The 235315-nt window shown below is 56.9% G+C and overlaps 16 protein-coding genes across 32 annotated transcripts; 8 read left to right on the plus strand and 8 right to left on the minus strand.

The window, feature by feature from the left end:
• Positions 1–4260: 4260 nt before the first annotated feature.
• Positions 4261–24868, minus strand: HAUS8 (HAUS augmin like complex subunit 8). Of its 2 annotated transcripts, none has more exons than XM_058563647.1 (11): positions 24692–24868; positions 21105–21169; positions 17782–17837; positions 13713–13794; positions 10734–10826; positions 10535–10629; positions 9864–9929; positions 9601–9762; positions 8201–8342; positions 5980–6121; positions 4261–4931 (listed from the first exon to the last, which is right to left on the minus strand). In XM_058563647.1, the coding sequence occupies exons 1-11, from the start codon at positions 24718–24720 to the stop codon at positions 4733–4735; spliced, it is 1131 nt and encodes a 376-aa protein (XP_058419630.1). In that variant the 5' UTR covers positions 24721–24868; the 3' UTR covers positions 4261–4732. The 2 variants fall into 2 exon arrangements, with proteins under 2 accessions (XP_058419630.1, XP_058419631.1); XM_058563648.1 differs by having other exon boundaries at positions 9601–9759; positions 24692–24867.
• Positions 24869–25088: 220 nt separating this feature from the next.
• Positions 25089–111987, plus strand: MYO9B (myosin IXB). Of its 8 annotated transcripts, none has more exons than XM_058563650.1 (42): positions 25089–25152; positions 42783–43678; positions 70886–70980; positions 76051–76113; positions 76607–76706; positions 76970–77070; positions 78837–78966; positions 79964–80053; positions 81460–81576; positions 81901–82035; positions 83081–83202; positions 85091–85232; positions 85535–85739; positions 86263–86341; positions 87465–87554; positions 88853–88966; positions 90297–90336; positions 91342–91464; positions 92369–92449; positions 94202–94312; positions 95561–95683; positions 96804–96953; positions 97037–97203; positions 97946–98839; positions 99539–99617; positions 99784–99923; positions 101567–101700; positions 101935–102125; positions 103648–103746; positions 103838–104011; positions 104116–104157; positions 104354–104465; positions 105361–105434; positions 105941–106133; positions 106232–106360; positions 106623–106728; positions 107006–107137; positions 108637–108760; positions 109191–109238; positions 109559–109705; positions 110341–110464; positions 110584–111987. In XM_058563650.1, the coding sequence occupies exons 2-42, from the start codon at positions 42839–42841 to the stop codon at positions 110997–110999; spliced, it is 6576 nt and encodes a 2191-aa protein (XP_058419633.1). In that variant the 5' UTR covers positions 25089–25152; positions 42783–42838; the 3' UTR covers positions 111000–111987. The 8 variants fall into 8 exon arrangements, with proteins under 8 accessions (XP_058419633.1, XP_058419634.1, XP_058419637.1 ...); XM_058563651.1 differs by having other exon boundaries at positions 104119–104157; XM_058563652.1 differs by having other exon boundaries at positions 25090–25152; positions 99799–99923.
• A 1126-nt stretch (positions 111988–113113) lies between these two features.
• Positions 113114–116310, plus strand: USE1 (unconventional SNARE in the ER 1). The gene is made up of 8 exons (XM_058563658.1): positions 113114–113508; positions 113803–113852; positions 113982–114060; positions 114142–114294; positions 114941–114953; positions 115403–115430; positions 115700–115874; positions 116113–116310. Exons 1-8 carry the CDS (start codon positions 113407–113409, stop codon positions 116293–116295), a joined length of 783 nt encoding a protein of 260 aa, XP_058419641.1. The 5' UTR covers positions 113114–113406; the 3' UTR covers positions 116296–116310.
• A 2429-nt stretch (positions 116311–118739) lies between these two features.
• Positions 118740–122288, plus strand: OCEL1 (occludin/ELL domain containing 1). Of its 2 annotated transcripts, none has more exons than XM_058563661.1 (6): positions 118740–118824; positions 119149–119325; positions 119459–119643; positions 119862–120027; positions 120281–120334; positions 121870–122288. In XM_058563661.1, exons 1-6 carry the CDS (start codon positions 118756–118758, stop codon positions 122146–122148), a joined length of 930 nt encoding a protein of 309 aa, XP_058419644.1. In that variant the 5' UTR covers positions 118740–118755; the 3' UTR covers positions 122149–122288. The 2 variants fall into 2 exon arrangements, with proteins under 2 accessions (XP_058419644.1, XP_058419645.1); XM_058563662.1 differs by lacking the exon at positions 121870–122288 and adding an exon at positions 120521–120935.
• A 1038-nt stretch (positions 122289–123326) lies between these two features.
• Positions 123327–133327, minus strand: NR2F6 (nuclear receptor subfamily 2 group F member 6). The gene is made up of 4 exons (XM_058563660.1): positions 132357–133327; positions 128664–128758; positions 125241–125810; positions 123327–124030 (listed from the first exon to the last, which is right to left on the minus strand). Exons 1-4 carry the CDS (start codon positions 132638–132640, stop codon positions 123756–123758), a joined length of 1224 nt encoding a protein of 407 aa, XP_058419643.1. The 5' UTR covers positions 132641–133327; the 3' UTR covers positions 123327–123755.
• Positions 133328–135549: 2222 nt separating this feature from the next.
• USHBP1 (USH1 protein network component harmonin binding protein 1) lies at positions 135550–145641 on the minus strand. Its single transcript, XM_058563663.1, has 12 exons — positions 145391–145641; positions 145150–145298; positions 144478–144916; positions 141601–141726; positions 141294–141430; positions 140981–141121; positions 140319–140492; positions 139164–139413; positions 138419–138637; positions 137556–137662; positions 137228–137350; positions 135550–136979 (listed from the first exon to the last, which is right to left on the minus strand). The coding sequence occupies exons 1-12, from the start codon at positions 145442–145444 to the stop codon at positions 136811–136813; spliced, it is 2088 nt and encodes a 695-aa protein (XP_058419646.1). The 5' UTR covers positions 145445–145641; the 3' UTR covers positions 135550–136810.
• A 2528-nt stretch (positions 145642–148169) lies between these two features.
• On the plus strand, positions 148170–155023 carry BABAM1 (BRISC and BRCA1 A complex member 1). 3 transcript variants are annotated; one of them, XM_058563665.1, is made up of 9 exons: positions 148170–148266; positions 149137–149475; positions 150235–150293; positions 150982–151102; positions 151184–151262; positions 152042–152066; positions 153425–153554; positions 153750–153868; positions 154577–155023. In XM_058563665.1, exons 2-9 carry the CDS (start codon positions 149158–149160, stop codon positions 154827–154829), a joined length of 1104 nt encoding a protein of 367 aa, XP_058419648.1. In that variant the 5' UTR covers positions 148170–148266; positions 149137–149157; the 3' UTR covers positions 154830–155023. The 3 variants fall into 3 exon arrangements, with proteins under 3 accessions (XP_058419648.1, XP_058419650.1, XP_058419649.1); XM_058563667.1 differs by having other exon boundaries at positions 153750–153836; XM_058563666.1 differs by lacking the exon at positions 148170–148266 and adding an exon at positions 148282–148745.
• A 1071-nt stretch (positions 155024–156094) lies between these two features.
• On the plus strand, positions 156095–161337 carry ANKLE1 (ankyrin repeat and LEM domain containing 1). The gene is made up of 9 exons (XM_058563669.1): positions 156095–156280; positions 156349–156501; positions 156896–157001; positions 157112–157244; positions 157495–158229; positions 158348–158525; positions 158817–158976; positions 159083–159212; positions 159471–161337. Exons 1-9 carry the CDS (start codon positions 156219–156221, stop codon positions 159641–159643), a joined length of 1830 nt encoding a protein of 609 aa, XP_058419652.1. The 5' UTR covers positions 156095–156218; the 3' UTR covers positions 159644–161337.
• Positions 161338–161754: 417 nt separating this feature from the next.
• Positions 161755–168431, minus strand: ABHD8 (abhydrolase domain containing 8). The gene is made up of 5 exons (XM_058563664.1): positions 168277–168431; positions 166330–167077; positions 163864–164034; positions 163537–163753; positions 161755–162454 (listed from the first exon to the last, which is right to left on the minus strand). Exons 2-5 carry the CDS (start codon positions 167067–167069, stop codon positions 162299–162301), a joined length of 1284 nt encoding a protein of 427 aa, XP_058419647.1. The 5' UTR covers positions 167070–167077; positions 168277–168431; the 3' UTR covers positions 161755–162298.
• A 1875-nt stretch (positions 168432–170306) lies between these two features.
• MRPL34 (mitochondrial ribosomal protein L34) lies at positions 170307–171394 on the plus strand. Its single transcript, XM_058563679.1, has 2 exons — positions 170307–170438; positions 170676–171394. Exons 1-2 carry the CDS (start codon positions 170365–170367, stop codon positions 170887–170889), a joined length of 288 nt encoding a protein of 95 aa, XP_058419662.1. The 5' UTR covers positions 170307–170364; the 3' UTR covers positions 170890–171394.
• Positions 171395–172694: 1300 nt separating this feature from the next.
• On the plus strand, positions 172695–179917 carry DDA1 (DET1 and DDB1 associated 1). Its single transcript, XM_058563678.1, has 5 exons — positions 172695–172800; positions 176961–177041; positions 177207–177258; positions 178197–178258; positions 179224–179917. Exons 1-5 carry the CDS (start codon positions 172798–172800, stop codon positions 179332–179334), a joined length of 309 nt encoding a protein of 102 aa, XP_058419661.1. The 5' UTR covers positions 172695–172797; the 3' UTR covers positions 179335–179917.
• A 2033-nt stretch (positions 179918–181950) lies between these two features.
• On the minus strand, positions 181951–192487 carry ANO8 (anoctamin 8). Of its 4 annotated transcripts, XM_058563671.1 has the most exons (18): positions 191419–192251; positions 190562–190672; positions 190318–190450; positions 189996–190134; positions 189819–189915; positions 188803–188919; positions 188586–188713; positions 188328–188489; positions 187854–188006; positions 187615–187741; positions 187430–187485; positions 187256–187330; positions 185705–186499; positions 185309–185500; positions 185079–185210; positions 184889–184999; positions 183410–184076; positions 181951–182604 (listed from the first exon to the last, which is right to left on the minus strand). In XM_058563671.1, the coding sequence occupies exons 1-18, from the start codon at positions 191522–191524 to the stop codon at positions 182246–182248; spliced, it is 3660 nt and encodes a 1219-aa protein (XP_058419654.1). In that variant the 5' UTR covers positions 191525–192251; the 3' UTR covers positions 181951–182245. The 4 variants fall into 4 exon arrangements, with proteins under 4 accessions (XP_058419654.1, XP_058419655.1, XP_058419653.1 ...); XM_058563672.1 differs by lacking the exon at positions 191419–192251 and adding an exon at positions 192410–192487 and having other exon boundaries at positions 188328–188713; XM_058563670.1 differs by having other exon boundaries at positions 188328–188713.
• Positions 192488–193347: 860 nt separating this feature from the next.
• On the plus strand, positions 193348–196740 carry GTPBP3 (GTP binding protein 3, mitochondrial). Of its 3 annotated transcripts, XM_058563674.1 has the most exons (9): positions 193348–193491; positions 193831–194084; positions 194198–194284; positions 194368–194570; positions 194752–194824; positions 194908–195051; positions 195219–195384; positions 195623–195901; positions 196041–196740. In XM_058563674.1, exons 1-9 carry the CDS (start codon positions 193439–193441, stop codon positions 196264–196266), a joined length of 1485 nt encoding a protein of 494 aa, XP_058419657.1. In that variant the 5' UTR covers positions 193348–193438; the 3' UTR covers positions 196267–196740. The 3 variants fall into 3 exon arrangements, with proteins under 3 accessions (XP_058419657.1, XP_058419659.1, XP_058419658.1); XM_058563676.1 differs by lacking the exon at positions 195623–195901; XM_058563675.1 differs by lacking the exon at positions 194908–195051.
• Positions 196741–200652: 3912 nt separating this feature from the next.
• PLVAP (plasmalemma vesicle associated protein) lies at positions 200653–212679 on the minus strand. Its single transcript, XM_058563680.1, has 6 exons — positions 212261–212679; positions 207983–208079; positions 207173–207885; positions 205198–205255; positions 204973–205048; positions 200653–200866 (listed from the first exon to the last, which is right to left on the minus strand). Exons 1-6 carry the CDS (start codon positions 212627–212629, stop codon positions 200860–200862), a joined length of 1320 nt encoding a protein of 439 aa, XP_058419663.1. The 5' UTR covers positions 212630–212679; the 3' UTR covers positions 200653–200859.
• Positions 212680–217835: 5156 nt separating this feature from the next.
• Positions 217836–221998, minus strand: CCDC194 (coiled-coil domain containing 194). The gene is made up of 4 exons (XM_058563681.1): positions 221496–221998; positions 220288–220384; positions 219820–219952; positions 217836–219231 (listed from the first exon to the last, which is right to left on the minus strand). Exons 1-4 carry the CDS (start codon positions 221817–221819, stop codon positions 219081–219083), a joined length of 705 nt encoding a protein of 234 aa, XP_058419664.1. The 5' UTR covers positions 221820–221998; the 3' UTR covers positions 217836–219080.
• Positions 221999–225329: 3331 nt separating this feature from the next.
• On the minus strand, positions 225330–227925 carry BST2 (bone marrow stromal cell antigen 2). Its single transcript, XM_058563460.1, has 4 exons — positions 227545–227925; positions 226566–226641; positions 226300–226360; positions 225330–226038 (listed from the first exon to the last, which is right to left on the minus strand). Exons 1-4 carry the CDS (start codon positions 227908–227910, stop codon positions 225921–225923), a joined length of 621 nt encoding a protein of 206 aa, XP_058419443.1. The 5' UTR covers positions 227911–227925; the 3' UTR covers positions 225330–225920.
• Between the last annotated feature and the right edge of the window lie 7390 nt (positions 227926–235315).

Here is a 235315-nt window from a genome sequence, read left to right on the forward strand (position 1 = left end):
TTCTTTCTCTTACCTGATGCTCTGGGAGCAGGACCAGCTCTGTGATGACAAGTGCCGTCAACAGGGATGATTCCAAAACAAGAAATGGCGACTCTGTTGTTAAACCTTAGTCAGCATTCCTAAGGGCCTATGGGGCGGGTGGTGTCGGCGCCCCATCAGGGAATGTCCCTGTATTGCTTAGGGGTCGAGCTGGCCTGCTAGTTCTGTAGGTACGTGGCCATACCCTACACGAGTGGGAATGGCCAGGGAGAGGCACTCGCTAGACTACTAGTGCTGCCTGCAATCTGGACCCTCACAGGGGCCACACCTAACGTCTTTCCAAAGGTGGAAGGGTTTGGGTAAACATGGAGAGGAGGAGGAATAGCATATGACGGTAAAGGAATCGTGAGACAGATTACGCAGTGAGGGATATCAATGTTGGGAACACCTGCGGACGCTCAGCGCAAGAGAAGAAATGATCTCTTAGCTCAACTGCACCAGACGCCTGAAAGGATGAGGCCATCCGGGGCCAAGACCACTTCGGCTTTTGGAACCTGACGAGATGGAATGGAAGCCTGCAAGACGGAGTGGCCTTGCCTAGGCAGACGTTCTCCCACAGTCAACATGATGGACTGGATTACTGGCTGGTGACTCGATGGGGCTCCAGTACTGGGCCATCTCTCTGAATGGTTACGATCCTTTTGTCAAAAGGGATCAATGGTCAAAAACCAGGGGGTGACCTGTGGTATAGTAAAAAATACAGGGGGTCGGCCCAGTGGCACAAGTGGTTAAGTGCGCGCACTCCGCTGTGGCGGCCCCGGGTTCGCTGGTTTGGATCCTGGGCGCACACCAACACACAGCTTGGCAAGCCATGCTGTGGTGGCGTCCCATATAAAGTGGAGGACAATGGGCATGGATGTTAGCCCAGGGCCAGTCTTCCTCAGCAAAAAAGGAGGATTGGCAGATGTTAGCACAGGGCTGACCTTCCTCACACACACAAAAAAATACATTTGGTCTTCATCGCCAGTTCCTGGCACAGAGCTCCTAAAACCCTTAAAATTTCCTGACTGACGGAAGTGTGTTCTGTTATTCATAACGAACCCCTTTCGACCACGCCTGAGTTTATGCTAAAGAGGTGATTAGGGACGGGGCCCCCTCGGTATCTTCAGGATGGAGGCCAGTCACCAAAAACATGAAACAGGAATAGAGGGTGGGAACTTCCCGCCCCACTCCTTGACATCGGGGAAGCAAGGAAGCCGGAGATTAAGTTCTGCTACTTTTCAGTAACGAGGTGGAGAGCATCTGGGTTGGTGACCACATTGAAAACCAGGAAGCGTGGCATACCTGAGGGGGCATTGAAGCTCTGGGATGGCTGATCCCTGATCCCTTGTCCTATGCATCCCTCCCATGAGTTTTTCTCTTTAGTAAAGCTGTCACCATTGGTAGAGCACTTTTCAGAGTTCTGTGAATCATTCTAGCAAACTATCAAACCTGGAGGAGGAGGTCATGGTAACCCCCAAATTTGTAGTCAACTGGGCAGAAGTGTGGGTAGCCTGGGCACCCCATTTGTGGCTGGTCTCTTAAGTAGGGACTGTCCTGTGGGACTGAGCCCTTGACCTGAGGGGTCTGTGCTCATTCTGGGTAGTTAGCGTCAGAATCAAAGTGAACTGTTGGACATCTGTTTGGTGTCTGACAATTGGTTGGTGTTGGAAGAAACCACACGTGTGGTGTCAGAAAGCATACAACTGGGGTCAGGGAATGTGGAATTCCCTGGAACGGCCCTGGCTCATGGAAACTTGTGGGTTAGGGAGAGAAAAGACGAAAGAATGGGGATGAGGAACCTTCGATTGCTGGGTGAACGGCAGCCGTCAGTTACTTACTAGAGGTAAAAATCTACCAACGGAATTGACAGCTGGATCCAATTCCACTGGTGCATAGAGAAATGCAAACTAATAAGAAAAAAGTGAAGTCTCCAATGTTAAAAACAAGACACCAAGCCTGATATGGAGTCACTTATGCTAAGCCCTACATCACCAAACTGAGTCTTAACTTGATTACACTCTTGCTTCTCCCAGAAATGGGCTCTCAAACCAGTCAATCGGGAATCACACTAGGACGTCGTCTGCCTGACAGACCCCTGCTGTCCCCTAAAGGGCAGTAACCAACCCACATTTTTGCCTAGCATAACTTTCTTGTTCCTGCTCCCTTCTGCCTAGAAAAGTCCTTCATTTTGTACAGCTCCTCGGAGCTCCTTTCTCTCTGATAGATTGGATGCTGCCCAATTCCTGAATCATTGAATAAAGTGAATATGTTTAAAACTTACTTCGTTGAAGCTTGTTTTTTAACACCCATCTCTGGTCACTGCTAGGAGGAATAGCTAGAATGCAGTACAGGAGACTGTTGAGGCCTACCTTCATGCCAGGCCAAGGCCAGACTGCTGTAGGCCTGAGCTTTGGCCGCCAGCCTCAGAGCTGTCCACGAAGGGAAAGGTTATGTGGGGACAACAGAGTCCCTCTTAGGCCCCTCATCGCTAATGAGGCTGTCCACATGACATGGGGGAGGGCAAACAAGTAACCACTGACAGTGGGGGCACAGCAGCAAAGAGCTGCTGTATTCTGTGCGTCAGTGTCGTCAGCTCCCTGCAGAACCCTTACGAAAATGGACTGTGAGGGGGAGCGACATGGGCGGCAGGATCCTCAGTTTGCACGCTGGAGAGAGGGAGAGCATGTCTGGGTGGATACAAGACCGCTGCTCACTATGGAACCGTCACAGACAGCTGTACGTGAGGCTGACACACAGGTTAGTCCTGAGGGAGCAGCCAGCCAGTGGACTGGATAAAAGCCACTGTAAGGTCTGTTTACCCTGGGCAAGGGGACTGTCCAACTCCCCCATAAATGCTGAGTGGGGCACCCCAGGTGAAGCAGCTGATACGCTTCGTAGGCAAGCCACATGGGGCTGGCTTTATGAGGACCGAGATATTCACCCACTGAATACGCCCCTTACCCACATCATGGTAACTAGTGAGGGTTAGGGGGGCCCTTCTACATGGCCACCCCATGAGCCTTACTGCTGCAAAATCGACCCACAGCCCAGAAGGCTGATGGATTTGCATCTCCTCTTGCCCTCAGGGGCTTACAGATACTAACAAAAACAGGATTCAGTAACAAGAGAGGGAGAGGGTGGACATCTTCAGACGCTTATCAAGAAATGGGATGAATGAAACAGCCCTGACGGAGCTGAAGGGAAGGTCTGCATACAGCACCATGGAACGGTGGGTGGGTCCAGGAGCCCCTGCTGCTCCCTGACCATGCAAGGGCCCAAACAAGTCCCGTTTTTACCCCAGTTTGGGGAAATTTAAAAATGTAGCAGGCAGAGATGACATTGAGAAGGCTGATTTGGAACCGACTGGGGCAATAACCTGGCTCATTAGTGAAGACAGAGACTGAGAAAAGGGCCAGGGTTCCTGGGCTCGTGGACCTAAAGATTTCTGCACACGAATGGAGAAAAAAACCGGTCATGGGATGGAGAAGTTTCTGGAACTCTGACAAAGGACCTCCATGGGAAGCTTCCAGTGGACGTGGAGAAATGGGAGGGTGAGGGCTGACAGGACGCAGGCGAAGCGTGCATGGAGACCAGGACGTTTCAATAGTCGTGAGGGGACGAGGCTGTCTCCTGCACCCGCATGTTTTATGGGAACACTATTCTGTCTCCCTAGGGGATGCTTCCCCAAGCTGCAGCCTGCTGAGGCGGCCCTGGGTAGGAGCGTAACGGGTGATGCAACTGGAGGGCAAGTTGGACAAAAGCACCCTGGCTGGAACGGGCTTTAGGTAAGCGGCTGCGTCTCTGCCCACCGACTGCATGGTGGTGGAGGATATTGCTTCTCCCCTCCGCGGTGTCGAAACACAGAAGGCATGTGAATGAGAACCAGCAAGACTGCTGGAGCCCACACAGTGTAGACAGGACCTTGAGAGCTGGGTGCGCAAATTCGCCGTGCCACAGCCCAGTGTGCAGCGTAGATTGCAGCTTATGGCAAAAACCAGCAGATGCCTCCCATAGATGGCTACTGGGACTTTGGACCAGATGGGGAATTTCTACCTGAGGGCCAACTCCTAACACTGTCGGGGATTAAACAGAATTGCCCTGTGACTGAAGGACAGGAAATCATCTGGAAAGTGAAATTGCTCATGATGTCCCAAGAGGGCCCGAGACTCAGGACCAGCCATTTGGAAGAACCTGAGACAACACGTGACTTCTACTGCCCCCTTACATGGAAAAAAAGGCTCAATTGCAAAACTTTTATTTTTTAAATATCAAACGATGGGCCGGCCCAGTGGCGCAAGCAGTTAAGTGCGTGCACTCCGCTTCGGCAGCCCAGGGTTCGCAGGTTTGGATCCCAGGTGCGCACTGACGCACCGCTTGGTAAGCCATCCTGTGGCGGTGTCCCATATAAAGTAGAGGAAGATGGGCAGCGATGTTAGCTCAGGGCTACTCTTCCTCAAGAAAAAAGGGGAGGATTGGCATCGGATGTTAGCTCAGGGCTAGTCTTCTTCACAAAAAAAAAAATCAAATGAGATTATCAAACAAAAATAGCCATATTGCTAAATTAAGTGTATAAAGTGCTCAGGTTTCCAGAATATCACGTATGTGCCACTCTGGCACACATGTGCCCTGAACAGCGGCACAGGACGTGCTTTCTTCCCGACGGTTTGCAGGAAGGCCCCACTTGGGTTGGGGGCACGGGCTGTGCGTGGATTCACTGCGCACGTGGCTCATCGTTGCTGTAGAGGAGGGGGCCCCTGCCCTCGTCCTGAGTCTCCCCGCAGGCGCCTTCTTGATTGAAATACCACTGGGTGGGGGCTGTGGGGCCCTGGACCTCTTCCCAGACCTCCTGGTTGGTTAAGGCTGCCTCTTTACTCACCTCGGCGGAAAGTTCCAGCACCTGGGCAAAGCTCCTGTGGAAATGACAGGATGGATGAAGACTCTTCACCTGCGAGGCTGCCGTGCAGGGGAGGTGGATTCACGCCAACCCTCCTTGTGCTTGTGGCAAAGGGCAGTAAACAAGATTTGCCGGCACAGAACTCAAACAGGGTGGCCCCCAATAACGGGACCAGGCAGGCATGCAAGAAAAGAGTCATTTGTGTGTGTTCGACAAATATTTAGGGAGTATACCAGTGCTGCCTCAGGAACCGTCCAGAGAACGGGAGACAGAACCGGAATGGGATAACGTCTCAGCCCTCATTCAACATAAGTGGCGGCAGGGAAGTAGGTACTAAATGAACGCGTTTAACCACTGGAACCCGTGACCCTGGCAATCCAGAACCCTTTGGTGCATCCTGATATCATCATCCAGGGCACATATCAACAAAAGAAACGCCACAGGAGGTTTCAAAGATTCCAGGCATCCTGGGAAGCATATTTAGCATTGTAAAGGAGAGGGAAACAAGATTCTTCTCTGGAAGATGTGGGGAAAGCCTCACGGTTAGAAAGCTCCCGGGGAGGCATCAACAGCGAGGGAAGGGGGCCAGGGTGGTGTGGGGGGCTGGGCGTGGGCTGTGCTTGGCCTGGGACTGGTTCCACAGTGGCACGTTTGTGAAACCCATCAAGCTGTGCTGTTAAGATCTGCGCCTTTTCTGTATGTGTTTATACTTCACTAAGAAGTCCCAAGAAGACGCCCCAGCTCTGATCCTGGAAGACATTTAAAACATGAACAAGCTCCCAGAGCAGTGGATTGCTATGTTGCTCTGAGGAAGTGAACGAGAGCTGAGACCATCATCCCCTGCCTATTCTGCTGCTGCACACTCACATTGGGCCCTAGGAGAGCTGAAGGCTTCTGCACATTCCCCTCTCCCGCCTTGCTGGACCCGTGCACCCTGGTTCCCTTGCGGACACCAGCACTGCCTGCTCTCCAGAGCTCAGCGCACTGCTCCACGGTGCAGCCACCAACTGCCCAGCTCTGCCAGGAGAGGGCCTATCTTTTTCTTAAACTATTTTCTGAAATACCTTCGGAGCTCCAGATCCTTCTTTCGTGTCAATTCCTTGAGTTCACTCAGCAGGTCAAGCACTTTCCCATTTTCTTCTGAACTGCTGATGCCAAGTTCTCCCAGCAGATGGTGGGTGGTCGTCAATTCCCGCTGCAAATCATCTGGAAGGGACAAGCGGTCGTCAGCCCTGGGTTTCAAGGTGCCCCAAGCAACGGATGCAAGAGCTGGGTGGCTGATTGGATTTTTCTTGTTTCACTGGAACGCCCTCATGTTGTGCTGGAATTGTGAAGAGCTGAGCAGCAGAAGGGTCACGAAGGAAGGCATCTGTGCACTGGTACCGCCTCTGTGCCCCTTGGCCTGGGATCATGGTGGCCTGAGATCGTGGGTCAGGCGTGTCCACCACCCAGGTGGTCATCAGAACAGACCTGGAACGCCACTTGGCATCCAGAAACCAACGTTAAGAGGTTGAGAAAGCCTGTGTTGTGAGTAATTTAAAAACAAACCTGTAGTTCCCACTCCCCATTCCCAGCATCTCTGCACCCCAACCCCAGCAGAGAGCCGCTTGCAACCGTGCTGTGTGTCCCACCTGCTCTAAGAAAATCAGCATCTCTCTGCTCCTGGTACACGTCGCCTCTGCACATCTACGCCCATCACAACTGCATGTTATGGTAACATTCTGGGCACCTTATGAGGACCTCACACACACACCCTCCTACTCCCCCTATTGTGGACTGAATTGTGTCTTCCCCAAAAGAAATGTTCGGTCCCTAATCTCAAGTACCTGAGAATGTCACCTAAGTGGAAACGGGTCTCTGTAGACATAACTGAGTTAGAATGAAGTCATTAGGGTGGAGCCTAATCGAATAACTGGTGTCCTTCCAAAAAGAGGGAAATTTAGAATCAGAGGTGCTCAGGGACAAGGCTGCATGAAGACGGAGGCAGAGATGGGAGCAAGGCTATCACAAGCCACGAAGGCCAAGAACAGTCAGCAATACCAGAAGCCGGGAGAGAGGCCTGGACGGACTCGCCCTCAGAGCCTCTGGAAAGTATTTCCCAGCCAACGCCTTGATTTCAGACTTCTGACTACCTGAACTGGGAGGGAATAAATTTCTGTTGTTTTAAGCCATCCGGTTTGTGATTTGTCACAGCAACCACAAGAAACTCAGACACTCCCCAGTCCCAGCTCCTGGCAACTACCTAAGGAACTCATCACAGACAGTCCAAGAGTTACAGACATGTGTCGCTTAGCGACAGGGACGCGTTCCGAGAAATGCACCACTGGGTGATTCCGTCGTCGTGCAAACGTCACTGAGTGTACTCACATACACCTAGAAGACAGCCTAGCTTCCTCCACACTTAGGCCATGTGGCGCTGATCTTACAGGACCATCGCCATCTATACGGTCTGTCATTGACTGAAACGTCGTTATGCGGCACGTGACTATAAAATTGGAAACTTGGACACGGAAAATCATTCAACAAGGCTCATTTTTCAAGATTCCATGTCACACATACACTATTTCACATTGGAAAAGGCCTGATTTTATTAAAAATCGTCTCTGTCTGAGACTGCCAATACACAACACCCTTTGTGATCCTGAACTGCATTTGTGGCAAGTTCTGGAGAGAAAGTCCAACCGATTTTAGGTGGCAATGTTTTACCACATCAGCCTCAAGCAAAACGCAGTCAGATGGCTCATAGAGACCTGCTTGGAAACAACTGCACTCCAGGGCAGCGGAACACCTGCCTCGGGAGACACCTGCCCTAAAGGGAATCTTAAAGTCGAGCCCGGCACTTCTCACACTTGCCCGTGTCCTCAAGTGAAGCGTCAGGTGGAATTCCGTGCAGGAAAGGGATGCCACAGCTCTGCTTAGAAAGCAGGACAAGGTGGGGGCCCTGTCGCTCCCCAGCCGCCAAGGCAACTTTGTAGAGCTCACTCCAAGGCTGGGGGATAGCAGGCTGCCCCCCAGAAACGCCTTTCAGCAGGGAGGAAATCACCGGGGAGGCCCACAGACCTGGCTTCCAATCCCAGCATGGTCCCTACTTGGGGGCACACCCTGGAAAACCACAGTCCCTTCAGCCCCCTGCGTCCTCTGCCATTTGATGGGAGAGCGTGCCATCGACCCGAGAGGAAGCTTGTGATATGACACGAAGGGATAAAGGCACCTGGCTCGCAGGAAGCACCAACACGCACTGGTGGTTTGTCCTGCTTCTCGCCCAGCAGACACCCTATTTCCTACCTAAGAACCGCTGCCCGTCTCCGTCCATGTGGACCGATCGCACGGACAGCTCATGCCTTGTGGCGTCCAGAGCCGTTGCAAATGTCTTGTACTGCTCCTTAAAGCGTTCAGCTACGGCCTGGTAGGGGCTGAGCATCTCCATCTGCAGGCAGGAGAGAAAGGGGCCCGTGAGACAAGAGCCTGCAGTTATGTGCTCAGCGAGGTTAAGATACAGCATTGTTCTTCAGGATCTCCTAGGGAATACTCCGGGAAGCTTCCAGGGGTGCAGTGGGCTCTGCCCTCACTCCCAGCCACCCACTGACGGCCCAGCCAATAGCAAGGTGGCCCAGGCCTCCTCACTAGGGACATGCGTCTGCCTTCCAGCACATCCCAGGGCCAGGCCCTCGACTGGGATCACAGTGAACCCAAAAAAGCTGGGCCCTCCTGCTTCGGAGCATTGAGGTGAAACGCTTGCCTGCCACAAGGCTGCCCCAGCAACCCCCTTTTCCTTTGTACACGCTGCCCAGATCCTCATAGGTGTTTGTAATGATTTATTTGTCATCTTTTCCTTCCACTCCATGTGGACAGGGACCCCGTTCTCAGCCCAGAGCCTGGCGCAGGGTGCACTCACGTGCACACACTGGGCCCTACGGGCTGAATTGTGCCCCCCTCCCATAATTCCTCTGTTGACATCCCAATCCCCAGCACCTCAGAATGTGACTTGACTTGGAGACAGGGTCTTCACAGAGGTAAATGAGTTACGGTGAGGTCATCAGGGTGGGCCCTGTTCAATTATGACCAGTGACTTTATAAAAGGAGGAAATTTAGAGACAGACCTGTGTGCAGGGAGAATGACAACAGAAGAGACACCAGGAGAAGACGGCCATCTACAGGCCAAAGACAGAGGCCTGGGGCACATCCTTCCCTCATGGCCCCCAGAAGGAACCAACCCTGCCAACCCCTTGATCTCGGACTTCTGGCTTCCGGAACTGAGAGAGAAGGAGCGCCAGTGGTCGGAGCCACCGGGGTTGTGGTACTCTGTGATAGCAGCCCAGACACACAGACCCTGGGTAAGGAACCCCGTTCCCTCATCCACACACTGACCACACGGCACCAAGACCACGTCTCCCACCAGCACCCTGGCCCCCAGGAGAGGCCTGGAGGAGTGAGGCTTCCTGTCACTGGGCACAAGTCACAGGTGCCTGAAGAACACGTGCACGTGTGTTGAAGGGACAGTCTGTCTTGCTGGCTGGCAGTCGACATTAGTCTTGTCCTCTCATAAACTGTCACAGACCCACAGTGGTGGTGTCAGAAGCCAGGCACAGACTCAGAGCCAGGCAAGCAGTGACACCCTCCATAAACTTTTCTAACGGGATGACCCCAATGGGACATGTGGCTCGGAGACTGTGGTCACAGCTGACCTGAGCGTCAAGGATGCCTTCCAGCTCCCGCTTCCTCTGACAGAGGAGACGTTTGCGCTTCAGCTCGTGGGCCTTTCTCTGTAGCTTCTCCTTCTCTTCGCACATTACTAATAAATTCCTTTCTGCCTTCTCTTCGAACAGAGCGAGACTGTTCTCCATCTGCTAAGTGCAAAACGAGAGCTCAGCCAGAGGGGACTTCACCTCTGTGGCTGACAGAAGCCACCTTCCACTCACATCACGTGTGACTGAGGTTCTCTTCTCACCTTTACAGTCAGGAGAGTCAGGAGTAAGGTTTGGGATTCCATCATCTCCATCGCTTCAGACAGATCCTTAAGGAGAAGGAAAAGACACTTCTGGTTGACAACGAACTGCTGTAAATCTAGCTCTCTACCTCCCGGGGAAGGCAGAACCCTAACCTGCATGTACTTTATTTAATTCAGTAATTTGATAACTCTCTCCTGTATATCGACCTGTTGTTTCCATTTCCTTGGCTAGTCTTTTCGGGCACTCTGCAAAAAGGATGAAGGTGTTCTGGTCCCCTCTTGGTGGCTGGGCAGTCAAGGGCCAGTGTGAAGGCACCCAGCAACTTGGCGCCTCATCAGAACCAGGACTTGGGCCTCCCACCCGGGGGAGACCACAGCCTGGCCATCCTCCTGCCAGAGGACAGGGCCAGTCCTAGCACAGCACCAAAAGACAAGGCCCCAGTCTCATAGGTCACATGCTCCTGCATTTCCCTGTCCTCCTGTATGTGTACTAGGAGAAACTCAAATTCCACCAACACTCTAAGAACACGTGTGGTCTTGCTTCGTGTCCTAAAAGGCAGACTAGTTTGTTCACTCCTGGAGCCCAGGCCTCACCTGGTACCTGGCACAAGGCAGGAGTTCATCAGATTTATACAACCTGTTAGAGCTTCCCTTCCAGTCTGGACACTTACGGGGCTCTTTTTCCTCGAGGCAGAAAATGACGTCGACTCAGTTTTCTTGGACACTGTTTTTTCTAACTGTGGAGTCTTTCTCATCATAGTTTTGTCTAAAATCAAGAAAAGCATTTTTAAGGTGAGGAGCACGTGCTCTGGAAGCCCGCGGAGACACACTGCAACCCCCAGCCAGGAAAAGGTGAGGTGAACGAGTTACCGTTGATGGCCGAGAGATCCAGATCAGGCGGGGCTGTGCCGTGCCCTTCTAGCAACGTGGACTGCAGGTCACCTTTGCCAAGTCTACAGCCATCTGTGGGCCCAACAAGAGTCCCCAGAACTCAGCACAGTCAGCGAGACACTCTCTCCCAGAGCCAAGAAGCAGGCAACTTCTTTGCACAATACCACTTGCTTCCCAAACCTCAGCTTCTATTTTTTTTTTCTTTGCTAGAGGGACATTCGCCCTCAGCTAACATCTGTTGCCAATCTTCCTCTATTTTGTATGTGGGTCACTGCCACAGCATGGCCGACAAGCAGTATAGGTCCGCGTCTGGGATCTGAACCTGCGAAACCGGGCCACCAAAGTGGAGCGCACCGAACTTAACCACTATGCCACGGGGCTGGCCCCAAACCTCAGCTTCTGGCAAGGTAGTACAGTCATGTGTTGCTTAACGATGGGGACACGTTCTGAGAAATGCGTCATTAGGCAATTTCATCGTTGTGCGAACATCACAGTGTCCTTACACAAACCTAGATGGTCTAGCCCACTACACACCTAGGCTCCATGGTGCTGATCTTATGCAACCACTGTCATGTACATGGTCCACTGGTGACCAAAACATCATTATGTGGCACATGAATGTAGCCGAGAAGGCTGAAAAACATTTGGAAATTCCCAGTCATCAACTTGAACATATTTTAAAGCAGAACTAGAAAAGAGAGGCATTCTTTATAACCAAAAGATGCAAATAAGTCTTTCTGCTTGGTTTAATGAAAGACGCTGTGTTCAGGACATGAGTCTGACACATGCCACAGACTTGTTCTGCCCTCTGCTCTTTTTCCTTCCTTTTTTTTGGTGAGGAAGACTGGCCCTGAGCTAACATCTGTGCCAATCTTCTATTTTGTATGTGGGATGCCACCACAGCATGGCTTGATGAGTGATGTGTAGGTCTGCACCCAGGATCCAAACCCACGAACCCCAGGCCACCAAAGCAGAGCACGTGAACTTAACCACTATGCCACCATGCCAGCCCCTCTTCTCCTTCTTTTTCTGGCAGATGAAGACTGTTCATCTTCCCTGGGAGTTCCCTACATCTTTTAGCCTCTATTTAAAAAGGTGAGACGATGCCTCCCACCCTCTAAAATGGGCACTGGTGTGCTTCAGCCTTCAATTAAGGAAGGGCTCCAGAGGACAGCAAATGAACAGATGGGATATAAAATACACTCTGCCGTGTTAGGAACTAAACAGAAAACTATTTAATGAACAACTGTGCAGCTGAGAATTTGGACATGTGGAATACAAAGAGCAAAATCACAATAACGTGTAGGGTATGGGGCCATTCGTGTCAGAGTTTTTTAAAAACTCTATCTAGATTAAAAAAACCTATTGAGAGCAGTTGCCTCCCGGGTGAGGAGCTGGGAACCAGAGGTGGGAGATGGTGACACTGTTGCTGTTGCTTTTCCCGTGGTTAAATGTTTTGTCATCTGTGTGCACAGCATTTCCATTAAGAAAAGTAATTTCCTATAAAGCCATACAGTGGAACTCCAACAAGCAGTTCCTCTAAATTATCATGGTTAGGTTTGAATTATGGTTTCTCAGCCTTGACATCTGGGGCCGGATAATCCTTTGTCGTGGGGCCGTTTTGGGCACTGTGGGGTGTTGAGCAGCTTCCCTGGCCTCTACCCACCAGATGCCAGGAGCACACCTCCTCCTTCAGTCATAACCACCAAATATGTCTCCCAACATTGCCAAGTCTGAATCACCCTCAGTTGAGAAGTCTAATTTTAAGATATGGCAGACCCATTTTGTGACCCCTCTAGTCATGCCAGCTTTCCCAGCTTCACGCGTGGCTCTCAACCCAACTGCGTGAGAAAAAAATAGAAGGCTGGCTCCATGTGCCTGTTTCTCAATTATGCCTGGGTCAAGGAACAGTGCAAATTCCGACAAACATCAAAACCAGGATCAGCAGATTATAGTTCGCAGGCCAAATCTGGGCCGCTTCCTATGTTTGTAAATAAAGTTTTATTGGCACACAGCCACGTCCATTTGTGTACATATGCTCTGTGGCTGCTTTCCACTGTAAACTGCAGAGTTAAGTCTTTGTGACAGAGACCATCTGGCCTGCAAAGCCCAAAACATTTACCATCTGGCCCAGAAAAGGTCTGCTGACCCTTAATCTGAACAATAAATTAGGAAATCTAAGTTGTAAAAGAACATGCTTATTTTTTTCCTATGTGACTCAAAGCTGTCACCATTTTGAACGAGGGGGTGTGGGCCGAGAAACAGTTTTGCTTCTTGTGAATTGCTCTCATGCAAAAGAGCTGCCCACTCTTGCTGGAGAGGCGGGCATGAGAGGAGGTGGACAAAGTGCTATGCTAGGGAGAGGTCTTCCTGGACTTCTAGAATGAGCACATTGACTAGAACTGAACACCAAATATGCCAACAGGGACCATGAGGGAGCTTCTGCCCTCCTGGTTTACATTTTCCATTTTTTAATAATGAACACTTGTCACGTCCAGAATCAGAAAAACTGAAAGTTTTTCATATCACTTTGGTGACAGCTTCTAGAAGGAGGCGTCTGGGGAGGCCATTAAGAGGAAGACCCAACCCACGGCAGTGACAGGCAGGAGGACAAGTCCTCACGCGCTCTCTGAGAGCCCTGCTGTCGGAGTGCTGGCAAGAAAACAGTCACCTGAAAGAAACTGGTGCCACAAGGAAGTGTCAGGATGGCAACGTGGCTCTTTCTGGGGCCACACAGGAAGGAAGAGACCTCCCCCCAACTCCCTCGTCATCCCCCTTCAGCACCCACACGCCCCAAATCTGTCCTTATACTGAAACTCTCTGCCTTGCTCCTTCCCCTTCTCCCAGAAAGGAAAGAGCGAGTCTTAACTTAGCTTACTTGAAAACAAAAGTCACCACCACGCTCATCACTTCCTGAGCTTCAGAGCCGTTTCGCCCCGTTCCTCCATCATTACGTACCTTTGCTCTTATGGAGTGGGTGGGGTTTCCTTCCACCTTCAGGCATCTTCCCACTGGTCTTTAATGCATCTGCTGCAGAAGCCTGTTAGGGGAACATGTAACATTTAGGGGACAAGACACCTCCTCTTCATGAGAAGGGGCCCCTTCGTGGTCTGTGCAGATTGCATTTGCTCCTACTTTGAGGCTTAAGGAGTTCTGACATTTAATTGCATATAAACAGAACGAACTAATCTTGTCAAAAAGGATGCCCCCACACGCATAGACTACAGGAAACTACCAAAATGTTTGCTGGTGATTATGTTTGACACAGCAGATTACAGGTGACTGATTTTTCTGTATAGTTTTTAGTTATTTGCCAGTTTTCTAGGGAGAACATGTTACTTTGGTAGTCAGGAAAAACGAAGTTTTTGTACAGGTATTAATCTTCAAAATTTAGAAGAAAGCAAACATGGAGCTAGCAAGCTGTTATAATAATATAAAAGCAAAAAGAAACCTTGTAAAGAGCGAGACTGTTTCAGTGCATGGACACCACTCCTATTCAACCTTGTACTGGGGGCCCTAGAATAAGAAATAAAAGGCACACAGATAGGAAAGGAAGAAATAAAACTCTTCTTGGGACCAGCCCCGTAGCATAGTGGTTAAGTTCGGCATGCTCTGCTTTGGCGGCCCAGGTTTAGTTCCCAGGCGTGGACCTACATCACTTGTCAGCCATGCTGTGGTAGTGACTCACATACAAATACAGGAAGATTGGCACAGATGTTAGCTCAGGGCGAATATTCCTCAGCAAAAAAAAAAATGTATGCATGTAGAGAGATGATATAACAAAAAGAGACAGAGGAGGAAACTTCAAAAGCCTATCCCTCAATAAAAGCAACTAAAAAACTGGCAAAAACTGGCAAAATCAGTATTTAAAAAAACAAAACAAAAAACCTCTTCTTGTGGATACAATTCCTCACGTAGAAAACCCCAAAATGTATTAAAAAATGCTATTAAAACTAGTAAGTTTAGCAAGATTACAAGATACAGGGTCAATATAAAAAAACCAATCATATTTCAAGCAATGAACAATTTTGGAAATTAAAAGACAGTATCAAGTATAACAGCACTAAAAAACACCAAATACTTAGGTATAAACCTAACAAAACATGGGAAGGTCTGTACACTGCAAACTACAAAACACTGTTGAAAGAAATCCAAGACCTAAATAAATGGAGAGGTACAGTATGTTCATGGATTGAAAGGCTCTGTGTTTTCAAGATGTCACTCTCCACAATCTGATGCATAGACTCAATCAATCAAAATCCTAGCAGGAGTTTTGGTAGAAAACAGTAAGCTAAGTCTGAAATTTATATGGAAAGTCAAAGAAACTAGAAAGCCAAAGAGTTTTGGCAAAGAACACAGTGCGAGAATTCACACTACCTGAATTCAAGACTTGCTACAAAGCTACAGTAATCTCAGCAGTGTGGAACTAACCTAAGGATAGACACACAGAACAATGGAAGAGAAAGAGTCCAGAAGTGATGTGCGCGTATATGGTCAATTGGGTTTCGACAGAGGTGATGAGAAAATACGATGGGGAAAGGAAAGTCATTTCAGCAAATGGTGTTGGAACAAGAGGAGATCCATAGGCTTAAAAATGAACTTCGATTCCATCGTCACACCAGATACAAAAATTAATTCAAAATAAACCACAGACCTAAACGTAAAACCTAAAACTATAAAACTAATAGAAGAAAACATGGGAAAAAATCTTTTGTGATCTTGGATTACGCAAAGATTTCTTAGATGAGACACCAAAAGCACAATCCATAAAAGCAGAAATTGATAAACTGGACTTCATCAAAATCGACAACTTCCACTTCTCACAAGACCCTTAAGAGACTGAAAAGACGAGCTACAGCCTGGGAGAAAATATTTGCAAATCACCATAAAGGGTTGGTATTCAAGATATAGAAAGAGCACTCAAAATTCAATAATAAAAACAAGTAACCCAACAAAAAATGGGCAAAAGATTTGGATACATCACCAAAGATATAAGAATGGCCCATAAACACATGAAAAGATGTTACGGAAATGCTAATGAAAACCACAATCAGATGCCACTTCGCACCCCCTAGAACGGCTTCAATCTCAAAGTTCTCACCAGAGCTCTCCTCTGTGGCTGATGGGAAGATGCTGCAGCTACTCTGGATGCCAGCGGGGCGGCTTCTCAGAGTGAGACACACACTCACCCTGCAACCCAGGAATCCCCCAGCTGGGAGAAATGAGAACCCAGCCATACGCAATCCTGCACGGGAACCTCTGAGGTGGCTTCGTTCATAACCGCCAGAAACGGGCAACCAATCAAATGTCCTTCACTAGTGAATGGCTGAGCACTCTGTGGTCCATCCATACAGTGGAATATTCTTCAGCGATCAAAAGGAACTGAGATTAACTGTGACAGGCAACGACAGGGAGGGACCTCTAATGTGCTCTTTACATGAAAGAAGCCAGATGCAAGAGGCTGCATCCCGTGTGACACTTTTTAAATGGCTTTCTGTAAAAGGCAAAGCTACAGGGACACAAGGCAGATCAAGGTTGCCTGGAGTGGGGAGGGGGCGGCTCCATTGGGGTACATGGGGATTTTGGGGGTGATGGACTGTTCTGTATCTTGATTGTGGTGGGTCCGTGACTGGATGTGTTTGCCAAAATTCACAGAACTAGGGCCGGCCCCGTGGCTTAGAGGTTAAGTGCTTGTGCTCCGCAGCTGGCGGCCCAGGTTCGGATCCTGGGCGCGCACCGACGCACCGCTTCTCCGGCCATGCTGAGGCCACGTCCCACATACAGCAACTAGAAGGATGTGCACTATGACATACAACTATCTACTGGGGCTTTGGGGGAAAAAAATAAATAAATAAATAATTTAAAAAAAATTTCACAGAACTGCACACTGAAAAGAATGACGCTTACTCTATGTAAATTATCCTTTAATTTAAAAGATGAAATAAAGAAATCAGAGAAGTTCTCAAAAATCTAAAATACTACAGCATGCAGACACACGGGGGTGCTGTAACCAAGTCTGCAAGGCAATGTTAAAATTACGAAGCGTGGACTGTGATCCTTTGTTGAAAATCACTTCACTACCGTAAACCATGGACTCCAGTGATGATGTGTTAATGTAGGTCCATCCACTGTAAACATGCACCACTTGGGGGGGATGCTGATAATGGGGGCAGCTGTGCATGTGTAGCGGGCAGGGGGATATATGGGAAATCTCTGTACCTCTGCTCAATTTTGCTGTGAACCTAAAACTGCTCTAAAAAACTAAGTCCATTAAAAAAAAATCACTCCAAAAACTGTATTGGTTTGCTCAAAGGTATCCTTTTTCTTCAAGCCAGATCTTAAGTCACATTATCAAGAACCTGACATTCACCCTACCAGAGTAAGAGACAGGTAGAAGACATTAATATCTACCTTAACTTTACCATAAACAAAGATTCGGAAAACAGAAGGAGTAACACAACCTTCACCTCACCATGTTCTCAGTGCCTACACACTGAAATAAAATACGTAATTGGGTAATCTGTTTTCAATAAACCTCACACAAAGCCCGTGCTCATGGTGCTAAGTACTTCAGGCCATCACATTCAGTGGTGTCACAATCTTCATGGTGTGACTGCAGGTAGTTCACTAAGCTCTTCCCTAGCACTGGTGATTCAGGCACGTCCTACTTTCCCACAGTCTTTCTCTAAAAGCCTGCAAGTGTTTTTGAAATACCAGCCAAGGCCAGGGACCGTGTGCTGGGCACTCAACAGAACTGCTCAGGACAGAATCCAGAAAGGAATTCCCGAGTTGAAAGGCGAGAACAATTTCAAATTTCAACAGAGATCACGACTTTGCAAAAGGGATTCTCAAAGCGATCGGCTGCTCACGACAGAGACACTCGACTCGGCATGAAGGGCACCACAACCTCAAAGGCAACTGGGCAAAGTCTCCAACGCTGCCAGGCCGGGCTCCTCTCACACTGTCTCAGAATTCAAGTCTGTCACAGCCCCGTCCAGAGCCGTCTCACGTGTGCACTCCACGTTACCTTTTTGGTGGGTTTCTTCTCATACTGCAGGTACCGGGACTCGACCACTCTTCCACCTGCGGGGACATGCTGCTGGTTTATAACAGAACTATGAGAGCGGAGCATGAGGATCCCCACGGTCCCAAGATCCCCCACCCGAGAGCTGGGCTCTTCGGCCCTCCCTGCTCAACAGCAGGAACAGGGGAGCTGCTCCCTGCTCCTCTCAGATCTTGTCCTTCAGCATCTTTGAGCATGTCTGGGATACCTACTGCATGCAAGAACACGTATGGGACACCTACTGTACACAAGTCCCTGGGCTAGGGGTGGAGCCACAGAGATCTACAGGAGCTATGACAAAGGAAGATCAAGGAATACGTGGCAAAGGATGAAGCAGAAAGTGGACTCGGGCAGGGGAGGGAAAGAAAGAAAGATCTTCCACAGAGGGCCACCTCTTTGCCTCCTCCTCCCTCCCCAACTCACTCCCACTGGTCGGGACCCCCACCGCTCCTTCCCCACCTGGGTCTGTCTATGATCCACTCATGCTACTGCCTTTCACAGCCCCTCACCCCCTCACCAATCATAGCACCACTCCCCTGAGATGCACTCAGCACCGAGGCCCTTCTCAGACATAGCCATATCCCTTGGTGACAGTCCAGTCCTGGGCCCCCTTCCATGCCTGCCCCTATGGCGCTGAAGGTGGATGGAGGAAACCCACCCGTCCCCCAACCTCCGGGGGCTCTTGCTACAGGCCCAGTGATCACCCACAGTCTTGTTCTGTTTCCCAACCCTCTCTCCCGGACCCTCCCTCATACCTTCTCCTCCCACCAGCTACACCAGGCCCATTCCTCTGGTCAGCTGGTGACCTGTTTCCTACTTCACTGGGGAGACAGAAGCAGCCCCAGGAGACCCTCTCACCTCGGCCTCTAACTACCTCCCAACCTCAGGACCATTTCCTGGCCCCGTCATGTGGAGGAACCTCTGTGCTTCAGGGCAAGGCAAACCCCCTACTCTGGGTCTAGAGCCCAGCCCTCCCCCGATAAGGAAACTGCCCTGGCAACCCTCCTTCCCCTCCCCACCCCAGTTCCTCTCTCCACCAGGCACACTGTTAATTCTCTTCCCACCCACCCCCTCTGGCTCCCCTTTACAAGGTCCATTCCTCTTCCTCTCCTCCCTCCTGTCTTGGAATCCCCCCACTAGTCTGGCTCTCACAATCACCACTCACCAAAGAAACTCCTTCCAGGAAGCCCACCAAGACCTCCCCGCTCTGAAGCCCACCTGCACATTCTCAGCCCTCGTTCTGAGCCATTAGCAGTGCTGGGCACAGGGCTCACCGCTCCCTCCTCCTGGAAACATCCTGTGTCCTCTGGGATGGCTGCCCCTCTGGCAGCTGAGAGCAGGCTGCCTTTTGGAGCCATTAGCTGGGGAAGCCTGAGCACCTCCGGGCACCCTGCAGGTCCTGCTCCACCAGTGGAGCATCCCTCTGACCTTGCTGCTCCGAGCGCCCTCACTCAGCCCGTTTCCGCCACCATGACCCCTCTGTTCCTCCCACCAGCAGCCTCGCTCCCGCAGCTGCCCTCCTTCATGGCTCTGCTCAGCCCAGCACCTCCCTCAGACCCGGAAGCTACGCCCATCCTGCTGTTTTATCCATCACACCTGGTGTCTCCTGACTTCTCCATGGGATGTGCTGCCTGTGTCCCAGACAAGCTCCCTGAGGGCAGGAAATTTGTCTGTTTTGCTTGCTGCTACATTCCACCACCCGCAGGAAGTAGGTGCTCAGCGATGACGCATCCACTGCATGATCCTGGACGTTTCCTAGATGCCTCTAGAGCTCAGGGATCTCCCTTTTTACTGAAGAGACCCAGGAACAGTGATGTGGTCCACATCACACACCTCGACAGTTCAGCAGAGTGAGACTGTGATTTCAGCCCAATCTTCACGCCAGGATCTGCGTCTTCCTTTGGGGATTTGGGTTGTAGCTGCAACCCTGAGAGGAGGAGGTGCACCCACAGTCAACGGGAGGCCTGGAGCTGGACACAGAGCGGTGGTGGCCGGCGCATGCCCCAGCAGAGAAGAGCCATGTCTGCAGGGAGAGCAGGCTCGGACAACAGGGCAGGAGGCACCTAAGGGTCAAGACCAGCACTAGGATGGCTCCGGGGGAGAGAATCAAGCCACACCAAGGGTCTGCCACTGGATGTCGAGCGAGAGATCTGGGTAAAGGACACCCCCAGTTCCAAGCAGGGGACACCACCCTGCATTGGGTCTTTCTAATCCCATCAGCAAAGGGTTTTGCTCATCTCGGAAGAATCTGAGGCAGTGGGTTCCTCAGACAGTTGAAAAGTTGTTTCAAGTTTCTGGAAAACTAGAAGGCACCTGTTTGTTTTAAACAGGGGTGGATTTCCCAGAGAAGCAATGTTACAATGGAGGATATAATCTGTGTTCGAGAACCAGACCGTGTGTACATGTAATAGATGCTACAGACAAAGTCATCAAGCAACGCTGTCACATATAAACCTTCGGTCACTTGGAACTAGAATTCTGCTCTAGGTTTTGAGACGTGCACTGGCACACAACACACTTTAAGAAAATACTTCAGGGGCCGGCCTGGTGACGCAAGCAGTTAAGTGCGCATGCTCCGCTGCAGCGGCCCAGGGTTCCCTGGTTCGGATCCCAGGCGTGCACCGACGCACTGCTTGGCAAGCCATGCTATGGCGGCGTCCCATATAAAGTAGAGGAAGATGGGCATGGATGTTGGCCCAGGGCCAGTCTTCCTCAGCCAAAAAAAAAAAAAAAAGAGGATTGGCAGATGTTAGCAGAGGGCTGATCTTCCTCACACACACACAAAAAAAAGAAGACAATACTTCATCGTGTCAGATGCTTGAGCTCAGTGAGGGAGATCCTCGAGTCTACCGCCCACACTGGGCACTGCCAAGAGTCAAAGGGGACTGTTAACCATGACCCAGGCCCACAGGTGGACATCAGCCATGTGGGCACCCTGAGGGGCTGACACGCTTACAGAGAAGAAATGAAATTTCGATGTTCAATAATGAATTCAGCTTACGCTCTCCTCACCCACGCTGCCAAATGACACTCCTGGGCACAGAACGCGACCCCCCCCTGGCTAGAAGGGCCCACTGCCCTAGATGACCCCCACCAGGTCTTCTCGCACCCTTGGCTGCAGAGCTGGGTGACCAAACTCGGAGTCTCCAAAGGTGTGACTAGAAGGAAATAAAGTCCCCAGTCTCTTGCTCTGGCCTGGTTTTTTCTTCCCCAAAAGCATTTACCAAAAAAAAAAAAAATCAGTTTTTATTTCACTGGATCATGAGGTAGATTCCAATTCTACTCACCTTGTGCTCTTCTTCCTTTTGTCCTGGTGCCACTAGGAGTACCGGGACCCCCTGAGGAAGGCTTCCTAAGAGAGGGAGACGGGGTTATTGTCAATGTCGTTGAATAAGCTCAGGGAAGCCAGCGAGGAGCCCTGGCTCTCTCCAGACAGCCCAGTCCCAGCATCCTCCACCCCAGCGCCCATCTCTGCCAGGCGGGGCCCCTCAACAGGAAGAGGGACACAGAGCCCCAGCCTCAGTCACCTGGGACAACATGGCCATAGCCCAACACCTGAGCTGAGAAGGGTCCAGAGTAAGAAGACAGAGTACTTTTGCCGAGCCTCAAAGATCCCAACTTAAACCATGGGTGCGTTAACTCATCAGGCATCTCTGTGCCTACGGGATGCCACTGGGGATGCGCAGCGACCAGGAGACGGAGCTCCTTTCCTGTGAGGAAGAGCAGCATTTTCACGTCAGGCAAGCATGAAGAGCGAGCCCCCAGACAGGCAAAGGGGTGGGGACAGGTGAGCGACAAAGTGCATAGGGAAGGACCTTCTGAGACGGGGACCAACAAAGCCAGGGGCACATGGCAGAGGAAAATGGTGTGGAAACAGGAATGACCAACCCTGTGGCTTAGCTGGAGAAGACAGACAGAGATACAGGACCAGAAGGAGAGGCCGGGCTGGAGACTCTGAATTCCCACCTTAAGGGCTCGGACCTGTTCCTAGAGCCCAGGTGTCGGCATCCTTTCTCTGTAAAGGGCCAACAGCAAATATTTTCAGCTCTGTGGGCCATATACTCACAGTCACAACTACCCAGCCTTGCCATTGTAGCACGAAGCAGCCACGGATGATGCAGAAAGAAGAGGCACTGCTTTGTTCCAATAAAACTTTATTTACACACGTTGACATTTGAATTTCATACAATTTTCACGTGTCAAAAAATATTATTCTTCTTTTGATTTTTTTTACAACCATTTAAAAATGTGCAAACCTTTTAGCTTGCTGGCCGTACAAAAAAGGAGGCGCTGTGGCTTTCACCCGCAGACCCTAATTGCAGAGCCCTCCTACAGGTGGCAGGAGACGGACACCATCAGACCACAGGCGGCTGGAAGGAAGACAGGCTCCAAGGTTCTAGAAGGACAGGGACCAGGTCTGCTGTTGTTCTTCAGTGTTCCTCAGTGCCTGCGTATTAGTCAGCTCAGGCTGCCATCACAAAATACGACCAGACTGGGCAGCTTAAACAACAGACACTTATCTCTCGCAGTTCTGGAGGCTGGACGTCCACGGTCAAGGTGCAGGCAAGTAGGTGGCCACCTTCGTGTGCATGCACAGAGGCAGAGTGCCGGCAAGAGCAAGCCAGCCAGCCTTCTGGCATCTCTTCTTATAAGGACACCAGTCCTGTCAGATCACAGCCTCACTCTTATGACCTCGTTTAACCTTAATTACTTCTTAGAGGCCACATCTCCAAATACAGCCACAGAGGGGGTTACAGCTTCAACATATGAATTCGGGGACGAGGTGGGAGGGATGGGACACGGACACATAAACATCCAGTCTTGAAACAGCCTGGCAGACAGGAAGCACTTGATAAATATTTGTCATACAAATAACTCAGGGGTGCTCATTCGAGGGCAATTTTGATCCCCAAGAGACATTTGGCAATGTCTGAAGACATCTGTGACTGTCAGAACAGAGGGGGTTGCTATTGGCATAGTGGGTGGAGGCCAGGGACACTGCTCATCACCCTACAGTGCACAGGACAGCCCCCACCACAGAGATAATCCGGCCCCAGATGTCAGCACTGTCAAGGCTGAGAGCCCCTAGCATGGTGAATGGGTGATCGGGAGCATGGCTCTGAAGACAGAACTTAGAAGGCTGCTGTAAGACTCATGTCAAGAAATAACAAACCAGAAATATTATTCAGCCCTAAAAAGGAATGAAGTACTGATGCATTCTAAAATGGATGAATCTCAAAAGTATTATCTTGAGCGAAAAGAAGCCAGACACAAAAGGCCACATGTTGTATGAAATGTGCAGAACAGGCACATCCACAGAGATAGACAGCAGATGTATGGTTGCCAGGAGCAGACTGGGTGCAGGAAGAATGGGGAGTGAATGCAGATAGATACAGGGTGTCTTTCTCAGCTGACGAAAATGTTCTAGAACTAGATAGAGATGGTGGTTGCACAATGCTGTGAATATCTTAATGCCATTGAAGCACCCACTTTAAAATGGTTAATTTGATGTTATGTGCATTTCACCTCAATTTAGGTAAAGAAAGAATGAAGCCTGGCTTAATAGGAAAGAAAAAAGCACGAGGTAGAAACCACTTTAGAAATTCTAATTAGAAATTCTAATCACCTGGAGGGTGCAGGCGGGTCGGGATGCCTCCCAGGTTTCTAGCCTGGGTGAGCAGGAAAAGGAGGATGTGAGGAAGAGACCAGCAACGCGGGGGGAGCAGGTTGAGCGGCCAGGCCTAGCTCACTGCAGCCACCTCCTATGCAGCGGGCCCTGAGGACCCCAAGGTGAGACCTAGGCCGTACTGGGGGACACCTCCAGGCCACAGTGGGGAGAGGCAACTTAACAAATGATCACTGGGCACCAGCAGCTCTGCTCCTTCACAGAATCCTCCCAACCCTACAAATCCCTAACTGCTGGCCTGCTTTTCCTCATTTTCTAAACATGATCTGAGGCTTAAACAGGTCACCATGGTAAGTCTCAGAGCTGGAAAGAGACAGAGCAAGGATTTCCTCAGGGGTGTGAGCCAGGGCTCTGGAGTCAAACTAAATGGGCTCAGGGCTGCAGGGACCTTGGAGTGGGCGAAGGGGGCTCACCGCACCTATGCCAGCCTTAGCTACTTCCCCTGTACGTGGGAGAGACTAATGTCAATCTCACAGTTAGAGCATGGGGCTGTGGAGGAAACGCAAGTGATTTTACCTGGCCTGTTAAATGTTAATTCGCACTGGCACAACAAACATCGGTCGAACGAACAAATAAGACAAACAGATCTGGAATCATGCCTGGCATCAGGTAAGTGTTCGAGATCTGTCTTTCTTGTTCTTGCTGTGTGACCCTGGGCAAATGACCTTCCCTCCCTGAGCCCCCATGATCTCATCTGTAAATGGGGAGCATAGGAAAAAAGCGGGTGGGAGTATTAAACGAGATACTTTAGTGGTCCAGCACTTGTCCACTCCAAAATGACAATTTTAATAGCGACAGATTACATTTAGGGGCCAGACACTGTACTAACAGCTTTTAAGTCTCACACAAGGCGTACAGGGTTGAGCAGCGGCGTCATCAGCCCCGTTTCGCAGCAGAGGAAAGCAAGGTCCAGACAAGTTAAGCCACTTGCCAGAGATGGCCCCGGATCGAAGCGGCGGAAGGACTCGAACTCGCGGCCTGGTCAAGCGGCCGCGCTCCGAGCATGCGCAGAGGCCGCAACCCCCCAGGGGCCTCAGGGCCTACGCATCCTCCGTGGTTCCTAGTGAGGTGAGATCCGACTCACCAAAGACCCCTCTTCCCCAACTCTGCTGCCCCTCTACTCCCAGCCCTCGGTTATGGCCTTCTGGCCGGCACCCACGAATCCAGACCTGCGGCGCCTCAACTCACCCGGCACCGCGCCCCGAGGAATCCGCCATTTTCCCGCCTTCAACTCGAAGGCCGGCCTTTCAAGTCCGGTCACCGCCCCCTCTCCCCGGGCCGGGCTATATTGCGGCGCTGCAGAGGGGTGACCGCAGGCTACGGGGAGCGTGGGTGCGGGCGGAGCGGGCAACCCCTGCGTGCGCGCCTCTCTGTCCTCCCCTCACACTTGGTTTCGCCCACCAGCGGCAGAAAGCGGCGGCCAGTGCAGCTCGACGGGGAGGGGAGGGGCTTCGTAGCGCTCCGCCCCAATGGCGCGCTTGCGTCACGCCCCGGCCCCGCCCCTCCGGAACCCGGAAGCGGGAGCGCGCGGGGGAGCGGCGGGCGCGGCGGGCGCGGCGGGGCGGGGCGGGGCGGTTGGACGAGCGGCGGGCTGTCGGCCGGGCGGCGACCCGGCCCGGGACCCGCGGCGCGCGGCGGCCGAGGCCCAGGTGAGTGTCGTGCGGCCGCGCTTTGGGGGCTCGATCTCGAAGCTCGCATCGGCGGGCTGCCTCGTAGGGGAACGGAGCTGAGGGGTAATGGGGGGGGCGAGGGCAGGGGCGAGAGGGCGGGAACGAGCGTGGGGGTCGTGCGGGGAATGTCGGAGCCGCGGTGAGAGCGGGGCGAAGGGGAAAGTTGATGGGATGACCTGGTGAGGGAGTTGCGGGCGGGTGGGGGGCAGGTCTTGTGGCTTTGAGCAGCTTCTCTGAAGAGGACGTGGCTTAAGTGGTAGTTGAGGGATCGCACGAAACGGGGCTGGGAGGGGGAGAGACAAGGAGGGGAGGTGAGAGGCCCAGGCTAGGGGAGAGGGGTAAGGCCGAGGGGGGGGGCAGTTGGGGAGCGATTAGGGGGAAGGGGACGGCCTGGGGGCCTCTGCCGACGGGTGAAGGGGAGGAGGAATGGTGCCTGAGGGAGGGCGGCGCCAGGGACTCAGTGGGTGCTCAGTAAATGCGAGAGGTTCCGAAGCCGCTGGTGTGGTGGCCGGCCCCATTGAGAAGGGGGGAAATGAGGGATAGGAGGGGGGGAAAGGGTGTAGAAGCAGTTGCAAGAACTGAGAGCCAGTCCAGGGTGGGCCTGGGGAGGAGGAGAGGTCTAGAGTAGCCCTGTACCGACCTTGGGGTATAGCTCATGGAGATTTGGGGGCCCCCCTTCCCCTCTTGATTCATCATCTTCCTGACTTCACCCCCAACTGCTGGCCCGGGGCGAGTCCCAGCACCCTCAGGGCCAGTATTTGGGACTTGAAAACCGCTCCACTCTCCTAAGACAGGGCTGGCTGGAGCCCCCTGGGGTTCCAGGGAGCAAGGTAGGAGCCTCTGGGCCCCCAGTGGGGCCGGAACTGGGTTTCAGAAGGGAAGGAGTGCGTGTGCGTGCACCCGAGTGTGCTAGGCTGTCACCACCTCCTCTGGGTTTCATCCTTGCACTTAAATGGGTAAAAACGACGACATACAGGAAATCTGTCCCCCGCGGGCGGCTGTGAGCTCAGCCTGGGAGAGGCAGAGCAGCCAGCCAGCATGCCTTCCCTTCTCTCCCGGGCGCCCTGCGTGCCAGGGATCTTTAAGGAAAAGCCTCTCCGGCACCTCCATCTGAAGTGGGGTCTGATGGGGACATTGTGCCTTGCAGTTGGGTCCCAGCTTCTACCTTCCTAAGGTGTGTTCTAGTCTTGGGGTCCCCTCTTAAGGCATCGAGGAGCAGTGGGAGGTGACATGGTCATCTGGAAAGTTGTTTCACCATCCAATGGGCCCAGCTCTGGCAAGGACCTTGTACCTGGTGGTTTTTTCCTCTTAATTTAATTTCTCTTCCTTCCTGACTGTGGGGATCCTTGTATGGGATCTGCCAGAAGGGCTGGGGAGCCTGAGTTTATAGCTCGTTCAAGAGATGAATCTGGATAGCTTGAATGGAAAGAGGGCCACAGCGATAACCACCTCCTTCACTTCCAGAATGTTCTGGCCCTTCTGGAAGATGGCTGTCTGCCTCGCTTGCCCCAGGACACAGGATTAGAGCCCAAAGTCGTACCTCCTGCAGACATTGAGTGTGGGCTTGCCCTGGCCTGGACACCTGTCCACGAACAGGTCTGGAATCTTCCAGTTGCATGGCCTTGGCTGTTGTCTCTTGCCTGCACCAGGAGCATAGCCAGGCAGCCTCTCACAGAGGGTCTTGTGTTGGAGGTCCTGACCTCTGTCAAATCTCTTTGTCTGTTTCTTCACCTGAAAATGAAGAGATTGGCCTCAGTCAGAGTTTCTCAACTTTGAAACCCAACCCCTCTTGATAATCTTGGTGTTTCCAGCATACAGCCTCCTCAGAGGCATATAGATTTTATGCAGCCCCCAACTGGTGAGTCTCCATTGCAGTGATCCTACTTTTCTTCAGCTTTCCATTCTACAGTTTATATCTAAAAATGGTTTTTTTACTGCTCTCTTATCTTCCACATAGAAATCTGTTGTGCCGAATGTGCTTTTGCACGTTGCACCTGTTCCCAAAGCTTCAGCTACATCCTGCTGGTTGGAGGTCCCTGGGCAAGACTCTCCCTCAGGTCCAGGTCTGTGACTCGGGGAAGCAGGTGGGGACTTGGGAATCTCCCCTTTCTGTTAGGCTGTAGGGTCCGTTTTCTGTCCCCAAAAGGGGCTTATTAACGTACTGCCTCCCTTTCTCATCTCTGGGAAACCGTGTGTCTTGGGTGGGCCCAGAGTTCAGTGAAGCAAGGGCTGATTGTGCCAGGCACTGTGGGTTGGGTCCCTGGGACAGAGATGACCCCTTGTGCCTGGAGAAGGGACATTCTAGTGCCCCCTTCATGGGAATAACGGGGTTCAGAGTGGGTGGTCAGTGCAGCAACAGAGGTGGTGCAAGAAGTCATGGGGACAGAATCAGGGACGACTAGTGCCAGCTTGGGGGCACGGGAGATTCCAGCAAGTTTCTTCAGAAGAGGTGGCTGGGCCCAAGCCAAGCCTTGAAGGATACAGAGGTGTTAAGCCAAGCCGGGAAGAGGGAGTTGCACAAGCAGATCCCTGCAGCTCTGCCACTTACTGAGCAGCTTAATAAAGTGATAGACACTTTTATACCCAGCTCTTTTATTCTGGCAATCAGGAGCAAGGGGGCCTAGTTTCTTTTTCCCCCAAACAGAAACTAAGGCCCAAGGAGGTGGACTTCAGAGATGGCTCTTTGGGCTTGCTAGAAACACGAAGGATCATTGGTAACCTCAAGTTGGTGAGGACCAAATTGCTAGAGCAGTTTCTCAACCGCAGCACCATTGACATTCGGGCCAGGTCATTCTTTGCTGGGGGGGCCATCCTGTGCATTATAGGATGTTAAACAGCATCTCTGGCCTCCATCCACTTAATGCCAGTAGTACACACTCACCCCAAGTTGTGACAACCAAAAATGTTCCAGATGTGGCTGTGTGTCCCCTGGGGGCAGAGTTACCGCCAGCAAGAACCGCCACTCTAGTAAAATCTGGTTTCTGTCCTGGGCCCACCATTGCCTCAGTAGTCGGTAGTGTTTGCTGAGCTCCTGGAGAACTGCCAAGGGCAGGCGTGGAGAAAGAGGCCAGCAACTGAATTCCGCCATCTGGTCGGTTCTTAATCAGAAGTCCCGATAAAAAGGAGGCGCCACTGGGAACAGACCGAGGGGGAGTTAGGCAGCGCACCCGAGAAGGGACAGCAGAGGAGGAGCAGGAGGCGAGCCGGCCGTCCTCACTCGCAGGGACAGAGGATGCCATTGTCTTTCTCTTCTTTGTCTTACGACTGACCTGGATTTCTGCAGGAACGAATTGTTGCTTTTCTTCCAAGATTAGCGGTGTTAGATTCTCGTCTCAAGAGCTACTTCGGAGGTGGCCCCGGATCATCGTGGCTTTTGAAGCTGCATTATCTTCTCCTGTTTGCCCTCTTGGCTCCAGATGCCTGGCCATCCTCAAGCCCAGACTGTCTCACTTCTGCTCTTTGCGCATCCTTCTCTGCTTGTCCCCTAACCGTGACATTGCTGCTTTAACTCCATGGGAGGAAAGAACACGTTCTGGGGCCCTCCAACCCCCTATGGTTGCTGCCCTCCCCTGGTCCCTGTCCACCAGCCCTTTGTGCCCCAGCATCCCCAACCAACTGTGCCAGGCAGCCCCTGCTCGGCCTCCCCGCAGAGCAAGACAGGCCCTTCTCTCTGCCCTTGTCGTGGACAGACGGAGTGGCAGAACAAAGGGCTCTGTCTGAGCGCTGCGGGCCCCCGATGAGCCAGCTGGCTGCCCGGCTCTTCACCTCTTCAGTTCTCAGTTTGGCCCAGAAAGGGCCTCGGAAATTAGGCATGTCTCAGAAACGCAGCTGATGAGTTTAGGTTCTACTCATTTCCTCATCGAGACTTTCTGAGCCTGATGATAAATAACGTAGTGATTCAGGGGTTCGGCCTGTGGGTTCGTGGGAGCAATGAATAAGCTGTCCGGGTCTGACTCATCCGTTTACATCCCAGCTCTGCCCTACTTCACGGGCTCGTGCGTGCAAGAGGGAGCCCAGCTACAGGCGTTTCCTTACTGTCACCGCCAGGTGAACGAGGTTCCCGGGGCTGCCCTTACCAAGTACCACAGACTGGGCAGCGTAAGCAACAGAAGTGTATTGTCTCGTGGATCTACAGGCCAGAGGTCCAAGGTCAAGGTGTGGGCAGGGCTGGTTCCGCCCGAGGGCCACGACGGAAGCATCAGTTCAGGCCTCTCTCCTTGGCTCGTAGCTGGCCGTCTTCTCCCTGTGTCTTCACGTCGTCTTCCCTCTGTGCAGGTCCGTGTCCGAGTTTCCTCTTGTAAGGACACCAGTCCTACTGGATCAGGGCCCACCCTGACCACCTCATTTTAACTAAATCAGCTCCTGAAAGGCCCTGTCTTCGAATACAGTCACATTCCGAAGGCGCAGGGGTTAGGACTTCAACATGTGAATGGGGCGGGGGGTACAATTCAGCCCATAACACTGGGTAAGGGACAAATTTTATTTTTATTTTGTAAAGGAATTTTGGTTGAATAGTCATACCAATAGAGAGTAAGTTCATTTTGTTTTGTCTCCCTCATTTAAATAAACATTTTGGGAGGGATGGGCAGGTTGGCCACATGAACTGTGGATGCACCCTGTTAGGGAATTTTCCAGATCTCGCACATGTCCTTATACTCGGGGTGACGGTAGATAGGCACGGACCCAGCTCGGGAGAAACAGATCTCATGGGACTTTACAAGGGGTGTATTTAGGGCCAGGCCTGGGAGGCCAGGTGTGCCCACTGAGCGGAGGACTGGCCAAGTTCGATAATCCAGGGTCTCTGTTCTCGGTATTGCCATGGTCAGGGCAGGGGGATCCAAAAGCAACTCCGTTAATGGAGTGACTTCAAACTGGCTGCTACCACAGGTGATTGGACAAAAGAAGTTTCTAGAAGATCTGAAAATCGTTCAGCCCAAAGTATTAACGAGCCAGGTACAGAGTTAGCTCTCAGGGATACTGAGGGAGCAGAAATAGCCCTCGTCTCTTTGCCCGGAGCGCAGATGTCCAGCCAGGAGTCACACATACGGAAGTCAGATTACCAGCCTGGTGAGAGCTGTGAAGTGCCCGGCACCGGGCGAGCTTATGACAGGAGCCTGGGCGTGGGTTGAGCTTGCTGATGGAGGAAGAGGAAGGCCCGAGAGCCCTGACATGGGTTATCTCCTCCAAGTCTGCTACTTCCTCTCAAGTGAAGTCAGTGCAGCATGTCATCAACAGAACTGCCTGGGGCTTTGCTATGGTTTTCCCACTCATCTCTCAGAGCGTCTCTGTCCCGTTCTGGGCCAGGTGGAACCAGAGGAGCCGAGGGGTGACGTTCGAGATTTTGCTTCCCAGGTCTCTGGGATGCACCCGGGGCTTTCATTTCCTGGCAGGCGTGCCGGGATTCCTGGGCACTGCTTGGGAAGATCACCAGGGTCCTCTGCTGTCATGTGGAGATGCTGTTTATCAGGGGCGGGTTGAGTGACACAAAGAAAGTGCAAGAGGTGAGCTGACCCATAGACCCTTGGTGGTCCCGAGGGAGTCTGCCCCTGGTTTAGCAGGGACGGGAGAAGATAAAGATGGGTAAGCTAAGGGACGGGGTGTCCTGGGGTGGAGAAAGTGTCCAGAACAGGGGCAGGTGTCTCTAGGCCCCAGCAGCTGGGGCAGTCATCCCACAAGGATCTGACCTACTGAGGGCCTAGGATGCTGCCCACATTTAAACACACACACTGAGCGGGAGGGAGAGAGGGGGTGACTCAGTCAGACCCTGGGGTACGTCACCCTGGTTTATACCATCTAACCCCATTGGGAGTTTATTCTGGTGTGTAGTTTAAGCTAGGAACTAAATCAGTCTTTTTTCAAAATAATGAACACAGCATTTCTTCACCTCAGCACTGCTGACATCTGGGCGGAATCATTCTCTGTTATGGGGGCCATCCTGTGCACTGTAGGGTGCTGAGAAGCATCCCTGGTCTCCACCCACCAGATGCCAAGAGCATCCCCTCCCCTAGTTGGGACAACCAAAACTGTCTGCAGTCCTTGCCAGATGCCCCCTGGGGCCAGAGTTGGCCCGGGTGAGAGCCGCTGTGTGAGAGAACGCCAAGCTCTAGGGCAGGAAACGTGGTGTGTCAGGCCTGTGGCTGGCCACAGGGACACCTTTATACCCTCTACCTCTGTGACTGTGCATGGATAGACTGGGAGGGGAGCCGTTTGGTGACCGTCACCAAAAAGTTGACAGGGCAGAACCCTGGGCAGTCGGCCACGTGGGTGATGGGAGATCTCATTGGGTCTGAAAGTGGAACCAGATCCTCGTGGTCTTTCATAGGAACTGGGCAGAGAGTGGGCTTCATGGCTAGGAAAAGGAGCCCTTGCCCGTATGAAGGCCGTGAGGCCCAGTGTCACAGGCGGACGGGAGGGGGCGACCCTGGGGTCAGAAAGGACCCACGCTGCAGCCAGAAGCATTGGAGAGACAGGGTCGGGACTGGCAACAAAGGCAGGTCCACAGGAATGAAAACAAGATGGACCGAGGGGTCTTGTTGGGGGCGCAGGGTTATGGCTCAAGGGTCCAGGGTCTCTTTTTGAGGTGATGGAAATGTTCTAAAATGGACTATGGTAACAATTGCACGTTTTCATGACCATGCTAACAGGTGAATTGTATGGTATGTGAATTCTACCTTAGTAAATGGATTAAAAGAGCAAGTCTTGTCAGAACAAACCAGTGCCATTTTGAAGTTAGAACCAGCAGGCTGATGGGCCACTTGGAGGGACAAGTCAAAGAGCACATTATGGAAGGAACTGGAATGGAGGGCTCTTGGTGGGAGGCGACCAGTGGATTGTGAGGTGATAATAGGTGAGAAATGGTCAGTGTTTATTGAGCAGCTGCTTTGTTCCAGGTTCCAGGCAGGAGACTAAAAGCTTGGCGGGTGTTGGAGGCTAACTCCCGCATTGCACCTGGTGAAGCAGAATCCACTCCCAGGCGAAGTGTTTGAGGGCCTGTTACGGGGGTCCACAGGGACATGTTCCCAGGGTCGGGGGGGTTCCTGTGGACCAGAGCAGCTCACCCACACTGAGTGCTCCAGCCAAGGAGCAGCCCCATTCTGTCCCCCATGAGCAGGCTGGCCCAGAGACCTCCTCAGAGCCCCAGTCGGAGTCTGCGAGGATCCAGACTGCCTTTAAAAGCAGAGGGGGCTCCCGTGTTCTCTGGGGGCCATTTGGCTGTGGTCTCAAGCGGGGCTTTTGTGTGTTGTCGCTGTGGCTCTGCCCATAGGATCTTCTCAAGGTGGCTTGTGACAGGTGGACTTTGTGCTTTGGAGAGGAGTTCTGAAGGGTTGTCCTCCCACCTGGCAGCCTGTTGTGTCTGTAGGAGCCCACTGGTCACCCAGGAAAGACCCAGAGCCCAGCCCCCCACAGGGCCTTGCAGATCTACCCTCCCCTGTAACCAGAACCCACCTGCATCCCATAGGCCTGACCTGAGCCACCATCAGTCCCCCTGCCCCAGGCACCTGCAAGAGCCGCTGAATGGCCCCTTGTAGTCCACTTCCCACACTTGCCCTGGCTGACCCCTTCCTGATGTCACTGATGTCCCAGTGCTCCCTGCCTCCAACCAGCCAGGACGCTCCATTGGACTTGCATGAAAATCTGAACTCCATCCCACATCCTCAAGGCCCTGTGGGATCTGGCCTTCCTGACCTCAGCCCTTCCCCCTCCAGCCTCAGCCCTGCCAACCACACTGGTCCCCTTGTTCAGAGGTCAGCCCTGGCTGCCCCTGCCCTTGGCGCTCACTGGCCTCGCCTGGTCTGCCATCGCCAAGCACTCGACCCGTCTGCCCCCTCCCTCCCGCTGCACAGGCTTCAGCAACTGTTCCCCTCTGAGTGCTTCCCTCCCCTCAGTTGGTCCAAAATGACTGTGCTGCCCTGGTCAGTTGCCGTCCCCAGCTTCCCCACCAAGGCACCACTGATGTCTAGGGCTGGATCATTCTCTGTGCACTGTGGGATGTTGAGCAGCATCCCTGGCCTCCACCCGCCAGATGCCAGTAGTACTTCCCCATTCCCCCAGTAGTGACGACCAAAAATGGCTGGACCAAAAATGTCTCCAGCCATGGCCAAGTGTCCCCGGGGTGAGGCAGAATGCCCCTGGGTAAGAACCACTGCTCTCACACACAGCCTGGACTTTTCCTTTCCAAAGCACTGTCGCTGTCGCAAACACCTCTCTGTTCGTGGGCTGGGTTGTCATCGAGTTCCCTGAAGGTCAGACGCCTCCATGTTCCCAATCTCCTGTGCCTGGCACCGGCTCTACTCAGGGTGGGCACTGGAGAAACGTTTGTTGACTGGGAGGTTGTTGAAAGAAGGCAGCCTCAGGGGGGACAGAGTACAGAGGGGACAGAGTACAAAGCCGCAGATCTCAGGGAGAGGGATTGGCCTGGAGGGCAGATGAATGGAACGTGAGGCCCCAGCACATGCCTGGAGGAGGGGCTTTCTTCAGGGCTCAGACCTGTTGGGCCAGACTGGAAGGCCTGGGGGGCCGGCTTAGGGAAGAAGGGGACAGCCATGAGAGGGTATTTGGGATGGGCTTCTCCGGGGTGTTCAAATAAAGCAGAAGAAAGGCGGTAGCCCTTGCTGATCACGGCCTCGCTCAGAGCATCCAGCATTTTCTGCACTGCACACCTGAACTCGTGTCCTGGGGCTGCTATAAACTGGTACCACAACCTGAGTGGCTTGAACAACAGAAATTTATTCTCTCACAGTTCTGGAGGCCAGAAGTCTAAAATCAAGACATCCGCAGGGTCTTGGCTCCCCGTAAAGGCTCAAGGATGGGAGGGATCCTTGGCCTCTTCCAGCTTCTGGGGTGCCAGGCTTTCCATGGCTTGTGGCTGCCTCATCCCAATCTAAACCCTCAGTTGCCCTCCAGCTCTGAGCTGCCAAGGCTGAGAAATGCACGTCTTTTGTAGCTGTTTCTCAGCCTGTCCATCTTGCCGATAACTTCATGTGATCATTTCCTCCACTTTCTAAGGGCTCCAGGAAACGTGCGTGGAAATTGGAAGCGCGCTGAGTTCTAAACAGCGCTTCCTGAATGGTCCTGCTGTGATGCCAGCCTTCTTGCAGCTCAAGAATGATTTCATCCCATAAACATGTGGCTTCAAATTAGAGCCTTATATAAACCAAGTGGTTAAGCTACACTTTCTGGAGGCGCCATGCGCCTTATTTTCCAGTGAATTCCGAATCGTTCGCTGAGCTGATAGGCAGAACCTTGCTTTTCGTGCATGGGCCTTGGCCAGGCCTTGAGAGCAGCTCCTTCACATTTGTCCACTCACTCCTAGGGCCTAATTTTTGGTTGCCACCCCGTCTTCCCTGCACCTCCTTTCTCCAAGAGCACGAGAGAAAGGCCCCAAATTGAGGTGCAGGTCTTCTCAGCATGCAGAGCTTGTGCCAGTGTGGCCTTTGCAAAACCTTTTAAGTTTTCACGGTTCAGGTTTTTCAGCGGGAATTCTTTTTATCATGCACATAAGGTTTGCCATTAACGTTGCGTAGATTCACAGTGTTGTGCAGCCGTCACCTCTATCTAGTTCTGGAACATTCCCATCACCCCAGAAGGAAACCCCATCACTCCCAGTCACTCCCATCCCCCTCCCCCAGCCCTGGGCACCCACTAATCTGCTTTCTGTCTCTATGGATTTGCCTGTTCTGGACATTTCATATACGTGAAATCATACAGTATGTGGGCTTTTGTGTCTGGCTTCTTTCACTCAGCCTGATGTTTTCTTGGCTCATCTGTGTTGTAGCGTGTGTCAGGGCTTCATTCCTTTTTATGGCTGAATAATATTTTACTATATGGATGGACCACATTTGTTTATCCTTCATCCATCGATGGACATTTCATTTCCACCTTTTGGCTCTTTCCACGGGGAATTTTGTATTCTGCCAGTTTGATGTCCGTTTGTTGCTGAGGGCATAGTGCTCCCATGAGTTCTGGGTAGACAGAGCCTGTCCATTTGGGGAGGGGCGTTGCTTTCTGTTCACAGGGCGTGCACTTCAGAAAGCCTCAGTTGGAGGGCAGAATGGGCATGTTAACTTCAGGATACTTGGAGAAACAGTTTGGGTCAAGGACAGACACGCAGGTTTTCAGGACCTGCTGCCTGCAGCACACGGCTGCAGCCTGCAGCTGCCACTTGGCTGAGCTGTCCCCACAGGAGACCTGCTGCCCCCAGTTCTTCAGCCCCGGACCTGCTTCCTTGCATCCAGACACAGTCCAGGGCTTCTTGGGGCACAGGTTTCACATCCATTTGTTACCAGGACCTTAAGCCACAGAGTGGCTGACTTCCAGCTCTTGGGCTCTGTTAAGACTCAATGAGGAAGCTGTGCTTGGAAGCCAGAGGAAACAGCCTAGCCCCTCCAAGAGAGATGTCACTGTTTAAGAACGTCCCCTGAAGCTGTGACAGTCAAAACAGCATGGCACAATTCAGGCATCAACAGCCCAGAGGCAGACCTGCATGTGTAAAATAACTTAATATTGGACATTTAACAAACAAAGGAGGCTCCCGGGGAGGGGAGAGAAGGACTCTTGAATAAAAGGTGTTGAAACAGTTCCCTCACTCCAGAGACCATCCGGGTCCTCACCGCACCTCCCGTCGTTCTGAGTTGACTAATGTCCCCTAATTCACATCCACCCAGAACCTCAGAACGTGCCCTTGATTGGAAATAAGGTCTTTGCAGATGAATTAAAGATCTCAAGATGAGCTCATCCTGGATCCAATAACTGATGTCTTTATAAGAAGAGGAGAGGACACAGAGACAGAGAAGGACCCTATGTGATGATGGAGGCAGAGATGGAGTGATGCAGCCACAAGCCAAGGAAGGCCAAGGGGTGCTGGCAGCCGCCAGAAGCCAGGAGAGGCCGGGGACAGATTCTCTCTCAGAGCCTCCAGAGGAACCAGCCCTGCCCACACCTTGATTTTGGACTTCTCTGGAACTGTGTGGCAATAAATTTCTGTTGTTTTAAGCTACCTCGTTTGCTACAGCAGCCTTAGGAAACTCATACAGCCTCCAAAATAATTTCCAGATAGATAAGGGCTTAAATGTAAAGAATAAATCTGGGGAGGGAGAGGAATGCAAACAGAAAGTGTAGTTTCATGTTAATCAGATCTGGGAGATGAATGGGTGGTTAGACATCATAAAAGAAATGACCCACAGGTCTGATTGCCTGGAAAAGGTAATATTTGTATCAAAAAACACTGTACACAAAAGTAAATTTGTATGAATTAGTTTCAACAAACCTGACAAAGCATTGATACCATTCCTATATAAAGAGCTCCTCCAAAACAATAAGCTGAATAGTCATGGTTTAATAGGAAAAAATGGGCAACAGACATGAACAACTTACAGAAACATAGTTCCTCAATATGCATAAGTTTTTTCTTTTAATTTGTTCTAGTTTCTGGTTTATTTTAATTAGAGACTCTTCTGAGTTTGCAGGGCAAGTAATATGCATAATTTTTTAAAAACCCAGCCTGACAGTCTAAGAAATGTAAGTGATAAGATGTTCTTTTGTGCCCACTGATGGTCATGGATTGAGAAAAATATTAATACCCGGTGCCGGTGAGGATGCTGTGAGGTAGGCACTCTCATTCTGCTCCAGGCAGACCTCTCACTTGAGTGGGCTTCTTCGGAATGGATTGGGGTCTCTTGCAGCAAGGATGGTTTTGGCCCAGGCAGAGGGAATCCAATCAGCCCAGTGTTGTAGGTGAAGTGATGCCACCTGTGGAATGAGGGGACACTGCATCTGAGAGGGTGCACCCTGAGATTTTGCATCGGGAGCAGAGCTGCCTGGGAGCTGGCAGAGAGGTCGAGGGCAAGGACAGCCCCAGGAGGAGGCAGCAGGGTGGGCGGGCCCCAGTCTGAGATACGGATGAGAAAGGGGAGGGCAGGGTACCTGAGGCTGCGTGGGTGGATGGCCAGCTGCAAGGTTAGTGTTGAAGGCCTGGTCAGTGGCTCACAGGGAGGCAGCCCAGGCTGAGGGAACCAGATGCCCTACTGTGGCCCGGGGGCTTTGCACCGCTTCTTCCTGATGCGAGGTCTGGTCTGCGAGCCTGGGCCTGGCTGGGTAGGGAGTGACCAGAGGGTGTCCAGGGAGCTCGTATGGGGCACGAGGGCTGGCTGTGCTGTATCGGGCCTGATGGCCAGGCCTCTGAAGGCTGGCCATGGGGTGCCCCCAAGGGTCTTTGTGCTGGGATACCCACACCTGGACCGATGCTTCTAGGGGCTCCCTTGCAGCAGCTCAGAGGATGGAGGCAGGGGGTCCACAGGGGGCCCTCCTGACTGGCTGGTGAGAAGCAAGGGTGGTTCTGGGGACACAGTGACTGCAGACAGGATGTGGTCAGTGGGAGGAGCAGAGAACAAGCCCCCTGGGTGTTTGGGGGCAGGGCAGGGAGAGGTGGCCCTGCTGGGCTGGAGGTGGGGCTGGTGTCCCTGGAGGCCCCTGAGGGGGTGCAGCAGAGTGGACGGGCCCCAGGGGCGGGGCCTGGGGAGCAGGGCAGGAGGGATCCCTGCACAGGAGCAGGTCCAGGTGATGCCGCTATCCCCAGGGCTGCAGAGCAAGTGAGCAGGACTAAGAGAGGCCGCTGGCCAGCACATGTGACTGGCGGGAGCTTGGCAGCATCTTTGGGGGGTGGAGAGTGGTTTCTACTGCGTAGGGGGACAGTGGACTGAGGAGCAGGTGGGTGCAGGCAAGGCTGGCTCCAGGCTGGAAGCGAGGAGGGGACCCAGCTCTCCCCTGGGCTGGAGAGGATCTGTTAGTGTCTCTGATTTTAAGGCACGCAGCTGTTTCAGTGGGAGGGTACTTCCCCAGACGAACCAGAAAGGAAGAGGGGAAAGAGCTGTTCTGGGAGGCAAGTGTGGACTACCTGGGGAGAAGGGCCAGGTGAGGCTGGCCGGGCAGGGAGGCCTCACAGACAGGTCAGGGCAAAGGAATTTCCCAGGATGCAGGGTGGTGGGCCTGTATGGGCTGCGAAGGCTGGAGGGGCAGCTGCTGCAGGGCAGGGCTGGTGGGCCCTGTGGGGACTCCTGCAAGTGGCCCCAGCAGGTTTCTACCCTGCCCCGCCCCTTCTCTTTGGCCATCCCCCTCCCCGAAGCCCTGGCAGTCAGCAGTGGCCTTGAGCAAGCCTTATCTACTTCCTCCTGGCCTAGGGATGGGGCGTGCATCACTGGTCCTATGACTGCCCCCATGGCCCCCCAGTCTCTGATCGTGGGGTCTCCTGCTCCCCCCACCAAGGGGCCTAGAGCTGCAAACATCCCCCCTGGGGCTCCAAGGGCGCCTGATGATCGGCTGGGCCTGGAGGGCATGGGGTGGCACAGTGTGCCGCTGGCTATGTGACCTGCAGTCCATCCGAGCGTCAGCTGACCCTCATCAGGGCAGGTGGCAGAGGCCTTGGGAGCAGGAGCAAGATCTCATCGTTGGGCTCTGATGACGTCTCTCTAGGTCGGTGTCTGCTGGGAGGAGAATGCAGGCGCATCCCGTGTGACCTTTCCAGCGCCCCCATCCTGGCAGCTTGGGCATGAGCCAGTCCAGAGCCCTCGGCCTTGAGCTGGATGGTGCCTCTGGAAGTCATGGTGCACATCCACCATGGCTCCACGAGTGCAGGTCACAGAAGGGGCCAGCTCTGCCAGAAGCCCTGGCTCTGTGGATGTGCGTGTGTATGTACATATGTGTGTTCATATGAAGGTGCTGTGTGTGCTCATGTGTCCAGGTTTGTGTGTACTTTCATGTGTGTGGCATGTGTGTGAGCATCTATTCTCTGTGTGTGTGCATGTGTGTTTTATGTGGTTGTATTCCTATGAAGCTATGTTCATGCACGTGTCCATGTTTGTGTGTATGCTTTTTCTGTGTGCACCTGAGCATGCATGTGTGTGCGCATGAGTGTGTTCATATGAGTGTGTATTCATGCATGTGTGTTCGTGCCTGCACATGGTGTGTGCTCACACATCCATGTGTGGTGTGTGCTTGTGAGCGTGCATGTGTGTGGCTGTGATGAAGGCGCGTATCTACGGTTTGGGCTCCTGCCTCTCTCACGGGGCTTGGAAACACATGGACTATCCACCTTCCGCGGCCTTATGGTGCTACCCGTAAATATTCTGTGATTAGCTTTTGTCTTGTCGGGGGGTGGCCAGGCAGGCAGCACCACATGGTACCTCTGAACACCTGTTATGCTCACAGCTTCCCCACTGTTTCCTTGCTGTGGCATCTAAGAAATTCAGTGACTAGGCTTAAGGCTTGGACATTTTGAAAAGAGAGCGAGAAGTTTTAAAAAGATGCACTCCTGGGGCACTGGGTCCTTTCATATTCCACATGATTTTTTAAAACAGCTTTATTAGGTGTAATTGGTGCTCTCTACATTGTAGTTATTTTCTGTGAGACCACCACCACCACCAAGATGGTGAACCCATTTATCGCCTGAAAGGTCTCCCCAGGCTCCTTTGTCATCCCACCCTGTCCCCCTTCCTCAGACAGCCACTAATCAGCTTTCTGTCTCTATAGAATGGTTTGCATTTTCTAGAATTATATGTACGTGGAATCATGCAGTATGTACTATTTTTAAAACTTTATTGAGGTGAAATTCACATAACATAAAATTCACCACTTTAAAGTGAACAGTTAGTGGCATTTAGTACATTCACAACGTTATGCAATTGTCACCTCTATCTAGTTCCAGAACATTTCCATCTCCCCAAAGGAAACCCTGTCCCCGTGAGCTGTCGCTCCCCATCGCCCTGCCCCAGACCCTGGCACCCACTAATCTGCTTTCTGTCCCTATGAATTTGCCTGTTCTGGACATTTCATATACGTGGGATCACACACTGTGTGGCCTTTTGTGTCTGACTTCTCTCACTCAGCATGATGTTTCCAAGGTTCATGCACGTTGTGGCATGTGTCTGAGCTTCATTCCTTTTCATGGCTGAATAATATTCCGCTGTGTGCATAGACCACATTCTGTTTATCCATTCATCAGCTGATGGATGCTACTTGGGTTATTTTCACCTTTTGGCAATTGTGACTAGTGCTGCTGTGAACATGCGTGTACAAGGATTGTTTGTTTTCGGTTCTTTTGGTTCGATACCTAGGAGCAGAATTGCTGGGTCTGTTTGTCCTCTTTTTCATCTGGCTTCTTCACTCAGCACATATGTTCTGAGATTGTTTTGAGTTGTTCCGTGCTGTTCTGAGGATCAGAGGTTGGTCCCTTCTTGTGGCTGTGTAGTGTTCCTTTGCGCGGCCAGTTTGTTCATTTGTGCACCACCAGTTGATGCACATTTGGGTTGTTTCCAGTTTGGGTCTCTTAGAAACAGTGCTGCAAATGACGTTCATGTACAGTCTCAGTACGGACGCCTGCTTCATTTCTCTTGAGTAATGCCAAGAGTGGACCTGCTGGGTCACATGCTAGGCACATAGTTAACTTCTAAAGAAATTGCCGAAGTGTCTCTAAAGTGGAGGAGCCACACACCTTCACACAGCGTTTCTGCAGGGCACTGTGCCCGCCTGAATGAAGGCACTTAGTACTGTTCATATCCATTCGTCTGCTGATGCCACGTAAGCAAATCAATCCAGGAAATGTTCAGGGTTGCACACGACGATGTGTGTCCAAGAAATTGGAAACCAAATGCCCAGTGGTAGCAGAAGGATCATATACCTCATGATTTCTCTGTGTACAGTGGCGTCCCAGGAAGCCATTAAAAATCAGGTTTCAAAGTGTATTTCATAACACAGAGAAACATTCATGTAGACCAGTATATCCCGTAAAGAACAATCCAACTTTTATTAAAATATATATAACATCTATTAAACTGGAAGGAAATAAACGAAATTACTTAATAATTTGGGGGAAAGTTTAAGAAATTAAATATTCCCATCCCCTCAACCTCCCTACCTGTTGCTACTGCATACTGCTGTGTGAACCATTGTAGGGGCTTCATACTGTATAGTTGTGTCCTGCCACGCACACACACACACACCACCCTCCTAACACTGCTGTGGGACTCTGTTTCCCAGAGCCCAAATCATCTCTGCCTCTGTGGCCCCTAACGCTCATAGTGCTGAGTCATGCTTCTGTCTAGGGCAGAGGTTGGCAAACCTTTTCTGTAAAGGGCTGGAAAATAAATATGTTCAGCTTTCCAGGCCTTCAGGTTACTATCTCCCTCACAACTATTCAGTTCTGCTGTTATAACAAAGCAGCCATAGACAATATGTAAATGAACAGACAATTTTGTAAATGAACAAGATGTTATTTACAAAAACAACGGGTGGGCCTGCCACACCCTCATCCTTCCTTTGCCTTCCTGTTGAACAAACTCTTCTTCATCTTTCAGAACCCCTCTTAGATGTTGCTGCTCCCCTAAAGCCTTCTCTGGCTCTTGGGGATAATATTTTCTCATGCACGGTGATGCACTCTCACGTTTGTTTGCATATCAGCTTCTCCTGCCAGGCTTCGAGCCAAGGTGTGTTTCATCTGTGTATCCTTGGCCACTCTTGGGTAGTACGTAGTGAGCCGGCATGTGGCCCACACTGCATTTATGCCTCTTGCTCCAAGACACAAAATGAGTTGTTGCCCGCATTGGCTGCGTTTTCTCTTTTTCCCGCAACGTCTTCGGTAGTAATTGCCATTTTTTTAAATAAAAACATTTTCTGTTGGAGTCATTTTAGATTTACAGAAAAGTTGCAAAGACCATACAGAGAGTCTTCTAAGCTCCTCACCCAGCTTCCCTGAATGTGAACGTCTTACATTCTCAGGGCGCATCTGTCACAACTAAGAAACTGACATCGGTACACTGTTATTAATGACCTCCTGACATTATTCGAATGTCCCAGTGCTTCCACGTGTGTCCTCTCTCTGCTCGAGGACCCCGTCCTCACGGGGAACCCCACTGCGTTCAGCCGTCACGTCTCCCCAGTCTCCTCTGGTCTGGGACGGCTCCTCTGTCTTTCCTGCTGCTCGTGACCTTGGCGGTCTTGGGGAGGCCTGGCCGGGCGTCCTGCAGGATGCCCCCGACCTGGGTCTCTCTGATGGTCTTGTCATGATTAGAATAGGGTTTGGGGTTTTAGAAACAAAGGTACTCTGAGCACTTCCCTCGAGCGAGTCTTTGAGGGCTCTGCCTGACTTCATCCTTCTCTGTGGGGTTTCAGGGACCTTAGGTTTAGCAGCAGGTTTGGTCTTGCTTGTCCCCATACACCTCACACTGCCCCTTGTGTGTGGGAGGAGGGGCATAACCAAGGCTCGTGGGGCTTCATTCCTTGGGGAGCTGCCAGGGGAGATTTTGTTCAAGAGGAGAGGCCGGGAAGGACACGGGCTGGGAAAGACTTAGCTGAGACATGGTCGTGGCCATTGGCCTTGAGGATTGAGACGCTGACTCTGGGTGGGGGACAGGCTGGGGTGGAGTGAACTCCAGGGGAAGGGTTTGATCTTGGGGGTTCTGGTGATGTCACTCTGCTAGAGCCACAGTCCTTGGGTCCAAAGGTCATGTTTAAGGCCAGACAGAGGCTCTTCCGCCCCTCTGGCTTTTCAGGAGAACCCCATCAGGCGTTGGTGTGTCCCACCACCACTCCCCCCAACTGTGCCACCACCTCCCTTCCAGGTCCAGGACGTGCACCCCGAGCCCGGGAGGCATGCTGAGGCCGGGTGGCTGGCAGGATGAGTGTGAACGAGGCGGGCAGCTCTGGCTGCCGGGGGCAGGCGGCCTACCACCTGCACATCTACCCGCAGCTGGCCACCAGCGAGAGCCAGGCCTCCTGCCGCGTGACCGCCACCAAGGACAGCACCACATCCGACGTCATCCAGGATGCCGTTGCCAGCCTGCGGCTGGACAGCTCCAAGCGCTACGTGCTGGTGGAGGTCAAGGAGACAGGCGGGGAGGAGTGGGTGCTGGACGCCAACGACTCACCCGTGCACCGCGTGCTGCTGTGGCCACGGAGGGCGCAGGACGAGCACCCACAGGAGGACGGCTACTACTTCCTGCTGCAGGAGCGCGATGCGGACGGGACCATCAAGTACGTGCACATGCAGCTGGTGGCCCAGGCCACAGCCACCCGGCGCCTGGTGGAGCGCGGCCTCCTGCCCCGGCAGCAGGCGGACTTTGATGACCTGTGCAACCTCCCCGAGCTGACGGAGGCCAACCTCCTGAAGAACCTCAAGCACCGCTTCCTGCAGCAGAAGATCTACACGTACGCGGGGAGCATCCTCGTGGCCGTCAACCCCTTCAAGTTCCTCCCCATCTACAACCCCAAGTACGTGAAGATGTATGAGAACCAGCAGCTGGGCAAGCTGGAGCCACACGTGTTTGCGCTGGCCGACGTGGCCTACTATGCCATGCTCCGGAAGCACGTCAATCAGTGCATCGTGATCTCTGGTGAGAGTGGGTCTGGGAAGACGCAGAGCACCAACTTCCTGATTCACTGCCTCACTGCACTGAGCCAGAAGGGCTACGCCAGCGGCGTTGAGAGGACCATCCTGGGCGCCGGCCCTGTGCTGGAGGTGAGCGGGGCAGGGCAGGGGAGGGGCCCTCTGCATGAGTTTTATTGTTCAGGTCCAGCGGGGGGGACTGCCGTCGAGAAGATAGTTTGTTACATGCATGGTTTTCCAGAAACAGGAGGCTCTGTGAGCCATGCAGGGCCACACGGGGAGGCACCAGGGTTGGTCGGGAGGCAGTGGGAGCAGGGGAAAACTTGGATGGGGGTCTGTTATGGTTTTAAGGATCGGGCGAGGCAGGGCAAACAGGCTGAGGACTGACTAGTTTGAATAATTTCAGAGCTCTGGGGCATGGGGGCTACCCTGGTTTTCTGGTTCTTGGCCCTGGAGTGATCAGGGCAGGAGGGTAGTGGCCCTGAGTGAAAGCCCCATAACAGGTGGTGGGGGTTGGGATCTGGAGGGATTGGTTTACACGTGGCAGGCATGCACGTAGGAGAGTCCCTTGCCCTCTGGAGGAATTGGCTAGCACTGGGAGGAGCAGTGCCTCCAGGGTCAGCCAGGCTCCAGTGTCAAAGCCCTAGAATATAGAAAATAAAAAAACCTGATTAATACACTCTTGATGTCTACTCCAGGTCACAGAAAAAAAAGGATGGTGTGATCAAACTGAACAGTTCATGGTAGGGTGTTTTTGGGGGCTGGCAGGGTGGAAGGAAGCCAGCAAGGTGTAGTGCAGCACTGGGCCAGGGGACAGTGAGGCAAGGGGAGGGGCCCCAAGGTGGTCGTCGTTCGGAGGGGGCCACCTGGCACTGCCGTGGGGGCAGCGGGGGTGGTAACGCCCTCCATCCAGTGTCCCCGTTGGCCATAACCCACAGAAGCCATCGATGGATCACCGTGGTTGAGCCTTCTGGAAGCAGGGCCAGCGGAAGTAACCATGCAGCATCGCTTGCTCTCGGGGTTTTAGGACAAGACACATCCATGTCTCAGAACATAGCATAACCGGTGTCATCTGGTGAGGGCTGGGGCAGCACATGGGCTCAGGGGTCTGCACCTCCGGGGTTGGGGTCTAGGACTCTGCTTTCTTTTCTTTTTTTCTTAATTTAATAAGATGTTATAATGCAGTATATTATGCACTCATCCGTGGGGGATATGTTCCAAGACCCCCAGTGGATGCTTGAAACCACGGATAGTACTGAACGCTATATAGACTGCTTTTTCCTATACATACACACCTATGATAAAGTTTAGTTCATAAATTAGGCACAGTAAGAGTAACAACAATAACTATTAATAAAATAGCAATTAGAACAATATACCATAATAAAAGCGGTGTGAATGTGGTCTCTCTCTCAAAATATCCTGTTGTGCTGTCCTCCTCCTTCCCCTTGTGCTGATGTGAGGTGATGCGGTGCCTGTGTGATGAGGTGGGGGGAGATGGATGACGTGGGCGCTGTGACAGCTGATGTGAGGTGGTGCCTGTGTGATGAGGTGGGGGGAGGCGGATGACGTGGGCACTGTGACAGCTGATGTGAGGTGACGCGGTGCCTGTGTGATGAGGTGGGGGGAGGCGGATGACGTGGGCACTGTGACAGCTGATGTGAGGTGACGCGGTGCCTGTGTGATGAGGTGGGGGGAGGCGGATGACGTGGGCACTGTGACAGCTGATGTGAGGTGACGCGGTGCCTGTGTGATGAGGTGGGGGGAGATGGATGACGTGGGCACTGTGACAGCTGATGTGAGGTGGTGCCTGTGTGATGAGGTGGGGGGAGGCGGATGACGTGGGCACTGTGACAGCTGATGTGAGGTGACGCGGTGCCTGTGTGATGAGGTGTGGGGAGGCAGATGACATGGGCACTGTGACATAGTGTTATTTTCAGACTGTGGGTAACTGAAACCACAGAAATCGAAACTTCAGTTAAGAGGGGACTACTGTAATTAAATAATTTTAAACGATAAATTTTAGTTTAATAATCTTAAATAATTAAATATTCTTTCATTAATAATATAAATTATTATATTTCTTAGAGTAGTTTTAGTTTACAGAAATATTGAACAGGTGGTACAGGGAGTTCCCATACACTCCCTCCCCCCCACACACGCCCAGTTTTCCCCCTTTTTAGCATCCTGCCTTGGCGTGCTACAGTTGTTACATTGACAAGACAGTGTTGACACGTCATGATTAACTCAAGTCCACCATTTCCGTGGGGTTCCACTCTGGGTGTTGTGCTTCTGTGGGTCTGGATGGATGCTCAGTATCCCGTAGGCACCATTACAGCATCACCCCGCCCTAAAGCTCCCCTGTGCTCCGTGTCATCCTCCCTCCCTCCCTTCACTCATGGCAACCCCTGTCTCTCCACTGTCTCCATAGCTCTGCCTTTTCTAGGATGTCCTATAGCTGGAATCGTCCTGTCTCCAGCCTTTTCAGACAGGCTTCTTGCACTCAGCAGTATGCATTTCAGGTTCTTCCGTGTCTTTTCGTGGGCTGAGAGCTCATTTCTTCACATTGCTGAGTAGCACCCCACCGTCTGGATGTGCCGCAGTCTGTCCGTCCACAGGACCCCAGACCCTCCCTCCACAGAGTTGTGGGGGAGCAGGGGTCCTGCCCACCCTCAGGCATTGACCTTGGGCTTCTTGCTGATCACTCCAAGCTAAGGGCCTAATGCAGCTGCCTTGGAGGGCTGCCATGCGAATTCACAGAAATCACATCTAGGCTGCGCCTGCTGAATGCGTTTCAGTTCCTCTTCTTCTCTGATATCATCAGCAAGAAATTAATTGGGCTGTACAGCCTGGCCCTGTGCCAACACGTGTAGCCTATTTCTGTCTTCTGTATACCTAATACAAAGATCAATCGTCATTTGTTGTGCAGACGTTTTAAAAAACTACTGAGTAATCCGGCCACAGAGTGTGCATTTTTCTTTTTAATGTTGTGTATCCTACGTGTTCCCTTCTATTCTGATCACCCGTCTGTTCTGTAAATATTCCACGAGCACATCTTATGTGTGCCAGGCGCCATTCTAGGCGCTGGTTTATGCAGTGGCCAAAATCAACACAAAGGCCTGCCCACGAGGAGCTGTCCGCCAGTGACAAGGAGGCAGGCAGCAAAATAAACAACAGGCCTTGTGTGCAAGCTGAGAGCCTATGAGAACAGCAGGCAGGCTGGAGGAGAAAGGGGGAGGGAGCAGGAGACAAAAAGATGATGCTTAGCTGGGCCTGGAAGGAGGTGGGGTGAGCCATGCAGCGGCTGGACAGAGGGCGTGGCCAGTGCAAAGGCCACAAGGCTGGATGGTGCCTGGCTTGTTGGAGGGAAGGCAGGGGCCCTGGAGGGCATGGGAAGGGGCTGGAGCGAGTGAGTGAGGGGCACAGCGGGAGGCAGTGGGGGGACAGGGAGGTGACAGGCAGATCATTCAGGACCTTGGGACACCAGGAGGGCCCTGTGTGACATGGGAGCTATGGAGGGTGTCCCAGGTTTGACATGGCTCTATCCCAGCTCTGGAACACAGCCACTGTGAAGCCACCAATGACCCCACTGTCATCCCAGTAACGGCCAGGGGCCATGACAGGCAGTCTAGACCAAAGTGTTCATGCCCAGCACCACAGTCCCGGAGAAAACGTTGCAGGCGGCCGATGATGTTAGAAATTATGCGAATGAGAGGGCAGACCTGGCGTTTACCGAGTGACGAGTTTTGCCACGTGGGCCGTTCACCCCCCAAGGACCCTGGCAGGTGGGTGGGTATGCCAGGGCTTGGTGAGGATTTTGAGCCTTGGAGTCTCACAACACAGCGTGGTTTCCTTTTCTAGCTGAAGACCATCCAGGGCTCCTGGATGAGGTTCCTGGGGTGGCCGTAACAAATTATCACAAACTAGGGGCCTTAAAACAGCGGAAATTTATTCTTTCCCAGTTCTGGAGGCCACATTCCCTCCGGAGGTTCTTGGGAAGGATCCTTCGTGGCGTTTTCTGGCTTCTAGGGGCTCCAGGTCTTCCTGGGGATCTGGCCCCATCACCCAGTCCCTGCCTCTGGCATCACATGGCCTTCTCTTCTTACAAAGACACCAGTCTTTGGATTTAGGGCCCACTCTAATCCAGGATGACCTCATCCTAACTAACCACGTCAGCAAAGACCCCATTTCCACATAAGGCCCCATCCACAGGTTCTAGGGCTCAGGATGTGGGCGTGTCTTTTGGGGAGACACAAGCGAGCCCATAGGAGCCCCTACCGAGTGACAGCTGGCGGTATCTGCTGCCTTCTTCCCCGACGGCTCCCCCAGCTCAGCAGCCGTCCCGGGGGCCCATAATTCCTCCTGCCAGCCCCTGTGCTCCTCCCCTGCAGTTGCCCCAAGGGATTCTACCACATTCTTCTATGGCTGTTAGTCACCCTCTGAGGTGGGTGTCTGCACCCCGTGAGTCAGATGCCTCTGACCTCGCCCAGCTGCTGCCCTTGAGCCTCCTCGGCAGCAGGAGCCAGCAAGGCTGAGTTTCCCCAGCAGTTAGGAGGGCGGTGCCCACGCCAACTTCCAGAACAGGCTTGAGCCAGATCCGCGGCACAGCCATAAACGTGCTTCCTGGGGCGGCTGTTTGGAAAGGGAAAAGATAGTTTTAGTTTGGAGCTTGGCTTCTGTGCCAGAGTACTGCCAACATCTGGGGCCCGGTCATTTCTGGGGGTGCCGTCCTGTGCACTGTAGGGTATTCAGCAGCACGCCTGGCCCCCACCCACCAGATGCCAACAGCACCCCCTCCCCCCAGCTGTGGCAACCGAAAATGTCCCCAGACATCACCAAGTGTCTCCTGGGGGCAGAATCTCCCCTGGGTGAGAACAGCTGCCTTGGAGTCACAGCTTGTGATCCCATGAGACCCAGTCACCGTTTCTTTCAGGTGCTGACGCATTAGAAATTGTCTACAAGTCAGTCCCAGACATTCCGAGCTAAGCCGCGAGTCCCTTCCTAATAACAGGAATAATTAGTTATCATGCCTTTGGGCCCACTGGGTGTCAGGCTTCAGGGGACTCGGTTTTACTCCGTCATCTCTCTGAGCCCTCACAAGAGCTCTGCGTAGGAAACAGAGCCCCAGAGAAGTGCACTAAGTGTGCAAGTGTCCTGGCTGCCGTCACAAAGTACCACCAACCAGGGGGCCTTAAAACAACAGCAGTTTCTTCTCTCTCAGTTCTGGAGGCCAGAAGTCCGAAATCAAAGTGTGAGCAAGGTTGGCACCTTCTGGAGGCTCAGAGAGAATCCACCCCAGGCCTCTCTTCCAGCTTCTAGTGGCTGCCGGCAACCCTTTAGTGTTCTCTTGCTTGCGGCCACATCACTCCCATCTTTGCCTCTGTTGCTACACGGCCTTCTCCCTGTCTGTTTCTGTGTCTCTAATCTCCTGTCTTTTATAAGGACACTGTCATTGGATTCAGGGCCCACCCTAAATCCAGGAGGGTCTCACCTCGAGATCCTTACCTTAATTATATCTGCAAAGACCCTATTTCCAAATAAGATCCCATTCACAGGTTCTGGGGATCAGGATCTGGACATATCTTTTGGGAGACACAAATCAGCACCAGTCTGGGTTCCCCGGGCAGCCACGGCTGGACCAGGGTTGGACGCAGCCTGAGCATGAGCCTGAGTTCCCGGTGCCTCTCTGCATCTCCGTGGAAGATTTCCTCTCTCAACTTGGTTCAGCACAGCACTTGCAGTGTTTGGGACTTTTTCTCAGCTCCCCAAAAGGAGAAGTTGAGTTGTTTTGAGGTTTGGGTGTCACTGGGTGCCCCCCCACCCCAGGCGTAAGTTGCAGCCTCGCTGTGCAATTCTGACCAGAAAACAGGAAGGAGGCACTGTGGAAAGCCGGTTCCAATCAGCTGATCCGCCCGCCCGCAGCAGTTAACTGTTACTGTCACCGTTTTCACACGGTCTCGCTCCACCGTGCTCAGCCGCGCTGCAGCCTGCCCTCTGAACCGCCCCCAGAAACACGACATTTGTGTAGGGCTGTTGTGTTAGCTCAGGAGCACTGAAGGTGCAGAAGGCAGGCTCACCAGGGCAGTGAGCAGCTGGGGGTCTTCCTGTCTTCACGCGGAGGTCCGTTGCCCATCCCAGGCACCCTCGGAGAACCTGGTGATTCTACATGCAGCAGCCCACGGGCCGCAAAGTGCTCCTGGAACGTGCTCCTCTCCCGTGGCCCGCAGACCTCAGCATCAGGGCTAAGGGCGGGGGGCTGAGACCAGGATTCTTTTTGTCTTTCCTGAACTGTAGCAGATGTCCCCGGCATTGCTGATGCATACGAGGTCTTAATTTCAAAAGCAGAAATGAAAGAAGGATCCTTATTGTCTGGGCCGTTTTCCCAAGCAGCCAGAGGCTGCTGTGTGCTGGAGTTTGGGGGCTTTCGTGTGGCCACCGTGGCCTGGCCCACGCAGAGAGAGGAGGCTGAGAGATGATGATGCCCTGAGCTGCCTGGCACACCCACAAGAGGCTGGTGACCCGGGACAGCAAGATGTGGGACAGAGGGAGTCCTGGAGCTCACTGCTGTCACCGACCTGCCTCTGAGGGTCCCAAAGGAGCCTATCCTGGGACTGGGGTCTGTGCCAACCTCAGTCCTGAGCACCAGCCCCCCTTAGGGCCCCGCAGACTCAGTCTCATGTGACTCCAGACTGCCCCCAGCCCCCCTCCACCCGCTGAGCTGCTAGGTCTGTCCCTCTACCCTCCATCAGCACTGGCCTGTCTGCTTGGGCAGGTCACCCGGAACCGCATGTAGTCATCCCCCTTCACTTTGCCCAGGACATATCCTTCTCTCCCACAGGGCACTAATGGGCCAACCTCTGCCCGGCACTGGGGGTACATAGGCGAAGCTGCTCAGCCAGGGTGACAGAGATGGAAGTTTCCAGAACCAGAGATGTGCCTCTGCAGTTAGAGATTCTGTTTAAGATCTTTACTGAGATACAATTCTCCCATTTCAAGTCAACAATTCAGTGTTTTTTAGCACATTCACAATGTTGTGCACCCATCACCTCTATCTAGTTCCAAAACAATTCTGTGACCCCAAAAGGAAACCCCGACCCTATTAGCAGTGACTCCCCATCCCCCTCCCCCAGCCCCTGGCAGCCACTAATCTGCTTTCTGTCTCTATGGATTTGCCTGTTCTGGACACTTCATAGACATGGAATCATACAAGACGTGGCCTTTTGCATCTGGCTTCTTTGACTCAGCGTGGTGTTTTCAAGGTTCATCCCCATTGTAGTGTGTATCAGAGCTTCATTCCGGGGCCGGCCCGGTGACACAAGCGGTTAAGTGTGCACGCTCTGCTGCGGCGGCCCGGGGTTCGCCGGTTCGGATCCTGGGCGTGCACCGACGCACTGCTTGGCAAGCCATGCTGTGGCGGAGTCCTGTATAAAGTGGAGGACGAAGGGCATGGATGTTAGCCCAGGGCCAGTCTTCCTCAGCAAAAAAAGAGGAGGATTGGCAGATGTTAGCACAGGGCTGATCTCCTCACAAAAAAAAAAAAAAGAGCTTCATTCCTTCTTATGGCTGAGTAATATTCCATCCTGTGGATAAGATTATGTTCTGTCTATCTTTCACCAGTTGTCTCATAGCTTCTGTACTCTGTATGGCTGAGTCTGCAGTTGGGTTTTCTCCTGGGCCTCAGCCAGGTCAGTGCTCCCCTATCAGTGGCCTACCCCAGATCAATGATGGGAGGGTGGAGGGTGCTGGGCGCATGTGGAAATGATCCCACCGGGTACTCTTGGGGTTGACTGAGCCAAGCCTGGTGGGACGGCAAAGCCATGGCCAACAGCCTGGTCTGGATGTGCAGGCCCTCCTGGGCGTACCGAGGACTGGCTGGGGGCAGGTAGACACACCTAGGTCCATCTCTCTGTCAGCGTCACCCATCTGCGTGTGCCCTGCCACACCTGCTGAGAGGCCGGCGGCCAGAGGGAAGCTGGCGTTCAGGAGCAGTGGGTAGTAAACACACCAGGCAGGCCTCCCGGGGCCTCGGGAAGCAGACGGGAGCTTTTACACGGGCCATCCGGGCTCCCTGAGTAGAAGTAGCAGAGTCCGAGGGGAGCAGGGAGCACATCAGAGATGGCTGCACAGCACTGCCTGGAGCTGCCCCTGGGGCGCTGATGAGGACTGAGGTCTGGAGTGCTTTGTCCGAAGGAGAACTGAGTGCTGGCAGCACAAAGGCCCCCCCTGACCCCAATGCTTGTCAGGCCTTAGAGGTTGTCCAGTCACACGACCCAGCAGACTGTATGTGCCAGGAGGGGCCAGGGATAGGCGGCAAGCTGGGGCGCCTCCCGGCCAGCCGCTCACCCCGGACCCTCGAGTGTTAGCTCCAGGAGGAGGTGAGTGTGCCAAGAGTGAGTGTTGAGAAAGGGGCATGTGGCCATGGACAGGCCTCCGGGGTCCCACTTCAGGGCATGGACCATTGCAGGGAGGGAGCTCAGGATCAGGACAGAGGGAGGGAATTCACTGGTGTCCTCCACTGGCATAAGGGGGCCAGGGCATTTGCCGCAAGAGGAGTGTCTGGGCCAAGAGCCTTTCTCTGATGCCTGTCTGTCTCCCGGGTCCGAGGACCTCAAAGGTCTGCTTTACCTGGACACAGAGGTGTTCTGGGGTCAGAGTCCCTAAGAGTGCTTGGTCCTTGGGCCTGTTGAGGGGAAGGTCGGATGTCAGCAGTCAGCTGGGTGGGGAGGGGGCTTGGGCTCCGGAGTCTGGAGCAGGGCATGGGGCGCCCCAGGGAGAGGTGTGCTGGCCAGACGAGTCCAGGACCGGGTCTGGGGGCCTGGCTGGGTTGGAGCTTTTGCCTGGCGAGCTGGGGTGGTCACAGAGCTGGGAGGAGGAAGGGAGAAGATTATAGCTCTCAGAAGTCGTCCCCTACCCTCTGGCCAGTGGTCTAGGCTCTGATTGGCCTGGGCCATCCTCAAGGCTGGGTGGCTGGAAGGTCAGCGATGCAAACATCAGGGTCACGAATCATAGGGGAGGGAAAATGAGAGCCAGGTGTGGGATCCTGGGAGAATGGACATTATAGGGAGATACCGTGGTGCAGGGATGGGAGGAGAAGGTGCCGAGTGTCCTGGAGTATGAGCGGCTGAGAGCCGGTGAAGGTGCGCCCCACCCAGGCAGCTGCAGGGAGTGAGGAATCAAATCTCTGGCTGCTTCTGTTCCTGGTGTGGCCTCCCCAGGGTGTTTGGGGAAGTAGTTTGGGAGGCCCCAGGTCGGCGGAGCAGCCCAAAGGAGGGTAGGAGCTGAGGCCGGATCCCAGGGCAAGAGGGAGACAGAGGCGGGGCAGATAGCACAGGGGACAAGAGGATGAATAAGGCCTCGTGTGGCGTTGACTTCAGGCCTCGAAGACAGAAACACAGGGGGGTGAAGGCCGTGCTTCTGCGCCGCCGACGTCTGCGGCCAGATCCTTCTCTGTTGTGGGGCCGTCCTGTGCATTGTAGAATGTTCAGCAGCATCCCTGGCCTCACCCACCAGATGCCAGTAGCACCTCCTGCGCAGCTGTGACAACCAAAAATGTCCCCAGATATCACAAAGGGTCCCCTGGTGGCAGAATCGTCACAGTTGAGAATAAGCTTTAGGCCAGCTGCATGCAAAGAGAGATTTCAGATGTTCTGTGCCTAAATAGTTTCAGGGGTTTTTGGTAACATTATGCTGTTGTAGTTACATGTCAACCCAGCTGTATTCAGCACCGTCGCATCTCAGGGTGGCTGGGGGCAGGAATGCAGTCTCCAGCTGGTGTTCTCCTTCATTCCTGGGAATTGGTGGCTGGTACTGCTTCCCTCCCTACGGCCAGCCAGACCAGAGAACAGGCACTCCCCCGCCTCGACCAGAAATCTCCTCGTGTCTTCGTCACCTGCAACGAGGCTGGCTTGGGCGCAGGGTCAGGTTTCCATCCGAGTTTGGACTTCCTGGCAGACTTTGAGTGACGTTGTCGTCGTGTTACTTTAAGAGCTGTTCCTCAATGCCAAAAAATGCAGTGGGCTGTTGGAGGACCCCCAGCAGAGGAGTCACAGGCTCCCCGCAGATTTGCACTCCCCGAAGACCAGGGTAAGGAAAAGAGCTTTCTCGATTTTCTGCTGCAGTTGGTGCTGGTTCCTGTGCCCTGGGGTTTTGTCACCCATCCACCTCGTCCTCCGGGGGTGACTTTCTGAACCTAATGCCAACTGTCGGCTGTGGTTCAACTCTTCCCCTATAAGCGTCTCCCCAATAGGAAACAACCCCGGCCACTGTGGTGGTTCCTGCTGCCGGGCTGCACGCGTGGTTATCGGCCCCACTTTGGCAAAATGGTGACACATTTTATATTGTTGCTTTCAGTTCCACCCATGTGCTTTGCTTTGCTTTTTTTCATATAATTCTTCATTTTTTTAGCATGTTTTTCCTTACTTAGGGTATAATTTTTTCTTGTATATAACAAGGATTGGCAGACTACAGCCCGCATATTAAATCTGCCAGGGCCTGTTTCCATAAATAAAGTTTTATTGACACACAAACACGCCCCCTCATTTGAATATCATCTGCTCCACAACGGCAGAGTGGAGCAGTTGCCACACAGACACCATATGGCCCGCAAAGCCAAAAATATTTACCGCCTGGCCCTTTACAGGGAAGGTTTGCTGACCCTTCATACTTCCACATGCACACATGTAGAACATTCCAGAACTTTCCACAGTTAACTTCCTCCATGCCCTCTTCGCACCTTCTGCTTAGCTCCCCCTACCCAAATATAAGGAAACCAGGTTCCCACCCTTGTTCCAGACCACTCCTATCTCCAACTCAAATCTTTCTGCATTTGTAACCATGCCAAGTAGATACATATATTCAAAAACTTACGTCTACCCACAGGGGATCTATGATTTGTTATAAGAAATATATATTTAGTCTTTCTCCCGTTCCTGGCTCAGAGCTCCTAAAACCGTTAGAATTTCCTAAGTGATGACCATGATAAGGGTATCTTTTTATGTTAGTGAGGTGACTTTTGGAAAGCCCCTATGGATGGAGGCTGGTTGCCAGGGGAACCAACCATGTGATTAGAGGGTTGAAACTTTCAGTCCCGGCCCCTGGCCTCTGGGGAGGGGAGGGGCTGGAGGTTGATAGTCACCCATGGCCCGTGATTTAATCAATCGTGCCTGTGTAAAGAAGCCTCCATAAAAACCCAAAAAGAGGCAGTCCAGAGAGCTTCTAGGTCGGTGGACACAGGGAGGTGCTGGGAGGGTAGTGTACCTGGAGAGGGCACGGAAGCTCTGCACCCCTTCCCCCATGCCTTGCCCTTCACATCTCTTCCATCTGGCTGTTCCTGAGTTGTATTTTTTTACAATAAACCAGAAATCTAGTGAGTAAATGGGTTTCCTGAGTTCTATGAGCCACTCTAGCAGATTAATCAAAGCCAGAGAGGGGGTTGTGGGAGCCTCTGATTTATAGGAAGGTGTGTGTGGAGACTTGTAGGACTGAGGCCTTAACCTGTGGGATCTGATGCTACCTCCAGGTAGCTAGTGTCAGAATTGAATTGAATTGTACAACACACAGCTCGTGTTGGAAAATTCCTTGGTGTTGGGAAAAACCCACACATCGGAATTGGTGTCAGAATCGTAGGGTCTTAAAGCAGTTTGGTGTGGTGGGGAAGGGAGGACTGGGATTCTGGACTTCCCGTAAAGCTCGGCAAGGCCGGCTCCACCTTCAGGCTCCGTGCGGGGCTTTCTTGTTCTCCTGCTCCCTCCCCGTGTGTCCCACAGACCCCTGGGAGTGTTTTTACAGCCAGAGTGTTTGAGCTTTGGCTGAGGGTGGTGGGGCCCCCTTCCTGTCTTGTACTTTCACCGAGGGCCCTTGGAGGGTTTCCAGCCACACCTTGGTCCCTAAGGCCACCTGCATCCTGCCTCTGGGGCACAGCAGGATGACAACACCCAGCGAGACCCCAGCACTTCCCAGACCCCCCCTCACCACCAACCCCTGGATCCTCCATGAGTGGCTGGGAGGGGCAGCTGAACGTGTTGGGGCTGACGGGGCCAAACCAGAAGTGCGCAGCCAGGGCCCAGGTGCCCCTGGAGGAAGCACATATCTGGGGCGTGGGATGCGTGCCCAGGAGGATGCGCTGGAGCTCACGGCTGGAAGATAATTCAGCCAGAGAGAGGAGCATGAGGGCTAGCTTTTTGTGACCTGGCGTGGAGGGCGGTGGTGTTACCAGTCCCGGGACCTAATACAAAGTAGCAGGTGTTCCCCGCTCACCACGAGGACTGACAAGATGCAGAAAACAGAGACAGGGTGACAGCCAGCCAGGAGACTCTGCCCAGCTGAAAAGTGGGGCCACACCAGAGGGGTAGGGGTGCAGAAGGATGAAAAGGTGTCCATGCAGGGTACGGGAAAGGATTGGGATGCCCGACGTTCCCTGGGAGCACAGGGAAGGGGCAGCCACCTGGAAGGCGGAACCCACCAGCGCTCTCTGTCGCTCCGGTGCCCTGCAGATCTGCGAGGCTGCGTTTCTGGCCTGCTGCGTAAAAGTGCAGAGCACTGACGCCTTGCAGTGATCTAAGGCTATTTTAGACAAAGGGGGAAGTTATATTTTTGGGAACGCTGTGTCTAAGAGGAGTGAAATTATGGGGTATATTTTAAGCACCTAGAAAGGCCTCCTTGGAATTTGAAGAATGAGTTGATTACAAGACGAAGCGTAACTCAGGCCCGGGATACCCCTGCCACAGCCGCCGCCCTTTCCGAATGTTCTGGATGCTCTGCTGCACCAGGGCAGGGCGGAGAGGTGGGGGTGTCTGTCCACCCATCGACTACATCTGCCTCACTGTTTGGGGCGGGAGGAATGCCGGGCGTTGAATGACCACAAGACCTGGTGGTGGATTGGTTGCCTAGCAATTATCCAGGATGGAGCGGCTCCAGTGCCTGTCCCCAGCGTCACTGGGAAGCTGTCCTCTGAGGTTTCCTTTTGTGTCAGTCAGCTGCCCCCCAGCCACAGCCAGCTCCCAAGGCCTGGCCCGTCGAGAACCTGGTTACCTGAGGCCCCTGGAGGTGGCCTGTCTCCGGGAAGGCTGAGGGGTCAAGCCTGAGGCTCGAGGTAACCTGCGCAGCCACTGACCAGCCCTGGGACCCCAGCTCATGACTGCTGACTGGCTCCTCCTGGGCGGAGGGGAGATGCCCAGGCGCAGAGCCTTCCATGGGGTGGACTCTCAGGAAATGCTGGATGGTGTCATCCCTCTTTAAGGCAGAGTGGATCACAGTGTCCTGTGACAATTTACGGAGTCCCACTTAGTCCTTCCTCACTGCGCAGGGATTTTTTAATTGAGCCTAAAGCTTGGTTCTTAGCCAGGGGCAGTTCTATCCTCAAGGGACATTTGGCAGTGTCTGGAGACTGACATCAAGTGGGTGGAGGCCCGGGATGCTGCTCAACATCCTACAGTTCACAGGACAGCCCCCTCTGCAAAGAAGGATCCAGCCCCAAATGCCATCAGTGTCAAGGCCAAAAACCCTGCTCTAGTTTAGGGGCGTTTAGGACGTGCAGTCGAAAATGCAGCCTGAGGCTCTGGACAGAGTCTGCAGGGAGCCACCACTTGGGCAGAGCTGCTCCTTGGAGGTATGAACGTTGGTGAGATTGTGGGGAGGGGTAGAGAGAAGATGACAAGGACATGCAGCTCCTGAGGGAATGTCTCCAGTTCTGCCAGAGTGCCTGGACTGGTTCTCACCCCTCAGCATGTGACTGCGCCCCTCCCACCGGAATTTACCACCTGCAGGACCTCAGGGCTGAGAGCCGTCCCCTGCCAGGAAGCCAGGAAGCCCAGAGTAGGACCAGGCAGCCCAACTCAGCTGCTCACGTGCTGCATGACCTGCAGCAAGTAGACCTCTCTGCTCTGCCTCCTGATCTCTCCTGCCCTAGGGCCTTTGCACATGCTCACCCTCAGTCTGGAATGCTCTTGCCGCCATCATCTAGCTAAGTCTGCCCCGAGGCCTGCTGGGAGAGTCAGAGGAGAGATTCTGAATGTCATGTGACCAGCAGAGCCATGGCGCGGAGCCACCCACGCTGAGGCTCTGAGGGGCCATGTGGTGTTCAGGGGCCTTTTTTTTTTTTTTTTTTTTTTAATGAGGAAGAGTAGCCCTGAGCTAACATCCATGCCAATCCTCCTCTTTTTTGCTGAGGAAGATTGGCCCTGGGCTAACATCTGTGCCCATCTTCCTCTACTTTATATGGGACACTGCCACAGCATGGCTTGATAAGCAGTGTGTAGGTCTGCATCCACGATCCGAACATGTGAACTCCGGGCCACTGAAGTGGAGCGCACAAACTTAACCGCTATGCCACCAGGGCGGCCCTGGGGTCCTTTTGATTCTAAAGCAAGCTAGTCCAGCTCAGAGCCCTGGGTGTCAGCTATGGAAGAGCATGGAGTGAACAAGTGCTGAGATGAGGTCACAGTGATGCCAAGGTTGGGGGGACACCTCATGAGGAGCCCGGGGCAGCCCTCCTGTGCATGGGTGGGCTTCCCACCCCGTTCCAGAGCTGCCCCATAAAGAAGATGGGAGACGGGCCGGCCCCGTGGCTTAGCAGTTAAGTGTGCGCGCTCCGCTACTGTCAGCCCGGGTTCGGATCCCAGACGCGCACCGACGCACCGCTTCTCCGGCCACGCTGAGGCTGCGTCCCACATACAGCAACTAGAAGGATGTGCAACTAGGACATACAACTATCTACAGGAGCTTTGGGGGAAAAAAAAAAAAGGAGGAGGATTGGCAATAGATGTTAGCTCAGAGCTGGTCTTCCTCAGCAAAAAGAGGAGAATTAGCACGGATGTTAGCTCAGGGCTGATCTTCCTCACAAAATAAGTAAATAAATAAATAAATGAAACTGTTTTTAAAAAAAAAAAAGAAGATGGGAGACACCAGGGAGGGGGCCCCACGAGAGAACTGAAGGCTGAAAGCAAGCCTGTGATGGGAAGTCAAAGGGAGGATCACATCCACCTGAAAAGAGGTGGCTGGAGGCACTTATCCCTGGCCACTGGGGGTGTCAGAGGGTCTTTGGAGTCAGGGGTCCTCCTGGACTCTTGTCAGCACCAGCCATGGCTCCTCCAGACCTAAGGAAGATGGAGTGACCCCCCAAGGCAGGCCCAGCTGTTGCCCCTACTGCCCCTGTTCACAGCGGAGTGGATACAGTGGAGATGACTCAGCTATAACAAGGAGTGAAGCCCAGACACACACTACAGCGTGGATGAACCTCGAAAACATCGTGCTGAGAGAGAGAAGCCAGACACAAAAGGCCACATATTCTATGATCCCATCTATATGAAATGTCCAGAAGAGGCAAGTCCATAGAGAAAAAAGTAGATTAGTGGGTGCCAGGGGCTGGGGGAGGGGGATGGGGAGTGACTGCTCATGGGGATGGGGTCTCCTATTGGGGTGATGAAATGTTCTGGAACTAGGTAGAGGTGACAATTGCACGACATAGCAAACATACCGAATGCCACCGAACTGTACATTACAATGGTTAAAATGGTTAATTTTATGTTATATGAACTTTAGCACAACGAAAATGGAAATGCAGAGCAGGCTTTATGCGTCTGGGACACTCCCTGTTGGGACCTGCCACATCCACCTCAGATTCTTTCCCATAGATGTTGAGATTTATAAGCAGACAGGAGCCCCGCCGACCCAGAGCTGGTGCTGTCGGTCGGCTCTGGCCTCTGTGGGCCCAGGCGCACCTGAGCCCGGATCCAGCAGCAGGACATGGAACTGGTTTGGAGTCACACCTGAGCCCTGTCCCTAAGGAGTAGGCCACAGGACCCTTAGGTGGGATTTCTCAAACAGGTGTGGAAAGTGTCTCAAAGATGTTTTATCCTACCCACTTGTCTTGAACAACGCCGTTTCCATCCAGGAAAGTCCACTTCGAAGGTTCATCATGCTGATTGGTGAAACTCCTTATGTCGAGTGAGGATACAGTTGGCTAGTGCAGGTTTGCTGTGGCTGCTCCCAAGGGAGTGTGTCCTGAATTAAGCAGCTGAAGCTTAAACCCTGATAAAGGAGCTTAGACTGGGGATCTGCAAACAGTTTCTCTACAGAGCCACATAATTAGCATTTCTGGATTTTAAGGCCATGCAGTCTGTCGCAACTACTCAGCTCTGTGTTGTAGTGCAAAAAGCAGCCGCAGACAATAGTAAATGAATGGGTGGGGCCATGTGCCAATAAAACTTTATTTACAAAGACAAGTAGTGGGAGAGAAGCGTCAGACAGACCCAAATTGAAGGATCTACAATATACCCAACTGTCCTCCTTAAAACTGCCACGATCTCAAAAACAAGGAAAGTCTGAGAAACTTGACATGGAGACTTCAAGGAGATGCAACAACTGAGTGTAGCATGGGATCCTGGGACAAAAAAGGGACATTAGGGAAAAACTGAGGACATCCGAATGAAGTGTGAACTTAAGTTAATAATAACGTATCAGTCAGTATTAGATCATTGGTTGTGACAAACGTACCACCATAATGTTAACCATAGGAGAAACTGAGTGTGGGATACACAGGAATTCTTTGTAGTAGTCTTACAACTTTCCTATAAATCAAAAATGATTCTGAAATTAAAAGTTTATATATAAAAAAAGGCATCAAGCCAGATTTGGCCCATGGGGTATAGTTTATGGAACCCCCCCACACTTAGACAAGCTCCTGCCACCTCGGTGAGGTGTGCAAAGCAAATCTCAGACACGTGAGGTCCTGGCAAACTGAACTTTGACCTCAGCACCGCTGCCCTCTCCCACTTCCCCATTTCAGTGGGCAGTGCTGTCACCAGCGGTCTTTGGTGCTTTCCTCTGTTCTGCATGCTCACTGTCACCATATCCTGTTGTTTCTTCTTCTGAAATGTTTCCCACCACTGCCCAGGCCCTAGCCACAGTGGCCCCACCGGTGTGTGCAGGTGACAGCGTCCAGCAACCAGGGTGGTGTCCAGAGCACTGGCTTCCTGGCTGGGCCTGCGATGGGGCACACACAGCCTCTTACCAGGACTTGGGCGAAGCTGCCGAGCTCAGTTTCCCAGACAAGCCCTCGCTTCTCAGGGCTGTGAGGATTCCATACTGGGAGGCGACCTCGACAATGGTTCCTCTCCTGTGCCTGCTCTGGTGTCATCATCGGGACCTGGTTTCTCCTCCCTCACCTCTCCACCTTACTGTGCCTGGCGGACAAGGCCTTGGAGTGGCAGACGGGATGGGGATTGGACCCACCTGGGGCTGGACTGTAGGTGGGGAGTGGCCGATCTGTGTGAAGCCTTGGAGTATGGAAGTTTTCCATCTCTTGGGGCTAAACATTAGGAAAGCAGTCTGATTAAGTATACTAAGCACAAAGCTCTTGGCTCCGTCCTGCCCCTGACCATGGAGACCCCTACTCCAGATGTTCACAAAAGAGGGAGGGGTATATGTAGATGTCTTCTTGCTTTATTTGCCCCCCTCATAATAAACCCTAGAGCAGTAGTTCTCACCCTTCCAGGAATCAGAAGAACCCCTTTATGCTCTGGCTTAGGAAGTTAGATTCCTCAGTCTTTCCAGAAATTTTGCAGGTCTGACATGGGGCCCAAGACTCTGTATCTTGAACAAAGCCCCCATAGCCCATACCTGGATTCTCAATCTTTTCTCTCCCTCACCCCAATCCACCAGAACAGCACAGTAGTGGCAACTTGCTGGGGGGAGTGGGGACTGCAATCTTGGCAATTCTGACTCCTCTTCCCCACTTCTGTAAGCAGGGGAGCCCCAGCATGATAGGTTTGCCCACCCCAGATATGGAGGGTGGTCCCAAGGGGAGCCTGGGTGTTCCCTCCACGAGGGTGTGGAGAAAGGATGTGGCCCTGGCAGGGAGGGGGGAGGGGTGCTCTGAGGCCATAGAGTCTCGCTCCAGCCCACCCCAGGGAGCTCGCCTTTCCTCATCCATGCAAATGCTTGGTTTTGCTGCATAGGAAGCACTAGAAGTCCTTGCTGTTCTGTCATCAGAACCAGAGTCTGTGCAGTTTGGGAATGTGTGGGAAGCAAACGTCATCCAAGATGAAACCTTCCGTGATGCGCTGCCCACTCACAGAACGAGCCTTCACTGACACTCCTCTCTCAGCTCAGCCTAGGCACGGCTCCTTCCCATTCACCAGGTCAGGTGGGCGCACCCTCCCAGATGCCTCCCACCACTCAAATGCAATGCAAGTCAGTTGCAAAGTGAGGCTGAAAAATCTTGCAAAAGATACAGGATTTCAAGGAGTCATCAAAAGTGACCTGGAGAATTCCTCTGGCCTCTAGTCACTCAGCCACACCCACAAGCAGCAGATGGGGAATAGAGCTGATGATGGCCTGAGCCTCAGGAGGGAACGTGTCCACCAGGCTGCCAAATTTCTGTGAGTGCAATCCACCTATTAAAAGGAGAGGATTTTCAAGTTGGCTCACAAAACAAAGTTCAACTCCATGCTTTGTGAACAAGACTCACCTAAATCAAAGTGGTTCAGGAAGCTAAAAATAAAAGGGACAGGCACAGTTATAGCAGCCAGATAGAAACAGACAAGAACAGAGCTGCGTTCCAATGTGGAGGAGAACTCAGGCCTCTGAACATTACCTGTGATGAAGAAGTTTTGTCATAATGCCAGAGCCTCAGTTTACACTCAAGGTGTAATAGTTGTCAACGTCTATGCACCAAACAACACAGTCGCTGCCTTTACAAAGTGGAAATGATGAAAGATACCGAGAGAAACAGACATAAACACATAGCACAAGGTTGGTTGAGTGGACAGCAAGGATGAAAGACACCCAAACCACATACTTAAGGCAGATCTTGTGGCCGTATCACAAACCCTTCACTTTGATATGAGAATAAACCTTCTTAAATATTCACAGAACCTTCATAAAATTCATTCCTATATCAGATCACAGAGAAAGCATCTAGAATTTCCAAAAGTAAACATATTACAAGCAACACTCTTCACAATGCAATAAAACTAGAAATTAATTTTTTAAAGGCCCTTCCACATGGAAATTATTTTAAAAAGAAAAAGTGAACTTCTGTTAAACAACTCTCAGATGAAGGGGGATCCATAAACCAAAATTACAGACTTTCTAAAAATCAGTGACAAAAACTGTATATGATCAGAAATCACAGGATGTATTTAAAGCAGCAATGAGAGGACGATTCTTAGCCACTTTATATCCATAAATACTTTTTATTCATAAATATGAACAAATAAAAGTGAATTAATTTCCCAACTCAAAAACCTGAGAAAAAGAACCAAGTAGACCCCAAAGAGAATTATTTGGGTGTCAGATGGATAAGATGAGCCCTCAGGGATCTTGATGAATTCCTCAAATATTTTTCATGCAGTAAGAACTAAGCAAGACTCTTCCCCATCAAAGCTCGATCTGTTCGTCATTCTTTTTTTTTTACGATTCTCCCACCCCACCTCCCACCACCCCTGCCCCCGCACGGTTTGGTGTGAAACTTTGGCTCTTGGTAGGAATCTGCCCTTTTTTTTTCTTTTTTGATAGGGGTATAATTGACATATAACATTATATTAGTTTCAGGTATACAACATAATGATTTGACATTTGTATACATTGTAAAATGATCACCGCAGTAAATCTAGTTAGCAGTAAATCTAGTTACCGTCTGTCACCTTACATAGTTACAAAAAAACTTTTTCTTTTGTTGTGATGAAAACTTTTAAATCTACTCTCCTAGCAACTTTCAAATATGCAATACAGTATTATTAACTGTAGTCGCCGTGCTGTACATCACATCCCTGTGATGAATCCGCCCTTCTTAAAGGGCCTCATCCTGGCCCCGGAGTCCTTGCTGTGTTTCCAGTGTTTCTGCGTCTGTGGCTGACAGTCGGTGCTGTTCCGGGTGAAAGTGACAGAGCCTGTTGCCAACTGAGGGCACAGATGTGGGGTGAGCTTTGTGTCCCACTGTCACTCAGCTCTCTGCACATGCCTGCCATCCATCTGTCCATCCATCCAGTGACTGGCTGTCGAGAACGTGCTGGGGGCCCCAAGCTCTGTGGGCAACAGGAAGAGAGCTGAACCAAGGTGGAGGCAGGGTGTCGATGGCCCCCAGAGAGCCTCCGCTTCCTCATCTGTGAGTCAGGGAGCCATGAGGTTGGGGGGACTTCTCCACTTCCTGCCCTGCACCCACAGATGCAGTGAGCCTGCAGCTGCCACCTGCGTGGGTGGGCAGGGGGCTGGGGTCCCATGTCCCGCCCCCCAGCTGCCTCTTCTCACCGCCATTACTGCCACCCCCTTCCTGTTGTCATCCTTGTCCTCACCTGGCATCTTCCCTCCCTGGAACTGGCCACCCGCTCCTAACCTTGACGCTCCCTCTGCCCGTTCCTTGCACAGCAGCTCTGTGGAAAACGCATGGGCTGTGCTTCTCCCTCCTGCCTCCCGCCCCCTCCAGCTCCCAGAGAGCAGGCTTCTCTGTCTGTCTCTTCTCACTCAGCCCCCTGGGCCTGTGACCCCGCTTACCCATCCCAGCCTCTGTGCTTCCTGGTCCTGCTTCTCCATGTCTCCACTGTGCCCCAGGGGAGGCCAGTCAGCCTGGGCGACACTCACCCCCTCTCCTGCTCACTCATCACGTGTCTGAGTGTGGGAGCCTTCTCCCGGCCTCAGCACTGCCCTGACCCCCTTGGGGTGAAGGGGATGTTTTACTGAGAGCCCCTAGTCCAGTGGCCAGCACGCTTTTCCTATAAGGGGTCTGAGGGTCAGTATTTTCAGGTCTGCCAGGCCGGTCTCCACCCAGCGACTCACCTCTGCCATTGTAGTGCCAAAGCAGACACAGACCATACATAAACAGACTGTGCACCAACTAAACCTTATTCATGGACACTGAAAGCTGAATTTCATATCAGTTTCACATGTTGGGAAATATTCTTCTTTTGATTTTTTTTTTCCAAGCATTTAAAAATGTCAAAACTGTTCTTAGCTTATGGGCCGTACAGAAACAGGTAGCTGCCATCATTTAGTGACTCTGGTAGAGGTCAGTGTCCAAGCCTGCTGAGCCCCCACCCCGGCATCAGGAAGGTGTCCTCCACACGGCCACGGCCATTCATGTACAGATGGTCTGTGGCCACTTTCACGCTCTGACGGCAGCGTTGAGTCGTTGCAGCATAGCCCACACAGCCCATAGTCTCGATTCCCTGGCCCTTCACGGAACAAGGGTGCCGGCCCTAGGGTCACACAGACAGTCTCATTCATCCTCAAACAGACTGGGAGGGCAGGGGTTTCCCTCATTTTACAGGAGAGGAATCTGAAACCCAAGAGCAGTGATCTGATTTGCCCCAGTTGGCACAGCTGACGGTAACACTGGGCCTCCAGCCCTCCCCTGGGCCGCCGGGACCTGCCAGAATCCCCTACAGACACAGAGCTGTTCTCCTGGGCTCCTCGCCAGAAAAGGCCTGAGACCCCACGCAGGCCCAGGGGTTATTTTCCTGGCATTTCCACGCAGGAAAGTCCCAGCCCTGACTGCTCAGCAGACACAGCAGAGCAGACGCTCTGGGCTCCTCGGTCCACGGGCCGCCTGGGCCAGGGCACTGCCCACGGAGCTCCCATGCTCCACGCTGGCCCAGCACGACCATGGGACACTTCTCAGGCGTCCTCCTGGAGGGTCTGACCATCGTCCGTGTCCCCAGATGGGCATGACCTGTCGGTGGGCGTGGGCTTTCACGTAGAAAGGTATACCCGGAACATGGAGAACACTTAGGAGAAAAGTAACTCTGGTTCTAAGTGGTGGGGCCACGTGCCAGCTCTGGCTCCCAGTCCTCTCAGGTGTCATGTTCTCCACCCTATCCATAGCTGGAACCGGAGGGCTCCTGCAGGCCAGGAAATGGAGGACAGTCTCTCTCTTTCAGCCTCATCTTTAGGCTTCATCATAGCCTACTATTTGCTAACGCTGTTTTAGCAAAAGAATCCAATCATAGCCTTTCTTGACAACACCAGCCACTCCTCCATCTCAATGCCCAGTCTTGACCCAGAGCAAGAGACCCGCAAGTCCTGTGTGGCTTGTGGTCTGAGAGGGGGACAGAGGCTGCACCCAGAGGTGGCATCGCAGAGGGAGGGGCAGCATCAAGGCCACGGGAGGCAGCAAGTGGCCCACCCTGCCCGGGCAGTTTGGGGGTGCTCCCAGAGGAGGTGACACCTGAGCCATGGCCAAGATGGACTGCAGGGCCTCCCCATGGAGCCCTACCAGGGAGGGGGCTCTCTGAGGCTAGAATGGTGCCAGGTACCCAGCAGCCCATCAATAAATTGTCCAGTGAATGAGCGAATGAATGAGACTGCATGTGCAAAAGCACCAAAAACACTTGGGAGTGAGGCCACTGTGGCTAGAAGGTCAAGGCCAACCCCGTAACCAAGACGAACTCACTAGAACCACCTGGAACTTGCCTCTGAGAAAGGACGGCTGCAGGAAATCGGGGGGGGGGGGGGGTGAGGGAGTTATCTCAGGTCTGGCTGCCTCGAGTGGCCCGCACTGTGAGGTTGGGGGACTTCTCTCCAGGGGAACCCTGACTCGCGGCTCACCTGGTGACACAGGGGCGGGCAAGCATATTCACCTTTGTGAGCTTGCTCCACGGGGCTTTAGGGTTTTTGTTTTTTGTGGGTTTTTTTTTTTTTTTCGGTGAGGAACATTGGACCTGAGCTAACATCCATTGCCGATCTCCCTCTATTTTTTTTTTTGTACGTGGGTCACCACCACAGTATGGCTTGATGAATGGTGTACGTATGCATCCAGGATCCAGACTGGCGAACCCCGGTCCCCCAAAGCAGAGCGTGCAAACTTAACCACTACACCACCGGGCCAGCCCCTGGGTTTTGAAATCTGAAAGCAAAATGCTGTTTGCTAGTGCGATCCGTCTCAAGGCTTGTTCAGTTTTCATGTGGATGCACGAGAGGCCAGGTGTGAACTCAGATGACTTGGGAATCCAGCTGCCAGGCCCTGGGAGAGCGGCCTCGGGCTGGGACTGGCAGGTACCCCGAAAGGTCCTGGGCACACTAGTCTGCCTCCAGGCACTGAGAACAGGTGTGAGGAAGGAGCCCAGGCTTCAGGACTGAGGGGCCAACAGTGGGGTGTGGGCTGGGAGTAGGAGCGTTGGGTTCCAACCCAGGGCCACGTCAGTCTCCTGCCTTCTCTCGGACTTCAGGGAGGTCAGCTGACCTGTCTGCGCCTCAGTTTCCTCATCTGAAATGGGGTTGGCACGTCCGTCTCTTAGAGGAGTGCCAGCAAAGGGAAGAGTCTAAAGCCCACGTCGTGCCCAGTGTGGGACTGGTGCTCGCCGTGGGCCCTTCTGTGATCTCATTATCACCATTCTTCCTCACGTGATTACCGTGCGTTCCACCTGAGAAGAGAGCCATCCCATTTGCATAGAAAATGTACCTTCTAGAAACTTCTGGCTAAGTAGGATGCTCAACCCTGATGTCTCCAATTTAAGAAACTTTTTTGAATCTCTCAAAAGAAGAACCTCAAAGACAAGGGCATTTGGAAGATGGCCAGACATTCTTGGGCTCTCGGCATCGCTGGCAGGGTTAGGGGGCTCCTGGTGGGCACACAGCACCCCCTGGGCCCAGGCCTGGTCTGCCCCTGTCGGAAGAAGGGGGTTGCTGCTGCTTTGTTAGTTTTACCTAGAAACCATGACTGGGGGGCAGTTGAATTATAGGGTCGTCTGTTATGTTTTTGTTGTTGTTGGGTAAACTTTTAGCGTGGTTCTTTGTATTTTTTTCAAAGTTTGCAAATTACATTAGAAACATGTTTTTTATATTATGAAAGGGAAAAAAAGTGTTTCCAAGAAAGTAGAGGCCTTCCTTGCATAGCATTTTGCCAGAGCTGTGGATTCCGGCCTGGTGGGAAGACAGCATAAGCTTGTAGCCTCCTCAGCCCCAGGTATATGCGATATGCCGGGTTATATCGCATCATTGCTGGCGCCAGGGTCCAGCTCCCTCCCTCCTGTCCGCCTCTGGCCCCACATGATCCACTGGGCACACCAGCACCCTTGTGCTTGGGTGCGTGCGTGCCCCTGGCCAGCCCTGGGAGCAGCCACACGATAGCTCCCCTCGCTGTGCGTGCCAGGCCAGCATTTCCTCCTCTTTGGATGTATAAGAGCACCAACCGGATATTTTTAGATCAGCTTTGAGACGTTGCAGTGTGCTGAGACCGCATACCAGACACGTGAGGTCACCGGGCCCCGCACTGGTAATCGCAGAGCCAGAAAGCTGGTGAGCCCTTACATCCCGCAGACATTCCCTCTTGTCCCCAGGATGCCAGGCCTGGCTGTTTCCTTAGAAGCCTTAGAAATTGCCATGGAGACTTGTCCTAAGTTCAAAAGGGACCGCTGTGGCTCTTCTGGATGCAAATGCTCATTTCTGGGGTGTCTCTGCAGCAGGCCCTGATCCGAAGCACTGTGGGGACCCAGCGCAGAGAGAGGCCTGTTGCCCCGGGAGGGAGCCCACATGGGGTCGGGCATCGCTTCACCTTCTGCTTGTAGTTAAGACTTTGCATGCTCGCTCCCAGGAGTTCGTTTGAGCACAGAGCAAGGCTATTCTCAGCTCAGACGCCACCCTGCAGGGTCTGCTGAGTGTGGAGCGAAAGGAGGAGGAGACGGATCTGCTGTCTGCTTGTCCCAGAGCAGTGCCTCCAGAGTCTGCAGACTTGGCTCCAAACAAAAAACACGGCTCTGAGGCTGAACTTAGGGGAGGCTGGAGACTAAATCTAGAAAGACAGTTTTCTCGTGCAGCGGCCCCTCAGCGCCTGCAGTACACGTGGGGCCCTCGTAATGGGAGGAGGAGCCCAGACCTGCAGACCCCTTTTACCTCCATCGGTATATAGCAGTGCTTCTAAACCTGGGTGAGTCAGCCATCTCTGGGGATGTTTTTGGTTGTCCCAGGTGCTACCGGCATCTGGTGGGTGGAGGCCAGGGATGCTGTTTAGCACCCAACAGTGCCCAGGACGGCCCCCCACAGAGAGTGATCCGGCCCCAAGTGTCAGCAGTGCCGAGGCTGGAAACCCTGCACTAGGTTCTGTAGACACTCAGGAGAGCAGGGCGGACCCAGGCCTGGCCCCCAGTGGCTGGTGCACGGCCGCTGGCCAGTAGCTCAGTCACATCATCAGGACCTGGTGATGAGCCCCGTGTTTACTCCAGCCCTCGGAAGACCTTTGCGAAACCCAGCAGGTCAGTGGGTCCTGAGGAAGCATTTAAGAAGAAGAGGAGGAGGTGGGCTCTGTGGCCACTGACTTGGGCAAGCGCCTCCTCGAGCTGGGTTCTGCCTCCACAAGGCCATGTTAAGACCCCCCAAAGTGCCCAGCAGACCGCCCCCATCCTGAAAGGACCCCCCTTCCCAGGGCCAGGTTGCCTGTCTAGCCGCTCCTTTGTTGTCACTCTCCTGCTTGGCACGTGGTGGTTGGCTCAGGTTTTACAGCAAGGCCCATTCCTGGGGTCTGAAGCCCCTGGGGCAGCGGGGCAGGAAGTCACTCCTCCCGTGACCTGCTCAGCCAGGAGCGTGACTGGCACATGGGCCCAGCCGGGGCCGCTATCCTGATGGAGAGCTCTGCTGAATGGAGCTGTTTTCTAAGGAAGTATGCCGAGCCTTTCAGCAGACGCTTTTTTATGGGGCTTCTGCCTTCAGGCTGCCACACCGGAAGCTCTGATCAGTGGTCGACCTGCATCCATCCTCCTGCAGGATGAGGTCTTCAAGAAAATTCCATCTTCTCTCTGTGTCTCCCTGTTCCTGACTCCCCTGCAAGCTTGGCTGCCTCTCCCTGCCCTGCCCTCGTCCCCCTGCCCACCAGACCCTCAAACCTCCCCCTGCAGTGGACCTTGGCAGTGGCCTTGCCACCTGCTCCCTGCTGCAGCCTCACTCCCTCCCAGCCTCTTTGCAGGGCTCTGCCTCTCCAAACAGGAGCGTCATCAGCCTGACACCCTTCTTGCTGCCGCCAAGCTTGCTTTTCTGTGTGTGACTACTCTGAGGCGTTTCTCCCCGTCACCCCTTCCCCAGCCGCTGAGGCCACGAAGACTTGAGTGGCTGAGCACCAGGCTCCGTGACCAGCTCTGCCTCTCTCACCTCGTCTCTCCAGCCGTGCCGCCCCCACCTGCACAGGCCTCTCTCTCTTTGAAACAGGGAACCCACCCCCCGGGGCTCCTGCCCTGCCCCGCGTTCCCCCAAGGCTCCATCACACCCTCTCCCAGTCAGTCCCTCCCTTGTGGGGGTTGGTGCCACGTGGGAAGGGGGCACTCTTGGAACCTTGGCAGGGGACGGGGGTGTTCTACGTCATAATCTGGTTGGTGGTCATGTGGGAAGCCCCAGGGCATATTTTCCTCTATGTATTGGGAATGCAGCCCTGGCACACAGTGAAAGAAGCCAGACACAAAAGGCCACATTGTATGATCCCATTTATATGAAATATCAATTACAGGTAAATCCATAGAGACAGAAAGCAGATTAGTGGCTGCCAGGGCTGGAGAGGGGGGATGGGGAGTGACTACTGATGGGGATGGAGTCTCTTTTTTGGGGTGATGGAAATATTCTAAAACTAGATAGACGTGGTGGTTGTACAACATTGTGAATGTGCTAAATGCCACTGAATTATTCACTTTAAAATGGTTAGTTTTATGTTATGCTAATTTTACCCCAATTAAAAACAAAAATTGCTGTGAACCCACTTGTTGTCCCATGGAATTGCAAGACCCCTCCAGAGTGGGACCTGTCCCCACATCTGCTCTGTCACAGCCAGCTTGGTGTGCCTGGCCTGGAGCCTGTGTCAACCCAGGACCCAGCAAACTCCTTCTGGAAAGGGCCAGATAGTAAATGTTTTCAGCTTTGTAGGCCATACGGTCTCTGTCACAGCGACTCTGCCATTGCAGCACAAAAACAGCTGCGGATGATCCGTAAATGAACAGGCCTGGCTGTGTGCCAATAAAACTTCATTTATAGATACTGACATGTGAATAGCATTTTCACACGTCAGGAAATACTACTCTTCTTTGGGTTTTTTTTTTAACCATTTACAAATATAAAAACCTCTCTTGGCCCACAGGCCAGAGTTTACTACATGAACGATTATAACTAAAAGAGAATTCTGATGATTGGCATTTTTAACGTGAAAAACATAACACTTGAGCCATCCCACAGCCCAGACACAGAGAGAAAGCATAAGTACTGTGGAGCGTGCAGGGCTACGTGCCTGCGTGTTTTCTCCATCTCATCTGGGCCATTGTGGGACTTCCAGTGACCAAGTGTCCGCCACACCCCGAGGGAGCTCTGAGGCTCCTGGCTGAGGCCAGTGGACGTATCATCCTCATGATCTGAAACCCGCCTCTGTTTTCCTTGCAGGCTTTCGGGAATGCCAAAACAGCCCACAACAACAATTCCAGCCGATTCGGGAAATTCATTCAGGTCAACTACCTGGAGAGCGGCATTGTGAGAGGGTGAGTCGGCAGCCACCTGCGCTGTGCGCTCTAGCCCTGGTCTGGGATCTTGGGCGTCCCTGCAGGGGGAGCCGGCCCCAGGAGCTCAGTGCTGAAATCGTGGCGATGCAGACATTTGTGAATGGAACAGGGACGTGAGTGTGATTTTAAGTTGTTGATGTGAAGGTCTGAGTGGTGGGTCGAGGTGAGAAGTGTACGTAGGGGAGGGGCTGCGCCTGCATAACTGACCCTGCCATCACCAGGGGCTTCAAGCGTGGGCCCAGGTGCCCACGGAATAGGTACAGTGAGCTTGAGGTGCTAGCATGATGGGATTTGCTAAAATCAGGCAGGGACAGACCAACTTATTTCCTGGTTTGATGAGGTTTCTAATTCAGTAGGTCTGGAGAGGCCACAGGCAGAGTTGATGTGGACTCTGGCATTTGCCAAACATGTACCCCTTTAGCCAGAAGGAGACATGATGCTGGGTAGCAGAGTGAGGTGGTTGTCCAGGGAGGTAATGAAGGGTGGGTGGGTGGATGGATGGGAAGGAGGAGGAGGGTGGATAGATTGATGGTTGGCTTGATGGATGGGTGGGTGGGTAGATGTATGTATTCATGAGTGGACAGGTAGATTCCTGAGTGGATGGATAGATTCACGGATGGATTTGTTGGTAGATGGGTAGTTTCATGGGTGGATGGTGGGGGGCTGATGGATTCATGGGTATGTGAGTGGGTAGTGGATGGGTGGTAACTGGACTGTGAAGGTGGTTGCCTGTGGAAGTAAAAACAGACCAGCATTTTGTGCCATAAATATGAATTCTTTAGGTGAAGCCACAGTTACTTCAACTGAGTGTGTACCATTGACATTCTGTTCATTTGCGCCCTATGCAGTGGTTGTGCTTATGAAGAATATCTGGCAGCTTTGTGCAATGAGTTAATGTTATAGTATTTAAGTCATAATGTCATTTCAGAATTCAGGATTTTTTTTTTCTTTAATAACTGTATATGCTGGGTAGTTTCAATTGGTAAAAAAAAAAGTAATTATGATTTGATACTATATAGTGTTTTGGATTTTTTTAAATATGCAAAGGTCTTATGAGCTGATAAAACTATTTCAAAGTTAAAAAAAAAGGTGTTTTGGCATGGTCCATTGCCTGGTTACTCGCAGGAATGCTCTGCTGCTCCCCATCCTGGTGTGAGGGTCTGCGGTGACAGTGGGATTGGTAGAGGTTCCACGTGATGCTCTGAGCAGTGAGGTGAGAAGCCCTGAATGTTAGACGTAGGGAGACCTGAGCAACAGGCCCCTGGAGGCTGAGAGAAGGCACCAGCATTTCGGGAAGGGAGGAGTCCTCGGGGGTGATGGGGACAGGGGATTGATTGCCAAGTCTCTAGGGTCTTCTGTCCGTCTGAACCTGACTGATGATCGTGTCACCCAACGGTTCACATTCAAGACGTGAACAGGAACGTTTATTTTCCCAAATCCTTCAGCCTCTGGCTTCTTTCCTTGTTTCCCCGCAGGCTCCAGTGGGCAGTGGTATGGGTGAGAGGCTTGATAAATGCCTGGTCTTCTCCAGCCCCTCAGCCCTCAGGGGCACTGGGACGCAGGTGATTCTCCCCTGCCCTCAGCCCCTGCAGGATGTCTCCCGTCTCCGAGCACTGCTGGGCCCCAGCTCGGCACCTACCTGGTGGGCACCACCACCTACCACAGGGTATGCCCTGATTAACCAGAGATACCTGCAGCAAGCCTCCTGTCCCCACTTGCCTTTTCTCCGCAAAGACCCTCACCTCTATTTTTTTTTCTTTTGGTGAGGAAGATTAGCCCTGGCAACATCTGTTGCCAGTCCTCCTCTTTGCTGAGGAAGATGGTCCCTGAGCTAACATTCGTGCCCATCTTCCTCTATTTTATATGTGGGACGCCTGCCACAGCATGGCTTGATAAGTGGCCTAGGTCCATGCCTGGGATCCGAACCTGCAAACCCTGGGCCGCCGAAGCAGAGTGCGTGAACTTAACCACTACGCCACTAGGCCGGCCCCCTCACCTCTTATTTTAAAACTTTTTTTCTTGGGCCAGCCCCGGTGTCCTACTGGTTAAGTTCAGTGCACTCCACTTCAGTGGCCTGGGTTCAGTTCCTGGGCGCAGACCTACACCACTCATGCGTCAGTGGCCATGCTGTGGCAGCGGCTCACATACAAAAAGAGAAAGACTGGCCGCGGATGTTAGCTCAGAGCGAATCTTCCTTAGCAAACAAATTTTTCTCCCATGGATCCATATTTTGCACAGCTGTATCTGCTGCATGGCAGAGCCTCTGGCCAGCAAGACATGCCCACAGTGTCTTTTTGGGCAGATGACACAGAATTATACTGTTTATACAGTTCCAGGGGCTCCCTTGGGGACACAGAGATGCTAAGAGGCTGCCTCACGTTTTCCCAGGTCCTGGGCTGGCTCTGCAGGCCATGGGCCAGATGCCAGAGCCTTTGCTCCAGCATCCCCCTCCTCCTCCTGCAGCTGTCTCCTCCATGTGGTCTCTGTGATGTCCTGGGGCTGCTGTAACAAAGTTCCACAAACCAGGTAGCTTAAAACAACAAGAATTTCTTCTCTCACAGTTCTGGAGGCCAGAAACCCAAAATCAGATGTGGGCAGGGCCATGCCTCCTCTGGAGGCTCTAGGGCAGGGTCCTTCCTGGCCTCTTCCAGCTTCTGGGAGCTCCAGGCGTTTGTCGGCTTGTGGCTGCCTCACTCCAGTCTCTGCCTCCGTTGTCACATGGCTTCCTTCTCTGTGTCTCTCTGTTCTCTTCTATCTTTTAGGACACTTGTCCTTGGGTTTAGGGTCCACCTGGATCGTGGAGGATGATTGCATCTCCAGATCCTTCACTTAATTACGTTTGCAAAGACCCTTTTTCCAGATAAGGTCACAGTCACAGGTTTCAGGTGGACTTATCTTCTGGGGTCCACCATTCCACCCGGTACACCGGCAAGGGCTGGTCCAGCCTGCCCCACCCACCTCAGGCTCCCATCAAGCACAGTGCCAGTGGCCTTCAGTGGCCAGATCTCATAGACCAGCTCTTGAGAGTGGTATCTGTGGATTCAGGAAAGGAAGTCCCACCTTGGCCCATGACCATGGCCTGCCCACGCTCTGAGGAAGGAGGTGCACTTCCTGTCCAGGGAGCGGCTGCAGCCAGCACACAAGGAGCAGGCTCAGACCCGCTTCTGCTTTTGGGCAAGTGACATTCGCTTCTCAGTGCCGTTTCCCACTGAGGCCAAGGGTCGGGGCAGTCCAAGCCTTTCCCCAGTTCCCCAATTTGCAAGGCCTCGTCTTCCTGTGGGTTCAAGGGCTTGGTGCTGGGGGATCCCTGGCTCCCTGCAAGACCCCTGTAGGGTCCTGGGCCCCCAAAATGATCAGGAGAGGGAAGGGCCTATCGTCAGTCAGACGACCGCTCAGTGCTAGTGAGGGGTCGCCGTCCTCCCCAGACGCTGACACACACAGGGAATCGGCCACAGGTTGAGCTTCAAACACGCATCTGATTCTAGAACCAGATGCAGCCTCTCTCCCCAGGAAAACAAACTGCCGATAACTAGATAGTTATTGGCCAGAGGAAGAATGGAAGAAAAGGCGGGTTTGAAAGAAGAGAGGACGCAGGCTGAGCCCTTGGAAACCCTCCCGCCCGTGCATGTTGTGTGGGCAGCGTGCGTCCAGAGCGAGGCTGCAGATAGAGGACTGCTGTCCTGGAGAGACAGGCAGGCAGCGTGCAGCAAGCCCTAGCCACACGCCAGCTGCATCTCCTGTAAAACGGGATGGGCTCAGATGGGGGTGGCCTGCAGACCCGCCCAGCTCACACACTTGGTGATAGTCAATCCCATGAGGTCCCCGCCGGGCCCCCTCACTCCTGTGGGGTCCCGGGCAGCTTCTGCAATTTTTAGCACCTTGTCCATCAGTGGGAGCCACAGTGTCCAGCCTGGAGAGTGGGAGGATCCAGGGCATTAAATCCTTGCAAAACAGTGCCTAGAACATAATAGATCCTCAAGGAACGTTCGACGTTGCTACTACTGGTGTTGAGAGTGGGGCTGCAGAGGTGCCTGGTCCCTGCCCCAGGGCCCACAAAGCCTCATGGACCCATGTCCATCAAATGTCTATCAGCTGATGAACGGATAAACGAAACATAGTGTGTCCACATATGTGGAATATTATTCCATCATAAAAAGAAATGAAATTCTGATCCATGCTACAACGTGGCTAAATCTCAGAATCTTTGGGCTGAGTGGAAGAAGACAGACACAGTATACATACTGAATGATTCTAGTTCTTTATAATTCTGGGAAACCCAGGCTACTCTATAGTGGGATTGCTTAGTGGCTGTTGGAGTTAGGGGTGGGGAGGAATGGCAGAGGACCAGGGAGGCTTTTCCAGAGGATGGACGTGTTCATATTTTGATCGTGGTCGTGGGCTCACGGGTGTTTGCATGTGTCAGAACTCTCAAATCACACATTTTAAGTTTATTGTGCATCAGTTACACCTAATAAAGATGTTTTTAAAAGTTGTGTGAATTATGAAAGGACCCAGTCAGAACTCATCACATTGCACACTTGAAGTATGTACAGTTATGTATATCAGTAGTCAGTAAAGCTGTTACAACATAGAAAAATGAACCCGTCGTCTTATATTCAGATTTTCTATTGGAGAAACATTTAATTGCTGGGGAAATGGAGGGGGGGCGACCTGCCGGTATTGTTCCTGAGCACGTGGCACAATCCCTCCGGTTCCCACTGCTGGGGGGTGGTGGTCCCTACGTGAGGCCACATCAGCTTCGTGCAGTGGTCAGCCCAGATCCGGTCTGGGGAGCAGAAGTGGCCAGCCTAGGTTCCTTGTTTTTACAGATGATAGTCGTAGGGCTAGGCGACATTTAGGGTGGTTATATTTGCGACAGTTGGGTGATTGATTGTATTTACAATGCTTAAGGTGAGTATATTTAGGGGCCTGTATTTACCTTGTGTCGAAGGAAGTTAATCCGTAGCTGGCTTCACCGTGGAAACAAATTACTCTAGTTCTTCAAGGAAACAATATTAAAATGTAACCTTCTATTCCTTCTAATAACAGAGCTGTTGTTGAAAAATACCTGCTTGAGAAGTCTCGCTTGGTCTCCCGGGAGAAGGATGAGAGGTAGGAGGGGTCTCCTCAGACCCCCACCACTGCCTCCTTCCCTGCGAAAGGGAAAAGCAGAGGTGGGGAGAGCAGGGGCCGAGGCCACTCTCCCAGGAGCCGGGCCTGTGCTGTGGCCATACTTTGCACTCATGCCTCCTAAGCTATCTTTTAGTACTTATTTTTGTGCCTCTCTGGGGCTTTTACCCAGAGTTGGTGCTCAGATGTCTGCCAAAATGTGGTGACGTTAGAAGCGTCTCTGATGCACCAGTGAGCAAGACGTGCGCTCCCTCCTCCCAAATCTCCTCACTGGAGAAGCTTAGGGTGTAGTGGTTTTGTTTTTTGGGGGTTTTTTAAGACATAATAAGAATCGACATATTGTCTCAAATTTATACGTATTTGAGGTGCTTTTTCCTCTTTGGCATGGCCTCCACAGCAATATTAGTAGTAGTTTGAAGAGTAGCTGGTGGTTGGCCTCCAAAAACGACCTTTTTCTCCTAATTCTGACCCACAGGAACTACCACGTGTTTTATTATTTGTTACTTGGCGTCAGCGAGGAAGAGCGTCAAGAATTTCAGCTCAAGCAGCCTGAAGATTATTTCTACCTCAACCAGGTAAACAGCCCGAGCCCTGGCCACAAATACCACCTCTGTTCCCCACGGGCTGTTTACGCACCACAGGGAGGCCAGAGGCCGGCTGCCTTGGCCCTCTCCGGCCCCCAAACTGGCTCCAAGGAGCCCGAGAGGAGGCGGCATAAAGGAGTCCATTCATTTCCTGTGTCCAGGGCCCTGCCCCCTTGGTTCCAGCCAAAATCATTCTCACACGCCACCCTCACCGGCCCAGAAATACCCAGAGTGTCTCCAACCTTGCTTTTCAGCATAACTTGAAGATTGAAGATGGAGAAGACCTGAAGCACGACTTTGAAAGACTCAAGCAGGCCATGGAGATGGTGGGCTTCCTCCCCGCCACCAAGAAGCAGTAAGTGGGCAGGCCAGCTGCCCTGCCATCTCCCGCACGGGTGCCCCTAGTCTTACCAGTCACTCTAAGGTCTGACGACAGCCCCGTGGGAGCCACACTGAGGAGACCAGCCCAGTGGCAGTGAGCACATGGAAGGGACTCTCATTGTTAGTCAGTGGGGGAGGCCAATTAAAACCACAGGGGCTTTTGCCCAACAATGTGAATATACTGAACACTATGAAACTGTACGCTTAAAAATGGTTAAGATGGCAAATTTTGTATGATGTGTATTTTACCACAGTTAAAAATTTCCTTTAATTTTTAAAAACCACACGGGGTACTCTTCACACCTGCCTGGGCGGCCAGTATACCCGGAGGGAACCGCCCACACGCTGCTGGAGGGTGCAAATCGGGCCAACCACTTTGGAAAACCATTTGGCGGTTTTTGCTACAGATGTATATACAACAACAAAACGCATCCATTTGCTCACCCAAAGGAACGCACACTAATGCATGCAGCAGCCTCGTTTCTAACAGCGCCAAAACCTGGACACGCCCCCGTATGTCCACCAATGGGATTAAATAAACAGATTACGATATATCTGTGCAAGGGTTGGCAGACTTTCTGGAGGGGGCCAGATAGTAAATATTTTCAGCTTCGCAGGCCGGACGGTCTCTGCTGCATATTCTTCTCTGCATTTTTTGTTTTGTTTTTTAATGACCCTTTAAAAACTTAAGAACCATTCTTGGCTCAGGGGCCCAACAAAAACTGGCTGACTCCTGGACTGCTACACGCACAGCAGTGGTTCTCATCTGGGGCCGATTCTGCTCCTGGGGGACACTTGGTCTTGTCTGAAGACATTTTCAGTTGTCATACTACGTGGGGGTCGGGGAGGACACTGCTACTGGCATCTAGTGGGTGGTGGCCAGGGATGCTGCTCAACATCCCACAGTGCACAGAACAGTGCCCTCCCCCACCCCCAGCAAAGAAGAGCAGCCCCCAGTGTCAGCAGGGCCGAGGCTGCCACATTGAGAGTGAGCAGACTGAGACTGCAGTACAGGCGTCGCACCTCCACAGCACAGTCTTTGAGTGACAGCCCAGACACAACTATGGAGGATTTCATTGACGTCAAGTTCACGGTCAGAGTTAGACATCAGGACAGCGGTTTCTGGTGCCTAGAGTGTTCTAGTCCTTGGTCTGAGTGGTCGTTACAGAGATCTGTACATTTTGTGACAATACATCAAGCTCTACACTTGGGAATTGTGTGCTTTTTCTTATGTGCATGTTAAGCTTCCATAAAAAAAAAATTGGGGGCCAGGCCCATGGCGTAGCAGTTAAGTTTGCATGCTCGGCTTCGGCAGCCCACGTTTCACGGGTTCAGATCCTGGGTGTGGACCTACGCACTGCTCATCAAGCCATGCTGAGGTGGCGTCCCACATAGAACTAGAAGGGCCTACAACTAGGATACACACCCACGTACTGGGGCTTTGGGGAGAAAAAAGACAAAGAGGAAGATTGGCAACAGAGGTTAGCTCAGGGCCAATCTTCCTCAAAAAAAAAAAAAAAACAAATTTTACGCCCTCTGCATCTTAAAAGAAGACTTGTTGAGATGTCTGTCTATAGAGCCACATTCCAGAGACAGTCCCCAGGAGAAAGCAAAGGTTTTTAAACTTCATGTGTTCTGACTAGAATTTGCTGGTTTTATGAATTCCGCTCAGTTCCCTGGAAGCTTCTGTCATCTTAGGATTGTGGAAACTGCCCAACCTCGGCTTTTATTCTCTCCCAGAATTTTTTCGGTCCTATCAGCCATCCTGTACCTGGGCAATGTCACTTACAAGAAGAGAGCCACGGGCCGAGACGAAGGCCTGGAGGTCGGGCCCCCCGAGGTGCTGGACACGCTGTCGCAGCTCCTGAAGGTAGTGCTCCCTGCCCTCACGCCTGCGGCGGCCAAGGACCTAGAATGTCCTGCATGGGCCGAGCGTCTGTAAACGGAAGCCTGCCTGCCTGCTTCCTCCTGCGTCTCTGCAGTGTCCCTTCCTCATTTCTGAAGGACTCCCTCCTGGGCAGCTCCTCCCACCTCAGCCCCTCACACAAAAGTCTCTTTAAAACCATAATTTGATCAGTGAGGTCGTTTTCTCATTGGACCTGCGATCCCCTTGTCCACTGGTTCTCAAACCCCGAGGCACCGGGCACTGTCAGGAGGCATTTTTGGTTGTCACAACCTGGGGGGTGCTACTGGCAGCTAGTGGGTGGAGGCCAGGGATGCTGCTTAGCACCCCACAGTGCACAGGACTGCCTCCCACAGCGAAGAATGATCCAGGCCCCATGTCAGTGGTGCCGAGGCTGAGGAGTCCTGTGCTTGTCTGTCTGTTCTCTAAGCTGTATTCCGTCTGTGGCTCTGCTTGAAGAAGGGGTGCCTGCGGGTGGGAGCCCCTCTTCTCTTGTGTTCACGGGGATGAGTTTGCACGCCTGCCAGGAAATCAGCCAGCTTCTCCTGCCCCTGCTCCTGACTGCCGCTGGCTTGTGGAGGGGGCTCGGTGGTCGGCGGCGGACGAGCCCCTCACCCAGACCCCGCACAGAAGCCAGGAACCCGCTCCAGCAGCCATAAATGCAGGTTGCCAGACAGCGCGTGGGTCTGTGGCCTGCAGTGACACCCAGGCCTCTGCAGCCACACTCCCAGGGCCATTGACCGTGGTCGTGGGTGAGCCTGTGGGTGTGATCATTCTTTAACCCGCCAAGCGTAGCACGGCACAGGTCAGCAGCCCCTGAAGTGGGCTTTGAGCCCACTTCCCGGCATAGCTCCTGGGAGTCCTTTGCCCTCAAAGGCTTCGGGCCTGGCCTCAGTGACCTGAGGACCCACCTGACAAGGTCTCCATCCCCTACCCCTTCTCTCCCTCCTTGACCTTGAAACAGGTGAAGCGAGAAATCTTGGTGGAGGTTCTGACCAAAAGAAAAACGGTGACCGCCAACGACAAACTCATCCTGCCCTACAGTCTCAGCGAGGTGAGCGCTGCCCTGGGCTCTTGCGGGACGCCAGGCCCCAAAATATGAGTGCAGGGGGTCCTTCAGAAACAGCTGACCTAGGTGGTCTTTTTCCTGTCCCTAAAGTGGCAGAGGGGAGCCCTGGCAGTGCCTCTGGTTTTCATGTGAGCTCAGGCACGGCACAAACCAGCTTATACACAAACTGCGGCCCAAGGGCCAGAACTTGAGCAATGTGTGTTCATCTCAGTGTTTCCAGCTGCTCAGTAGGCATGCTAGTTCTCACCGGCAGAGGATGGCTACCTGCGGCCCAAAGGCCAAATCTGGCCCACCACTTGCTTTTGTAAATAAAGTTTTATTGGCAGACAGCCACGCCTATTTGTTTCTGTGTTGCTTTCCTGCTACAGTGGCAGAGCTGAGTAGTTGCAACAGAGACTGTCTGGCCTGCAAAGCTGAGAATATTGACTCTCTGGCCCTTTCCAGAAAAAGTTTGCCAACCCCAGGACTGGAACATGACCTTTACAATCCTTATGTGGGTCCCTAAAGCTTGATAAGATGCCTCTCTCTGGCCTCTGCCCCAGCCTGGATGTTTTCTTTGTGGTGTGTTTCTCTTGCGTTTCTACGTCTCAAGAGCAATGTGACTTGCAGCTTGCAGCTTAGATAGCAGCAGGAAAGTACCTAGCCATTGGGGGGATTTTTAGCTGATGGTGGAAGCTGCTTGGGCATCTTAAGCATGCACCGTGGACAGTCTGAGCCCCACGGGCAGAGGCACGAGGTGCTATGGTATAGGAAAGTTGCTGCAGGACGTCTGAGGCCCCAGCAGCACAGCTGCCCCCAGAGGGGCCCTGCTGAGTGAAGGACGCCAGGTGCGGGGCTGCGTCCCGCGCAGCTCCATTTCCACAACTTTCTGGGAAAGGCAAAACCAGAGGGATGTGTTCTAGATGTTAATTGCCGCCAAGTACATCCGTCACAACTTAGATCTCAGGAAAACGAAGGAATTTCATATATGTAAACTAGACTTCAATACGCTGTTAAAAAATTTTTTTAAAGCCATTGCTGCTTTTGCTCACACAATGGCAGCCCCATGTTCCTCCCAGAACTGCAAGGGGCCTGACTTTGAATCCAGCTCAGCGTCCTGGCTGGTTCTCCCACAGGGGCAGGCCCGGTGCCCTGCCGGAGCCTGCCTTCCACCCTCAGCAGTCCCCATGTTGCTCTGAGAAGCAAGCGAGCGAGCAAGACTTGACTGAACCACAAGCCACTGGGTCCAGGCTTCATGCTTTGTGCTTTGGTGTGCAAGGGTGTCCAAGGTGACAGGATGGCGTGCAGAGTGAGCAGGGGTGTGAAGATGAGTTGATCCCCATGTGTGCAGACATCGGGGTGATGCAGCATGGGGCCTGCCTTGCCAAATGTGATGCCCGCTGTGCCCACAGGCCATCACCGCCCGCGACTCCATGGCCAAGTCACTGTACAGTGCCCTGTTCGACTGGATTGTGCTGCGGATCAACCACGCCCTGCTCAATAAGAGGGACGTGGAAGAGTCCGTCTTGGTGAGTGACCCACCCCCACCCCGCCGCCCCACCAAGCTGGGCCTGCGGACCCTGTGCCCTCGGGGCCGTACACTTAAGCAGATGGCCTGTGATATCAGGAGCAAGGTGGCTGCAGTCAGTGCTGGGCGAGGGGCAAATTCCCCCCAGGGGCAGGCCCAGGGAACAAGAGGGTTTGCAATTCTCGGGTCCCAGCACAAAATGAAAACACAGGGCTCTGTGCTCAAATACTGCAGGGTCCAGGCAGCGACAACAGGCCTTCATGACCCAACAGGTCACTCCCGTGGGAGGACGCACCAGTAATCACCGCTTTCTCTGTCTCCCCAGTGCTTGTCTATCGGGGTCCTCGACATCTTCGGCTTTGAAGACTTCGAGAGGAACAGTTTTGAGCAGTTCTGCATCAACTATGCCAACGAGCAGCTGCAGTACTACTTCAACCAGCACATTTTCACGCTAGAGCAGGTACGGCAGCACCATCCTGCTGCCCGTCCAGCCCAAGGGGGCGGAATGAGCTAGAGCCAGGATTGCCCTTGGCTTCCTGTTTGTTGGTGATCTGCCGCAGAATTTTTCTCTGCAAAAGGGAAAGTCTGGGAAAATCCCGCCCGGCCGAGGATGGATGTTTTCAGGCACAGGTCAATTTGGCACCTTCTCTCTGCTCAAATGTGAAAGTCCTTTCAATGGGAAAGACATAGAGTTACCTTGTAGGGCTTTGCTTTGGTCAGCGATAATGATAATCTGTTGCATGTGTATTTTCACTACTCCTCAGCCATCTTTACCTACGTGTTGTCCTGCATGTTGATGATTCTGATGAGAGTAAAAACCGATGAGTTTATATAAATATTCAGTTGATTTTACTATGACGCCCTCTGGCTGTTGGTTGATCCAAATTGAGTTGTGCTGAAAGAGCAGAATACACAGCGGATTTCGAAGAAAGTTAACTTCATCCATTTGTTTTTACGTTTTTATACGTGACTGTTAGAAAATCTGAAGTTATATAGATTACTCACATTATATGACTATTGGTCCAGAACAGGGACTGGCAAATGGCAGCCCATGGGTCAAATCCGGCCCCATAACCTGTTTGTATAAATAAAGCTTTATTGGCACAGGGCCATTTACATATCGTCTGTGGCTGCTCTCAGGATACAATGGCAGAGCTGAAAATTGTCACAGACACCATCTGGCTCGTAAAGCCTAACATATTTACCAATCTAGGCCTTTACAGAGAAAGTTTGCTGACCCCTGGGTAATTTAAGTGTGGTTTATGCACCTTGTGTGGTAGATGTTTGAAGATGTGCATTCCTCTTTCCTGTTGTTGTTAATTTATCTAATAATTTCATGTATTATTGTATTTCTGTTGATGTGTTAATATGTATTGTATGTTATTTACACATTTATATATAAATGTATACATGCATACACAAATATGTTTATTACAACCTGTGCTGTGTGAACATTAACATAGCCGTGACATAGTGAAATTATTGGAAACCCCCGAACCCTGCAGGAAGAGTACCAGAGTGAAGGGATCTCGTGGCACAACATTGACTACTCGGACAATGTCGGCTGCATCCACCTCATCAGTAAGAAGCCCACTGGCCTCTTCTATCTGCTGGACGAAGAGAGCAAGTGAGTATCCACAGCCCAGTGCGTCTACAAACTTGGGCACTCGGTCTTGTTCCACAGCCCCCAGGGCCTTACCCCCAAATCCAAACCATCCTGAGAACTTCTGAGTTTCTCAGACTCATTTGGCCACAATTCCTGACCTCACATTTGCGAAACGCATGTACCATTCACCACAGAAATATTAACATCTGTGATAACTGTGAACTCTGAAACACACATGCCCAGAGTTCTCAGGAAAGATCACGGGACCTGAGTCTAGAAGCTGGGCATGGGGTTGGTGCATTTTTGCAAAGGGCAGTGTGTGGAATTGGGGGCCCAGAGGCTAGTCTCACTGCGCAGCCTGGCGCCCCTCGTCCCCAGGACACGGTGCCAGCAGGAGGGCTCTTGTGCGGTGCCCCATGCTTGGTTGCCCCACTGTGGTCACTGAAATCCACTGACTAAATTAGATCCCTATGGCTGCTGTAATAAATCACGAAACAGGCAGCTTCCAACAACAGACATGTTCTCTCTCACAGTTCTGGAGGTCACAAGTGCAAAGTTGGTACCAGTGGGCTGAAACCAAGGAGTGGCAGGGCCTCGCTCCCTCCAAAGGCTCTAGGGGAGGGTCCTTCCTGGCCTCTTCCAGCTTCTGGGGGCCCCAGGTGTTCCTCGGCTTGTGGCCGCATCACTCTAATCTCTGCCTCTGTGATCGCATCACTGTATCCTCTTCTTATACAGACTCCAGTCCTGTTGGATTAGTGCCCGCCCCAGTGACCTCATCTTAACTAATTACATCTGTAAAGACCCTGTTTCCAAATAAGGTCACAGTCACTGGTTCCGGGGATCAGAACGGAGACACATCTTTATCGGCCCCTTGTTGGCTGCTGAAGTCCCTGTGGGCTGGGGTGGATCAGGCTCACCTCCTGCCTGAGGCCAAGTTCCCTTCTGGGATGGGGACAGACACGATCACTCACAGCCAGTGTCCGGGAAAGGATGTTCAGATAAGAGAAGGGGCGGGGTGTGAGGAAGGCTGAGTCGTTACTCCCAGGAAGCTCCCAGAGCTGGATCTGGGGGAGGAATGTGAGGCAGGGCCAGGCTGAGCCAGGGCAGATCTGTCTTTGTTTAAAATTTGCTATTTTTGTCCATCATGGATTTTTTTTTTTTTTGCATAGATTTGAATTTTCTAAAATAACGCATTAAAGTGTTTTTTGTCCCTACAACTGGGTGAGCAGGTCCCTCACTGTCCGCATCATTTCCCCGGCCCTGGAAATGATGTGCTTTGTAGCTGCGGACTCTCCCCCCGCCCCCGTTAAGCCGGGGAGCCTGGCGTTAGCGATGTGGGCGCACTGTGCGCTGCCTGTGTTGGCCATGAGGCTGGGCACGGGGGGTGGGGGGGGGGGCGGCGGGCCAAAGCTGACTGCGGCATTTCCTTCTTGGGAGGCAGAGCTAGCCAGGTACAATGGGTCCCTTATTCTGCCCCTGTCTCTCGGCCCCTCCCTCTAATGAGAGCATGGACAAGACTCCCTCTGAGCCACGGCATCCATGTACAGACAGATCCGAGACCAGAAGTCACCCAGTGGGTGCTGGCATTATTCCCAGGAGCTGCCCATGGTGGGCCCAGGTCCCCGTCTCACCTGAGCCAAATGTTCACGTGGGCACCAGGGCCCTGGCATTGCGCCACACTGCCCCACTCTGAGTCCACTCCGCAGCTGAGGGCCTCACTTCGCCCCGGGCCTCTTCGTAACAGAGGGCAGGTTCCCTCCTGGCCCGAGGGCCGTGTGTTCCGCTTCACAGCTCAGAGCAGCCCGAGCAGCCACCCGGCTTGCCTGTCGGCGGAGGGCCTGCGACCTGACGTGCAGGGTGGGTAGCAGCCTCTGCTCCTGCAACTAAAGGTTTTGAATCCTCTTCCCAGCTTTCCCCACGCCACAAGCCAGACCCTGCTGGCCAAGTTCAAACAGCAGCACGAGGACAACAGGTACTTCCTGGGCACCCCCGTCATGGAGCCAGCCTTCATCATTCAGCACTTCGCAGGGAAAGTGAAATATCAGATCAAGGTACACGTCTGTCTGTGTGTCCATTGTCACTCAAGTTGAGCTCTGCCTGGGAGGCAAGAAGGGGACCACGTGGGTGCCCTGGAGGCCCCTTCCCTCCGGCGCTGGCTCGCTCATCTCCTTTATCAGTTGTGCTGGGTGAGCTTCCAGGGAGCTGGGACCCACCCCGAATCCCCGACTCCATGGGGGGGGGGGGGCGCTCTCTGTTGTTGGCATGGCCCGCCCCTCTGCCGCTAGCCCTTCCCGTGCTGGCCTCCAGGGCCACAGCGGCACCAGCAAGTGACCCCGCCTCTATCCCTCGCCAGGACTTCCGGGAGAAGAACATGGACTACATGCGGCCAGACATCGTGGCCCTTCTCCGGGGCAGTGACAGCTCCTACGTGCGCGAGCTCATCGGCATGGACCCTGTGGCCGTGTTCCGCTGGGCCGTGCTCCGGGCCGCCATCCGGGCCATGGCTGTGCTCCGGGAGGCCGGGCGCCTGCGGGCTGAGAGGGCTGAGAAGGCTGCAGGTAGGAGGGGCCTGTCACTGTCGAGAAGGGGACACTCAGAGTCCATTTTAAAGTGCACAACTCATTGGCATGTAGTACATTCACAATGTTATGCAACCATCACTTCTATCTAGTTCCAGGACTCTGTCATCATCCCAAACAGAAGCGCCATCACGAAGTATATAGCTTAACCTTGTCATCCTCACAGGCAGGCAGGCGTGTCTCCGTTTCTCTGTGAGGACAACTGAGGCTCAGAACAGCTGAGCGGCTCCCCAAGGGTGGTGTGGCTCCAGATAGCAGCCACAGGGTTCCTTTTTACCATGGGCGTCAGCTAAAAGAACCAAAAGGATAAAGCCTTACCAGAAGTAGGAATAAATGGTGCTGTTTTGTGGGTTCAGACGCTTCACAGACCCCTGCTCTGCCCCAGTTTGAGTATCAGGCTGCTTCTTTAAGATAGGTTCAAGTCAGGATGGCAGCCTCCATGGAGAAGACGAGGGCCGTCGGGCTCCGGCTCCCCACTCCCTCTGCTCTGTGTCCTTGGCAGGTACAGGCAGCCCTGGCGCCCACAGTCACCCAGGAGAGCTGCAGAGAGGAGCCGGCACCCCGTCGGAAAAACTGTACCGGTGAGCGAGAGCTTGCTTTGTCCCAGCCCAAGCCAGTAGACAGCAGCATTTTTCAAAACAGTGCCAGAGACCCTACACCCTGAACCCAGGTCAAGGCTGACCCGAATCAGGAGGCCAGCAGCTGCCTGAACCAGGAAGACCAGAGGCGAATGGCATCTGGCCACTTTTCTGCTCACAGAAGGGCAGGCCTCGGGGCGTCCTCTGCTGTAAGGGATGTGGGCAGCTCAGTTTACAAAGGATCCTGTTCACGGCCAGTCGTGGCTATTGGCGGGTGGGGCTGAGGGGCTGCTGGCCATGCAGTGATGGGCTTGATTTAAGAGCGCTTCCTCCGCAGCCTGGCCGGGGTGTCCCAAGGCAGATCTGCTGAGTTACTTCCCTTGCAGTCAGACACGTGGATGCCTCGCTGCACGTGAGAGGGCGTGGGGTGTTTCCTGGCCACCTAGGAACAGCCGAGGGCCCTCCACATACCCCAGTTTGTATTGAGTCTGAAAGCGAGCAGGCATGTGCTCCCAGGAAGGTGGGGTGAAAAAGGCCACGCTGGACAGACATGCAAGGCCGTGACAAAGCCAGAGGAGGGACGCTTCTGGCAGCCTGAGAGAGCAGGCAGGCTGCATTGAGAAGGGACTGGTTGAGCCAGACAAGGCAGGCAGGGTGTGCCAGCAGCAGGGGCAGCATGTGCAAAGGCCCTGGGGCAGCCAAGTCCCCAACTTCTTTCTCAAGACTCACAAATTCCCAAGGAGCAAGTCACTAAATTTTCAAACATGAAAAAGTCATTTTATTTTTGAGTCCTTTGTAATGAAAACTTCAAGAGCTTCATACAAGTGTGTGTGTGGAGGTAAAGCTAGCACCTGGGTAAGTGACCATATGTCATCTGTCTGAAAGCACAGGGTGTTCTTTTTCTGCTTTAACAAGGTGCATTTTTAAGTCAGCTTTTTCACCCCAAAAGGAGCAAGAGAAAAAAATGCGTCCCCCTATTTGCTTGTGGGGTTTTTTTTCCGCTAAGACTAAAAGTGGCCCCTGAGCCGCAGTTGCTGAAATGATGTGAGTCTCCCCAGGGCCTGGCCCCCAGGCTGTGGGTCTCACTCTGGGAGTGCGTGTGGTTTATACAGATTCTCCCTTTCAGCTGTTCAATGCTAGATTTCTCATTTGACGGCTCTGAGGAGTTCGATGTTAGCGCTTTTGAGGACATCATTGCTTTCTATGAAAGCAAGAAGTAAGTAGAAGCGAGGCCTTCGAACCCGAGACCAGGGAGGCACACGGAGAGAGCCGTTTCCCCGAGGTGCTCAGCGCGGTGTCCAGGGCCAGGAGAGAGGGCCCATCGAGCCTTTGGCTGGGTCAGGGGGTGTGGGCCAAAGCTGTGAGCCTCGGGCAGGGCTCTGGCCACTGCACTGACCACTCAGGGTGTGGAGGTGACATGTGGCCCTCTGTTGTTTTTGCTCTGTGCCTCCCTGGAGGGTGAGGGAGCAGAGGTAAGTGTGGCCGTCCTGGCCCTGGGCATAGTGCATGGAACACAGACAAGGGGCTGCCGATCGGGGTCTTTCCAGGCCAACTGCCCAGAGCTTAAACATGTATTTGGAATAACTGCAATGAGGAATTTTTAAAAAATCAGAACCTCCCAACTCATCCTACAGTCATTGCTACCTCATTTCCAGAAGTCCTGTCAAAGACGTTTGTCATCTGGCCATGCTTCATGGGTATCCATTTTCAGAGGTTTTGATTTTTGTCTCTAAGCCATTCTCATTCTCGTGCACTGGTGTCCAAGTTTGGGCCTCGAACATACACTCAGGCCTGAACCCACAGCAGTTGAACAAAACAACGCTAATAAGATTGAATCCTATGGGGTGAAGGCCTCCTGTAACTGGAGTTTCTCCCTGCTGGCTCTGCCGGTCACTCTCGAGGGGGCCGTCCCGCGCGCTGTAGGGGCTGCGCGGCATCCTGGCCTCCACCCGCCAGATGCCAGGAGCACCCACCCCTCAGCTGTGACAAGCAAAAATGTCTCCAGACATCGCCAGACGTCCCCTGGGGGGCAGCCTCGCCGGGGTTGAGAACCACTGTGTGAATTCCAGTTCATTCCTCCCAAGGCCTTTCTTGAAGCCGACAAGGAGGTTGACATGTGGCCATAGAATCATCAAGAGAAACTAACCTGCTGCTTCCCACAGAGACCCTCTGGTCTTCTCTTTTCAGTAGCCCCTTGATGCCTTTACAGATGCTGCAAGGCTCTTCAACATGAGACCTTTCTCAGTGATCCGAGATACCATGTTGCAAAATCCATTTGGCCTGAAGTGACCCCCGCGCCCCAGAGGAGGGGGTCCTCCTTGGGGTGGGCGGCCACTCTTGGCCAAACCCCCTTAGTGCAGAAGGGAGAGGCAGCGACGTGCAGGCTCCCCCCGCTGCATGTTTCGGCTCCAGTGGCCTGGGGACGGACCCGACCGTGCTGGGGACCCCAAGGTGGTGGGCCCGCTGCTCTAACTCGGTCTTCTCTCTCACTGCGTTCCCCCCACCACCCCTCAGCGATTTGCATGACCAAATCATCAAGACCATCAAAGGATTGCCCTGGCAGGGTGAGGACCCCCGTAGGCTTCTCCAGTCCCTCAGTCGGCTCCAGAAACCCCGCACCTTCATCCTGTGAGTTCCCCGAGGCTGCAGGCGCCCCCACAAGTGCAACGACGCCCTCCGCGCTCCCGGGCCCCGCCACACGGGCTCCCCGTAACGCCGTGTCGGCCGCTACAGGCGCTGCGCTGTCCTGGGGTTCCCGTCTCGCACCGGCCATCGCTGAGTGGCCCTCGTAATACTCCCACCCCGGCCCCGCGCCACGGCCCTGCCCTCGCCAGCTCCCAGTGCCCCGCGCCGCTTCGCAGGGACGCGCCTCCCGCAGAGCATCTGCTCTCCTGCCCCAGGCGTGCAGAGCGAGGCTTGCTTCCCCCACCTCTTGGCCGCTGCGAGCTTAGGAAGGAACCGGCGGCAGGTGGGCGGGCGGTTTCGCACACCTCCACGCAAGTCGTGACCCTGGTTTCCGTGGACGGCGGCGTGATGTGGTAGGAAGGGCCCAGAAGCCACACAGACTGGGTTTGGACCGGGCTCCCTCCCGCTAACTTGCCGTGTGGCCTGAGTGCAGGGGTGGGGAGCTTCACACCCACAGCACCGTTGGCGGCCGCCTCGCAGCTCAGCTGGCCGAGGGCAAAACTCGTGCCCACAAGGGGGCCAGTCTTGAAATTTCTTTCTGTTGTGCCTTATTCCACCCCACGGGGATTAAGCTGAAACCTGACACACTTGCAGATCTGTGGGGCACCCTTTCCTCAGCTGGTCCTAAAAACAAGCCAAGCTGCAATTTTTTAAAAATTTTCTCTTGTCTGCAAGACTCCATAAAGAGTCTGAGAATGTGGGGGCCACCCCCCTCCCTCAGCCAAAAGATCTGCTTTCGTCTGGAACTTTCCCTCCCTTGCAAATCCACAAGGCGCTCGACCCAGGCCTCATTTCAGTTCTGGGCAGGGCAGCCCCTGCCTGCCCGCTGCAGGGTCCGGAAGGGGCTCCTTGGGCCTGCTTGGTGTTTGCCAACGTGTAGCAGAATAGAGCGGGGACACCTAGTTGGCATCGGAACCACGCAGAGTCCCTGGAAGCTCCACGCAGGGCATCCCCCTGTCATTTCGTGGGATCCGTCAGCCACCCCGTGGCTGGCCCTCGCAGGTGCACATTCTGCCCTACAGTAGGTTACCAGCCCAGCCTCTCCTGCACTCCAGACCCCCAGGGTTCCCTGACCAGATGCTCCTGTCACCTCACTGAAGCCGGTGTGCGCAGACAGTCCTGGGAGAGGCGGCGGCTCGTTGCACTTGTGCTTCTGGACTTTCCGCGTCCTCCGCTCTCGCTCCATCTAACCCGCCAGGCGTGGCTTGCTGAACTAACCCAGGTCCAGACGCTGTGCCTTCTGCTCACAAAACCATTTTTAATATTTTGACAGGAAAAGTAAAGGTATCAAACAAAAACAGATCATCCCAAAGGTAAACGCACACAATACCATCTAACACCACCTTGCTTTGCCTGTCTTGAGAGCGCCTAGCTCAAGGCATTTTCCAGAAAACGGGTGGGGGGCGGGGGGAGCGCTTTTAACTTCTCTGGCTTCTTCAGTTCTTTCCTCTTCTCCTCCTTCCCCTCCAAAAAACAGTGTCTTCTGTTGCAATGATTTGGAGCTGTCTTTGTTTCGGTTTCCTAGAAGCAGGGCCTGAGATGGAGGATGTGCACAGGTGGTTTGGGGGGGCCTCCCAGGAGGAGGAGAGCGGGTGGGGAAGCAGGCTGGGCAGGGAGGACCGAGTGAGGAGGTGGGCGCCACCTAATCCCACAGGGAGCCCGGGATCATGAACCGCTCTGCAGAGGTCATCCTGCCCAGAGGCAAAGAGACCCTCCTGTCAGACCCCCACATCAGAGTCGTTAGCTGTGGGCCACCTCCACGGGGCAGGATGGGATGCAGCACCTCCTGGCCATCAAGGGGAAGGATGCCCTTCAGCCAGGGCGGTCCTACCAGGAAGGGGCAGCTGGGTGTCCCTGGCAGGCAAGACCCCACCACTGGCCTGGGGTGGAGTCTGGCCAGGCGCCCTATCTAGTCTTCACGCACAGTGTGCGGACGGAGTGTGAGGTTTGCAGAGGGATAAGAGCAGCCTCTTGGTGTGGTCAGCAGATAGGACAGTGCTGGTCCCTCTCACCAGCCGACAGGGAGGGTTGGCACGTGCAGGAGGACACCCTGGGTGAACTCGCACAGAAGCACGCAGGGCTTGGCGCCCCCTGAGCTGTGCAGAGGAAGGCGGTGCACCATAGCTCTCGGCTTCCAGGCAGAAGAGGCTGTAATTAGTCCTCCTAGAGCCTGGCTCAGACCCAGGGTCACCCTGCTGCCCACCAGGCGCACCTGGCACTTGTGAGGGGGCGTAGTTCTGCCTCTGGGGACATCTGCAGTGCTTCCAGTGCCTGTTGGGGCCGGGGAGGGCAGGCCAGACCCTGTGTGTCTGTCCTAGAACCTGCTGGACTCCAAGTCCCTGAAGCTCATCATCAGCATGACCCTGCACGACCGCACCACGAAGTCCCTGCTGCACCTGCACAAGAAGAAGAAGCCACCAAGCATCAGTGCCCAGTTCCAGGTAGGCAGCCCGGGGCAGCAGGGGCAGTGCTGCACTCAGCCTGGGGCTCGCGTGGCTTGGCCAAAACAAACCCAACACAGGCGGCTCGTCATTATCTTAGGAGTTCCCAACCTTGACACTACTTGACACTGGGGCTGGATCATTCTCTGGGATGGGGCCGTCCTGTGCATTTTGGGACACTGAACAGCATCCCTGGCCTCCACCCACCAGATGCCAGTAGCATTCTCCAGTCATGACAACCAAAAATGTCTCCAGACATTGTCAAATGCCCCTAGAGGGGCCAGAACCATGGTTTAGAACCACTGAGTTAAAAGGGTCACGGGTTAACGTGTTAGTTAATGTGACTGCTAAGCTGTGTCCTTAGATCATGTTTCCCTTTTTTCTCTGGCTGCCAGGAAGCTCAGGAATACCTTTTTTTTAGGGGGTCCAGTGGGTGCTGACCCTCACCATTAGCTTTGTTTGTTCCTTCCCTCTTTCCTCGATCTGAGTCTTCTGTTCACACCTCAGTGGTTTTTTGTTATTGCCTAAAGTGGGAGCTCCCACAAATGTTTTATGGAAACAGCAGGCCAGAGACCAAAATCCCTGTATCCGTGGTTCCTTCTGAGGCTGACACGTTTTAAATCCCCAGAAAGAGTTCATTTAGTCCCACCCCCTCCTGCCTTCCACCTGAGACAAAGACAAGAGCTGGGTGGCCCTGGGAAGAAGGTGGCTCTTAGCCATGGGAACCCACAGCTCCCTCGGGGGCTCCCAGGGGTAGTGCACCCTTCGGTCAGAACATGCAGCTGCAGCCTCCTGTGTCCCGCACAGATGCCCCTCGCTGACAGCAGCAGATGACCTGGGTCCCTCCCCCTGAGCAACGGGCCCCTGGGGGTCCCAGCTCAGCACCCTCCCCCTCTTTCCCCAGACGTCCCTCAACAAGCTCCTGGAGGCGCTGGGGAAGGCGGAGCCCTTCTTCATCCGCTGCATCCGCTCCAATGCTGAGAAGGTGAGGGCTCCCGCGTCTCTGCGAGGTGAAGACCGTGGTCTGGTGGCTCAGCTGGGGGTGTTCCTGCATGCCTTGGCCTCAGGGTGGTCCAGGAAAGGCCTCAAAGAACCGAGTGTTCACACGGGTTCCAGGAACCCTGAACGGCATGCCATAGCTGGCCAGGGGTGGAGGGGGTCAGCAGGAAGCAGCAGAGGTGGCCCAGTGGCCAGCTAAGAGCAGGGACATCGTCTGGAACGTGGAGAGGCCCAGAGAAGGTTTGCTCAAAGAGGGGGGGGTCAGAGGTGCTTCTCAGATACATCCCAAAGTGGCCGGTGCAGAGAATGTACCGGAAGAGAGGGGCAGAGGTGACACAGCAGGGACACAGAGCCCGCTGCCCATCTGGAAGTTTCTGGAAAAGACTCTTGGAGCACTAGTGGGGCCCTCACCGCTGGGCTTCCTTCGCCCCAGGGGTCCAGTGGCCATTCCGTCCCCTCAGGGACTTTGCCCAGGGGCTGCTCAGGGTCTGGGCTCCCTCCTGGGGGTGATGAGACACCTGGGCGGGAGCCTCCTGGCGACTCTGTTCACCCACCTGTCCCCTAGTCTCTGCTCTTCCCATTCCCCTGGCTCCCCCCTGCTCCTGGGAGGCTCCACTAGCGTCTAGAGCCTGGCCTCTCCCTGCTGGCGCTGCAGCTTCCATCCTCCCAGGCAAGGACCCAGAGTCGCGCCATCTCTCCCGTTCCTGGTCCCCCGTCGGTGTCTCAGAGGTTCTGAGTTCTGTTGGGATTCTTACTTCAGTTTTGGGCAACTTGGGAAATGCTCCATCAACACCCATCAACACGTGCTCTGGGCAGGGTGCATGCCAGTAGATGGTTTTTTGCCGTGGGGGGCTGTCCTATGCACTGTGGGGTGTTGAGCAGCATCCTGGTCTCCAAGAGCCCACCAGATGCCAGAAGCACCCCTCGCCCAGTCATGACAACCCTCCCTTCATGCCTTTCCCTCCCCTCCATCCACTTAACATCCACCAGTGTGGAGGCCAGGTCCCTGAGCTCCCGGCTTGAAGCCCACTGAGGCAGCCTCGTTTCCAGCCCCCCCAGCAGTGAGCATCTCCCTGCATCCATGTCAGCCCTTCGGCTTCCTCCTCCTCCTCTGGGCCTTCACCAGCTGCTCTCCGCCCTCCTCACTCTGCCCATTCCCTCCCCAGCCCTCAGCACTCAGCCCAACGTCCCCTCTCCCAGGACGCCTCCCACAGAGGCCCGGGCAGCGTCCGCCCTGTGCTCGCATGCATCTGCCTCCTGCCCCAGGCCGTGTCCTCTCTCTGCCGAATCCTGCGCTTGCCCAGGTGCCTGGCACAGAGCGTGAGCTCAGCACAGGTTCGGGTTGGGGCCTTTAGGAAATAACTCTTTGCAGCAAATTATCTTAAATTAGGCAGTGAGGAGGGGCATCTGTCTCCCAGGCACCAGGAAACAGAGCAGATCAGATGCCAGGTTTTCCAGAAGAGATGAATTCCCTGAGCACTGCTGCTGAGCGGCTCATCTCATTATTTCTCTTTATTCCAAAAAGACTGTCTGGAGCAAGGAACGACAGACAGATCCGCAGGTGCCCACGGCTGCTGTGCTGGGGACATTCCCAGGCCAGCCACACCTTGGTGGTGTCTGTGTCTGGAATCCCTCGGTGTGGCAGTGCAGTGGGAATTGGCACCTCGTCCCACAGCTCCCTGTCCCTGGTCGCCGTCTGGCCGGGGCGCCTGCCCTGATCACTCACATCCCGTTTCAGAAAGAGCTGTGCTTTGACGACGAGCTGGTGCTGCAACAGCTGCGCTACACGGGCATGCTGGAGACCGTGCGCATCCGGAGGTCCGGCTACAGTGCCAAGTACACGTTTCAGGTACTGCAGGCGCCTGCGTGCACACATGTGGCTGCCCCTCTCTCAGAGCCCTTCTCTGCGACACAAATCCAGCAGGTTACCTTACCCGAGGGTTCCCCGCCCACCCACCCACCCCAGGCCCTGTTGGCATTTGCCGGATCATTCTCTCTTGTGGGGGGCAAGTTTCCTCGGAGAGGTGGCTGGGCCCAGCCAAGCCTTGAAGGATACAGAGGTGTTAAGCCAGGTCAGGAAGAGGGAGTTACACAAGCAGGTCCCCACAGCTCTACCCTCTGTTGAGCATCTTAATAAAGTGATAGACACTTATATTCAGCTCTTTTATTCTGGCAACCAGCAGCAAGAGGGCCTGGTTTCTTTTTCCCCCAAATGGAAACTAAGGCCCAGGGAGGTGAAGGCCAAATCAGTGAAGACCAAATTGCTAGAGCAGTTTCTCAACTACAGTACCACTGACGCTTGGGGTGGGTCACCCTCTGTGGAGGGCCATCCTGGGCACTGGGGGGGGGTGTTGAGCAGCATCCCTGGCCTCCACCCACTCAATGCCAGTAGCACGCTCCACCCCTGAGTGGTGACAACCAAAATGTCTCCAGACATGGCCGAACCTCCTCAGGGGTCTGCCTCGCCTGGGTTGAGGACTCCTGGCTCATGCCATGAGCTGGCACCACCCATGTGCTGCCTGAGTGAGCACTGGGCCTGAAGCCAGAGGTGGCACCTAGTCCCCATTCAAGCTTTATCCATGTGGCCTGGGGACTTGGCTTCATCTGGGCGTGCCTCCCTTTGTCCACAGACTGAAAAGAAGGGCTTTCTGACCCTTTATTAAATAGGAAAGGCAAAATTACAGAAAAAGGAGAAAATGCTGATGTGTTTGACTAATCCTTGGCTCTTAAAATTTGAAATAATTGTTTACTGACGAGGCACGTGCCTCCACTGTGACCCAGCCCTCCATTGAGCTGTAGGCCGTGAGCCCCTGAGGGTAGCCCTGTCTCCTGGCCGCCCTGACAGCGCCAGCACCCACAGGCGCTCGACAGCCACTGCCGCCGACTCGAGACCTGGCCCTCTGTGTCTGCCAGGGTCTCTCTTAAGCTTCAGGCTGTTGCAGAAAGTCCAAGATTTTAGATTTGTCGATACCGTTCACGTCGAGCCAAGTTTCGGCTTTGGAAACTCGGCTTGACTCGGGAATTGCTAGAGCCCCGTCTCCTTGTGGGTGGTAGAAACGCTCACTGCTGCTCTCCTTTCTCGGCCCGAATCACCCAGGATTTTATCGAGCAGTTCCAGGTGCTGCTGCCCAGGAACGCCCAGCCATGCAGGGAGGTCATCTGCGCCCTGCTGGAGAGGATGGACGTGGACAGGAGGAGCTACCAGATCGGGAAGACCAAGGTCCGCATGCCTGTCCTCAGGGCGGCTGCAGACCGTGCCCCGCCCTCTGCCGTGCACAGGGGCCTCCAGGGCCGCACGACGAAACATAAGGGCTCTGCTGAGGAAGCACGCTTCTTGGGGCCCAGCACGCTATTCTTCCTGGAAGGCAGAGGGCGCACCTAAGGGCAGGGCTTGGGCGTCCCCAGGCTGTCCTGTTTCCTCACGGGTAGGCTAGGGACGGTCACACCACCCCACAGTGTTCAGGGACCGGTCTGGGAGCAGGTCTCTTTCACTCATCTTCCCTTCAGAAATCACCTCTCACCTCCGGGTGTGTGTTGGTTTCTTCTTGTTGGGGCGCCACCCGACTGTCCTTCTCGAACAAGTGCCAAGGGCAGCTCCCCATTAGGGCTTCGCCTGATGTGAAAAGTCCCCTCACAGTTCCCCAACAAGTTAATCATAGAGTTACCAGGTGACCCAGCAATTCCACTCCTAGGTATCAACCCAAAAGAATTGAAAACAGGTGTGCAAACTAACCCTTGTACACACAAGTGCATAGCAGTGCTGTTCACAGTAGCCCAAAGGTAGAAACAGCCCAAGTGTCCATCAGCTGATGAATGGATGAACAGAATGTGGTCTGTCCATATAATGGAATATTACTCAGCCATAAAAAGGAGTGAAGTGCTGACACAGTATAATATAACGGACCTCAAAAACTTTATGCTGAGTGAAAAAAGCCAGACACAAAAGGCCACATCTTGTATTATTCCACCTATATGAAACATCCAGAACAGGCAAATCCATAGAGACAGAAAGCAGATCACTGGTTGCCAGGGGCTGGGGGAGGGGGAGTGACTGCTCCTGGGGACAGGGCTTTCTTTGGGGTGATGGAATGTTCTGGAACTAGGAAGAGGTGATGGTTTGCACAACATTGTGAATGTGCTAAAACCCACTGAATTATTCACTTTAAATGGTGAATTTCATGTTCTATGAATTCTGTCTTGATACACTTAAAAAAAAACTCCGCTTGGTCAGGTCAGTCAGCATACCAGCTTGGTCTCACTCACTCCCGGGGGGTACTGTGCAGACCTCCCAGGCACAACCCGGGGGCTGTGCTGACCCTTCTTGTGCCTGCACCCACCAGGTTTTCCTGAAGGAGACGGAGCGGCAGGCCCTGCAGGAGACGCTGCACCGCGAGGTTGTGCGGAAGATCCTGCTCCTGCAGAGCTGGTTCCGGATGGTGCTGGAACGCCGGCACTTCCTGCACATGAGGCAGGCGGCCATCACCATCCAGGTCCCAAGCGGGCCCCACAGGGCTGGGGGGAGGGTGGCCGGGATTATGCACACCTGGCCCCTGAACACCTGCTTCACCCTCAGGCCTGCTGGCGGTCATACCGCGTCCGGCAGGCGCTGGAGAGAACACAGGCGGCTGTGTACCTCCAGGCCGTGTGGAGGGGCTACCAGCAGCGGATGGCTTACCGGCGCCGGAGACAGAGCATCATCCGCCTACAGAGCCTCTGCCGGGGGCACCTTCAGCGCAAGAGGTGAGCAGAGCAGGGCCCCTGCCTGGCCCCCTGGAACATTCCAGAAACCAGGAAGTTCACTCACCCAGTAGCTGCCTGAGATACCTTCCAGCCAGCAGAATTGTCAGGATGTCATTCTAGATGCAGGGTGGCTGGAGGGAGGCTGGTGGAAATCCAGTCGTCTGGCCACATGGGGCCACGGAGAGATGTTCCAGGGCTAGTGGGAGGCACTTACTGGCAAAGCCACATGTTGCCACTGGCTGCACTTGGTCTCCACCAGGGCCCTCCCACTGCACCTAGCCACTCCAGGCTGGTGAGTGGAGCAGCTGGATTCAGAGGTGGAGGGTTCAGGCCGCTGGGATCAGTCCCCAGTGGGCTCCCCTCTCCCCACGCTCACACACAGAACTCACGTGTCCTCTGGGCCAGGGACCCCAAAGGAATTCAGGGGTTCTTAACAGATTCCTCTCACAATGGACCTAACGAACGTCCCCCCGAATCAGCCAGGCTGACCCAAGACAAAGGTAGCCATGACAACAAGGGGCTATCCCCTGTACCCCACTTTCCTGGTTGAGGAGGTTCTGCTTTTCTAGAATCATCTCTGAGGGCCAGGGTCACACCACTCAGTAGAGGCAGAGCCCAGCCTGCGGGCAGCACAGGAGTCCCACCGGAAGGCAGCCCAGAGGCCCCCCAGGGCCAGGGTAGATTCTGGAGGCCGTGTTCACGTCAGTTCCTGAACCTGCTCCGTTTACCCTCCTCACACCAGCTTCCGCCAGATGGTCGCGGAGCAGCAGAAGGCCAAGGAGAAGGAGAGGGAAGCCCAGCGAGCCACAAGGGAAGAGATCTCAGCGGGCGAGCCAGGCCAGGCATCCAGGCAGGAGCTGGGCACCAAGCAGGGCCAGGAACCGTCGGAGAATGAGCATTCGGCATTGGAGCCCGAGGTGTGTCCAAGCGACGGGCCCCCCGCGGAGAGCTCGCGCCCTGAGAAGAAGGTCCCAAGCCCAGAGAAGCCTCTCCTACCCCAGAAAAATGCGGTTGAGACTCCTGAGAAAGTGCCTAGCAGCCGAGAGAAGCGCGAGTCGCGGCGGCAGAGAGGGCTGGAGCATGTGAAGTTCCAGAACAGACACATCCAGTCCTGTAAGGAAGAGGACGCCCTCAGAGAACCTTCTGGAAGGGCTGTCTCAGAGCAAGAGGAGAGCATCCCTGAAAACAGAAAGGAGAGCAGAGAAGATGAAATGCCTCCAGACACAGAGATGGAGATGGAGAACGCTTCTCCTAAAAAGCAGCCTGAAGAGCCACTGCAGGCCGTGCCAGCCACCCAGGTCCACGGAGAAACTGCAAAGGCGCCCCAGGGTGGGAGCCCGAGGCTCAGCCACATGGAACGGCCAACCAGCCTGGCCCTGGACAGCACCACCCCTGAGACCCCCAAGGACAAGAGTAAGCCAGGTGGCGGCCTAAGGACACAGGACCAGCCTGAGAGCCCCGGAGGCTCCACCCAGATCCAGCGGTACCGGGACTCGGACTCCGAGCGGCTGGCCAGTGCCGTGGAGCTGTGGCGGGGCAAGAAGCTGTTGGCTGCCGGCTCCAGCGCCATGCTGAGCCAGTCCCTGGACCTCAGCGAGAGGCACCGGGCTGTGGGGGCCCCTCTCACGCCCACAGAGTAAGCCCCACACCCTCATTTGTCCAAGCACCATGGGCACCAGGCTGGGTAGATGGGCAGGGCGGGAGGTGCTCAGCCAAAGGCCTGGCAGCAGGACCAGGGCAGCGCCACGCATCCCAAAAACAGTACGCAGCTCCATGCCCAAAAGCTGACCCCCGGTGTGTGGGAGCCCCAAGGAAGGCAGGAGGGGTGTGGGCAAAAGTGAAGATGAGGCACCTGCGCAGGCCACCCAACTGGGACCTGGCCGGGACCCTGAGCCGAAAAGAGCTGTGTTCACACGGAAAGCCTCCAGCCCTGGGGGAGGCAGCCCCTCAGGTCGAGGTCCCCACTCCCCAGTCCTCCTGGGCCTCAGTCCCTGAACGAATGGGAGTATGGGAGTGGTCGCACTCACCCAGGGGTCGGAGGAGAAGCTCTCGACACTGCCTGACACTCAGGAAATGTGAGTGACTCTGAATCTCCAGCCCCTGTCTCAGAGGCCTGCTTGGCCAAAGGAAAGAGGAGTTGGAGGAAGATGCAGGCCTTCTGCTAGGGCGAGCTTTCTCAGCCTCAGCACTGCGGACATGTGGGGTGGCTCATTCTCTGGGGTAGGGCTGTCCGTGTGCTGTGAGGTGCAGAGCAGCACCCCCTCAGGCCATGACAACCAAAAATGTCTCCTAACTCGCTTTTGTCAATATAAGCCACATTTCTGTGATCTCACAGGGAGAGGCGCATTTCCTTATCTGCCAGCGACGTCTCCAAGCTCCTCCCGTCCCCGTCCCCATCCCTGGCCAAGACTCAGGTAAAGCTCCAGGCTGTAGTTCTCACCTCTCGGGTCCAAGCCTGCTGCTGCCCTGGCAGCCCCAGCTCCACCCAGAGGACAGCTGAAGAGGGGAGGGAAGTCCCCATGACGCGGGGACCCCTGCCTTCCATCCCTCAGGGCCTGCCTGCCTTTGCTTACCTAACAGCCTGCTCTCCTGCAGCCTTCTATGGAAACCGTGGACGGGGAGCCGAGCGTGAAGAAGCCGGCCGTCCAGAAGAAAAAGTCGGGGGATGCGTCTTCTGGCGCAGATTTGGGGCTGTCTCCAGGCTCCCAGACCGACTCTAAGTAAGCGTGGGGTTTGGGAGTGGGCTCGGGCCACCAGAGGACACACAGGGTCCCTTGCCAAGGCCTCCGGCCTCGGAGCGGTCTGGTCTTCTAAAGCGATGGCATTTACGATGCACACGTTGGGCAGGCATGTGCTCTGCAGCAGCTCCACGAGGAGAGACCCGCATGGAGCCCAGGTTGATTATGGCCGGGTCCGGGTGAAACGATACCTGCTGAAGCTTAGAGCCAATCTGGGTCACCTCCTCTGGGTCCACAGAGAGCTAACGGTTGACTTTTTATGGAATCAGAACCAGCTTCCGGCTCCCCCATCTCTACCTCCAGGAATGCCTCCTGGGTCCTTGGGTAGAACAAACTGGGCCAAGGCTCCGTCCCCAGAAAGCCAGAGTGCTCTGGATGGTTCCAGCACAGAGCAGAGAGGACCGGCCTTGGGACAGGGGAGCTTTGATCTGAACGCAGGGACCGGAGGCTGAGGCAGGTGTAGAATGGGCCCGTGGTAGGAGGCAGAGAGCCCCCCACTGCAGCGACACCCCTACCAGAACAAAGCACCGCTAACCAGGTGGCTTCAAACAGGAGTTTATTCTCTCACAGCTCTGGAGGCCAGAAGTCCGACATCAAGGTATGGCAGGGCCCTGCTCCCTCTGGAGGCTCTCAGAGAGGGTCCTTCCTGCCTCTCCCAGCTTCTGGGGGCCCCAGGGGCCCCTTGGCTTGTGGCCGCATCACTCCAATCTCTGCCTCCATCTTTGCACGACGTTCTTCTCTCCCCTGCATCTTCTTTTTCTGTCTTATAAGGACACTGTTATGGGATTGAGGGCCCATCTGGGTAATCCAGGTGATCCCGTCTGCAGATCCTTCACTTGGTGTCTTAGTCTGTTGGGCTCCTATAACAAAACCCCACAGACCGTGTGGCTTAAACACGTATGTACTTCTCACAGTCCTGGAGGCTGGAAGCCCAGGGTCAAGGCGCCAGCAGATTCAGTATCCAGTGGGGCCACTTCCTGCTTCACAGACGGCGTCTGCTCATTGTGTCCTCACGGGGCAGAAGGGGCCAGGGAGCTCTCTGAGGTCCCTTTATAAGGGCGCTAATCCCATCCTGGGGGCTCCATCCTCATGACCTCATCACCTCCCAAAGGCCCCCCTCCTAACACCATCTCTTTGGGGGTTAGGCTTCAGCATACGAATTTAGGGGGACCCAGACATTCAGTCCATAGCATTCAGTCACATCTGCAAAGACCTTTTCCCAAATAAGGTTGCGCTCACAGGCCCTGGGGGTTAGCGCACAGACGCTTCTCTTCAGGGCCACCTTTCAGCTCAGCACAGCCAGCAGCCGCGGGGCACGGTTTGCGTTTGTTCTGCCTGATTGTTTTTCCTATCCTGTGCCCATGAAAACACATGAGGGGCAGGGCTAGTTTTATTTCTTTTTTAATACGAAAATGGGGTCACGCTGTGACTTCTGTTCAGCGTCGTGCACTTGCACCTGACTCCTGTCAGTTCACGCAAATTGACCTTGTTGTTAGTACCATCCTGTTCCATTGATAACCAAGAAGAAGGCCATTTTTCTCTACAGTAAGATGATCTTTTTTCCCTGCCTCACATCTGTTTTCATTTCCTCAGGCTTAAGTGGAACCCCTTAATTTCTCCTACAGATCCACGTTTAAGAGACTTTTCCTGCACAAGAACAAAGATAAAAAATATAGCCTGGAGGGCATGGAGGAGATCGAGAACTTGGTACCCGGCCACATCGTGCTGGAAGCCACCACCGTGAAGAAGAATCTGGAAGGTTGGTCACCCACAGCCTCAGCACCAGGTCTCCCAGGGTCATGGACGGTCCCCAGGTGGGGCCTTGGGCACAGGGCTTCAAGGTTGGTCCTGGGCCCCGAGGGCGCTGTCTGGTGGTGGACCCTGGTGCGCAGTGGGGCGGGGTCCTGGCTCTGTGCGTTAATGACCATGCCTCAAAGGGCCAACCCATGTCCTCCCCTGGAACCCGCCCTCACCATTCACCCTTCCCCTCCAGCCTCCTCTGGCCACCAGCACCACCACGCTGCAGGTGAGAAGCACACCAAGGAGCCAGGAGGCAAAGGGAAGAAGAACAGAAACCTCAAGATTGGCAAAATCACCGTGTCGGAGAAGTGGCGGGAGTCGGTGTTCCGCAAGATCACCAACGCCAACGAGCTCAAGTTCTTAGATGAGTTCCTGCTCAACAAGGTGGGCTGGCGGGGGTGGCGGGGAGGGGTACGCACTCGCAGGGTCAGACCAGGCCTCCCCAGAAGGGCCTTCACCTCCTGGCAGAGTTTTTCAAGCTGCCACAGCACAGCCCTTAATGGGCCAGGAACAGAAAGTCCAGGTGCACAGTTTCAACACATAGAAAGTTCCAGAAATCAGACACTTATTCCTGAGTTTGGCATCAGCTTGTTTTTCTGCAAAACCCAGCCTGGGCTCACGTGAGACCATTTGTAGCCTACATTCATCTCACTCAACGTGGACATTTCCATTTCATGCAGAATGTCAGGGCGTCTTACTATGGGGGCTACACAGCATGTGTGAAATAGCGTTACACCCGAAGCCTCTGATTCTAGAATATGCTGGTCCCGAGGGGCTCCGGTGAGGTGCGGTGGCCTGTGCTGGAGTCATCTAGAGCAGGCGTGTGTGTGCACGCACGCGTGGGTCGGGCCTCCGTCAGCTGCATTTTGTCCTATGGTCCCTGCCCTGGCAGTCCGAAATCTGTGGTGAAGACACCTCATGTGTTCTCACAGTGCCCTTGGGGGCGGCTGCACCACTTTCTCACACACACCAGGAAAATAGGAACACCAGCATCCAGAGTACCTTCTGTGCAGGGCGCTGGACACACCGTGTCCCACCAGGCTGTCCCTGGGTCCTGCGGCCTTCCCTTATCCTGCTGCAAGCTTCCTACAGTCATGTCACTTAACCCTGGGGACACGTTCTGAGAAACAAGTCATTAGGTGATTTCGTCATACAGACATCTCAGAGTGTCCTTACACAAACCTAGATGGTCTAGCCCACTACACACCTAGGCTCTATGCCACTGATCTTATGCAACCACCGTAATCTGTGCGGTTTGTCGCTGACCGAAACGTCGTTATGCAGCGCATGACCATATTTTATTTAGAACACACTTTTACAAAATGCATTTGGTCCGAGGCAGACACTGATTGAGCACTTACTGTGTACAGCAGAGGTGAATAAAGCCATGGCCTGTGCCTGGGGTGTTCACGGCCCAGCTGCGGGCAATCCCCCGGCAGACAGAGGGGTATCTGGGAGCTTTGCAGAGGGGCAGTGGGCTGACTGGGACACCGAAGGGGCCGAAGACCCAGTGAAAGGCGGAGGCGTCATGAGATGACCCGGCCATTTGAGGCAGCCCTGGCTGTGGGGTGTGGCTGGGCGCTGAGCACCTGTGTGGGGCGGCAGGAAGGGCGCCCGCTAAACCAGCAGTTCTCAACGAGGCAAGTGTGCCCCCAGGGGACACTCGGTCCTCACGACCGGGCAGTGCTACCGCCGTCTGGTTGGGGGAGGGCAGGGATGCTGCTCGGCACCCCACAGTGAGCAGTGGAACCACAAGTGCTGAGAGCTTTAACCTGGGCTCACGAGATCAGAGGGACCAGGGTTGGCCAGAGGGCCCGGATATTCTTCAAGCCCAGGGCAGCCAGGGAAGGACTTAGGACAGGGCAGAGTGGTGGGTCAGCGCGTCCCTCCCTCTCTCCCTCTCCAGATAAATGATCTGCGTTCCCAGAAGACTCCCATCGAGAGCTTATTCATCGAGGCCACCGAGAAGTTCAGGAGCAATCTCAAAACCATGTACTCCGTCCCCGTACGTGGAGCCCCAGCCCAGGGAGGGCCACGGCAACCCCCCGGGCGCCCCGTCTGTCTATCCCGGGGGGTCACACTTCGCATCCCTGCAGAATGGGAAGATCCATGTCGGCTACAAGGACCTGATGGAGAACTACCAGATTGTTGTGAGCAACCTAGCGGCCGAGCGTGGCGAGAAGGACCCCAACCTGGTTCTCAACCTCTTCCAGTCGCTGCTCGACGAGTTCACACGCGGGTACACCAAGAACGACTTCGAGCTGCCCAAGGTGGGTAGTGCCGCTTGAGTGAGGGCAGGGGCGGGGGCGTCCCCAGGGGCATCGGCAGGGGCCTGCAGGGGCCTGCATGGACCTCACCTTTGTGCTCCTTACAGCAGAGCAAAGCCCAGAAGAAGAAGCGGAAGCAGGAACGCGCTGTGAGTATGTGTGTGCACATGCACATGCGAGTGTGCACGTATCTGAGCGTAGGTATGTGTGAGTGCATGCAGGGACGTCTTCCCGCCTAGCCCTAAGGAACCCTAGTCGTGAATGAGCAGTCCCCATGAGCTGCCGCAGGCGGCGACCCCCTCGGGGTCCGCCCTGGCTGCTCAGCATCTCCTCCGCGGCCCCCAGGTCCAGCAGCACAACGGGCACGTGTTCGTGAGCTACCAGGTGAGCATCCCGCAGTCATGCGAGCAGTGCCTCTCCTACATCTGGCTCATGGACAAGGCCCTGCTCTGCAGCGGTGAGTGTCCCGACCCCCACGCCCCCTTCACCACACCACCACCCTCCCCAAACCTCCCGACCCCTGCTATGCACCAGGGATCTTTCTGGAACACTGCCCCAGCCACATTTCACCCACTGACACTCCCATCATCACCCTGAGGCGGAGCCTGGTTCCTTGCTGGCCCTGAGCCCCCAGCTCCGCAGCCTCCCCTCCACACGCTTACCTGGGCAGGCCTCTGGGCCTTCGTACACACTGCTCCCTGAGTCCACAGCGAATCCAGTCATTCCCCATGGGGACCCTGAGAGACCAGGCCCAGCTCAGGATGGCCCAGCAGCCCCCAGTCAGGGGACCAGGAGAGGCCAGGCCAGCAGCGGAGCTGTGGGGTCAGGTGGCCTCTGGCGGTGGCACTTTCCTACCAAGACCAGCAGGCCTGGCTCTCTTCTCAGCCCAGGGCCTCCTCTCCCCTTGGCCTGTGTGAGGAGCAGTCCGCCACCCCACATGCACCGTACTTACCTGGGCACTTGTCACTATCCTGAGACAAGGACACCCAGACGCCCCTCCTTTCTGTCATAGCTGATTTCTCCTCTCCGTGCGTCGTGTCAGCTAGATAGTCTGAGGGCTTGGTGTCGGGAGAAACAACAGCGACATCACTTGTGCCATAATGGCTGAGTCCCCAGGGCCGCCTCCCGGCAGGACCGAGGCCCTCCAAAGCCCTGGTCCTGTCCTGCTGGCCGGGCTGGCTCTGAGGCCACTGATGGTCGCCAGTTGTGAACACCTGCCCAAACGGCTTCCTCACTTGGGAGCCAGGGCGGAGATTTGTATGGTGCAAGTTTAGAAGCTGGTCGGTACACCTCCGGCCACTGGGACCTGGGGTCCCTGACACACCATCTGTGATGCCCCCATGATCTCCTAGTGTGCAAGATGACCTGCCACAAGAAGTGCGTGCACAAGATTCAGACCTACTGCTCTTATACATGCGGGAGGAAGGTGAGCCCGCCGTGGCCAGGAACTTTCCAGAACGACTGTCAGTCCAGAGTTGGGTGCCTGGGGGAGGCCATCCTGAGAGGTGCGGAGGAGAGGGTGTGCTTGGCCTGAGGCCAAGGGAGGGCGTCAGGTGGGAGCAAGGCGCTGACGTGGGGGGCTCTCCTGTAGCAGAGCACACCCGATCCTGTCAGAGTCCCTCGAGGTCCCCTGAGGCAGGGGCCAGCTTGTGTGTGCATCTCAGACCCCTGGCCCTGCTCCTCCCTCCTCCAGGTGTTCTGCACAGGATGGAGGCAGGGTCCCGGGTGCTGGGGCTGCAGGAGCCGTGGGTGCTCCACATAGGGGGCCCTGCCCAGTGGCCATCGAGCTGACCTCTGCAGCCTGGCACCCCCAGCAGCCTGCAACGGGGGGCGAGGGACAAGGAGGGTCGGAGCCCCCAGAGGAGACATGAGGGGCAGCCAGGGAGGACAGATGGCCACCCCGGTGGACTAACTGCCACCCCGGTGTTGCAGAGCGAGCCGGGCACCGAGCCAGGCCACTTCGGCGTGTGTGTGGACAGTCTGACCAGCGACAAGGCCTCGGTGCCCATTGTGCTGGAGAAGCTTCTGGAACATGTGGAGATGCATGGCCTGTACACCGAGGGTCTCTACCGCAAGTCGGGTGCCGCCAACCGCACACGGGAGCTCCGGCAGGCGCTGCAGACAGGTGGGTGCTGTGGGAGGCGGGGCTGCAGGCTGGCAGGTGTGGGGGGGGTGCCCCCTCCTGCCTGCGCTGCGCTCACCGGCCATGCCCCCTCCCTGCAGACCCTGCAGCAGTCAAGCTGGAGGACTTCCCCATCCATGCCATCACCGGAGTGCTCAAGCAGTGGCTGCGGGAACTGCCCGAGCCCCTCATGACCTTTGCCCAGTACGGCGACTTCCTCCGAGCCGTCGGTGAGTCCCCTGGAGGCGGTGAGGGCAGGCAGGTGGCCAAAGTTGGAGGTAGGAGCCGCCAGCACTCGCCATGGACAGCCGGAGTGGGGGTCCACCCCATCACAGCTGGGAAACCGAGGCCTGGGGTGGGCCTGGGACCCTTCTGTGGCCCTGCATTCTTGCCACACATCCATCCCAGGCCCCCCCACGGTGGGAGGCTCCCCTGTGCCCCAGGGCGTGTCTGGGTGGGTCCCACCGGGAGCTCATGCCCAGGCCCTCCTAGAACTGCCGGAGAAGCAGGAGCAGCTGGCCGCCATCTACGCCGTCCTGGAGCACCTGCCCGAAGCCAACCACAACTCCCTGGAGCGGCTCGTCTTCCACCTTGTCAAGCAAGTGCCCGCCCGCCCGCTCTCTGAGGGGTGGGGTCCCCGCCTGGAACCTGCCACAGCGTTCCCGGGCCAGCACTCTCTGCTGGTTCTGAGCCTGGCCGTGGGCCAGTGTTGGCAGTCTGCAGGGGCCCCGGCTCCATGGTGGCGCCTCTCTGCACCGCGGAGGCGAGCATTTCCCACCTCCCAGCTGCAGCGGCACCTTCCTGCAGCCACCCTAGGGCTCTGAACTCCCGCCTCGGGGCTTCCTGGCTGCCCCTAACTGCCACTCGCCATGCAGGGTGGCCCTGCTCGAGGATGTGAACCGCATGTCGCCCAGCGCGCTGGCCATCATCTTCGCGCCCTGCCTCCTGCGCTGCCCAGACAACTCGGACCCGCTGACCAGCATGAAGGACGTTCTCAAGATCACCACGTGAGTGCCAGGCCCAGTCGACGCCAGCCCCACCCCCAGCCCGCGCCCAGGGCAGTCCAGCCAGGGACCCCATGACAGCGGGAGAGCCCGATCTGAAACCCTGTGCCGGCTCAGTCCCTCTGTATGTAGATGTGCATGCAGAGAAAAGTCCAGAAGACAACGCCTGGATTGAGATGGCCAGGCAGTGTCCCTGAGCCCTGGGATGGTGGTGGACTTCTTTTGGCCTTTTTATCCATCTTTTTTTCCAGTGTGCTCTGATGAGCACACGTGACGTCTGTACTAAAACCAACTTCTAACAAAGTCTGGAGGTGGGGCGCTGGCTGCTGTGAGTGGGGAGCGGGGCTCCCCTCTCACGTAAGGGACAAGAAGCAGCCCCCACATCACGGGGCTCACGCACACCCAGACCTGGGCGGAGACGTGGCAGCGTCTCTCCTCAGGCAGCAAGGGCATCACTTCCAAGTTCTTTTGAGGCTGCAGAACCAAAAAAGAGGAGAAATCCCTTACCCCTCATCTCAAGGCGAGGAGCAGACGGTGACCACCAACATCCCGGCCTCCGGTAGCTGTGAGCGGCGGCAGCAAATGGAAGTCATGGTGTTTCTTCTTTCCCCAGAGCCATCTGTAAAAGTTCACAGAAAGTTCCTCAAAAGAACTCAGGAGGTCGTCAGATCTCAGTCGCTAAGAGGACGTTGTTTAGGCTGCGAGTTGTAAAAACAAGAACCTGTCACCCTAGGAAGTTTTCTGAGGCAAACACACAGAGAAGGCCTGACAATATGTCCCCCAGCAGTTAAGGAACAGGAACAGGCAGTGAGGAAAGGAGCCCTGTGTGGCCCTGACACCCCCAGGCGGTGGGATGGTGTCCTGCACAGATTTACTTCCGGCCTCTTCAGCTCATTCTTTGGTCTTTTCTTATGTGGTTGTGATGGTGGGAAATTGAGTCATGACTGCCTCTCCATCCAGGCTGAGTCCCCCCGGTACTGACCACTCTGGGCTGAGTCCCCCTGGTACTGACCACTCTGGGCTGAGTCCCCCCCAGTACTGACCACTCTGGGCTGAGTCTCCCCTGGTACTGCCCACCAAGCAGATGTGCGGTGGGCAGAGCGCATGTTTGGGAGCCCTTGGGGCTGGCTGCCTGCAGCCCCTGGGACTAGGCACCCCACCTCCCTGCGCCTCATACTTCTGTGTGAGGCAGGATCATCCCACCCTGCAGGGGGACTAGGAGGGGTCTGTTCATTCTGACCTGTTGTACTGAACCTCCTCTTTCAAACAAGAGGCTTGTTGAGGTAGGGACTCAAGCTCAGAGGTGGAGTGAGCTGCCTGAGGTCACACAATGAGTGAGAGGGGCCGAGACGGGAGCCACAGCCGTGTCCTTGGCCCTGCCTGGTCTCTAGATGGGTCTCTGCTCAGCCACTGCTCCCCAGTCTCCAGCTAGCGCCTCCCTGGATGCAGGGGCCCCTACACCCACTATCCCTGGGAGGGTAACTGAGTTGCCTTCTCCACAGGTGTGTGGAGATGCTGATCAAGGAGCAGATGAGGAAGTACAAGGTGAAGATGGAGGAGATCAACCAGCTGGAGGCAGCAGAGAGCATGGCGATCCGGAGACTCTCACTCCTGCGACAGAACACTGTGAGCATGTGGGCGGGACTCGGGGGTTGGGCGCGGTCTCCACCCCTCAGACTCCCCACACCCTTGGCCACAGGCAGCCTGGCCAGGGGCCTCAAGGCAGCAGGGTTAGAGGCCCATTCCCAGCCTCAGGCAAACGCCCCTCTCAGAGGGCAGCGGGCGACCTGTCACTCTCTTGGCAGTGGTTCGGGTCATTCTTCAGCTCCATCCCTTGCTGACCTGGGCCCCCGCCCACAAGGAAACGTTCCCACAGCAGAAGTGGCTCCACACTAGGGAGTGGGGGGTGGGGGAGCGGGTGGGGGCGGGTCCTGGGCTACTGTGGGAGGACCCTTATCTTTGTCCCTGCGGTCAGATGTGGCCCGGTGTCCTTGACGCACACCTTTGTCAGGGTCAGTGGCCCCCAGTGGTCACCCTCTGTTCATCTCTCCCCCAGCCATGGCCTCTCAAACTGGGGTTTTCGTCTCCCTATGAGGCGATGCTGGTATGTACACGCTTAGCAGCCGCCCTGCATGTCTCCCCCAGCGGTGCATGCTGGGGTTCCCCTTGGCCCAGGGCCCTTGTAGGATAGACCTAGTGTGTCCTGACCTTTCCGAAGTGCATGCTGGGGGAGGCCTGTGCCTGCTGACCACCTGTGTGAGAAGGACGACTAACCAGCAGAGCGCCGGCCACCCCCTCCCCGCGTGACCCTGGAGAAGCCTCACTAAGCCCACTGTCCACGTCAGAACTAATCTCCCAGGCCGCTCACACCGCCCTCTCTGCCAGCCCAGGGGGCCGGCCAGACCTGCTGCTTCTCTGTTGCAGAACAAGAGCCCCAAGGCCCGGGTGAGTAGCAGCGGCGGCCTGGAGGAGCTGGACGTGCTGCCAGAGGAGGAGGTGGCCGGTGGCGACGAGGACCGCGAGAAGGAGATGCTCATGGAGCGGATCCAGTCCATCAAGGAAGAGAAGCAAGTGTTCCTCCATCCCCTTCCAGCGCCCTCCACCACAGGGAGCCTGGCCCTTAGAGGCTGCCAGGCTAGGCTCCTCGCATCGTCCAGGACCCACTTCAACGGGTGCCGCTGTCCTGAAACCCCATGCTTGACCACAGGGAACCACGGTGACCCACACCGTGGGAGAGCTGAGGCGACAGAGGGGTGATGCCCAGACTTTGTCCAGAAGTTGGCCTTAGTTAGGGTGACTAATTTGTTGTCCAGTCAAGATGTGAAGGGGGGTGTTATTAAAAATGCTGCCAAGAGAATAGGAGTGACCCAGGCCGCCCCGTCACCCTAGTCTTAGGAACAGGGGAGGGCAATGCAGGTGGAGGGAAACACGTGCAAAGGTCCTGAGGCAGAAGCTCCTCACCAGCTCAGTCCTGGCCCAGGTGCCTGGCTTCCCTCAGCAGCCGGACACCTTCTTCCCGTCAGCTTCACAGGGCCGGGGTGATTTGGGCCAGGTGTGCTTTGGGGGTGGAAGTGGGGTGCTGGGGGCAGGGAGTACCATCCAGGACCAGGACGGCCTGCTCTGTACCCTACCAGCCTGGCACTTTCCGTGGGGTGGTCTTTCGCCATGGGAACAGCCTCGGACACTGTGACCTCCTCCCCAGGGAGGACATCACCTACCGGCTGCCGGAGCTGGACCCGCGGGGCTCCGATGAGGAGAACCTGGACTCGGAGACGTCGGCCAGCACCGAGAGCCTGTTGGAGGAGCGGGCTGGGCGGGGGGCCTCGGAAGGTCAGTATTAAGGTAGCGTCTGCTTTTTTCCTTCCCGTGTCCACCACCGCCGGCCCCGGGGCGAGGGACCATGTGGCGGCCCTGAAGCTGCAGTAACCCTGCCATCTGTCTCTCAAAAGGGCCCCCTGCGCCTGCTCTCCCCTGCCCCAGTGTACCCACCCCGAGCCCCCTCCCCACGGCGGCCGCCCCTCCGCGACGAAGGCCGTCGTCCTTCATGACGGTCAGAGTGAAGACGCCCCGGCGGACCCCCATCATGCCCACGGCGAACATCAAGCTCCCACCTGGCCTGCCCTCCCACCTTCCCAGCCGGGCGCCGGGGCCCCAGGAGGCTGCTGCCCCGGTGAGACGCCGAGAGCCACCCGCCCGCCGCCCGGACCAGGTACACTCTGTGTATATCACGCCCTGCGCTCACCTGCCCGCGAGGGGTGCTCAGGAGCCCGTGGACAAGGACGACCGGCCACCTGGGGCCAAGCGAAGGTACTCGGACCCTCCCACCTACTGCCTGCCCCCCACCTCGGGCCAGGCCAACGGCTGAGGGCCCACAGCCGTCTGTCCACATGTCCGAGGACAGCCCAGAGCCAGCATTCAGCTCGCCGAGAAGGATCCGGAATGAAAAGCTGCAAGAGCGATGTGGGGGGGAGCAACGGCTCCCAGTGCAGGGTCGAGGCCGGGAGAGGCCAGCTGAGGCTGGGCCGCCCTCGCTGAGCCTCCACGCTGCGCAATCGCGCCCACCCAGAGCACGGAATCACGGCGGGCCACCTAGCATCTCCCACCTCCCATTTTGTAATTTTTTACAGTAACTGTTTTTTTGTGCGTGGTTTACATAACTTTAAACTGTAACAGCCTTAACGGAAGACCAAATTGTTTTTTATATGTGTCTGTACGACCTTTTATATTAACGCGCTGCATCTCCTTTATAACCTGGACATCAGTCTTCAAAGCTAAGCCCACGCAGCCGCCACGCTTCAGAGGCTCAGCCCTGCGCTGGGAGCGCTCTGGGCGGTCCAGGGCCAGGACCCTGCACGAGGGGTTTAGACACTCGGGCCGCATGACCGCCTTTCTCTCTCTTGGACTCGTCCTCTGGCCGGGGTGCATTTGAGGGAGCGCCAGAGCCCTCCGTGGGGATCAAGGCTGTTGGCTGAGCCAGGACACAAAGCGGGGGGGAGCAGCCTCCACCCGGGGCACCACAGACCTCACGTCCCAGGGAGGCTCCAATGTGGCCGTCATCCTCTGCCCATCCTGGACTCCAGAGGCTGGAGGAGGGCACCCTTGGCACTGCCCCCACCCCCCCCACCTCCACCGTGTGGCAGAACAGGAGCCAGCGACTCAGGACCGCTCACCGGCGGGGAGGGCAAGGCCTGTGTTGTCCCCCTCAGGTCAACAGTGGCAGCCTGGGGATCTCCAGAGGGATGCCCTCAGGTTTGGCCCACTCCCCAGGACACATGTATCCCCTGGACACATGACCACAGGTCTGGGACAAGAGGCACCCAGAGCCGTGTGAAATAAAGACAAAGCGCCTGAGAGATTTGTGTGTGGCTCCTGCTCAAAACACTCCTGGTTGGAGGAGTGGGGCTTCGGTGGGGGCACCCTGCAGCCTCTGCCAAGAGGGGTGCAGGGCAGGGGGTTGTGCCCCTTGTCTGGAAGAACCTGCCTTGATCCTCAGCAAATGCTGCTGTTGGGATCTCCCACGTGCTCCTCACCTGGGCAGGTGGGCTTGTGGAGGTGCTTGACCTGGACATCTGGGGAGAGGGCAGCTCCTGCAGAGTGGCATTCAGTGAGGGGAGCCTGCTGTCCTGGGGGCTGCCTCCTGTCGCCCTGTTTCAGCACCAGCCTCTCCTCAGCTGGGGCGTAAGCGTCAGGTGCAGGGCCATGGGCCAGGGGGGGAGTCTGTTCCTGGTGGGCCGGCAGAGCCAGAGGCCCCCACACATCAGCCGCAGATGAGCTCCCAGGCTGCGATCAGATGGGCAGGTGGGGGACGTGGCTCGCGGGTGGGGCCTGTGAGGGTGGGGTCAGGGGACCGTGAAGAACTTGAGTCCAGACGGCACATGCCAGAGGGTTGGGGGCTTGTCCAAGACCACACAGGTGCGGTGGGGTGGGGCTGGGGTTCAGACCCTGCCCATCTGCCTCTGGAGCCCCCTTTATCCATCCTGGGTTTGGCCTCCTCCGTGGTACTTTGCGAGGACATTAGGCACACCAGTGTGACCAGGACACCGGTGACCTGAGGGCTGCATGCCAGGCTCCGATCCCGTGAAGCCTCCATCCTCACCGCGTCCACTCCAGGAGCGGGGCTCGTGGGACTGGCCTCGGCTTCCTGGGCACCTGGGTGGGCTGGAACTGGCTTCTCTTCACGGGGGTCTGAACGTTAGGGGTGACCCGGCCCCGCCTCCTGCTCGCAGGGCTAGTTCGTGTGCCCCTTGAGACAGGCACTGTCCCACTCCCCATTCCCCAAGGGAGGAAACAGGCCCAGAAACAGCGGGGGACGGAGTCTGGCGCCCGGAAGCTCACAACCGCAGAAGATTGGATGGGCCCCTAAGCCAGCCCAGGGCCTCTCCCCCGGAAGAAGTCGGGGAAGGCTGGCCGGATGCGCAAAACCTCAGTGTGGGAAGAATCCAGGCAGCAGTGGATGTGGGGGAGGCACTTTGAGCAGGGGGAAAGGAATGAGCAAAGGACACGTTGTACGTGGGCCTGAAACCGCAGGACCTGGTCCTTTCAACCATTCCTGAGGGTTAAGATGCTCTGGAGGAAAAGCAGGCGATTCAGCCCTGAGTAACTATGGACGAGGATGGCGCCTCTCCTTGAAATAAAATATTATTGCCACCCCAAAGAAAGATGGAACGGCGAGCGAGCTGAGCTCATCCAACCGGAAGGAAGCCAAATGAAGGCACTTCCGCCATCTCTTAAGATGGCGCCGGCGGAAGGGGCGAGGTAGCACCGTGGGGGTGATGGCAGCGTCGAGGCTGGAGCTCAACTTGGTGCGGCTGCTGTGCCGCTGCGAGGCGATGGCAGCGGAGAAGAGGGACCCGGACGAGTGGCGTCTGGAGAAGGTGGGAGAAGCCCGCGGGGCAGCGTAGAGCCTGACTCCGGGACAGTGGGCCCGGAGCTGGCGGCCACCGGTTCCGACTCCCCTGCCCCAACAGCCACCCTGGCCACGCCCCTTCCGGTCGGCGCCGCTACGTCCACCTGCAGCTCCCGTCTCTGGGGTTCCGCTGGCCGCGCCTCCTTGACGCTTGGCCCCTCCCACTTCCGAGCCCCGCCCCTTGCTGGCTCTGGCCCCTTTGAGCAGGATGGGAAGAAGTGGGGGTGTGGGACCGGGCTGACGCTGCGCTGTCTCTCCCCAGTACGTGGGAGCCCTCGAGGACATGCTGCAGGCCTTGAAAGCCCAGGCGAGGTGAGTGCCGGCGGCCACTGGGGTTTCAAATCCGGGGTCGGGGTAGAGCCCTGGGCTCCGGTTCCTGCTGGACCCTTCCCTGAACTGGGACCGTGGGCAGGTTTTCTTTGTCCTCTTCTCGCCTTCTAGCAAACCGGTCTCCGAGGTGATCAATGAGTATGCCCGCAAGGTGGATTTTCTGAAGGGGATGCTGCAGGCAGAGAAGCTGGTGAGCGGGGACGGCCGCCTCCTCAGCCCTCCTCACCCCCAGGACCTGCCCCTCTGGTGACCCCTCATCCCTCTTCTTCAGACCTCCTCCTCCGACAAGGCACTAGCCAACCAGTTCCTGGCTCCTGGCCGCGTGCCCACCACAGCCCGGGAGCGGATACCTGCCACGAAGACAGTGCATCTGCAGTCACGGGCCCGGTACACCAGCGAGATGCGGGATGAGCTGCTGGGTGCGGTAGGACACTCTCCTGGTCCCTGAGGGCCCTTTGGTCAGCGACAGGAGTTCAGGGCCTGGGGCTGGCCAGAACAACAAATACTGTCAGGTGCAGGGACCCTAAGGAGCCCAATAGCCTCCGCCCTGGGCCATCAGGGCTTGATAAATGAACAGGAGTCGGGTACAAGGCAAAAATGACGTGTCCGGTTACGACGAGTGTTTTCATCTGTAAAACAGGATAAGTGTCTTTCTGAGCACTTTACGTGGATCAGGTAAACCCTTCACAACAGGAGCTGTTGGACCAGCCCGGTGGCTTAGCGGTTAAGTGCTCGCGCTCTGCTACTGGCAGCCCGGGTTCGGATCCCGGGCGCACACCAACGTACCGCTTCTCCTGCCATGCTGAGGCCGCGTCCCACATACAGCAACTAGGAGGATGTGCAACTATGACATACAACTATCTACTGGGGCTTTGGGGGACAAAATAAATAAATAAATAAAATTATACAACAGGAGCTGTTGTTACCGATTTATAGACTAAAAAACAGGCTCAGAGGTCATGAGACTTCCCCAGGGCTCTGACTATGGGTGGGGAGTGTCTGAGAGCAGAAAGGACAGGTTTAGGGGCATGACAAAGTGGGTGACTTCACGCTCTCCCTTTTTGCCACAGGACTCTTCTGGAGGTGAGTCGGCCTGAGCAGAACAGGACTTGAGGCCCAGCTGCCTGGGACCAGACATGTGTCCTTGCTGCCCCCATCCCTGGTGCCTGGCCTCACTCCCACAGCCCAGGCAGAGTGTCCCTGGGGGTGTTACTGAGTTATGCCTAGAGGGGGGGCTAGGACAGAGGAGGTGGCCCCCAGAGGAAGCAAAGCTGGAAACTCCCAGCCCACGGGCCAAAGTTAGGCTGCAGGGAGGGACCTGGGGCCGGGGGAGCCCAGCTGGGGGTGAGGAGAACCCCCTAGAAGAGAGCGCGTTTGAGCTCGAGCTTTGAGGCATGGTCAGGAGCCCAGCAGGCAGCAGACAGGACTGGAAAGGGCATTGTGAGTGGCAGGCCTGTGACGGGCAGTGGCCAGGAGGCTGGTCAACAGGAAACCAACCCGCTCTCGTTTCTGCCGGGCCTGTTTCCCTGCAGAGCCCGAGCTGGACGTGCGGAAGAGAAGGTGAGTGTCCTCTGCCCTTGGGCAGCACTGGGGGCCGGGGGGCTGGACGAGCCTTGGGCCCCTGAGGCGCCACCATGAGCATCTAAACCGCCCATCAGAAGCCACTTCTGGGGGTGCTGTTCCCAGAAGCCAGAGCAAAGAAGGGGTAACTGAGCCCCAAGCAGGGCAGTGGCCGGAGCTATAGCCTCTGGGCTCCCTGGGAACGTGTTGGTCTCTTCCCCTCCCCCACCCCACCTCGTGCCCACCTGCCCACCCATGTGTGGGGTCAGTGGGGTGGCAGGGCCCAGGCCAGGAAATGAAAAGCAGTCGGCGGCCGAGTTAGACCTCATCCTGCAGCGACACCAGGACCTCCAGGAGAAGCTGGCAGAGGAGATGCTAGGCCTGGCCCGGAGCCTCAAGACCAACACACTGGCCGCCCAGAGTGTCATCAAGAAGGACAACCAGGTGTGAGGAGTGTGGGAGCTTTGCAGCCTCTGTCCTGGGGCATCAGAGAAGGTTTCCCAGCAGAGGGGCATTGTGGCTGGGGCTTGGCTGGCTGGAGTTTGGTAGAAAGCAAGAATGGCATTCTCAGCAGAGGAAACAGCACCAACAAGGGCCGAGAGGTGCAGACTTGCTGCAGGGTGGTAGGGAGAGGCCACACTTGGCCCCAGTCCTGTTGATGCTCTCCCCACCTCACCTGCAGACCCTGTCGCACTCACTCAAGATGGCTGACCAGAACCTGGAGAAGCTGAAGACAGAATCAGAGCGGCTGGAGCAGCACACACAGAAGTCGGTCAACTGGCTGCTCTGGGCCATGCTTATTATAGTCTGCTTCATCTTCATCAGCATGATCCTCTTCATCCGGATCATGCCCAAACTCAAATAAAGACCTGGCCCAGCCCCCCTTGTCCATCTGTCCTCTGTCTGCCCTCCACCCTGTCCAGGGTTGCCCTTTGGGGTGGGCAACAAGATGGGAGGGTCTTTGGAGGTTCTCAAGAGGCACAGAGACTGCATGAGCAGGGGAGGAAGAAGGTCAGGCTGGGAGGAGGGTAGTGACTCAGCATCCCCCTCCCCCATTTCCCCCTGTTACCACCCCACAATGGACAAGGCCGGGCCCCAAGAAGCCCCAGGAGCCCCCAGTCTGGTATAGTGGAAGCCAAACTCAATGCCTTCAGCCCTGTGGGGTCAGAGTGGGGCCATGCCTGGAGGTCAGCCTGGAGGAGGACGTATTGGTGCTGGGCCTTCCTTGGGATTAAAGGTGATAATTCAGAGACAGGTCTTAGCCCCGCCACAGCTCTCAGGAAACCACAGAGGCTTCACCCAGTCATTCGCCAAACACCTGAGGGTCTGTGGAGGCCCTACCCTGCCCAGGTCATAGTCTGATCATTTCAGATGAGAACTGGGTGGGCACTGGAGTTGGGACCCTGCAAGTGGAGTGGGAGTCCCAGGAGAGCCGCTGCTCCTGGGCTCACCCCACTCCAGACAGTGTGGCAAAGCCCATGATGGGTGACTGAGGGAGCGCAGTGAGGGAGGGTGGGCAGGGGACAGGTGCATGGGGGTGTCTGTCACAGGCTCGGAGGGTGAGCGGGCACTGTGGGACCCCATCAGCTCAGGTGCAAAACCACCAGATAGAGCTTTCTGTAAGCTCTAGTGGCAACTTTTAAAAAACAGATCAGAAGAAGGCTGACATCTGAGATGCCGAGATGCTTCAGTTTTAGGAAGCCTGTCAATAGCTACATTAAGGCATCAGAAAACAAAATCGTAGGCAGGGTCTAGAGGGTGAAATGGGACTTTGTACTGTTCAGCATCTGTTACTCAACATCTCTTAATAAACAATAAGGAATAGATGGATATTTTCCTCATTTAACTGAAAAATCTCAAGCTAAAGACAGCCTTGAGTTTAATGGGCAAATACTGGAAGTTCTGCCGTCAAAGTGAGGAAGGGGGAGGGGTGCCCACGGTCCACCCACCTTCCCAGTGATTCCACAGTCTAGAGGTGCTAGTCGATGCAACTGGACAAAAAGAAATGAGATTGGAAAGTGAGAAAAGAGGCAAAATTATTTGCAGATGATACAACTGTCTATATGAAAGACCCAAGTAAACCAATTGAAAAGCTATTCCAGTAGGAGAATCAGTAAACTGGCAAGGAACTTAATGAATATTTAAATTAGTTTCCTATAGGCAAAAAAAAAGCACTGCAAAATATATTGGAAGATCTAATTTATAATAACAGCCAAAAAGACATACTATCTGAGTAAACTAACTTCCTCAATATATGAAGATCTCCTAAAAATCAACAAGAAAGAGTTGCAGGAAATAAGCAAGAAAAGAAATATAAATGGTTTCTAAACTTTTTCACTCACCAGATTAGGCAAGATGTAAAACTTTGAAAATACGCTTGTGGGGAACTGATAACATCGGGGTTGCAAAGGTTGTGGGGAAACCAGCATTTCTCTCTGCTGGTCAGAACATCAATGGCATGACCTCACTGAAGAACAACTTGACAGTACCTTTCCAAATTAAAATGCAGTTTCCTTTGCCCAGGGAATTACACTTCTAGGGATTTATCTGACATAATTCTCCCACAAGTGGCCAAAGAAATTTGCATGTGAATACTTTTTGCAGAGTTGTCTGTAGTGAGGAAAATATTTATATTTGCTTGTCATTTAATTAAGATCTTTCCAGAAGGAGACACAATTAGCTGCTGCCTCTGGGGCCAGGAGTGGGTGAGAAATTCACTTTTGCCCTACGCGTCATTTCTAGTGTTTGAATTCTCTAAACAAGGCTCAGGTGATTAATCAAATATTTTAAAAATATAATTGCTGGGGCCGGCCCAGTGGCATAGTGGTTAAGTTCACACGCTCCACTTCCACGGCCTGGGGTTCGCCAGTTCAGATCCCAGACGCGGACTTACAGCATTCATGGAGCCAAGCTGAGGCAGCGTGCCCCACAGAAGAGCTATAATACTACAACTATGTACTGGGGCTTTGGGGAGAAAAAAGAAAAAAAAAAAAGGAAGATTGGCAACAGCGCAGGGCCAATCTTCCTCAAAAAAAATTTTTTTTCAGGAAAAAACCATATATATAATTGCTGAGCAAACAGATAAGTGCAAGTTCGCCAAAACCAGCGGCTTTTCAGACAAATTTAGAGTCAGAGACGTTGAGTCGCCGGCACCAAACACACAGCAGGTCTCAGTCTCCGCCCCACGCGAACCTGGCTTCAAGGGCGTGGGTCCGCTTTCGCTGTGGCCAGGCCCCGCCCCCGCTCCGCCAACCACGCCCCATCCCCCCAGGCCCCGCCCCCGCCTTGCGCCCGACCCCGCCAGTTGGGTCCAATCTTGCAGTTAATGCACAGCCCGGACTCCGGCGCCTCTCCGGGAGCGGACCCAGGCTCGGAGCCTCGGACGCTGGGACAGGTGACCCCGGGCGGGAGCGGTCCGTGCGGCCCGCAGCCGGGACGGAGGTCCCGGGGGGGTTTCTCGGGGCGGTGTCCGAGGGCTCCGCGCGCCCCAGCGGGCGAGGCTGCGGCAGCGCAGGGGTTAACGTGAGCCAGTCCGGCACGTCGCGGCTCTTTTGCATAGCGCCCTTCCGGGTTACGCAGCCAGGGGCGGGGCGCCCTGAGGGCCAATCGCGTGCGTCTATGCAAATAGAGGCGGAGCTGGAGAAGGCGCGGGCGGCTTCTGGAGAAGGGTTGGCGGCTCCGGGCCCGCCTCCAGGCGCGTGGTCCTCCGTGTCCGCAGGCCGCCCGCCGACCACGCCCGCCACGCGCGGGCCACCACGCCCCGCGCAGCAGCCGTCCGCCGCCCCGGGGACGCCCGAGCGGCTGCCCCCCGAGACCGATGCCCGCCCGGAAGCCCCCGGAGACCCCCGGCTCCCCGAGGGCCCTGCAGACCCTCCCGCCCGGCCCTGGGCCCCCGGTGAGTCTGAACGAGAGGAAGGTAGGTCCCCAGGCCGAGCCTAGGCCGAGGCTTCATTTTCCCCCAGTTTGAGGGATCCCGGCTTCCCGATTCTCTCGTTAACTCCAAACCATGATTCCTACGGCGTCTGCAGCGACTCGAAACCAGCGCTCGCCGCCCTCTGTGCCAGCCCCAGCCAGGGGCCCACAGGGCAAGGCCCAGGAAGATTGTATTTGAGGATGAGCTGCCCTCCTGGGCCCTTCTGGGCCCCAAGAAGTCTACTGGAACGATCCCTGAGAGGCATATGCCCAGGCCCCACCCAGTGCCCGACTATGAGCTGTGAGTGTCCCCTATGTGGTTCCTGATGCTTGGGAACAGGGAAGGGGCACTGAGGCTGGGGTTTTAACAAGTGAATAAGAGTTTACCAACTAGTAAAAACAGAAAAAGGGCATTTTGGGCAGGGAGACCAGCATGGGCAAAGAAAAACAAATTACACTGATAGGGGGACAGGCAGGGGCTCTTTATACTCACACTCTGACCCCATTTCAATCCCAAAGTAAGTATCCACCAGTGAGCAGTGAGAGGGAGCGGAGCCGCTATGCAGCGGTGTTCCAGGACCAGTACACAGAGTTCTTGGAGCTCCAGCAGGAGGTGGGCTCTGCACAGGCCAAGCTCCAGCAGCTGGAGGCCCTGCTGAACTCACTGCCCCCGCCCCGAAGCCAGGTCAGCAACCAGCTGGAAACGCCTGCCCCACAGCCCTTCCGGGTGGCCGGACCCTGGCCTCCGGGACACCCCCTGGGTCCAGATCTCCAGGCCTCTTCCTCCTCCGGGCTGGGCGGGCACCGTGGCACATGGGCCAAGGTCAGTCCTTGAGGTCCTCCTGTATGAGTCACTTTGTCTAGCTGAGCCTCAGTTTCCCCATCCCTTCTTGGGTATCATCCTTCCTGGACCCCCCCTCTTCCTTCTCCGCTTGCAGAAGGAAGCCTGTGTCGCTGCCCGCGTCTGGAGGGAATTTGAGAAGAAGGAGACGGTGAGTCCCACGTCCTGAGTCCCACAGCCTGGCCTTTGCCCTCCTGAGCCTCCTGTGAGACGGGGACACTTGTGCCCAGTGTCAAGGAAAGAAAATAAGCTCAGAGAGGAAAAGGCAAAAGATCGAATAACTTGAGGGCTGTAGGCCAGACTGCCACAAGGACGTCCCTGGTCTCTCCCTGCCCAGGACCCCAGCTTCCTGGACAAGCAGGCTCGCTGCCGCTACCTGAAGGGCAAACTCAGGCACCTCAAGATGCAGATCCAGAAATTCGACGACCAAGGAGACAGTAAGGGGTCTGTGTACTTCTGAGCGTCCTGCACGCAAGCAGAGGGGCACAGCAGGGTGGAGGTCCCACTCTGCCTGGCTTTTCCTCCCCGCTCCAGGCCTTAGCCTTGCTGTGCCCCCTGCCTGATTGCAAACGCCTCAGCCTTTGAGGTTCAGCTCTGATGGCCCCTCCTCCAGGAAGCCCTCCCAGGACCTTTTTCAGGAACCCCAGCCCTGACCCCATGGCGCCCCCAGGTCTCAGTCAGTCCTCTGGAAGCAGGGCCAACTTTCCATCCCAGTGGAGTAAACATTTATTAAATACCTACTCATGATTTCACTCCATTGTCACCAAAAATCTGTTCTTCCATTTTCTAGAGAGAAAAAATCAAGTTTCCGAGAAAGGGACTTGTCCAGGGTCTCTGGGCGGGGTGTGAACCCGTGTCTGTCCAGGGGGGCTCCCTCTCCCCCAAGAGCGTCAAGTGGCTTTCTGGTGGGAAGCTAAGGGGCCAACCTCCAGCATCCCGTCCTCGGCCGGGTGTCGGGTGGGGGAGCCCCGGGGCCAGGAGTTTCTGCAGGTCTAGTAATGGGGCGAGACGGGCAGAGGGCCCTAGAGTCTTGTGCGGCCACGTTGTGGAGAATTCATGTGGCACGACGCTGGGGACCGCCTGAGGTGGTGGGCTCAGCCCAGGAGCCTGCAGGAGGCCCTGCGCCAGCCTCCACTTCTCCCCCGCGCTGCAGGCTGACCCGTGATTGATGCCGGCGCTATGGGAGCACAGTTCACATGCCTCGGCCTGGGGGAGGGGCCTTTGGTATCCACCCAGTGCCAGGCCCTGGGTGGGTGGGGCCGCGTGATGGGAGGGCAGCAGCTGCCCTCCTTGAGGCTTGGCCTCCCAGGGGAGCCACAGGGAGGCAGACTGCAGGCGGGGAAGGCAGTGCCAGCCACTGGGTCACAGAGAGGCCTCGGTCCAGGATCCGTCCTCGTGGAGTCCCTGTCCTCGGGAAAGACAGCCCTGGGCCAGGTGCGGTAGAGCAATAACAGAGGGCTGGACCGCAGGGTCTAACAACCAGGAGGCTCAAGAGGTCTCCTTGCAGGGGCAGTACAGGTAGAGTTTGTAGGAGAAGCAGGTCGGCAGTCAGGCCGGGACAGACAGCCCAGACTCCGGCCTGGGGGCTGGAACGTTCTTGCTAGTCCTCAGATGTCCTGTGAATCTGAGAAAGGGAGCATTGCTGTCCAGCCCAACTGGAGTGGACATATATTCACTTACCCACAGGACATCTTGGAAGATGCTGACCCAGGGCAGAAAGCAGTCCAGCCTCCAATAGGAGCCCTGCGGCCTCTCCATCCCACTCGCACCCAGTCCCCTTCTGGGTGCAGGGCGCACCCACGAGACCCTCCTTCATTCCACGGGAAGCAGCCTCACCCCCCAACCCTCCCCACCGCCCCCTCTTCCCAGGCCTCCTCCGAGATGGACACGTGGGAGGCTGGGAGTGCTAATGGGGAGAGCATTTTGAGGCCTGGGACTGCCTTCAGGGCTGAGTGCCAGCCCTGACTGCAGGGTGACACCCAAGTTCTTCTCTCTGCTTCAAAAGGGCATCTTTGATGGACAACTTGTCTCTGCCTGGCAAGACCTCAGTCAGGACCAAGAGGTGCCACCCCACCACCACTATCCTAGCGTGTTTTTTTTTTTTTTTTTGCTGAGGAAGACTGGCCCTGAACTAACATCTGTGCCCCTCTTCCTCTATTTTTTTTTTTTTTTTTTTTGTATGTGGGATGCCACCTCATGGTAGCTTGATTAGCGGTGCATAGGCTGGGATCAGAACCTGCAAACCCTTGGCTGCTGAAGCAAATTGTGTGAACTTAACCACTACGCCACCGGGCCAGCCCCTATCCCAGCCTTTTTTACCCACCTCTGGGAGCCACAGTCCTGGCCATGACTCCCATAGGTGCCCTTCCCACTGCAGAGCTGGGGCACCAACTTCCGAGGCCAGGATGGCAGGGTTCTTGGTGACCTGCACCACCCCATATCAACTCCATTAAATCCATGTTTCAAAGTCTATCCTTAGAGGTCCTTGCCTTCCAAATGCCAATCTCAGAAACCGTCAGGAGTTTTTTAGTTACATGGGAGAAGAAATCAAACTGGCTCAAGCACAAAAGGGGAAGTCTGGGCTCATGGAACTGAAACATCTGAGAGTTCCAGGTATGGCTTGATCCAGGGGCTCCAAAGGCATCTTTTGCCTCTGCTTTGCTTTGGTTATATCCTCCTAGTTCCAAATCCTGCCACTGTCTGTCACTGGCCACCTCTGGGCCTCCATGAACGAAGCACTGTGGCCAGAGGAATGGAGGGCTCTGTCTGGGCTGAGAGCATGCAACAGAACTAGCCCCAGATGTTTCTCCGAGGACACTGGAGCCCAGACACCATGATTAAGGGCTAACCAAAGAAAACAATAAGGTGTTTGGTCCAGGGCATATGTCAGTCTATGAGGCTCACTCTCCTAGGCCAGAGCCTGAATTTGAACCTTAGTCATCTGCTGGGCTGAACTCCTGTGGACTCACCCCCTGACCTCAAGCCCCACACCCTGCCCCCAACCTCAGTTTCCCCACAAAAACTGCTTAACACAAACAACAAGGAGGGCTCTTGTCAGGCTGTGGGCGTTCCGGACGGCTGGGAGTGGGTACTCCCCATGGGGCGCCCTCCACCCACCCTCCCCTCCCAAGGATGACGGGGCGTGCGGGTAGGAAATGTCTTTATTGTCGGCCTCCATTCATTCATCAGGCAGTGTCCGGGGATGACGTGTCCAGAGGCTCTGCCTGTGCACCCCACGCTGGCCTGGCTACGGCCGCCCCTCCAGGCCAGATGCCAGGCTTCTGTCCACCACACCAGGGAGGCCGTCCCCACAAGTTCCCCAGGACTGGACCCTCAGTCCCACCCCGCATCTTGGCCAGGGGTTCCGGGGGGGACAAAGCTGGAGTCTAGACGATCAGTTTCTTTTTGGCTTTGTGATCGTTTGAAAAACAGAAAAAACATTTCACAGTCTTTAAAAAACAAGAGTCTGAGGAGAGAAGCTGGGGTGCTCCGCCTGGGGGCCCCCTCGAGGCCCAGGCTTCCGTATCCCTTGAGGTCACCAGACCAGGCCGCGGCGCCCAGGCCCTGGCTGGTCACTGGCCCGAGCCGTAGGGCCAGCTGAAGGTGCTTCCCGACAGCAGCATGTCTCGGATCAGTGTCTCGATGGGCGTCTTGCCCACCAGGCGCATGAAGAACAGCTGGGAGATGAGGGAGGCGGGCACGGCACGCAGGGCGGGCAGCCGCAGCAGCAGGCGCCCGAAGCGCTGGGGCTGGGACGGGTACTGGGCCCTCACGTACTCGGTGAGGGCCACCTGCGCCTTCTCCTGCAGGCTCTCCACGTGTGCTGGGTCCGAGAGGCCACAGGCATCTGGAGGGACAAGGGTAAAGTGAGACAAGGGTGGGAGGTGGTGGGAGGATGCAGGGCCCCAGGGGTGCCTGGGGGCACCACTCAGTGTAGGTACGGAAGGAGGGGGCACTCAGGAGGTGGGATATGGAGCTGGGGCACGAATGGGAAGGTCTAAGGCAGTATCGGTCCTACAGATACTGAGGGGGGGCCTGATCGGAGGACAACGACACGGGTGCAGGCAGTGATGTCTCAAGGGTGGACAGGGCCCCGACTGAGGCCGCGGCAGGAAGACAAGTTCTACCCAAGCTCAAGGGGAAGCGGGGGCTGGGGGAAGGCAAAGCCCAGAGTGGGTGTTCAGACACCCCAGAGGGGCCTGGCTGTGAGTGAACGGCACAGCTCTGAATGGGGCCCAGTGAAGCTGGGGGGCAAAGAGAAGCTTCTGGGAAATGAGGAGGGGCAAAGACGTATTCCTCAGATGGAAGCCACCTCCCAGAGGCCTGGGTCTGGTTCCTGCATCCCGGGCCCCAAGGAGACGCCTCGTGGGGTCTGGCGCCTTCCGGAGCGCAGAGCCAGCCGGCCACCAGTCCCTGGAACCAGGTAGGGCTTTGGCCGCCGACCAGTCGCTACAGGCAAGGGAGGTATTAGGAGAGCCCCGCTCCTCGATGGGAGGGGCCTCCAGGCCACGCCCCCACCTAGCACAGCCCTAGCTGCCAGGACGCCACCCTGGAGGCAGGTTGGGGGCCCTGGTCCGAGGTCTGGGGGCCCGGGAATCGGAGTGGGGCCGCCTCTGCCTGGCACCCCTCCGTGAGAGCAGGAAGAGAACTCTAATTCGGCGCATGAGGGTCAGAGGATTTACGAAGGGCAGAGATCAAGGAGTGGAGGCCAGAACCAAGTGTCAGGAACCCCCCTTCCCTCACTCCTCACTCTGCTGTCAGTGCTCACTGAGCAAGAACAGCACCTTGATGAGGGGCGGCAGCTGGGGGTCTCGGGGAGCCTGGGAATCAGGGGGAGAGGCTGTGGGGACCTGACTCACGGGTCCAGAGCCAGCCTTAGCTCTGGGGGGCCGGGCCCCGAGTTCTTAGGGACCCTGGGGTCCTGCATCACCGCCGTCACCTCCTCCCTCCACTGCCACCCCTCAGCGTGCTCAGGGCGCAGGTGTGGCCGGCTGAGGGTCGGGCGTGGGGGCCGGGGCAGGGTCTAGGGCGCCCCCATTCGCGCGCCTGCCTCTCACCGGGCGTGAAGAGCGCGATGGCCTTGAGGCAGCCGTACTCGGCCGAGTCGACCTGCAGGCGGCCCAGCTTGTCCACCTGCTCCTGGAAGGCGCGCACCTGGTCCATGAAGGCCACGGCGCGCTCGGCGGCCATGGGCGCGGCGTGGAGGCCGGCGGCGGCCAGCAGCGGCGCCGTGTGCAGGGGCAGCGCCGCCTGCGCCGCGTTCAGCACGAAGAGCTCGCTCCAGCTGAGGCGCAGCAGCGCCACCTGGTCGGCCACCGGCAGCTCGGGGAAGAAGGGCGCGTGGCGCGCCCACTCCACCGTGCTGAAGAGCAGCCGCGCCGCCAGCTCGCACACGTTGTCGATGCCCAGCACCGCGCCCGCCGCGCCGGGCCCCGCGCCGAAGCGCCCGGCCGCCGCAGGGTAGGGCTCGGCGCGCAGCAGCTGCGCGATCAGCTCCGACACCGGCTGCCCCGGGAAGAGGTCTCCGCCCGCCGCCGCCGCCGCCGCCAGCGCCGAGCCCGGGGGGCTGCCGGAGGCGGCGGCCACGGCGCCCGGCAGCGAGTGCGGGATGCGGCCGCGCTGCACCGCTGCGAGGGGAGAGAGGGGCACGGGAAGGGAAGGGAAGGGAGGGAGAGGAGAGCACGGAGGGGAGGGAAGAGCGCACCCCCCCACGCAGGAAATGGGGAAAGGACAGGAGATGGGGGAGAGGAGAGGGGATGGGGGGGCAGGAGATGGGGGAGGGGAGCGGCGGAAATGGCCACAGGAGAGGGAATGAGGGCCAGGGGAGGACCAGAGGAGAGGGCGGGGTGTCAGGAAGAGAGAGGGGCAGGGAAGGAATAAGGGGAAAGTGGGCACCCGGAATCGGGGGGGGGGGAGGGAGGAATAAAGGGGGGAGACAGTCATTAGAGGGCCACTCAGCCCCTCCCCTCCAAGGCCCCCAGGCCCAGCCTTTCCCTGGACCCGCCACCCCAGCCCATGGACGCAAGCTTGCTGGGAGACCAGGGCCTCCAGCCTGAGCCCGGGCCAGCCACAACCCCCACCCCCATCTGGGGGTAGAGAAGGAGCATGGCGGGTGGAACCTGGACCAATGGGGGAGGACTAATTTAATTCACACCTGGCCCCTCCCACTGGACTGTGTGAGTTCTGCTCAGCAGCCATGGAGGCTGACCTGTCAATCATGTCCCCATCTGTCAATCATGGGGGGGCCAGAAGTGAGACTGAGGCTGGGGAGGGGGCACCTTCCTAGGACGTGGGACCCCAGGCCAGCCTATCCCTAAAACAAGTGATCAATACCAGCGTGACACTGACCTCACCTGTGGAGGTGGGGTCATTTCTCTACCCCGCAGCCCCACCCCGCCGGCCCTCAGAAGCAGGTCTCACATCTGGGTCCCTCCCACTACCCCAGTGCTGGGTGCAGAGTCCTGGCCCACAGTAGGTGCTCAGTAAACATTAGCGGCCTCAAGCCTTGCTGTGAGGGGAGGAGGACCCACTGCTGGCCTTGGCCAGTGTCCCCGGTGACCCAGTGAATAGGCAGAGGGAAACTGAGGCACAGAGGAGGAGTGGCTGCATGCCCATCCAGCCTGTGCCAGGGTGGGCCCAGTGCCAGGCAGACTAATGAATGAACTCGAATGAGCTGGCATGCCCTGGCTCATCAGCCCATGAACTTCTGGTCAACCCACCACAGAGTAGATGGGGAAAGGGATGTGGGTGGGAGCCATGGGCTGGCAGAGCTCAGAGGGGAAGCAAGGCCTTGGGCTGAGCCTGCTCTGTGTGACTTCTAAGTCTCAGAGTCAGCTGTCAAATGGGAATGGCTGGATGAGGCCACAGTGAATCCCAGTTTGACCCCTGGCTCTCATGGATGGGGGGAGCTTCTCCTTCCCCCTCTGCTCACGGGGTTCTAAACCCCACCTCACCATCCCTCCATCCCCCAGTCACGGTCCCACCTCAGGGCCTTTGCACCTGCTGTTCCCACTCTGAGCACCAGCGCTTCCTCCTCCTCCTAGTTCAGCCCAGACTGTGCACGTTCAAGTCCCAACCACAACTCTACTGCTCTCTGACCCTGCAAACGGCCTCCCCTCTCTGCGCAGTTCCCCATCAGTAAAATGCCAATGATGACAATGATAATAGCGATGCTGACACCAACCGCTGAATTAGGCGCGACTCTACTAACTTGCTTGGTATGTAGTAAGGCCTAAACAGATAGTCATTCAAGCCCACAGACATTTATCGAGCACGTTCTGTGTCCCAGGTCCTGGTATGGGCACCAGGGATATGTCAGAAAACAAGACAGACAGGAGCCCTTGGCCTCAGGGAGCGCACATTCTGGTGGGGGAGCAAGTAAGTCAGAGAGCAAGGTAGATGGTGTGAAATAAAGGGAAACGGTGAAGGGTAATCCGGAGGGCTTCTCTGAGGAGACGGTGTTGGAGCACACTGTAAAGGAGGTGAGGGAGGAAGACTTGAAGATATCTGGGGGAAGAAGGCTCCAGGCAGAGGAATCAGCCCATGCAAAGGCCCTGAGGTAGAACTGTGCTTTGGGGCATGAGCTGAGATTATGATCGTTTCCACCCCTGAGACTTTGGCGATCTGAAGCTCTGATTTAAGTACAGCAGGATTTTAGGTCAAATGGACAAATGGAAGCAAAATCCAGGTTGTAGGGGGTGGGGTGGGGGCAGGAGAGTTGCCCCAAACTTAAAAGGATCAAAGGCAGTGATCAGATGGTTTTAAGAGGAAGACGCTGAGCAGCCATTCCCAGCTTCTTCCCCAGAGACTCAGCAGAGAAGAAACCAACTTTAGAGCAGGAGAGACTCAGGTTACACCTGGGGAAGAACTGCCAGCCTGGCAGTGAGAGTCCAGGCAGGGACATGAAGCCCAGCAGGGGGATGCTGCCCCGGAGCCCCCGGGGTTCCTTGTGGAAGTCTCTGGGCTCCACTTGAATTCTAAGGGTGTCTGGTTGAATTCTAGGCCCAGCTGCCCAGTATGTGTCCACCTACGTCCTGGGCAGGAACAGGGGGCTGGCCTCCCTCTGGCTCCCGTGGTGCCGGGTCAGGCAGAGGGAAGCTGCCCTTTGCCTTGATCGGGTGAGCTCTTGCCCTGGGCAAACACGAAGCTGGGGGGGGTGGGTAGGGGAGAAAAGCAAATCAAATAAAAAATAGATCCTTGTTCAGAAAGCAGTAGCCAGGCACGGGGGTCACCAAGGTGTCAGGGCCAGGGAGCCTGCCTCTGGGGCCGGGGAGGAGGGGCCGGGGGCGGGAGAGCAGTCCCGACTTGGGTGGCTGGGCGCCCTCGTGTCCCCGCCCGCCCACCGCAGCCACCAGGCACCGGGGCTAATTGGATCCTGCAGCCCAGGCCACAGCAAGGCCGGACCTCAGACCGCGGGTAACGAGGTTGGCGGGCGCCAAAGCCCGCCCTCCCCAGCTCCCAGGCCCCCGGCGGGAACTCACCCTCCTTCCTCATGCCCACCCGGAAGCACTTCTTGAGGCGGCAGTACTGGCACTGGTTCCGGTGATGCTGGTCGATCTGGCAGTCACGGTTGGACCTGCGGGCACTCAGAGGTCACCGTGGGGGTCACCTTGACACCCACGTCCTGCTCCCAGAGCCACTATGAAGGAGGCACCTGAGAAACACCACTGGGGGCACCCCTGGGCTGGGGAGGTGACCTCAAAGGGGCACAGGGGCTAAGTCTACAGATTTGCAGAGAGGAAAGAACAATCAGGGTGGGTGGTGACGGATGCACAGGAGTGTGCGGCAAAGCAGATTAGCACACCAGGGAGGGTGTGTTGGAACTGGGTTTTGAAGGATGAACAGAAGTTCCCCAGATGATCGGAGAGAGCAAAAAGTTGGAAATTTGAAAACATGGAGACCTAAACAGTTTCATTTAACTTGGTCACTTTCAGGCTACGGGGCGGGGTCTCTGTCCCAAGAGCAATATGAGAGCAGAGAAGGAGCATAGTCAGGAAGCAGGGCTCTGCGAGTTGACTGAGAGGCTAGGGGCCAGGCCAGCGTCCTCTACAGGGTCACAGCACTGTGGGGCCCGGCATTACTGCCCAGCACAATGCCACCACCAACAAATGAATGAATGAACGAATGAATGAATGAATGAATGCCCGTCACCCCCTTTAAGACCCCACACCCACATCCCCTCCTCTGGGAGGACCTTTCCAACTCCTAACTAAGCCTGAGAAGCTTCCTCTGGGTGGCCCTTGGGGGATCATTATTGCCTCTCCCAGCTGGCCCCACCCTGCAAGGCAGTGAGCTCCCCGTCCAGGGTCAGCCCCAAGCAGGAAGGTTCAGGCCTGTGTTCTTCACATGTCCCCAGCACCTTTTCCCCTTGGCCCCTGGCCCTGTGCTCCCTCCGTCTCTCTCTCCACCCCCACCTCGGAGCTCTCCACACCCCAGCCTGGGGCAGACCCCCCTGGGATGCCAGCAGGGCACCAGAGGGTGCCAAAGACAGTCAGAGAGAAACCCCCAACCAAGTGAAAACCCAGACAGAGCTCAGCTGCAGACCCTGCCCCAACCCTCACGTGGCCACTTCTCCCCAGGCGCCACCAGTTCCCCGTCTGGAAATGTGAGGCGAGATGCCAACTCATATCTGGCATGCCCCGGGCCAGGGAATCCAGGGGGTGAGGTGGGGTGGGGTGGGGTGGTGGCAGCTGGGGGACCTCGTCAGGACCCAGACCCTAGCGGGGGATCCCAATGGCAGGTTTAGGAGAGCCGAGGCTCCGGGGGGCCTCTAAGGGCCCAGGGCCGCAGCACCAGCCTCTGAGACCAAGCCTCTGCTCCCTGCCCGGCCCGAGTACCCAAGAAGAGGCCCTGCTAGGGCAGAGGATGCTCAGGCAGAGCCGGAACAAAGCCCAGCAAGCAGGCGGAGGGAGGGTCCTGGGCAGCCCGGCAGAAATGGCCAAGCCTGGGGTGGGAGGTCAGGTGGGCAGCCAGGGACCTGGCTCAAGGCCCTCTGACCTCACAGGAGGCCCTGAATCTTCTGCCTCTACTTCCCCAGCTGTGGAGTCAGGAGAGATCTCCTGTCCTTCCAGATGGGAAGTTCTGCCTGTGATCTCACCTAAAGAGCACATGCTTTGCCCAACTCTGTGGCTCAACTCAGCCTCCTCCCCGGACTCCTGGCCTCCAGTCCAATTTGATCACAACCCTCCGTTGCTCGCACACTCTCCATGGCTCCCTGTCATCCTCAGTCCAGCATTTCAGGCCCCCCGGGCTCTAACTTCTCCCACGCCCATATTCTACAACACCGCTCCCCGGACCTGCCACTAAGCGTGTGCTGGGCCACGCTCTCTGCAGGAGAACTCATCACCTCCCTCGACCTGCCAAACCCCTCAGGCTTCAAGGCCACCTCTGTGGCCCCCTCCAAGCAGCCTTCCCTGATCCTCAGGCAGAGCCCCTTGCTCCCTCTTGGAACCCCAGACTCCTCCCTTTCTCTGGCCCAGCCCAGACCACAGGCGGGGGGCCTCTGCGTGTCACTGTGTCTCCTCCAGACTGGAAGAGGGTGCACTTGGAGCTGGGGTCTCTCTGGGGAACCACCCCAGGCTGAGCCCTGACGAGACTCTGCTGAATGAATCTGAGACTCAGAGAGAGACAGTGACTTCACCAGGTCACACAGTGCAGTGCTTCTGAAGAATCTGCCAGCCCCAAACAATGCCACCACCTTCCCCGCCCTGGTGCTCCCTGCCCCCGCCCTCAGGGAGCCCCTGGGACCCCGAAACCGCCTGAGCGCTCCCCTTGCCCTCCCTAAAGACCCAGCCAAGGAACAGGCAGCTATTCCAGCAGCAAGAATGAGGCCAAAGTTTGCTGGCCCAGTTAGCGCTGGAGGAGAGAGCTCCCCAGCCCCCCGCCCCCACATACACCACACATGGCCACCCCAGACAGGCCCTGACCCTGGACCTGTGGCCAAACTCCAGCCACAGCTGCCCCGCCTGGTGGCCTTGCCAACAAGCCCTCCATCAGCAGCTCTCCCTGGGGACGTTCCTCTTCCCAGCCCCACTGTTCCCCCTGCTAAGCCCCAGCTGGGGCACAGGCTCTCCTCCTCCTGCCCTAGGGCCGGTGCCAGGACCTCTCCAAGCCTCAGTTCTGCCCATCTGGAAAATGGAACTCCCCATATTGGCTCTGCAGAGCCATACATGTTCATGGGGAACAGAGCAGGGCCTTATCAATGCAGCAGACTGACGCTCACCAAAAAGGGGTGGGAGAGCGACGCCAGGGGTGGACACTCAACCCCAGCACCTTTTCCAGGGCATCTAATGCCCCAGAACCAATCAGAGAGGCTGGCAAGGCCACGCCCTGTCAGCAGGGACTGCAACCCAGGACAGCCCAGGGCTCCTTCTTGGGAGCACTCACGCCCACCCTGTCTTAAAGGTGCCGAAGTTCCAGGGATTTCCAGGAGCCTCAGGTCTGCCTCCACTCTGACCCGGGGTTGAGGAGCAGCCCAGGTGCAGTCAGGTCCAGCCGCCCTCCCAGTCCTCCCAGCGGCAGCTTCCGGTGACCCAAGGCCCAGGGTTAGCCCAGGGGGGTTCCCCCTCGATGGGCAGACCCAGCTCCACCCCACAGCAGGGACCCCCATGCGAAGGAGGCCGAGGGGAAGGAGGCCGCCCTGTGCCAGCCCAGCGTCGCTCCCGCCGCCGCCTCGGTGGCCAGGGCGACTTTGGAAGTGATATTTGACCCCAAGGGCGCGCCGTATCGATCCTCGCGGCCGCAGACAATGGCCCCTGGACGCTTCGAGCTCCACAGTCCAAGTTCCACGTTCGATCCCCGCGGGGGCCCCCGCGCGCTGCGATCCCCAAGAGAAGCGATGCCCTGGGGTTAGGTTGCCACTCCTGACAGCACCCCCAACCCCTCCCCGCGCGGAGATGACCCCTCTCCCGAAAAAGAGAGAGGAAGGAGGTGCGTGTAACTGGGGCGGAAGCCGCAAGGGACCACCTGATGGGGGACCTGCATGGAAACAGCACCGACTGTATACACAATCCCAGGAATGGAATGCAGAAGGAAAGAGACCTCTGTGACCCTACCTCAGAGAGGGAGTGGAGGCCCAGGGAAAGTCAGCGCCAGGCCCAAGGTGACCGAGCAGGTCACAGGCCCGGTCCAGGCCAGGGCCGGGGCGCGGCGGCGGCGCACGGACAAGGGCTCACCGGCAGGTGTAGCTGAGGTTGCGGCGGATGCTCCGCTTGAAAAAGCTCTTGCAGCCCTCGCAGGTGAAGACGCCGTAGTGCTTGCCGCTCGACTTGTCCCCGCACACCACGCAGTCCACCTGCAGCCCCGGCCGTTCCTCATCGCCCGGCTCCGCGTCGCTGGCGGCGCCAGGGGGTGAGGCCGAGTCCTCCTCGGCCGCGCGCGGGTAGCCGCCCGCCTTGTCCACGCCGTTCGTGTCGCCGCCGCCGCCAGGGCCGCCCCAGCCACCGGTCACCATGGCCATAGCCCCAGAGCAGCGGGGCCGGGGCGCCCCCTCCGCGCACCCCTCTCGGCCCGAGGGACCCTATCCGGCGCGCATCCGGCCCAGGCGCGCGGGGGGCACCGACTGCACCCCCCAAAAAAGTTTTGCAGCAACTTCCTGCGGCCGGTCCGCGCGCCCAGGCGGAACTGGTCGGGCCGGTTCCAGGCCAACTTTCCCACGCGTGCGCGGGGCAGGGCCCGGGGCCGGGGGGGGTGCACGCTAGAGGCGCGGGCCGGGGGCCCCGGGGACTCGCGCTCCGCCGCCCTGGGGCCCCGGCAGGGGCGCGCGGGCCATGGCCCGGCCCGGGCTGCGCAGGGGGCGCCCTCTGGCCTGGCCGCCGCTCGGCCGGGGGCTGCAGGCAACTTAGCGGGCCGCCATCCGCGCGCGGGAGGCCGGGGAGAAAGTTTGGCCGCAAGTTGCACGGCCGCCCGCGGCACGGGGGAGGGGCGGCGGCCGCGCGCCGGGGCCGGTCGCCGCGCCCCCTGGGGTCCCCGGGCCCCCCCGGCGGCCGCGCGGGGCCTGCAGGGCCGCGGCTGGCGCTTCCCTAGCTGCCGCCCCCGCTGCGGCCGCGCCCGCCCGGCCTGGGCCTGCGCCTGAGCCCGAACCTCGTTCTCGCCGGCGCCACCGACCCCTCGCGCCGGGCCTCGCGCTGCGGCCGGTTTGACACACAACGTTCCATCCGCCGGGCGGCCGGGGGGCGGGGGCAGGGGCGCGCGCCGCGGGCTGGGGGCGGGCGCTCGTTGCCCCGGCGACGGCCGCCCTTATAAGGGCATGGGTGGCCGTGCGCGGCGCCCGGCGCCCGGGCCGGCGGGAGGGGCGGAGGTGGAGCTCGGGGCCGCCCGGCCTGACCCTACCTCCTCCCCCTGCCTCCCCCTGCCCGCCTCGTCCACCCCCGCCCTCGCCCTGCTCCAGCCTTAACCCCTGCCGGGCCGCGGCGGGAGACTGGGCCGCCGCTGCCCTCTGCCCTTCCGCAGCCTCGCCAAGATGTCTCTCTCCACGGCCCTCCCCTCCACCTCCGGCTTTGGACGTTGCGTCGCTCCACCGCCCTCGAGGCGCCCCTCGGAACCCCCACCCCCGCATTCCCGGCAGAAGCAATAATGGGGGCCAGTTGCACCCTGGGGGCACGCCTCTGCGCAATACACACACGAGCGCGCACACACACACACACAGAGCCTGGGGCATTTCTTTGCACAGTTGCATGATGGATTGTGTTTGCTTCCTCTTCCAGAAAGTCGCCGCGTCCGACCCCCACCCCACCCCTTCTCTGCTTGGCTAACACCTGGTGCTCGGAATCTCCAGGGGGAAGGGATGTTGCGGTCTGCGGCCGGCGGGGGCGCGAGGTCAGGGGGCCCCTCGGCAGAATCTCAGGCCTCTGGGGGCAGGGCGCCCACCCGCCCAGCCGGCCCGCCAGGATGGAGGCGGCAGGAATGCCCACTACCGCTGCCGGGGCCTGCCCCTTTTCCTCCTTAATTTCCTTTTCTTTCTGAGCTTTACAGAAAGGGTTTGTCCGGGCGGCCGGCTGGACTGCAGATGTCTCTTCCAGGCTCCCCGGAGCCTCCCAGCTGCCGCCCCGCCTCCAACCCCCACCCTCACCCAGACGCCGGCCTGGGGCCCACCAGCATTTATTAAGCACCCTTTGTATTCCCTCCGCAGCCCCAGGCTGGGGAAGCCTGAGCCTCTGGCTCTAGGCCTGTTAATGTTTAACCAGCTGGAAATGCCCTTGCTGCGATGACCTTTCACCTTGGTGTCCCGCAGGTCCTGTCGCCTCCGCTCTGCCCTGGGCCCAGAGCTAGACACCAGGGCCCATGGCTGGGCCTCGGAGGGCTGCGTGCAGGAGAGCAGTACCCTCTGCCCCCGCCGGCGATCTATGCCCTCCTCTCTCAGGAAGGGGCCTTGGGAAGAGGCATGTCTCTTTCAAGATGGCATCTGAGGGGGCACTCTCCGTAGTGGTTGGAGGGGTGGCGGTGGAGATGCTCAGAGACATTACAGCACTTAAAAGGACACCAAGGTTCTGGAAAAGCCAGGCACAGCACTGCCAGCCCTCGGTCTCTGGGCGCCCAGGGAGGGTCTAGCTGGACATGAAGTGGGAGGGTTTTAGCAAGTACAGAAAGCAAGAAGGACTAGACTTAGCCATGAGCAAGGACTTTCCCTGGGCCTGACTAGAGTGGCCTTCTCTGCCCCGTAAGCCCCACTGGGGAAGGGGGGCCTGGATGGTTAGGGAGGACCGTTTGGTTCTGGGGCTGCCTGGCCGTGTGGGGGTGCTGGCTGGTTAGTGTTTGGGGTGAGGACATGGGTCCTAGGGTCCTAGTCTGGACTTTCTAAGATCCTTGGTCGAGGGGACTGGGGTGGGGGTCTCAGAGAAAGGATAAGAAAGGAAGACTTGGAAGGCACAGAAGGCCCAGGGAAGGGAGTCAGGGAGGGGCTGGGGGATCAGGGAGGAGATGGGGGCGCAGGGAACTGGATTTGAGGGACACAAGTCTGGGGGGCGGTTCACAAGTGACAGTCTGGGGCCACGTTGCAGATTAGGGGAAGAAGATCCACCGCAGACCCTAGACCCTCCAGCTGGTGCAATCCCTTGGTGGCCGTCCCACCCCCGCAGCCCTTGGGGGTGGGGTGGGGGGATGAGGTCTGACCCCACCACCCTGAACCCTGCCCGCTGCCCCGCGGTGACATTTGACCTTGCAGTGGCCGCGGCCCTGGGACAAAGAGGCCCGGGCCCATCTGCACGGGGGAACCCGTGGGAACGGCTGGACCCAGCTGGCAGCCTGGGAACCTGCCCCCGCCCCTCCTCCAGCTCCAACTCCTTCCCCGCCCTCCAACAGGTGACTGTCTCCTTTTGCCCCCTTCCCTATCACCCACCCCCGCCTCCCCCTCCCCCTGGCAGTGGCAACCTTGTGAGTCTGGGGGCTAAGGTCACTCTTGGACTGTTGGGGAGGGAGAGGGACAAGACGGGGTAAGGTCGTTCCTCTGCCCTGTCGCGGGCGACCTTGGCGGCCTGAGTGCTTTCTTCAAAGCTGGCCTCAGTCCAGAGAGAGTGCTCGGGGTCCGAAGGTCATCAGCCCCAGGGCTCACCCGAGGAGTCCGCAGGTCAGGAGGACCAGACTGAGGCCAGGTGGCTGGCTGACCTCGGCCCTTGCCCTGCCCTGCAGAGGCAGCCGCCCGCACACACCTGCACAGGTGCGGCCTGGGAACCGCACCCCCACCACCAGGCTGGGTGGAAACCCTTTCTAATCCCTGTCTTGGGTTTCAGCTACCGCCCTGGAGGAGACAGCTGGCCACTAATCCGGGCCAGCCGGGTCGCGCCCAGCCCCCCTGTGCCACCCGGGCAGACCCAGGCGGACGGGTGGGGAGGTGTGGCCTCCGCAAATGATGTGCTGATCAGCCGCCTGCTGTGGCCCTGACGCGGACACTGCCACCAATCAGGGCCTGCAGGTGGGGCTGGAACTTCGCCTGGGCCGGGGCCCTCCAGGGCCCCCGCGTGCCTGGCTGCCCACCGTTAGCACGCACGCACCCGAGTTCCTCAGCCCTCGGGACAAACCCCCTGAGTTCACTTGCAGGCTTGGACCTTCTACGTGCCCCACCCCAGAGGCCCTTTACCTCAGCGCCGACTCTGAGTGTCCTGTCCCCGTGTCCCGTCCTCCCTCCCCTCCCTCTCCCCGGGAGCCAGCCGTCTTCTCCCCGACATTCCACGCCCTGGACCCTTCCGGCCTCAGTCTTCCTTCTGGGACGTGGGCCTCTTCGTCTTGCGAGCATCTGCCAGGTCAAGCCCGGCAGCTCCTTGGGAAGGGGCAGGCAGGGGAAGGTGTGCCCTGTGCCCGGGACCCCTGCCGGGGCTTCTGGAGACAGATGAGCATCAGAATCTCAGCTCCGGCTGTGTCACCTCCCTGAGCCCTGACTCCACAGCCCCGGCTGCTTCTGGCAGGACCCCGCTAACGTGTCCCATTCACATGGTGCCAGGCTAGAGACACCGAGTCTGTCTCAAATGACCGTCCGCCCCCCTCAGGCCCCGGACACCCAGGCGCATCGGCCCCCATCCTGCCCAACGTGCCTCAACAAGCAAAGTCACGCCACGTGACATAACGTCACTCCAGACAGCTTGTGACAGGGCCCGCCACAGCTGTCCAGCATGTCCAGACGCGGCCAGGGCCGGGCCTACAGAAAGGTCTCCCCCGGCCGGGGCTTCCCCGAGGCCCTCGCTGTGGCCTCCAGCAGCGCCAGCTCCTCCGCCTGTCGGGCCTCCATCAGCGCCACCTGCTGCTCCAGTTGCCGTTGCCGCTGCCCCTGCTTCCGGTGGGCATCGAGGAAGGCCAGGACCAGGGCGCTGGAGGGGGAGGCTGAGCCAGGCAACAGCCCCCCACCCCCCGACAGGGGCTGTCTGCTCCCAGCTGCAGACGGGACTCTTTGAGGTGGGGTCGTCCTGGGCCCTGGCACCACTCAGCAGGGGCTGACACACCTCAGGCACTGGGGAGGTGTGGGGTGGATTGAACTGGTCGCCCACCTTCTAGGGGGAAGCCAAGGCTCAGAGAGAGCCAGGGCCTCTTCTGAGGGCTTCAGGGGAGGGGGACCCACCTGTGAGCCTTGCATAAATCACTGTTCAGCTCAGCACTCTGAGCACGTCTGGCTCGCCCCTTCTGAGCCATCTGTTCCAGCTCCTCCCACAGAGACTGCAGCTGCTCCTTCAGGCCCAGGGCCCTGGTGCAGGGGTGGGGAGAGAGGGGCTATCAGCATACCAATCCAGTCTTCCTTCCCTCCTCCCGCCTCCCTGCCCACGGTGTTTCCACGTGGACATAGCTGTCCGCAGGGGTACACCCCCCCCTCCGCTGCACACAACACCCCCATGGGCTCTCCCATATGCCCCCCAGGCCACACATCCCCAGCCCAGGACCCAGGCACACACCGGGTGAGTGACGCCGCCAGTTCCTGGGCCAGCTCCTCTGAGGCCTGCATTTTGCCCACCTGGCCGCCATTGATGTCCCTGCTGCCACCAGGGACAGCAGGAGGGCCCTGTGGGAGGCAGAAGCGAGGGTAGTAATATTGGCCTAAACTGAGTGTGTGCTCAGCCCAAGCTAGATGTTGAAGTCTCCCAGACTGTGGTGGCCACAGCCCCTCCCCTCATAGAGTTCCCAGTCTGGTGAGATACAGCAAGAAGGGTAAAATTACTTCCTAACAAGGGAAATAAATAACAGGAGAGCTCATCTTAAGGCAGTCCAGGAGGACTTCCTGGAGGAGGTGATGTCTGAGCTCAGACCTGCAGGAGAAGGAGGACTTAATTAGACAAAGAGGGAAGTGACCGGTGTTCCCTGGCAGGGGCACAGCATGTACAAAGGTTTGGAGATGGGATAGATGATTCAAAGGAGGGTTCCAGAAGCTGCTGAAGGCTTTAAGCAGAGGACAGACATGATTAGACAGGAAGGGGCAAACAAGGAGGCCTCAGGGAGGAAGCTGGAGCCAAAATTTAGGAAGAGACAACACATGGACTGGCCCGTTGGAGTGGAGGGGGTATAAGTAAGTCTAGGGCAAGAGGGAGGAGCTACAGGGCTGAGTGGGAGACACCAAACCCCCTGGAGCTTGTTGGGCTCAGTACTCGCAGAGAAAGAAACCCGAGAGGACAGATACAGACTCGGACATACAGCTTAATCGTTCAGCTCCGTCCTTGGTGCGGCAGTGGGGACCGAGGCCCAGAGAGGGCTGTGACTGCCCAGGGCCACCTGGCCAGTCGTGTGCTGTCAGCCCTGCCATGCCCAGGCCGGGCCCGCTCACCTGAGAGCGCTCGTCGTCTCCGCTGCTCCGGCCGCCACTGCTGTCTCCACCGCTGCTGTCGGCACCCCCAGTCCGGAGCTGTGCCTGCTCCCACTGCAGCTGCTCCAGCAGGAGCACGTGGGCCGGGCCCTGGGCTCGGAGGGCAGCCTCCCGCAGCTCCAGACCCCGCTTCTCCCGCCGAACTAGCTGTAGCCGCAGCATTAGGTCCGCCAGGGCCTCCTGAGAGACCAAGGAGAGGGCAAAGAATTTGGGCCTCTAGGGTCAACTGCTGGAAAAACTTAGGCCCCAGGAGACACCCACCAAGGGCCGGTTAGGCAAGCCCTCCAACCCTCACCATGATCTTGTGTGGTGGGAAATGTCCTCCCATAGAAACTACAGCCGTGGAAATGGCAGTTCAGAGAAGGCGAGTATCTTAGACAAGGTCAAGTAGCAGCTCAGTGGATGTAGGTCTTCATGCCAGGCTACAAACCCCAGCTTATGTCTCCTACCCCCATCTCTTTTCCATAGGAAGGGCATTTTGGAATGCCAGATTCAGAGTCTTATAAGATTCAGAGTCTTATAAGAAACTGGATTCCAGAGGACAAACTCCTATTCATCCCTCAAAACCCCAGCTCCAAATTCTCCTCCCTCCAGGAAGCCTGCCCCCAGCCAGCAGAACTCTCCTTTGCTACTTCGTCCCCAATCACATCCCTCTCAGCCTCAGCAAAAGGTTTTGTCCTACACAGTGACCACAGCCCATGTGTACCCGTGTGGCTGCCAAGTCTTGCTGGATCTGCATCTTCTCCAGCCGGGGCAGAGCTGGGCCAAGCTGGGTCCCCAGAATGGCCTGCACCATGGCTTCTGCATGGGGCACAGTGGGCATGGGTGCCAAGGTGGGGCCAGGCTCTGGGGGAATCTTCACCAGAGCACGGCGCTCCTGGAGACGCTGGACATAGCCCCGGAGCTGGGTAGCCACCTCCTGTGGTGTGGGCCTATCCACACTGCTGCCATCGGGGCTACGGGAAACAGAAGAGGGGCCTATGTCAACACTGGCAGACATGGTTTTGCTAACTTCATGCCAACACTAGTGGGCTCCATCATCTTCTATCTTACTGAATATAATGGATCTCAGGCATCTGTGATGGGTGCTGTCACACCAACTTGGTGGGCACCATAATGTAAACCCCAATGGGCCACCTCATCCATCAAGATAACATAGTGAACACCATCATGCCAGTGGGCACTGTTGCTCATGCCAACATGGTAGACACCATCACATCAACCCGATGGGCACTGTCACTCATGCCATCACGGTGGATGCCATCACTCAGCTTGCCAACTCTGTTAGGCAGCATCATGCCAACCCCAGTGGGTACCAACATCAGCCCAAGCCCTTTAAGCACCATCATGCTAGTTCTTTTTTTTTTTTTTTTTTTGTGAGGAGATCAGCCCTGTGCTAACATCTGCCAATCCTCCTCTTTTTTTTTTGCCGAGGAAGACTGGCCCCGGGCTAACATCTGTGCCCATCGTCCTCCACTTTATAGGGGACGCCACCACAGCGTGGCTTGCCAAGCAGTGCATCGGTGTGCGCCTGGGATCCGAACCGGCAAACCCCAGGCCGCTGCAGCAGAGCGTGTGCACTTAACCACTTGCACCACCAGGCCGGCCCCATCATGCTAGTTCTAATTAGTGGGCACCATCATCCATCTTCACGCCAACCCTGGTATGTCCTATACCAACCCCAATGGCTGTCAACCACCAGGCCAACTTTGTTGAGTAGCCACCAGCCAACTCCAGTTAGGGCTCATGCCAACCATGGTGAGCCAGGCCAACCTCCAACACAGGGCCAGCTCTGGGAGCCCCATTCTCCATTAGGACCCCACTCACTGGCCTGCCCAGTTCCCAGGGTTCTCAGGGATACCTTGGTTGTGGATCCCTCAGGGTCCCTCCATCCATGGGAGCCTCCTCTTGTGCCAGCAGCCTCTGAGCTTCCTTCTCCGCCACCTCCAGGTCACTCGTGAGGGCTTCCTCTGCTGCTCTTGAGCCCGCTCCCCCCAGAGTGAGCAGGGCCCCATACGCCTCCTCACAGTGCTCACTGTGGGACACTGGGTCTGAGAACTCCAGGACACCCAGCCCCATCTTGCTGTGTAGGGGATGTCCCCACTTGCTCCTGGATCCCTCACTTCACACCCTCACTTCCAGGAGCTTGCAAACTCCTTCAGCACCCTTTGACTAAAATTGCCTTAAATTAATTTTCGTGGTGGGGGAAGGTGCTTTCCTGCAAGGACCCTGCCTCCCTCTGTGGATTGGAGCCATCTTCTTCTTTTTTTTTGTTCAGGAAGATTGGCCCTGAGCTAACATCTGTGCCAGTCTTCCTCTATTTTTTATGTGGGACGCCGCCACAGTATGGCTTGATGAGCAGTGCGTAGGTCTGCACTGGGGATCCGAACCCGTGAACCCTGGGCCGCTGAAGTGGAGCGTGTGAACTTAACCACTACGCCACCGGGCCAGCCCCCTGGGGCCATCTTCTGAGCACACCCACTCTCTTCCCAGCTAGTGACACCATGGGCGGGGTGCACGGACCTGTACTGCAAGGCCAGGCGCAGTGCAGTGGCCTCGGCCTCCCGCTGGCCCAGCTGCATGCTGAGGCCCTCACACCGGCCCTTGTACTCCTGGAGCACAGCAGACAGCAGGCGGTTGAAGCATTTGAGCTTCTCGATGCTCCTGCCCCCGATGGTGGAGAAGAGGGAAAGTGAGAGGCCTGGCAGGGCAGTGAGGACCTGGTTGGTTTCCACCCCCCTCCTCCCTGTCCCTGCTCCAGCTCCAGACGCCTGGCTTTATATCCCAGCTGGGGAGGTGCCTGTGCCCTTACGAGCTCAGCATTTGTGTCTCTTACCCCCGGAGCTGCTCCATCTGGGCTTCCATGATGTGCATCTCAGGGGCGAGGGGCTGGGTGGGGAGAGGCCCAAGCATCTGGGTGCTGGAATCACTCTGGAGGCGCCGGAGCAGGGGGTGAGCCAGGGAGAAGGGGTCCTGCCCGCAATATGTGACTTGATTCACCCATTTGTCATTGAAAGCCCAGCATCATGGGTTTAGGCCTTTTCCAACCCCAGAAGCTATCAGATTGCAGGACCAGGATTTGAGTCTCACCACCTCAAACCCTAAGGATCTCAAGATCATGGTTTTGAGCTTCCCACACTCACATGAGTCCCCCAGGGCTCCTCATCTGCCCCAGAGCTGCTGGAACCACTGCCCAAGCCCCCCGCTTGGCCACGGGAGGGAGGTGGGAAGGGCTCCAGCCTCAGCAGGGAATCCTGCAGCTCCTGGACCTGGGGGGAGGGAGACGGGGTATAGGGGATGTTAGGCCTGGGGGCTCCAACCACCTGCCAGCCCTCTCTAAGACCTGTTCCTGGGGCAGTGGCAAGAGCCCCAGATGGAAAGCAGGAACCCCAGCTACTCACCCCATCAAATCCCTCACTATACAACCTTGGGCAAGTCACTCAGTCACTCAAGACTTCTCTTTCCATGGGGGCTGGCCCCGTGGCTTGGCGGTTAAGTGCACATGCTCCCCTACTGGCAGCCCAGGTTCGGATCCTGGGCGCACACTGACGCACCGCTTCTCCGGCCATGCTGAGGCCGCATCCCACATACAGCAACTAGAAGGATGTGCAGCTATGACATACAACTATCTACTGGGGCTTTGGGGAGAAAAAGGGAAAAAAGGAGGAGGATTGGCAATAGATGTTAGCTCAGAGCTGGTCTTCCTCAGCAAAAAGAGGAGGATTGGCATGGATGTTAGCTCAGGGCTGATCTTCCTCACAAAAAAAAAAAAAAGACTTTTCTTTCCTTAGACATACAGATGGCCAGCAGGCTCATGAAAAGATGCTCAGCATCACTGATCATCAGGGGAATGCAAATCAAAACCACAGTGAAACACCACCTCACATCTGTCAGAAAGGCTGTCATCAAAGAGAAGAGAGAACAGGTGTTGGCAAGGACGTGGAGAAGAGGGACACGTGTGCACTGTTGGCAGGAATGGAAATTGGTGCAGCCCTATGGAGAGCAGTATGGAGGTTCCTCAAAAAAATTAAAAATAGAACACCCAGGGCCGGCCCCGTGGCTTAGCGGTTAAGTGCACACGCTGTGCTGCTGGCAGCCCGGGTTCGGATCCCGGGCGTGCACCGACGCACCGCTTCTCCGGCCATGTCCCACATACAGCGACTGGAAGGATGTGCAGCTATGACATACAACTATCTACTGGGGCTTTGGGGGAAAAAATAAATAAATAAAATTATAAAAAAAAAAATAGAACACCCATATGATCCAGCAATTCTACTTCTGGGTATTTATCTGAAGGAAATGAAAACACTAACTCCAAAAGACATCTGCAGCCCCACGTTCACTGCAGCATTAGTCACGATACCCAACACGTAGAAGCAACCCAAGTGCCCAACAGCTGATGAGTGGATAAAGAAGAGGTGGTATATATAGACAATGGAATACTACTCAGTCGTGAAAAAGAAAGAAATCTTGCCATTTATGACAACATGGATGGACCTTGAGGGCATTATGCTAAGTGAAATAAGCCAGACAGAGAGAGACAAATACTATATGATCTCACTTACATGTGGAATCTAAAAAAAAAATCCACAAAACAAAAAAATTGAACTCACAGATACAGAGAACAGATTCATGGTTGCCAGAGGTGGGGGGTAGGGGGTGAGAGAGAGAGAAAAAAAAAAAGACTTCTCTTTCTCAGCCTGGAAGAGGGCCCCACTCGAGAGGGAAAGGCTCTCCCTTGTGCTGGGCTCCCGCAGTCTCGCCACCTGGTCCCATGGGAGGTGAGGCCTGCTCCCCACAGTATCCTCCAGCACACGGCTTCAGATGCCACCCACATACAAGGATGCCCAAACGTGTCCTTCCCCCGACCTCTCCCTCGAGCTCTGGACTCGGACGTACAACTGTCCCTCTGATGCCTGTGTGGGTGGCTCATGGGCATCTTGAGCTCATCAGGACCCAGGCAGCTTCTGGTCTCCTCCCACCAAACCTGCCCCTCCCGCAGCCTCCCCATCTGTTGCTTCCAGTCCCTCAGCCCCCAAACCAGGGCTTGTCCCCAACCCTCTCTAGCTTTCACACCCCACCTGCCAGCTCCACCTCAACATCACCCAGAATCTGCCCACTTCTCGCCACCTCCACAACTTCCAGTATCCGGTGTCTGCACCCCGGGAATCTCTAGGATTCCACCCTTGTGACCCACAGGCTGTTCTTCCCACGGCCGCCAGAGGGCGCCTGTGAACGCCTGCATCAGTCCGGACCCTCCCCTGCTCAGAACCCTCTGTGGCTCCCACCTTAGAGCAAAAGCTCAAATCCTCCCCGCATCCCACAAAGCCCTGCAGGATGTGCCCCTGTCACCCCTGTGCCCTTGTCTTCTCCCACTCGCCCCCACACTGGCCTCCTCACTTGAACATGCCAATTACTTTGCCCACCTCAGGGCCTTTGCATATGCTGTTCCCTTTTTTTTTGTGAGGAAGATCAGCCCTGAGCTAACATCCATGCCAATCCTCCTCTTTTTTTTGCTGAGGAAGACCGGCTCTGAGCTAACATCTATTGCCAATCCTCCTCCTTTTTTTCCCCCAAAGCCCCAGTAGATAGTTGTATGTCATAGTTGCACATCCTTCTAGTTGCTGTATGTGGGACGCTGCCTCAGCGTGGCTGGACAAGCGGTGCGTTGGTGTGCGCCCGGGACCTGAACCCGGGCCGCCAGTAGCGGAGCACGTGCACTTAACCACTAAGCCACGGGGCCAGCCCCTGCTGTTCCCTTTCTGCCTGGCATGTTCTTCCTCCAGATCCTTGCATGACTCCTCTCCCACCTTCTTGTGGTCTTTATCCAAGTGTCACCTCCTCAGTGGGCCTCCATGATTGCTTTAACTAACATTGGAAGGGACCTTTGTCTCTTTGTGGCTTCACAGTCAGTGCTCCATAAAAGTTTTTTGAATGAACAAATGACTGGACGTCGCCCACGCCAGGCATGCTTCCTCCCTCGGGCAGGGAGCCCTGGGAGGCAGGACCGCTCCACTCACCTCTCTCTGCAGCGTGTCCTTCTCAGCCTGGATGGCCTGTAGGGAGGCCTGCGTACGGATCAGCTCATCTTCACGGCTGCCCAGGGCCAAACGCAGCCAGGCATTCCTCTCCCACAGGCGGGCCGCCTCCCGCTGGCAGCCCCCTGCCCCGTCCTGCTCCAAGCAGGGCCTTGTTCTCCCCTCGCTTCTGCCCTCCTCCTCCACTGGCCCGGCACAGCTCGGGGGCCTGCGGCGCCAGGCCGCAGCGGCTGCCTCCAGTGAGCTCAGAGCATGCTGTAGGGTCTGAAATACATCGGGGGCTCCAGGCCTGGGGGGGACAGTCTCCCCATCCCATGGGGCTGCCTCTGGGGCATGGTGGGCTTCCTCTGCAGGATCATGGGGTCCCTCGGGTGCTGGAGCCAGCCCCCTGCTAGAGGCCCCATCAGCTTCTTTGTTGGTCCTGTGAAGCAGCAAGAGATGGAAGGTTCTGGAAATGGGGTCATCTGGGGTGGCTGGCACACAGGGGCTGTGTGTCGAGGCTGGGGCTGCATTATACAGGGCCTTGAAAGTCAGCCTGAGGAGTGCAATGGGGAGCCCTCGCATGGGTGTGAGCAGGGGAGGGACACAGGCAGATCTGTGGGTGGCGGAGCTGCACCAGGGCTGAAGTGGGGAGCACAGACCAAGGGGCCTTACCTGCTCCCCATGCCCTGCCCTCTGGCCTCCACCTCAGGGCCCAGCGGCTCCAGCTTGCAGCTCTCCTGAGAGTGCGCAGGGCCCAGCTCAGAACTCCCACGGGCCGCCTCAGCCTCCTCTGAACTTTCTGCCACAGGGTCCAGCTCACCCTGCAAATGACCCCGGGGCTGAGCTTTGAGCTAGGCAGGGCTGGGCCCTGGGGTCCCAAGGAGCTGGGTGTGGCAGGAAGAGGGACACTTACGGGTGGAGCGTGCCTCCCTCGTCGGCTTCGGGGTCGTGTGGCCCGGGCACTCATTGCTGTCCAGAAATCAGTCTCCTCTGAATCCTCCTCCTCCCTCACCCTCTAAAACCACAGACTGATCTCAGCTCTAGCTTTTGGTTTCCTGAGCAAATGACAGCCTCAATGTCGCCTTCTCTGAAACAGGCATTCATTTTCCCCTCTGGAAGGGATCTTGAATTATGTTGACTTGGCACATTTGAATGCCTCCCTTGACAGGCAGCTCACTATCTACCAAGGTTGCCCACACCTCCCCCTTCTCCTCCGTCTCCTTTATCTTTCCCTAATTCTGTGCTCCCTTCCCTAGGACGAGGACTTCGAGAATCCCCTCTCCTCGCCAGGGTGCTTCTGAACCAGAGGCCCCAGTCCTGAGGCTGGTCCCCTCAGCCCGCTCTACTTCTACTGCTCTGTTCCTCTGGGAGAACCTTAGTCAGAGGCTTGAGGCCCTGCACACTCTTGGGGTCACTCTGGCCACTGCCCGCTCAGGCCTAGGCTAGCCAAGGCTGGCCTGGGAGGGGCCGGGAAACAGGAAGCCCCCTCCCCTGGTCATGTGACTTGTTATTGTGCGGTTTCCTCCTCAAGGACAGCGGCTTCCTCCAGCCCCAGCAGAGGACACGTGTCCAGCTCCTGAGATGCCAGTCCCTCCTCACCTCGGCCTCTAAGCACATGGCTCCTCCAACCTCTGAGCCTCAGTGTCCTTATCTGTAAAGCGGGGATAATTACAGCATTTTCCCACAGCGCCATGGGAGTTTTAACAGGCATTTTGCACGTGGCCGGTGGGGCACCAGGGAACTGAATCGTAACACGCTCTCCTTATTCCCTACTACCTCTCTGGCCATCTCATCTCTGCTTCCTCTGCCAGCTGCTGTTTCTCCTGCATAAAAGCTGGGTTCCTTAGAGCCCAGATGGGCCCTGCATCCTGCCCATTTTTTCTGCATCCATCTCTAAAGGACCTCCTGTCTCCATCCAGAGCCACAGCCCAAGCCTCTCCCCTCCCACGTGGCTGCCAGCCCAGCTCCCTCCCTGGGCTCCCCAGCCCTTCCCTCCTTTCCTCCACTCCCTTCCCCACCCAGGCCCTGGAGACAGAGATCTTACTGTTCCCTTCCGCTGCTCACACACCCTCCATAGCTCCCCATTGCCCATGGGAAACATTTCAAGCTCTTCAGCCTAGCATTCAAGGCCCTTAAAAATTATGCCTGCTGCTTGCACCCATGTACCCTCTCTGCTCTAGCCACGATGGCCCATCTGTGAATAGTTGAAGGTTCTCAATTCTCTCACACCCCCAGGGCCTTTGGCCATGCTGTAACTTCTGCCTGAAATACCCTTTCTTTCCTTCTGCACTTGGATTAAACGGTGCAGAGACTGGAGTAGCCTGAATCTTCCTGGTACCACTGTCAGACCCTAGAAGGCTGAATCTTCCTGCTTCTGTGTCCGCAAAGGAAGAGAAGTTGTAATTGTCTGACTTGGGAGTACCCAGGGGCATTGAAACTCGCACTCTTAGCTCTGCTCTGGCCATATTAACCTGCTAAAGGCTCTACCAAGCCAAGGCTCTTCCAAGCCTTCAGACCTTTGCCCAGGCAGTTCCTTCTGCCTGGAATGCCTTTCCTCCTCTTGTTTGTCTGGCAATTTCTTTTTTCTTTCTTTTCTTTTCTTTTTTTTTTTTTTGTGAAGAAGATCAGCCCTGAGCTAACATCCGATGCTAATCCTCCTCTTTTTGCTAAGGAAGACTGGCCCTGGGCTAACATCTGTGTCCATCTTCCTCTACTTTATATGGGATGCTACCACAGCATGGCCTGATAAGCAGCGTGTAGGTCCACGCCCGGGGTTCCGAACCTGCGAACCCCAAGCCGCTGAAGAGGAGCGCGAGAACTTAACCAGTACACCACGGGGTGGGCCCCATATCTGGCAATTTCTCCATCTTTCAAGGCTCAGCTAACGCAGTGCCTTCTGGCTGTCAGTGAACCAGAGCCTGGCAGATGTGGGCAGGCTTCACTGACCCTTTTGAAATAAACTGAGGCTGAGTGGTTTTTATAATTTTATTTATTTATTTTCCCCCAAAGCCCCAGTAGATAGTTGTATGTCACACCTGCACATCCTTCTAGTTGCTGTATGTGGGACGCCGCCTCAAGGAGCCGTGCGTCGGTGCGCGCCTGGGGCCGGCCCTGAGGCTGAGTGGTTTTTAAACGGTTATGCGGCCAAGGGGAGAAGTGTGCAGGAAGAAGAAAGGGCAATTTGAAATAGTTTTGGCTTAGTACACATTTTTGATTTTTGCAAATATACGTAAAACAAGGAGCAGAATCAAATAACTGGGAGGGGCCTTGGGGCCTGAGCCACGCCCACCTCAGTCCGCAAAGACCCGCCCCGCACGAGGTCCAGGTCAGTTCCACTAGGCACCAATCAGCCCCGCCTCTCCTCCTAAATCCCGCCCAACTCAGTCCCGCTCAGTTTATCACACCGCAAGCTCGGCCTTCTCCGCCTAGGACGCCGCTCCGCTCGGCCCGGTCTCGCCCATGCCGGAAGGAGCGCTGACCAGTGCGGTTTGATTCGGCCAGAAACGTAAAAGCTCCGCCTAATCTCGCTTTAGCCAATCACATTCCCAGTCCCGCGCCACTCAGGCCCCACTCCCGTCTATCACGTCCCAAACCCCACCCCCGGCACGGTCCCAGCCTATCAGCTTCCACGGCTCTCCAGCGGCGTCTGGTTCGTCGCTCTGCTCGCCTGCGGCCTGAGGAAGGACATTCCCCAGGAGGCGGTGCGACTGCGCCGCCCCACTTCCGGCGGCGAAAGATGGCGGTCTCCTAGCGAGTCGTCGGCTGGGGTGGAGGGAGACTCAGGCTACGGTGAGCAGAGAAGTGGGTGGTGAAAGCTGCGGGACCCGTACCCGGAGGCTCAGCTCCCTTACCCCAGAGGTCCAGCTGTCGCCTTCAGCTCCGGTTTCTTCTCCTGTCTAGCTGCTACGCCTCTTGCTTCAGCTGAAGCTTTGTTTTCCTTAGAGGTTGTGGGGGCCGCCATCCCGGGCAGCCCGCACCCATTGCCCAGATAGGCAGACTGTTCCATTGGCATCCTATCTTTGCTCACAGAGACCTGTAACACCCCGATCCGTGCCCCTCCCCTGTGCAGATATTCCCCAGGCAGCCCAGCGCCCACTGGGGAGAATCCTAGAGGTTATTCCTTTATTCACCAAGACATTTTCAGTTTCAGGTAACAGAAAGCCCAATTCAGTCTGGCTTAAGAAAGAGAGGGAAGTTAGTGGCTTGTAGAACTGGTTCCAGACGTAGCTGGATCCAGGTGCTCAGAAGTCTGCCTGCCGGTTTTCTGGGTGAGCATCACTTCAGGCAGGTTCTGTTTCCCCTCTTCGTGGCAAAAGAGGCTCCTGGCTGTTCTTCACTTCTCTCCTCCCAGCTCTGCAGCTCTAGAGAGCCGCTCTTCTCTAATAGCACTACTGGACCCCGTATGGGGGTCATGACCACATTTCTCAGTCATTCACAGTGGCCATATGTGCTCAGTGGCCAAGGAAGGGGGAGGGGTTAGCCCTACAGAATAAAAGGAGACTGTTACCTTAAGGCACAGTGGATGCCAGGCTGACGAGTGTGAAAGGCGCCTATTCCACAGATGAGGAAACAGGCCCTGAGGGGCGTGACCCTTATAGTCGGTAAGTGGCTCATGCCCCTTCCTCCTCCCTTGTCATCACATGTTTTAAAACTCCTAAGGGAAGGATCCTGGCTTCCCCCATGGCTGCTCCATCCAGCAACTCAGGAGCCATGGAGGTGGTGGAGCCCAGCAGCCCCACCGAGGACGAGGAGGAGGAGGAAGAGGAGCAGTCCTCGGAGCCCAGGCCCCGCACGCGCTCCAACCCGGAGGGGGCCGAGGACCGGGCACTGGGGGCCCAGGCCAGCGTGGGCAGCCGCAGCGAGGGTGAGGGTGAGGCGGCCAGTGCTGATGACGGGACCTCCAACCCTCCAGGAGCTGGCCCCAAGCCCTGGCAGGTGCCTCTGCCGGCCCCTGAGATCCAGGTGCGGACGCCAAGGGTCAACTGTCCAGAGAAGGTGGTAAGTGAGGGTCTTGGCCTGTGGCTCCGAGGCATTGGGGAACCTTGGGTTAAACATTCTTGCCTTTTGGGATTCACTCTGAACGGTCCTTTTGTATGAGTTTCCTAGGGCTGCCCCAACAAATTACCACAAACGAGGGGGCTTAAAACAACAGAAACTTATTCTCTCACAGTTCCGGAGCCCAGAAGTCCAAAATCAAGGCATCAGCAGGGCCACATTACCTCTGGAGCCTCGAGGGGAGGACGCTTCCTTGCCTCTCCCAGCTTCTGGGGGTTCTGGCGATTCTCGGCTTGTGGCTGCCTCACTCCGGTCTCTGCCTCTGTCTCCATATGGCTTCCCCTCTGTATCTCTGTGTCTTCTCTTCTGTCTCTCATAAGGACACTTGTCATTGGATCAGGACAATCTTAGCTCAAGATCTTTACCTTAATTACATCGGTAAAGACTCTAGTTCTAAATAAAGTCACATTTTGAGGTTGTATGAGGGCATATCTTTTGGGGCCACAATTCAACCCACTCTATCCTTGTTTCTGTGTCAAATGTTCTCTGACTCATTTATTCACTCATCAATCTGGCCTCCTAGTCCAGGGGTCTTTCCCTCGAGCCCCCGCCTTCCAAAGTGGAGATTTTGGCTAGGAAGTGGGGGGCAACATACCGCTGGCTATGCTTGGGGAGGGCCCCAGCATGGTGTGGGGCCGGCGTTCATTTCATGTCCAGCTGCCTCCGGGCACAGCGTCCTCCCACCCTCCGCCTTCATTGCAGATCATCTGTCTGGACCTGTCGGAGGAAATGTCCCTGCCAAAATTGGAGTCATTCAACGGGTGAGGGGCACATTTGAGGCCTTGAATGTGCAGCCACGGCAGGCAGGGGCCCAGCCCAGGAAACACAGGGCTCTCTCGCAGAGATTCCCGCCGGTGTGGCCCGGCCCGGGGCCTGGTGGTGTTGGAGAGTAGCGGGGATAACTGATAATGGTGCAGCTGCAGCCATCGGGGCTCTGTTCCAAGTGCATGTGAGCTGTCACAAGCCACCAGTGTGACAGCAGTGACTTGGAAACTTTGAGAAGCAAAGTTGCCCAAGGCCTCACAGCAAATGGGCAGAGCCAGGATTCAGACCCAGGCCTGGCTGACCCTGAAGCCCTTGCCCTGAGCAACTGAGTCTCTGTGGGGTTGGGTGGCAGGGCCTGGATGGGGCCTGAGGAGCTCTGGGAGATGCTGGAGACAGGCCCACCTTCCCCTTGCTGGCACCCCTGACCACCCGTGGCTGAGCAAAGGTCTGGGGGGCCTCTAGTGGATCAGGTGTGAGACCCAGGCTAGCCAGAGGGATCCACTTGGAGAGGGCAGGAGCTGGAGAGGGTCAGCTGGGCTCCACTGTCCCCCTGCTGCATGACCCGGGCCTCCAGGGCCTCATGGCGGTGCTGGTGGAGGGTTCCCCAGGATGAGCAGGTGAGGCGATGCCCCTAGGCCAGGAGGCCTCGCCTTAACCATCCCCTCACTCTCTGTCCCTCTGCAGCTCCAAAACCAACGCCCTCAACGTCTCCCAGAAGATGATCGAGATGTTTGTGCGGACAAAACACAAGATTGACAAAAGCCATGAATTTGCACTGGTGGTAGTGAATGACGATATTGCCTGGGTGAGACAGGGCGGGGCTGGGGTGCCTCGGGGTCCCCCGGGGGCCAGGGAGCAGCTTGCTCAGGCCTGTGCTTCTCCGCAGCTGTCTGGCCTGACCTCTGACCCCCGCGAGCTCTGCAGCTGCCTCTATGACTTGGAGACGGCCTCCTGCTCCACCTTCAGTATCCTTCCAGGCGGGGTGCCCGGTGCGGGGCCTGGCCCGTCCTGCGTCCCCGGATCCCAGGAGGCCTGAGCTGTGGGGGGTTGGCTCAGACTGGCTCAGGTCCAGACCGCAGCTCTGCCACTGCAGGCGTGGGCGAGTCACCTCTCTGAGCCCGTTCCCTCATCTGTGAAGTGTGGGCACAGCCCCCGCCCCATGGGGCCCCTGTGAGGATGAAGGCATGATGTGGAAGCAAAAACAGCTGATTTGGACTCTGGATGTCCAAACTGCACCCACATGGAGAGCACTCCACACAGGGCCACGTATACAGTCGGTGCTCAATAAATGGCAGTATGTGACTGAAAAGTTGCAGTCACCACTATAGCCCCTTCACCCTGGGTGCGGCACATTTTGTGCTAACTTGGACATTAAAGGCTTAAGTGCAGCCCAAAACATAAATAGAATATGATCCCCGTGAGTTAGAGAAGAACACAATGGCCAGTGTCGGGAGGAGGAGCAGGGACACCCACGGTGCCTTCATTGTGAGGAGAGCAGCCCTGGCCCTGAGGGAAGGGGGCTTTGAGTCACCAAGGGTCTTCAGGGCCTCCAGTGCCAGCCCCCACTTCGTGATCTGTACTGAGGGAAAGCCGAGGCTCCGAGAGGGCAAGCAGCTGGGCCAAGGTCACACAGCACGTCTCCAGTACAGCGGGACCCGGGCTCTCCTGGCATCAGGATGAGGGGAGCCAGCCGCCCTGCCCACCCGTGCTCTGCCACTGGCCTTCTCCTTAGCATCTGCACCAGATCTGGAAGGTCTCTTCAGCCTCATGTAAGTCCCCTGTGGGGAAGTTAGTGTTCATCTTGGAAGAGAAGAACCTTTTTTGTGTAAAAGCTTCAAACAGCCCAGAAATAGTCCTTAAGGGAGGCTGAGGTCAGCCTCTCGCAGCCTTTCTCCCCAGAACAGCTGCGCACTCACCTCTCTGGAAGCTGTTTTTGCAAAAGAGCTTCCTCCCTGAATCTGCCCTCCACGTGATCCTGGGATGGGCCTGCTCCTCCACTGGGTTGTGTCAGCGCTAGCGGTGGCACGCTTGTGCTGTAGGGCTGCATGGGAGAGATTCCCAGCTCTGTAGGCCAGCAGGTCTCCGTAGTAGCACCTGGACCGTGCTGTCACAGTCTGAAAGCAGCCGCAGGCCATAGTGCCCGAGGGGGTGTGGCTGGCGCCGGAACCTCTTCGCCTGGACCCTGAAACTGGGGTTCCACATCGTTGCCGCGTGTCGCAAAAGACTTGATTTGCTTTTCTCCCCACCATTTTAAAATGTGAAAACCAGTCGTAGCTTATGGGCCCTAGTATTCAGCCCCTGGTTTTCCAGCCCCCGATGGTGGGCATAGGACCCATTTTGCTTTTTCCATCATGATTAACTTGGTACAGCCATCTAGGCAGATTTTGCAAGTGAATCTACTAGATCAGTTCCCAGTGGAGGACGTGCTGGGTCAAGGAGGGGTGTGTTTTTAATTTTGCTAGACTTTGCCAAAGCGCTTTCCCGGGACATGAACCCTGTTTCCCACCCCCAGCGCAGGGGTTGATCACGCTGCTGAACGATAGGTGGGAAGAGCCCCCATGTTGCTTTGCTCTGCTTTTGTTTTCATTTATTTTTTAAGCCATTCACTATTTCTTCAGTAATTTGTCTATTTGTCCCCTTTACCTCTTATTGTAGGGGGATGTTGGCTTTTTTCTTGTTGATGATCAGATTTGCTTTTTACATATGAAGGACATAGCCCTCTGTCTGCCTTCTGCCCAATGTGAGATCCAGCTGTGGCTGAGTGGAAACTGGGTACTGACTTAGAATATAAGGTCTGGTCCCCACCTAAGAGTCTCCTGGCCTGGTGTGGCAGGTCCAGCTCAGGGCAGTGACGAGGGACGCTCAGGGCACCAAGGGTGCCCAGAGCAGTCTCCAGCTTCAGGGTCAGCAGAGCCTCCCTGATGGAGCAGGAGAGGTCAGGCAGAAGAGCAAGGTGGGGAGGGGCTGAGGGCAGAGGGAACAGCAACGTAGGAAGGCTCAGAGGCAGCAGTGGACTCAGGAGGGGCCGGGTGGGGCTTGCAGGCCCAGTGAGGAGCTGGGCTCTCTGAGGGTGATGAGAGGTGAACCCCCGGAGCATGCTCTGACCTGGCCCCTCCCCACTGTGCAGCCAGCAGAAGACGGAGCTGCCAGTCACGGAGAATGTGCAGACAATCCCGCCCCCGTACGTGGTCCGCACCATCCTTGTGTACAGCCGTCTGCCCTGCCAGCCCCAGTTCTCCCCGACGGAGCCCATGAAGGTGAGTGAGGCCTGGGAGAGGGAGGGAGGGATGCCTACAGCCAGCAGGGTGGTGGGTAGACACCAGGAGGGACTTCCTGACCACAGGAGCTCAGGCACCTGCAGGCAGGTTTCCAGAGTCTGAGGCAGAAGCTGGGCAACATTATGGGGACAGGGGGTGACCCGAGTCCCAAAGGCTGGCGTTCTTCCCCCGCAGAAAATGTTCCAGTGCCCGTATTTCTTCTTCGACATTGTTTATATCCACAACGGCACTGATGAGAAGGAGGAGGAGATGAGCTGGAAGGTGAGCGGCCAAGGCAGGTGTGCGGGTGGCAGGTGGGTGTACATGGGCTTCTCAGAACCCACCTGCCCTGGGCCTGGGAGACCCCACCTCCATTTTGCAGCCCTGGAGCCCTGCTGGATCTTGGTCATTCAGTCATTCAACAGCCATCTTCACGTGTCTACTGTGAGCTAGTGGGGGCTGCTGGGACAGTGGCCCTGGGAGCATGTAGGGTCCTGCCCACCTCATCCCTGACATCTGCTGCACTCGCTTCCTGCCTTGCCCTCTGCTTGGAACACCCTTCCCTCCCTGCCTCCCCAGGCTCTGCTGGTCTTTCACATCTCAGCCCTGAACTAGTGTGCGACCTCAAGCATCCCACTTACCTCTCTAAGCCTCAGTTTACCCAACTGTGAACAGGGGAGTTGAGACCAGCTCCGACTCATACCTCAATACCCAAACCAAAAGTCCCTACTCTAGGAAGCCTTCCCTGCTCCTCAAGGAAGATCAGTGTGGGGGCTGAGGGATTGTCTGCATCCCATTCTGTCTCTAGACTGGGGGCTCTGGTACTGAGACCTCTCGGGGTCCCTAAGACTAGGTGGGTGGCAGGGAATGTTTGCTGAATGTAGGAATGTTTTCTGCCTGGCAAACTCCTCTTCACCCTTCAGAACCCACCCCTGATGCCTCTTCCTCTGGGAGCTCCTCCCAGGACAGGGAGGGCCTGTCAGGGGAACCCCTGCCTGAACAGCTCCTCCCTGGCCCCACAGGACATGTTTGCCTTCATGGGCAGCCTGGATACCAAGGGTACCAGCTACAAGTATGAGGTGGCGCTGGCTGGGCCAGCCCTGGAGCTACACAACTGCATGGCCAAGCTGTTGGCTCACCCGCTGCAGCGGCCCTGCCAGAGCCACGCCTCCTACAGCCTGCTGGAGGAGGACGACGACGCCACCGAGGTCGAGGCCACTGTCTGAAGCATCCCTGCAGGGCCAACCTTCTCATACCATGAAGCCCTTGGCATAGAGTGCTGGTTCTCTGCTGGACTCCGGGAGACCGCTGGCGCAGGGGTTCCAGGAGGCACCCAGGAAGCATCCCTGGGACTCTGGGCACCCATCACCCATATTTCCCAGCCCATGTCACACTGCCAGTTTGTCAGTTGTAATTTTTGTTGTTCCCTGTGTTTTGTCAACAAAATAAAAATCTGAGAATCCTGTGGATTCTTGTGTTAATTGGGATCCTTTTGGTTGCAAGTGACAGAAAACCCACCCACTGAGTGAAAAGGGGAGTGGCTTGGTGGTTGTGGATAAGAAGCCAAGGTGCAGCCTCAGGCTCAGCTGTATCCAGGTGCTTGGGCAACATTGCCATTGGGGAGGGCTGGAATACACTGCATGCTTGGTGTTCCGTGTGCCCTGCCCGCCTGTCAACCTGTGGAAAGGGGTGAGATGGATGTGACCACTCCCCAAACCCCAACCCAGGAGAAGTGCCGGCTCTCCCAGCACCTCCATGTGACTGGCCTTGCCTGGGTCATGAGACCTTGCATTGAGCCAGTCATGGGCCAGAGCTCTGGGACGCTCTGATTGGCCAGGCCTGGATCAAGCCTCTCCTCTGGAAGGGAGGATTACAGCTCCATCGGGAACTACTGTGGTGCTCCCCAGAGGAAGGGAGGCAGAGACAGGCAGGACAGTCCGCCCTTCGACTGTCTCCCTGGAGAAGGAGCGGTTGTGCGAGAAGGGTACCAGCGGGACTTGCTCAGTTCCGCATAAAATGAGAGAGTTCTGTCGAGCAACTGCCTTTCCTCCCCATGCGCATTTATTGGGCACCTATGTTCCAGGCCCCTCGTTCAATTTATCACTAGCCCGAAAGGGATTATTCTCCCATTTTGCAGATGGCGAAACTAAGGCCCTCAGAGGCCCACCGCTCCAGCGGAATGGCCTCCCGGCCCCGCGGGACTGAAAAGCGGCGACGCAGAGCTCCCGGAGGCGGGAGCGCTTAATCGAAGCCTTAAGTGGTGTCGGGGCTGCGCGCGCTGCTGGAGGCCGCCTCGGCAGAGAGTTCCAGGAGACTGAATACCCGGGGGCACCTCCAGGTCCCCAGCTCCTAGCTCCACCCCTCCGGCAGGGTGCGTCCGCGTTTCCCCGTTTTGAGACGAGATAATGGCACACCAGGCGGCCTCCGCCCGGGCCCTTATCGGCCGCCCCAGGCCCTGCCTGAGCGCCAATCGGGGGCGCGAGCCCGGACGAGCACCAAAGCTCCCGGACGCCGATGCTGCGAGGGTCAGCCTGGTTGGGGACCCTGCGCTGCGCGGGGGCGCGGAGCCCGGAGCCGCGGGGCGCGGCGGCGCGTGCGCACACGGGCGTCGCGGGAAGTTGGAAACCGGCGGGCCGGGCCGTGGGGCTGGGGGGCCGCGCGGGCATGGGCGCGGCGGCCGGCCTGGCGCGGCGGCTGCGGGAGGCGCTGCGGCAGGAGGAGCCGCGGTGAGGGCGGGGTCCGGGGCGGGCTCGGAGGGCGAGTGTCGCGGTCCACTCTGACCCCTTGTTCGTAGGGCCGTGGAGGAGCTCCTGCGCCGCGGCGCCGACCCCAACTTGGTGCTCGCGGATGGCGCGGCGGCCATGCACCTGGCAGCCGGAGCCCGGCACCGGCGCGGTCTGCATTGTCTCGAGGCTCTGCTGCGCCGTGGCGGGGACCCCAATGCTCGGTGAGGCGGGGCCTGGGCCCGGGGCGGGGTCTTCCGCGCAGAGAAGGGGTCTTCCTAGTCCCAGGGCGAGGCCTGGGAGTCCGGGAGAGGGGGGTCCTACAGTCCAGGGGTGGGGACTCAGTGCCCGAGGGCGGAGCTTGGGGAACCTGGGGAGGTATCCTGAGGGTCTAAGGGCGGGGGCTAGGCTCCCAGACCGACGGTGGGGTATGGGGTTGCGCTGGGGCCAAACTGGGGATCGAAGGTTCGAATCTGGCGGTAGAAGCTGTAGGGTCAGGGAGCAGAGGTTTGGGTCCCGCAGGATCTGGGTTCCGAGGGTGGCGTCTCAGGCTGGAGGGTGGAGATGGGGGGGCCGCGGGGGCCGGACATCGAGTTCCCTCCTCCGCTCCTGCCCCAGCTCGGCCGAGGCGCTGACGCCGCTGCACGTGGCCGCCGCCTGGGGCTGTCGCCGCGGCCTGGAACTGCTGCTGAGCCAGGGAGCGGACCCCGCGCTGCGCGACCAGGTGGGCGGCCCAGCGCCGGCAGTGGCGGGGCAGACCCAGAGGGAGAGGGGGGGAGGGCAGAAGGGTGCGGAGAGGGCCTCGGGCGCCCCCTGCTGACCGCGCCGCCGCAGGACGGACTCCGGCCGCTGGACCTGGCCAAGCAGCAGGGGCACCAGGACTGCGTGCGCGTCCTGCGGGAGCTCGAGACCAGGACCAGGACCCTGGCCCGGACCTGGTCGGAGACCCAGGAGCCCGAGCCCGACGGTGCGTGGGGCCTCGCGGCCTGGGGGTCTTAGCCCCTGACCTAGCTGCGCGTGTCTGCCTCTGCCGTCCTCTCTCTGCCGCGGCTTCCGCCTGCCTCCTGTCCTGGGTCTGCCGTCGGTTGTGCCTACCTCCCACTCTCCCCTCCTTCCCGCGGCTTCAGCCGCCTCTTGCTGGCTGATCCGACTCCTATCTCTGTCTCTGGCCCCCTCCTCCACTCCTCTCTGACGCCGGCTCTCATCCTCTGCTTCAGGCCCAAGCCCCCCGGGGAAAGGGCTGCACGCCAGCCCTGCTGGGGCTCCTGGTGTGACGCTGGACTCCACAGCACTGGGCAGAGGTAACACCAGAGACATCGGCCCTGAGGCCGCGGACACGGGTGGCGGCTTGGAGTCTGCTCCAGGGCGCTGGGACTGCGGCACAGATGCTTCCTTCGTCACCGCGCTCGAGGCCTCTGGAGCCGAAGACCCAGCCCCCAACACCGCCCCTGGGGCTGGGTCACTGCCCCAGACCGGGCAGGCGCTCCTGCCTGGTGTCCGACCCTCGTGGAGAGTACCAAGACCTCTGGGTACCCCACAGCTGGCACAGCAAGCCGCCCTGGCAGGCAGGGAGGCAGAACTGAGTGCCCGTCTGCAGGCCCTGACTCTGATCTCTCCGGATGCCTCCCCGGCCCCCACATCCCTCCCGGAAGGGCCCGGAGCCGGCAGGGCCCCTTGGGAACCACTGTCTGGACCCCCCAGCTTCCACTTCCTGACAGATGACCAGTTGTCCCTCGATAGTGATGTGGCCGCCTTCTGGCTGACGGAGGATGAGGCGAGCTTCACAAGTGGCAGGGACCCTGTCCCCTCTTGCCGGTGCCCACCAGTCCCCGCCATGTCTGACTGGGAGCTGCTGCGAGGGCTCCAAGCACTTGGCAAGAGCCGTGGCCCCATCACTCCCTTCACCCGGCCATACTACCTGCCACGGCTGGAAGAGGCCCAGGCTGCTCCTGGTTAGTCCCTCTGGGCCTCCAGAGTCCCGGGAGGCCCCCACTCTCTGTCCCTACTTCACTCTTCGTCTCTGGGAACCACCCTTTCCTCTGTCTCCCTTGACTCAGTTTCCCCTCCCAGGCCCAGACTTTTCAGGGCACAGCCCAGAGCTGGCCAAGGCCCTGCACACAGGCCATATCCCGGATGCCCAGGCAGACGAGGATGAGCTTGCCCAGCAGTTTGAACAGCCGGATCCCACCAGAAGGTGGCGGGAGGGGGTCGTGAAGTCCAGCTTCACGTATTTGCTGCTGGATCCCAGGTACTTGTGGCAGGAATGACCCAGAACTGGGAACTGGAAAATTCTGGGATTGGTTCTTATTTGCCGTGTGTTCTTAGGAAGGGGACTGGCCCTCTCTTGTCATCAGCTTATTTATCTATAAAAGGTGGCTTGATCCGATTCAAGCTGCTGTGTGCCTTTGGGGGCAGCCACTCCTCTCTGCTCTGTAACACGGGAGTCACTGGATGTGGCTTCAGTTTGCTCTGTGACCTTAGAGGCTGTCTCTGGGGCAACTCTCATCACTTCCCTCTCTGAGCCACCCTATTCACCCAGAAAAACTCAGGACCTGCCAGCCCGAGCCTTCTCACTGACCCCAGCTGAATGCCTTAGGACTTTCGTCCATGCCATCTTCTATGTGGGCAAGGGGACACGGGCCCGGCCGGATGTCCACCTCTGGGAGGCCCTCGGCCAGCGTGGGCGCCCAGGAAAACAGGTGTGAGGATAAGGGCCAGGGTCAGGGCAGGGGCAGCCAGGCTGCAGGCAGGTAGAGGAAGGAAGGAATTGAAGGGCAGGCCTCTGATCCTGCCCTGGCCCCCTAGGCCTGCCCTAAGGTGCGTCAGATCTTGGACATTTGGGCCAGTGGTCGTGGCGTTGTCTCCCTGCACTGCTTCCAGCATGTGGTGGCTGTGGAGGCTTACACTCGAGAGGCGTGTCTTGTGGATGCTCTAGGTGGGTGTGTGGCTTGTGCGATGGGGGTGGGGTCACATGAGGGACACATGATCTACCGATTCCCTCACCCCTTTCCTCTCAGGGTTGTTCATTTGTTTAACGAGCAATTGAGCACCAACTATGTACCTGCATGTGCACATATTTTGCTCTTTTGGTTTATTCCTGCTTGAGGGCAATACATAGTGGGTTCATTGTCATGTATTTCTGCCAGGGGTTTGCAGAGGCTGCCCCTGTGACCTCACCCCCCCATCTCTTCAGGGATCCAGATGCTGACCAACCAGAAACAAGGACACTGTTATGGAGTGGTGGCTGGCTGGCCACCCGCCCGGCGCCGCCGCTTGGGGGTGCATCTGCTGCACCGCGCTCTCCTTGTCTTCTTGGCTGAGGGTGAACGAGAGCTACGGCCCCAGGACATCCAAGCCCGTGGCTGAGCACTGGTGAATTCACCATCCAGCCTGGGTAGAGATCAGGGTGGCTGAATGTTCCAGCTGCCCTGTGCTGAGAGCAGCCCTCTGTCTCCAGCTCCAGAAGGCTGGTGGGGGGCAGCAAGGCAAATCTCCCCATCAGGCTGAGGGAGGAGTTTGTTACAGATGGAACTGCTGGAGAGCTAATGAGCTCTCCATCATGAGAGGAGAACAAATGGGGACCAGAGGTTCTTTGGAACATTCCAGTCCTTCAGAATATGCTGGTGCTTTGGCAGTTTGGTCCTGTCTGTGAGGACAGAGTCTACTTTTATCTCCTGACACCGGGGACGCACAATGTGGGGTGGGCTGGGGGAATCTGTCCGGGTCAAGAGCCAGGTTTTGCTGCTTCCCACCTGTGGGACTTCAGACCAGCAATTTGTCTCTCTGAGCCTCAGTTTCCTCAGCTGTGCAGTGGGGACAGTGAGAAGTCCTACCTCAGGGGGTCATTGTGGGGAGCTTTGCCCCAAGCCAGAGGTGGCCCACCAGCCCAGGTGCCGACTGTGTGTGGAGACGTGTGGGCAGGGCTGGGGGTCGCAGGTGAGGCACCCACTTCCACAGTAAAATGGGGTCAATCGCCCTGACTTCCGGGTGACGCTCTGCGATTTCAGACTATTCACGTAGGCTGAAATCTTCCGTACATGCCAGGCCGCCATACTGGGGAGGTGCTGGTGGGATCATTTAAGTTTACCAGAAGTTGCTTCTTTAAAGCGGCCACTGGGGGCCGGCCCCGTGGCATAGCGGTTGGGTGCGCGCGCTCCGCTGCTGGCGGCCCGGGTTCGGACCCCGGGCGCGCACCGATGCACCGCTTCTCCGGCCATGCTGAGGCTGCGTCCCACATACAGCAACTAGAAGGATGTGCAGCTGTGACATACAACTATCTACTGGGGCTTTGGGGGGAAAATAAATAAATAAAATTAAAAATAAATAAATAAATAAAGCGGCCACTGGGTTTAGGGACGTGGGGAGATCCACCGCCTGACTGGGTTCACCACCTCCCGGTCGTGGTGGCTCAGCGAACCAGGTCCTGCAGGGCCAGCTGTAACTTGGCAGTGGTTCTACCTCCCGGCCTCCGCCGTGGAGCCCAGGCTTCTCTGGGGAATGGCCGGTATGGTGAGTGGGGGCCTGGCCTCCGGGGTAGGCCTGGGCTCTAACACTGCAACCGAACTGAGGAAGCCTTTCTCCGAGCTTCGGTTTCCTCGTGTGTCAGACAGGGAGGCCTCCTGGATACTAAGTCTCTTGATAAAGCCATAGTAATTAGAACAGCTTGCCATGGGCCCAGGAATTCACAACAGGTCACTGGGAAAGAATCGAGACTCAAAAGACCCCACAGAGATGGGGTCTGCCTAACACAGGGCTTCCCAGGCTTGGCCCTACTGACACTTGATAAGTTTTTCCTTGCGGTGGGGGTGTCCGGTGCACCGTAGGGTGTCGCGGGCAGCGACCTTGGGCTCCACCCACTGGAAGCCAGTAGCATCCTCCCCAGTGGGGGTGATCAAAAATGGCTTCCGAATTTGCCAAGGGACAACAGTACCCCTGGTGAGACCCCTGATCTAAACTAAAGGTGGGCTCACCAACCAGGGGGGAAAGGACGGAAGACGCAGTCGTTCTCCCGCAGTCCACACAAACCACAGGAAGACCGAGGTATGCATACGTTAGAATAAAATGGAAACGAGCACGGCTGTGGGGCAGAGAAATCCTTCCTCCAGACATAAAAAGAGTGCGGTGGCTTCAAAATAAAAATCATCTTCGTGACAAAAGCGACCCTAAATCAACTTGAAAGATAAGTAGGAATAAGAGGAGTAACTGGCCGGCTGGGAGGGGTGAAAGGGCTTCCTGAACTGACGCGTGTGGGACCCTCGGCACAGGGCCTCCTACACAGCTGGCTGCTCTGATCGCATGCCGAGTCCACGGATGGCTTCAGCCTCCACACTGGCCTCAGCTGGACGTCCTCCCCTCCAGGGGCCGGGAGCTCACGCCTGAATCTGGGAATACTGCCCAAGCAGCCTCTGCGCTCTGAGGAGGGAGGGGTACTAAGGGAAGCAAGCATAGACGGTGGTGAGGCCCCCCGCCTGCGGTCACGCAGCACAGTTCCGGAGACTCGGATTGTCACTTCTTTTTATTGAGTTACAGGTTGGGATGTGCAGGCTCAGTGGCGCCAGCCCCCCACTCCCCTCCCAACCCTCTTGGGCAACCACAGCTCCCAGCACCGACGAATGGGGGTCGGGGTCTCGGGCAAGGGGGCGGAGGCCCGAGGTCCCTGCGGGCCTCGTGAGTCCCAGGATCAAGCACAGCTGACACGGAAGACAGAGAGCGGGGTGGGGGGCCTGCGTCGGCCATGGCGTTGGGGGTAGGGGACTTCTGTACAAGGTCATCCTCCGCGGGGATCCCAGCTGCGGCCCGAAACACCGATGGCCACCGCAGGACGGAAGCTGAGAGCCGCCCGTGCGCTGGGCTCCCACAAATGCCCCGCCCTGCCCAGTCGGCCTCGGGGCGTCTCCCGACCCGGCCCCGCCCACCGGAGCTGACGGCCCGCCCAGGTGGCCCACGCTGAGGACCTGGCGCCGGCGCCGGCTCCGGCCTCCCGCTCCTCCGCACACCAAGCGATGCCAGCCCGCCCAGCGGCTACTTCTCCTCCGGGGGCGCGGGCAGGGGCGCGGGCGAGGGCTCGGGCTCCCAGAGCAGGAACTCATGGAGCAGCGTGTTGACTGTCTCCGGGCACTCCAGCATCACCATGTGGCTGCCTTCGTCGATGAGCTTCAGGAAGGCCAGGAGCAGGATCTGCGGAGGATGCAGTCTCAGGGTGGGCGGAGGCAGCATGGTGGCGCCAGGGGCCAGGCTGCCCTGGGACTCCCTGCCATCCACGCCGGGCCTGCAGCGTCAGGAAGTCCCTCCTGCGGTCAACCCGTCATCCCTCCACTTCCACCCAAGGGGAACTGGGGGATGGCTGTGGCCCTGCTGGACTCGGTACGCATTCGTTCTGCATTTATTACCTGTCTACAATATGTGCAGGCAGGATTTTTCACCTCTGGCACTACTGACACTTAGGGCCAGATCATTGTTTGCTGTGGGGCTGTTCTGTTCATTGTACGGTGTTGAGCAGCATCCCTGGCCTCCACCCACTGGATGCCAGCAGCTGCGCCCCCGCCCCCCCCACCCCATCATGACAACCAAAAGAGTCTGTGGACATTTCCAAGCGTCCCCTGGGGGCAGAATCTTCACCAGTTAAGAGCCCAGAGCTATTCCACGTGCTAAGGACCCCAAGCCCCTTTCTTGGGGATCTCTGATCTAAAGACCCCCTGGCCTGCCCCTCCCACAGTTACATAGCACATGACAAATCCAGCCGTGAAGAGCACTTTTTAATGTGCATCAGAGACAGGGCCTAATCCTGACACTTGTCCAGAGAGACCCACTTTCTGGATTCCACATTTGACTCTTTTTTTTTTTTTTTTTTGTGAGGAAGATCAGCCCTGAGCTAACATCCGTGCTAATCCTCCTCTTTTTGCTGAGGAAGACCGGCTCTGAGCTAACATCTATTGCCAATCCTCCTCCTTTTTTTGTTCCCCAAAGACCCGGTAGATAGTTGTATGTCATAGTTGCACATCCTTCTAGTTGCTGTATGTGGGACGTGGCCTCAGCATGGCTGGAGAAGCGGTGCGTTGGTGCGCGCCCGGGATCCGAACCCTGGCCGCCAGTAGTGGAGCGCGCGCACTTAACCACTGAGCCACAGGGCCAGCCCCCACCTTTGACTCTTAATCTAAGCTCCCACTTCCCTGGGGCTGGAGCACAAGGCATAGTCCCCGAAGCTGCCCTGTGAGGGGGGGACGGTTGGGGGTGTGATGGCTGGGGTGCCACGCCCCTACCTCTGCCATGCGCTGGTCTTCCTCCACTGGCACAAACTTGTCATGCATGCCATGGACGAGCAGGACAGGCACAGTGAGCTCGGCGTGGTAGACCTCATCACCCTCGGGCCAGTACTGGCCGCTCATCATGGCCCGCAGCACGAAGGATGACACGTTGAAAGCGTTGCCCTCCTTTAGCAGCTGTTTCTCCTTGGCCCCTTGGCGAGCGAAGCCAGCCCTGGTGGTGGGGAGGCAGCACTGGAGCCCTGTGCCAGCTCGGGCCCCACAGCCTCTCCTCCCACCTGACTCAGGGACGCCCCAGGGGCCGCCAGGGCCAGGGTCACTCACTTGAGAAAGCTCCAAGCCAGGCAGGGCGACAGGCAGTGCAGGACACACGTAGGCATGTTGAAGATGGAGCAGAAACTGGGCTCCAGCGCTGTGGGGCCCCCGCCGTTGATCATGATCACCTTGTGCACCAGGTCCGGGTACTCGTGCGCCAGGAACGTGCAGAAGGAGACCCTGCCCGGAGGATGGGGGGGTAGGTGGGGTTGAAGGTGGGGGTGAGCAGGATACAGGCAGTGAGGGGGCTAATGCCTCCCCTCACCCCAGAGGCAGGTCCTTGGGGTCCGTGGGCCCCGGATGGGGGTAAGGGATGGATGGGGCATCTTGAATGCCCTGAAATTGTGAGACTGTGTGTGTATTGAGGGTGCATTTTTTTTTTTTTTTTTGGAGAAAGGATCCAAATCTAGAACTTGCATCAGATTCTCAACGTCACCATGACCCCCAAAGGGATAAGAATTACTTATTGCCAAGTGTTAGGAAAGCAATCTGATTAAACAAAGCCTTCGGCTGCCCAGAGGTCACTGTTTCTTGTGCATCCCTTCCCTTTAAGGGTCTTCTCTCCCTGGCCTCTGGGCATGGCCCATCTGCCTGCCTCATGCAAGGTGGAAAGGCACAGCTGGAGGAGCCCCCACAGTCCAGCTCCTCATTCCCTCTAAGGCAGGGTTCATATGGCCTGTGGGCTAGCCACTTGTTTTTTGTTTTTTTTTTGGTGAGGAAGATCAGCCCTGAGCTAACATCCATGCTAATCCTCCTCTTTTTGCTGAGGAAGACCGGCTCTGAGCTAACATCTATTGCCAATCCTCCTCCATTTTTTTTCCCCCCAAAGCTCCAGTAGATAGTTGTATGTCATAGCTGCACATCCTTCTAGTTGCTGTATGTGGGACGCGGCCTCAGCATGGCGGGAGAAGCAGTGCGTCGGTGTGCACCCGGGATCCGAACCTGGGCCGCCAGCAGCAGAGCGTGCGCACTTAACTGCTAAGCCACGGGGCCGGCCCAACCACTTGTTTTTGTAAATTAAGTTTGCAATTTTGCAAATTTGTAAAATATTTTGTAAATAAAGTTTTATTGGGACACAGCCATGCTTTGTTTACAAACAGCCACGTTTGTTTACAATTATGGCTGCACTCCTGTTACAACAGTTCCAATGGCCTGACTGTATGGCCTGCAAACCTAAAATATTTACTATCTGGCCCTTGAAGAAAAAGTGTGCCAACCCTTGCTGTAAAATGTGGCAATGGGATACAGGCAGGAGTCAGGTGGGCCTTTCTGTGCCAGTGACTCACTGTGTGCTCTTGGGGAGACTGCTTAACCTCTCTGAGCTTCTCTCTCCACATCTGAAATAGTAACTGTGCTGACCTTGTGCATTATTATAGGGTCACAGTAACTATCACAGATGGGTACTCATTTAATTGGAGGAATCATTTATCATAAGTATCCACTTTTGGGGGGATATTATCATAAACAAGTAAGAGCTATGTTACCTCCCAGCCTGGCTTCCTTTCTTTTGGAAACTTATGTAACATTTCTTTTTCTTGTCTAATTGCATGGGCTACAACCACTAAAACAGTGGTTCTCAAGCTGGCTGACTGATGGGATCCTGCCTGACCTCCTGGGGAAAGCAGAGAGTGGTGCCACTTGGTAGTGGTCAGGCACCTTGCCCAGAGCCTTCCATGGAGCGAGATCTCATCTAAATGCTAGATGGCATTATCACCCCTTTAAGGGGGAGTGAATTACAGAACCTGTGCCTTTGTAAACAGAATTTATAGGATTCCAAGTAGCCTCCTTCCTTGGAGCCCTTAGGATCTCCAGAGCCAGTTTTCTTTCTTTCTTTTTTTTTTTTTTGTGAGGAAGATCAGCCCTGAGCTAACATCTGTTGCCAATCCTCCTCTTTTTGCTGAGGAAGATTGGCCCTGGGCTAACATCTGTACCCATCTTCCTCTACTTTATACGGGATGCTGCCACAGCACGGCCTGACAAGTGGTGCATTGGTCCATGCCCAGGATACGAACCCGAGAACCCCGGGCTGCCAAAGTGGAGCACAACCCAACCACTATGCCACCAGGCCGGCCCCCAGAGCCAATTTTTGAACTTAGTCGAAGACAGTGGCTCTCAGCCAGGGGTGACTGTGCCCACCAGGGGACCTTTGGCAACGTTTTGGATTGTCAGGATCATCACTAGACCATTGTGCTAGCGGCATCTAGTGAGCAGAGGTCAGGGATGCTGCTAAACATCCTACAGTGCACACAAAAGTGCCTCACGGAAAAGAACTACCTGACCCCAAATGTCATAGGGTAGGCATTGAGAAACACTGTTTTAAAACAATGTGAAACAATAGCATTGGTGGCAGGAATCCCTGTCTTGTTGCAGATGTTAATGGGACTTTCAAGGAGGGAAATCGGCATTTCGTGAGTGGGTGTCAAGTCCCTGCTGGCCCCCACCCTCCCCCTCACCCCCACCCCAGCATTGGCTCACCCGTATGAATGCCCAATGAGCACGTTTCGCTTCTTGGCATAACGCTTGAAGATGGCACGCATGTCCTCTGCCAGTGCATAGAAGGTGTAGGCTGCGGCCACCTGGGGTGCCGAGCTGGCCCCATGGCCGGCCAAGTCGGGTGCCACCACCTCATAGCCTAGGCGCACAAAGAAGTCCAGCTGCTCCTTCCAGATGGCCAAGGAGCCGCCGACACCGTGGATGAAGAAGAGCACCACATCAGCCTGCGTGCCTTTGCAGCTGGTGATGCGCTTCTCACAGTCAATGTGGATGGTCCGCTTGGGGCGCCGGGCTCGCCGCCGTCGCCCGCCACTGCCACTCCCAGCACTGCCCGGGCCTGAGCGGCCATCACTGCCCGCCGGGTCTGCCAACTCCACCTCTAAGGTGGCCGGTGGCTCCCCAGAGCCATTCTGCCCATGCAGGAGGTCAGCTCGTGGTGCCGGGCCCAGGTTCTCCACCAGTAACCGCCCATTGCGGTACACTGTGATTCTGCGCTGGCAGCGGACCAAGCCGGACTGGTCCTCCTGGGCAGTATGTGGCAGAGGTGGGGGTGGGTCGGGGGCCGGAGCAGGTCCAGCATGCTTCACCCGCAGCACGCGGCCAGGCTTGACCTCCACAAAGGTGTAGCCATCACTGGACTCGATGCTCTCCAGTGGCCCCACAGCGTTGGGTGGTGCACCCAGCAGGCAGCAGAAGATCCCGTCAGTCACCCCGGTCAGCATGGTGTGTCCTGGGAGTGGGGGTGACAGCCAGCTCAGAGGCTGTCTAAACGAGGAGCCCTCCACCCCCACAAATGGGTCAGGGAAGCCGCGCTGGGAGGCCCCTTCTAGGCTCCAGTTTGCAGAGGGCCAAAGCCAGCCAAGCACAGAGATGTTTTGTCTGGGTGGTGCCTGTGTGGTGGTGAGCTGCCCTCCTGGGCCAGCCTGGTCCATCTTAGAGAGAAGGACCTGGCTATGGCTGACCCCAAGAGGCATCCACAGGGAAGGTGGTGAAGTCAGGGGGTGATTCCTGGAGGAGGGGATATTGCAGCAAATGTGGCCCAGCCCTGAGGAGCCCCCAGCTTGACTTTATAGTATATCAATTATGCCTTCTGAAATCCATTCATTCATTCATCCATTCATTCATTCATGCATGCACTCTTTCATTAACTCACTTTTGCTAAACTAGCTTATCCTGAGGGTCTCTGAAGGCATCTAAAAAGGTGCAAATCCCAGTGAGCCCCCATCCCAGGCCCCTGAACCTGGCTCCTGAGAGGTGAGGCCTTGGGGGAGGGGGTTCGGGCCTGAGCTACAGAAGGCCTTGCCCAGTTCTGCAGGATCACAGAACTGTTTCACAGACGGACAAGTGAGGTCCAGACACTCTGTCTCCCCTGGTCAGTACCCTGGGTTCTGGTGGTCTGACACACAACCCCTAATGGTGGAGATGAGGATGGAAAAGGCAAAGCCCCGGCTGGGGGCCTCCAGGCCTCCATCCTGCTCCCTGCCTTTCCCCCTACCCAGTGTCCATGGCAACCGTAGGCAGTTACATAACTCGAGGGGGATACCCGCGCAGCGCACCCGCATTGTCTGGGGCCTGGAGATGGGGCCAACCCCTCCTCCGTCCCCATCCAGGGCGCTGCGGGGATAAGGCACCCAAAGGCCCGGCCTGCGGTGGCCCGTACTTGCTGCTGGAGGGGGAGCAGGCCGCGCCCCCACCTCTGCCGGGGTCCTAACCCGGTATTGCAGAGGGGGGCGCAGATGCGCCACGCCAGTCCTCCTCCCCAGAGCCAGGCCCCCGCCTCCCGGCTGCCGGTCAGCCCTGTGGCGGGGTCGAGGACACTGGGGCTCCGCGGCTTCCTAAGAGCCCGTGCGCGGGCTTTGTGGACAACCCCCTCCGAAGGGGAAACCCGGGGCCTCGATGTCCCCCTCCTAGGGCTCGCTCGCCGCTCACCTCATCGAGGGCCCTGGGGCCCGGGGCAGGCCGGAGGGGTCCCGGGCGGAGAAGCCAGCGTCCACCTGCGGGCGCCGTTTACATGGTGGCGCTGGATCGGGCCGGGCGCGTCTATGCGGGCAGGCGCCGGCCCGGGGCGGTCAGTGCAGGGGCATCCCGCGGCCTCCGAGCCAGCCGGCCCTTTAAGTCTCTCCCAGGGGGGCGGGGCCGCACGCAAACGGACGGGCACCTCCACCAATCGCAGCTGCGGACTGACCTGGCCTAGTTAGACTGCCAATCAGAGGCTGCAGCTCCGGGATGGGGCGGGCTCTGGACGCAACAGCCCCGCCGCCGTTAGGGGTTTACCGAAGTGGAGGGAGGAATTGGGCCTGGCTCAAGGCCGAGAAGGGGTCGTAGCTTGGGATCTGCCGGGCTCCTGGGGGGCCGCAGCCAAAGCCTCCTCGCTGCAAATAGAATCTCCTCGGCCAGCCCCTGCCTCCGAACTGCCCTGTCCCCTCCAGAGGGAGCCCCCATGTCCCTCTCTGTGCTGACCTTTCCGTTCTAGAGACTCCCAGATCTTTCCAATTTCAGGTGGCGAAAGTGAAGTTCGTAAAGGGCACAAGGTTACAAGGGACGGCGGAATCAGAGTTGGGACTTGGAACCACGGCTCTATGTTTCCAAGTCTGGAAATTGTTATTTGTTAAATCTTTAAACAGACCTCTTGGAGCTATGGGTAATTAGAGAATTGGAGTTTCACAGATCGGCCGAATTTAACTGTTGGCCGATTTAATCAGTGGCTCTGGTCCCTGCTGGAGTCCGAGAGCCCAGGGGTCAAATCCAGCCTCCGCCATTTGCTGATCTGTGACCTTGGGCAAGTCGCTTCCCTGAGACTTCATTTATTTCTCTGAAATTCATTCCCTCCTGAGTTTGCTATGCAGGTAAAACAGCACGGAAAGTGCTCGATACATTGTTGGCATTATTATTGAACTGGTGTAGTACTGTAGTGGTTTGCTAAATGATGGTGCAGGTAGGATGTGCTTCAGAGAACAAGGGGTTAACCATTCCTTGCCTACTTCCATCCCCTGGAATTTGCTGCCAGAGCTGGATTAGGTCCAGCCACTCACTCTTGCCCACTCAGGGCCCTCCTGGGAGACTACAGTTTATTCATGCAGCATGCTCTTCTCTCCTCTCCTCTCTGGGCCCTCCCCATGCTAGGAGATGCTGGGGGCGCTTACAGGGACTCAGCCCCAAGCCCTGCGCTTTGGGGAGCATCTGGGGAAAGACCCGTTGGGGCAGCGTTGGGCCAAAGGAAGGGACTGGGCTAGGGGACAGGAGGGCATCTGAGGACGACTTTAAAAAGATGACTAGGGGCCAGGCAGAGGAAGGTGTGGCTGAAATTTAGGGTGTGTGTGCGTGTGTCTCGAGGGCTTCGCATGCCTGACAGAGGGGTTGGATATTTTCCCTGGGGCAATGGGGAGCCTTAGACGGTGTGTGAGAAGGGGAGGGGCTCGGATTGGAGTATTAGAAAAATTTTCCTAGGGCTCGAATGGGGGCACTGCCAAGGGCAAGCTTGCAGCCCAGGAGTTTTCCAGATTGAGAAATGAACCCCAGAGAGGAGCACGGACCACCCCAAGGACATCCCGCCAACTCGAACTCAGACTTCCTGGGCTCCCCGCCAAGGGGCGGAAACTTGGCTGGGGCCAGAGAAAAGCTGCCAGCCAGCTGTGTGCCATCTGCCCGGCTCCCGCTGTGGGTGGGAGAATCAACCAGCCATTTCCTGCGACTGCCACCAGCTGCGCCCCCGCCCCCGGGGCACCCTCTGCCGGTCGACAAGAGCAGGAACTACAACTCCTAGCAGACCTCGGAACATAATGTTTTGTACGCGCATGCCGACGAGGCGCCGTTCGCCTGCCACCTGCTGGTCCACCTTAAGAACTACACTCCCCTGTGGGTAAGGACGCTCCCGCGTACGGTGCGCAGGAGGCCTCCGCGGCAACAGCGGCTGCGCGGTAGGAGAAAATACATTTCCCAGAAGTCTTCGTTCCGCAACTGCGGAGCTTACGAGCTTCGGAATACCCGCCGCGGGCACGGCGTGATCCGCGGCTGGACATGGCTTTCTTGGCCCGATCCCTGGGTCGCCTGTGGGGCCCCGTCAGTAGGTCGGCGGCGCTACTGGGTGCCAGGTGAGTCCTCAGGGGCACCCTTCCCCAAATCTGGGGGTAAGGGCGGTGTCGGGAGCTGGCGCCAGCTGTTTACCGACCACATGATCTGCCAATGCCTTGCTCACTTCTGGAGCGCCTTTTGCATGCAGGCTCGGTCCCGGTACAGATCGGGAAGCCCAAGCTCAGAGAGGTTGAGCGCCACGCCGAAGTCACAGAGCGCCTCCGCTGACCTTAGTCGCCATCTCTCTGCTCCCGCAGGTGGCTCCAGCCCCGGGTCTGGCTGGGGCTCCCCGACGCCTGGGGGCTCCCCGCCACGCAGCAGACCCGGGGCAAGGCGCGCGGGAACGAGTATCAGCCGAGCAACATCAAACGCAAGCACAAGCATGGCTGGATCCGGCGCTTGAGCACGCCGTCCGGCGTCCAGGTCATCCTTCGCCGCATGCACAAGGGCCGCAAGTCGCTGAGCCACTGAGGAGCGCGACGCTGCCGGCGGGACTCCAGTGAAAGCATTTCCCTCGCCTCGGACCTCTCCTGCCGCTGTTTTTGTGGGGAGCAGGGACGACTCAGACATGAGTGCTTCTCAAATTGTGGGGTTGGCCCAGGGGGAGAAGTCTGGGGTTGGACTGAAAGGGGGTGTGGGAAGGCAGACCTTGCCAAGTCCCTTTTTACGCATTTGAATTAGGAAGAATTTCGAACATACGCCTGCGGTTCGCGGAACAGTACAGTGAATCCCCGTGTGCCCAGCACACAGCTCTAACCACCAATTACTAGCAACCCAGCCGCCCCTTCCTGTGTCATTTGAAGCAAAGTTCAGGCATTGGGTTATTTCTTCCGTAAACATTTCAGAATGTAACTCTCCAAGATAAGGGCTCTTTAAAACATAATCACAAAACTTTTCACGCCTAAAAAAGTAGTCGTCAATTCCTTAATATCTTTAAATGTCTTTAATATCGAATAAATGTTCAAATGTCCACTTATCATGTATGTCATAACTTATACAGGTTGGGAAGGCTTGCGAGGAGGTGGGAGAGGTTTGAATCCTTCACCAGCCCCTCGGGATGGGCTGTCTGACTTTGAGCAAGGTCTCAGCCCTGAGGCTCATTTGGCTCCTGTAAGATGAGGTGCTCATTTCTCCTTTGCTGTGTTGTCGTTGGGGTAATAATATTTAGTAGCTTCCATTTAGTGACTTCTTCAGTACTTCCTATGTGCTGGGTGCCTGGTCTTTGTCCTTGCCAGGCTGTCAGTCTGGTAGTGGTGGGGGGACGTGATTTGTACCCAAGCAGTTTGGACACAGCGGAGTCAGGGCTGGGAGGAGGAGTGTGAGGGCTGCGGGAGCCCAGAAGAGGCCCCTGACTTGGCCTTGACAAGAATGCAGGGAAAGCTTCCTGGAGGAGGTGGCAGGGTCTGGGTGGGCCCAAAGGGAGTAGGGCTTAGACAGGGGTCAGGATAAAAAATGGACAAGGGAGGGACCGGCCCAGTGGTTAAGTGTGTGCGCTCGGCTTTCGTGGCCCGGGGTTCACAGTTTCGGATCCTGGGCGCGCAACGACGCACCGCTTGTCAAGCCATGCTGTGGCGCCATCTCATATAAAGTAGAGGCAGATGGGCACGGATGTTAGCCCAGGGCCAATCTTCCTCAGCAAAAAGAGGAGGATTGGCGTCGGATGTTAGCTCAAGGCTGATCATCCTCACAAAAAAAAAACCAAACCAAAACAAAACAAAAGGACCAGGGAGGCGAGAGGAGCCCAAAATTTGGGGCCAAGGAGGTGGGACTGGATCCTTGGGGCACTGGGGAGCCACGGGAAGTGTGTGAACAAGAGAGTCTGAGCTGTCAGTTTACAGATACTTAAGCAGCTGGTGCGAGAGCGGTTTAGATACGCCGAAACCTAAGGAAGGCTGGGACTCCGGGGAGGAGGCTGGGGGTGTTACGGCGGGTCCCGGTCTTCTAGGACTGCTATGGGACACCACAAGAAAAAGCGTAGCAAGTACTAGAAGGAGACGGGACTTGCGGAACCTCCGGAGTTGTGGCCTACAAATCCCAGGAGGCTTCGGGGCGCGGCCCCCGCCCACTTCGGCTTTTGCTGCCCATCGCTTCTAAGTCCCGGGCGGGGTTTTACTCTCTCAACCGAACTTGCCCACGAAGGAGAAGGCATGGAGACCAATGGGAGTGTGATTTAGCCAGATCTGGCCAATGGGAGCGCGCAGAGGCTGCACATCCTGGGGGCGGAGCTAGAGAGCGGACCAATGACGGGAGGGCGACGGCGCCATCAGTGTGGGCTGTGCCGTGGCTGGAAGTTACTGTGCGGCGGCGGTAAGAGGGCGGCTGTGGCGGCGGCGGCGGCGGCTGAGGCGGTGGCTGAGGCAGCGACGGAGGAAACAGAAGATGGTGAGGGTGGCCGCAGGGCCCGTACTCCCCCTCCGCTCCACAAAATGGCGCCGCGGGCCACCCACCTCCTGTAATCTCCGAGGCCCGTCATCTCACTGCTGGGCCCCCTTAGCCCCGGCTCCGCCCCTCGCTCTGACCTGTGACCTTCGATCTCGGGACCCCGCTGTGAGCTTCCTGCTGACCCCACCCTGGCTTCTTCTCCGACCCCTGACCCCATCTAGACTTCCAGGCCCTGACAACTCATTCATTTCCGGGTCGCGGCTCCCCCGGAAATCGCCTGGGTGGGGATGGGGTCCCCTGAGACCCCCAGCTCAGACTTCGTTCTCGGCGGCCCGGTCCTGGGCTTCTCCGTTTCTGGAGGGGTTGGGAGGCTGGCCTGGGCTTGGGGACGGGGGAGGGGGCTTGACATCGTGACATGCAGGGCTTTGTCGCCAAAGAAAGTGCGACATCGCAGACTGCCCCGGTCCCCCGGAGCCCTGACCCCACCCGTGCCATTCCAGGCCCTGACCTGCTCCTAAAAGGGAGCACCCTCATCTCTCCGATCCCAGGCTCCCTCCCTGCTAAATGGGGGTAGCAGTAGTCCAGATCTCCTGGGGTCGTGACACTTTAGGGAACTGACGTTGCAAAGGGCTTGTGACAGCGAGCGCTCACTAGATGAGCTGGGTGACGGGCGGGTGACCCCCTCTCCCAGCTGTCTCCTCATCTTGAAGTGGGGCTGATGCCACCTGCTAGTTGGGAGGGTAAAATCTCCTCTGGGGAACTAGCTCATGTGGGGATCTGGGTCTGGTGGTTCTCTGGGGTTCCATCCCCCTGCCTGTACAGTGGGACCCCGCCTCAGAGCTGGGCTGAAGCCCCCCTCCCAGCACTACTCTTTGGCATCCCCAGGGCTGGCAGGGGAATGGAAACCTTTGTCAGGGCAAGTCAGAACCTAATGTCCCTGGACCTGGGGTCCCAGCCCACCACCTGCAGTCCTGCAGATGTGGGGCGGGGCAAAAGAAGGTTTCTTGTCGGGAAGGAGACAAGAAGTGGGGTTCCCAGCATGCGGACCCCAAGCCTGGGCGTTGTCTTTGTTTCCTTGCTGCGTCCACGTCGCCCACACCCAGTCCGTAAGAGGGTTCTGCTGGCTCTGCCTTCAGGACGCATCCTGAGTCTGTCCACAGCTCCCTGTCCTGGCCCAGGCCACTTGGATCCCTGCTCCAGCCCCTTCGCCTCCGGCCAGCCCCGTTGGCAATCTATCATCTGCCTGAAGCCAGAGGGAACTTTAAGAGATGGAAATCAGATTATACGCCTTTCTGGCTTATAAAACACTCCAGGGGCTTCCTGTTGTAACCCCTATGAAACCCCAGCTCCCCCCTCGCCCCCCAAGGCCCCTGCCCACCTCTGTGACCTCATCTCCACCCTTTTCACCCCTGTCTTTGCGAGGTCCAGCCACACTGGCTTTGTTCTCTCAATCTCACACGCCAAGTCCCTGCCACCCCAGGGCCCTTGCACCTGCTGCTTCTGCCTGGGATGCTCTTCCTCCTGCGAACATCCCCTCCTCAGAGGGCTCCTTCCTGACTGCGGGAGGCCCCCACATTGCTCCTCTCTTGGCCACCATTTCTTTTTCTCATCTCACTTTGGTTGGATCCCTGGTGGGCTGCCTGCATGGGGACTGGCATGCAGATGTTCAGTGCTTGCTTGCTGAGGCAGTGGATGGCTTCTGGGCCCCGCCGTCGCAGGCTGTGTGTGGCTGGAGTGAGTTTCTCCCCTGTGTCTGAGACCTTGTGCTCCTGCTTAGCCGATAGGAAGGACTGGCCATACCCTGTCTTCATCATGAAGTTTTTTCAGCTCAAACACGTTGATGCTAACAGCTACTCTCGAAGGAGCTCTTTCCCTGTGTTGTCTTGTTGAGACTCAGAACAACCCTGGGAGGGCCCCCGTTGTAACCCCTGATTCCCAGGGGAGACGGCCAGGCTGGGCGGTCACTCGCCAGGTCACACAGCCGGGATTGAGTGCAGGCCTGGGGCTCTGGCCCCATATGAGCCCTGCCATCTGCCCTCAGGGAGGTGCCGGTCCAGCCAGGGAAGCGGACGTGTACGTAGACGACCTCGGCGTGTGTGCGTGTGGCCTGGCAGAGGCTCCAGCGGGGGTGCGGAGAGGGAAGAGGCGAGGAGTTTGAGCTGGGTGGAGGGGTTGGCGGGTGTTTCCCACGTGGAGAAAGGAGAGGCGTTCCTGGAGGGTGGCACAGCACGGGCTGAGGGCACGCTTGTCAGGAGGCCAGCAGGGACCAAGCCCACCAGGGCTGTGGAGGGGTTTGAGCAAGGACAGGGACCCCCTTACCCTTCAAGTCTCAGCACCTGCGTCACTGCCTCTGGGCAGCCCTCCCTGATCCCCCAGGCTAGCCAGATCTTTCCTCCCGTGTCCTGGGCCCTGCGGCACCCTGTCCTCATGGCCTCTGTGCATTCGCTGCACAGCTCTTTGACCCACACCCGTGTGTCAGTGCACTGGATGCTCCCTGGGGCCAAGAGCAGGTCTGCCGTGTTTCCCCCCAGTGCCCTGGTGCCTGGCGTGGGGCCTGCCAACCTTGCGGATGGATGAAGCTGGCCCTATGGTCTAGGGCGGAGCTGGGGCAGGGGTCCTGGGACAGGGGAGGCAGGTTTGAGGGGCGTTGAGCCAGCCCCGGGGCACTGGGTCACCCGGATGTGAGGGCGGCCTCCTGGGTGGGAGCGGAGTCCCGGCCACCTGGCTGGCCTGTCCTGCCGAGGTCTCACTGGACCCCACAGAGGGGAGGACACCTGCTCCCTCCCGCCTGCCCCAGGTGGGCAATCACCTGAACAGTGGCATGGGGTGGACCACCAGAGGGGGATTAATGTAGCCTATGGGGGCTCTGAGCTCTGGATTTTCAGGTGGGGAAACTGAGGCATGGCATGTCACGTGACAGAAGCAGCTTGGCCTCTGAGGGTGGGCAAACCAGGATTTAAGTTGGCTTACTTAGATGAGTGCCATGCGACCTTTCTGCCTTAGTTTCCATGTCTTTTTGACCGAGTGACACCAGCTCAGGAAGCCCCTGGCCCAGGGCGGGACACGTGGGGAACCCCACACGGGCTGCAGCCCTCCCCAGCTGTCCCACCCCAGGCCTGACGACAGCATTGCCCTCCTGCTCTGCTGGGAGGTCACTCCCTGCCCAAGCTCTTGGCCTTCACCCGTCCCCGTGCGCCCCTAGGCTCTCGTGCCTCAGTTTCTTGAGGTGGACACGGCTCCTATTGGCTTTTACTGCCTCCATCTTGTGGCTGAGCCAGGGTCTTCCCGTCCAGAGCCCTCGCCCGGCCTTGCCCAGTGATGCCAGAGTGGCGGAGAAAGGACTCTGGAGGAGGCGACACTGGGATTGAGTCCCATTGCTGGCTCCCTGCACCAGTGCGCCTCTGCCTGCTCCCGCTCGGCCTCTGGGCCTCTCCCTGGGAGGCCTTCTCCTCTCCCAGCGGAGCCTGCCAGTGTGCGGGCTCCAGGAGCGGCCGCTGAGCTGACCCCACTCCACACTGCATTTTATAAAAGCTGGGCCACTGATGAAAGCCTGGCCATGACCCGTTAAGACTGGGATTCTGAGTCTCCTCAGAACTCGGCGGCTCAGTCGGCACTGGGCTCCTGGCAGGTCCTGTATGGCGGCAGCCCCTGTGGCTGACCTGCCCACTCCCCTTCACCCAGGCCCCTGCTCCCCAGCCCCTGAGTATTGTCACTCCGGCCCACAGGGTTTCTTAGGAGGGACGAGCCTCACTCCCTCCTGGGTCTCTGTCACAGGTGGAGAAACAGAGACGAGATGGGGAGGTCAGTGTGTCAGCAAGCACAGAGGCCCGGGTCCGGCCCCCCGCCCTGCTGCTGGCTCACTCGGTGACTTAAACAGGTGGCTTGTCCTTTTTGAGCCTCAGTTTCCCCACCTCTCGCCCGGTGCCGGGGCTGTTATGAGGATACCGTGGGAGAACGTGTGCCTCCCCTGGGCCAGTTCCTTTTCTCTGGTCAGGACAGCGTACAGTCAGGTAGCCAGCTCAAGGGTGCGTCCCGGAAAAGCTGACCAACAGAAGAACATAAGGAAGCCCCCGGCCGTCGCGGAAGCCCAGCCCCCCAGGGGCTCCAGGGGAGACGCGCCTGCCGCCCCATTTCTCACGCACCGTCCCCCTGTCTTCTAGGCAGATTTTTTGAAAGGACTGCCTGTGTACAACAAGAGCAATTTTAGTCGATTTCACGCCGACTCCGTGTGCAAAGCATCGGTGAGTGTGTGCCGGGCACTGCAGGAATGGGTCTTGCTGGAGCAGAGGCCCCCCGAGATCCTCGCATGTGTTCCGATCTGCGGTGGAGGGGGTGCCAGGTTGAGGGTTGAGGGGACCCCAGGTGTGTCCGCTCTCCTAACCCACACCTTCCCATCCCTCCTGCAGAACCGACGGCCCTCGGTCTACCTGCCTACGCGGGAGTACCCGTCCGAACAGAGTAAGTGGCCTCTCTCAGTCTGTTCCACGCTGGGCCTGCACACGGGGAGGCCGGTCATCTCCCAGCCCTTGGGAGCAGCTCCAGGACCCTCCTGACCTCTGCATGCTGCCGTCGGCGTCCAGCCCCGCAGGGGTGCTCTCCCCCTACCTCCCAGCAAGTCAGGCGCCCCCTGCCGGCTCCACAGCACAGCTCCAGGGCAGCAGCTCAGGGAGGGGCATCCAGGCAGAGGGCCCTGCAGAGAGAGGCCCAGAGCCACAGAGCAGCGGGACCCTGAGGTTGTTTATCATGGTCGTGATGTTTTATTTTAACCGTGATAAAGAATCCCCCAGGAGGGCCGGCCCACTGGTGTAGTGGTTAAGTGCACATGCTCCACTTTGGCGGCCTGGGGGTTCGCAGGTTCGCATCCTGGGCGCAGACCTACACACCGCTTGTCAAGCCATGCTATGGCAGCATCCCATGTACAAAATGGAAGAAGATGGGCACAGATGTTAGCTCAGGGCTAATCTTCCTCACCAAAAAAAAAAAAAAAAAAAAAAGAATCCCCCTGGACCCTGCTGGGTGGGTTCTGTGGTCACCAGGGCACAGCTGTGTAGATCTGGGCTCAGAGCTGGGAAAGAACATGAGGGAGCCTGCGTGCTGGGGCTCGTCGTTCCCTGCCCAACAGTGGAATCCTGCACAAGGCCAAGGGGCAGGGGCCCTGGCGGAGCAGCGGGCTTGGTCCCCTTGGTAGTGGCCGTGTGCCCAGGATGGAAACGCTGAGCTTCCAGAAATCTCTTCCCGGGTTGGGGGTGCTGACTTGAGTCCCAGAAGGTCCCCCAGGACAAATGGTCCTGAGGTCAGGGAGGGTGACCACCCACTCATCCTGGGAGGTGCAGGTGGGGATGGAGGCTTGCCGCCTGCAGCCTCTTCCTGTGACTTTGTCTGTCTTTCTTCCTCAGTCATTGTGACAGAAAAAACAAACATCCTTTTGCGCTACCTACATCAGCAATGGGACAAAAAGGTAAAGCACGTGGGGCTCAGTTGCTGGGACTCGGGTACATGGTGCCTAGCAGAGGCCTCTAAGTAGGGGAAGGACATGGGTGGCTGGGAGACCAGGTGTTTGAGTGGGGCCTTGAGGGCTGAATAGGAGTTCACCAGGTGATCCAGGAGAGGAAAGAGCGTTCCAGGAGAGGGAAGAGCGTTCCAGAAGAGGGAAGAGCGTTCCAGGAGAGGGAAGAGCCTTCCAGAGGAGGGGATGGCTGTGCAGAGGCCACAGGGCTCTGGTGTTCAGGGATGGGCGAGCCGCACGGAGGTGTGAGCGCCACCCACAGCGAGCAGGTCCCGGGGGGCAGGTAGACTTGAGTGTTACTACCTGGAATCTTTGTTTCTTGGCAAAACGTACACATGATGAAAAATCCAGGTAATACAAGAGGATGTGGCTGCAGTGAGAAGTTGTCCCTCCCTCTCTCCCAGAGGCCGCCTCCTGAACATGCAGGACATTTTTTCTTCTTCTTTAATGGAAATCTGGACCTTTTGTCCTTCAATGCAGTCGGTTTGTTTTTCTTTGAACACTGAACATGGGACGGGGGCCTGCTCAGGGTGAGGTGGGAGGGGCCCATGATGAAGCGCCTGGCCCTCCCCAGCCCCACAGGCCTTGATTCCCCACCAGCGGGGAAAGGAGAGTTTCCCCAGCTGGCCAGCTTTTCTCTTCTGTGGCAACGCAAGGGCTTCCCCAGGTGGCTCACTCCTCTGAGCGTTTCGGGCCATGTGTGGGTCGTTGTGAGCTGTGGTGACTCCTCACAGTGCCTGGGGCAGGCAGGCCGCCCCAGGGGACTGTGGCTTAGCTGGGCAGGTCTGGGAGCGGGAGGGGCTGCCCGGCCAGGACATGTGATGCCCTTGGAGCCCCAGGGCCCAGGCCGGCATCAAAATTTCAGGAGCTCACTCAAGTGAAGATTCACAGCCCCTCTCCTGCCCCCTGCCCCCCAGAACGCTGCCAAGAAGAGAGACCAGGAACAAGTGGACCTGGAGGGAGAGAGCTCGGCCCCACCCCGCAAGGTCGCACGGACCGACAGCCCGGACATGCACGAGGACACTTAAGACTCATGCTCCCCCACAAGCGCCTCCTGTCTTGTCTATTCCTCGCCTGCCCACCCGCCGTGTGTAAGCGCCCTGCCTGCCCCCGCCGGCCCGCCCACGCCCCGCCATCCATACCACTTCCAACCTCATAGGAGCCGATGTATTTATTTTCCTTGAGTTTTTATTTATGCTGTAAAATGTACCAAGTGATGGTTAAAGGGGACGTCAGACCCAGTAGTGTGGTGTTGGTAGATGCTTTTTGAAAACAACATTGTTATTTACCACCTCCCCCGCCCCCAGTTGCCTCTCCTCCCGCCCCACAGTCCTCCTCTGGAGAACCAGAGTGGGTCTGCGAGGGTCTAGAGCTGGGGCCCTGCAGCTGGGCGGCAGGGGTGGGGGCCTTCTCCCTGCTCCCCCTGCCGGTCCGGGCCTTAAAGACTTGGCCTTGTCTCACATTCCATCGGGACCTATTCCGTGCCCAGACCTTGCTCTGAGCGTGCACCAGGGGAGAAGTCGGCCCTTCCGGATCTTTCTCTCAAGTCATTTTATCATGGACTTGTGCGTGCTCCGTGTCCACCCCAATAAAAGGATCTTTCCTACTCGACCTTGCGTCTTCGCTCCGTGTGCCTCCGCCCCAGAGGACGGAGCCACTGAGAGTCATCGCATCGTCACCAAGAGGAGCGGAGAGGGGGACCCACCTGCTGGGGCCCTGGGACCGGCTGGATTCTGTTGTGGGCCTGCTGCGGCCGCCTCACTCAGCTCCAAGGCCTGCCTGGACCTGCCCCTTTGCCTTACCTGTCAAGGTGTCCCGAAGGACCAGGACACCCCTGAGAGACAGTCCATGTCACCAGGGACGGAACTGTGGTTGACTCCACTCCCAGGACACTGGCGAACAGGGTGGCATGCCCACCAGCCACTGTGGAGACAGCCTGGTGGCCTGGCCTCACGCGCCCCTGGCTCAGGGAGCACGCACACAGAGCGCTGTGGAATGCCCAGCCTAGGCGCCGTCAGTTGGCGAGTTCCACAGCCACTCGGGCCACCAGCTGGGCTGGCTTTGGGGCTAAGCTGGGGAACGCAGGGGGCATTTGGGCTCCAGGCAGAAGGTTTGAGGCCCTGACCACTGAGCTTGGGGCGGGGGGGGCATACCACTTCTCCCCCGCCCACCCCCAGCAGGGCCGCAGTGTGGAAGCTGAGTGCTGGGCCACTGGGGCTGGTGAGGGGTCGGGCCGTGGGGCTAGAGGAGAGGCCAGGCCATGGACGGGGCGCCTGCCCCAGGTTATCACCGTGGAGGGACCAGCCTGAGTCAGGCTGCTTGGGCCTGGGCTGCCTAGCACCTCCCAGGGTGGAAGGTTCCAGGATTGGCTGCTCAGCTGTGCCGTGGGGCCAAGGGGCTTCACCTCCCAGCTCTGGGCAGTGTCTACATCCGCCTTCAGTCCCTGTGTCACAAGGCAGGTGCTCGGGACCTCCAAGCTGGACTGTAGTCCTGCCAGGGTGGGCTGAGTCCCCGGATGCTCTCAGACTGGCTTGGGATCCCCAGTCCCAGAGGTGGTCTGACCCTGGGCAGGTGTGAGGTATCACCGCTGGTTAGTGACTGAGAAGATGGAGGGACTTCAGCTCCAGAGGCCATGGGGCAGAGCGGGAGCAGGCTGCACCCTGTCCTTCCCCGAGGCTCGCCCGGGCCTCCCCTGCCCCAGTTCCTCCTTTGAGGGGCTGGGTTCTGTCTCCTGCCAATCCTGTCCATGGCCCACCCGGGCCTCCCTATGGTCTCCCCAGGGCAGGCCCCGTGGCCAGCCTCCACCTACTACTCCTGCCTTTGGGTCCCCCTCACTCCTCTGCTCCCCCACACACCAAACTCTGCCTTCCCACACCTCTGTGCCTTTGCACAGGCTGCTCTCCTGCCTCCAGTGAATCCTGACTTCTCTCTCACAGCCCCCCAAGGTGCCTTTTCCTCACCCTGGCTCCTTCTGGGTTCCCCCAGCCCTGGGGCGGGGCCCGGCAGGCTCTGAGCCTTTGGATGTGGACATGCTCGAAGTTGGGAGAGGCCACGTCCATCCCTGATCACACAGTGAAGAGTCCCAGCAACTCTGACAGCTGTCCCACGGTGGGATGCCCTGGTCGCTCCCTGCTGCCACCCCCGAATGCACATCCCTCAACACGGAGGCAAGGGCACCAGGTGCCTTCTGATTTTCACACCCAGGTTCTTCCCCCGGCCCCAGCACCTCTGATTGGCTGGGGAGGCGGGTGTGCCAGAAAGTGTGGCCTCGAGGACTGTGCCACCCCCACCACCCTGCAGGGCCAAGGCCCACTCAGGACCCAGGCCCCGTGCCCAAACTGTTGACTCCTTTCAGCATTTTGAGATTTCTTACTTTGTCTAGGAGGCTGAAGCCAGGGCCTGAGGCTCTGCAGCTCTTCCCAGGGGCCCTGGGCCTGGAGTCGGCCCCCAAATCTGGGTTGTCTTAGAGGCGGCACAGTCTGGAATTTTCCATCTGTGACCTGGAGACCCACTTCTTAGTGGGAGGCTCCCATGGTTTAGAAGATGGGAGGGGCACCCACCCTCAGCCCCCAGGCCCCAAAAGAGCCTGCGCCAACCTAGTCACTGGGCCCCCCCGGACCTCCTTCCACTGCTCCATCCTCCGGCACTGTTGAAATATACTTTTTATTGCATTTCTGCCGTTTTACAAAAATATGACAAAATAAATTAAAAACAAATAAATAATCGCCTATTCTGTGTTTTCTGTTGGTTGTCAGGGTTACCTTTCGTGTCCCCCATCCTAGTGGAAAGGAAAACGGCAGATGGGGGGGCCGGACCCCCGGCCCTGCCTCAGGAGAGACAGCCAATCCTGGGGCCGTGGGGCTGAAGCGCGGTGGCGGGCGGCGCCGCCCCGCCCGGGGCTGATGTTGCATCCGCGAAGAGGAGGGCAGGGCGGCCGAGCTAGTGCCAGCCGCTGGGCCAGCACACCGCCTGGGGGCTGGGGCTGGGCGAGGGCGCCGGGGGCTCAGGGGGCTCGGAGGGGGGCGGCGGCGGGAGCGGGAGGCTGTAGAAGCTGGCGTCGCCCGGCAGGGACTGGGGGCCGGGCGCGGGCCCGGCCAGGGCGCAGGGCGGGCAGTCGGCGGAGACCTGGCGGGGGGCAGCGCCCTCGCCCCCGCAGCCCCACGGCCCGTCCCACTGCCAGCAGCCGGCGGGCGGCGTCGGGGGCCGGGGCAGCGGCGTTGGCGGCGGCGGCAGCTGCGCGGGGCTCCGGCTGCGGCGGGTGCGGAGGGCGGGGGCGCCCACGGGGGCCAGCGCGGTCCCTGCGGAGGTGAGAGGGGCCGTTCCGGGGGTGCCGCCCCCGCCGCTGCACCCACTCGGGACGCTGCCCGCACTCCCTCCCGGGCTTCCAGGCACATGGAGGGCCTTATTGCTTCTGATCAGGGACACAGGGTGGGCGTGTTGGGGTGCATGCCCTGCCTCTGGGCACTGGGCCCCTCCCCCTCATGGGGAGGGGACAATCTGAGGAAGTCCCTCTGACTTCTGACCTATGTCCCTGCTGCTGCAGCTGCCACCTCTTGGGCTCCCTGGGGATGGGCTGCTGAGCCCTGGCAAGGTGGGAGGGGCCGGGGTGAGGCCTGCGCCTCTGCTCAGCACTAATGTGGGTGCAGCCTGTGGCTGAGCAGCCCCAGCCCCTGCCCCAGAGGAACGCCTCCTGGAGGAGCCGGGCTCTGGGGTGAGGACTTGCATAGAGGCCTGGGGGTTCCAGCCCCCCAGAGTGAGCTGGGTGTGGGATCTTGTGGGGGCAGGAGAGGCTAGGCCAGACGGTCAAGGGCTTCCCTCTTCTTTCCTGGCACCAGAGCATGGCGGGTGAGGTGCCTGGGGAGGGGCACTTTGGAATCCCTCCCTGGGGTGAGGAGCGTCAGGCACAGGGCGTCAGGCTCTCCAGGGTCCCAGGGAGACTGAGCAGGCTTTGACTGAGAGGCTCCATGTACCAGGTCCCCAGGTCCCCAGCGACACCAGAGGCCGGGCCTCCTGTCTCCTTCAGCCCCTCTCCCCAGGCCTGGCCACCCACCCCTACCCCAAAGCCCAGCCCGGAGTCCCCACCCCCGAGTTAAGGCTTGTGACCTGAGCCTTCCTCTTCGGGCCGGGGGGCATCTGGCTCCTCAGCCGCGGCCTCGTCCGCTGGCCCACTCCGCTGGGCCCTGCCACTGCCACCGCCAGGGGTCCCATCTGGCCGGGCCTGCCCGCCTACCCCGTTGGACCCGGCCTCAGCCCGGGCGCCGCCGAAGGGGAAGAGCTTGCCGGTGTGGAAGGCCTTGGGTGGCGAGTGGCTGCGCTCGGGGTCTCGCCGGGTCTCAGGGGACTTGAGGAACTTGAAGCTGAGGAAGGCCGGCAGGCGGGTGTCACTGCCCGTGGGCGACTGGGCAGGGGGCGGCCGGGTGGTGGGGCCGGATCCGGCACCGGCCAGCGAGGACGCGGCCCCCGACGACAGGAACTTGCCCTGCAGCGGGATGATCTGCTTCAGCTTCATGACGTTGTTGGGCGCCAGCAGGGACCCCGGGCGCTTGGGCCGCTCCGGTCCGTGGCCGCCTGCCCCGCTGCCCTTGGCCTTGGCTGAGGCCTTCTCGGGGGCGCTGGGGTCCAGCCCGGAGTCCTCGGCCCGTGCCTCGTCCCGGCCGCTGGCGTCGTGTTCCCGCCGGGTGTGATGCTCCGCGTGGCGCTGGCGTTCCTCCTCCTCCCGCCGCCGGCGCTGCTGCTGCTGGTAGCGGTGCTGGGCCTGGCGCTCGTGTCTCTGTGGAGAGTGGAGAGGTTACGGGGACTGGGAAGGGAGGGTGTGTGAGTAGACACCAGCCGCAGCCCGGGCCCAAGTGGGAGCCCTCTGCGGAGGTGGAGAGATCTAAACCCTTTTGGGTGCCAACTGCATCCCTGGACCCACACCACTGCTGAGAATTGAGAAGAGGACGTTTACTGGCCACCAACTCTGTCCCTGGCCACATGCCAGACACTGTCTTAGGAGCTGGGAGAGGGGAAACAAATATTGGGCCTTAATGGTCTCCTGCTTTCTGGAGAACCTGTGAGAGACAGAGCCGTGACTGGCACAGACGAATCCACACTGGCCGGTCCGATAGCCAGTAGCCACACGTGGCTTCATCAATGTTAATTCAAATAATTCAAATAAAATAGAATAAAAATTCCATTTCTCAGCTGCACCAGCACCATTTGAAGTGCTCCATGTGAGGGCTCCATGGACAGCAAACAGAGAGCATTTCTGTCAGCGTGGAGAGCACCCCCGGCTGGCCGGCGCTGCCAAGTCCCTGGCCTGCTCTGCAGCTTCTGAGGAGTGGCTGATGCTGGGCTTCTAGGAAGCACCCTTGTCCCTGGCCCTGAACGGAACACTGCCAGGAAAGCTGGCAGGTGACCGAATGTTCACGAGCGCCAGCCTGGTGCTGGATGCCACCAGGATTCTGGAAGGGCCTGGACCCATTTGGAGCACTAATTGTTCCACCGGGCTCTGTGCACCCACCCTCCTGTTAAGGGCTGGGCTGCAGCCAGGCAAGGTGGAGAAGCCCCGCTGAGTGGCGGAGCCCGGCTCCGCCCGTGTACCTTGAAGGCCTCCCGACGCTGGTACTCGAGCTTGGCCATCTCCTCAGCGACCCACCCGGGGATGTCGGGGACGGCCACGTGGATGAGGTACTTGAGGAGCAGAGCGAAGTGCTGAGGCGACAGAGGAGGAGGCTGCAGGCTCGGGCATGCCTGCCCGCCGCCCGGCTCCCCCGCCCGGCCGCAGCCCCACCTCGAGCACCACCACGGAAACGATGGCTGCCTCAGGGCTGAGCCAGGGCAGCAGGCGCTGTAGCTGCCCACACTGGCCAATGAGATAGCAGTTGACCACGATTGCCAGGACGCCCATGGCCTCCATCACCTTCTGCAGAGGGACACGGGGGGTCAGGCGGGCTCCGGCTCCTGCCCAGTGCACCCGTTTCCCTCTGGGCCTCGGCTCAGAGCCCTCAGCCCTCCCCATACCTGCCACTGGCCGATGCTCTCCACTCGCTGCCCAAAGGGCCGCTGCAGCCCCGTGCACAGCTTGAGTGCGTCGCTGCGGATCTCGATGAGGTTGTTGACCAGAGCGCACAGCGCGGCCAGGGGGAAGGCGGACGAGAACAGCACAACGTAGCCGAACTGCACGAACATCTCCTGGTAGTCCTGGAACGTGTCCTGCAGGCGGGCACCTGGGGGTGGCCTCGGGCCCTCCCTCAGACCAGGATGTCTCCTCCTTAGACCACCTTCCTCTCGTCAAGCCCACCTCTCTGATTATCTTGCAGGACGCAGAGCCTCCCCCTCCAGGAGCTTCCCAACCGCACCACAGGCCCCCCATCACCCCCGTCGCCCACCACCTCCACCCTCAGGCACCCTCTTCACCTCGTACTTCTTCATACAGCTCTCCAGCTCGGCCTGGGTGAGCTGGGGTGAGTATTCCTCCTCGGGTGGGTCGATCCAAGATGACCGATTCTGCCGCCGCTGCCTCCGGGCTGAGTCACCTGAGCCTGGCTCAGGGTCTGGGCCCCCGTCCGGCCCCTGGTCACGGCCCTCGCCCCCGGCCCGGCGGAGCAGGATGGCTGGGGGCTCCCGCTCAGGGCTGCCGGGAGCCCCCTCGGCCTCATCATCCTCCTCGGCCAGTGTGAACACACCTGGCTCCAGCCCCTTCTCCACCATAGTGGGGCTCCCCTCCTCCAGGAGGGCCTCCGGGCTTGGAATGGGCCGGTGCCGCCCAGCCCCCCGCTCAGCAAAGCTGACCTTCTTCAGCCGGAGCCCGCAGTCCAGGAGGCTGCCCTCCTCACCCTCCTCTTCATCTTCCTCCTCCTCGTCGTCTTCCTCCTCCTCCTCCTCGTCCCCCCTCGGCCCATCCCCCACCTCCCCGCCTTCCCCCACTGGCCGCCGCTGCACTGGGGCCTCCTCCTCCTCCTCGGGTGCCCCGCAGCCCCCACTGAGACACCTGCGCCCCCCTCCACCGCTGCCGCCACCCTCTTCGGCCTGGGGTTCGAGGCGGCGGGGCGCAGGGCGCCGGAGGCTCAGCAGGCCAAGCAGGGCGTGGGCCAGCTCCCAGGCGGCCCTCAGGCCGAGCTCGCCACGGCCCAGCCGCCGGTACAGGTGCGGCTGCAGGACCTCGCGCACATTCTGGAGGAACTGGCGGGTGATCAGCAGAGTGGCCAGCATCTGGGGGCAGGAAGGGGGTGGAGAGAGGCCGCATTGGGGGCAGGTGGGGCCCTGGGCTCTGGGACAGGCTGCTGGGACTGGGCACCTGCCCTCCCAGAGCAGGTTTCCAGACACACACCCTGAACCTGCTTCCTAACTCTGCTCCTGTGGATGTCCTGGGACACGGAGGCCTCAGGACTCAGCCTCTGCCGCTGTTCATCTGCCACAGAACCACAGCCCGGTAGGCCACAGCGCTCCTGGCCAACCTCCCAGGCAGGCCTTGTGCATCTCCACCCCGCCGCGGGCTCCAGGCGGCCCTGCTTGCAGCCCCACCTGTGGGCTTAGCCGGTGCCTGGGGCCTTGAGGGGTGCCCGCCACCTGCACCCTGTCAGCAGAGCCCCATCCCCTCGGCGCATGCACCCTAAGCTCGGCGTGAGGCCCCCAGCACAGCCCCACACCCATACTTTGGCCTGGGCCACGAGCAGGAGGCCCTGGAGGGAGAGGAGGAGCAGGCGGAACCGCAGGGCCATGAGCGGGACCAGTACCGCCTGAAGCTGCCGCTCAAGGCTCTGGGACAGGGACAGGACGAGCAGGAGCTGTAGAGGGACCGATGGACAGGTGGACAGACAGACGGGGGTGACAGGCAGAGAGAGGATGGACACACGGGCAGAGAGGAGAGCAGGATGGGGGGGGAGGGGCTGAGAGCCCATGGACCCCTTTGGCCAGGTGTGGCCCCCCGCCGGCCGCCATGAGGGCACTGCCGGGCCGGGCTCTCACCTCCTTCAGGCGCTCCATGTCCTTGAGGTAGAAGCCGATGTAGAAGAGGCTCAGGTACGAGTTGACGAATTGGAACTGCAGAGGCAGGTGTGCGGTCACCCTGCCGCCCCCGCCCCCAGGAGCCTCTGCTGCGCCTCGGGCAGACCCCCTGCCCACCTGCTGGCCCCCACTCACCAGGACGACCTTGATGATGAGGTGCTTCTCGTAGGCGCTCTCCAGCCGGTAATTCTCTGGAGGCCGAGGGGGCTAGTGAGGGGGCGGCCCAGATCCCTGTGGGCGGCGGGGACCCCACAGGGCAGTGGGGACCTTCCTCCCAGGGCGCAGCAGGCAGGCAGCGGGCCCTCCCCTGCAGGGCATACCCATGTCGTTGAGCCAGACGGCGAGCTTCTTGTAGCCCTCAGCACTCACGCTGACCAGCACAGCCAGCACGACCTTGGGCAGGAAGCGGGCGAGGCGGGGCAGCCCTTTCACACTCAACACCAGCTCCTGCGGGGGCAGGGGGTTCATGGGCACCCCAGCAGCTGGGCTCTGCTCGGTGCAGCCCTGGGCAGGTGGTCGCCAGGTCAGGGCCAAGGCCGGGGCTGGGGCCGGCGGTCACCTGCAGCTGGAAGCAGCCGAGCATGAGCAGGAACACGCAGGCCAGGCAGGTGAGGCACACCGGGAGGCTCACGAGCAGCTGGAACAGCAGCCGCTTCCAGGGTGGGTAGTAGAACTCCTCGGCCCGCGTCACGGGGCTGATGCGGCGCACGCCCTGGCAGAGGGCAGGGCCGGGCCCAGCGTGAGACCCAGCGGGCCGCCCCTGCCCCACACAGCCTGCTCAGTCCTCCGAACTCGACTTCCCTCCGCCACGCCTCTGCTCTCGGTACCCCACCTAGTGCCCTTTCCCAGTCTCTCCAATCCCGTTTTCCCACTCCCCCTCCGAGCACACAGGCCCCCACTTGACATACCCTTTTTGATGCTGCAGCCCTAATTCACGCCTCCCTGTCTTGGCTCCTGCAGTGCCCCCGGCCCAGTGTGTTCTCTCCTTTACCCTATTTTTGGAGTCCTTGGATTCAGACCCCTCCGGACTGACCCTGAACTGGGGTCGTGGCTCCTCCACAGCTTCCCCGGGTGAGTCCAGCGTTCCCCACTTATAGGCCAGCTCCGCCCCCCTCCGTTTCCACTCCTCCAAGAACAGTGTTGACCAGACCACATTGAAGAGGGCAAAGACCACACAGGATACATCCCGGCTTTTCTGGAGGTGGCAGAGGAGGGCTGAGCTGTTGGCCAGGCTGGCCCATGGAGGAGGGTGTCTTGGGCACCGCACCCCTGCCTGGCCCATGCCCAGCACCTGATCAGCCTCCGTGAATGTGTACAGGACAGAGCCAAAGACGGCTGGGTACACCATTGCCGACGTGTAGAAGCCCAGCCAGGCGAAGTACATGGCAATCTTCACGCCAAAGTAGTCACAGATCTCGTCTGCGGGGGGGACAGAGGGTCCCAGTCAGCCCTGCCTGCTTCCTGGGATTCCCACCCACCCCACACTCTCCCCCCAGCCTGGGCCACACCTAGAGGCTGGTTTTCACACACAGCCTGCACCCATGACTTCATGAGGCGGTTCAGGATGCGCTGCTCATGGACCGGGAACACCTGCTGGATGATCCCGCGGGCCACCAGCTCAGGGACTGTTGGGGAAGAAGAATGGGTGACCCTCGCCCCTCTGATTGTACCTGGCCTTCCCAGTCCCCTTGGCTGAAACCCAAGTCACAGCTCTTCACCTGCTCTTAAACCCACAGAGGCTCTTCCCAGGGGAGGAGTTCTGGGTGGATGCAATATCTGGTTCTTCAGGATTTGGGAGGTGCAAGGGCAGGCGGGGAAAGGTGCAGGGAACCTAGGAGGGTGGGGTCCCAGTGGGGAACCTTTTTCTCTTTTTGCCAGGAGGACTAGCCCTGAGCTAACATCTGCCAATCCTCCCCTTTTTTCTTGAGGAAGAGTGGCCCTGGGCTAACATCCGTGCCCATGCTTCTCTACTTTATATGGGATGCCGCCACAGCATGGCTTAGTAAGCGGTGCGTCGGTGCGCGCCCGGGATCCAAACCTTCGAACCCCGGGCTGCTGCAGCAGAGCACACGGACTTAACCACTGAGCCACTGGGCCGGCCCTGGGGAACCATGTTTTTTAAATAAAGCCATTTGGCTTCAGTTCATTGTTCCACACTTCTGAGGAATGGTGCAAAGTTGGCATCAGAAAGTGAGATTGTAGCGGCTGGTTTCCTGGAGGAGAAACTGAGGCCCAGGGCCGCACTACACAGTACATGGAGTGCTGTCCATGATCCTGCCCCTACCTTTTCCTAGACCCAGAAAAGGATTTCTCTTGGCTCTGCCTCCCAGGGGATAAGCACCACCCCCTCGCTTGGGCCACACCCCCCCAGCTCATTGGTTAATCTATCTCCAGGCCCCGCCCAACCCTTCATTAGCCCCTGATAAATTGATACGGCCCCGCCCTCCTGCCTTGATAGGCTATCCTCTAAGAGCCCCACCCAACTCCCCGCATGTGATTGGAGGGTGGGCCCCGCCTCACTCACTGATTGGCTGGTCCTCCAGGAAGCGCACATTGTGCAGTGCCTCGCCCTGCTTGGCTCGCAGGTTCTGCAGCCAGAAGCGGATGATGCTCTGGCGCTCCTGCAGGGGACAGGGCGTGAGCACAGGGAGCAGCAGTGCATGGGCTACGGATGCGCGCTGAGGGCCAGAGCCTGCCGCACCTGGGAGGTGAAGAAGCGCATCTCACTCTCCACATTCTCGTAGATGAAGTCCTCCTCGCAGGAGAAGCTGCGGGTCCCCCCACCAAACTCGGCCTTCACTGCCTTGCGCAGACCCAGCTCATCGGCCCCTCGGAGTAGGCTGTGGGAAGGACAAGGGAGGTGGGATCAACAGGGAGGCCCTGGCTCACCATCCTGGAGCTGGGGATAGTGCACCTGGTGGCCACCTGGGACAAACGCAGGGCGGCCGGACCTTGCAGTAGGCGTTTGGAAGGGCGGGGAGCTGGGTGGCAGGGTAAGCGAGAAACCAGGGACAGGAACTCACCTCTCATACGTGGCGGTGACGAAGAAGGCGTAGGCACGCGTGTGGCGGTGGTGGCGGACTTGCACGATGAGCTCGGGGATGCCCACGCGGATGTGGTTCAGCAGCCATAGCAGTGTGTGGTCATCGGTCGTGTCTGCCAAGGGGCACAGGGACCAGTGGATCTTGCCACAAGTGCTCTGAGGCCGCCTACAGACTCCCACACAGGGGAGCCCAGTCTGGGCACTGGGCAGACAGGCACGGGTACCTGGGAAGGTCATCAACACATCGCAGTTCTCCGTGGGCACTGTCTTCATCCATGCCTTGTGGGACACCAGGTATCGACCCGCTTGCAGGAGCCGCTTCCCAAAAAGCTTATCTGTGGGACAGGCGAGACAGGCCGGGGTCAGGCCACTCCTGGACCAGAAGCCCAGCCTCCAGTCTGGGTCTTTCCAGCCCTCCTCCCTGCTCACCCACTCGCCAGAGCTCCTCGGCACTCGCCCTGGCGTTCAAGCCCTGCTATCTCTGGCCTGGCTTGTTTCCTTCCCTCCTGGTCCTTGCACCAGCCAGGCCCTTCCCCCAGGTCCTCCCTTACAAATCTTACTCATTCTTGAGGCCCAGCTGTGACCCCAAAACCACAATCGATAGGGCACCCACTAGCAGCCCTGAGCTCTTCACCACATTATGTCAGCACGTCCTCACAACTGGGTGCGGTTCTTACCCCATTTCACAGGTGAGGAAACTGAGGCCCAGAGCGTTTAAGACACATGCCCAAGGTCACACAGCCGAGCTGGGATTCGAACCCAAGACCATACGATTCTATATCCTCTGCGGAGAGGCTCTCAAGCGCATTCCCGCCCGGCCGAGATCCCGTAGCCCAGGGGTGACGGGGCTGAGCCCCGGGCCGGGGCTCTCGGAGGGGCGTGTCTGTGTGTCTGCGCTGGGACCCCGGCCCGCTGCACCGTCCCAGCCGCGCCCGCCTGGCCGCAGCCGCAGTGCCTGGAGGATCCGGCTCCTGGACTGGACTCCAAGCCTGGGACAGCTGACCCCCAGCCCCCTCCCCGTCCGGCCGCCGCGCGCACCCCAGGCACCTGCAACCCTGTAGGATCCAGCCGCTGCACATACCCAGAACTCCGGACGCCGGGGCTGCAGGCTCGCCCTCCGGCGGGGGCCTCTTGCCGCGCTCGCCCTCCAGGGACGTGCCAACGGCACCGGAGGCGGCTTCGGCCATGGCGAGGGCAAATCAGGTCAGGGGCTGTGAGCGGCCCGGGCGCCGGGGGGCCGCGGGCTCATGGGGCCGGTGCAGCCAAGGCGCGCGCCGGAGGAGGAGACAAAGGCCGCGCCCGCCCGCGCCGGCCGCCGTCCCCGCGTGCCCGAGCGCTGCTTCTCGTCCCCGCCCGCACCGAACCTCGATTCCCCTTCTTGGCCCGCGTACGTCGCTTTTGGGTTCTCGACTCCGCCCGTGTCGTTTTCTGAGTTTCGTTCTCGCCCGCCCACCTCGCTCTCTGGTGCTAGTCCCCGCCCGCACCGAAGGTGCATTGTCCTCCTTGTCCCCACCCGTCCCGGGCCTGGATTCTACGCCTTAGTTTCCCCATCTAACAAAGGCGCAGTTTGGAATCTGAGATGGGCGTGATTTCACTTCGGCAGGACGTGGGAGAGGGCGGGCCTGGTTGGGCGAGATTCCGGGGAGCAATAACTTCAACCACCACAGCAGGGATGCGCATAGATAACTATAGCAGGTCCCGCCCCAGGACCTTAGCACACACAGTTCAGCTGCCTAGGACACTCTTCAACGCCTCTTCCTCCATTTAACCCCTGCACCCTTCAGGGTGACCTCAGAGAGGACCTGATAGAGTCGCCAAGTTTAGCAAATAAAAATACAGTCCTCCCAGTTAAATGTGAATTTCAGATAAATGAATAAATTTTTAGTACTTCCCAAATAGTACATGGGACACAGATACACTAAAACGTGATTCGTTGTTTATGTGAAATTCACATTGAACTAGGCGTCCTGTATTTTGTTTGGCACGCAGACCCCTGACCATCCTGAGTAGCCTCCTCCGTTAGACTGAGAGTCCAGCGAGGAAGGAGCACACAGTAGGCGTTTGATGTGTACCTGTGACAGATGGAACACCTCGGAGATGCCTAATGTCATCGTCCCCTTTACAGATGAAAAAATTGAGCAGGACGGGGCCTAGAAGAATTAAAACTCTAGCCTGTCCGATCGATTCTTCCCAAACTGTAGGTGCGCCGCCCGCCCGCTCCGTCCGAGAACCAGAGAATTCGCGGTGCTAAAGCGCCCCCTGAGACCCCGCCCAGCCAGTGCCTGGAATTCCACCATCAGCATATTGTTCCGCGATCCTGCGCTGTCCTGGGTTAACCCGAAAGTAATCTCCGAGACTCCCCTTTCTGGTTTTCGGGAAGCCAGAGACAGACCGGACACTCAGCTCTGCACGGGCAGGCCTGGGCCATGGACACCCAGAAGGGAGAGAGGGCTGTGCTGGAGTTCCAGGAAGGCTTCCTAGTGGAGGGGACCTTGCAGCTAGGCCCTGAGGATGAGTTTGTCAAATCAAGAGTATCCGCTGCCGAGGGAACGGCCAGAGGGAAAGGTAGGGAGGGAAGAGAAGCTGGAGAGTTCCGGGAAAACGAGTAGAAATCCCAGAAGTTTGGACAAGATTTTCCCAGGGCCAGTGCGTGGGTCCCCCGGAACTCATCCCTCCCGGCCCCTGAGATGCTCTTGCTTCGCCTAAGGCTACGGAGTGGCCACATGGAAATTACGGGACTCGAACCCTTGCCGCGCTGTCATTCCCACGGCCCTGTGCCAAGTACTGTCCTTCCACCCGTCGTTTCCAGTGTCTCGGATCCCCGCCGCTCTAGGATCCTAAAAATTCGGTCTAATGTTGCCGAGGGAAAGCCATTTCGTTGCACGCCCCCCACCCCCGCGTTCAGCACCTGCGTCTTTTCCTGCATCAGCCAATAAAAACGAAGCTCTTCAGTGGGTGGGCGGTACGTCTTCTAAGGGGCCCAATGGTAGTCGAGAATCATTGAGCACTTCACCAGTCACGCCGCAGAGTGGGCGGGGCCTCCTGCCCGGCCTTGAAGCCTCCCAGGCAGGGCGGGCAGGCGAGTCGCTGGTTGCGAATCCATGTGGCGGAGGCGGTGGACCCTGGTAGCCCGGGCGGCACGTGGGCCTCGCAGGTGGGACGACCCGGGGAAAGGGATGTGACAGCGTGGGGCGCTGCTTGGGCCCCAAACCCTTCCTGGGGCCTGGGGGCCCACTTTCCTGCGGCAGAGCCGCCTTTCGTTTTCTTCCAATTCCCAATCTGTCCATCCCCCTGCCGCAGAGCCCACATCTGGGTCAACTTCTGCTTTCAGAGACCTCAGTCCAGGCACCCTGGGGCCTCAGACCCTCCAATCTGTCCATGTCCCAGCCGCAGAGCCTCCACTTGGGGCATCTCCCGACCGTCGAGGCTTCGATCCACCTGCCACTGCAGGTGGGCATGTCATCCCAGGAGTACTGACTCTCCTCCTCTCCAGTCCCAGATCTGGCACGCGTCAGGGCAGCGGCGCCCCGGCCCCCGGCTCCGGGGCCACCATCTTTGCTCTGAGCTCCGGCCAAGGCCGCTGTGGCGTCGCCGTGATCCGGACCAGCGGCCCTGCCAGCGGCCACGCCCTCCGGAGCCTCACGGCGCCCCGGGACTTGCCCCCGTCCCGCAGCGCCTGCCTGCGCCTGCTCAGCGACCCTCGCTCCGGGGAGCGGTTGGACCGCGCGCTGGTGCTCTGGTTCCCAGGTGAGGAACTCCGGATCCCGAACCTCCTGTAGCCCCCAGGACCCAGTTTCCCCCCTCCAGGCGTTTGCCCAGGCTGTGCCCTCCTCCTGACTCTCATCTCCTTGCCGCACGAGGCCCCCGAAGTTTCACGGGTGAGGACTGCGCAGAGTTCCATGTGCATGGAGGCCCGGCCGTGGTGAGTGGCGTCCTGCAGGCCCTGGGTGAGTCTACAGCCCTGGGTTTGCGGTCTGGCGCTGCCAGAGGCCTGGGTGGAGGCAGCTCAGTGCCCGGGACCCTCCCGCAGGCAGGGTGCCAGGGCTGCGGCCGGCGGAGGCGGGCGAGTTCACCAGGCGGGCGTTCGCCCACGGGAAACTGAGTCTGACCGAGGTGGAAGGGCTAGCGGATCTGATCCACGCGGAAACCGAGGCGCAGCGGCGGCAGGCCCTGAGGCAGCTGGACGGGGAGCTGGGCCACCTCTGCCGCGGCTGGGCCGAGACCCTCACTAAGGCAAGTCTTCCATTTGCCCGTTCTTTGCCTCAGAGACCCCACCCACCTGTCCATCCGCTGCGTGAGAGCTTCTTGTCTGTGAGCCGCCAGTCTGGCCCCTTAGGTCGGGCTGGACCTGGGCAAATTGCGGGGCGGGGGGTGGGTTCCTAGGTGATTACACCACCTACCTCCCTTCCCCCAGGCTCTGGCCCATGTGGAGGCCTACATTGACTTTGGTGAGGATGACAACCTGGAGGAGGGCGTCCTGGAGCGAGGTGGGTCCGCCTGGGAGTGCAGGGTAGGGACATCTCAGTCCCCAGAAGCCCCCTCACTCCCTCCTGCTTTCCTCCACCGACAGCTGACAGCGAAGTGCGGGAGCTGGAGGTGGCACTGGGCGCACACCTTCGAGATGCCAGGCGCGGGCAGAGGCTCCGCTCAGGGGCGCACGTAGTGGTCGCGGGACCCCCCAACGCCGGCAAGAGCAGCCTGGTGAACTTGCTCAGTGCGTGGGAGGTGGGCAGGGGCGCGGCCGAGAGCTGGGGAACTGTGGTTCAGGTGTAGGGAAGAGGCCAGGGAGGATGCGAGCTCAGTGCCGTCAGGGCGTGGAGCTGGGGGGAGGGGCTCTCTCGCCTCCACTCCACCTTCACCCTCTGACCCCCCTCACCCCAGGCCGGAAACCTGTGTCCATTGTGTCCCCGGAGCCAGGGACCACCCGCGACGTGCTGGAGGCCCCTGTGGACCTGGCCGGGTTCCCGGCACTGCTGAGCGACACGGCGGGCTTGCGCGAGGGCGTGGGGCCAGTGGAGCAGGAGGGCGTGCGGCGCGCCCGCCAGAGGTGGGCGGACGGGGAGACGGGGCCCTTCCTCTGCTGCTTCTCCCGCTTGCATTTATTTTTCTTTCTTCCCGAATGAGGAAAGGCTACTAAGCTCCCTTAGCCTTGGGGACTCGGTGATTTGAGGAGGATAGCCCTTTGAGTTCGGCCTCCGCCCCGCCCCTCGAGCCCCGCCCCACCCAGTGCCCTTAATTGCCCAGCCTTGGGGTCACTGCTTAGTTGGCTCTCCCTGCCTCCCCAGGCTGGAGCAGGCTGACCTCATTCTGGCTGTGTTGGACGCCTCTGACCTGGCCTCTCCATCCAGCTGCAACTTCCTGGACACGGTTGTCGGCCCTGCGGGAGCCCACAGCCCCAATGGCAGCAGCCAGCGCCTCCTGCTGGTGCTGAACAAGTCCGACCTGCTGCCCCCTGGGGGCCCAGACCCGAGTCCTGACCTGCCCCCCTACTTGCTGCTGTCCTGCCTGAGCGGGGAGGGGCTGGACGGCCTCCTGGAGGCGCTGAGGAAGGAGCTGGCTGAAGTGTGAGCACCCTTCTCCCCTGGCTCAGAGCCTCCCTCAACCCAAGTGCAGGGGGCTGCTGAGCCCCAGCTTTGGGCACATCCCTGCCCTTTCCAGTAGTGGTTGCAAAGGTTGAGAGAGACCGTTCTTTGTCCCTTCCAGATGTGGGGACCCATCCACAGGCCCACCGCTGCTGACGCGCACGAGGCACCAGCATCACCTCCAGGGCTGCCTGGACGCCCTCGGCCACTACAAGCAGGCAACAGATCTAGCGCTGGCGGCCGAGGCGTTGCGGGTCGCCCGGGGCCACCTGGCTCGTCTCACCGGTGGAGGGGGCACCGAGGAGATTCTGGACATGATCTTCCGGGACTTTTGTGTGGGGAAGTAAGGGGCTGGTGAAGCTAGGACCCAGGCTGGTGAACGCCCGGAAGCCTTGAGGCATCTGGGAACAGCTTAGGCCAGGTGGGTCACCCCTCACCCCCAGCCCGGGAAGAACTTGACCTCCAAACGGTGAGGCCCCTGTCGCTGGCGGTGACCAAGCTACAGCTGGCCAGATGCCCTCTTGGGGCCTTGTTGGGCCTTCAGGTCCTGGAGTGGGGCTGAACGGAAGTCCCTTTGGGCGCCTGATGCTGGGGAAGTGGAGGGGTGGGACAGAGGTCAGAGGAGGGTCTCAGGGGTCTTTGTTTCATAGTGTTTAATTTATTTTGCAAATGCCAAAGGAAAGTGAAAAACTCAGGTGATCCGGAAACGTTTAAGCACCCCCTCCTCGGGGGTCACAGCTTAACTTGTGTTCTTCCAGAACTTTCTCTGCATGTGTGCATTCTTGTGGATGTGCCTATAAAATATATGTTTTTGTCTTGTATTTTATACATAAATTGTGTGTTTATTACTCTACAAATTGTCATTCCTTTTTAAGTATTAATCTGGAAACTTTGCCTCTTGTATCTGAAAAGTGACTCTCAGGGCCGGCCCAGTGGCATAGCGGTTAAGTTCGTGTGCTCCACTTCCATGGCCCAGGGTTCACAGGTTCAGATCCCAGACGTGGACCTACGCACCACTCATCAAGCCATGCTGAGGCAGCGTCCCACAAACGAAAAAAACAGAGGAAGGTGAGCACAGATGCTAGGTCAGGGCCAATCTTCCTCACCAAACAGAAAAGGAAGAAGGTGACTCACAAAATCCCAGGGCCCTGCTTTCTCCCCAAGCTTAGTCATTCATGCACTCACTCACTCAGCGAGTGTTTATCAGGCCCCTTCTAGAATGGTGCACACCATGCACAGTGCTGTGGGTGTTTTGTTACAGTTTGGAGGTCCCCAGGTTTGGGATTTGCACAGGTCTGTTCGGCTCTGATTTGAGTTCCCTGTGGGCCTTGTGTGTGGGTGCTGGGAACAGAGGGGGACAAGCAGCCATCACTCCTGCCCTCCTTCAAGAAGAGACACAGCTCCTTATGCCGAGTCTGGTGGCTGTTGCGCCAACTTATGATGAGGAGACCTGACCTGGTCAGGGACGTGAGGGCAGGCTGCCCTGCAGAGGTGGCGTTGGTGCTGACGTGGGACTGGTGAGAAGACAGAAACCAGGTGGAGGAGGCTGGCGAGAGCGTCCCAGGTGGAAGACACAGCACTTGCAAAGGCCCTGAGGAGGAAGCATCACGGTGTGCTCAAGGAGCAGCGAGGGGCCGCGGGGCTAGAGCAGAGAAAGTGAGGGAAGAGGAGGGAGATGGGGTGGAGGAGGAGGGGAAGGGCTGGAGAGCCGGGTTCTGAGACTTGGGGGGGTGGGGGGTGGGGGTGTGTGCAATGTGAGAGCGATGAACCAGCAGAGGGCGCCATGTTCTAGCGCAGGAGCTGCTGGCAGCGAGTCCAGGCTGGGCTCCCCGGGCTCCCAGCCGTCCACCTTCCGCACCCCCCTGGCGGCACATGCAGGGTTAACTCCCCTTGCCAGAGGCGGAAACTGAGTCTCCCGTTAGGGTCAGGATCTTTTCCAGAATCAGGAAAAGGTCTGCACGTCCAGGGGCTGAAGGCCCAAGCCCTCAGGTCCCAGGCTGGGAGGTGTCTAGGGCCCCATGCCCGCCCCGTTTCTTCACGGACTTCGTTGCAACATGTCACTGTTTGTTGATTTGTTTGCTTGTTCAACAGCTGGGGTCGTCCCTGAATGGGGGGCCTCCTGGAGGGAAAGGATCACCCTGTGAGCAGAGTCCAGGGATGTCACCATTACTCCATTTTGCAGGAGAACAAACTGATGCCCTGAGAGGAAAAACAATAACGTGGGTGTGGTGGCGGGTCCAGAGGGCTCCCAAGAGGGGTGAGCAGGGTCTGGGTGGGGAGGGAGATGCTCTTGGGGTGTCCGGGATGCTGGGCCCCGCCCACCTCCCCAGTGGTGGCAGGCCCTGGCACACAGCTGGACGGAGGTCCTTGGCTACAGTCCCTTTTCCCAAGAAGGGTGAGGTGGTTTGTGGGAAGCAGCCATGGGGGTTATTTATAGAGGTAACAAGAAATCCTCAGAGTCAGAACCTCACCAGGTGGCTGGACCACAGAGTCAAGGAGTGGTCTGCCATTGCTCCCTGACTGGTGCTCCGTCCCTGCCTGGCCCCCAGGGGGAGCCACCAGCCTGGGGAAGCCAGAGCTACAGGGCCAGGGCTGGAAAGAGGGAGAGATGGAGCTGGGGGGCCCTCCGGGGGAGGGAGCTGGGGCATCCAGGAGGGCTGCCTGGTGGAGGGATCTCTGGGGCTGGGCCTTGGAGGAAGAAGAGTTTGTCAAGCAAGAAAAAGGCATTCTAGTCTAAGGGCACAGCACAGATGAAGAGTCAGTGAGTCTTCAGTCAGAGAGTTCGACCTCCCGGATGGCTGGAGGCAGGGGCTGTACTGTGCACGGGAGGAGTGGGCACAAGAGAGCTGAGGAACTAGACTTTGTTCCCAGGGTAATGGGGAGCCACAGAGGGTGTGTGAGCAGGAGAGGGATGTGGTCAGATCCCGTGATGGGAAGATCCCTCTGGACCAGCACAGGGGCCATACTGGAGGTAGAGGCTGAGGTCCAGGTGTTGCAGGGCTGAGCCAGGACCGGGCATGGGGGCCGGTTGGAAGGGTGATATCCTGGGATGCTCTGGGTGGGAGAGAGGGACCCAGGGTCAGAGACCTGTGCCCGTGTGTCTAGGAAGTTTAGAATGATTATTAAGACACCCATTTCTCGGATGAGAAAATGGAGTCTGAGATCGACTGAGCCAATATTTGAAGCCGGGGACGTCTGCCTCCAGAACCCAACATCAGGCCTCCTGTGGTTGCTGGGCCTGGCCGGTGTCACTGTCCTCCCAGGACTCTGGGCTGCCCAGGCAGTAGGCTCAGGGTCAGGGACATCCCTGCTTCCTTGGGGCCTCCAGACCGGCCTGTCTGGGTGGCCTGGCCTGGCTGACCCCCCAGCCGAGTGTTTCCTGCAGCGGCGGTCTCTTGCCTGAATTTCTGTATCCAGGAAATATCGCTCCTTTGTCCCTCCTGAGTAGCCGGCCCTGAGCGTGGTGTAGCCAGCCCTTGCTCCTCGTGACTCACTCCCTCTCCGTCCCGGGTCCCGGGGGAGCGGCTGGGAGGGAATCAAGGTGGAGGGGACAAGCTGAGATTCTAGACAATTATTTGGCCATTTTTCCACCGATGGCAATTTGCTTTGTTTCCCGGAGTTTTTCTTTTCAAGAATAAAGTCCCAGGAATGGGGTTGCTGAGTCACAGGGTCTGTGCATCTTTACTTTTCTTAAATATCACCAAACCAATTTCCAGAAGGGCCACGATGAGATTTGCATGTCTACCAGTCCTGTAGGAAAGTGTCCTTTTCTCTAGATCTTCACCAGCAGTAGGTATTATGGTTTTTTAACTTTTTTCCCCCACCTGCTGGGTGCAATGTGATTTCTCCACGTTCCTCTAATGTGTTTTTCCCTGGCTACCTGCTCACTTAGTGCTAGGCGAGTTGAAGTGCTCCCAAAGTGGAGCCCTTTCTCACAGCCCATGTTGCCACAAACACAAAACAGAACAAACGTCCTGAGGCTTTTGCCATCTTGTTCCTGGAATCATTTTGGCAAGGAGGAGTTCCTGCAGTTCGTGGGGGCAGCGGTACCTTGGCGACTGCTGGCAGTTCCTGGAGGGATCTTTGCAAACCTAGACAAACCAAAGCTACAGATGGGTGAGCTGCTTTTTCAGAAACTGCTTTTTTAATATCTGCTTATCAATTATTTTTCCATTGCCCTTCACATAAGGGGGGAAACTGGTGTCCCCCAGCGTTTGTTTCAGGTTGAAGGGTCTTCTGGCCTGGGATGCTGGGAGAGGGTTCCCTGGCTTTCATCTTCTTTCTAGTCTTTTCTTGCTCACGGCCATGTCGTGCCTTTTCAAAGCAGAAATCACGACGCTGGAGCCTTCGAAGGGGTTCGATAACGTTTATTTAGTGCCACTAACATTTATACGGGCCACAGGCCGGGCTGGAAGGCAGTGAAGGGGCCGCTGCCCTCCGGGCTATGAGGGAGCCCTTGGACCAGACGCTCCCTGGCTGGGGGGCCTGGAAACTCTCAGGGGGCGGAGGTGGCCGTCTTCCTGCTCTCACTTCCCCGGCCCGGTGCAGGGTTGAGGAAGCATCGGGGCGGGAGATAGGAAGCAGAGAGGGGCGGCGGGGCTCAGGGCTGTGCAGACCAAGGGTGGAAGGCCGGGGGTGCGCGGCCGGTGCGTGGAGGTGCGACGTTGGGGAGGGTCGGGCAGAAAGTGTGTGTGACGTCACTGCGCCAGTCACTGCGCCGTCTGGGACGTCGTCCGGGACGTCGTCCGGGCCTGGGGGAGGGACTGCGGGCGAGTATGGGGGCTGCAGGGAGGACGAGCGCGGGGCGCGGGCCGAGGGCGCCCGCTGTGGTGGGTGTGCGAGAGGTCGGCTGCGGGGGCCTTGGCGCGTCGCTCTCGCTGCACCGCGTCTGCGCACAGGCGAGTCGGGCCACCCCGCGGTCCTCGAGGCCTGGGGCCTCCTCAGCCACTAGGGCAGGAAGGAGACAGGAATACAATAGTCAGCCAGACAGACGGAAGGACAAACGTCGCCCAGGCCTCCTCCTACCCCGGGCCCCTTCTTGCCCGCTAGAACCCTAAGGCTCCTTCAGGGTTCAACCTCCCCTTAGACTTCTCCTTGTCGAGCCTCTCTGGGAAGGTGGACTGAGATGGTACCCCCTCATTATACAGATGAAGAGACTGAGGTTCAGAGAGGCCACCTCCTGTGCTCCAGACCTCTGCTGCAGTCTGTCTGACTCTCCTTTGCTCCCTAAGGCCCTGGAGATCCTGGGAGTTTGCCCCAAAGCCCCTGGACCCCCCAGCCCCAGGCAGGGCCTCAGTCTCCCTCTTTTGTTTACACAGAACTGACCTAGGGCTGGCCCCTCACTCATTCCCAGGAGTGCTTTTCTAATGAGCCTGCCCCTACTCACATGCTCTCCGTGGCTCCCCAGTGCCCCGAGGACCAAGCCAGAACCTTTCTATCTGGCGTTCAAGGCTCCACCCAGTCTGCCCCCACCGGACCTCCCCTCAGGGACTCAAACCCTGCCAAAGTCCTTGGAAATTCCGAGAACCATCCTTTGCCTCTCCCCATGCCCCCCTTTGCAGGAGGCACCCCGCTGTCTGGAATGCCCTTCCCCCTCTTTGGCCTGGCAAAGGTTCTTGTGAGGGGTCAGCGGTTGGCACGGAGGCTGCTTCCTGGTGGGGGAGGTGGGGGGGCCTCTGGCAAGTCCCACCTCCGCTGGCCCCTCCCTTCCTTCCCTGCCTCTTCCCTGGGGCCTGAGCCAGCTCACGTTCCTGGCCGCGCCCCCCCCCCCCCCCCCCCCCCCCCCCCCCCCCGCCTCTGTCCTGGGGCAGGCTTCCCCTGGCTCTGGGCCAGCCCTGACATGCATTCTTCACTCCCATTCACTCCCATTGCCCACCCGCCTGCAGGGAGGGTCGGCCCTGGGCAGTGTTCAGAGATGGTAGCTCCTAAGGCCCCAGCATGGCCTGCCCTGACCAGTGCAGTTGCCTTCACCGTGGTCCCTATCTCCCACCTTCACCCCCAGTAGCGACCAGAGGGCACCTGTAAATAGGAGTCAGGCCGTGTCCTCCTCTGCTCATAGCCACAAGGCCCTGGCTGATCTGCCCCTGTTGCCTCCCTGACCTCATCTCCTCGAACTCTCCCCCTAGATTACTCTGCTCCAGCCACACCAGCCTTCTCACTCAAACTCACTGAGTGGGCCTGCCTCAGGGCCTTTGCACAGGCTGTGCTCTCTGCCTGGTGCACCCTTCCCGGGATCCGCCCCATGGCTCCTCCTTCACCTCCTTTAGGTTTCTGCTCAAATATCCCCCTCCCTTGGGGCAGGGAAGCCTGCCCTGGCCCCTGGTGGAAAATTCCAACCTCTTTACACTCCCTCATCCCTTTTCTGTCTCTCCTATCAGCAAGGGGCCAAATAACAGCTCTTTCATCTGGTCCATCATCGTCTCCCCCACTAGACTGAGCCCCACGAGGGTGCAGGTTTCTGTGCCCCATTCCTCCATGTCCTCAGCACCTGGCAGCTGCTCCATAAATACGGATTGAATGAACACACGAACCGTAAGCGGGATGGCACTCAGCTGAGCGGCACTCTGTGAGCCAGCTCAGAGCCAGGCCTGGACTCCCGCCTTCAGCCTCTGAGTTGTGACTTTTGCCACCTCTAGTCACACGGCCCCAAACCAGTATTCACTTAACATTTGTCTTCACATCAACTGTGTGTTTTTTTTTAACTTAAATTGATTGCCAAAGAACACGCAGTCTTACCCAGTAAAGGAAAGCTGGTGCGCTGCCAAGAGAAAATGACTTAAAAATGTTCAATTAAAAAGCAAGACCCAGAGCCGGCATGGTGGCATGGTGGTTAAGTGCGCATGCTCTGCTTCGGCAGCCCAGGGTTCGCAAGTTTGGATCCTGGGCACGGACCTACACACTGCTAATCAAGCCATGCTGTGGCAGCATCCCATATACAAAATAGAGGAAGATGGGCACGGATATTAGCTCAGGGCCAATCTTCCTCAGCAGAATAAAAAAAAAGCAAGACCCTGGGCTGGAGCCCGGCTGATCCTGGCCCTGGGTCTGCCCAAGCTTTGTGAGCACAGGAGCTTCGGAGTCCGGGGGCGGCAGGGTGAGTCTGCAGCAGCGCGGCCTTCCTCGAGGCCCAGAAGGAGTAAGAGGAGAAGGAGTCCATCTCCCGATCACGGGCTAAGTGATTTGATGCCGACCTCGGATCTGGCCCCTCCTGGGCGCATCCAAAACGCAGATGTTAGGATTCTAAGACCCAGGGTTGCCCAGTGAGGGCTGCCGAGCCGGGACTCGAGCCCAGAGCTGATGCCTGGGGCTGCTTGTCCCTGGCCCTCTCTCGGGGGGAAAGCAAATCAAGGCCGGAGCCCAGTGGGCCCAGCAGGGCCCTCCTGAGAGCCTGCCGAGAGGTGGGAGGGCCAGGCCCAAGTGCAGCATTGTTCTCTCACAGGGACGTCATTCGGGGTAAACAATGTCTAGAGCTTCCCCGTTCTCAGCTGGGCCCAGACAGACCTGGGCCGGGAGCCTGGCTCCGGCTCTGACTCGCTGACGCACTACCCGGCTGATCACTTCCCTGGGGCCTCAGTTTCCTTCTCTGAGAAGGGGGATAATAATAGAACCTCCTTCCTTGCCATGATGGCTTCAGGCCAAGATGGAGAAAGGAAAACTGTTTGCTCAGACCAGGGTCGTCTCTCCGCCCTCCCGCTTCCCTCTCCGCAGGCCGCAGGAGCTGAGGGATTCCCCCCAGGCAGAGCCATCCAGAGCGAGGGGACCAGCTCTGCAAGGAGGTGAGCCCCCTCCAGAGGGCTATGTAAGAGGAGGCGCAGCGCACACGGGGCTGGTGTGGAGGGCCCTGGGAAGCTGGCGACAGACCTCTGGGACTCTGGCCCCAAGGCATGCGCTTAGCACCCTAAGGATGAAATGGAGCCAGGCTGACAATAGTTTGCTGGCAAAGCCGTTGAAGGCACAGGCTTTGGGGTCAGAGGGATCTGACTTAAAATCCTGGGTGCCTCCCTGAGCCGCAGGTCCTAAATGACAACGGGAATGCCTGTCCCAGACTCCTAGGTCAGCGGCGTGGTCCTGCAGGCGAGCGTGGCCGCAACCCTGGAGGGAGCACAGGGTGTTCTCGGGGCCATGAGGTCACCTTCCCTGTGACGCACAGGGTCCAACGGATGACTGGGCCCCAGGGGTGGTGAGGGGGGCACAGGCATCAAGCCATGACCAGAGTGTGTGCCAGGCACCTCTGATGCTCCCGCTGAGGCCCCTGCCCCGTGCTCCGGCCATGCGTGGACAGCACTTCACAGCGGGCACAGCATCTCCATGCCCTTGGTTTCAGAGGCCCCTTGTTTTTGTAGAGGTAGAAAGTGAGGCTCAGAGGGTGGAGTGAGAGGCCCAGGGTCACTCTGCGACGCTGCTCTCCCTCCTTCCCCTCCTCCACTCCAGCCACCCTCCCCCACCCTAGTCCGGCCTCTGGGCCTTTGCCCTGGCTGTTCTTTGCTGCTTGAACCCCTGTTCCTGCTGCCCTCCCCCAGGCCGTCTCCTGCCCATTTTCCAGCTTAAAGTTCCCCTCTTCACTGAGGCCCTCCCTTGCCTGTCTGGAATCCAATTGCCTGGGTTCCTGTCCCAGCTCTGCCACTCCCTGGCTGGGTTACCTGGGGCGGGATGCACACCCTCTCTGTGCCTCGCTTTCCTCATCTGGCAAGCGGGGATAACAGCAGCTTACCCACTGATTAGAGTTGTGAGGATTAAATGAGTTAATAGAGCAGAGAGCTTAGAATGGTGTTGAGCTCACAGTAAGTGCCTAATAATTGTAGGCCCTTGGTCACTCTTCTTATCATGGCTCCTTCATTGTCTCTCTTGCCCACTACTCAGGGAGTTTCATGAATAGAACTGTGTGTGTCTTGGTCACTGCTGTGTCCCCAGGGCCCGGCATAGGACCTGGTATACAGCAGGCGCTTAATTAAGGAAGCAGCAAGTGTGAGATGAGTCTTCCTCCACCCCTAATCTTCTCCCCAGCCTTGTCCAAAGCCCTGAGACTGAACGTCGCAGCCTGCCCAGTGCCTCACCTGGCTGCAGCGCTGCCTATAGAGGGCCGCTGGGACTCCAGGATCCTCCTCTTGAATTCCTCCAGGCCAGCTGGGTCTGCCGAGAGAGGGAGGGGTCAGGCCCGACAAACTGCCTCAGTAGCCCCCCCCTACTGAGGGGGGGGCAGACGGGGTGGGCGACGGGGCTGGGATGGGCTACAGGTAGAGGGACCTCCCCACCGCCTGGCTCTGCCCTCTGACACTCACCGATGGGCTGGGGGTTGGGGGCAGGGCCCACAGGTCTCGGCACGGGTATTGGCTGCGACTGTGGGAAGAACGGTAGAGACAGGTTGGCAGAAGCCAGGACCCCTGAACCAGAGTGCCAGCGAGCCTTCTGCCCCTCCGTGCCCCTGGAGCCCTGGGTCTGAGGTCCTTCCAGGGCAGAAAAACAGATCCCCGTGGAGAAGGGCACACCTGATGATGATGTGCGATCACCTGCACCCATCTGCTCTCAAATGATGGGGACTCCAGGGACTGCTTCCCTTGGCAGCCCCCCAGAGACCCTACTCTGCAAGGCTGGCCTGCCTCGGTCTCCATTATAGCCTCAGTGCTACCTGACCCCAAGCCATGACCCCCACTGAGTCCATCCAACCAGCCCAGCCCCCTCCAGACTGAAGCCGCCCCGCTCTGTGAGCCTCGATCCTCAATGCCATCCGTCAGACACCCCTGAGCTAATCCCCCCAAACCTGAAATTCAAAGCCAGTTCTAATCTCTGTCACCTAAAATCTGATCCCGACGTGGAAACAGAACGTTCCTGGGAATCAAACCCTGATCTAAACCCAATCCCAATGGCAAACCTGATCTGACCACAACTTTAGATCTTTGGCCCCAAGCCGTTCTCTATACCTGGCTGCCATGAAAACTCCACCCCCCAACCCCATAACCCAGCCCCAGCCCTGGGCTCCACCACGGCCACCCACAAACACCTTCCCAATGCCATGTGCAACCTCAACTCAACCTCAGACCCCAGCCTCTACCTGAAATGGAATGCCAACCCAGCCCCACCCTGAGATCAATATCCACACAGCTTCTACTCTAGACCCAGCCTTGACCCTCACCCCAACCCCAATATACCCCACCCTAACCCAGGGTCACCTAATCCTTCACCTCAAATATATCCCAACACCAGCCCAACTCAACCCCAACAAGCCACCCTAAAGCCAACCAACCTCAGCTCCTAACCTGTGGCCAAGGCCAATCCCAATCCTAATGCTTGTGAAATCCTAAATCCACTCTTGGCCCCAAACTTCCAATCATCTGTAGACCCACCAGCCATCTGTACCCACCTAAGCTTCAACTCCAGTTTCAATGCTTCAACTCAACCCAATCCCAGAGCCACCGACACCCAGCCCTGTGCCCAACCACCACCCTGCATGTGACTCCTGGCCCAACTTTTAACCTTTTCTCACAATCCAAACGCCAAACTCAACCCCAACTCTGACTAATGACATCGTAGATGGAGCCCTACCCTTAATCCAGACCCGCTCTAAACACAGCAGTCCCCGAGAACTCACCTTGACCCAGCCAGAAGCACAAGTTCTACGTTTACCTCAAGCTTCCTCAAGACCTGCCTTAGCCCACTGCCACTCCCTATCCTAACCATTGCCCCTGCTCCTTCAGCGGAGCTCAAACACATCCTAACCCTGACACCAACCTGCGGTGAGTCCCTAATCCTAACCCTAAACCATTTCTGAGGCCCTCCAGCTGCCCTAAACTCAACCCCAATCCTTAACCCTTTCTCAATGTCATTCCCCACTCAAACTTCACCAACCCTAATGCCGATCAAGTCCTGCGTTGATATCTAACCACAATCCAAAAGCAGCTCTGGACTCGATAGCCACCTACGTGTGATCCCCGCCTCAATGCTAAATCCACCCTCAACGCTTCAACTCAGCCTGAGCCTAAAGCAACTGAAACTCTAGATTGCTCCTCACTCAACCCTGGACCCCACCGCCACCCACCTCAGACTCCCGTCTTAACTCTACACCCTTTCTCAACGCTGTTCCCCCTTCCAAGGCCGCCCCAATCCTAACGGCAGTGAAACTCGTGAGTGAGCCCTCACTAACCCACCCTAGACGGGGAGGCTGATCTCAAACCCAGGTTCAACCCAAGGTCAGCCTCGCCGCTGACTTGGTCTCTGGCCCCGGGCCCGAGATGGCCCGAGTGCGAGGCCCCCGCCCACCTTGGCCTTGATGCAGGTGTCCAGGGCCGAGTTGCTGCCGGCCAGCTGCATCTTGAGCTGCTCCACCTCCCACTTCTTCTCCTCCAGGAGCTTGGCCAGGCTGTCCCGCTCCTTCCGCAGCACCGCCTTCTCCTCCAGCACGAGCTGGGTCTGCCGGGCGCACTCGGCCTGGAGCTTGGCCTCCCGGGCCTGAGCCTCCCTCTCCGCCTTCTCCTTGGCCTCCTGGCTGGCCCGCAGGCCCCGCTCAGCCTCCAGCTTCTGGCGCTGGAGGTCCGAGTTCTCGCGGGCCACGCGGTCGATGCCGGCCCGCAGGCTCCGGGCCAGCTCCTCCACCTTGGCGCTCATGAGGGTGGGCATGTGGTCGCAGCTCCGCCGGATGGAGGCCACCTCCGAGCTGATGGGATGGTACAGGCTGTAGCCCAGGTTGTCAAGGGTGCGCGGGATGATGGAGTCTCTCCAGAGGTTGCGCAGTTCCGTTTCAAGCTTGTCCTTGTCCAGTGGGAGGCAGAGGGCCTGCACCTTCTGCAGCCGATCCTCGGCCAGCTGCCGCTCCTGCTGCTGCTGCTCCTGGGCCCTGCCGCACTCGACCAGCTGCTCCTCCGCCGTCCGCTTGCTCAGCGTCAGCGCCTCCTTGTCCTTGGTGCACACCACCTTCTCCTTTGCCAGCTCCACCTCCAGCGTCTTGATCTTCTGGTTCAGCGTGAGAAACAAGGCTACAGGTACAAGACAATGAGACTCAGGAAGGTTGGGGACTACCAGGAGACTGGGCAGGGAGTCCACCCCCCACTCTGCACTGCCCGTGCCACTCACCATCACAGCTCTTGTTAGTTTCCTTGAGTTGTTCCTGACATTGCTTCTCACTCACGATGATGGCGGCCATGTACCGCTGGTTGCTCATGTAGATCATCTGTTCGGATGGGACGCGGGACAGAGCTCAAAGGCTGGCCCCTGTGGGTCCCCCTGCCCCCCGGGCTGCCCAGACCCTCCCAGCTGGGGCCCCAGATCCTCCACCCCGTGGCCTGGGTTGGCCTAGTCACGAGGGCGCGGCTCCTTTATAGGGGGTGCTGGTCTGATTTTCAGAAGTTGTTACAGTTAATACTTTTTGGCAACAAAAAGGAAAGGAGCACTGATACATGCTATAACTTGGATGAACCTTGGAAACGTTAATTCACATTTATGGTCAACTAATTTTTGACAAGGATGCTGTTATGAGCTGAATTGTGTCCCCCCTCAAATTCATATGTTGAAGTCCTAAGCCCTCCAAATGTGACTGTATTTGGAGACAGACTTTAAAAGAGGTGATTAAGGTAAAATGAGATCATATGGATGGGCCCTGATACAATATGACTCGTTTTAAGAGGAAATTTGGACACGGACCTGCATAGAGGGAAGACAACGTGAAGACAAAGAGAGAAGACTGCCAGCTACAAGCCAAGGAGAGAGGGCTGAAACAGATCCTTCCTTCATGACCCTAGAAGGAACCAACCCTGACAACAACGTGATCTTGTGTGTGTGCGAAAATAAATTTATGTTGTTTAAGCCACCTGATTTGTGGTACTTTGTTAAAGCAGCCCTAGCAAACTAACACAGTGCCAAGATCATCCCATGGGGAAATAAGAGTCTTTTCAGCAAATGGTGCTGGCACAGGTGGATCTCCACATGCTAAGGAATGACCCCTACCTCACACCATATACAAACATTAGCTCAAAATGTATCAAAGACCTAAATATAAGAGCTAAAACTGTAACTCTTTAGAAGAAAACTTCGGTGTTAGCTCTGCATGACTGTGGATTGGTTTCTTGGATACGACATCAAAAGTACAAGCAACCAAAGAAAAAGAGAGAAATCGGATTTCATCAAAATTAAAAACTTTTGTGCTTCAAAGGACACCATCAAGAAAGGGAAAAGACAGGGGCCAGCCCGGTGGTGCAAGCAGTTAACTGCGTGCGCTCCGCTGCGGCACCCCGGGGTTCGCAGGTTCGGATCCCGGGTGCGCACCAATGCACCACTTGTCAGGCCATGCTGTGGTGGCATCCCATATAAAGTGGAGGAAGATGGGCATGGATGTTAGCCCAGGGCCAGTCTTCCTCGGCAAAAAGAGGAGGATTGGCAGATGTTAGCACAGGGCTGATCTTCCTCACAAAAAAAAAAAAAAAAAAGAAAAGAAAGGGAAAAGACAACCCATAGATGGAAAAAAATATTTGCAAATCATATATCTGATGATGGGACTAGTATCCAGACTATATGAAAGTAAATTCTCACAAATCAATAGTAAAAAGACAACCCAATTGCAAAATGGGCAGAGCATCTGAATAGACATTTCTCCAAAGAAGACATACAAATGGCCAACAAGCATACGCAAATATGTTCACTGCCACTGGTCACCAGGAAGTGCAAGTCACAGTGAGACACCACCTCACAACCATGAGTGTGGCTACAAGTAAGACAGAACGAGAACGGAGAGCGACGAGTGTCGGCGAGGATGTGGAGAAACAGAATTCTCAGATAGTGCTGGTGAGAGAGCAAACGTGGGTCAGCCGCTGTGGAGAACAGTCTGTCGGTTCCTCAACAAGTTACACATAGAATAACAATATGACCCAGCAATTCTGTTCCCAGGGATAGACCCAAGAGAAATGGAAGCATATGTCCACTCGAAAACTTGCACACAAATGTTCATAGCAGCACTAATCACAGTCATCAAAATGCGAAAACAATTCAAGTGTCCATCAACTAGATGAATGGACAAAATGCAGTCCATCCGCACACTGGAATATTATTCGGCCATAAACAGGAACGAAGCTCTGACACACGCTACAACGTGGATGAATCTTGAAAATATCACGCTGAGTGAGAGAAGCCAGACAGACACAGAAGACCACATTGTTTATGATTCTATTTAGATGAAATATCTAGAAGAAGCAAACGCACAGAAACAGAAAGCAGATTAGTGGTTGCCAAGGGCTGAGGACGGGGAGATGGGTAGTGACTGCTAATTGGCAAGGGGTTTCTTTTTAGGGTGATAGAAATGTTCTAAAATTAATTGTGATGATGGTTGCACAACTCTGTGAAAGTAGTAAAAATTATTGAACTGTGCACTTTAAATGGGTTAGTTCTATGGCACATGAATTATATCTCATCGAAGCTGTACAGTTTTTACAATACAACAAAGGCTGTGCCTTCCAAACTTTGGAACAGAACCCTCCGCAGAAATAGAACAACCACAGATATGAAGAGAGCAAAGGGTCTGCCTTTCTGCCGCTCCTCATCCTTCCTCCTTTGGAAGCTGGCCCTGTCTGTGCTAATGCCCTGGGGTTGGGGGAGGCCAGAAACAGCTCTGGAAGTTCCAGTGACTTCTGCTTTCAAAAGTCTCAGCCACAGAAGAGGAAGATCTGCAGATGTAGACAAAGTGAGTTGGATCCCAACATGATGCGGAAGAGGTGTCCTTCTAGTTGGAGGAAGTGACCAAAGGGGGCCCCAGGAGGCTGCTTCTGCCACCCTGACACAGGTAGGTTGGGGCAGACCCCCAAAACAATCACTGAGTTAAACTCTCCTTTCTCTTCCTGGGTCTCAAGGCCAGAAATATAGTTACTATTGCAGAGAAGTTAAGAAAAATCGTGTTTCTTAGCACCGCCAGAACTGGGCAAAGACCAAGATTCACCTGCTACCCTCAGACACACAGGGTTACTCCCCAGCATCAGTGCCCCTCCGGGGGGGCGGTGTGCAGCCCGGAACCTGAGGAGCCCCAGGGTCCATGGAGAAAACCCTGAGAGGCTCTAGCCCAGAGGAATTTGTGAACTCGAAGGGGAAAAAAAGCTATGGTTTTCAAATTTTAAAGTTATAAAGATCCAGATTCTTAGATTTCTAATATTCTGTGAAGGGGGAGTACAGGATTCTGGGATGCATGTGTGTGTGTGTCTAAACTTTATGATCCTGGAATTCCTAATGGCTCCTGGGCCGGATGGCCTTGCGTGTCCTGGAAGATCCTGATGGGCCAATTCCCAGGACTGAGAACCCTGAGGGCTCACTCTGGCCGGGGGGAGGCCTTAGGGGTACGTGGCCCTCTTTGGGGATCTGAGGGGGACCTGCCCTGCCCTGTCCTGGTCTGAGAGGGGACTCACCCAATTTTGGGGGCATAAGGGAGACCCACCCTGTCCTGGGGGCCTGCAGGGCCCTGCTCTGCCCTGAGAGTCTGAGAGGGGCGACACAGCCCTTCCCTGGGCAGGTCTGAGGGGGCGTGCACATCCTTCCCGCCCAGTGGCGTGGGGCCGGGTGGTCTGAAGCCCGGAAGAGGCCTTTCCTTCCCACTGCCCCCTGCCCCACCCAGCCAGGTCACCTCCTCTGGGAGAAACCGAGGCTGCCCCCGCCCAGCCTCCTCTCCTCCTGCCCCCCATCTCTCACCCCATCCCAGCCGAGGCCTGAGGAGAGCCCCTCTCCTCAGTGTCTCTTGGCAGCAGGACCCCCCAGAGGAACCGCGTGTGTGAGAACACAGGCGACTGTTGAGTGACTTGGCGGGAGCTGGGGGTGTGAGGGGTGCCCGTCTCCGCAAGACGCGGGGCTGCCTGTGTCTATCCCGTTGAGAAAGCTGCCTCCTCTCTCAGGCCCCCATGTCCCTGTGTGCAAAATGTTTACAGCTTCTCCCTGCCCCCTGGGAGTCAATGATGAGATAATGTTTCTGAAGCAGATGCCCAGCGTACGGCAAATATGAGCCGTTCATACTTATTATTACTGAGTAAGAACCAAATGCTCTGAGTTTTTATTTAGCCAGTTCTTACTGGCAGCTAGTACGTGCTGGGACATTCTGGACGCCTGATACATGTGAAGTCAGGGCCCAGGTCTGTTAACAGACAGGATGCCCAGTTAAACTTGAATTCCAGATAGACAATGAATAGTTTTTTTTAGGATCAGTATATCCCAAATATTGCATGAGATATACTTACTCTACAAAACATGCATTGCTTATCTACAGGGACTCCTCATGGCAAACGTAGGGTCTGGGCCGTCCCCATCTCAGGGATGAGGGAGCTGAAGCTCAGAGAGGTGCTGTGCCCTGCCCGGGGCCCCAGGTGAGGGTCCGGCCCGAGGCCTTACCAGGTCGGCCTGGCACTGGCGGAAGCTGGCGTTGATTCGGTCCAGGTCGCGACGGCCGGTCATCAGCCTCTGCATCAGGGTGTCCCTGGCGCTGGTGGTGATGTTGAGCTCCTTGGACAGGTTGGCCTGGGTGGCCGTGAGCCCCACGACCTGGCTGTACAGGCTCTCGGCCCGGCGCTCGGTGGCCTGGAGGTTGGACTCGGTGCTCACATGCGCGTTGCCATAGACCATGAAGAGGACGAGGCCCAGGATGATGAGGGCCTGGATGAGCGAGACGAAGAGGAAAAAGTAGCGCAGGTAGTACCAGCAGCCTCTTGGGCTGCCCCTTGCCCGCGAGTAGGGCCCCCCACGCTCCATCGCCAGCCCCATCTGCTCCCGGAGCCTGCGGCCGGGTGCCCGCGCTGCTCAGTGGCTCGTCTGCCCCGCCTGGCCCCCGCCGGGGGTGTTTATATTACTCCTCTTAATACTTCCTCTGCCTGGCTCCTTCCTGGCCGGGAGGAAACGGGGGCTGTGGGTTATCACAACACTCCCACCCGGGCTGTGAAGGATGGGGGCACGAGGCACAGCCAGGCCTCTGATTAACACTGGGTGGGGTGCCTGCGGGGTGAGTCGGCTTCCTTGGCCTCTCTGAGCCTCAGTTTCTCCCCTGCCCTTGCTCTGTGCCAGGTGCTGTTCTCAGTACTTGCTGTATATTATCTCACGTCCTCGTCCCGTCGTGTGGAGGAGGAAACAGGCCCAAAGAGAAGGGACGGCCCCTGGGTCTCACGCTGTTAGTTCACAAAGCTGGACTCACCTCCTGGCGGGCTGGCTACAGATGTGTGCCCGCTCCCAGGCAGTGCTGGTTACATGAGCCAAGCCATGCTAAGCAGGTGGCCTAGGGCGGGGCACGCTGTGAGGGCTTCCCGGAGGGCTGATCTGTGGGTGGCAGGGGTGCAGGATCCCCAAGCTGTCATCCTACTCAATGCCCCACTCACGTATGTGCTTAATAAGTGCTCTGGGAGCAGCATCACCAGCAGCAATGGCCTTGGAGCCGGGGAGAGCCGGCTCGGCCCGTGTGAGCTCTAGTGAAGGGCTTCTCCTGTCTGTGCCTCAGTTTCCCCCTCTGTGGGATGGGTATGCGTGGTGTCTAGGTCGCAGGGCCAGGGAGGGGCTTTGAGAAAGGACTTGCTGTTATTATTACTATCACTTCCTGCTCACAGCTTTATCTGGGGGCTCTGTGAGATGCTGAATGGGAAATGCCGGATAGGTGGGGGTTGAGTCTCACTGTGGGTCACCCCTAGGTGGGCATGGAGGGGATTTGGGGACCAAGAAGCAAAGGATTCTGGGTGTGCCCTCCTGCCCATCCGCCCAGAGCCAGGAGCTCCAGGGAAGCCCTCCATGCCGGGTGACGCCCAAGCCCCACAGGAAGTGTCGGCCCGGCTCGGTCCTCAGAGACAGAGCAGGACCCAGCCCTTAGCCCCACAGGGTCAAGGTTGGCAGGAGGGAGGGATGGGGCCCAGGGGAAAGGGGCAGGGAGCTTGAAAGGAGGCTGGACCCTGGATGAGTGACAATGACACAATTGCCGCCCACTGACTACGCGGGGCACAGCAGGGTGAAGGCTGCAGCAGGGGACCCATCCCCCCATCGGCCAGGGTAATGGAGTGGGGGGCAGTGACCGCGGGGAGGGGTCCTCCAGGGTGGTGTTCATCAAGGAGGCGGGGGTTGGGCCGGGAAGGAGGAAGTTCCCAGGGGTGGGCAGGAAACCCCTGTCTGAACTTTGGCCTTTGCAACTACCCGGTGATTCCTGATTCCGGACCCTTCCCAGTGGCTAGTGGGGGGAGGTGGGTTGGGGGCTGCAAGTGGTGCCCAACCAGCGATTTCGCTGGGTTGGCCAGGCCCACTCAGAGTCCCAGGAGCAGCGTGGGAGGAGGACATCTTCCATCTTCTTTAATGGGGCCACGTAGGCAGAGCGAGCACATGCTTACAGTTGAGGGCCCTGGAGGTAAGTTCCAGCCGTGCCACCTACCGCTGTGTGACCCTGGACAAGTGACTTCCTCTCTCTGAGCCTCGGTTTCTGCTGTCTAAAGTGGTCACCAATTTGTCCTCCAAAGAGGTTGTTTCCATTGACCCCCCAGCCAGCAGTGTCTAAAATCTCTAAAAACAGACTTTCTGAACACAGTCTGCCTACATCCCTGGCCAGAAAATTCCAGAGGGAGGAGGCGAGCGGCTGACTGGTCCTTGGATTCACATGAGGTCAAATGCATCAGCCCTGATATGAGCGTTCAGTTTTTTCCTGAAAACAATTTATCATGTTCACAGGAAATTTTGTGCATGAATCCCTCTGAATTCCCCTGGTGGGTCATCACAAAATCAGCCCTTGATTTTAAACTTTTTCAATTTGGTTTTATTTGTTTGTTTGGGCAGAGAAGGGAAAGCTGTCATTAGGAAGCCAACTCTGTGTCACTCTCTGAAAACTGAGACTGAAGTTCTCAAGGAGACACGAGGTTTTTAAAACCTCTCACAGAACTTCAGGTAGGTCCTTGAGCAAGTGATATTTCTGGTGAAGAAAAATTTCAGCAAAGTTCAGAAAACCCTTCACTTTTATGTCAATGTGTTTGGTTTTTGGTTAAATTCAAGTGAAATTAATTTTTGTGCTTTTGGAGGTGCCAGAGAAGGCAAAGAGAGCCCTTTGAAGAGGGACAGACTGTCCTCACTGAGGCTTCGTGGGCCTGGTGATATAAGGTGGCCGACTTTCTTACCTGGAACTGGGGATCCCGCGAGGTCAGAATGCTGCTGTCCCAGGTGCCCCTCACCCACAGCTGCACTGGGGCTTCCCATTTCTGTCCCCTACTCCTGTCACTGCAGCCACGGGAGGGGGGCTCCTGGGTGACCATGAATAGGGGAGGCCAGTGCAGGGACCTGCCAGAGTGTGCTGGGGACAGAGGTGGAGACATAGAGATAGAGAGAGACAGAGAGATAGACAGAGACCCTGAGTGATAATTAGACAGGTGGAGAGAGGAAGGCAGAACAGAAGGGCATGCTGGAGGCTGGTCCTGTGGCGTAGGATGCAAGTGGGGCCCGGGAGGCAGGTCCCACTGGGGAGTGCTGTTTGCTCCCCTGGGCAGCCAGGGGAACCTCAAGGCAGCCTGGGGCCTGGGCCTATTCTCCACAAGTAGCTCCCAGTCCTTACCTACTCCCTGTCCTGTGGCCTCCCAGGGGTTCAAAGCCCCCAGCCTCTGCCCTCCCTCTCTGACACCAGATCTGACTGTGCCCTTCCTGTTCACACACCTGCCATGGCTCCCCATTTCCCTCCATCCCTGGAGTTGAAATTCACAGTCTGGCAGGTATGGCCAAGATGGAGACAGCAGAATGAGTGAATAACAATGATCATGTTTTAGGTCCCATTTACAGCCCTAAGCCCAGCCCTCTATGTGGATCAGCCCTTGGACCCCATAGCTGCACCATGAGGGGTCTTAAGTCTCTGGGGCCCCAGACAAGGCGAGGCTCTCTCTTGGTCTCAAGCTCTAGATGATTCCAGAAGGAGAAGCCATTTGCTGCTCACTTCTGGATTTATGCCAGGGTTGGGGGGTCTCAGACCCACGGTCCCACCCTCCCAAGCTCTCAGCCGTCAGCTGGCAACAACCAGGTCTGCAGGCAGGGGCGACTCCTGGTGGCCGGATCCCTCCCCTCAGCCTCACTTCCTCCTTTGGGGGAGGAGGGGGCCTTCAGTTCCCCCTCCAGGTGGGCCCCCTTCCAGGTAAAGGCTCTGATCAGGCACTTCCAAGCCCCAGTTGGTGGGAGGATAATGAGTAGGACTGGCTGAGGGGGGATCAGAGTTCCAAGGGCTCCTACTCCCCTCCCTACACCAGCCTCTTAGGGATTTTTCAAAACAACTTTTAATTTATTTTAATGGTAATACATGTGCATCATTTTTAAAATGCAAACTTTACAAAAAAGGATACAAAGGAACACAAGACTGCCTCCCTTCCAACCCCCAGCCCCCTGATTCCCACCCCAGAGGCCACAGCTGTGACCAGGGTTTCCTTCAAAGAGATTTGGATAAAGTCTCCCCTCATCCCGCATTTTAAGATATGTACACAAATTATCACTTTCCTGCTTTTTATATTAATGTGTCTTGGAGAAGGTCTGCTTTGGCCTTTTAAACAGTTGTATAGTATTCCATAGTGTGGATAGACAGATACTAATTTAAACAGTCTCCAGTTAGTGGACACTGAGGTTGTTTCCAATTTTTTGCAGTTATCCAGAATGTGGTAATAATTTCCTCATTCCTCCCCGCCCCCCACTCTGTCTCCTTTTTAAAAGTAAACTTTTTATTTTGGAATAATTTTAGATTTACAGAAAAGTTGCAGAAATAAGTTTAGATTTACAGATAGTCGCTGATCCGCCCTCACCCAGCTTCTTCCGTAGTTAGCATCTCATATACCATGGTTCATCTGTCAGCACTAAGAAATTAACCTTAGTACATTACTACTAACTAAATTCTAGACGTGATTGGATTTCCCCACTAAGTGTTTTCCTGTTCCAGGCTGCATCCGGGTATTTTGCAGTTCATTTAGTCCATCATTTTGTATGCATGTAAATACGGCTGTAGAAGAATTGTTGGAAGAGGAATTGATGGGCCAAACAGTATGTGTCTTTTTAATTTTGAGAGATTCTAGAAAATTGACCTCTCCAGCGGGCGTACCAATGAGCAGTACCCCCAGCACCACGTGGGATTGCTTATTTCCCCACAGCAGTGCTGACCCAGTGTATGCACAAACTTTTAACTTTTTTTTTTTTTTAAGATTTTATTTATTTATTTTCCCCCCCAAAGCCCCAGTAGATAGTTGTATGTCATAGCTGCACATCCTTCTAGTTGCTGTATGTGGGACGTGGCCTCAGCATGGCAGGACAAGTGGTGCGTCGGTGCACGCCCGGGATCTGAACCCGGGCCCCCAGCAGCGGAGCGCGTGCACTTAACCACTAAGCCACGGGGCCAGCCCTTGTTTTTGTTTTTATCTTTGCCAAATGATTGGGTAGAAAGTGATACCCCGTTGTTGTTTCATTTTGCATTTCTTTTCCAGGAGTGAGACTGGGCACCTTTTTTTGTATGTTTCTATGAACTGGCTATCGATGTTCTTTGCTCATTCTTCTATTGAATTGTTTTTAGAAAATTAATTTATAAGAGCTTCTTACATAATAAGGAAATTAGTTTATTCCCAAGAATAAATAACTATCTGAAATAGGATCTTTCTTTTCTTCCAAAGGATTTTCTAGCTGGTTGTTTATGTACAGGAAAGTTTCAGTTAATTCTCCTGGGTTTTATATGTATAAAATCATACCACCAGAAGATAATATTATTAGACTGAATCACTTCTGAGGCATTCCTGCCCCAAATGCCAACCTGAAATTAATCATGAGGAAACATCATGCAAACCTAAACTCTGACTCCACAAAATAACTGGTCCGGGCTTTTAAAAAATGCCAATGTCATAAAAGGCAAAGACAGATTGAGAGATGTTCCAGATTAAAGGAGATGAAAGAGACTTGACAAATAAAATGTGTGAGCCCAGAGATTCTCTTGTTATAAAGGACATTGTCAGAACAATTGGCAAAATCTGACTGAGGTCTGTAGATTAGATAACAGTGCTTTATCAATGTCCATTTCCTGATTTTCATAATTGTACCACAATTATGTAAGAGAATGTTCTTGTTCTATGGAAATGCATACCCAAGTATTTATGGGTAAAGAGATATCACTTCTGCAAGATTTTCATAGTGGTTTAGAGACAGAGAGAGAGAGAGATGGATAAAGCAAAGGTAGTAAAAGTTAACATTTGTGGAATCTAGGTGAAGGGTATCCAGGAATTCTTTGTACTAATCTTCCAATTTTTCTGTAAGTCTGAAGTTGTGTCAAATACAAAGGTAAAAGACAAAAATAATGTGAAATTGAGCCATATGAAATAGTCTATATTTCAATTATTTTTGACCTATATAAAGAGTGTTTTCATATGAGTCAACCTATAAATCCCCTTCTTCTTTTCTAATATTCATAGCTTTTATTTCTTCTTCTTGTCTAATTGCATTGGCTACTACCTCCAGAACAATATTAAACACTTGACAGTGGTCATCCTCACCTTGGCCCTGATTTTGATGTTTTTTTCCAGAACTTTTCTCATTTAACCCATTAGTATGGTGAATTTTATTAACAGACTTCCAAATATGGAACCATCCTGACATCTCAGGCATAAGTCCCCTTTGTTGCGGTGTATTTAAAAAATGTGTTACTTGGTTTTCTTTGCTAAAATTCCATTTGGGAGTTTCCTACCCTCCTCACAGGAAGAGGGGTCTGTAGTTTTCCCATTGTGCCATCTTTGTCAGTTTTTGGTGTCAAGGATAGGCCAGCTCTCTAAACATGATTCCAATCATTCATTTTACACCCAAGGTAACCTGAGGTCCGGAGAAGAGAAGTGACCCTTCCAGGTCACTGGAGGAAACATCAGTGTTTCCTTAGGTTGGACCCTAAGTCCTCATGTCTGCGAGATGAGAGCAACACTGTCCTTAGAGGGGACTTAAGTCCCAGATCAGCACTATCACACTGTGTGACCAAACAGACCTCGGTTTTCCCATCTGTAGAATAGGCACTAGGTGGTCGGGGAGAGAGGGTCGAGTCTCCTTTCTGCACAGTTTTCGTTCAGAGCGGCTCCTGGGTCTAAAGATGAGCGTTGATGGGTGTCGACTGGACATCTCATCCAGCGTGGGCACCTCTATACGTGTCCCCGCTGGGCCTCTACAGTGTCTGTCCTCCTGGCCTCGAGCCCCCATCTTGCTGGGAGCTGATTCACCCTCGTGCGCGCCGCGCGGGCCGCCGGCAGCCCCCCGAGGATCCGGGGCGAGAGCGCGAGCGGGGGCTGGGCCGGGGTCGGGACCCCGAGCGGGGCCGGGGGTGTAGCACTCTGCGCTGGGGCCCCGTTTCGGCTTCCAGGGCTTTACTGCCGGGAAGGGGGGAGGGGCCCGTCAGCACCTGAACCCCCGTCCCCAGGGATCCCCCAGCACTATTCCGCCCTTCCTAGGAACCCTACTCCCCAGAGATCTCCATCCTCCAGGATCCCCCATCCCTTCTCCAACTCCAGCCATTCCCGAGACCCCTTCCCAGGGTCTCCCAGCCTCTTCCCCAGAAGCTCTGCCTCCAGACCTCACCCCGCCCCTCCGTCGTACTCTCTTTTCCTTGCACCCTTCTCTTCCGCTCCCCGCCCCTCCCCTGGACCCCCCACATGCGCCCGATCCCAGGGACCCATGCCTCCAGAGTGCCGACCCCAACCTGGGGATTCTCTCCCCCAGATAGCCCACCCCCCTCGCCACCTCTAGCTTCCAACTCCAGGACCATCACTCCGACCCTCCCCTCACTCCTCTCCCCAAGGCCCCGCCCACACGGCCTCGCCCCCTCCTCCCTCCCCAGCGACCCTTCCCACCTCTCGCTGCCATCCCCAAGTGATGATTGGCGGAAAGAATGAAGCCTTGCGCAGCCATTGGCCGCACACCCCCGCCCGTTCCCCCCCTCGGGCCCGCCCCTCACTCACACGCGCTCGCGTAGCGCCGCCTCTCGGGCCGCGCAGGCTTCGCCCTGGGCCTCGGCTGCGCGTGCGCGCCGCTGCGCCTCGTCCAGCCGCCGCGCAGACTCCGTGGCCGCCGCTTCCCAGCGCACCAGGGCTTCTGCGGGCGCAGGAGGCGGGGTCAGGCGGGACACCCGGAGCGCGCCCCGCGCATAATATTTGCATAACTTTTGTGGGTTATTTGCATAGCTGTTCATAGGTTTGCGTTGCTTTTCCGAGTCGTTTACGTGGCGTTTGCATATTTGTTGCGTTTGTATTGTTTTTGTGATGTTTGCATGGCCTTTGCATGTTATGTGCTTTTCTTTCATAAGTTTTCGCGTTTATCTGCATGTCATCTGCATTATGTTTGCACCTGTGCGTGTCATTTGAGTAGCTAGGAACCTTCTAGGTTCCTCCCACCTCAAGCCCTGCCCACCCCCTTGCGCCCCAACACACCTGTGAGCTCCCCGTTCTCGACACCCATCTGGGTCCCCTGTGCCTTGGCCTCGTCCATCTCAGTCTTCAGTGTCATCAGTTGGGTCTGAAGCAGGCTCTACGGAGTGCAGGGAACAGGGGAGGGGAGAAGGAGTAAATTGGCCCCGCCCTTTCTAGGGGAGATTGAGACGACCCTGGGGTCCCCTGGGCTTTACTTAGAATGTCCTTTGAGGTCCTGTAGTTGTGAAACACAGAAGTGGCCGCTGAAGTCTGGGGTACCGAGTGGTGACAGCTGCCTGCGTAGTAGGAGGTCTCTCCACGTCCCCAACCCCAAACCACCGGGACGTGTTAATGGTTTCGGGCTGCGGTCCCACTCCGGCTCCAGTCCCGGCTAAATCTAGACGCGCTAACCAGGCTTTCAAACCAACGCAAACTAATTTGGTGGTTGACAATGATTGGGTTTTTGGGGTATGCTTTGTCACCTAGGTGAGACATTCTACAGAGCAACTGGCCTGGCCTCCTCAGAGCATCTTCCGGTGAGGGGCGGAGCCAGAATTTGAACCCAGGGCAAGCTGCTCTTAGCCTCGGCTGCTCCAGGCCCTTCCCTTAGGCAGGCAGGAAAGAGGGAGGGATCTGTTTTGATTTTTAAAATTCACACACTGCCCAACCTCTGCTGGGCCCGGTACACAGTAGTTCCTCAATAAACGTGAATGGTTGGGACTTGGAGGATGGTTCTTCTGCTAGGTTCAGGGCTGGGAAGGGTTAAGAAAGAGTTTGAAGGGGGTGGCCAGAGGAAAAGGGAAGATCTGACCGGTACCTCCCCAAGAGGCCAACTTTAGCCTCCTAATTACAGGTGACATGAATGTCCCTCTCTGGAAATAGGGCTGCTGGAACAGGCTGGGGGGGGTGGTGGTGGTGGTGGTGTGAATGGGCACCTTGGGGGAGGGTTAGCACAGGGCCTCCCCAGGTGGGCTCAGGGGTCTGGGGCCTCCCTAGCCACCACCATCTATCCGGCAAATAGCAGAGGACAGTGGGGCCTTCTTGGTCAGAAGGTAGACTCAAGGGTGAACTGACGTTGTAGGAGTGGGAAGGGATTATGGTGCTATTCTTATTCATCTCCCTCGATTGAAGAATTCGGTAAGCCGAGGCACAGGGGTAACGGTGGGGATGTGGGTGCGGGCCCTCTCCCCCACATTCTGGATGCCCCAGCCCCCACCCCACCTACCTACCTGGCGACCCTCACAGGCCCTCAGCGCTTCCTCCAGCTCCAGACGGACGCCCTCGGCCTGGTCCAGCTGCCCGGCCAGGGCCTCCTCGCGCTGGGCAGCCTCTGCCAGCCGGCGCCGCAGCTCCTCGACCTCGGGCGCCGGGGTCCCGGGCGGCGCCGTGGCGTTGGCCCCCGGCTCCGGGCAGCGAGGCCCCCGGGAGGCCGAGGCGGCCAGATTCCAGGCCAGCAGGGCCGAGCCGGCCGCCGCCGCCGCCAGGAACACGGCGGCCCCGCACAGGGCGAGCGCCCGCCATGCGCGCCCCGGCTCCGGGCCCGGCTCGGCCATGCCGCCCTCCGCAGCTCTGGCCCCAGACGGCCACGAGCATTTAATTGGCACCTTGGGGCGCCAGGGACACCCACAGTTCCGCCCCTCCCGGCCGTGGCTTCCTGAGTCCGTTGGGAGGGGCTGGACCCCCGCCAGGGCCGGCCCAGGCTACCCGAGCCGAGACAGGTCCGGGGGTCCTCGGTGCCCGTCCTGCCTCTGCATGTCACGTGCTGTCCTCTGAGCCTCAGTTTCCTCAGTTTCTCCCTCTGGGAAGTGAGGATGGCTGTACCTCCTGCCGCTTAGGGCTTACTGGGAATCACATCAACACATCCGCGCAAAGCCCTCATCTGCACAGGGGCGCTCCGCCAGGCTCCAGAGGCATATGGTCCCCGTTCTGTTCATGCAGAAACTGGGGCTAAAAGACGGGAGGCTACTCGACCTACTGAAGTTGGCCTGGCTCAGGCTGCCACACTTTCTGTGACTGGCTATGAGGGCCAGAGGGTAGACTTGAGGGTGGACCAACCCCATCTCCCTGCCCGGTCTCCACTAGGCCGCCAGGGGGCGATCTTACAACGTGAATCAGATCCAGGCCAGTCTACGCTGTGCCCCTGACTTCTCTTCCCTCTCAGAATGAACTCTCCTCCTCCTTTACCCCCCTTCCTCTTCCTCCCCCTTCATCTCCTCCCGCCCTCCTCCATGTCCATTTCCCCTTCCTCCTCTTCTTCCTCCTCCCTACTTCCCCCCTTTCATCCCTACCCCTCTATCTCACCCTCCACCCTTGCCCCCCTTCCTCACCCTTCCCCCTTCCCTCCCAAGGCCCCCCCATCATGTCTTTGCCTCATTTCCTCCTTGTTGCCTCCCCCCAGCCCTCCTCAGTTCTCTTCTGGCAAGTGCATTCTCACCCCAGGGCCTTTGCATGGGCGTTCCCTCTGCCTGAGTGCCCTCTCCTCCCTCTTTGCCCAGCTAGCTGTTCCTTAGCAGCTCTTTCCACCAGCCCACCGGTGTGTCTCCACCTCCAGAACCCTCCCTCTTCCCCACTAACCCAGGCCCCTTTGGATCAGCTCTCTCAGCTCTGCTGTAACTTTACATTTTATGTGTTTGACTGATTCTAGGCTGCCTCTGCCATCAGACTGGGTGAGCCTCTGGAAAGCAAAGCCCGCATCTGCCTTGTTCCCACTGCCAATGCATGGGCCTGGCACACGGTAGTCGTGCAGTAAACGTGAGCTGGGCGAACACTGTGAACTACAATCTCAGTGTCCTCCCCAAGCCACATGAAGAAACTAGAACCCAGAGAGGCCAAGTCTCAGGCCAGGGACACACAGCAGCCGCTGGTCACTGCCAGATTCCTGCTGGGGCTGGAGCCTTCTCAGGCCTGCTGGACCCTTCAGTCCTGACTACTCAACCCCTGGCCGGGTCACAGCCAGCGAAGGAAGAGGGGAATTTTTTAGGAAGAAGTTTATACCTGGGCCATCGTGTGGGGGTTTGGGGGAAGAAATTGAACAGGTCGAATCCATAATATTGGGCAAACATGCCCCCCTCCATCGGCAAAACACAACCCCGGCGCTGGGGTGGAGGGCAGCACTGTTTCGGGACATCCCAGTGGCCCAGACTGGGGTGGGGAGTGGAGGATGGTGAAGGCGTGTTGGGGCACCGCTGTCAGGTGGGAAGGCTTGCTTCCTGGGAATCGAGGGAACCTGCTGGAAGCAGAGGGTTCAATTGCCTGAGCAGCTGAGGAACCCTGAGCAAGCCCGGGCACTTCCCTGGGCCTCAGTTCCTCGTCTGTTACAATATGAGGCAGTTCTATATACTGAAGTCTATGGAGAAGCCATTCTGGTTTGAACTTGATTTGGCCTGAATTTTATTTGAGCCAAAGAAGCCTGACTTGTGGCCTGTCAAACCCACTTTGTCCATCGGCTTTGATCATCACCCGACAGTAAAGACCGGACACTTTGAAGATAAGAATTGATGGCTCGCTTCTTGTGACGCCAGTAATCTTTGAAGATAAGTGTCTCTTCCCGTGACACCAGGGTCATGTTGACCCGATGTGTCCATGTAATCTGTAACCAAAACAGCTCCTTAACCCTTGAAAGAACGCACCCCTGTCATGTTTGGTGCCTGGCTCTTGGTTTGGAAATGGTATATAACTGCTGAAAACCACTCTTCTCCGGAGCGTTTTCTTCCCGCGCAAAGGCTGCGATTCCCTGCCAGGCCACAGTTCTCAGTTTGGCTTGAATAAAACTCTCCTCTCTTCTCTACTATAGAATAATTATTGATTATTTGTGTCGGCAGTTAGATGGGGCTGTTGGGGGGTGAAATGATGCGGTCATTATACAGGACTCCACGAGCTCCTACTGAGCAAGCTGGGGACTCTGACACGAGGGGGCCCACACCTCACCCTCTAGAGCAGAGTTCCTCACCGGAAGCGATGCTGCCCCCTGGGGACACTTGGCCAGGTCTGAAGGCATTTTTGGGTGTGACAACCTGGGGTGGAGGGTGCTACTGGCAGCTGGTGGGTGGAGACCAGGGATGCTGTTCAACCCCCTGCAGTGCCCAGGGCACCCCCCCCCCATACACACACAGAGGACAATCCAGCCCAAAGGGCAAGGGAGCTGAGGCTGGGAAAGCCTGCTCGAGAACTGTGGGCTGAGGAGCAGGTCACGGGGCTGTGAGGCCGGAAGGAACTTGACAAGGTCAGGGAGCAGAGAAATGGTCAGGGAGGGTAGAGCGGCGTGAACAGGGGAAGTGAGGGGACCAGAGCCAGAGGGGCCTGTGGCAGGGATGGTGTGTGGGGGACCCTGGGAGGACAGTGGGAGCCAAGGACGGGGGGGGTCTCCTGCACATCTGGACTGGGGACTGTGGAACCTGAGGGCAGTGCACAATTCTGGGAATCCTAGTGCCCTGGACAGGAAGTTGCCTGAATAATAGTTGGGATTCCAGGAAAGCTGAAGGCAGGAAGATAACAGAGGAGGAAGGGATTATGGGGCATGGGAGGACCCAAGAAAGTGGGTGAAGGGTCTATCGGGATGGTAGCCCTCAATTCTGGAGAAGCAGAGAGATTCTCTGGAGGAGGGCTTCCCGGAGCTGGGTACTGCAGGATGAATAAGAGTTTGCAGGATGGAGGAGGGAGGGACATTGTGACAAAGGCCTGGTCTGTGTGTGTCTGCAGATCCAGGTTTGAATCCTAGCCCCGCACTTTCTGTGGGAGGAGTTTGGGAGCCAGGACAAGGTGTCCCTCCGTGTCCCTTGGCACAGCCTGTTTCCTCACTGGAACCACGGGCGTCAAGAGAAGGCCAGCGAGGAGATGAGAGGAGAACGCTCTGCCCGCAGGGAGTGCTGATGAGGGTATGGAGTCTGTTAAGATGATCCCAGTGGAGAAGGCCTGGGAGGCAGTCGGGTGGGAGGGGTGCTGGGTGCTGGGAACATTCTGGAACAGGGAAGGCTGGGTATGGACATCAACGATATCCACCCTTGCCTGAAGGGCAGGCCCCAGATGCTTGAGGGTGACATAATGACACTCCAGGAACTTCAGAGTAGAGTCTTTCCCCCCAAAAGGGGTGTTTACTTTTTTGGAGCCCAAAGACCTCAGAACAAAGTGACCTTCCAGAAACCGTGACAACAAGAGGCAGGTGCCCCCACACTATGCCCTGCCCAGCTCTGGGGGGTGGGGGAGGCAGCCCTGGGCCAATTCTGCTGCTTCCTCACCCCCCAAGGTTGCCCCATGGTCCCCCTAGCGATGCACCATAGACCCCCACTGCTACTTGGGTCCCCCCTCCCTCCCCCTCAACAGTGCTGCAGCGTGGCCCCTCAGAACTGCCAGGTCAGGGAAGCCTCCAAGGTGGAGGCAGAGAGGGAACCGGACCAATCCAGATTGTGACCTCAGAGACATCATAAGAGGGACTTAGGGCAGACTCGGGGCAGACAGAACACAGGCGCCCTGCCCCAGGGCCCCCTCCCTCCCCACTGAGCTCTCTCATCCTTCCCAAGACCCTCTCCCCTGCACCTAGCCCTCCACCCTGCAGGCAGGCCACCTCTCCAGACCCTGGCCCTCCCCGACGCCCTCCCTCCCCTCCTCAGCTTTCTTCTCCCCAGGCCGCCCTCTGCTTAGGGCCGCTTCCTGGGATCTCAGCGCAGCAGAGCCTGGAGGCCTAGGAGCAGCAGCACAGCGACCACCAAGGGGCTGAGGCCGTTCAGGGAGCTGGCGGAGTCGTTGTTCCCGCCTGAGGCATCATCATTCCATTTTCTAGGGTAGAGAGGGGACGACTCAGGCGGCTGGCGGGCCTGGCTCCCCCAGCTCTGGGTCCGCCACCCCCTCGGGATCTCCCCCCCAGCCCCCCCGAGTCACTGGGGAGGAGAGTGACAGTGGCCACCCACGGCTGTGTGCACAAGGGACAAGGCTTGGACTCAAACTTCGCCCCCTGAGCGATGGGGGTTTTCGGAACACAGGGGGTCCTGGCTCGGGTAGGGTGAAAGGGGCGTGCCCGGGGGGGGGGTGGTCTCGGACCGTAGTCGCTCCGCCTCCGCCAGGGCGTTCTGCAGCTGCTGTCTCAGAGCCGACATCTCCTCTAGAGACAGAACCAGGGGGCGTGTCTATGTGGTGGCCACGCCCCACCTGCCCCCACCCCAGCCCCACCCCTACCCAGCCTCCCCTTGGAAACCTGGTGTGCTCCTTCCCACCCTCCTCTGGATTCTGGCCCCGTCCGTCTCTCGCGACCCCAACCCTGGGGCCACCCCCACCCCCACCATGGAAATCTGTCCTTGGGTTCTCACCCTCAAGCTGCAGCGCTCGCGCCAGCTGCTCCCGGCTGTGAGCCTTCTCCATCTCCAGGGAAGCCCTCAGGGTCACCTGAGACGGGGATGGGGGGGATGGGGGGGATGGGGAGGGTGGGGGGGTGGGGGGGTGGGGGGGTGGGGGGTGGGACACGGGCGGGACGGGACGTACGGACGGACGGTCGGACACTGAAGTTCTGTTCCTGGGGGTCGGCTGCTGTCCCTGGGCCCTGGACCGCCTCCCCAGGCCCTGAGATCCCAGGAGCTCAGGTCTAAACCCCTTTCAGATTTCCCTTTCTGCACCTCAGACTCCCACCTTGAAGAATGGCCACAACCTCCCACCCTCCCAGGCCCACCGAGAAGGGTGTGATCCTCAAAATGGGAGTTTTAAGGCCCCTCACATGGGAGTTCAGAGGCTCCCCATGCCCAAACCCTAGGACAAATTTCCAGATCCCCTGGGCTATTGCCCAAGAAGATTTTGAGGCCTCCCTGACCCCCAAACACAGAACACAGGGAGATTTCTGAGCCCAAGTTAGATGTCCAGTGGGAGTTTCAAGGTTCCCCATATCAAGACCCATGTGAAAGTTTCAAAGTCGCTCGGGGATGCAGGGGAAGTATCACAAGCCCATTCCTTCTTCAGGGCCTGGTGAGGGCCCCTCCCAACCCCGAGAGAGATTTCTGCTCCCCCAAGCCTGGTGCCCTGGGGAGTTTCTGGCTCCCCCATGCCAGTGCCCTGGAATTTGAAGATTCTCCCACATCCTAGTGGGGATACTGAGGCCCCTGATTTGGGTGGCCTGGGGAGTTTTAAGGCCCTGCCCACACCAGCCCCAGGGAGAGTTTAGAGTTCCCCAAACCTTGGTGGGGAAATTCAGGCCCCTGATATGGGGGCCTGGGGGCAGTTTCAAGGGCTATGTCGATCTCCACCTAGACCCTGGGGCCCCCGAGCACAGGGCCCTCTCTAGGAGTTGCAGTGGCTTACCACAGTCTGATTGCAGGTGGCGGCCTGGGCCTCGGCACCCCGTAAGACTTCCTGGGCCCGGCTTAGCTGGTGGTCCAGAACGTGGGTGACGTTGCGACACTCCTGCACTGCTTGGAGACCGTCCCTGCAGGCCTCAGTGTTGGCCCTGACAGCGAAGATGATCATGGCCACAAGCACACCCCCCGCCACCACCAGGAGCAGCGTGATCCCCAGCCGCCTCAGCAGCTGGTGGTCCCCCAGGGCCGGCTTCCTCAGGTGCTCATCCATGGGCACAGGACAATAGTCATAAACAGTGGGTGCCACCCAGATCTGCCCCTGGATGTAGAGAGCTTGGGCAGGAGTTAGGGGCTGCCCCCTTATTAGCATAGGAGCTGTCCTGACCAATGACAAGTTCCAGACAGTTTCCTGACCTGGAGGCTCTTAATGGGGCATCTGCAGGCAGAGGACTGCTGACTTTCAGTTTCGGTTTCCCAGAAGAGAGGTGGGTTTTTTCTGCCAAATTATGGCCTCAGGCTCTTCTGGGCTGGGTGCCAGCCATGAGATCCTGTGGGAAGGGAGTTGGGGTTGCCTGGGACACCCCATCTCAAGTCCCTGCCCTTTGGAGTGCTATTGAGGGTGACAGTTGCATTACTGAGTGCCCAGTGCATTGTGTTCATCTGTACCACGACCTGAAGAGGCAGAGGCCGGCGTTGGTCCAGTCCTCAGTTCAGTGGGTCCAGTTCACAGTGGGGAAACAGGCTGAGAGGCAAGTGGTGGACTAGGGGCAGGGCCTGGGTCTGACCCAAGAGGCTGGGTTTTGTGTTCAGGGGTCTCCGTGGTGACCCAGCAGGGCTTCACTTAGCATAGAGGGCACCACAGGGAGCCATGGAGGGTGTCAGAGGAGGGACTGGAGCCTGACGATGGGGGGAGAGGCTGGGGCTGGCCCCGCGTGGGTTCCAGAATCTGCCCCTGCCTACAGGATGCCAAATAAACCCTCGGAACCTCCGTTTCCTCCTCTGTAAAGTGGGACAATAACAAGAGCAGCCTCATCAGGAGGGGCCGGGGAGGAGCTGCCCGAAAGTGTCTCAGTGTGCAGTCGGCGCTCAGTGAATGCTTGGGCTGCGCCTGTGGCTCAGGGCAGGAGGAGAGGCGGATAACCCGGAAACAAGGCAGCGGAGCAAGGAGCACATTTTGAGGAAAGGCAGTCGGGTCCATTTGGGACACACGGAACTAGAAGGTTCTGGGGGGCATCCGGGGAGAGGCCCCAAAAGGCGGCTGGACCCTTGAGCGAGGCCCAAGGAGACTCAGGCCACGCTGCCCTCCCCCCTGTGGTCAAGGGAGCCAGAGCTTCCTGCTGGAAATCAGCCTGATTACAAGCTTCCGGCCGCCGGCTCTGACAGCCCGCGGGCGGCTGTGTGCGCTTCCTGTGGCTTCTGCAGCCGTGGCCTGACCACAAGCCAGATTCCAGCCGGATTCCCTTGGGTGGGCCATTTCCAGTGTCCGTGGTCAGCTGGGGCAGACGGCAGGCCCCTGGCTGTGGCCGCCCAGCAGGCCTGGAGAAGCAGCCCAGGCCCCAGCGGACACCCCTCAGCTCGAAGCCCCCATTGAAGCCACTCAGCAGGCAGATGACAAGACATGAGGGCGACCCTGCTGAAGAGGCCCAGGGGGGCCTGTGTGTCCCACGAGCGGGGCCTCCCTGGCCGGGACCCAGGAGCGGAGACACGACCCTTGGCAAATCTGAGCCGCACGGTGCTGGCCTTCAAACTTTGGGGTCGGCTTGGGACCCCGATTTTAGGTCAGAGCCCGAGGTTGTGTGTGAACAGCTCTGCCTCCCTGTGGGGCCCAGCACAAGCTATTTCCCCTCAGCCTCAGTTTCCATAGCGGTAAAATGGGGATAATAACAATAGAACCTTTTGGGGCCCCTCTAAACTTTGCACCGCAAGGCAACCACCTTACTCACCTCACTCTAGTCCCCGCCCTGCAAACAGAAAGTTTGTGGTTTTTCCTCTAAAATTCCAAATGGAAAGTAATACCACCATTCTTCTGATTTTAGCTGCGTTATTTTTTTTTTGAGAATCGTTTTATGTTAGAATAGTTTTAGATTTGCAGAAAAATAATGAAGACAGTACAAAATCGTTCCATATATCCCACACCTGGCTTACCCTATTTTTTACCATCTTACATCAGTCTGGCACATTCGTTACAATTAATGAGCCAATGCAGATACATTGTTATTAACTCAAGCCCATGCAGGATTCAGATCTAAGGTTTTCTGTCCCAGGAGCCCACGTCACATTTAGTCATCATGTCTTCTGGGCTGTGACAGTTTCTCAGACTTTCTCATTTTTGAGGAGAGCCGGTCAGCTGTTTGTAGGATGGCCCCGGCACAGCAGACAACAATTGGCCTCGACAGTGCCGAGGTGAGAGGCCCTCCCTGGGGGGCCTTAGTGCAGGTCCAGAGTCAGACCTGACCTCAGATTCCCCTCTGGCTGGGACCCGCTTCTCGGCTTCGCTGGGCCTGTGCTGCGTGTGACAGTGGGCCCCCCCAGGTTATGAGGGGGTTGAAGTCCATCAGCATATGAAAAGTGCTTGGCTCAATGCTGGTGCCGTCTAACGAACCTGTGAGAGCTCATCCTTGTTAGCATCTGACAAGTTTTGGATTTGATGGAGTGCTCTCCTCAGACTGAATTCCCTGAAATGCAGTTATTGGGTCCCATGGCCCTGTGTCTCCCTGGCTTTCTCTTTTCCTAAAGAGGAATCCAGAATTTAGTCTGATGCCCGCCCCTGTGGTGAGTGGATGCTCGTCTCTCCAAGCGTGTCACAGTTCTTGTTTTCCTTCCAGCTCCTTCCCGGACCCCGTCCCAGCAGCACCTGTTCTTAGGCAGTACACTCCTCCATCTGCTGTAAGACACACCGGCTCCAGGGTGTCCTCCACCCACTGCGGACATGTCCCTGGGGCCACGGTTCAGTCAGCACCACCTTCTCCGTCCCGGCCTCTCACCCAGCCCAGGCTGAGTGTGGGCGTTCAGAGCATGTTCCTTGTTGGAGGAGGTCGTCGAGAGGACCACCCGAGGCTCCTCACCCCCTCCCCTGCTCATGGAATATACGTCCGCCCACTGTTCCTCCACTAGGAGCCACGAAAAGGCACAACCGTGAGAGAGCTGTGTGTCGTTGAGACCATCTGCATGTAGATGTGACTGAGCCCTGTTAAGGCCTCTATATAAACTCCTAAGATTCTGGCGGGCGGGTGTGAGATCTACTCGTCTTGTGGCGGCCAGGACAAGCCTCGTAAGTAAGTTCCCCTGCTTATTAAACCTGCCACCTAGCGATCTGGATTGGCTGCCTCTTCCTTCGGGTCCTCCCTTCCCTCCACGTACAGGGCCAGTTTCAGATTTCCTCCTGGGGAATTCTGAGGTTGTGAAGCAACAACTAGCGGGCCAGCCAGGAGGCTGAAGAGGTGGTCTTGGGAAAGAGGCATATCCGCAGGGGAACTCCCGGGTTGGCCATCTACCTCTGTGTGGGGAGGGCTGGCCATGTGTTAGATGCTTGTGTTACCTGGCCCACCGACCCCGTAAGCCAGCAACTGCAGTCCTGCTCAGAACAAGCCTGACACGTTCTCTTCAGCTTACAGGAAACCACAGCGAGAGGAAGGAGGAGATGCTGAGACATACAGTCCAAACCCGTCAACACTGGGTGAAGGCAAGGTGGCAGCCTGACTTGCCCTGACCTGGACCCCGCAGCTCATTACACGCTCATTGTAATGCGTTACCACGCTATACAACACACCCACCAGCCCGATGACAGTTAACAATTGCCACGGCAACGGCAGGATATAGCCAGATAAGGAAAGAAAAGAGGTGGCACCCTTGATCCCCAGAAAAGCCTGCCCATGTCTCTGAAAACTATGAATTTTCCTCCCCTTCATTACCTGGACCCCTTATAACAGCTGCTTACATGCCCCACGAGCTGAGAAGTTGATTTGTGAACCTAGTGCCCCCTTCTCCATTCTTTGGCCATTGAATTAAAGCTTGTGCCGTTGACTGCTCAGCTTTGGTTTCATTTCAAATCTGCGACTCTGAACAGAAAAGAACTCTCTGGGGAGGGGATGGACTGTGGGTACGAGGCCCACCTGTGGGTCCCTCCTCAGAGCTCCTCCGAATGTGAGCCCCACCGGAGTGAGGTCAATTTGGTAACACTTGTGGACCATCACCTGAGTGCAGGGACACCCCGCAAACACTGGCTGGTGTAATGCGCTCGTTTAAGGAACTGCGCATCGCGCACTGCTGCGAAGAAAGGAAACGCATGGCTGCCGCGGTGGGCTGGTCTCGACTCTGGGCAGCCCGGCTGGCCCCCGATGCCCAGCTAGAGGCTGAAGCTCGAGTTAAGAAGTTGGAAGAAGAGCTGAGGTCAGAGAAGGCTGTGTGGTGCCCCCTGCTCTGCTACCTTCGGGCTGGCAGACTGGAGAGCAGGGGGGTCAGCGGGCCTCAGCGGGCCATTTTGCGAAGCTAGGAAGGCACGAGCTGCCTCAGATTAAGGTCCGAGCACTTGTGACAAAACCTGATTGGGACACTACGAGGTGGAACCCCTGGGAAAGTGAGGAGAGTGAAGAGGAGGATGTGGTGGTGATTGACTTGACGGCGAGTGGAGGAAGCGCCCCGCGTTGTCCAGCCCCGAATACAAAGAAAGACAGACCACAGCCACAGCAACCCCAACCAGCGGGGCTGCCCCAGTGCAGGGGATGAGAGAACGTGCTCCCATTGAGCTTACTGACACAGCCGCCGAGTTCCAGTGTAACCGAAATCACCGGGTCTGTCTCTCGGCGAGTGTGGAGCCAAAAAGCACAACCAAGGCTGAAGTGAGTGAAGAAAAAAGATGTATTGCTTGCACAAGCAGTGGAGAACATCGAGGATAGCTCCCAAAGAAGTGCCCACCCCGCCCCAGCTTAGTGCCGGTGGAGACTCTATACTGGTGAGTGCGGAGGATGTGTCACAGCTGTGTGACAGCGGGGCCCGGTCAGGGGGCACGTGCCCGACATCACGTACCGAGCTCAATGCAACATGCCAGTACCTACCAGGTCTAAGGTGACTTCTGGACACCTAGAGCCAGAGCAGTTTGCAGGGGGCCTGCTGCAGCCCTGTCCGTCTCACTGCAGGACGGCACCATCTGCAGAAACAAGGGCATCGACTTCTGGAAACAGCACATTCGGTTTTCTCCTTGTCAGGAAAACATTTGACAAACTATGTTTAGTTACGGATCAGATTTTCAGTAACCCTTTCCTGGCCTGGTTTCTGGTCACACCAGCAGAAGGCCGGGGAGAGTACCCAGGTGTGGTTAGTGCGGCTGTGGGATACGGGGGGCGATGGCATTTCTGTGACCGGGCAGGAGGCAGGGAAAAGGAGAACCCTCACCACACACCCTGCCCTCCGGCGGGTGAGGGCCCTCTGGGCCCTGCACGGCACTCAGGGGTTCACGGTACTCATTCCTTGAGGACTGGACTATGCTAGTCTGCAGGGAGGTGTGGCCCAATGAGGGGGACCGCCCCGGGCACGTGGGACCCTGGCAGTCCATAGAGGAAGTACAACGCGTCCTTAGGGAGTTGGGAGTGAGAATAACCATCTTTGCCCCGTCTTTGAGGGCCCTGAGCGGGCCACATTCATTGCAGGAATGGAAGCCAGGATCCTCCAGTCTGCCCCGGCACCTGGTGGGTCTCTGATGTCCGTGCTGAGCCGGGCCATGGGACAGGACATTTATGATGTTGGGTAGTCCTTTGCTGATCCAGAGGAAACTGACAAACCTGGGGAACAGATACCGGCTGTGGGAAAGACCCGGGACAGGGAGGGAGCGCAAGAAGCCAAAAAACCATCCCAGTAGTCTGTAAAGTGCCCGGTAAAGGTAACCCGGGAGCAAATGTGGTTTGACCTCATTGCTGCCGGAATCCCCCTGAGCAGACAGACCCGCAAGCCCATGCTGTGTTGGTCGGCCCCTGCCATCCTGATGCCCCGCCTGCTGCAGCTGAGGCCTCAGGGAGACAGTCCTATTTGGGGTGGGCGCCTCCCATGCCCAGGGACAGGGTGCAGGCCCAGATGGCCTCCAGGTGAGGGCGCTGTGGGCGACCGGAGGCCCCATGTGAGCTTACTCCTCACTGGTCCCCAGAAATGACACAAAGTGATGGCTCTGGCTGACACTGGAGCCAAATGTCCTCTAACACATGGTCACTCTCAGAGCTTTTCTTCCCCTCTGTGCCATCGATGGGCACGGAGGGCAAAGGGTTATGCCAGAAAGGTCCCTTTGACACTGCAAACTGGCCGTTCTTCCTCACGAGAACACGAGGCTTTTATCTCTCTGGTACCAGAGAACACACGTGGCACTGCCATCCTACAAGGTCAAACTCCGCAAAACTGTATTGGCGAATCCCACCTCCGGGTTAGAATAATCAAACCAGTGCTAAGGGGGAAATGCCGACTGGGAACCAGTAAGTCTACCATCCTGCCAACAAAAAGTGGTAAACTGCAAAAAGTATAAATTGCCTGGGGCGGGGGGGCATCAGGAAATAGGAGAGACCGTGCACCAACTGCACCGAGTGGGTATCATACGCCCTGCCGGTAGTGCCTTCAACAGCCCGGGAGGGCCGGTAACAGAGCCAGATGGCTCATGGCAAGGACCGTGGACAATGGAAAATTGAACAAGGTGGCTGTGCCCCACACTGCATCTTGGGTTCCTTGCCCACAGTCCTAGAAGTACACCGTGCTGTACTGGACTTAGCAACGCTTTCTTCAGTGTCCCCTGGCCACTGAGTCACAAGATCAATTTGCCTTCACGTGGGAGAGACAACAGTGGACCTTTCAAGTGCTTCCCTGAGGCCACAGGCACAGCCCCGCCACACATCATGGGATGGCAGCCCGAGACCTGTCCCTGTTCTCCTTCCCACGTCAGTGAAATGCGCCCATCACATTGACAATACAAGGTTGACATGTGAAGACTTGCCTCTGCCGCAGGGCACTCTGCAGACTTTGCTGGAACATCTGCGAGGGAGAGGACGGGCAGTGAACCTGAAGAAAATTCAAGGCCCAAGTACCAATGCAAAGGTGTTGGGAGTCGTTTGATCGCTAAGACGTGTGTGACCCAGAAGCTGTGATTGACAAGGTGCAAGCCTGTCCATCCCTGAGGACGTGGAAGAGGGGCAAGCTTTTGTAGGATGGGGGGTTTGGAGAAATTTTACTCCCCGCCTGGCACAGCGCCTCCATCCCTTGTACCGCCTGTGAAGGAAGGGCACGTCTGGGGCTGGGGATCAGAGCAGCCAGCCGCCTTTGAGAGGCAGAAATCCTAGGGGAGCAGATGAAAGCCCTGGGCATCCCCCAAGCAGGCCGTCATTTGAGTTAGATGTCTCTGCGACTCGGAAGGTGTGGGTGGGCGCTGTGGTAGAGACAACAGAAGGAGAAAGTCCCCCTAGGATTTTGGTCCCCTCTCTGGAAGGGCGCGGAAACCTGATGGACTCCATAGAGCAACAGCTCGCAGCAGTGTCTGCAGCACTCCTCGCGGTGGAGCCTCTCGCCGAGTAACAGCATAGCGCGGTAAGAAATTCCCTTCCTGTCAAAGCGGGTGAGAATGTGTTCCCGTGCCCCACCTCTGCCCTGGCGCACGCCCCCACGTTGACTAAGTGGCGTGCCTGTCTGCAGCAGAGGAGCACCCTGTCCCCCACTGTCTCTAGCAATGTGGGTGCTCCTAGGCCCTGTAGCTTGTGTGGAGCCTCTAAATGCCTCTGCCTCTAACCCTGTGGTGGCCTCTGCAGCCT

The sequence above is a fragment of the Diceros bicornis genome, chromosome 20, assembly GCF_020826845.1.
Source record: "Diceros bicornis minor isolate mBicDic1 chromosome 20, mDicBic1.mat.cur, whole genome shotgun sequence".
Lineage (NCBI taxonomy): Eukaryota > Metazoa > Chordata > Mammalia > Perissodactyla > Rhinocerotidae > Diceros > Diceros bicornis.

Bases quoted from the DNA above. Each gene is read 5' to 3' on its own strand.
- DDA1 (XM_058563678.1), top strand. The intron at 177,259-178,196 runs GTAAGTGGCCTC...TTTCTTCCTCAG, and splicing joins GGAGTACCCGTCCGAACAGA to TCATTGTGACAGAAAAAACA. The intron at 178,259-179,223 runs GTAAAGCACGTG...CCTGCCCCCCAG, and splicing joins ATCAGCAATGGGACAAAAAG to AACGCTGCCAAGAAGAGAGA.
- USHBP1 (XM_058563663.1), bottom strand. From the start codon at position 145,444: ATGAGTGCCCGGGCCACACGACCCCGAAGCCGACGAGGGAGGCACGCT. The intron at 141,122-141,293 runs GTAAGAGACACA...CATCGGGGGCAG, and splicing joins CAGATGGAGCAGCTCCGGGG to GAGCATCGAGAAGCTCAAAT. The intron at 137,663-138,418 runs GTGAGCGGGCCC...TGCCTCCCACAG, and splicing joins GAGACGACGAGCGCTCTCAG to GGCCCTCCTGCTGTCCCTGG.
- MYO9B (XM_058563650.1), top strand. From the start codon at position 42,839: ATGAGTGTGAACGAGGCGGGCAGCTCTGGCTGCCGGGGGCAGGCGGCC. The intron at 80,054-81,459 runs GTGAGCGCTGCC...CTGTGCCCACAG, and splicing joins TGCCCTACAGTCTCAGCGAG to GCCATCACCGCCCGCGACTC. The intron at 110,465-110,583 runs GTCAGTATTAAG...GTCTCTCAAAAG, and splicing joins TGGGCGGGGGGCCTCGGAAG to GGCCCCCTGCGCCTGCTCTC.
- BST2 (XM_058563460.1), bottom strand. From the start codon at position 227,910: ATGCTAATAAGGGGGCAGCCCCTAACTCCTGCCCAAGCTCTCTACATC. The intron at 226,361-226,565 runs GTGAGAACCCAA...TTCTGTCTCTAG, and splicing joins GCGAGCGCTGCAGCTTGAGG to AGGAGATGTCGGCTCTGAGA. The intron at 226,039-226,299 runs GTCCGAGACCAC...TCTCTACCCTAG, and splicing joins GCGGAGGCGGAGCGACTACG to AAAATGGAATGATGATGCCT.
- HAUS8 (XM_058563647.1), bottom strand. From the start codon at position 24,720: ATGGCGGATTCCTCGGGGCGCGGTGCCGG. The intron at 21,170-24,691 runs GTGAGTTGAGGC...TCCCTCTCTTAG, and splicing joins TCCTCGGGGCGCGGTGCCGG to GAAGCCTTCCTCAGGGGGTC. The intron at 10,827-13,712 runs GTACGTAATGAT...TTGGGCCCACAG, and splicing joins CCCACTCCATAAGAGCAAAG to ATGGCTGTAGACTTGGCAAA.
- OCEL1 (XM_058563661.1), top strand. From the start codon at position 118,756: ATGCACAGCCCGGACTCCGGCGCCTCTCCGGGAGCGGACCCAGGCTCG. The intron at 119,644-119,861 runs GTGAGTGTCCCC...TCAATCCCAAAG, and splicing joins CCAGTGCCCGACTATGAGCT to TAAGTATCCACCAGTGAGCA. The intron at 120,335-121,869 runs GTGAGTCCCACG...ACTTACCCACAG, and splicing joins AATTTGAGAAGAAGGAGACG to GACATCTTGGAAGATGCTGA.
- PLVAP (XM_058563680.1), bottom strand. From the start codon at position 212,629: ATGGGGCTGGCGATGGAGCGTGGGGGGCCCTACTCGCGGGCAAGGGGC. The intron at 205,256-207,172 runs GTGGGCGGGGGC...TTCTTCCCACAG, and splicing joins ACACCTGCATCAAGGCCAAG to TCGCAGCCAATACCCGTGCC. The intron at 205,049-205,197 runs GTGAGTGTCAGA...CTCTCTCGGCAG, and splicing joins CCCCAACCCCCAGCCCATCG to ACCCAGCTGGCCTGGAGGAA.
- BABAM1 (XM_058563665.1), top strand. From the start codon at position 149,158: ATGGCTGCTCCATCCAGCAACTCAGGAGCCATGGAGGTGGTGGAGCCC. The intron at 149,476-150,234 runs GTAAGTGAGGGT...CCTTCATTGCAG, and splicing joins TCAACTGTCCAGAGAAGGTG to ATCATCTGTCTGGACCTGTC. The intron at 151,263-152,041 runs GTATCCTTCCAG...CATCTGCACCAG, and splicing joins GGCCTCCTGCTCCACCTTCA to ATCTGGAAGGTCTCTTCAGC.
- ANKLE1 (XM_058563669.1), top strand. From the start codon at position 156,219: ATGGGCGCGGCGGCCGGCCTGGCGCGGCGGCTGCGGGAGGCGCTGCGG. The intron at 158,526-158,816 runs GTACTTGTGGCA...CTATTCACCCAG, and splicing joins TATTTGCTGCTGGATCCCAG to AAAAACTCAGGACCTGCCAG. The intron at 158,977-159,082 runs GTGTGAGGATAA...CTGGCCCCCTAG, and splicing joins GTGGGCGCCCAGGAAAACAG to GCCTGCCCTAAGGTGCGTCA.
- CCDC194 (XM_058563681.1), bottom strand. From the start codon at position 221,819: ATGGCCGAGCCGGGCCCGGAGCCGGGGCGCGCATGGCGGGCGCTCGCC. The intron at 219,953-220,287 runs GTGTGTTGGGGC...CTGCGCCCGCAG, and splicing joins CGAGAACGGGGAGCTCACAG to AAGCCCTGGTGCGCTGGGAA. The intron at 219,232-219,819 runs GTGAGTGAGGGG...CCTTCCCGGCAG, and splicing joins GCGGCGCTACGCGAGCGCGT to TAAAGCCCTGGAAGCCGAAA.
- ANO8 (XM_058563670.1), bottom strand. From the start codon at position 191,524: ATGGCCGAAGCCGCCTCCGGTGCCGTTGGCACGTCCCTGGAGGGCGAG. The intron at 188,920-189,818 runs GTGAGTGAGGCG...CTTCCCCAACAG, and splicing joins CCTGGAGGACCAGCCAATCA to TCCCTGAGCTGGTGGCCCGC. The intron at 185,000-185,078 runs GTGGGGCTGCGG...CTGTCGCCTCAG, and splicing joins TTTCCGTGGTGGTGCTCGAG to CACTTCGCTCTGCTCCTCAA.
- NR2F6 (XM_058563660.1), bottom strand. From the start codon at position 132,640: ATGGCCATGGTGACCGGTGGCTGGGGCGGCCCTGGCGGCGGCGGCGAC. The intron at 125,811-128,663 runs GTGAGTTCCCGC...CTCCCCTCGCAG, and splicing joins GGTGGGCATGAGGAAGGAGG to CGGTGCAGCGCGGCCGCATC. The intron at 124,031-125,240 runs GTGAGAGGCAGG...TTGTCCCTCCAG, and splicing joins CATCGCGCTCTTCACGCCCG to ATGCCTGTGGCCTCTCGGAC.
- USE1 (XM_058563658.1), top strand. From the start codon at position 113,407: ATGGCAGCGTCGAGGCTGGAGCTCAACTTGGTGCGGCTGCTGTGCCGC. The intron at 115,431-115,699 runs GTGAGTGTCCTC...GTGTGGGGTCAG, and splicing joins CTGGACGTGCGGAAGAGAAG to TGGGGTGGCAGGGCCCAGGC. The intron at 115,875-116,112 runs GTGTGAGGAGTG...CCTCACCTGCAG, and splicing joins TCATCAAGAAGGACAACCAG to ACCCTGTCGCACTCACTCAA.
- MRPL34 (XM_058563679.1), top strand. From the start codon at position 170,365: ATGGCTTTCTTGGCCCGATCCCTGGGTCGCCTGTGGGGCCCCGTCAGT. The intron at 170,439-170,675 runs GTGAGTCCTCAG...CTGCTCCCGCAG, and splicing joins GCGGCGCTACTGGGTGCCAG to GTGGCTCCAGCCCCGGGTCT.
- ABHD8 (XM_058563664.1), bottom strand. From the start codon at position 167,069: ATGCTGACCGGGGTGACTGACGGGATCTTCTGCTGCCTGCTGGGTGCA. The intron at 164,035-166,329 runs GTGAGCCAATGC...TCCTCCGGGCAG, and splicing joins CTCATTGGGCATTCATACGG to GGTCTCCTTCTGCACGTTCC. The intron at 163,754-163,863 runs GTGAGTGACCCT...CCCCACCACCAG, and splicing joins CTGGCTTGGAGCTTTCTCAA to GGCTGGCTTCGCTCGCCAAG.
- GTPBP3 (XM_058563674.1), top strand. From the start codon at position 193,439: ATGTGGCGGAGGCGGTGGACCCTGGTAGCCCGGGCGGCACGTGGGCCT. The intron at 194,085-194,197 runs GTGAGGAACTCC...TTGCCGCACGAG, and splicing joins GCTGGTGCTCTGGTTCCCAG to GCCCCCGAAGTTTCACGGGT. The intron at 195,902-196,040 runs GTGAGCACCCTT...TGTCCCTTCCAG, and splicing joins AGGAAGGAGCTGGCTGAAGT to ATGTGGGGACCCATCCACAG.